Source organism: Equus asinus, chromosome 15 (genome assembly GCF_041296235.1).
Source record: "Equus asinus isolate D_3611 breed Donkey chromosome 15, EquAss-T2T_v2, whole genome shotgun sequence".
Classification (NCBI taxonomy): Eukaryota; Metazoa; Chordata; class Mammalia; order Perissodactyla; family Equidae; genus Equus; species Equus asinus.
In genome coordinates this window covers 38,129,286-38,403,002 of record NC_091804.1, presented here as the reverse complement: position 1 = coordinate 38,403,002, position 273,717 = coordinate 38,129,286, and the positions used below count along the sequence as shown (strand labels likewise).

The following is a 273,717-nucleotide window of genomic DNA, read 5'->3' as shown; positions in this document are numbered from 1 at the left end:
GAACACTTGTGCCTGAGCCCTGAGTTGCAATGTAACCAGGCACACTGCCCGAGTCCGCCATGCTAGGGGGAAGCCCAAAGTGGAGAGCCCACGTGGAGAGACTACGTGGAGAGACACCGTGGAGAGAGGGAGACATGGGGCCACCCCCAGCTGCTCTGGCTCCCACTCTCCCAGGTCTGACTGCAATCATGTTATAAATCTCCAGCCAGAGCTGCCAACCCACGCCCTTCCCTGATTCCTGACCCCCAGAAATGGTGACGGTTATGGAATTTTGTTGTTTTAAGCCACTACGTTTGGGGTGATTTGTTCCGCAGCAATAGTGACCAGAGCAGTTATTTAATCAAAATTAATTTGGGGCCAGCCCAGTGCTGTAGTGATTAACTTTGTGCCCTCTGCTTCGGTGGCCCTGGGTTTGTAGGTTCCGGTCCTCGATGTGGACCTAGCACTGCTCATCAAGCCATGCTGTGGCGGCATCCCACATGAAACAGAGGAAGACGGGCACGGATGTTAGCTCAGAGCCAATCTTTCTCTCTCTCTCTCTCTCTCTCTCTCTCACAAACACACACACACACACACACACACACACAATTGGCAGCAGAGGGAAAAGTCACCCTGCTAGAGTGGTCTGAGACAGCAGCTACTCAGAGCAAGCACGCTGCTGCGGTTTCCCAGCTGACGGGGTTGGTGGCTTGACCGGGGCTGGGGCAGCAGAGGTGGTGGAAAACAGGCAGACTCAAGAGGAATTTAGAAGGATGAGTGAACAGGCCTCAGGGACTTCCTGAAGGTGAGGATGAGGGAGAGGAGGGTGTCTGGGATGACCCCAGCTTTCTTATTTGGGGAACCAGACAGGTGGCGAGGCCATTTACTAAGACAGGGAACACAGGAAAAGCTGGTTTCAGAAGGAGATGAAAGTTACAGAGTCCAAGATCACACTGCCCAAGGGACATTCCTCTTAAGCAGTGCCAGCCTCTCCAAAACGTCCTAGAGGGCCCACCTGTCTCTTTGTGCGGCGGGAAAGAAGACCCTCCACCCCTGTTTCCATCCTCAACCTTAATGCACTTTACATCCCGGCCACCAGAGGGCGCCCGTGTTCAGGCAGTTCCGCTGGACTCCCCACCTGGTCCCGTTTTACTCCTCTCTGAAAAAAGGGGAGGAAAAGGTTTTGTCTTCATCATCTTGCCTTGGAATCGTTCTCCTGAGCTAGACGGGCACCAGAAGAAAATCTGATACCATGTCATGTGTGAGCTTGGCACTGGCTTGTTTTATTCCTCAGTGCTAGTTGGAAAGTCTCCCTCACTGCCTTTTTCCATGAGCCCACCTCACCAAGTCTGGGGACTTTCCCTCATTTATTTTCATTGCCAGCCTTGAAGAAAGTCAGGCAAGTCTGCTTCTGAGGCACTGACACTTCTGCCCTATTTTCCCTGTGACAGCCTCTCACCTATGACCCCCTCTCATCTTGTCCCCTGTCCTCATTTCTGTGCTTGCAGCAGTGAATGGGGGCTTGTGCTTTCAGCTGGGAGACTGGAAAGCAAACAGGATAATTCCCATCCACAACGAGTCCAACTATAACTGCCCCCTAGGCCCTCCCCTGAATTCTCCAAGCAGATGTAGGAGCGTGGGGGGAGGCGGGGTCTTCCAGACTCACAGACCCCAGCCCTCTGGCATCTGGGGCCCCAGGTACATCTTCCTTTTGTTCCTTCACGATGGCGCTGGGATCCATAAGTCTCCTGACTCCCTGGGGACTGCTGGGGGCGGGGCGGGAACGTTAGGGCTAATTTCCAATCTGGATCCTATCAAAGGTGATGGTTCTCAGAGCCCCTGGCGCCCAGGAGGAGAGGGCACCAAACCTTCCCACTGTTTCGTTAATGCCCCAACTGGAAGAAATTATTCGGCAATAGGATCCTTGTTCCTAAAGGTACCAGGACTCTAGGAATTGCAGATTCTCTCTGGTCTGGTAAAAATTATCTTTCAGACTTGCGGGCGCATAGAATTCATCTCGGCCTGCTCAGATCTGTGCTCCCCGTCTGGTCTGCCCGCGGTCAGAACTCGTTTCTGTCTCCAGGTTCTCTCGCTGCTTATCCTTCGATTAAAGCAACTATCCTGGTTTTTATTCTTCTCGGAGCCTGAAGCTCCTTAGGGCAGGAACCAGTTTTTACACGTCTCAGAACTCCAACATCCCCAACAACCCCCCACTACACTCATGCACACGCGCACACACACACAGCCGGGCTAGACTGTGAGGGTTTTTGTTTGTTTTTCCTGGGGAAAACACAGCAATGTCATGAAATTTTCATAAACTTAAACTGCTGGTTTATTCTTATATTTTAATCTCTTTCCCTTTTTAAGGGTGGTGGTGGTAGTGAAAATGTTTTTCCTTGGTGAAGTCATGATGAAAATTTTTTTAAATTGTCTTTTATGTTAAAGTCTTTATTTGGCAATATAAGAAGTAGACCCTCTTAGGTTGATCACACAGTCATTTGCTTTATTTTTGTTGGCCTTGAGAAGTCCAAACGGCTGGAAACCATTGTCCCATCACAACTAGCGCTGTCCCCAAAGCAGAAAACATCCAATGGCCAATTTCACTTCAAGGTGTGTATCCAAAAGTATTGAAAACAAGTATACAAACTCTTGTACAGGAGTGTTCGTAGCAGCGTTATTCACAATAGCTGAACAGTGGAAACAACCCAAATGTCCATCAACTGATGAACAAATAAACAAAATGTGGCATAGTCATATCATGGACTAGTATTTGGCCATAAAAAGGAGTGAAGGCTGATACGAGCTACAATGTCAATGAAGCTTGAAAATATTATGCTAAGTGAAAGAAGCCGGACTACAAAGGACAAATGTTGTATGATTCAACTTATATGGAATATCTAGAATGTGCAAGTTCATAGAGACAGAAAATAGATTAGAGGTCACCAGGGTTCGGAGGGAGGGGGGAATTGGGCGTTCTGTTTAATGGGTACAGAGTCTCTGTTTGGGGGTGATGAAAAATTTGGAAATAGATAATGATGATGGTTGTACAACATTATGAATGTAATTGATGCCAGTGAATTGTACGCTTAAAAATGACAAATTTTATGTTATATATATTTTACCACAATCAAAAAAGTGAAAAAATGTGGAAACAATCCAAATGTTCCCCAACTAGTAAATGGATAAACAAAATGTGGTATATCCATCCAATAGAATAGTACCAGCAACTAAGAGGAACAAAGTACTGATACATTTCCAACATGAAGACCATAATTCCATTTATGTGAATGTCCAGAGAAGGTAAATGTGTAGATGGAGAAAGTAGAGGAGTGTTGCCTGGGACGGGGTGGAGGGGGGAAATGAGGAGTGACTGCAATGGGTTTGCGGGATCTTTTTAGGGTGATGAAAATGCTCTGGAATTGAATTAGAATGATGCCTGCACAGCTCTATAAATTTCATAAAAATCATTGAATTGTATAGTTAAAATGAGTGAATTTCACAATATGCAAACTATACCTCAATACAGCTGTTTTTCAAAAAAGGAGGAAATAACAAGTATTGGTAAGGATGTGGAGACATTGGAATCCTTGTGCATTGTTGGTGGGAATGTAAAATGGTGCAGCTGTTATGGAAAACAGTATGGCGGCTCCTCAAATAGTTATCCATAGCATTACCATATGATCCAGCAATTCCACTTCTGGATATAGACCCAGAGAATTGGAAGCAAGGACTTGAACAGATATTTGCACACCCATGGTCACAGCAGCATTATTCACAGTAGCCAATTGGTGGAAGCAATGCAACTGTGCATTGACAGATGAATGGATGCACAAAATGTGGTCTGTACATACAACAGAATATTATTTGGCCTTAAAAAAGAATACAATTCTGACATATGCTACAACATGGATAAACTTCCCAGATGTTATGCTAAGTGAAATAAGCAAGACTCAAAAGGACAAATGCTGTATGGTTCCACTTCCATGAGGTACCTGGAGGAGTCAGACGCATAGAGACAGAAAGTCGAATGCTCGCCACCAGGCGCTGGAGGAGAGAGGGTGGGAGTTAGTGTGTCATGAGGACAGAGTTTCAGTCTGGGGAAGATGAAAAAGTTCTGCCTCTGGATGGTGGTGATAGTTTCACAACAATATGAATATACTTAATGCCACCGAACTGTACAGTTAAAAATGGCTAAAATGGCAAGTTCTATGTTATGTCTATTTTACGACTTTAATTTTTATTAAAATAAAAAAGGAGGGTGTGAGCAACTGTGTCACATGCTGCTGAGCGGTCCAAGTTGGATGAGGACTTCAAATGACAATGGGATTGAGCTACACACAAGACAAGGATGAATGAATGCAGAGAGAAATTTGAGACAGAGCATATAGACACTTTGAGGAGTTTTTGCTGTAAAGGGAAGGAGAGAAATGGTGCTATCGTTGGAGATGAGTTCAAGAGAGGTTTTTTTCCCCTAAAGATGGAAGAAATGATGGGAAAGGTCTTGTAGTTAAAGATCCGGTAGTTAGGCTGAGATACCTGCTCACATGTTATATGTATATTTCAGGTGCCAGGGGAGAGCCAGGAGCAGGTAGGTGCACGGCCTCTCCCTTTAAGAACACCCCCCACCTCCACTGTTACCCACTCACCCACCATACATTTCCACATACATCCCATTGGCTGCAACTTAGTCACCTGGACACACCTAGCTGCAAGGGAGGCTGGAAAATGTAGTCTGATTCCAGGCAGCTGGGTCCTAATTAAGGAGGAAGGGGAGACGAGCCACTGGGGTACTACTCACGGCCTTTGGCCCAGTCGTTTACAGTTTATATGGGCCTTTCTCTCTTTTCTTCAAATTTCAACTCAACCAACACCTCCTGAGGGCCTGGTACATGCCGGGGCTCTGTGAGATGTTTTGCACAAAGAATCTCACATATTTCTTACAACTACATGTGAGCCATGAGAGATATTAACCTTATTTTTGTTTCCTCCCTTCTGTGTTCCCAGAGCGTATGTCAGTGCTTGGCACACAACTGCCGTTCAATAAATGTTTGTGGTTATTATTGTTGTTGAGTTTTACACATTAGAAAACTATGGTTCACACACCACCCATATGTTGGTAGCCGTGCGTTGGCAGCAGCTCACACAGAGGAACTAGAAGGACTTACAACTAGAATATACAAGGTTGTACTGGGGCTTTGGGGAGGAAAAAAAGAGAGAGAGAGGAAGATTGGCAACAGAGATTAGCTCAGGGCAAATCTTCCCCAGCAAAAAAACAAAAACAAAAACAAGAGCACTATGGCTCAGAGATGTTAAGTTGTTGCATGCCTAAGGGCCTACAAAGTCTCTGGCGTTCAAACATAGGTCTTCTGATTCCAAATCTCTGTCTCTCCTGATCAGCTGGTTTGTTTTGAGTCACCACTGAGTAAACCAAATGGTGTGTCTACATTAGTTCACATGTAGGCATTTGATGGCAACACCCCATTATTCTTCTAAGGAAATGTCTCACTCCTGTTCTTGGAGCCTGTGGGTTGGGAGTGATGACCTCACTCTCTAGCTGAGGGGGTTATGTATGTAACCCAGTATCTCATCTCGCTAATCCCAATAACTGGCTCAGGATGGGCATGTAATCCAAGCTGGCTCAACGAGAATCCTCCCTGGGGTTTCAGATGGAAATATAGAGAAAGAGGGCTGTCGTTCTGCTGGATTTGCTAAGCTGGAAGGACGTTGGCTTGCTGCTGCTGGAACCATTCTTTGCCACCACAATGAATGAACTTACCTAAGAATGAAGTTAACACAGAAGAGAGAAGAGCTAGAAGTGGAGACATCCTGACAATAGCATTGGAGTCCCTGGATCAAACTGTGCCTGAAGCTACTGCATCCCCTGGACTTTTCAGTTACGTAAGCTAACAAATTTCTTTTTGCTGCTTAAACCATTTGGAGTTAGGTTTTCTGTCACTTGCAACCAAAAGACTAATACATTTATCAAACCCATTTATTCCTGTATTTGGGAGATATACTCCGGGTATTGCCAAGAGTTCATTAATCTGATATCTAAGAGCATGGCCTAGGAAACCATATCCTGCGTAGAGCAGTCAGAGTCCAATCAGAGAAGCATAAACCCCTCTAGTTATTCAAACTGAGGGGATATAATAGAGGGAATTGGTTATGTGGGTGGTAGGAGAGCTGAGAAGCCAAATAGGGCAGCCTGGTGATTAATCCTTGTGGGGGGAGGAGTAAAGACAGGAGTCCGTTTTCCCAAGCCTGAGAGCCCAGGCCACCTGGTGGAAGCCTTGACAGACAGCCGCAGCCAGGGCCCTGAGGGAGGGGCTGTATGGCGGGAGCTGGAGCCGCAGAGGAGACATAGAAGCTGCTGAAGGGGCCAGCTCGGTGGCACAGCAGTTAAGTGCACACGTTCTGCTTTGGTGGCCCGGGGTCCGACGTTTCAGATCCCAGGTGCAGACATGGCACCACTTGACCAGCCATGCTGTGGTAGGTGTCCCACATATAAAGTAGAGGAAGATGGGCATGGATGTTAGCTCAGGGCCAGTGTTCCTCAGCAAAAAGAGGAGGATTGGTGGCAGATGATAGCTCAGGGCTGATCTTCCTCAAAAAAAAAAGAAGCTGCTGACGATGCTGTCAAAGGCAGAGAGAGGAGGAAAAATGCCCTGGATTTGCCCTTCCTCTCACCCTCCAATCTCCAGCTAAAGCCTCCCATTGGCCAACTCCACCCAGATACCAGTGAGATTATGCATGTGCAGTACCTCCCTGAGCCCTGGCACATAATGGGCCCTTTGGCAGCTACTGGCTGAATTTGAGTTTGAAGAACAGAGACAAGTTCATAGTTTCTTCATGTGTACAGTGAGGATAAGATGGCAGTGGCAAGTGGGATGGGCTGGAGGGTTAGATGAGGGAGTTAATGCCAAGCATCAGCACAGCCATTGGCATGCAGAAAGTGCCCGATAGATACACTATAAATAATGACAGTCCTTACTGCCTCCGTGCAAGGTGCATATCAGTACATTGTTATCCCAGTTTCACAGGGAGTCTTAGTTAGTCTTCGAGCAGTGGTTCTCAACTGGGGACAGTTTTGTCCCCCAGGGGATACTGGGTTGTCACAAAGCGGGGTGGGAGTGCTACTGGCATCTAGCAAGTTAGAGACCAGGGATATTACTAAGCCCTCGATGCACAGGATGCACCCACAACAGAGAAGCATCTGGAGACAACCCCATGCACGCCCCCTGGAGAGAAGCGAGGAACCCCGCGCTGTGTCCTTTCCCCTTTGAGTCCTCTTCTTCCCTCATCCAACTCTGGACCCTGCTTTCAATTCCCCCCTGGTTTCTGGGAAGCACTTCTTCCTGTTTATAGAATCTCCAGTTTGAAAGGGCCCAGCCAAGTTGCTCAGCCCCGCCATCCAGGCACTCCGTGGGGAGCTTCGAAGGTGCATCCCACTTAACCCTTACAGCACCACGGTGAGGCCGGCGCTAGTCCCTGCCCTTCGCAGAAGTGGAGACGGAGGCTCCCCGAGGTGGAGTGGCTTCCCACAGCAGCACAACCAGGAAGAGCTGAGCTCTTGAGCTCTAACCCAGGGCCGAGTGATTCCAGAGGCTGGAGCTGACGCCACCTTGCCAAGGACGCTTCCAACCCCTCTCCAAAACTTCTAGACCCGGAGAGCCAACAAGCAGGACCCACCCCGTCCCCAAGAGTCAAATTGAAGCACAGCATGACCGGGGCGTGTTCTGGGCTGCTCAGGGGGGAGGCCGGTTGGACATCGAAGGGGCTGCAGAATCAGTTTCACATGTACCAACCAGAGCTGGGAGAGTAGGGATGCCGGATGGAGGGGTGGGAGCGCAGGGAACTAAACATGATCTCGCATAAGGGTGGGTTTGCCATTTGTGAGCGTTCCCCTGTAATACCGGATTTCATACCTCAGCAATTCCCCAGGAGACGGACGATGCTCATATGCTCCCAAGAGGGCAGCTTGGAGAAACATGGACCCAGACTGAGTGTGATAGACATGCCAGAACTGCCCCAGCAGACCATTAAGGAAGGGAGCAAAGACCCAGAAAGGCAGGTGTGCAAGAGTGAAGACACTATGTAAGGTCAAAAAACCTGTTCTGCAAGTCTGTTCTGCAGAAGGACCCAGAGAATGCTCCATTTACCAAATCTGTAAAAGATGTGCCAGGGAGAAGCTGGCGGGGGGGGGGGGGGGGGGGGGGGCCTGGCCTCGGGAGACCAGGGCTGGCGATAGGAGATGCTGCTGTAGACGAGCCTCCTCAGTAGGAATGAGATTGCTGGCTACACAGTGGTTTATTTATCAGCTCCCTTCTTGAAGGACATGTAGGGTGTTTCCAATTTATTGCCATTACAAGCAAAGTCTCAATAAACATCCCTGTGCACGCGTGCATATTATTCCTCCGAGCAGACGAGAAGGGGAAGCACTCAGCCAGAGGATGTATGCAGTGTTAATTCAATAGATATGCCAAATGTCCCTCCAAAGAGGCTATCAGTTTATAATCCATTTCCCTACTCCCTTGCCAATACTTGATAACATCAAATTTCAAAATGTGTATTTTATTACCAGCGAGGCTGAAGTTTTTTCGTGTTTGTTGACCATCTGTTTCCCTCTTCCGTAAATTGCCTTTTCTATCCTCTGCCTGCTCTTGTATTGGGTCATTCGTCTTTTAAAAAACTGATTTGTAGGGGTTCTTTGTATATTTTGGGCACTGATCCTTTGCTTGTATAAGCCACAAATATTTTCTCTGATTCTATCACTTGCTTTTCAACTTTGTTTCTGGTTTGTCTTGTTATTGTTGAGGGGATATATATTTATAAAAATCTTTTTAAAATTGAGATGTCGTGGACATGTAACACTATATTAGTTTCAACATAATGACTCAATATTTGCATATATTGCAAAATGATCGCCACAATAAATCTAGTTAACATCCATCACCATACGTGGTGACAGACTTTGTAAAATTTACCAAAAAGTTACAAACTTTTTTCCTGTGATGAGAACTTTTAGGATCTACTCTCTTAGCACCTTTCAAATATGCAATACAGTACTGTTAACTACAATCCTCCCACGGTACATTACATCCCCATAACTTACATGTTTTCTAACTGGAAGTTTGTACCTTTTGACCTGCTTCAGGCCCTACCTCCCAATAAAACTCTTCACCACAACTCCCGGTGCAGAATTACCACGCAACAAACAGTAGCAATGACAACAGCTCCTGTTTTTATTTAAAATGTTGATATTTTGTTAATCACGAATTTTTTACATTAATTTTGATTTTTAAAAAATATTGCATTACAAATGTTATCTTGATCACCGAGTCTTTTGATGTCCCCTTAAATTTTGTACCAAAGGAAGTGCCTAACTTGCCTCCCTAGTCCTGGTCCGGGTTCCAAGCTTTCCATGTATTAACTCGCTTAATCCTCATAAGAACGCTAAGAAAGATGGGGAAATTGAGGCACAGAGGTATGCGTTAGCTCGAGGTACGTATTAGTCTGATTTAGTTCAATGTTATGTGGATGGTCAGTAACAGTGCTGGGGTTTGCAGCTATGCTGTGTATCATATGACTTTGGGCAAATCCCCTGCCTTCTCTGGGTCAGCCTCCTCTTTTGCTATTCCCCACAGGGATAGTAATACCTGCCCTACCTACCTCAAATGGTTGTTGTGAGGCTTAAGTGAGACACTGTTTGCCGAAAAGCATTTTGCAAACTGTAAAGTGCTGTGCACATGGAGGCAGAACACAGCAATCAAGAGCATGGGCCTTGGAGGCAGCCTGCTTGCGTTCCCAGCTTGGATCTCTGCTAGCCAATTGACTTTTGGGCTACCGACTTCGCCCCTCTGTGCCTCAGTTTCCCCACCTGTAAAATGGAAATAATAATAGTATCTACCTCATGGGGTTGTTATGACGGTTAATGAGATTGTGTTTGTAAAAGCTCAGAAGAGTGCCCGGCACGTGGCTGGTGCTGCATAAATGTCTGCCTCTCTTTCTGTCCTTTGCTTACTTGCGAGGCTGAGCTAAGTCTGGGGTAGGGCAGCTGGAATGAGTCCCAGCTCAGCTCCTGTGCCTGCCATGTAGTCCCGGCCACCAGTCCCTTTGTCGCTCTGCATCCTCCCCATTCACTGTGTCAGCTGCTGGGACAAGGTGAGAACTGGTGATGTCTGGGCCAGGCTTCTGGGTGTGTCAAGGGAAAGTGCCAGAGCAGGGCCTGGGGAGACGGGGCTTCTGGCCGCGCACAGAGCCCAGAGAGTGTGCTGAGTGCCTCTGGGTGGCCGCATCCTGCTGAGCGGTGCCTCGGTGGGGGCTTTTGGCTCGCTATGGGTGCGCCCTGAGCGCTGCACAGCCCTGGTCAGTGCGGGGGTGGGCCAGGCTGCTGTTCCCAGCTCGGGGTGTGCAAGTGACCACTGCCAGGGGGAGGGCAAAGAGAGGCCCGGTCTCTGGAGGACTAGCCAGGGACACCTCGGAGCACCCCATGCTACAGGCCATATCAGGGAGGCTTCTGGAATTTCTTCCTTTTTATTCTATTTTTTTAATTAATAAACTTTATTTTTGAGAACAGTTCTAGGTTCACAGCAAGACTGAGGGGGAAAGTACACAGATTTCCCATATTCCTCTGCCCCCGCACATGCACAGCCTCCTCCATTATCAACATCCCCGCGAGAGTGGGACATTTGTTACAACGGGAACCTCCACTGACGCATCGTTATCACCCAGAGTCCATAGTTTACATCGGGGTTCACGCGTGGTGTTGCATGTTCTATAGGTTTTGACACCTGTATGATGACATGTATCCACCATTATAGTATCATACAGAATAGTTTCCCTGCCCTAAAATTTCTCTGTGCTTCATCTATTCGCCCCTGCTGCCTCCTAACTCCTGGCAACCACAGATCTTTCTATTGTCTCCATAGTTTTGCCTTTTCCAGAAGGTCAGATAGTTGGATGCACACAGGATGCAGCCTTTTCCGATTGGTTTCCTTCACTCAGTGATATGCATTTAATGTCTTTTCATGGCTTGAGAGCTCATTTCTTTTTAACGCTGAATAACATTCCATTGTCTGGATGGACCACAGTTTATTTATCCATTCACCTACTGAAGGACATTTTGGTTGCTTCCAAGTTTTGACAATTATGCATAAAGCTGCTCTAAACATCCTTGTGCAAGTTTTTGTGTGGATGTAAGTTTTCAATTCATTTAAGTCAATACCAAGGGGCGTGATTGCTGGATCGTGTGGTAAGAGCGTGTTTAGTTTTGTAAGAAACTGCTGAAATATTTTCAATGAGGCTGCACCGTTTTACGTCGCCCCCAGCAATGAATGAGAGTTCCTGTGGGTCCACGTCCATGCCAGCATTGGTGTTGTCATCTTCCACTCTTGAACTGAAGCCCTACTACACTCTTGCTTTCTTCCTTCCTTCATTCATTTATTCACTAGCATGCATTCATTCAAGAAATATTTATTCAGTACCTGCAATGTGCCACACAGCTTCTGGAGATAGAACAATGAAACAGGACGGTGTGTGTATCTCGGCTGTATCCATTAGCATCAAATGATACATGGTGGGGGTGATGATGATGGTGGTGGCTAACATCAGAGTCCTTACTATGCTGTTCTTTATATGCATCAGCCCAAACGAGGTGTTAGTAGAAGTATCAACATTTTATAGATGAGATATCAACAGCGGAGAGAGGTGGAACGACTTGCCTGAGATCACACAGCTGGGTACGATGGCCCTGGGAGTCCAATTCAGGTGGTCAAACTCTTTATAGGGAGGCCGTCTCTCCAGGTTGAAAACCCAGAATACTTGGGTTTTACACCTGTTGTTCCAGAATAATTATTAATAGCCACCCCTCAGTCTCAAAGCGTGCTGGTTTGGATAATAAATTATATGGTCACTCCATATCTTAACCAAACAAAATCTTTGTGCATGAAACACATACAAAGTTTTGCTCAGGTAACTTTAGAGTTTCACAAAATCACGGAATGCCAAGTTACTTTAAAAAAAATGAGTTTCCTAATCAAACAACTTTTGAAAATGCAGCATACTGAACCCCCTGTTGGAAATCCACAACATTCTTAAAAACAGCAAAGGTTCTGAGGAGCTCCACAGTTAAAAACCAAAAACTAATGATTTAATGTGATTAAATTCAGTGTTTCCCAAAACTATTGGGTCAGAGAAATCTTTTTTTCTTTACCAAATAATATCCCTAGCCCTGTGGAAAATAATTTAGAAAACACTAGTTTAAAAGTATTATAGATAAACCTAAAGTAAGCAGAACAAAGGAAGAAACAGGAGAGCAGAAATTAATAAAATAAAGAACAGAGAGACAACAGAGAAAGTCAACGAAACCGAAAATTGGTTCTTTGAAAAGATCAAGAAAATTGAGAAATCTTTAGTTGGACTGACCAAGAAACCAAAAGAGAAAACTCAAATTACTAAAATCGAGAATGAAGGAGGAGACATCACTATTGACTTTACAGAAATAAAAAAGTTTATAAAGGAATACTATAAACAACTATGCCAAAAAATTAGGCGACTTAGATGAAATGGACAAATTCCTAGAAAGACATAAACTACCAAAGTTGACTCAAGAAGAAATAGAAAGTTTGAATAGATCTATAACAATTAAGGAGATTGAACTAGTAACCAAAATTTTTCCACAAGGAAAAGCCCAGGCTCAAATGGCTTCACTCGTGAATTCTGTTAAACATTTAAGGAAGAATTAATACCAATTCTTCAAAAACTCTTTCAAAAGTTAGAAGAGGAGTGAACATTTACCAACCCATTCTATGAGGTCAGTGTTACCTTGATACCAAAAAGAGACAAAGACATTGCAAGAATAAGAAATGACAGACTAATATGCTTGTGGTTATAGATGCAAATATCCTCAATAAATACTAGCACGCTGAATCCAGAAACATGTAAAAAAAATTACATACTGGGAGTTTATCCCAGGAATGTAAAATTGATTAACATTCAAATCAATTAATATAATATAGCATATTAATAGGCCGAAAGGTAAAAACCAAATGATCATCTCAGTAGGTACAGAAAAAGTGTTTGACAAAAGCCAACCCCCTTTCATGATAAAATAAATAGTAACACACTAAACAAAGTAGGGATACACGGGAACTTCCTCAACCCAATAAAGGGCATCTACAAAAATCCCATAGCCAATATCCCCATTAACGATGGAAGAATTTATGCTTCCCACCTAAGATCAGGAACAAGACAAGGGTGTCTGCTCTCACCTCGTCTGTTAAATATTGTACCGGACATTCTAGCTGGGTCAATTAGGTAAGAAAAAGAAATAAAAGACATCTAGATCAGAAAGGAAGAAGTAGGACTATCTGTAGACAACATGATCTTGTATATTATAAATGGTAAGGAATTCATTAAAAAACTATTAGAACTAGGGCCAGCCTGGTGGCACAGCGGTTAAGTTCACACATTCTGCTTTGGCGGCCTGGGGTTCACCAGTTCAGATCCCAGGTGTGGACCTATGCACTGCTTATCAAGCCATGCTGTGGCAGGTGTCCCATATATAAAGTAGAGGAAGATGGGCACAGATGTTAGCTCACAGCCAGTCTTCCTCAGGAAAAAGAGAAGGATTGGTGGCAGATATCAGCTCAGGGCTAATCTTCCTCAAAAAAAAAAAAAAACTATTAGAACTAATAAACAAGTTCAGCAAGGTTGTAAGTTATACAATTTATATAAAATCAATTGTATCTCTATAAAACATCAATGAAGAGTTTGAAAATGAAATCAAGTAAACAATTCTATTTACCATAGTATCAAAAAGAATAAATTAACAAAAGAAGTACAAAACTTGTGCTCTGAAAACTATGAAACATTGTTGAGAGAAATTAGAGAAGACCTAAATGAGTAGAAAGACATCCCATTTTCATGGATTGGAAGACAACATTGTTAAGATGGCAATGCTCCCCAAATTGATCTACATTCTAAGAAACTCCCGTAAAGATCCCAGCTGACTTCTTTTCAGTTAGCAAGCTGATTGTAAAATTCATGTAGAGATGCAAAGGATCCAGAATTGCCAAAACAACCTTGAAAAAGAACAAAGTTGCAGGACTCACAATTCCCGAACTCAAAACTTACTACAAAGCTACGGTAATCAAGACAGCGTGGTAGTGCGTAAGGATAGGCATGTAGATCAATGGAGTAGATTGGAAGAGTAGAAATAAATTTTTACATTTCTAGTCAGTTGAATCTCGACGAGGATGCCAAGACAAGTCAATGGGGAAAATACAATCTTTTCAATCAGAGATGCTGGGCCCACTGGATATCAACATGCAAAAGAAAGAATTCAGACCCCTTCCTCACACTGTACACAGAATGATGAAAAATGGATCACAGGTCTAAAGGTTGGAACTTAAACTATTAAATTCTTAGAAGAAAACATTGGAGCAAATCTTTGTGACCTTAAGTTAAGCAAAGCCTCCTTACATATGGCACCAAAAAAGCACAAGTGACTAAAGAAAAAAACAGATAAATTGTACTTCATCAAAATAAAAAACTTTCGTGCTTCAAAGGACACCATCAAGAAAGTAAAAAGACAAGCTACAGAATGGTAGAAAATATTTGAAAATCATATTTGTGATAAGGGGACTTGTACCCAGAATATATAAAAAACACCTATGACACAACAATAGAAAGACAATAAACCCGCTGAAGAATGGGCAAGGATTTGAATAGACATTTCTCTGAAGAAAATATACAAATGACAAATAAGCATGTTAAAAGATGGTGAACCTCATTAGTCATTAGGGAAGGGCAAATCAAAGCCACGAGAAAAACTTCATACCCACTGGTATGACTAAAATAAAAAAGCCAGACCATAATAAGTGTTGACGAAGCTATGGAGAGATGAGAACGCTTATACATTGCTGGTGAATATGTAAAATGGTGCAGCTGCTTTGGGAAACAGTTTGGCAGTTCCTCAAAATGTTAAACACAGAGGTAGCGTTTGCCCCAGCCATTCCACTCCCAGATGTAAACCCGAGAGAAATGAAAACATGTCATAACACACAGACTTGTACACAAAAGTTCATATCGGCGTTATTCATAACAGTGCAAAACTGGAAACAACCAAAATGCCCATCAACTGATGATTGGATAAACCAAATGTGGTATATCAATAAAAAGGAATATTCTTTGGCTGTAAAAAGGTGTGAAATACTGACACGCTACAACGTGGATGAACCTTGAATACATTGCGCTAAGTGAAAAAAAGCTAGTCACACACAAAATATAGATTGTGCAATTCCAGTTATGTTATGAAACATAGAGAATAGGCAAACACGTCGGGTCAGAAAGTAGATAAGTGATTGCCTAGGGCCCAGCGGGGATGGGGGAAGGGCATGGGATATGATTGCTAACAGGCATGGGGCTTCTTCGCGGGGTTATGAAAGTGGTCTAAAATTAGATTGTGGTAATGGTTGTACAACTCTGTGAGAACCCAGTGGACTGCATACTCGAAAAGGGTGACTTGTACAGTATGTGAATTATGTCTCAAGAAAGCTGTTGAAAAACAAGTTGATAAATAACAAAAGTAAATACGATGGCCAAAAAATATGAGGGAATAGTTATGATAGAAATTGCCTGTTAATTAAACTTAAAAGTAAGTATATTAAAAGAACTGTTTTAAAAGGCAATTATAGGAAAGGACTTATTGCAGAGCTTAAACTCTTTTTGTATTATGGAAAAAATTTAAACGTACACCAAAGTAAAGGGCCACGTCCAGCAAACTGCCGTGTCTCCATGACCCGGTCCAGCAAGTACCAACTCACGGCCCATCTGATGGCCCATCATTAGCGATGCTCTCACCCACTCCCTCGCCCTGAATTTTTGAAGCAAATCGCAGAATCCTGTTGCATTGTTGCAGGAATATTGTTAAGGACATTGTCCGCTGTGCCCCATGTCTTCCTCGTGAAGACCTGTGAGCAGGCTTTCTTTTTAACCTCTGTTTCGGGAAAAGGTAAGTTCTTTCTGAGCAATGGACTTGCTCTCTTTGCTTAGATGATACACTCTGTATGTAGTCGTGGATTCCTTTCTGCCTTCGTCCCCAGGACGCTCAGAGACAATTTGGCAGCCAGATATCTGCAAGGTCTTTACAGAAGGCAGTTTTCTGAACCAGGTGAACTCCCGGCTTGCTTTCATTTTCTTTCCTGTGGCTGAGATTACTAGTGGCCTACCTGTTACCCGTTCTCCTGTCTTTCCTCATAAGCAAGCCCTGATTTTATTTGACGTGGCATTGGGCGGTGCTAAAACATTGCCCTTCTCCACCTCCCACGGAGCTAGGGCTCATTCTGTCCAGTGATATAAAAATAGAAATTTTGGGCCAGAACCTCCAAGAAGGTCCTTAAAGAAAGCTGGGATTGCAAGGTTTTCTCCCTTCCTTCTTCCTCCTGCCTAAAAGTGGCTGCAATGGCTAGAGTTCCTGTAGCTATCTTGAACCATGAGGTGTCCTTGAGGACGGAAGCCACATTCTAAGGATTTAATACAGCAGGATATTAAAAGGAGACCACAACCTCGATTTCATGGAGCTGCCACACCAGTTCTGGATTGCCTACCTTAAGATTTTGTGTATGTAAGAGAAAAATGAATATCTATGGTGTTTAGGCCACTGGTCTCCCTCACTAACAGCTGAGCGCAATACCTATCAGATATACTGCTCTTTATTTTTTCTTCTCCCTGACTCCCTCATGTATTGATTTCATCTTGTATGTATTTTTTTAAACCACTTTAAATCCTTTACGGACTTAGAGTCAAAATAAATAATTTATTAAACGGCAGCATTACACAATCGAGCACATGGACTCTTATTTCAAAGAGCAACAACAAAAACCATTTCCAGACAAAAGTTGAACTGTGTCTTGTGATTCAAAAACTGAAGTCTGAATCAGGAAGGAAATACGTTACTTATTACCAGAAAGATGGGCACCACATGGAAATTCAATTTCCAGCAGAGCGAGTTTTTAAAATTTGAAAAGCTGAACAAAAACGGACCATATGTCCCACAGTGGAAGACGGGTGAGGTCTTCCTCGTGTGTTAAAACAAAGGAATATCAGATTGCCACGAGGAATGGCAAATATGACCGTGCTGCAGAAACAAGGCAAGGAGGTCTACGAGGTACCAGGCGGGGAGAAAGATAGGACTTGGCCCGGTGCCGTGCCTGCTTGGTCACCACTGTGCAAAATTAGGTTTCTGGTATCTTTAGGATCAGAGGAGGTTACACAGTTAACAAGACTTGGTAATTTGAGGCATGGAAGGTGAGGCTCTTATTTAGTGGAGCTGCTGATAATTTAGGGTTTCCATTTAGCGCGTTCATATCGAAGAGTTGATAGATGTTCCCAGAGGTGATATCAAAAATACACGGCAGGGGGGAGTCCCTGGTTAGAGAGCGGTCCAGGAGGCCCCTGCCAGCCCGGTGTTAACCCCTTAGGTACCAGATTCTAGGATGGGCTGGAGGGTCCCAAGAGAGGGGTTGGGTGTATCCTGGAGTTCCAGGGCGTGCTTGGGAGACTCAGAGCAGTGCTATTTATCAGCCATGAGAGAAATATTTCAGTATTTTAATAACCCCTGTGGCCACACCGGCACCAAGTTATTATCAGCCCCGATTATACAGAATTGTAACCACTTTTTTCTTAAGCAAAAGTTTTAAAAGTGAAAACAGATTTCAATATGTGTGCAGAAGAATGAATCATAAAATACTAATAATGACTCCTGTTTTTGGAGCACTTATTATGCTAAGCACTTTATAATTCACAATCTCATTTAACCTTTACAATGGCAGCACTTCAATGTGATTTTTTTTCGTTCAAGTGACTAAAACCCAACCCAAATTGGCTTGAGCAAAGAAGGGAATCTGCTAAGGCATGTAAGTAAAAGTCTAGCAGGATTCAGGCATGGCTGAATCCAGGGGCTCAAAGGTATCACTAGAACTCAGTTTTCTTCTCCCTGCCTCACTGCTTCACTTTCCCTCGTGTTTTTCAAGTAGACTCCCTCTCCGTGTGGTGACTCTGGTGGTTTAATGCTTACATTATCCTTCTAACAACATCAGCCTAAAGAGAACTTTATATTTCTAATAATTCCAATGAAAGTTCCAGGATTGAATCTCATTAGATTGACTTGGGTTACATGCTCATCTCTGACCCAAACTCTGTGAATGGTTTTGGAACGCTGCTGGAAGGCTCTGATTGGCCGTCACAAGTCCATCTCTGGATCGGGTAGGGGGCCAACATTCCCTGAAACACATAGGGGTGAGGGGATGTCCCTGAGTTGCCAGGAAAAGAGGGGTGCTGGGCAGACAAAATGCCAGATGTCTACTACAAGTGTCCCCATTTTGTTAACAAAGAACCTGAAGCTACTGTAGGCCTAATTATAGATCAGCGAGGAGGACAGCCTGCCTGGAACACAGTGAGCGAGGGATTGTGGGAGAGGAAGTCAGCGAGGAATCGGGGTTGGACAGGGGTGCAGATCATATAAGGCCTGTGGGTTGTTGTAAGGACTTGAGGTTTTGCTCTGGGTTGGGTAGAAGGCTCAGAGCAGAAGATTGAGATGATCTGATGTAGGTTTTAAAAAGAATCATTCTAGTTGCTCTGTTGTTCAAATGTAGAATATTACATTTCTGTGTCTAGCATCTCATGTTTATTCATGTAACAAATATGAAATAAACATAGGGCCCAGGCCTGGCCAATGAGCATATTCTGTTTCCCCGGGCAGTGATTGTATCAGGGGTCAGCATGTGACCCACATCAGGTCAGCAAGATCCAGTCCAGGCACTTCTGCTGTAACTATTAAGAGAAAAGGAACTCTTTCCACTGCTGTTGCTAAAGATATAAGTCTTGCCACCAAGAGCTACCACTTGGTAAGAATCCACCTGAGAAAGAGGTCAACACAAAGAGGACAGGGACAAGTGGCGGAGAGGAAGAAAGTCTGACCGTGGTGACATCAGTTGACCCCTAGATCCAGCCAAGCCTGAAGTCATCCTAGCCCTGGATTTCTCAGCTCTGTGAGTCAATATATTCCACTTTCCATTTAAGCCACTTTGAGCTGGGTTTCTAATACTCACACCGAAAGAGTCCTGAATGGGATGACATGGATATCCAGCCCCGCCCTGTGCTTGGCTCCAGCAACAGGTGCCAGGATGGTTTTGACCAGGTCCTTGCTCCTCACGAGCTCACAGTTGAGTGAGACAGATAAAGCTGTGCCTCTTTTGCTGCTCCATCTAGATTATAGACTCCTTTTGCACAAAGACAGTCTCGTACCTTTTCTGTGTCTCCCCAGCGCACTTAGCCTCCTGTACAGCCTTTGGTGGGCGCTCCCTAAGTGGTGCCCAACGGTTTGCTTGAGGATGTGACTTCCAACAAAAAATGTTAAAAAGCCAGGTGGCTGGGAAACCTGCCCGCCTGTCTGCGTCCAAGTGTCCCCCACAACTCCCGTCGCACAGACCCCTGGCTGGCAATTAACCAGGAAGGAAAGGAGAGACAACAAGAAGAGCTCTATTCCCTTTCTTTGCTTCCAAGGAGGAGCTAGCTTGATAAGATCAGCCCTTGGCCGCCTCCTGACATCTTTCATGTTGCCTTGGGTTTCCTTCGTGTCCTCTCAGGGCTGATTCCGCAACCAGAGCCGTCTCCGGAGGACTCTGGTTGGCTTCCATTCCCGCCCACCTGAGGCCAGGTGGATGAGAAAAACAGTTTTCCAACCTCTGTCTTAACAGCTGACCTGGGCTGGAGCCCGCTGGGGAAAGGGCTTCCTGACCCAGGGACTGGGGATAGGATGACAGGATCTGTCACCCCCATCTGCCACCTCGACCTCCCCCAAGGGAGGACAGCCTGCCACAGCCAAGGGTGTGTCTTTGTGTAGAGGGAGAGAAGGGAGGGCCCCGAATGCCTTACTCTGGTCCCTTGGGGTGAGAGAGCGGGGAGGTGAACCCAATATAATATTACGGCCCATCTGATCCTCCTGCTCCCCGGGCCCCGGGTCTGGCGTGGGAGGCTCTCTCTGTGCAGCCTGTCCCCACTGTGCCTGCGCTACCCAGCCTTCCTTTGTGCCCTTCTCCGCCAGGAGCCTACGCTCATAGCTTTCTGACCTGTTCCCTCCGCCCACTGGGCACTGTCAGAACAGCCCGCCTTTGCCTCTGCTGTGCCTGCCGCCTGTTGTGTCCTCTCTCCGTTCCTTGCTTAGTGATCTCTGATTCATTCCTCAAGACCTAGCTCAGATGGCACCTGTGACGCCTTCCGAACACCGGTCCATCCCCTGCCTCGTCCCCAGCCTGCACTGCAGACACAGCAGGGTCTGTCTCTTTTGTGCTTTGTTCAAACTCCATGCAAAGGGCTTCTCAAGTTCTGCTATTCGAGGCACCCTTTTGAAACCTTGAGTTTTTACCTGCAGACCTGAACAGATGAAATCATATCCAGAGTCACCACATGGTTGACACAGAGCTTTTGCTGCTCTGACCTTGCTTGCTCATGTGCCCATCAAGCCATTCTTGCACAGTCACCTAAATGCACAACCCTCCCCTGGCACCAGCCTGTGGTCACAGCACCGGCCTGTGGTCACACCACGCCTTTCCCCTCTTACCCGCCTTCCCAATGCAGCTCAGCTCAGGCCCTGCCAACCGCCCAGCCTTATCTCACACCACTTCCCACCCCCTCCCCACGCTCCTCCTCACCCCCCAGGCATCCTTTCTCTTTTTCTGATGCCCAAACTCTCTCCAGCTTCAATCAAGGCTGTTCCCACAGACTGTTCCCTCTCTTCCCCTATTCTTTGCCTAATTCCCGCTCAGCCTTCAGGTTTCTGCTTGAATGTCACTTCCTCAAGATGTCTCCTCTGACCTCAATCTAAATTAAGCCCCCTGGTGACACACTCATATGGCACCTGCTGCTGCCAGTGAGTGTAACGATTGTCCCTGTTTCCAATTCATGCTGAGAGTGCGTTCTTTCTCCTTGCTCTCAATCCCACCCATTTTCTAGGAACCTGGTTTGTCACCATTTACAATTCATGCTGAGAGTACGTTCTTTCTTTCTCCTTTCTCTCAATCCTACCCTTTTCTAGGAACTGGGTACGGCCCGTGTCCTCCCCCGAGGCTGGGCAGGGACGTCAGCCCCAGGCCGAGCTCGCCTTCAGTGTTCAGCTCGGAGACTGACAGATAATAACACTTCCTGCAGGCGTCCAGCACTTCAACTAGCGCATCCGGCCAGGTTGGTAAACTGCCTGAGAGGATCCTTGTTTCTTTGGCTTCATTACGAGCGACTTGAACATGAGGGTCTTTTCTCCTGTACATTGTGTCTCTCTAAGCCCCTAACTGAAATCTGGTCGTAGTGACCACTGCCTTCTCCTATTCAGAAAACTCACCTGCTCCCTCTCTCACACACATGTAAACACACGCACCTCCCTCTCTGTGGTCCCGTAGGACAGGCGTAGTGGGCTGGTGACAACAAGTTTGGTGGTACAATGCCATCCCCCTTCTACAGAGTCAGACTCATTGTAACCGAAAGAGTTTTTGGGAAGTCCTGGGTTTGAATCCTGATTCAGCCATTTAAAGGACGGGTCATATTGGGTCAGCATCTTAACCTCGGATGCCTCGTTTCTACGACGGAAACTGAAAAAGCCTAATCATGGGGTCACTGTAACAGTTAAATGATTTGACGCTTATATAGTCGTCATGGGAAAATCCGTGTAGTATGATCTCATTGTGTAAAATAAAAACCTTCTGTGTGTGTGTGTGTGAAAGCGTGGGAAACAGTCTGAGGAGACTCAAGCGAACGGATGGAGTGGGTACGCCCGGCGGGGAGACGGCCACGTGGGGGGGATGGTGAAGCGTTTTCTTCCCTTGTCAGGCTTTTCGACTTTCTCGTTTGAATTTTTGAGGAGACTGGGCTCACGTATCACTGGGTGCAGTGGAGTAGGCCAGGTCTGAGCAAATATGCACCCTCTCCCCCTCGACTTCCGGGGAACAGATGTGCATCTCCATCTCCGGTCTTTGGCCTTGGCCGTGTGACTGGCGTTGGGCGATGGGCTATTAGTGGATGTGATACAAACAAAGGCTTGAAGGTGCTGGGGAGTCCCCTGTGCTGCCGTGTTGCACCATGGAAAGAACATATGCTGGGTAGCCCGCTCCTCCTCCCCAGGTGCGTGACGTATGGGGCGGATCTGAACCAAACCCACTGTCCAGAGGCCCCACTGAGGTCATGAGATCAACAGTGTGCCTCCTTGGAAAATCCATAGATGCGGGGGCCAGAAATAAAGGAGAGTTTAGTCTGCAGCAAAAGCTGACTGATACACTTGCGTTACTTTTAAAAGAGAAGAAAACTAAGTAGAAAAAAATAAAATCAGGAAACAGAGTGCTAAGCAAATAGCTGTTCAGTAACCACCGGATCCCCTTCCACCCCCGACTCCTCCGTCGAGGGCTGGTTTGCAAGCCTCCAGAAGCCCTCCCAGGCCCCACTTGGAGTGGGGTGCCCTTCCCCACGGTGCTTTGCACCCACCGCTTATTTCATTCTGTCTTGCAAAACATTTACTGAGTCCCATGGCCGTCTTACCGGCTCGAGATGGTGCCTGCCTTCAAGGAGTTTACCATCTAGTAGCATAAACACAATAAAACTACAAAGGAAGCTTCTCCTCTGTTCTCTCACTCAGGGCCTGTTCCTTCGAGCCTCTTGCAGCCTGAGCATCTTGGTGAGCTGGGCTTCATTTTAATGTTTAATGTACTTATTTTGTGTCCACTGTGGTTACCAAGGATAACCCGACGTGGGGACTATTATTATCGCCATATGATAGTTGAAGAAACGGAAGCTTACAAGGGACAATCATCCAAAATCAAGCAGCTTGCAAGAGGCTGAGCCAGAATTGGGGCTCAGGTCTGTCTGGATCCCAAGCTGCTTGCTGGGTTTTAGTCGCAGCCTCTCTTCTGCAGTAAGAGGCTTCCTTGAGCATGTGGTGAAGGATTTCAGGTCAAGGAACAGAATTACATAAAAATTTGCAGTTGCTTGCTACCCATCCAGAGCTGACTGGTGTATCTGAGGGGAGGGCACTTGTTGGGTGTGAGGGCTGCTCCATCCATCGTCCCCGTCTGCAAATAAGCAGGACTTTTTCAACTCCTTGAATTGACAAAGGCTCCAGGTCACTCTGCAGAAGCCCCAGGTTCTTACCACCAAAGCTGAGGGGTCCCCCAAGTTGGCATAGACATTGGGCTGTTGAAATTTGAGTTCTGACTCTGCAGTTCATTTGCTGTGCAACCTGAGGCAAGTCAATCAACATTTCTGGGCTTTGAAAGGTTGGAGTTGGTAAAGTTGGGGCCAATGTGGCCCACAGCCATGTTTGTTTGGATGGCACATTGTTTTCATTTTGTTTCATTTTAGTTCATTTAGCAACATTAAAACAATTAGGTGTCTGTGAGGAAATATTCACTTATCCACGACCGGCGGGAGTGGATCTTGGTACAACCACTATGAGGGGGATAATTTAGTAAATTCATTAAATATTAAAAATGCACATAGAGAAATTCCACTTTTTGGAATTTATCCCACAGATACACTCGCACACGTGAAAAATGATATTATGTCAGAGGTTATTCAGGAAGCATTGTTTATCATGCAACAGTTTGAAAAACAGCCCAGTGCCTGTCAGTAGGGAATTCCGTATGATGGAATACTATGCAGCTGGAAAAAAGCTGAGGACACTGTCTAGGTGCTGATAAGGGAAGTCCTCTAGGATATATTGTTACATAAAAGAGCCAGGTGTGAAACAAAGTGTTTATTATACCCTCTTTTGTATAAAGAAAAATATATATGTATGTATATGTTACTATTTGCTTGTATAATTATAAAGAAACTTTATTCATAAAAAAATCAATAATAATACCTATGAGAGCAAAGGACTAGAGTGGGAGGGAGACTTTTTATTTACCTTTTCAAAATGTTTCGAATTTGAAAAAAAGTTTGAAACATCAGCTATTTTCATATATAGTTGATCTAGCATTCCTGTAGGCAAGAGTCAGCTGGCGCTGACTAGTGGCTGCCTCTCAGATGGGGTGCATGCACTCCAGTTTGCCACAGACCTCACCCTCCCGACCTCCCTGTTGTCTCCCTGACCCTGCCACCTGGTGTCCGTTGCCATTCATGATTTTGCTCCCTGTAGTTCTTCTTAGACGAGAACTAAGAGAAAAGTGAAACACTTCTTATGCCCGTGTTTCTATCGAAAGTGGTAGGCTCATGGCACAACAATGTGAATGTACTTAACCCTACCAAACTGCACTTAAAAACAGCGAAGATGGTAAATTTTACGTTATGCATATTTCACTACAATTAAAATAAAAATGTGGCAGGCTCTGTACCTGGGTAGATGCAAAGATGGCTCCCAGTACCAAGAAAAGTTCCAGAACCAGTTCTTGTCGGCCCAGCCTGGCTCACGTGCCTGCTCTGCCCGTGGGTTGAAGGGACTGATCTTCTCTTATAGCCATTACCTGTGTGGCCCTCGAGTTTGTAACTCTGGAGTAGGTGGTTTCAAGGTCTCTCTCGCCTCTATGATTCCTGAACTGCTTCTGCCCCTAATTTGCTATGTGGCCTTGGACAAACCACTTCCCCTCTCTGGGCCTCTAGGTCTCCTGTTTGCTAAAGGAGAAGCTTGGAGTGGATTATCTCAGAAGCCCTTCAGCTCTAAGAATCTCCCATTCGATTTCTGCTTGAGCATTTCTGTCACTGTCTCCAAAGAGAGATGAAGTGGGCTGGGGGCCGGGATGGGGGGAGCAGAGGCCTTCCTTTCATGTTGAGGCTGTGTGGGCTGCACTGGGAGGTTCCCTTCTCTTTCTTCCTTTCTTTCTTTTTTTTTTTTGAACCAGAAAGTTATTTTAAACCCTAAGTGGGGAGCTGCTAAAAGCCACATGCCTCGCATCTCACGTGCTACAACCTCTTGTGGGGAGAGAGCAAGCAGAGTTCCTAATTCTTGCTGTTCTCTCCCCTCCCCCCCAGCCCCAAGGGAGGGGCAACTCCTTCCATTCATCCTGTGCTGGGCTGACTCACGAAACTGAAAAACACTTGTCTTCTGGCCTTTGGCAGCCTCCAGGACTGCAATCCTAGAACCATCACCTCTCAAACTTGCACACGCGTGTGCTGCACTTGGACGTGTTGTTAAGACACAGCTGCTGGTTCAGCGGGTCTGGGGTAGGGCTGAGGTCCCGCATGTCCAGCAAGCTCCCGGGCGATGCCCTCGAGCAGCAAGGCCTTGAACCATAGGACCCAGGTTGCTGTCAGCTCGGAAAATCCAGCTGGAAAATCATCTGAACACGCCTCACCTATTCCTTCTCATTTTCACTTTGCCCTGCTCCTCTATTTTAAAGAATATTCTTTAAACATGTGTGTGATACATGCACAAGGTAAGAAAAAATCAGATGCTTATAATAAGGGCATCCATGGAAAGGTCAGTTGCCCTCCCTCCCACCCCTCATTCTCCCAGTTGCCAGAAGCAGCCTGTTACCCGGTTTCTTGTGCCCCCCTCCAGAGAGAGTTTGTGCATAACGATAATTATTATTCCAGCTTCTTTCTTGACCAATTCCTATGTCCTAGGCGCTGAGTAGGGCCCCTTATGTTGATTGCTTTATTTAATCCTTCCAACAAGTCCGGCTCAGGACCCAATTATACAGTGAGGAAACTGAGGCACAGGGAGGTGGAGTACTTTGCTCTTCATTACACACAAGGGAGGGTCAGAGCTGGGGTGCTGGCCCAGGTCCCTGCCCTCTTTCTCGATTCAGCACCTCTGCAGACGTAGGTGCCCCCTCTTTTTGTTACAACCGAGACAGCGTGAAAGCTTCGGAGCCTTGCTTTTCCCCCTTAATGGTCTGTCTTGAAGAGGGCTCCATCCAGTACACGAGAGCTGCCTTTTTCTTTGAACAAGAGCGTAGCATTTCTTTGCAACCATGGACCTTATTTATTTAACCAGAGACCTATTTAGAGGACAGGAGCAGGCTGGGGTCGCTCCAGTCCTTTCCCTACAAACTGCCATAGTGTAGTGCCTCGTGCACAGGCCGTTTTTTGTTTGTTTGTTTGTTTGTTTTAATTTTTTTCCTGCTTTTTCCTCCCCCAAATCCCCCCGGTACATAGTTGTATATTTTTTAGTTGTGGGTTCTTCTAGTTGTGGCATGTGGGACGCTGCCTCAGCGTGGCCTGATGAGCAGCGCCATGTCCACGCCCAGGATCTGAACCAGTGAAATCCCAGGCCGCTGAAGCAGAACGCGCCAACTTAAGCACTCGGCCACTGGGCCGGCCCTATGCACAGGCCGTTTTACGCACGAGTGAGGACAGCTGTAGGATGGACTCTCAGACCCTGAATCGCTGGGTCAGATTCCTTTAAAGTTGGGTGGTTGGTGTCAACTGTTTCCAAAGCAGCTACAACGGCTTTCTCTCACCAGCGCTGTATGAGAGCCCCTGTTCGCCCAGCGCCTCACCAGCACAGTCCTAGAAACTGTCAGCTTTTGCAGCTGCTGACTGTGAACCGTTCCGAGGGAAGCAGAGTGGGGCGAGGCTGCCCTCCCTGCCTGATGGTCACAAACACCCGCTGAGGCGTGTGGCTTTCAGATCGTTTTTCCATACCCAGCGACTCTGCTCTCCCGGTCAGGTCGGCCTGCTCATCCGAAGAACGGCGTTTGTCATCAGGGACTTAATGGCTTAAAAATAAAGGGGATGTGATTGCATTCGGGAGCTCTGGCCAGCCAGGAGGCCAGGCTGTGAGCGCCAGGGCGTTCCCCGCAGCCCCCAGGGACCAGGCCAAGAAGCCACAAAGAACAAAGGAGTTTGGCTTCTCAGAACCCTTAAAGGCAGAGGGGCCCTAGCACAAAGGAGCCCAGAAACTGAAGACCGGGGTTCAGCCTGGGCTCTGCCCCCAACTCTCAGGCTGAAATGACTTCCCCTTATTTCAAAGCAGGGTAAACTCACAGACTCGGAGCCCCATGACCTGGGCTCAAACCCTGCTTCCTCCACCTTCGAGCTCTGTGCCCTTAGGTTAGTGATTTGACCTCTCTGGACCCCAGCTTTCCCATCTGTGAATGGGATAACGAGTCTTACTTCCTCGTGTGCCTGTGAAGGTTAGCTGCCTTGATGCACACAGAGATTCTGGAACAATGCCTGGAACAAAGAAAGTCGGTCATTGTCTACCTAGAATGTCAACTCCAAGAGGGCGGAGACCTTGTCCCCCTTGTTCCCAGCAACGTCCTCTACTCCAGCACACAGACTGCACATAGTAGGTCCTCCGTAAATATTCACTGGAGGAATGAATAAATGAACATTTCACTTCCCCTCCCAGAGCCTCAGTTTCTTTATTCATAAAATGGGAGATTTTTATTTCGTTCCCTGCGCTTGTCTGTGCGTTCCTGATCTACAGTGATCATGTGTCATTGCTTTTGCAATTGGAAGAAAAAATTATAAAAAAATGTATAAACTCTTATTCATAATTGCCAAAACTTGGAAGCAACCAAGACGTCCTTCAGGAGCTGAATGGACGAACAAACTGGTCCATCCAGACAACGGAATATTATTCAGCACTAAAAAGAAATGAGCTGTCAATCCACGAAAAGACGTGGAGGAACCAGAAGTGCACGTCGCTGAGCGAAACAAGCCAATCGGAAAAGGCGACATACTGTGTGATTCCAACCAGATGACATTCTGGGACAGCTATATGATTATGGTGACGGTGAAAAGATCAGTGGCTGCCAGGGGTTTGGGGGGAAGGAGGGACTCATAGGCAGGGCACAGAGCATTTTGGGGCAGTGAGTACCAGTGGATGGTACTGCAATGGCAAATACGTGTCGTTATACATTTGTCCAAACCCACAGGATAGACGGCGCAGAGTGAACCCTAACGTAAACGATGGGTTTAGTTGATGATGACATATCAACATTGGCTCATCCATTGTAATAAAGGTGCCACACCAACGCCAGATGCCAATAACAGGGGGAACTTGGGGGGGGGGGGGTGAGAGGGTACAGGGGAACTCTCTGTACTTTCCCCTCAAATTTTTCTGTAAACGTAAAACTGCTTTAAAATGTCTACTAAGTTACCAAAAAATTTAGGCTCAGTTTTAGAAGTTTGATTAATTAGCGTTTTTTGGGCGGTTTTGTAACTCTACTTGAGAGTCAGCAGTTTGTTCTCATCCACGTTGACGGCACACTTTTGGAGGTGGTGACAGGACACAGGTGGCCAGCGTAGAGAGGTTGCATGGTGAGTTCTCCTCCTTATGTTTCTCCAACAGCCGCACACGGATCCGATGGGGGACATTGCTTGTCCCTGCAGCCTGATCACATCTGGAGTTGCCGTCTCCTTCATGGCACGTTTCTGGATCTCTTTGTGTGTCCAAGCAGCATGCTTTTGAGGCCCACGCCCTGACAGTGCTCGTGAACGCTGACGGTGGATCCTGCGGTGCCTCCTTGTTGATGGCTCAGCGGCCCTTCTGTGCGGGAGCCGTTCGGCCGGGCCCAGGTTTAGAAGGAAGAACGCAAAGGATTGTCGACTAACTGGCTTTTAAAACGCACACATGCATGCGTGCGCATGCAGGTACACACACGCCCTACACTCACAAGCGCAGTTTCCAATTCACTCTTTTCATTATGCTGTGATTTTCAGGAAATGTGTTCAAGGAATAATAAAACGTTCAGACCGTGATGATGACCTTGGTCAACTTGGAGATTTCACTGATGAGAAAACTGAGGCCTGGAGAGAAGAAATGACTTGTCCAAGGTCACATCACAAGAGGCGAAAGAGCTGAAGTCTGCCCCAGGCCTCCTCACGGCCCCCACGGGGGTTCTGCCTCAGTGGCATCTTCTGTAAAATGGGGTTATAATAGCACCTACCTCTTCTGATTGCTGTGGGGTACAAAGGAAACGATATGCAAAGCACTTAGAAGAAAGCCTGGCACACAGTCATTGCTCAATTAAAGTCAGCCATTGTTAGTACTCCTATACGGTGAGGAAGAAGACGAGGGTGACGGTGTCAGCTCTGTTTCTCTTGTTTGAATCAAAAGACCTTAATGAGTATTTTTTGCTCTTATCTTTTTACTTTCTACAGGCTTTGAGATGGACAGTGGAAGGGACGTTGCTGTCTGAAAACCCCTCAAGTGAAGTGTGTGGGGCTTCTTCCCTCCCTGCTGGGAATCTCAGGACACGGAAGTGTGACGTCCAATCGTGAGATGGCAGTGGGGGTTGTGAGACCCTGCTGTGGTGTCCCCCTAGTTAGGGAACTGGTCTGCAGAATGCTGACGTTAGGACGAGAAAGGAGAGGTCCCAGAGACAATGCGTCCCATGGTCAGAAACCCCAGAGCTGTGTTTTCAAAGAAATCTTCACTCGGAAAGCCTAACGAAGCCATCACTGAAGTCAGAGGCTCCTTGGTGTCCTCTTGTCCAGGCTTTGCAAACTCAAGCACCTCCGGGGCCCTGGCAGGGAGGGGTCAGGCCCGTGGGGGGAACTGCCTGAACTGGGCAGCGCTGGCTTCATCCAGGGGGGCCACCTTCAGACGGTGGTGACCACGGAGGAACAGAGCCCTGGGTGGCTGACCCTCCCAATTTTAAATCTTATTACAGACAAACAAGACACTTCTGGGAGCCAGACAGGATTCCTGGGCAACTTCTGAAGTCCAACCCCCTCACTTGGTAAGATGAGGAAACTGAGGCCCAAGGAGATAGAGTGAATTGTCCAAGGTCACCCAAAGACAATATGAGAACTCCAACTCTATTTCTCTCAACGTCCTTTCATTGAGATGCTGTTCTGGGGCCAAAGGGCAACACTAAAGTCTCAGATGGCTTCTCTTAGGGTCACAGAGGCCTGCCTCAGACTGTTAATGTCCAGAGGGAATTGGATGGGGCCCCAGGACTGCTGGGGGTCCTTCCTGTCATTAAATGAGACCTCCTTTCTGGGCCCCAGAGAAGAGGCAGGGGCATCTTTTCCTTTTTTTGTTTTCAATTTTTAATCGTGGCAAAATACACCTAATATCTTAACCATTGTTAAGTGCACAGTTTGGTGCTATTAAATACATTCATTTTGCTGTGCAACCATCCCCACCATCCGTCTCCAGAACTCTTTTCAGCTGGCAAAACTGGAACTCCGTGCCCATGAAATAATAACTCCCACTCCCCTCTCTCCCCAGCCGCTGGCAGCCACCCTTCAACTTTCTGTCTCTGTGCATTTGGCTGCTCGAGGGGCCTCACATAAGTGGAATCATACAGTATTGATCCTTTTGAGACTGGCTTGTTTCACTCAGCATAATGTCCTCAAGGTTCATTCACATTGTAGCTTGTGTCAGAATTTCCTTCCTTTTTAAGGCTGAATGATATTCTGTCGTATGCTTATACCACGTTGTATTTATCCACTCATCAGTCGATGGGCACCTGGGTTGCTTCTACCTTTTGGCCGTTGTGAACAGCGCTGCTGTGAACAAGGGTGTATAAATAACTGGTTGAGCCCCTGCTTTCACTTCTTTGGGGTGTATACCCACAGCGGAATTGCTGGATTATACGGTAATTCCATTTTTTAATTTTTAGGGGAAATGTCATACTGTTTTCCAGTGGCTGCACCATTACATTCCCAGCAACAGAGCACAGAGGTCCCAGTTTCTCCACATCCTCCCCAATACTTGTTATTTTCTGGTTTTCTGACAGCAGCCGTCCTAATGGGGGTGAAGCGGGCATCTTGGTTTCTGTCTGGAAGGTCCTCCTGAAGGGTGGCTCCGGAACAGGCCCGCAGGAGGGCCTTCCAGGGGGTGTCTCCTGGGAAGGGGGGAGGGGTGTTAGGTGACCAGCTTTGTAGTTGTTTTGATCCAGCTGGCCCCCTGAAATCCGTGATAATCACCAAGTTTTCCGAGAATCTCTTTCTTCCTGTCTGACATAGGTGCTTTTGTGAGTGAGACTGTAAAGTACTCAGTACCATACACAGCATACAGTGAGCGCTCAATAAATCTGAACTATTGTTATTAATATTAAGAAGACTTGAGGTTGCCAGAGTCGGGGGTGGGAAATGGGTGAAGGAGGTCAAAAGGTACAAACTTCCAGATATAAAATAATTAAGTCCCGGGGGTGTAATAGATAGCGTGGTGACTGTAGTTAATAATGCTATATCGTGTATTGGAAAGATGCTAAGAGAGGAGATGCTAAAAGTTCTGATCACAAGAAAAAAAATTTGTAACTATGCATGGTGACGGAAGCTAACTAGACTTACCGTGGCGATCGTTTCTCAAGATTTACAAATATCGAATCGTTGTGTTGTACCTGAAACTAATGAAATATGTCAATTACATCTCAATTAAAAAGAACGACTACAGCTGCGTACGTCAAAGAACGATGACACCAAGGAAGGGTTCTGGAGGTCTGATGGCCCCTTCCTGTCCAGGGTCTCCTAGAGGCTGTCCCTGCTACTTGGCTATTTTTGGCCTGCGTCATTCTGGGATCCTGTCTGCCACCTCCTAACACCAGGAGTGAGGCCAGAGGAGACAGCTCTGGTCCCTGGGAGCCTGTCCCCCTCACCAGGTCCGGCCTGTGTTCCCTCTGCCTTTCCACCTAGCTTGCAGGCAGTTCACTCCTGAAGCTCTTCTCTGCTCTCTCTCTTCTTCCCTACCCCCATTCCAACTCCTGCTGCTCCAGGGGAGGAGGGAGACGCAAATTCCTCCACTGGTGTGAGGCTCCCAGAGTGTGAACTTGAGAAACCAGAGGTGAAGGTCTGCCTGTGTGTGAGAGAAAGGCGGCTGATGCTGCGTGAGCTCGTGGGAATCAGGGCCGAGCGGGCAAGATGGTACCAGAGGTCCATGCAGAGAGGACACCAGGAACTTCCTGGGTCGGCTGAGGAAGCCCCAGGGTGTGCAGAGGGCCAGAGGGACTCGTGAAAGAGCGAGCCTCGGTTCCGAAGAAGGAGATATGGGTTTTAAGGCCCCGCTCCAGCAAGGCCCTGCCCCACCTCTCTGGTCTTATCTCCCCTTCTCTCCCTGTGGCCTTTCCTTCCTGTTCCTGCAACACCACGCTTGTCCCCTGGCCTGGAGCCCTCTTCTGCCTGGCTCTGGACGTGGCTGGTTACTTCTCAAGCTATGGGCTCCACGCACATGTCACCTCCCCTGGGCCCTTCTCTGACCACAGTGAATTGGTCCTACCAGTCCCTCTGTGGATTCCACCCGGAGCTCTTGGAATTCTCTGAAATGACCTTGTTCATTACGTTATTTTCTGGGTGGCCTGCTCCCTGCCATTTTCCCAGTCCATTGTCATGGCTATCTGTTGACCGAAAAAATAACTCTGCTGTACGGCCTCACGTGAGCTATTTCCCTACTCTGGGCCTCAGTTTCCTCATCTGTGGAAAGGGGACAAAGAGCCCAGAATCTTCTCTGACTCTTGCTCAGCACGGACTACAAGGATCTAAGAAAATTAGGGGGATGTTTTGAAAAGCACAAATGAGAAGTCACTTGCTGAGAGCAAAGAGACCAGCCTGTGGGAGAAACTGCTCATTTAACACATCTTGTTTGCTTTGCAAAGTGTGACTTCCCCCAGCCAACTCCTCAGCAAATAGTCTCACCTCCTTCTCTGAGGAAGTAACGACTTCTTAAGGCGATAAGAATATTGATTTTGTTTACTCTCATCTTTGCCTGAGAGGGAGATGGTTCAATATTAGTTACTCTTGAGCCGAATCCTGCAATTTGGGGCTCTGGCAGGAACTTGCTATGTGGCCTTGGGCAGGTCTCCTTCCCTCTCTGGGCCCTACTTTTTCCATCCCTCAAATGAGAGAGTGGAAATATTTGAACTTGGACTCTCCTGGTGCTGGTATTTAGGATAACACAGCCTTGCCAGGAGGGAGGAGAAACCACGTTGTCCCAAAGTGCCCCTGGCATGGGCCTTGTCCAGCGTGTCCATTAATAACACTTAATCGGTCCCTGCTCTCCCTCTCAAAGCACTTTCCCCTCCATTATCTCCTAGCAGGCTCCGGGATGGAGGTGGGGCAGCAAGCTGCTGTCTTCATCCCAGTTTGGCAGAGAAGAACGGAGGAGAGAAGCAAGACTTACCTGCCTGCCTGAACAATTTCCTACCATTCTCTCCCTCATTCTGCCTCAGGGCCTTTGTACATGCCATTCACCTCACCCTGAAATATTCTTTCCCCCGGCTACCCTCACTTCATTAGCTCTCCACTCAAATGTTTCCAAGAAGCTTTCTCTGATCACCTTGTTCAAAATAACAGCCCCCTACTCCCATCTCTCTCCATGCCCTTACTCTGTTTTATTTTTCTTCATGGCGTTTCTTGACATTTGGCATGAGATGATCTCTTCACTTGTTCATTGTCTGTTTCCTCCTCTAGAATGTCAGCTCCATGAGATGGGGATTTTTGTCTGTCTTGTTCAGTGCCATCTTCCCAGTCCCCAGCAGGGGCCTCGAATAGTGTAAATGCTTACTAAATAACTGTTGAATTGAATTAACCTTCCAGGGACACAGAAATGGAAGTGACCTGGAAAGACAAATTTCATCTGTGCCTCTGCCACCAGGCTGGAGGTAGGGCCCCGTGTGGGTTTCTCTTTTGTGAGACTCTCTCAGCAGAAATCAAGATTCTTGGTGTCTTTAAAAGAAAGAGTGCTTTTAATCGTGACCAAGATCTGCACGTTTTCTATACTAGCCCTATCTGACTTTCTAACAGGGGTTGACAGAAACAGGAAAAAGGGCAAGATATTTAGGTTACATGTTGCAGATGAGCGATATGCGCAAACTGCTAAAAAGAGAGATTTGACTCCTTCTTGCTCAGGACTGGGATTTTCTGAACCTCGTTCAATAGTCCTGGGTGATGACGGGTGTGATAATCAGATTAACAGTGATGGTCTTCACGGGAGTCAACAGGGCTTTCAACACCTCATTAGTGAGCCTCAAAACAGCCCTGAAAGGAGGGTACTGCTAGGATGATCCTCGCTTTACAGGTGGGGAAACTGAGGCTCTGTAACTCGAAGCATGGGGTCAATATGCCCACGGTCAGACCGCCAGATGCCAACGTAAGTGACCTCTGGAAAACTCCTTCACGGAAGGAAAGGTTCAGGGTTGGGGCGCTGGGTCAGACTGCCTGTCTCTGAATCCAGGCTCTGTGACCTTGGGTAAATTAATTACCTGCGCTGTGCCTCAGTCTTCTCATCCGGAAGATGGGGATGAGGATGATGATGCTCGTGTCAATGAAGATTCACTGAGTTTCATCTGCGAGATGCTTAGGACAGAGAGTGGCACATGGTAAGCGCTCAGTATTTGTTATTTTTATTATCATCCCCTTGTACACTTTTTTTCTCTTTCTGTCTCATATACATGGCACACACACATGCACACATACCCGGTGGGCTTCCTGGAGGAGAAGTTCTGCTAGAAAGCCAGGCAGCCAGCTGAGTTCCAGACTAGAGGCAGGCTTAGATCTCCTCCTCTGGCAGGACATTTCCCACTGAGGGGAGTGACAGCCTCTTACAGCCTTTCCCACCCTTCTCCAACCACCACACTCACATCAGCCCCATGCACAGGTCATGTGCCTGTCCCTCGGCCTGCGTGTGACTCAGCCTGGCAGCTGGACCAGACGGTGGGAGGAGAGTTGGAGGTTAGCACTGCCAGGGGTTGCTTGGAGCAGCTGCCTGACTGCAAAGGTCAAGGTATTGAGTTTCCACCTTGCGTGGTGCCCTGGGAGGTGTGCACGAGACCCTGTGGAGACCAGGCTGGGAGCCCCTTGCTCAGCAGCGAGGTCCACGTGTACACTGGACAGTCTGTGATGCATTTCCTACCACCCAAGGTCTACAGGGCAGCCGGGGTTGTTTAGATCATCCTCATGAAATGGGGCTCATTGAGGCTGAATGTCTTGCTCTATGTAACTCGTCTGGTGGAACCGGGATGCAACCGAGGTTTGCGGAGTTTAAACCCAGCATGCTTGCCAACACACCATGCGGACCGTCCTCGAAGCTGTATGCCAATGTGTGTGTGTGTGTCTACATATGGATACGGTGTACTGAGGTAGGAGGTGACCCAGCCTGGAGCATGCAGCTCAGCTTTTCTGTCTAAATCCATGTCTGAGCATTAGAAGCATGTGGTGAGTCTTTTTATTTATGCATCATTATAATTTAAATTTTTAATTTATTTTTTGAACAGGTGTTAAAGTCACATAGTTCAAAATTCAAATGGGTATGGCAAAATGTCACCTGCCTCTCCATCCACTCACTTCCCCTCTCTAGAGGCACTCAGTTCTCAGTTTCTCCTGCCAGGCTATTCTGTGCTTCTGCAATTCAATATGAACGTAAGCATTCCCCCCAACACCCTTTATAAAAATAGTTGCCCACTCCACTCACCGTTATGCTCCTTGCTTCTTTTGTTTAATAATATGTCCTGGAGAGAATTCCATACCAGTACATAACGAGCTGCCTTGATATTTTCAAAGCTGTGTAGTGGTCTGTGGCAGACGTGCACCTATTTGACTGGTCCCCTGTTGATGAACACTTAGGTTATTTCCAATGTTGCAATGACACACTATGGTACAGTGAGTCATCCTGTATGTAATCTCTGGGCATGTTTGTGGGGAGAGGTAGAGCCTGGCTACTCAAAATGTCCCAGGACTAGCAGCTGGGCATCAAACGGGAGCTTCGTTAGAAGCACAGCATCAGAGGCCCCACCCCAGACCTCCTGGATCAGGAACTGCATTTTAAAAAGATGCCCAGGGGATTGGCATGCGCATTAAAGTTTAAGGAGCGCTGGTCTGGAAGATGGATTCCCAGAAGTAGAACTGCTGGGTCAAGAGATCGGTGCATTTATAATTTTGACAGGTACAGCCGAATTCGCGTCTGCAGAGCTTGATTCGACACACCTTCCCACCTGCAATGCATAAGCATTTGGGGAGAATCTTGGGGGAAAAAATTTACATCCGGTGCCAAAAACTACGGAGGGCGGGATTCCAGGGTCTGAGGGGTGCCTGGAGTCTGCGTCTCATACACTCCCCGGGTGATTCTGATTTCAGCCAGGTTTGGGAACAACTATCCTCAATACATCCCTAGCATTTGACTCTAGAGTCTTCTTTGGGGCTCCTGGTGGTGTGGCTGTGACGATCTTTAACTCTCCATCCAGGGACAGCTAACTCAAACACCCACACGGGCCAGAGAGATAGTCCTTGTGACTGAAGTGGACTGCGTTACCTTTATACTGATACCAAAGTTAAAAAAAAAACAAAACAAAACAGATGCAAGCCAAGTAAAACACATTTTGGCTGAAATTGGGTCCACAGTCCACGAGTGTGTGACCTTTGGTGCTCTCATGATGCCTTTTTTTAAAAAAAAAATCTGTTTTGGCAAATAATCTCATTCTGCCTGGTGAGGACCCAGGTGTGCTCCCTCTGCTCAGTGCTGGGGATCTTAGGGACCAAGACTCCCACTTTACAGATGAGAAAACTGAGCCTGGAGTGGAGACGGGGTGGCCCTGGGTTTCGCAGGAAAGTTTAAAATAAATCAATATTTATTGACTGTCAGGCCATGTACTCAGTGCTGGGCGATTTGAGCCTGCGCTCTGGCATCCAGGGCCTTGAGGAGGCAGGGACAAATACACAGAAAACAAATCATGGCCAGCGGGAGTCAGCGTTCAATAACATGAGTTGGTTCTCGGTGCCGACGTGGGTCCGAGGAATGAGCGAAGTTTTCACAGAGGAGTTAAAGCTGAGAAAGACGTTGGTGGGTTTTGGTTTCTGTTCATCTCAAGACGGGATTTAGACCGAGGTTGGCAAATGTTTCCCGTAAGAGGCCAGAGATATGTGAGACCCTGCAGGCAAGGCGGTCCCTGTCACGACTGCTCAGCTCTGCCCTTGGACAGCTAAGGCAGCCCCAGACAACAGGTAAACGACGGGTGTGGCCGTGCGCCAGTGCAACTTTATTTATGGACACTGAAATTTGAATTTCATATAATTTTCACATGTCATGAAATACTCTTCTCTTGATTTTTTCCCCCCAGCCATTTAAAAATGTGAACACCATTCTTAGCTCACAAGCTGTACAGAGACAGGCGGCAGGCCAGATCTGGCTGGCGGCCGGAGTGTGCCGACCCCTGATTTAGAAGACGAAGAGGAGTTTACCAGGCAGACGGGAGAAGGGTGTTCCAGGCGGAGGGTGGCAGGTGCAGGGACAGGGAGGTGGCGGGGAAGAAACGACAACAGAAAAGTTAGGATCAAAATGTGGGGCTCTGGGCTCCCAACACAGTGCTCGCTCACCGGCCCAGAGGACGAAGGTGCAGATGAGTGAATCGGGCTGGGTGGGGACTGTGGGAAGCAGGAGAGGGGGTGGCCCCTGGCTATCTAGCTCCTATCCAGTGCTGCAAAATTCTTCTGATTGTTCAAGAGGAGCTGGAAATGTACTCGTGCAAATGTTTTCTGAGTACTTACTGTGTGCAGGGTCTGTTCCAGGCACTGGAGGGTCTATGGAGGTCAAAACAGACTGAAGACACTGCTTGCAAACTAATGGGAGACAGACCTGAACAAAATAAATAGACTATGTAGCATGCTAGACGGTGACCAGTGCCGTGGAGAAACAACGCAGGGCAGGGTCGAGCGTCAGGAGCAGGGTGAACTCCTGGATGGGGCATCAGGGAAACCTCAGTGAGAAGCGGGCATCTGAGTGAGGGCTGGAAAGAGTCACAGAATGAGCTGTGGGGGACCCTTTCCCCAGGAGAACAGCAGGCCACGCAGAGGGAGAGCCGTTCAATGCAAAGGTCCCAAGGAGGGAGCCTGCTTAGGATGTTCTAGAAACAGCGAGGGGCCCGTGTAGCTGGAGCAGAGGGAGTAAGCAGAAGGCGCTGAGAGTGAAAAGGTAATGAGGGCAGACCGTGTGGGACTTTGTGGGCCACTGTGAGGACTTTGGCTTTTGCTCTGAGTAGATGGGAGCCATGGAGGGTTCTGAGCAGGGGAGGGAAAGGATCTGACTGCGGTCCTCACAGGATCCCTCTGGTTGCGTGTGGAGAATGGACGGTTGGTGGGTGAGAGAGGAGGGGGAGAACTCACCCCGCTCTGGGCATCTGCATTTTGAAGGTGGAGCCATATAATTTGCTGATGTTTAGGATGTGGGATGTGAGAAATTCAGATCTCACTGTGAAAACTTCCTGTATGGAATCGATGCCAACCAGGTCGAATTTTAAACATGTCCCTGGGAGCCGTCAAAGCTCCTGCAGGCTGTCAGTTTGCCGCCTTTCTGCTAACCAGGCCTCTCCCCCTTGGTTTAACTCTTTCATTGCCATTTTACCTTTCTCCTCTTCCTGTGTCCTTTTCCAGATAGATGGGAATCCAGCCTTGATTAAGGGTGGGGCTGTGCTCTTGATTTCTTGGTATCTCACGATGAAATGAGAGAGTGTGGGCCACCAAGGACGCTTTTCCCTCGCCCGGTTAACTGTTCAGCAGAAATTTGCGGAGCATCTAATCGCGGCACGAACTTCCAGAGAGAGCCAGGCCCTGAACGTCGCCACCCTGGCTCCGTCCCTCTCAGACCCTGCAGTCACGCCTCTAGAAGTAATTTTCCCCCAAACCTGCTCAGAGCTGCTCTCCTGAAAAAGGAAACATTTTTCTCCCCTTCCAGGGACAGCCCCGTCCGGCCAGATTTCTCAGAAGAGTATTGGGCTCCTGACCCACTCCTCGCCCGCCTGGGTGCAGGCCTGTCCGGCCCCTCTGAGGCTGGCTTCCGCCCAGCATCCCTCCCCAAGGTCACCGGTGACCCCGCTGCCGAGCCCCAGCAGTCTCTTCTGGTCTTCACTGCATCACCTCTGGGGCTTTTGTGGCAGCTCTTGCAGCCCTTGCTTCTGGAAACTGCTTGGTTCCTGTAAAGCTGCTCCTCCGTGGGTCCCCTCCCTCCCGGACCTCGGCTTCTCCTGGTCTCTCCTCCCTCCTCCACAGTAAGTGCCCTATGTCAGTGGATGGAAAGGCAACACCAACGGGGCCAGGAAGGCAAACAAAATGATGGAAGTGGCTGACTGCGCGCTTTAGACACAAACACACGTTGGTTGTTACATAGTAACAGTAGATGACACCTGGGGACTATTTAACAAGTGCCCACGGCTGCTGTGAGCACTTTACCATGTGTTACTTCTCATAACAATGCTTTGAGGTGGCTACTATTATTACTGCCATTTTCCAGATAGGAAGCCAGGCGCAGAGAGGTTGAGTAACTTGCCTGAGGTCATACAGCTTGACGTGGCAGAGCCCCAGTTTGAACCCAGGGCCTCTGGCTCCAGAGTGTGTGAGCAGGATGCCCCTTCGCCCCAACCTAGACGCTCCCTTCTCCTCACCACGCCCATTTTGCCAAATCATAGGCATTTACCAGTAATTTTTCCCCAGTGTCTTAAGCAGACAATATGTTAATCTCCTTGCAGGATCTGGTGGTAGAAATCCTGCCCCTTTGGATGATTCGCTAAAATTTGCAGTGTATGGACCCTCTGACGCAGCCATTTCCTCCTGGGTTACTGTTGTAGAGAAACACTGTGTCCAAGGGGACAAGCAGGATGTTCGTGACAGCAGTGCTCCTAATAATGGAAAATCGGAAGCAACCTGAGGGTCCACCCACAGAGGAATGAAAAAGAAATCTTGCCTATTTCTATCACAGATTACGTGCAGCAGGGTCAAGAAGGAAATAGATCTGTTAGTGGCGACTAGTGGCGACATGGAAAGACCTGTGACTTACGTTACAGAGGGGAAGAAAGCAAGTTGCAGAGTGATACCCACGCTATTCCTGCATTCCACAGATATTTTTGGGGCTTCTGCTCCACGACTGACACTGTTCTAGACACTGGGAATACAGCAGTGAACAAAACGCGCTCCCTACCCTGGCTGAGCTGACGTCCCACCAGGGGGAGGGCAGAGGCAGGAATAAATGGTGGTAAGTACAATGAAGAGAGACAGAAAGGGGGATGGTTTCCCATTTCTGTAAAAAGAATCACCACAAAATAATACTATGTGTTTTCTATGGGTATTTATTTATGTATATAAATGCACTAAAAAAGGTCTGCAAGGAAGCACCCCAAACTGCTGACAGTCTGTTCTGCGGGAGCAGTGGGTGCTGGGTGGCTGTCCAAAGGCACTTCAGCTTTACGGGAGGATATACCCATGTATTTCTTGTGTAATGAAAAATTAATGATAGTAAGCAACTGGAAGCCTCCGACAGTGCTGCTGGAAATATAAAATGGTACAACCACTTCGGAAAACTGTTGGTAATTTCTTATGAAAGCTGAACACGTGACTCGGCAATCCTACTCCTAAGTATTTGCTTAAGAAAAATGAAAACCTGTGTCCACACGCAGACTGGCCCACCAATGTTTACAGTGGCGTCATTCATACGGGTCCCAAAGTGGAGCCAACCTGAAAGACCATCACGGGATGCTGGGTGAACACAGAGTACATCCTTGCCCTAGAGCGCTACTCAGCAATGAAAAGGAGCAGGCCACTGAGACGTGGATGAACCTGAAAGCATCACACTGAGTGAAGGAAGCCAGGCGGCAAAGTGCACACACCATACGACTCCAATTACATGACAGACAAAACGAATCTGCGCTGATGGAAATCAGAAGGACGGCTGCCTGTGGGGGTCATGGGCGGACTGGAAGCGGACCTGAGGGAACCTTCCGGGATGATGGGAACGATCTCGATTTTCGTTGGAGGGGTGTACACAGAGTGCAGGCATTTGTCAAGATTCATTGAATCATACGCCTCAGATCCGTGCCTTTCAGTGTAAGTAATTTTACCTTGATAATAATAATAAAATAACCACCAAAGACGGGGAGGAATGCTCTGACCTGCTAGGAGTGTTCATTTCTAAATCGTGGAAAGGTAGGTGATTTTCATTTTCTTCTATATGCTCACCTGGGTTGTTTGAAGGCTTCAGCAATGCACATGTATTCCTTTTGTGATCAGAAGAAAAAAATGTAAAAGATCTTATGGCCTATACATCTATGAAAAAAAGAACATATGTCTCTTTTGTGCATCTTTTATTTGTTCAGTCATTTTGAGGGGGTATTTTTTTTTAAAGGAGGAAAGGCAGAGGGAGGGAGGGTAAGAAAAGGAATCCTCTCAGCCCTTTTATTTTATTTTCAACAAATATTAAATGGGAAGCAGCAATACTCAGTACGGACTACTGTGGAAAATGAAAATAACTCAGGGCAACAGATTCTGCAATCAAGAAGCTGTCAATTGGGATGAGCACTGAGGACTCCTCTCAGCCCTTTGATAGCTTGAAAAGGCCCCCTCCTCCAGGAAGCCCTCCTTGGTTTCCCCCTCAAACCTCCACCCCCACCCCAGGGCAGGGTGCTTCCCTTTTCTCCGACTCCCCAGAGCCCAGCACGGTGCTTTGCACGAGGTGAGTTCTCTGTCCACACTCTGTGCACTTAATTTTTTAGAAAGCCCCGGAGCAGGCCCCAGGCGTGGGTAGGTCCCTAGGTTTTCACACTTTCACCCCACACTGAACCCATCCCGGGCTGATGAGGAACCGAGAGGGTGACCTCCCCGCCCCTGGCGGTGGGAACAGCTACCGAGGGGACTCCCAGGGGCTTTGTGCAAACTCCTGCCTCCCCTGGAAAGGTCAGACCGTCCTCCTCCGGCCTCCCGCTCCCCCTTTGCTGGTTTTCCGGGCGTAGAGCGAGATGCGCGGGCGGCCGGGGCTGCAGCCCGGGGAGACCGCAGCGTCCGGCGCACTTGTCGCCCTGCTGGTCCCCGGGGAGCTCGGGCGGCGGGGCGGCGGGGCTGGGACGGAGGGCGTCCGCCGGCGCAACCTCTGGCCGCGGAGCGCGGGGCCACGCGCATTGTTTTCTGTCTCCAGCCGCACAATGGAAGTTTTGCTGCGGCTCAGGGAGCGTCTGCAAAGTGCTCTCCGCCGAGAGCGAGGCGCGTGGCCCCGGCGTTTCCCCGGCTTTGATCTTCGGCGGCGGGCGAGGCGGTGGGGGGCGGGGCGCGCCCGAGGGCGGAGGCCGGTGCGGCGGGATAACGCGGAGGGGGCGCCTCCATCCCTAAGGTGGGCAGGGAGGCCACCGAGCCGGTGACCCGGCCTCCAGCCAGAGCCCTGCTGAGATGCCGCTGGAGAAGCGGATCAGAAGGCACGGCCAGGACTCGTTCACACCACCCGCAAGTTCTTCCTTTGCCATCTCGAAGTTATATTCCAGATCCGCGCCCTTCTCCGTCTCCAGCACTGCCAGTCTGGACCCAGCCGAGCTCCCCGCTGCCCCATCCACCACAGCCTCTAGCTATAGTCTCCCTGTTTCCTATTGTCCCGGCTCTGATGTACTCTCCGTGTGACCCTGGGCAAGTTACTTCACCTCTCTGTGCCTCCGATTATGGTGGCACCATAATCGTTCTCGAGGTCATGAGGATTTAATGGGAAATAACACCTCCTATTTCTAATGAGAACATAGAAAGTGCCTGGCACACAGTATGTATCGTAAAAGGGTTAGTCATGAGCATTTTTATTGTTACAGTCCATTCTCCAACCAACAGCGTGACCATTTAAAAACCTGAATCAGGTCAAACGGCAGGCGTCCTTGTTATAATCCCTCCCCTGGTTGCCCACTGTGCTTTGCAAAAACTCAGGTATCTGCTGTCTCCTGACTTGACCATTCCAAGTTCATCTCCTGCACTTTTCTCATTGCTCATCCCTGCCCCCTCACTGGCCTGTTTGCTGCTCTCGGAATGTTCCAAGTTGGGTCCAGCCTCAGGGCCTTTGCACTTGCCATTTTTTCTGCCTAGAAGCTCTTCTCACACTTTGCAGAGCTGGTTCTGACTCAGTATTCAGATCTCAGCTCAGCTACCACCTCCCTAAGAGAGTCTTTGTGAACCCCCCTATCTAGGTACGTGCCTTCGGGTATTTCTCTATGAAAACACTTTGCTTATTTCTTAGCTGTCATTGGTTATGAGCTTATATGTTTGTTTAAAATCTCTCTTCCCCCAACTAGAAGAGAGGCCTCACAAGGGATTGAACTTTGTCTTATTCTCTGTTTTTCCCCGTACATCTAGCATAATGCTTAGCACACAGTAGGCGCTCAGTGAATACAAGTTTGTTAAATAAATGAAGGCAGGAGGAAAGGAGTCTAGGATTACTGATGGGCGAGACTGTGGATGGTGATGCCGTCCATCTGGTGGAGTGGTGGAGAAGGTCTCTTGGGGAACATGGCAGATAATTGGTTCAAGTTGGGACATGTTTCTGAGGTGCCTGTAGGACTGCTTGGCGAGATGTCCACTATGCACCCACATGGGTCTGCAGTGACCTGAGGAAGAAGGCCATGGCCAGACCTATGTTTCCAGGAGTTTCACCATACATAGGGTGTAACCATCAGGATGATTTTTTCTACAAGTAAATAAAGATCCAACTCAATGTGGTTTAAACAAAGTGTCCCGAGGCAGGGCAGTCCCAAGGTTGGTTAATTCAGTGGCTTGACAACAGCATCAAGGATCCAGGTTCCTTCTATCCGCCATGATGGCACAGTCTCTCTTCATGGGTCTACTATGGCTGCCATGGCTCCAGACATCAAGTCTTCATGCCACAGTCAGAAGAACAGTCCGACCTTTCCTGTGTCCTGTTTTAAGAGGGAGGAAAACTTGAAGCCCCCAAGAGACTTCCATCAAGTTTGTTGGCTAAAAATGTGTCTTATGCCTGTTGCCCGTGATTTGCAAAGGCTTAAGATTGACCCACTGCGGGTAGGAAGGTGTTCATTCTCTGCACAAGCATATGGCAGCCAAACTTGGAGTTTTGATAGGGAGAGGGGGACATGGTTGTTGAGTTTGCAACCAATAGTATCTTCAGTGGGCGTAGAAGATAAAGTCTGAGCATCCTCCTATCACCAGAGACAGCCAGTAGGAAGCGGCAGTGCACGAGAAGGAGGGCGGAGGGAGGGCACATCCAGCGTTTACTGCGAAGAAGATATTTTAGGAAGGACAGAGATGTCACTATGCTGAGTGCTACTAAATCATTGAGTACAATACGGATGGAGAAATAGCTACTAGCCCAGGGCTTGGAGGACCACATTGGTGACCGTGATGACAGCAGTTTCAGTGGAATTATGGATGGCCCTGGAATCCACACCTGCATCTCCCAACTCCACCCCTCAGACGCTAGAAGCCTGGTGTCATATCGCAGAGGTCTTTCCATGCCAGATTATAATCATGTCGTTGAGCAGTAGGGAGCCACTGGAGGTGTTTGAGCAAGGGAATAACTTGATCGTAGCTGCCCTTTCTGGAGGTTCACCTGAAAGGGTGGTGCAGGACGGAACGGAGGCCCGTGAAACTGGAGGCAGGATAAGCCTCCCCAGTCCTCTGTTTTTGGCTGCCCAGCACCCATTCCCCTTCTTCTAGTGCTATGGCCCCAGCTCACCTTTGGAAACATCCTCTCCCCATTTTCAGTCCACAAGGTTTGGGTGGGACTTACCCTCCCATCCTCTGTAGTGGAGGACACATGAACCAGGCCTGGCTGTTCAGAGTCAGTGACTGGACATATGACCCAATCCTGGCTAATCAGACAGGCTTACAGGCTGGACTTTTGGGAAAGAGGTAGTCTCTTTCTTTTAGTACCTGGATCCAGCTGTGCCTGAAGCTAGTGTAAACTTTTTACTTACATGAGCCATTACATTCCTTGTTTTGCTTGAATTGGTTTGAGCTGGATTTCTGCTACTTGCATCTTAGGAAACCTTGAATAATACAGTAACTAGGGGATTTGAGAGATGAGAGTTCTGGATATGGACAAAGGGAGAGTCAAGGTTGACCTTGGAGGTCTCTTCCTGGGAGGATGGTATAGGCAAGTATGGGAAACAATTCACTCATTCGTTCATTATCCATCACACGTTTGTTGAGTACCTACACCGTCCCAGGCTCTGTTCCAGACCCGGGGGATACAGCAGTGAGCAAAACAGACAAAAACCCTTCCCTACATTGAACATACAGTCTAGTGGCTCCGGAAACGTGAGCTCCATTTATTCCATTATCATGATTATCAGCTTCATCCCCATTCATAGATCCGGAAGCTGAGGCCGGAGAGATGAAGTCACGCAGCCAGTGAGGGGCCCAGAGGAGATCTGACTTCATCTCTTCATAATTTCCACATCAGCTCTGTGCTGGAGCGAAAGAACACACCCACGTGGGAATGACTTCACGCTCCAGAAAGAACGCTACAAATTGGTTGAGAGGCGTAGAAGAGGAATTTTCCTCCTAAAGGCTGCAGGAATCCACTGGCGGGATAGAAACGTGATTAGAAGACGGTGAGATTTGATTCACAAATCATAATGGTTTTGAGCTGGAAGAAGGTCTTTGAGCTCAGACTAATCAAGAGGGCTTTCTGGAGGGAGGGGTGCTCGCGGCGGAGTCTTAGCAGAAGGGAACGGTACTGAGAGGAGAACGTGTAGGTCTGTGGCGCCCTAATGACGCCACGCACCACATCCTCAATCAGACGCTGAATCAATTATTATTTTTCTTTCCCTTGTTGGATGCTGATGAGCATGGGGAAAGGAGTCCTGGTTAGTGTGACTTGACAGCTTTTGTTGTTGCTGCTGAAACCATTAGCCCCCTGCCAACAGCACCCAGACCTTGCAGGTCTGCAGGCTGGAGATACACACACAATGATGCATTTAAAAAAATTCTCCACCAGGAGCTGTGACTCATACACATTTCTGCTGGGATGAGTAAAAATACCGGGAGCGAAAGATGGATTAGTCACTGGAATACAGTTTGCTTTTGAGAACTGAGTCGCCCACAGCTGCCCTTGGTCATTAGGTTCTGAAATTGGGAAACTGAACCCCTGAACTGATGCCTGCCAGGGATGTGGGATGAAGCCTGGTTGGGCAGTTGCGGGGTTAGAGGGCATAGTTGCAGGGTCAGGGGGCAGAGGGGGGCTCAATGAAGTGGGGCCGGGCTCCCCGTGCAATGGTTCGGTCCCACATGTTGTCTACATCTGGCTCCTGCTCTCTTTGGTCTCTGCCTGAGTTGTTCAGTGGGACCACCTCTAAATTAAAGCCATTCGTTCATTCATTCATTCATTCATTCATTCATTGAATCAGTCTGTTGCAGGCAAGGTAATGTGTTGGGCTCGGGGTGGGACCCCAAAATGGCTGGAGCAAAGGAGCTTACCAAAGAGCTAAGACCAGGAAACATGACGTACATGTCTACCAGAGACTTAGAGAAAGGAGAGGTCTCTTTTTTGTCCAGCTCGGGGATTGGCCAACTGTGGCCCACGGCTATTGCTTTATAAATAAAGTTTTATTGGAACACAGCCACAGCCATTCATTTACACGCTGTCTTTGGCCATTTTGCTTCTGCAAGAGCGGAAGTGAATAGTTGCGACACAGACTGCAGGACCCTTAAAGCCGAAAATATGTACTACCTGGCCTTTTACAGAAGTTTGCCAACCCCCAATCTGGGATAGATCAGGGATTTGCAGTTGTTAACGACAGACCCCACTCTGGTCAGCTTATTAATGGTTCTGGGGCGCTCACAGAACCTCGAGGGTGCCCAGGAAGCCGGTCATAGAGCCCATGCCCCCAAGAACAATGCCCACACCACTCTGTGTGGTGGCTCCAGACATGACCCCTAGGAGCACAGACACCCCACCTGGCAGTGCTGACTCTGGGTACCTGAATACTAAGCCTCGGCTGTCACTGCCCCCCAACCTGGATGCCTCTCCATTGCTTTGGTCAGGTGAACAAAATTTGTGCAAACCCCATGGCCCAGCAATCTCATTCCTGGTAGACAACCTAAAAAAGCTTGCTCACCCGTGCAAATGGAAATATGCATGAGGATGTTTGTCATGGCGTTGCTTCAAGGAGTTTGGGGCAATAGTGTTTAGTACTAGGAAATGGATAAGTAGAATATGGTATTATTGGTTAGGGGCAATATTAGCCGCTATGATGAATAGACCCTAAAGTGTGTAAAGTCTCAGACCCAATGGAAGTTTTATTTTTTGCTCATCTAATAGTCCAAGGTGAGTGTTACTGATCAGTGGTCTGGTGCCTCTCCAAGCAGGCATTCAGACCCAGGCTGAGGGTGGCTGGGGCACCTTCAACCCATGGCTGCCAAGGTCACTCTGGGGTCGTCATCCCAATCAGTTTAGAAGTGAAAAGCGCATGGAGGAGAAGGCCTGGGAGAAGTTTCAGGGGCTGGGATGGAGGCGAGGCACCTTTTATCTGCTGGCATCCAAGGGCTGAAGCTCCTTTATGTGGCTCCGCCTACCTGCAAGGGAGACTGGGAAATGTAGTCCTTCAGTGTGTCCTGGGAGAGGAGGAAACTGCGTTTGAGGAGCAGCAGGCTGTCGCTCCCACGGAGATGCATGCACACAACGAGAAATTAAGCAATAGTCGGAAGTAACGACATATTTACAGGAGCAACAAAGAATGAGCTCAAAAACATGACGCTGAGTGAAAAAAGCAAGAGACCATCAGAGGCATAATTACGATTTATGTAAAAATTTAAAAACAATCATAAAACAACACTTTATCTCTTTCTATATTTTTTACTATGTGTATTCGGATCCACATATATCCAAACAAGTGTATGGCAGATGGATAGAAAGAACATGCTTTAAATAAACCAAAGTGGGTGTCCGTTGGGGAGGGGGAAAGAGGAGGAGTGGAGATGGGTGATAAAGGCAAAAACAAGTGAAAATAAAACAAAATGCAGGCTCTACACAGATGCTGGTGGTGTGCTGTGGCCCGAGGAGTATGATTAACTAACTGTGTGCATCTGAGATTCAAAATTAAAAGGGGGAAAAAGCAACCTATTAAAGAAAAAAAGTAGTACATATTCAGTATAGAAAATTTGTGAAATGTAAGTATAAAGAAGGAAACAAATAGCCATAAGCCCACTGCCCAGATGAAACTACCCTCACCATTTTAATATCTTCCTTCCTGTCTTTTTTGTATGAATATGTCGTATGTATTGACAATGTTGGGATCATGGTCTACATGCAATTTATATTCCACTCTTTTCCTCCCCATTTATCCAGGTATCATGACCATCTTCCTATTCCATTAAATATTCTTTGATAGCAGACTTTTAAAAGGCCAAATAATTTCCCAAATTGTCGATGTCATAATGTAGTTAGTGAGAATTTAGGTCCTTTCAAACATGGGGCTAAATAACACGGCAGTGAACATCTTTGTGCATAAAAAAGTTTGCGCGTGCGATTAATTCTGTAGTTTAAACTCCCCTTGGAAGAGTAACTTGGTCAGAGGGTATGAATCTGGGTGTGTGTATTTATTTTTAAGGCTTTTGATGCATTTTTAAATTGGGAAATTGAGAATATATAGAGAAAAGTGCATAAGACATAAACGTAAATCATAAATTATTATAAAGTGAATCTCTATGAAATCTGGGTAAGAAATGGAACACTGCCAGCTCCCTAAAGCCCCTCCCAGACTCCCCTCCCCAACCCGGGGAGAAACCAGGGCCCTGCCTTGTATGGTGAACACTACACTCTTTGCTTTATAGCTTTACCGTCCGAGTGTGCACCTCGACACACCGTAGTTTAATGTTGTCTGCTTCTGAGCGCTGTATAAATGGAACCAGCCATAATGCGCTGTTTTATATCTGGCTTCGTTGGCTCAACATTATGCTTTTAAAATTCATCCACGTTGTTGCATGGAGCTATATGTAGTTCTTTCTCTGCTGCAACTTCTCTTTTGTTTTCTCTGAATTTGCGTACGTTTTCTTCTCAGCTTCAGTTTTGCGTTCCTGAGGACCTAAAGCTGGGCAGTAGGGGAAGCAACTCCTTTCGTGGTGCAGGGTTCTTCATTTTTCAAGCATTTTGGGGTCTGTAAGATCTTGTTGTGTCCTCATATTTCCTCGGAGAGCTGGCAGAGCAGGATTCTTAATGTCTCCAGTTAACAGATGGGGAAACTGAGGCTCACGAAGGAAATGACGGAGCCGAGACTGGGAACTTTGCCCTCTGCCTCACTTCACGAGGGGAAATGAGGTCATGGGAGGCTCCAATGCTATGTCCCGTCCTCTTACGGAAGCCAAGGAAACTCAGCAAATTGAAAATGGACTCTCTCTGACCTCTGTTCTGGCATTCGCTCACCGGCTGCCCCAGCTCGGAACATCGCTGTGTCTCGGGCCTCTCTCCTTGTCCTCCCCTCCGTCCACACGCCCTCTTTAGGTGATCTCGCCCCGTCCCGTGGCTTTAACATCACTTATACCGACGATGCCCGTACTCCTGTCTCCCGGCTGGCCTTGCCCCTAAATCCTCACATTGTCTATCTGCCCGCCCACTCAACATCTCCACTCCACTATCGAATCTGACACGGAACACGGCCAAAACCAAGTTCCCCATCTCCTCCCACCATCTTCCCCATCGTGGTTAATTCCCACCCTGCCCTTCCAGTCACTCAGACCAAACACCTTGGAGTCCCGTTTAGCTCTCTTTCTCTTACGCCCAGCACTTCAACAAACCCTGTAGGTCCTATCTTTAGGGTAGATCCAGAACAGACCATTTCTCCCCATCACCCCTGGCATCACCCTGGTGCAAGCCATCGACATCTCTCGCCCGGACTATTGCAGGTCCCTCCTTACAGGTCTCACTGCTTCTGGCCTCACCCCCTTGTAGTCTCTTCCCATAGAGCAGTCGAGGGATCCTGTTAGAAGCTGTGAGATTGTATCTCCTCTCTGTGCAGAATCTTCCATGGCTCCCACACACCCAGGGAAAAAGCCAAAGTCCTGACAGCCACCTACACGGCTCGTGCATCTGGCTCCCCCTCCCCTCTATTTGCATCTCCTTCTCTCCTCTTCCTCCTCACTTTCTCCACTTCTGCTGTTCCTGCCTCCAAGCCCTGGCACGTGCTCGTCCCTCTGCCTGGAACACACGCAGGGCCTGCTCCCTCACCTTTCAGTTCTTGGCTGAAATGTCACCTCCTCGGTGAGGTCCTCTTGTTACCACTGACACTCTCTCCCCAACCAGGAGCAACCCGAGCAAGTGTCTCTTGCCCTTCCTCTTGGGGTTCTTCCTCTGTTTGCTGTCGCAACAATCCCTCACCCCCTGGGGTGTGCTGGCCCAGGACTCCCGGTCGCCTTCCCTGCTCTGTTTTTCTCCACAGTTGCTACCATCATCTGGCAGACTGTGTGTGACCCACTGGGGTCTTCCGCGTCTGTCTCCTCTGCCACTAGAATGTCAGCTCCAGGAGGGCAAGGATCCTTATCTGTCTTACTCACTCTTTTCAGTGCCCAGGACAGAGCCAGGCGCTCACGGCGAAGTTTCTCCCAACTCGGAGTCCAAAAGGAGTATTGCAGATGTTCATTCATCCATTCAATCAATATTTAGGTGTGCTGGCACTGTCCCACGGTGAGGGAGACAGGACTCTCAGGGTCCAGTAGCAACACCTGAGAGGTGGACTGGCACGAATTTAGGGTCTGACACACCTGGGCGGCAAAGCTCTGGCCAATCGGGTGAACCTTCCTGTTTGGGTTCTCAAACAGGCCTGCCTTCCTTCCCATCCCCCTTTCTCCCTCTGCTGGTTGAAATGTGGCATTAGAGCAGCTGCCTTGGAGCACATGGTGACCGCCGCGTGTTAAGGATGGTGGAGCCCCGAGTGGGAAGGAGCCTGGGCCCCACACGTTGGGGCCTCCATACCTGCCTTGGGTTGTTTGTTCCTGGACTATAACACGAGAGAGAAATAAGCTCTATTTTAAAAAACCCATTACCATTTGGGTACCGTCACAGCAGCTGTCTTTATCCTAGCTAACACAGTGACCTTGACCGGGTTCCTTTGTAAGCCTCAGTTTTCTCATCTGTAAAAAAGGGACGACAGTAGTAATAGCTACCACAAAGGGCAATGGTGAGAATTTGAAGTCACCTCTTGATAGTGCCTGGTACACAGTGAGCACGCCCCAAATGGTACCAGTTGTTATGACGACTTTCCCCCTCTCCACAAAGCCTCCAGGAATGGAATTTGCCCAGGAAATTTGGAAGGCAGGCTGCAGCATAAATGGCATTTGGAGAGGGTGTGGCTGTTTGTGTTTCTGCTGGCTAAAGCGGAAACCGTCAGCTTTCAGTAAAAGTTACCAGTGGGGTTGCCAGGCGTCTGGATTTCGACTGGGCAGCCCTATTTTTGAGCTTTCAGTCCAGGAAACAAACTGAAAAAAAAACCCACCCAAAAACCCCAGACATATAAATATGTGTCCAGTACATCTGTTGAAACCATCTGGCACCCTTGGCTGCAGAATTTCAAGACACACCATCCAGGTCAATCTCTGACCTTGACGAAGTTGTAGAATTGACCTTTTATGCACCAATCTCTTTCTGAATCTTTTTCTTAACTTTTAGCCCCAATCCAGGCTTCATGCTACAAACCTTAGGTCTTTGCTTCATTGGGAAAGCAATATGGCGGAGAGCAGCACCCCTCTGGGGCGTCTGCATGTTAAGAGAGAAGTAGAAGGAGGGCAGTGCTTATTTCAAAGGAGACGGTGACCATCATCATCCAAATTGGCATGTTATTAATAATTATTCTGGGAAGACAGGTACAAACTGCGATTGTCCCATGCAATGTGACAGTGCTTGGTCGTCATGCAGTGTTTGGTCATCCTATCAACAGAAGGATCAGTTTATCTAAGTGGGGAGAAATCTTGGGGGAGGGAGGCATATCAGGTAGGATGCTTTAGCTGCAAGTAAAGTAAACTCAACTGGCTTAAACAAAAAGGGAATTTAATTATCTCACAGTACAAGAAGTTCAGAGAGAGGGTGGTTGCACAGCTGGTTAATTCAGGAGCTCAGTGACACCAAAGATCCAGGTTCTTTCCATCTGTCACTTTGCCATCTTTAACTGGTCAGCAATGTCCTCCCTCATGGTGTCAAGATGGCTGCCACACCTCCTAACATCACGGCCTCACCCAGTTATAACAGCTAACACTCAACTGAGTGTCAGGCAGCATTCTAAGCATTTTGGCTCTATTAAGTATTTTAATCCGTACAACAACCCTGCGAGGTAGGCACTCTTATTGGCCCCGTCTTACAGACAGATACCTCAAAGCCCAGAGAGATTAAATCACTTACACAAAGTCACGCAATTAGGAAGTGGTAGGGCTGGGACTGGAACCCAGGCAGCTGGTCTCTAGAGCTACAACAACATCCAGAGCCTGGAGAAGAAGGCACACATGTCAGTGGCGGGGCTGGAATCTGAACCGAGGGTCCTAAGCGTTTCCTTATCTCCTCGGGGCCATGTTTCCAAGCTTTCTGGCAGGAAGGTGATTTGGCAAAGCTCTGCAGCCGGGACTTAATCTGATACTTATGATGTTCGAATCAGACCTGGAACCAGAGCCCTTGAGAGACCTGCCTCCATCAGCAAGGCTTCCTCTGGAGAAGTTCTGGCCTGGGCGGTCAGGGTGGCTCAACCAAGACTATTAGGAAGAGCATTATATTTCCGTTCATGAAGACGTGAACTCCGGCCTGTGTGTCCAGCACTGGTTCGGCTGTCCGGCTGTCCGGCCGTCCTGTCCAATGCCAAGGGTGGAGACGCCTCTCTCCTCTTCTCAGAAGGCTGCTCTCGGTGCTCGAAATGGGGAATAGACTCCTTGGGCGGCTGGCCTGACTTACTGAGAACTCATCTGCATTTGGGAAATGATTAATCCTGGGCAGCCCGAAGACTCATTTGTCACCTGGCTCCCTTGACTTGGGTTGGAAAAAAAAAAAAATCACCCCTTGTATTTTTGTGCTTTCTCTTATTTTTCCTTTGAAGCAGAGCTTGGGAAGGGGGCCTTCAAATCGTGCCTGCAGCATCTGAGGGTCTCGTCAGGGAATAAGGAACTGCCTGTCTGATGTTTCCAAGCAGCACAAACTTCTTCCCCACAGCTGTGAAACTTATGCAACAGAAACGAAACGGTATTTCCCACTATTTGCAAAGTACGTGGCAACAGAAACTCTAAAATTGTCCTGCAGAAGAGAATTTCCCTATTATTATCATCACATTTTTTTCCCCCTGAACTGTAGGGTTTTTTTCTCCCTTCTCTCTGTTCTTTTGGTGACTGTTCCCCAGCGATAGCCTATTTCAGGCCCTGCCTTGGAGACTGACGGGGATGTCAGGGCGCCCTGCTGGAGACCCTGGAGGGTGTGGGAGGAGGTGATGGGAAGGAGGGAGGAGAGGTCGAGGCTGCAGCAGTGATGGGAGCTCCCCCAGCTTGGGATTGCTTAGTCATGTTTTGCTCAGTGAGTCGCTCTGTGCCAGGATTAGCTGGGAAGCAGCCAGGTCGTGGACCAAGGGAGTCCCCATTGATCACACAGTGCTGAGCTCCCTGCCTGAGTCATGCGACCTGGAGTAGGCAGTGACTGAGACAGAGGCCTGGAGGTGCCACCCACCAACTCTGGAGAGGGTGAAAGGATCTCCTTGATTGATTGATTGTTAATTTGGTTATTGTCCTCCTCCCCTTGCTCTGGACTGGAAGCACCAGGAGGGCAGGAACCTCGCCTGTTGTGTTCATCCCTGTATCCCAGCCTGGCACATAGTAGGCCCTCAATAAACACTCGTTGAGTGAATGATGGAAGGAACTTGCTGTCCTTCTTTGTTTAATTCATCATTGTTTGTCCCCTTGGCTGGAATAACCTCAGCTCCGTGAGGGCCTGAATGTGCTGGTCTTGTTCACTTCTGCAGTCCCAGAACCTCACCCAGGGCCCAGCACATAGTAGGTGCTTGTGGCAGACGCTTCTCTCTTAATAACAGAACCCCAAGTTGTTCAGGCAGCCGTGTCCCAGGAGATAGAGCAGGGCTGTTCCAAGTTGACGGTGACAACCCTGCTTGTGTTCAGGGACTATTCAAGGGCGGCCACGTGACCAGCCGGGCCTGTGAGGTGTAAGGGGAAGTCTGCCTCTCGGGGGCTTTGGGAAAGTTCTCTCTCTCTGGTAAGAGAGAGGCTCAGAGAGGGCCCCCTTTGACCTCTTCTTTTCTTTCCTGTTTTGGAGTTGTTGTGTCAGCAGGTGACATGGCTGTCATGGCAACCATCTTGTGACTCTGAGGCCCCAAACCTTAGAAGAGCCACTCTGATGAGGACAGAAGGGTCAAGGCGCCTTGGTCCTTGAGGATGTCACCAAGTCCTGAACCAGCCAGAGGAGCCAACGTCCCCTGGACCTCTTGTGAAATAAACCACGTCCTTATGTTTGAACCATCAGCAGCCCATTCTTCTCCTCCTTGCAGCCAAATGCCTCTGAATGCATTCAGCTGTCAATCCATGAATTGAATAAATAAATGCCAGCCCTGCCTGGGCACTTCCCATATGCCAACTTGGGCATCTCTGCGACAGCCTTGTGACGTGGGTCCTGGTGCTCTCCCAGCCCACAGATGAGGAAAGCCAGGCACCGAGAGCCTAAGGAATTTATGAAAAGTCGTATCATCTCTCATTGGGGAGGGGATGGCGGGGGAGAAAGACCCCAGGAATGTGAGGGAGGGACAGAATGTGGAAGAGATGGGCGTGGGCTGGGGGTGGGCTCCGTCCACAACACGGAGATGCTGGACAGTCTTTCCGGTAGGGGGGGCTGATTCCAGGGTGACGCCTGGGAGCCCTGTGTGTGTGAAACGAGTCTCTGATGTCGCAGCGAACCTTTCTTGGCACAGCTGGGAAGGGGCTAGCATCATTCAGCACAGACTGTGCACCAGCTCTGTGTCAGGCACTCTGTATCAGTGGTCCTCAACCGGGGGCGAGTCTGTCCCTCAGGGGTCACCTGGCAATGTCTGCAGACATTTTTGGTTGTCACAACTGGGGAGGGAGTGCCACTGGCTAGCGGGTACGGGATGCCGCTAGTGTCCTACAATGCACAGGATGGCTCCCCACAGCCAAGAGTTGTCTGACCCCAGATGTCCACAGTCCCAAGGTTAACCCACTCTGCTTTACAAACACTTTTTCTCTTACAAAGACTTTCACCTTACAGATTAGGCAACTGAGGCTCAGAGAGGTGAAGCGTCTTGGTCAAGGTCACCCAGCCAGTTAGATTTGGAACGGGGATACAAATGCAAGCTGGTTTCATTCGGCACCCATGATGATCCCACTATGCTCTCCCCTGTGGTAGACAGGATTAATTTAAAGATGAGGCAACTGAGGCTCAGAGAGGTGTTGTGACCAGACTACGGTCACACAGCAGAGCTACTCCAGGGACCTCTACAATCTTCTTGGAACTTTGGGAGCCAGCTGTCTTTCAGACACAATCGAGTCTGCTCCCCAAACCTGGCAGGCTCACCTACCTCACACCCCTCACTCTCTGCTCAGGGGAACTTCACCCACCCAAAGCCTAGATCCAATGCCACCTTGTCCATGATTCCAAAGAAACAGAGCTCCGAGAGGGCAGAAGCCACCCCCTCTGTGCCCTTGCCGTTAGGCACTCACAGTATTACCCAGACGCCACTGCGAGAACAATCCTGGCTGTCTGGAAGAGAAATAAGCAATAACGTTCCAGCCTGAAGGATGATTACAGCCTACAGGGGGGCTATTACATGAATCAGCTAACCCACTGCAGAGACAACAGTCTCCCGCCGGTGACTAGGGGCAGGTTAGGGACTGGGTGGACAGAATGGGGTCCGGTCAAGAGGGCGGTTCGCACACGCAGTAATAATAACTAAGAACAAACATTTATAGAGAACTTTCTAGGTGCAGGGCACTGTTCCAAGTACTTCCCGTGAATTAACACGTAACCCCGTACAGGACCCCAAGAGCCAGGTACCCATTAGTACCCAAGAGCAACATTCCCATTGTATCGACCGGGACACTAAGGCTCTCTCGGCAAGGAACCCAGCCCAAGGTCACCCAGCCAGCACGTGAGCAGCTGACCCCAGGCCCCGGAGCTCCCTCACCTCTCCATACCTTCCCGCGACATTCGTCAAGCGGTTCGCTGATTATCAAGGTCACACAGAGCAGCCCGGACGAGAAGCCGCGTTTCCCCAAGGCCTTATCCCGGGCGGTGGGTGGATGGGACCGGAGTGCGGGCAGAGCAGCTGCCACCTGATTAGGAACTCGAGCGCAGACGATAAGTTCTTCTAGGAAAGGTGGGAAGAGCAGGCAGGGTCATCTCACGGGGGCAGAGAAGTTCGGAAAGAAAAAGGAAAAGGCGAAAGAAAAGAGGGAGTAAGAGAGCGCGAGCGCCGCGCTCTTCCTTCCCAAGGTCGTGGCAGCGCCCGGGGACCGCAAGGGCTGGGGGTCCCCCCAGAGGCTGCCGGCTCGCCTGCCGGGCTCGGGGGGCGGGCGGGGTCCTCAGCCGGGGGGTCGTCGCCCGAGTAGCCGGTGCGGCCGGAGCTGCGCGCGGGCGTCGGGCGCGGGGGCTGCCGCGCGGGGAGGGTGGGCGTGGCGTAGCCGGCGGCGGGGGCGCCTCGCGTCCGGGCGCCGAGTTGGTGCGCTCGGCGCGGCGTGCGCGCCGCCTCGGGCCCTCCCGGCACGCGGGTCCCCTCCGCAGGCCTGCCGCCCGGCGCCCCCGCCGCCCCCGGCTCCGGCCGCGCCGAGCGCCCCGCGGAGCCCCGAGCCCCGCCGCGCGTCTCCACGGGGCCCGGGCGCGCGCGAGCGCCTCTGCGGCCCGAGCGCAGCGTGGCACTTGGCAGACGCTCCCTGGGCGCCGGGCGGCGGCGGGGCCCGCCGTCTGGGAGCCCCGAGGGCCGGCCCCCTCCCGCCCCTCGGCCGGCCCCCGCGCGCTGCCTCCGCCTCCGTCCCGGGCCGCCCGCCCCCAGGCCCGCCCGCCGCGCCATGCGCCCGGCCCGCCGCTGAGCCCGGCCCGCCGGCGCGCCCCGTCCGGGATGGGGCGCCTGGACGCCTGAGTCGCCGTTGGGCGCCACCTCCGCGCGGGGAAGGAGCCGGCGCCGCGCGGCCGCGCTAGAATGGAGGGACCCGGCGGCAGCGATCCCGGCGGCGACGGGGCTGGGGACGGTGCCCACCCGGACCCCCGGGCCCCCGGCGCCGCTGCGCCCAGCGCCGGCCCGTGCGCGGCCGCCCGGGACTCGGAGCGCCAGCTGCGCCTCCGCCTCTGTGTCCTCAACGAGATCCTGGGCACCGAGAGGGACTACGTGGGCACCTTGCGCTTCTTGCAGTCGGTGAGTGTCGCCGGGGAGCGCGGGGGCCGCCAGCCCCGCTGCAGCGCGCAGGGGCCTCCCGCGCGGGCGGTCCCCACGACCTGTGGCCGCGCGCCCTGGGGGTCGCGAGAGTCGCCTCGGGCGGCCTGCGGGGCGCGCAGAGAAGTGGGGAGATCCCGGCGGCTCCAGAGCTGGACTGTCGCCTCCCTGGCCGGCCCGCGGTCCAGCTCCGACCCAGGGGCTCCCGCACTCCGTGTCCCCCTCGCATGCTGCCCTTTTGTCTTTTTCCTCCCCCTCCCCGCCTTTCGAATAGTTTTAAAATTAGTTACATCCGCGAGCAGGGGCTCGGGACCCGGGCGCCGGGAGCCTTCGCTCTGGCGTTTTCCCTCGGGGATTTCTTCGCCGCCCGGTGCTCCGCTGCTGGTCTCGAACGGACCCTAGAAACCTGGCGCCCGAGTAGAGCGGGATCCAACCCAAAGCCCGGCGGAGGGGCGGACATCGACAGACCCCCGGGCAGCACCCCCTGGCCCCCGCACACGCTCTTGCTGGAGCTTCGAGAGAGTGGGTTTCGAGCTCACGACTCGGCAGTCCAGCCCCCCCGCCCCCATCTCCAAGTTGCAAAACCATAGAGTCAGACACCCTGAAATAACAACTGAGCGCTTACTATGTGGCAGGCGCCTGTTTGTGTCGTTAGAGGGTTTAACCTTTGCGAGTGCCCCAGAATTTCCCCTGTTTTTTAGGTGGGAGAGTTTAGCTCCAGAGGAGTTGAGTAACTTGCCCAGAATCACACAGCTGGCACCTTGGGGATTCTGGGTTTTGAACCAGAGCAGTCCCAGGCGGAGCTCTAAAACCCTATTCTATGCTGCATTTTTTTTTTCCTATGAGAAGGAGGAAGGGGCCACTTCTCTACTCTCCTAGGAAGTGAGAAAAGTGGCTGGAGGGTGGAGGGGGTGGGACCGGGCTGAGCCTCGCTGGGTTAGGAGACCCCAGGCCTTTCATCTCCGTGTCTCCTGCTGGGACCGAAGTCTTTTAATCCTGGTTCAGGAAGGGCTGGTGGGGGCGGTGGTGTCTCCTTCAGAGGACCCAGAACCAGGCTCTGTGGCTCCCAGTCTGGGGAGAAGAGGGAGACTGGCATCCCCTGGGGTCCCCTTGGCTTGGGGGTGCAGCAAGGCTGTGTGAGGTCTGAGTTCCAACTCGGGGAGGAGAGAGTTCTCTCTGTGAAAAGAGGAGTGTGTGTGTGTGGAGTTGTGCAGAGGCATTGAAAACCATTTGGCTAAAGGACCCTTCTAGAAAGGCTTGTGAGAATAAGGGAGGGTTAGGGTTTCTGTCCGGTCTCTCCCTCTCTCACAGTAAAAAAAAAAAAAAGAAAAAAAAAAGGAAAAAAAAAAAGAATCTGCTCCGTGTGAAGCTGGCAGTTTCTGAATTAAAGATGTCGACAGCCCTGGCATCTGTGAGCAATGTCAAATTCTAGGCAACTCCTCACTTCTCCTTCTGGGCCACTCCCTGCTCCTCAGCCTGGGAGGGAGCGAGGAAAGACAAACCGATTTTTATATTCCTGGGAAAGAAAATACCCCCTTCTCGCACTCTCTGCCCTGGATGGTGTGGTGCGTTTCAGAGCAGACACAGACCGCCTTCGGGTTAGCTGTGGTTTTAAATGGTCCGCGTGTGGAGTCTCAGGAAGCTGGAATAATGGAAATTGATTGGAATCAACCATTTTTATTATTAAGAAACAGAAAAAAAAAGATTTCTCTACTTCCACATTATCTCCTTGGCACTTTAAATTTGCTGAGTTCATCGATTCCTTTTTTTTTTTTTTTTTCGGTTGACCGGTCAGTTCTGAGATGAGCTGCTTCCGGCTTTGACGTCCTGGGCCAGTCACGCCACCTGCCTGGCCTCAGTCTCCCCACCTGTGAAAGGAGGGAAGGGGAATCTGGGCTTCCTTTCTGCCTTGTCCTTTTGGGTGTCCCCAAGCTGGTGCCAGAACCGGACTGATTGTGTAACCCGACCGGCTGTACCTTGTTTGTGACCCGCAAGAGGTGTCTCTTGTTTTGCTCCATCCGAAGTGGCCCCTAGACAACCCCTAGGCCTTGGGTTTTGAAAACCCAGGGCTTAGAGCCTCGTGAACTGCTCTTTACCCCGGCTTTCCACGGCAGGCAGCGAGGCTGGCAGCCTGCGGCTTGTGATCCTCTTCTGTCTTCCACCCGTCTCCTCCCAGCCTTTAGGCTGCTGAGGGATTGTTCCCGCTCAGAAGAATGCCCGGGAATCCTTCCCTCCTTTTAATTCCATGTGGCAGAGGCGGTGGCCCTGGTCTCCTTGCGTCCCTTCCTGTGAGGGCCCGTTGCCGGTAGAAGTGAAGCCTTTGTGGGAGATGCAGAAACGCCAGGGCGGGCTTCCTGCCCTCAAGGAGGGCACAGTCTAGGGGTGGCAAAATGGATGTTTACAGAAATTTGAGTAGGTGGCTAGGCCCTGGAGCCAGACTGCTTGAGGTCAATTGCTTGGGCTGTGTGACCTTAGGCAAGTGGCTTAACCTTTCTGAGCCTCACTTTCTCATCTGTAAAGTGTGGGATGATAATAGATCTTATCTTACAGTGTTTTTTAAGAGGATGAGTGAATTACGTAAACATATATAAAGCACTTAGAACAGTGCCTGGCAGGGAGTAAGATGTAAATATTTGTTATCATCATTATTCATTATGTTATGTGATAATTAAACAAATATTACAGATGTTTAGGGTTAAAGGATTCCAGCATCCAGAGAACAGGAGTAGTCAGGGAGGGCTGCTTGGAGGAAGTGAGATCTGAGTCAGCCCCAAAAGGAGGACAGGGACTTGAGTGAATTTCCTTTTGACCATCTAAACTCCGGAACCAGTGGTTTTGTTTGGTTCCGGGCTTGGGGCTCTCTGGTTCCTCTAGAATCTCCCCATCTTTCCCCACCTCCTTCAGGAAGTGGATGGCACCCCCCTCCGTCTCCAAGAGGGACTGATGACTTTGGTGCTGTGTTTCGTGCATGTTTATTCTAAAGAGTCCGAGAGAGGCAAGGACAGCCCTCTTGGAGACGTGCCGGATCTCTCTTGGGGGCCACCACAGAGGTGGTAGGAGAAAATGACTCTGGACCTCAGATCTCAACATCTAGAAGGCCCGGCTGTGTTGTGTGCTCCCTGTGTGCTCTCGGGCAGCATCGATAATGATAATGACCATGCCAGTCGTGTCGTCACTGTGGGAGCCGACACTGATTCACAATTTGCTCTTTTAGCACTTGACTTGTGTCAGTTCCCTTGATCTTTCCAGCACCCCTCCGGACCGAGTGCTGTTGCTATCCCCTTTGACAGATGAGGAAACTGAGGCAAAGAGCGTTTCAGTGAGCCGCCCTGGGGCACGCAGAAGCAGTGCCGGGATTTGATCCCAGGCTTCCTACCCCAGAACTCATGTCCGCAGCCACCGTGCAGACTGCCTCTGGCTTGCGAAGGTCTTGGTGCATGATTGATTAAGCTGGCGAAACTGGGATTCGAACCCCCGTCTGTGCTTCCTCCCGTGACTTCCTCTCTGTGACTCTCTGCCTCGGAACAGGCAGAGCCGTGGAGAATGGGCATGTCAGGCGGCTGGGTTCCTCCTCTGCGCTTGTGTCTGTTCACGGCCTGAGGGTTGAGTGTGGGGCTCTGGGACCAGGTGTTCACATCCTGGCTTTGTCCCATGCTGACTGTCTGTGGCCCTGGGCAGGTCACCAGCCTGCTCTGTGCCTCAGTTTCTCCATCTGTACAATGGGCATAGGATGGCACCTGTGTCTTAGGGGTGTTGTGAAGCTTAAATGAGCCTGAGGTAACAGCTCTTCGAACTGTGCCCAGCACCCATGGGTGCTCCGAATGCTCTGGTGGCTTTTTGGGAATGTGTAGCAGTGGGGAGCAGATGAGGCTGTCTGTTTGGGGCTCAAAGTCTCCCCCTTAAATGGGAGGCCGAGTGAGCCTTGGGCTCATCTGCCTCTTGGTTGGATTGGGTTTGGGGTCCCTGCCTGCCAGGGGAGAGACCTCAGGGGCAGGTGCCAACGGGTCCCCTGATGGGTTTGCCGGCTGGGCAGCGGTGGGAAGAGAGAGGGAGCCTGGAGGATGGGCAGAGAGACTCCTGGTTGGGGGCCGGTCAGCAGCTCCCCAAAGGGCTCCCCTTGGCTGAGGACAGTCACTCCCAGACACCCAGGGGGTCTGCCCGACCGGCTGGGCTGGGGTCCCTGAGGATCAGGGCGTGTGGGCAGAGAGCTCCCGGAGTGCTCTCTGTGGTTCTGCTTTTGGAGGGTAGGAGACCAAACTCTTCTGCTTGTTGGAGCTCTGCTTGCCAAAACAAGAAACTGTGGTTTTGTGTCGTCACTATTTTTTTTTTTTTTTTTTAAGATTCTGCACTCAGTCGGACAGTGGGGAGCAGGGCCGGGGGGTAGGGAGGTGACCAACCGGTGACTTGGGGAATTTTCACAAGGTCGTGTTGTGAAAGGTAGGATGCTAAGAGGTGTGTGTAACGCAGTTCCACTTTGGGAAAATAAACAGTGACCATCCGGTACCCACGTACCTTGGATGCGTAACATTGCACGAGCTTGGAGAAGAGGGTGGAAGGTGTGCGTCTTGTGGAGAAAGGCAGGCAGGAAGATGAAAAAGGAAAAAAATGTATTAAGACATCCTGTCCGTAACCCTTTTTATATAAAATTATGCATGTGTATGTGAGGATACTTTTTAAAGCATGCTGACAGAAAGAATTTATTTTCAGAACAATCATTAGATTAATGCAGCAGCAATAGTCATAATAATTTGCTAATACTTAGATGGTGCTAAATGTTGGCAAGCCCTGTGGAAAGCATTCTCTGTGTATCATCTCAGAGGTTTCAAGCATTACTGCATTTCACATTCTACAGATGAGACAAAGGCACAGAGAGGCTGAGTCAGTTCCTCAAGATCATACAGCCTGACAGAGTTGGGATTCAAACCAGGTAGCCCACATTCTTTACCGCTACCCTGAACTGCCCCAACATGACGCTGTGTTTGTGACCAAAATTACTGCCCCTGTCAGACTTCCGGGCTGCCCAAGTGGGCAGGAACTAAGCCATGAGGTCCAGATTATCCTAAATGCTGGAGAGCCTGGACCAGGCCACTCTGTGTTGGGCTGAACAAGGTCAGGAAGTCAGTGGAAATCTTTGGATAATAAACCCTCAGTGCCAGCAGGAGGTGGCTGGGCCCTCTTTTGTGTAAGGCGTACAGAGCTCCGAACAGGTAAAACCAGAGAGAAATTTGACTGTTTTCCCTGTGTGCAAGCGTTTATGGAGCACTTGCTGTGTATGCCAGGCAGTGTTCAGGGCCACAGAATGCAGCTGTCAACAGGGCAAGTGTGGTCTTTGTCCTCATAGAAGGATGACTCAAGGGAGATGCTGGAACTCGGGCATCTGAGTGAGCGTTACTTCAAACAAGCTTACTGGGCACCTGTTGGCGGTTATTGTGGCATTTGCCCTCCTGACGGTTGATCTGTCACAGCAAGAAGAGATGGATGGGGTTGGCGTCCCTGGCTCCTGGAGGCCTCAGGGCACCTCTTTCTTAGAGAGTGTCCCCTTCATCAAGCCAGTGAGCGGAAGACCTGTTGGGCTCGGGGCCACTCCCTCAGATCGAGAAACCCACATCCTCTTTGCTTCTCAGCCCTCCCTCTCGGAAAGCTTTTGCAGGTTCAGTCTGTGAAGCAGGCCCTGCCTGGCTGCAGAACTTGACCTCTTAGACTTTTGTGATTTCTTTTCTTTTGTCCCTCAGACACAGGAGTGGGGAGGGGTGGGGGGGAGGGTCTGGATCTCCTTGTTTTGCGAGTGAGACCCCCAGAGCGACCCTCTGCAGCAGTTGTGGGCCCCAGAGGGTAGTGAGCTCCGGTCAGTTGTAGTGGCTCTGCAGCTGGTCAGGTTCCTTCCTGAGAGGCCTTGGGTGGCCCCATCCTTCTCTGGGGATTTGTGTCTTAGCCTGGATCAAGGTCCCTCTTACAGAGGTTCCGCGGGGGGTGTTTCCACCCCAGCAGCTGGTCTGTCTTTCAACCCTTGGCACTGCTGACGTATTGGGATGGATCATTCCTTGTTGTGGGGGCTGTCCTGGGCGTCGTAGGGTCATCCCTTGTTGTGGGGGGCTGTCCTGGGCCTCGTAGGGTTGTCTCTTGTTGTGGGGGGCTGTCCTGTGTGTTGTAGGGTCATTCCTCGTTGTGGGGGGCTGTCCTGGGCATCGTAGGGTCATCCCTTGTTGTGGGGGGCTGTCCTGGGCGTCGTAGGGTCATCCCTTGTTGTGGGGGGCTGTCCTGGGCGTCGTAGGGTCATCCCTTGTTCTGGGGGGCTGTCCTGGGCATTGTAGGATGTTTCGCAGCATCCTTGGCCTCCACCCACTAGATGTTGCAGTACCCCCTTCCTCCAGCTGGGACAATCAAAAAATGTCCCAGACATTGCCACATGTCCCCTGGGGGGCAAAACAGCCCCTGGCTGAGACCCCTGGGCTAAAACCTCCTTTGACCACCAGCTCCGCTTTCAGACCATTTTAGGGCATTTACGTGTGGAGATACGTGGAATCGAGGTGTATCTGTGTGTGTGTGTTTACATAAACAGCATGATGCGGCTCGTTCCTTTCACCCAGTGTCTCGGGTTTGTGGTTTAGAGACAGACTCCAGAGACAGGCGGCCTGGGCTCCAATCCCGGCTCTGCCCCTTTGTGACCTTGGGCAGCTCCCTCGGCCTCTTTGAGCCCTGGTTCCCCGTCCGCAGAATGGAGACGATGGTCGCCCTCTTAGGGCTGCTGGGAGGAGCAAGTGTGGTGGACCAGGTGCCTGGCCCGGCTGAGCGCTGAGACGAGGGCAGCCTCGCCCGGCACCTGCTGCGGGCTCTCCTGCTCCCCGAGAGGAACCCGGGAGGATGAAGGGAAGCCTCCAGCCTCCCAGCCCTGTGTGGAATCTTAGGTTTATTTTTATTTCCTCAGCTCCTTGAGGACCAGAAGGGGATCCGCCCGCCCCCCTTTTGTCTTGTGGTTGGACACTCAATCTGTGTTTACCCGCCTGGTTCCTTCCCCCGGGTGGAACTGGCAGACGAGCCCTTGATTCTGGGCCAGGGGAGGCGAGGCTATTTCAGGCTGGCGGGACCAGGGCCACTGAAGGCTGGTGGAGGCAGGTGGCCCTCAGCCGCCAGGATCTGGGGACTTGACTTTCCTCCTTGCTGGGGTGGACAGCTTCTGCAAGGAGCCGCTCTCAGGTGGAGCAAGGCCAGGGTCAGAGTGGGGTGTGGGCAGTCAGTGCTTTCATTCACAAATTCACTCATTCATTCAGTAAATGGGCATTAAGTACCTACTATGTGCTAGACATTCGGCTGGGTGCTAGCACGTGACCAGAACAAGATGGAAAATGTTCCTGCTGTTGTGGAATCTTCAGACAGTACAAAAAAAGGTCACTTGGGAAAGTGACAAGAGGTGTAATAATAACAACATAATCCATGGAGGCCCTACTATGTGCTAGGCACCGTGCTAAGTGGTTTGTATGGATTATCTCTTTGAGTCCTTGCAAAAACCCTCTGAGGTAGATGTCATCATTACACCTGTTTTGCAGATGGGGAAACTAAGACCCAGAGAGGTTGAGTAACGTGCTCAAGTCCACACAGCTGGGGAATGGATGCACCAAGAAGGAAATAAAATGGGGATACGTTGGTGATAGGCATGGTGGCACCTATTGAGATGGGGTGGTCAAGGAAGGCCGCTCTGGGGAGGTGGTATCTGACCTGAGTCCTGTGGCAGAGAAGGAACCAGCCAGCTGTGGAAAGAGTTGAGAGAAGTGTGTTCCAGGTAGAGAGAACAGCATGTGCAAAGGCCCTGAGGCAGGACCATGCTTGGTTTGTTTGAGGAACAGCAAGAGGCCAGGGTGCCTGGAGGGGAGAGTGAGGGAGATGAGGTTGGCATGGGTAGCAGGGGCCAGGTGGCATGGGCCTCCAATGTGGGTGGTTTTATTCTTTGTGGGGCGAGGAGCCTCAGGAGGGTTTCAGCAGGGTGTGGCATGGTCTTGATGATCTGAAAGTCAGGACTGCCCAGGGTGCTTCCCCAGGTCACAGCAGCCACCTCCTGCCTCCAGCCTGGACCTCCCCTCCCCCATGGGGGTGTCTTGTCTTCTCCAGGCTGCTCTGTGCCCCAGACCATCTCTGTCCCTGTTTGGGTGTCAGCCTCCCCATGGGTACTGTGTCTGAGCCGGCCACACCCGGAGAGGAGTTTGCCCCGGTTGTGTGGCCTGGGCGTGGATAGCGTGGTGGCCGTGGTCGGAAAGGCTGGTGAGGTGAGATGGGTCCCGGCTGCCGAGACGGGAGGCCACCTCTGTTTTCTCTTCAGGAAACTCATTTGCATGATGGAAAAACTGTCGGTGGCGCCCTCAACCCCACCCTCCCCTCGCGGCCCTCGCCACCACCACGCTTGGTGCTCATCGCTCTCCCCTCTGCCCCGTGGGGCAGGGGTTTCATACCCACTTCCTGGGGGAGGAAGACGGAGGCACAGAGGCTGAAGTGGCTCCCGAGGACGCGTGGCCGACGAAGGGCCGGGACAGCTGCAGTGCGTCCTTGCTCTCCCAGCCTCCGCGTGCTCTCCCTGCAGCTGGAAGGGCTCCTCCGGGCCACCACCCCGCTCCGGCCCTGCCCTGGCCCCGCCTCCCGCCCAGCAGAAGCCAAATCCCCGAATGGCCCGGAAGGCCCCTCGAGATCTGCCCGTTGCTTCTCCGTCTCCTCTCCTGTCATTCTTTCTCCCTCGTACAGTTGCTGTTTTTCAATTGAGACGTGATTCACACACGTAAACCTCACCCTCCTGAGCCTCCCGGTCAGCGATTTTGAGTGTTTTCACAAAGTTGTGCAATCGCTAGCGCGTCTTCTGCCAGAACCTCCTCGCGCCATCACTCCCCCCTCGCACCCTGCGTGCCTCGCTGGCCCTCCTCACGCACAGCAGGCTGCCCCTGCCCCAGGCCTTCTCGCCTGTTCAGTCTGGAACGCCCCCCCACCCCCCCATCCCCATCCAGGTGGCTCACTCCTTCAGGCCTTTGCTCGGAAGCCATGTGACCCCCGGCCCCGTTTGGAATTGTACTCCGCTTCCCGCTTCCTGTCTCCTTGTCCCTGCGTTGTCTGTTACTCACTTTGCCTCTCTGCCAAGATCAGTGCCCGGCACACAGTCGGTGCTCATTAAATATTTGTTGGATGGAAAAAATGCTTCTCTGTCCACCTGTTTTTGTTTTCCTGCATAGTGTGATGGTCTCGATCTGTGTAACTGCTGAATGTTGTTGTGCAGACTTCCGGGGACCTGGGGCCACGCTGGTCTCATGCTCTCTAAGGTAGCCGAATGTGTATGGGGGGCATGGGCTGAGGAGATTCGGCGCAGGGGAATTTTCTCCAGGGTGGTGTCACGCTCCAGCGCCCGGGGTCCGGCCCGTGCTCCTGCCCCTGGTGGCTGTGTGGCCCTGGTGCTTCCCCTTTCTGGGCCTCAGTTTCTTTGTCTGTAGGATGGGTTGGCGCCCTCTGATCAGCACCTGGCACACGGTCAGGCTCCCGTCAATGGTGGTGGATCTTTTGTAAAAATTAGTTTTAGATTCTTAGTATTTCCCTAGTTTTTGTAGGGAAATTACAGATACAAAACGACAATTACAGGGTCTCATCTTGAGAAAACTGCCCCAGATCCTTCCTGGGGCTTGAAGTAAGCGTCTGAGTTCGTTCGGACCCAGCGGCCCCTTGCCCTGGGCTCCTGGTCTCTGTGCTCTGAAGGCGGTCCGAGCACGGGCGTCTCTGGGACGGCTGTAGTTTGGAGCTAGACGATTGACCCGTCCTCTTCTGCAAGGAACCCACCCAAAGATGGAGAAAAAAGGTCAACTTCTCGAAAAGACACTAAGGCCCCTCCCGTTCCCCCACTGTGAGTTCCCTCCATGGGCCTCAGAGGGAACAGAAGGAGCTGCTTCCCCGCTGGCCAGGCCGGGCTGTTTTACAGCTTCCTTCGTTTGGATCCTTGCAGTTGTGCACATGAAGAGACTGAGGCCCAGAGCGGTGCGGTCATTTGCCTGAGATCACACAGGGGTGACATATCGGTGACCTGTTGCCATGTAACAAATTACCACACACTTAGCAGTTTGAAGTAGCATCTGTTGGTTGCCTTGCAGTTTCTGTGGCCGCAAGTCCGGGCATGGTGTGACTGGGCTTTCTGCTCGGGGTCTCAGGAGGCTGCAGTCAAGGTGCTGCCCAGGGCTGCGATGTCCTCTGAGGCCCGGTGGGGGGGTGGCTCTGCTTAGGTTGTTGGTCGAATTCAGCTCCTCACGGTTGCAGGACTGAGGTCCCCATTTTCTTGCTGGCTGTTGGCTTGTGATGGTTCTTACCTCCTACAGGCTGCCCTGAGGTCCTAGCCTTGTGGCCCTCTCGAAACATGACCCTTACTCCTTCATAGCTGGTGGGAGAATCTCTCTCCCTTGGGAAAGGGCCCAGTTCACTCCTCTTTTTTCCAGTCCCTTTTTAAGGGCTCACCTGATTAGGTCAGGCCCACTCTGAGTCAACTGATTGGGCATCTTAGTTACATCTTCGAAATCCCTTCACCTTTGTGAAGTACCCTGATTTAATCCCAGGAGTGAACCCAGGCCCCGGCCCCTCTGTTTAAAAGGGCGTGTACACAAGGGGGCAGGACTCCTGGGGGCCATCATAGGTTTCTGCCTCCCATCATGGTAGGTGGTGGATTTGAGCTCAGGACTGTCTGATTCCAAAGCCCATGTTCTTGACCCCGGCGTGTTACTCACTCCCTCTTGATTAAAGTGATTGCTTGGCCAGTGGAGTGAGCCGGGCTCATTCCAGTGAGGCGGGATGTATGGCGGGGTGCGCCTTCCTCCCCGGCGGGACCTGGTCTGTCTAACACGGACCCGCGTGTCCTGCAATGATTTGCTGATTGGGTTGTTGAGGGCAAGCCCGGAGCATCTGCCCCCCTCAACTCCCCCTCCCCGCTCCACCTGCAGGTTTGGGCTCAGACCTGTCCCCGGGGCAGATGCCCGAAGCCTCCCTCCTTTAGGGGCCATTTATGTGAGACATTGTTACCCTGAGGGTGGGGTGGGAGTGAGGAAGCCATTCTCGGTGGTATTGATTTCCAAACATTGGGGCTTTTCCAGGTAACTTATTACTTAGTGATTTCAATTTAATTCCTTCGTGCTCTGAGAATAAACCCCGTGGGTTTCCAGCCCTTGGAATGTATTGACAGTTGGTTTGTGACCCAGCATATGGTCTACGTTAGTGACCGTCCGTGTGCGCTGGGGACACGTGTGTGTTCTGCTGGTGGCATTTAGATCAAGAGGGTCGAGAATGTTGCCCAGGTCTCTCCTGTGCCCACTGAGTTTTGGTCCCTTGTTCTCGCAGTTACTGGGAGGGGCTGTGGGAGTGGGCACCTGTGGTTGCCGGTCTGTGTGTCTCTCCCGTGCGTCCGGCCAGCTGTCCTGTTCGTATTTTAAAGTCCTTTTGCTGAAAGTGCACATTCACAATCGTGTCTTCCTGACGAATTGACTTTTATGTTTGTGAAAGACGCCCCTTCACCCCGACGGTGCTTCCTGTCTGGTCTCTTCAGTCTGGTGTGGATACAGCCACGCCGGCTCTCTCCTGCTTCCTGTTTGCCACCTTTTGCTGGAGGTAGGGGCACAGAAAATCAACGTTCGTTGAGTCCGCACTGCTTACTCTGGCTTCCAGGGTCTCCTGTATCTGGGCTCTGCTCATTGTGCCGGCCTCCTGTCCCCCACGTTCCTTATGCCCCGGGCCCGCTGGCTTCTTCTGTTTCTGAGCTGTGCTAGGCTGGTTCCGGCCGCTGAGCCTTGTCATTTACTGTTCCTCTTGTCCGCTAGGCCTTTCCGGGGATTGGCGTCAGGGGTCCCTCCCCGTCTTTGAGGGTCCCGTCCTCAGAGAGCCTTATAGTCGTGTTCTCTATTTCACCACACCTGTCTTCTTGGTACCTGTCACTCCTTGAATTCTCCTGTTTCCTTGTCTAGTGTCTGTCTCCCTCCTTAGAATAGGAGTCATGAGGTCAGGGCCCTGTGGGTGTGTTCCCTCACAGATCCCAGAGCTTAGTGCATCCTGGGCGCTCTGACTGTGGTGGTGGAGGGGGCGAATGAGCGAGTGAAAGGCCTTGGATGGGGCCACTCTGTGACAGAGGCCCTCCTGCTTCCTGCTACTTTCTTTCTTTCTTTTTTTTTTGTGAGGAAGATTGGCCCTGAGCTACCATCTGTTGCCAATCTTCTTCTTTTTGCTTGCGGAAGATTGTCGCTGAGCTAACATCTGTGCCAATCTTCCTCTCTTTTGTATGTGGGACGCTGCGACAGCGTGGCTTGACGAGCTGTGATAGGTCTGCGCCCGGGGTCTGAACCTGCGAACCCCAGGCCGATGAAGTGGAATGTGTGCACTTAACCACTGTGCCACCGGGCCAGCCCCCCTGCCACTTTCTCAATGAGTGGCTTTGACTTTGGGGAGTGTGGACCCCTGCATGGGGCGTGGCTGCAGACTGGTGTCCTTGCCTCCTGCCCTGCCTGCCCCAGGAGGACGGAGGGAGCTCTGTGCGGTCCCAGCCGCCAGCTGACGGCCGGCTGGGCTGTTGATGGGTGGTTTTTAAGATTTATTTCCCCTCGATCACAAAGGTCATAAATACAGTGCGGGAGCACGTTCCGTTGCATCCGTTCAGCGACAGGCGCTCTCTCTTCTGGAACCAAGTATGGTAAAACGCTTTGTGTGTCTTACACATTCCTCTGTACATATGGGGGTCTAGGCACAAAACTCCACAGGCTGTGTTGATGGGCACTTTAGGACACTTTTTCAAAGTTAATGTTTTGGTAACTTTTTATTTTGACATTTCAAGAAATACAGAGCACCCTGTGTACCTTTCACCCAGACTCACCGGTTGTCAGCGATGGCTACGTTTGTGCCATCACTCCCCCCACCCCACATACACGCACACATAGATTATTATTATTATTACTTCGATCCCTTTGAGGGTAATTGCAGACGTGATGCCCCTAAATAGTTCAGCGTGGATCTCCTCAGAACATGGATATTCTTCTATATAACTACGGTACAGTGAAGAAAGGCATAAAATTTAACATTGGTACTAAATTGTCTGATCTACAATTCAAATTTTACCTATTTTCCCCAACGTGTCCTTTATACCTATCCCCCTGCCCCCCCGTCCAGGTCCAGTCCTGGATCTCGTGTTGCATTTAGTTGCCCTGTCTCTTTGGTGATTTTGCTGTCTGTGATTTCTCCCCCTCGTGCTGGTGGTGGACACTCTCTGCTAAGATGTGGCTCTGTCATTGCTCATCCCGGGCCACCACTTACCAGCTCTGTGACCTTGGGCAGATGACTCCTGGGCTGTAAAATGGGAAACTCTCTGTTCCTGCCCGATAGCTTGTTCCGCACCTTGCGTTGGGTGCCTGCCGTGTGCCTGGCCCGGTTTTGGATGCTGGGGCTGCAGGGCAGGCGAATGTCCTGGGGGGCTTCCGCTCTTGCGGTGCTGAGGGGCGAGGATGGGTAGAGTGGTCAGTGCTGGGCACCGAGCTGGCTCCCAGGGACGCCTGCCACACACCGGCTGCATCTGCTGCCACTGTGCGCCCTGTAGAAGGTTTGGAAAAGGGAGACGAGTAACAAGGTCTCACCCTTCCAGACAGCCATGGGACCTTGGGTGCGTTTCCTCCGTGTTCTTCACGTTTTGTTTTAGCAGAAGGATTGATCACACCACACACACGATGCACGACTGGCTTCTCTTGTCCCTTCTGTGCACTTGCTCATGTGACTGCTGAGCACTCTTTGTCACCCAACCTTTGATGGCTTCATGGTGAAATGTGGGGGCTGGAGAGCCCCCGGTCCAGGGGCTATCCTGGCTACCTACTGGCTGGAGGATCACGGGCAAGTGGCTTTACCTGTGTCTGCCTCAGTTTCCTCATTTCTGAAAAGAGTGCCTACCTCTTAGATTGATGGGGCGTTAGATGAGTTAAGAGCCATGGAGCTCTCAGGACGCTGCCAGCACAGAGTAAGCGCTCCATGTACACAGCTCTGATTTTAATAACCATTACAATAATAGATGACAGTATCATACGAATACAGTTATTATTATTATTTAGCCACTCTCATAGTGGGCGTTTATTTACGCAGCTTTTAGCATTTCTGAGTTACAGACCACGCGCATCTCTGTTCAAGCCCCCAGTTCTTTGCATCGATTTGGTAACTGAGGGCTGAAGACACCTTGGTTTACAACCTCTCGGTCTTTACTAACCCACATAAATCACTGACAGCTGGAATCCTAGACTCAGGCTGTCAGAGCTGGAAGAGGCCAAGACATCCTCTCATCCGCTCATCTCATTTTTCCAGAAGGGGAAACTGAGGCTCAGAACCGTTCGGTGGCTCGGCCCAGGCTTGCCCAGCGAGTTTGCGGCTGAGGTGGAATTTGAGCACAGGTCGCCTGCTTCCCACCCCGTGATTTTCGGCTTTTGTCCCGCAGCTGAGACCCTTGCAGGGTGGGGGAGGTTTAGGTCGGATCCAGAGCAGTTGGATGCATCCTGTGCGCCCGGAGGATTCCTGCGTCTGTCGAAACTTCGCTCTCAGATTCTCTGACTTCACTGACCACAAGTTGGGGGTGTGTGTGTGTGCACACGTGTGTGCATGCATGTGTGCGTGCGTGCATGTGCGTGTTCTGGCCCTTGCTGTGGGCTCATGTCCTGTGCTCGCTGCTGAGGACGCAGATGTGATTAAGGCAGAGTGTCTCACTGTCGCTCATGGTCCGTGGGGCCGTAGAAACACACAGAAAGAAATTGGGGGTCGTCAGGCCAGATCAGGGCCGTAAGTAGGTTTGTCAGGCCTGTATAGTGTTTTAAAAATTTTCCTTAGTTGCCAACATCGAAAAATCCAGAAATTGCACACACAAATTTATATTTCTGGCTTCTTAAATCGTCAGAAGGTCTATCCACACCAAGCTCGCGTTCCTACAGGCAGTGAGCTCAGTGGGAGCTGAATAGCAGCTGCTCCCTTAGACAGGGCTCACAATCTTCAGTTTGCCGCAGTCTCCACTCCTCTCTAATACCCTCACGTGGAAACCAAACATTGATTGCCATTTATCATTGCGCTTGCCCTGCTGTTTCTTTTTTGTTTTTTGTTTTAAAAATAGTAGAGTTAAGAGGACAATAGAATATTTCTTCTAACCCTTGTTTCTATCAATTGGGAAACAGAAAGCCAGACCAAGAAGATCATATATTTTAAGAAAAGTAGGAGGTGGCAGGTTTCTCTTTGGAAGAAGATGTGTTTAATAACCACAAATGCACTTTCCCGTGACAAGGGCGCGACTTTCATTGCCATTACAAAGGACACGCCTCCCCCCACCCCCCGACTGTGAGCGTTCAAGTTTGAGGTGCGTGTTCCCGTTTGTGGGTGGGCCTTCTCTCCTCCACTGTGGGGGGGGAGGTGGTTCTCCCTTGGAGAGGGTCCCTGATACCCACCTTCCACTTCCTGCGGCCCGTGGGCACTGCCTCTCTTTTCCTGTTTGCGGCGTCAGCTGTTGGCTGGAGGTTCCCACTTTCGGCTGCCCTGCTCCTGACTCGTGCTGTGTGCTCTCACTCCTCTCGGTGACCTGGGAGGGGAAGCGGTGGGCTCTCACAGGGCTGTGGGGGGTCCCTCAGCCGTCTGGGCTCCTCTCGGACTGCACTCTGTCCCGCTCAGGCTCGGCTTCATCTTGTGCTTGTGCAGCCCAGTGGAGATCTCGCGCCTGCCTCGTTTTTTCCCAGTCCAGCAGGTTTTGAAATAATAATAATAACAGCAATGACAGCAATAATAATAGCACCGCTTTGCTGACGCGAGCAGCAGGAGCTGGTGTCCGGGCTCTTCGGTTGCAGTGGCAGGAAGCCCAGCTTGCTGCCTTCGCAAAGATGGGACTTGCCCAGCTTGTGCTGGTGTGTCTGCCCGGTGGCCTGGTGGGCTATGAGTGGCCGCCTTGGGTCGCGTGCCCGTCCCTGAGTCCGTCATGGAGACTCTGACTGGCCAGGTGTAGGGGAGGGCCCGGCTGTGCCACAGGGCAGTGGGGGAGTGGTGGTTCCCAGCAGGAAGACCCCAGGGTGCTGGGCCCCAAGGGCAGGGTGCCAGGCGGGAGCATCTCTCCTCCTTTATGCTGGGGGCTCCATGCCAGGTTGGAAGCCTCTGCTTCTCCCAAATCTCGGTCCTGGGGGAGCCCTGTTGTCACCTGGCCTGCCTGCACAGCTCCATGGTTTTTCCACTTCCTACCTTCAAAGCTTTGCTCATGTCCTGCCTCCTCAGGAGGCCTTCCTGGACTGTTCCGGCTCTTCCCATGGATCTAGTAATAACACCTGTGTCCACATGTCCCCAGTGGACACGTTCCAGGCAGGGTGGCCTCCCAGAAACCTGATGGGGAAGATGTTCTTATGTTGCCTATTTTATAAATGAGGAAACAGAGTCTCAGAAAAGTAACCTGCTCAGGGTCACACAGCATCCTTCTCTCTTATCAGAGGCTCCGCTGTGTGTATTTGTCTTGTTTCAGACCACACGGCCTGGATTTGAATCTAGACTCTGTTCCTTTGAGGTGTGTCACCTCTGGAAAATGACGTAACCTCTCTATCTGCGGGAAGAGCATTCTAGGCGCAGGGAACAGCAAGTGCAAAGGCCCTGAGGCAGGAGGATGTTTAAGGAACAGCAGGGAGGCCAGAGCAGCTGGAGCAGAGTGAAGCAACAGGAGAGTGAGTCAGAGGTGAAGTCAGGGAGGTAACAGGAGGAGTGGGGAGGCTGCTGTGGTTGCCCAGGTGGAAGAACATGGCGGCTGGGGTCCCAGGTGTTCTGCAGGTGGTTAGAAGTTAGTTCATTGCCCCTCCTTTGTGCTCCTGTGTTATTTATTGCCCATGTGACTTCTGGTCCTGGTGGCATCTCATTGAGCCTCAGTTTTCTCATCTGTGAAATGGGGTAGTGATGTCACCGCTCATGTGGGGCTGTGGGGGTGAACCGCATGAGGTGATCAACGTGAAGTGCTTTCTGGTGCCGGGCACATCGCGAGTGCTCGGCGGGTATTCGTGGAAAGAAGCCGTGAGTGCACAATGGGGCCTTAGGGCTGCTCTGGCTCTGCCCGGCGGCTCCCCGAGGTCAGCCCCAGAGCGGGCAGCATCCTCTTCTCCCCCCGCCCCACCCTCCTTCTCCCCACACACACAGATTTGAATGAACAGAACCCAGAATGTTCTGGCAACAGTCGCTCCCTCTTTCCTAGTGACAAAGGTGTCTTTGTTATGCCCGGGTGTGAAATCCATTTCAGAAACGAGGCGGATGCAGGCCCGGAGTCAGCCTGCGAGGACGGGAGGGGCTCGGGAGGAGGGCATGTCCTGGCCCCGGAGATGGACAGCCTGCTCCCCACAGCCCTCTGCCCGGACCTGCATCCAGGATGCCCTTGAATTGGTAGTATTTTGTGGGATGAGAATGAGGCGGAGCCACATCTCAGCTGAGTAACCACATCACCTTCTGTAGCATTAGCACTGTCTCACACTCACACACACACATGCACACGCATGCACACACACACAGATGCACACACGCGCACACAGACACAGCGATAACACTCAGTGCTGGTGTGGCTGCTGGGAAGCAGGCAGTTCCAAACGATGCTGATGGAGCGTTAGTGACTGCTGTCTTTTGGGAAAAACAGTCTGGCAATGTCTTTAAAAATAAAAACCACAATTCCCTTTGGGCATCTGTCCTATAGAACCAAAAAAAAAAGTATGTAAAGATGTAAGTTACAAAGATGTTTATTCCAGTGTTGTTTCTAATGGGCAGGAAAAAGGAAACCATGTGAGTGTTGATTACAGAGAAAAGTCTGACGTGAGATCGTTGTTCATCCGCGTGTTGGGGGATCAGGCAGCCGTTTAAAAGAACGAGTTTGATCTCTTTTCTTCACATGAAGGGCTGTACATGCTGTTCCATTAAGCAGGAAAGGTTAAGTTGTGAGACAGATGGAGAGTGTGATCCCAGTTTTGTAGGAAAAATAATAGCAAAAAGACCTCTTGGTAGGAATTATGGTTGTTGAGAAAGGCACTGTAGGATGCACACCAGGGTATCAACGTTGGTGGCCTTGGGCTGGGAATGCGGAAGGGTGTAGAGAAAGATATTTTATTTATCTTTGTATTTTTCTTTTTGCATTGCTTCACTAGTTATAATTGACACATTATTTTTCAAATTAAGATAAACTAGTAATTTAAAAAAAGACAGTTATTGGGGCCAGCCTGGTGCCATAGTGGTTAGGTTCACACATTCTGCTTCAGCGGCCCAGGGTTTGCAGGTTCAGATCCTGGGCGTGGACCTATACACACCACTCATCAGCCATGCTGTGGCAGCATCCCACATACAAAATGGAGAAAGAGTGGCACAGATGTTAGTTCAGGGCCAATCTTCCTCACCAAGAGAAAAAAAAAAAGACAGTTACTGGCGTCTCACCCACTGTGCGCAGACCTATATATAATATTGGGTCATATAAACCCTCCCGTAGTCCTTTGAGAGTCAGGATAGCAGGTGGTTGCACAAGATTCTGAAACCAGGCCCCTTAATGAAATTTGGGCCCCAGATTTGACAAATGGACAAAGATCTTTGACCTCATGGAGCTGTCATCCTGGTCGGCATAGAACTGTGCTACAACAGTGGTTCTCAAACGAGGGCAGTTTTTGGCCCCTGAGGAGATATTTAGCCGTGTCGGCAGACATTGTGGTTGTCATAATGGGGAGGAAGGATGCTACCGGCCTCGAGTGGGTAGAGGCCAGGGGTGTTGCTCAATATCCTGCAGTGCGGGCATAGCCCCCATAACGATTCTCTGGCCCCAGGTGTCCGCAGGGCCGAGGTTGAGAGCCCTGGGCTCCATCGGTGTCTGGCACACAGTAGGAGCTGAACGAAGATTAGCTGTTGTGATGAAGCGATGACATAAACGTTTCTGTATTTGCTGCTTATCTTACAGTCACGGAAACTGAGGCTCAGAGAGACGTCACAGCCCGGTGGGAGCAGGGTGCCCCATCCCTGGGGGAGGGAGGGAGAGCTCTGGGCTGGGGCTGGCCTGCACGTCCAGGAAGAGGGAAGACCCCGAGGCTGGGGGACCTTGGAGACCCAGTCTTGAGTCTGGTGCTGGTTCCCTGCCAGCTCCCCAGCGTGGTGCCAGCACTGTCGTCTGCCAGTCCCCGCGATGCTGCTGTCGTCTGCCAGTCACCAGGAAGCCTCGGGGCCAAGTTGCCAACTCGTGTTCTCAGCCCCCTCCCCGTGTTCTCAGCCCCCTTCCCGTGTGGCTGGTCTTTGTCATGCCCCCTGTGCTGGCAGCCACGGCCCAGCAGGTGGAGGGGGAGGGTCTCCTTATTTCTGCTCAGGAAGAGCTGTGTTTGGCAGCCATGCATCGTGTCCGTGGCCTGCGGCCTGGTGCGGGCGGCTCGGCCAGCCGAGTTGGCCGTCAGGTCACCTTGCGTCAGCTGTGTCCCTCTCTGAGCCTCAGTTTCTCAGCTGGGCCATGGCATGGGGCGGGGAGTGCTGATTCCTGCCCTGCTGGCCTCTCTCGGAAGCAGGCGAGATGATGGGTGCAGAACTGCTTTGTCCCCAGCAGGTCGTTCTAGTCGCTGTGGCTCTTTATCACCCCCGCCCCCAGCACAGAGTTGGGGAGGCTGGGGAATGGGACCCCAGTGGCAAGGAGATGGGGACAGTTCCTTTTCTCTCCCTCCATCATTTTGTCATCATTCCATGGTTGGGTTCATCCCGTTCAGTAGCTTTAAATGCCATCCCTTTGCGACATTTCCCAAATTTCTATTTCCTGCACGGACCTCTGCCCTGACCTCCAGGCATCTGTATTCAGATGTCGCCCGACATCTCTATGGGGGTGTCTGGCTGGCAACTCAGACGCCCTGTCTTTTCCAGCTCTCACGGCCCTGCCGTCTGGTTCGTGGCCCCTGCCTCTTCCGCTTGCTCAGGCACGTGGAGCCTTGCAGCCTTCCTGGTTCTCCTCTTCCTCCCGTATCTTCCGTCCAGACTCTCAGGAGGTCCTGTCGGCTCCACCCTCAACAGTAGCCAGAATCTGGCCGCTCCTCCCCTTCCACGGCTGCCACCACGGTCTCAGCCACTGTTGTCTCCCGTGGAGACTGTTGCAGTCGCCTCCTCCCTGGCTTCTTGCTTCTGTCCTTGCCCCCTGCCGGGTGGTTCCCCATACACATCTGGTTAAGTCCCATCACGTTCCTCCTCTGCTCAGAACTCTTGAACCCCTCAGCCCACTCAGTGAAGGTGCCACGGCTCTGACGATGACCTAGAAGGTGCTGTAGGATCTGGTCTTCCCGTTCCCCATGTCCACGTTCTGACCTCATCTCCAAACATACCAGACACATTCCTGCCTCAGGGCCTTTGCGCGTGCTGTCTGCTTGGTCTAGAACACTCCCCAGGTACCCATGGGGTTTATTACCTCTTCAGGTCTCTGCTCGGATATCTTGCTTTCTCAATGCAGCCTTCCCCGACCTCCCATCTGAAAATCCTCCCCTGCTCCCCCTCCTCCTCCACTGCACTTACATTTTACTCCCTTGTTTAGTTATTGCCTATTTTCCCTGCTTTAGAATTTACGCTCCTGGAGGGCAGGGGTTTTTGTCTCCCATTCCTTACTGCTCCCAGACCTGGAACAGTCCCTGGTGCATAGTGGGCACTCAGTACATGTTTGTAGAGCGAGGGAAGAAGAGCCATCTGCCCACTATCACAGAGCTCTTGAGATTATATCACATATCAGACCTGCTTCTAGGCATCCGGGACACAGCTAAATCAACAACGGCATGTGTCCTCAGGGAGCTCCAGTCCGGGAGAGAGAATGGACACACAAATAATGATGCTACAGGGTGGTAAATGCTGTAACACATATATCAGTCAGGAGTCTGGGTTGCAAATGACAGAAATCCCAACTCAGAATCTTAAGGGAAAAAAGGCTTTTATGGGATCACTTGACTCAGGAGTAATGGCTTCAGGCATAGCTGGATCCGGGTGCTCCCTGGCCTGGCCCTTGGGACGTGTACCCATCCATGAACCAAGTCTTGCCCATTTAAGGGCCCAGAACTCTGATGGGCCCAGCCTGGGTCCTGTGTTCATCCCTGTCACTGGAGGTGAGGTGTCAGCTCCTTCACAGGCACGGGGACTGAGGCAGGACTCAGGGTGACTTTCAGGAGGTCACATCTCCAGGAGCTGCAGAAAGGATGGATTCACGTGGATTCGAGGTGGTTTTTAGGGTGTGTGGCCCTGTCTGTCGCAGGCGGTTGGGAGGTGGAGTCGGGGTGCCGCAGGCTTGTGATGACAGGTGGCCCCTGCCTCTCCCCACACACACCTCCTTTGCCCTGTCACCCTGCGCTTTATAACTGCTCCCGGCTCCCCGCCTCCCCCGCCGTCCTCCCTTCCCTGGATCACAAAGGGGCTCCAGATGGCGTGGCTCTCGGGGAGTCTGCTGCGCAAATCTGTTGGGTTCAGATCCCCCTTCCCCCTCCCCTCCGCGTATGCCGGCTCTGGGCTGCGCGGATCCTGTTTCGGGCCTGAGGGGCGAAGGACACTCAGGAATCCTGGATGGGCCTCGCCTCTCTGTCCAGCCCCTGTGCTGGGAGCCACGTGTACGTGGCAGCGGCTTCATGGACCTGCACTGGGCCTTTCCCGGGGACCCCCTGAACCAGACACGCCTGCTGTCGCCTCCTCATCCTGGCGTCTCCACCAGGCTGTCTCAGATTTTAGTAAACATATGAACTGCTTGGAGATGTAATAAAAATGTGGATTCTGGGTCAGCATGTCTGGGATGGGGTGAGATGCTGTACTTCTAGGAAGCTCCCGGGAGATGAGATGCCCGTGCTGGTCCGGGGACCACACTCTGAGCCGTGAGGGTCTAGCGCAGTCTCACGGAAGCTTTCCTTGGCTCACCGCCGCCCCACTCCCACTCCCCAGCCGGCTCAGATCCCCCATTACGGGCTCTCAGAACTGCCTGTCACAGCTCTTGTCATGAAGGGAACGGGTGATTCGTACACCGTGTCAGACCCTTTAAGCTCCGGGAATCTTGTTTCCGCTGTCTTCATACTGTCAGCAGACATCCGCTAAGGTCCTCCCCTGTGCCAGACACTGGGGCAGCAGCAGTGAACAGAGCGGGCGAAACCCCTGCTCCCAGAGGTCTGACGTTTGTGTCGAGGGAGATGGATGGGCAATAAAGGAGAATCGGCCTGCACGTGGTAAGCGCTGTGGATGTGACAATACAGGGATATGAACTGGAGAGTGTTGGAGCTCTTTGCATTTGATGATCAGAGAAGGCCTGTCTGATGAGGTGGGTGACTTTCGAACTGGGACCTGGATGCCCAGCAGCCACTCATAGGAAGAAAGGCAGGAGGAGCTGTGTTCCATGCAGGGGGAACAGCCCATGCAAAGGCCCTGAGGCAGGGATGAGCTTGGCCACTTGCAGGATCAGCAGGGAGGCTGGTGTGGCTGGGATGGAGTGAGGGGCGAGTGGATGGGAGCGGAGGTCTGAGCAGTGTTGTGGGAGCACCTCACACAGGGCCAAGGTGGGGGGCTGGGCTGTTAGTGTGGGAACAGTGGAGGGTGTTAGGCCAGGTGGTGACAGTGCTGACTTATCCGTTAGAAGAGCCCCTCTGACTGCTGTGAAGCGTGGGGTGTGTGTGGGGTGGGAGAAGGGGAGAGGAGTGGCTGGGTTCAGGCTGTGGGCTGGTTGCTGAGCTGAAAGCCTGTGTGGAGCCGAGCTGCAGCCTTGGCCATCCGCTCCTGAAGGACCACACCTGGGCCAGAACGGATCCTGTGCAGGGCTGGTGTCAGGCGCCCTGGTGCTGCGCAAGGTGGGTCCCCACCTGCTCCTGAGCGGGTGGCTGATGTGGGAGGGTGGTGGGGGGCCGGTCTCACCTCCTCAGAGCTCGTCCGAGAGCGGAGAGTCCTGCCTGCTGGGCTGGCCGCTCAGAATTAGACCCTTGACATCAGGGGTCTAGGCTTAGTGGACAGGCTCCAGGAGTCGCCGTAAGAGGGCGTGTTCCTCCCCTGTGACGCTCCCAGTGGGAGGCCTTGCCCCTTGGGATGTGGATGGCTCCTGCTCCCAGTGCTGCCCCCGCCGTTGGTGATAGTTGCTGGTCCTCGCGGGCCATCTCCTTTGCGGGAGCCGGTCATGCTCCAGCCCTGGAGCTGCCTGGTCTTCGGGGTGGGGGGTGCTCACCGTGGTCCTGCCAGGGAGCTCTCTTACTCTCCCCGAGTTACAGAGGGGCCATCGGGGTCGAGCGGAGCGCGGCAGCTCGCCCAAAGGCCACCCAGGGAGCAGGTGGCAGTTTACGCTCCCGTGTCTTTGGAAATCCCCGACCTCTGCATCCACAGCAGCTCGGTCGCATGTCATGTGTGCTAAAGGCACGGGTCTCCTAGAGGTCCGTGTTGACAGCACCCCGTGCTTCTCGGGCCGTCCGAGAGCCCCGACGTGGGCAGGGCCACCTCCGCCATCAGAGCGGCTTGCTCCCTGACTCGCTGCTGACTGTGGGCAGGTTCTGCAGCTGGCCCGCTCCTCAGTTTCCCCATCTGTGGCTGGACTGGGGATGGTGAGAACAGAAGCCCCTGCCTCACAGGACTGCGTGCTCAGGGGTTTGCGTGGAGCCTGGCCCACAGTCGTGCTCCATGGTTGTGGCTGCTGTCACCATTCCTGTTCCTGCTATCTTTATTCTTATGAACAGTAGAGTGGAAAATAGAGTGATCAGCGGGCCTGGTTTGAAAACGAAAAGTTCCGATTCCAGGAAACCCCTCAGTCCTCGGTAAACCGGGATGGTCGGTCACCCTCCTGATGAAAGCGCTTATGGCTAAGTTTAGGCCCTGGTGTCAGCTAAGCCTAGACTTGAATCCAGCTCTGCCACTTCCTGCTGTGTGACCTTGAGCAGATTACTTAGCCTTTCTGTGCCTCAGTTTCCCCACCTGCAAAGTGGGGACTGATTGTAGTGCCAACTCAGAGAGTTTCCATGAGATTTAAAGGAGATCATGAGTATAAAGGGCTTGGTGAAATCGTTGTACTCAAATTGTCCCGGGACCCAAGTGGACTGGAGAGAAGCTGAGGCCGTTTTGAAGGCGGGGCTGGGGGACCTTGAAGGGCGCCCCTCCCCCACAGCTGCTTCTGAGTCAGGCTGGCTCCATCCTCCACCACATCAAAGCACCCCCAGGCCCCCTTTATGGCTGGTCTGGGGGCCCTGGTGCAGAGGCAGATTAGATGCTATCTGGGTGGTGGAGGTGCCCAGCAGCGGGGAGGCCTGTGCTCAGGGCCCTCCCGCAAGGACCAGAGCCCTGGCTGACACTCTTGGGTTTCCACCCAGCTTGCCCCTCGCTGGCTCTGTTGGGAGTGGACCCCGGACAGGCTGCTCAACCTCTCTGGGCCTCATTTTCCTCCTCTCTCAACGGGGCTGCTTGAGCCTCCCCATGGGGTTCACGGGAGGCCCCCCGAGTCTTGGGCCATGTTAACAAAATGCACATAGGACAAAACCAGATCCCCGATGGTGGTGTTTGAAATATTTTACTTTGAACCAGCTGATGCTCTTAATGCACACGGCTCTGGGGCAGGACGGCCTGGCTGCTCTGGGAAGGGCTGTGGGGTTTCTGGAAGCGGCTCTTTGTTCCTGGGATGCTGCAGACGATGTGCTCAGGGGCCTTCCAACTGTCTTGCTCTTTCAGTCCTGTCTGTGTGTCCTTGTGGGGGCCTCTCACCTGGTGTTTGTGAAGGGGCCTCCGTGTAGTGCGCCCCTGCCACCCCAGCCCGGCGTGCAGGGGGCCTGGAGAATTAAATGGAAGGAAGTGCCTGGGCGCTCAAGAAATGGTGGCTGCTATTGCTTTTAAATGGGAATTAAAATTTTATTTATTGATGTTTGCAGATTTAAGTCAGGGTCTTGCACAGATCTGAAAAGATTCCAGTTTATTCCCCGGGGAGGACCAGGGGCACAGCTCCCTACAGACAATAGGAACTGCAGGAGGTGAATTTTCCTGAGCACCTCCCACAGCCCAGAGCCCTGAGGTCCTTGCTGTCCTCCAGGTGGGCTCCAGGGACCGGCACATCAACATGGGAGCTCAGACCTACCCAACATCCGCTGTGTCAGAATCTGCTTTTAATCTGCCTTTTTCTTTTTCTTTTTTTTTGAGGAAGATTAGCCCTGAGCTAACATCTGCTGCCAATCCTCCTCTTCTTTTGCTGAGGAAGACTGGCCCTGAGCTAATAACATCCATGCCCATCTTCCTCTACTTTATATGAGGGATGCCTACCATAGCGTGGTGTGCCAAGTGGGGTGTAGGTCCGCACCTGGGATCTGAACTGGTGAACCCCGGGCCGCCGAAGCGGAACGTGTGAACTTAACTGCTGCGCCACCGGGCCGGCCTCTTAATCTGCCTTTTTAATCCACTCGTCCAGGTGATTCACAAGCACACCGCAGTTTGAGAAATGTTGGTTTGGGTGTTATTCATTCCTTTAGTCCTTACAGCCACCCTGTGAGGTAGGGCTCCTTCAAAAAGAGGAAACTGAGGCACGGAGAGGCTTAGAGCTGCCCAGGCTCAGGCAGAGTATATAAAAGAGTCTATGACAAGAGGCAGAGTCTGGATTCGAACCCAGGCTGCCTGGCGCCAGAGCCCTGCTCTTGACGGTCGTGTTGTACCACCTGGTGGTGTGCCAGCGGACTCGGAAAGGGAGTGGGTGGTTCTGATGGGGGTGGAGGAGTCGGGGTGGGGTTGGCATGGGGATGGGCCTCGGTGGCGCCCGGATTTGGTTGGACCGTCAGAGAGGAAGAGAGCTTCTCCAGCAGAGGAGCTGGCCTGATCCGTCCCCAGCACGTGCCTTCCTGTGCCCTGGCCAGCCCCATGGGAGGTCCCCACCCCTCCCTCTGCCAGGCTTTGGGAGCCGTACAGTAGCCATGAAATGGCAGACGCCCTCGGGCTGCTGGGGAGACTGATTCGAAGCAGGGAGCCCTCGGCCGGTCCAGTTAGTAGCCCAAGAGCTGGTCACTAGCATTCGGTTAGTAGCACCTGCTTAGTGCAACAGAGTAACAGCTCTTGAGTGAGATAGCATTGAAGAACAGGAACAGTCTTTCATTAATCAATCAGATCTCCAGTCTTTCTTGAGCCCCTGCTGTGTACTAGGGGCGGTACTAGGTGCTGGGGAGACGGGAGTGAACAGAATGGACAAAAATCCCTGCTCTGGTGGAGCTGATCTTCTCCAGGGGGCGAGAGAGAGACAGAGAGACCGAGAGACAGAGGGACAGGGGGACAGAGAGACAGAGAGGGAATGCAGTGAGCAGGACCGTGTCAGGTTGGAGTACCTGCTAGGATGGAGACAAAGTGGGGAGACTGGTGGGTGTGAGGGAGAGTGATGGTAAGGAGGGGGAGGTCCTGCCTTGGTTGGGTTCTCGGGAACGGCCTCACCCAGGAGCCAGGAGTAAAGCCTGGAGCCAGGGGTGTGTCCCTTTGGGGAAGCGAGTTTCAGGAGGAGAGGCTGGAGGTCGGCAGGTGCTGGAGTGGAGGGAGGGGGGGCGATGCGGTGAGGTGGGTGCCGGGCACGTCACATCGCGTGGCCTGGGAGAGAGGTGGGGAGCGGGGACTGCCTCCTCGTGCGGCGGGCAGCCGGGCAGGCTGTGAGCAGGGCAGAAGGGTGGTCTTGTATGTTTTCAAAGGGGCCACACAGGTCAGAGTGTGGAGGCTGGACTGTAGGAGCAGCAAGACCAGGTGGCTTTTGGTTAGGCAGTGATGGGCAAAGGATGATGGCAGCTTGGACCAGGGGGTGGCAGGGAGGGAAGACGAATTTTAGCATGGTGATAGAGCTGGCTCAGACTTGAACTGGTGGCGGAGGGATGTGGGACGATGCGGCTTTTCTGTGGAGGGGAAGTTAGACCTTGACTGGTGTAACCTGGAAGCCTTCCTGGAGGAGATGGAGATAGGCTTGGGGACATTGCCACGGTAGGAATCCTGCCAGCAAGCGAGGACAAAAGTGAGTTCATGTGAAGAGCAGGAGATTGACTTATGCAACCTCTTTCCAACCCTTAAAGGTCCCTGGATGAGCTCACAGTCGTCCCTGGGGTTTCGAAGCTGGAGAAGAGATTAAGGGTCAGAGATTTTTGTCCCTACCCTCTTGAGTTGGGGGCAAGAAGGCAGCTCAGGGAAAGGCAGGACCTCCAGGCGGAAAAGGCTCTGAGTGCTGGCCCTGGCTGGACGGCAGGCCTGGCCCTGAGCCTCCAGGGCCTCAGTTCCCTTGGCATCAAGTGGGGCGACAGTGAGGTGCAGAGTGGACGTGCCAGTGGCCTGGCTGGTCGGCACAGAGGGGCCGATGCGGGCCCGCCGCCCTGTGCCAGGGCCGAGAGCAGCTTCGTTTGCAGGCGCCGCTTTCTGGGTGAGAACAGAGCTGTTTGAGGAGGCGACGCGGGGATGTGGGGGGCTCTTTCTCTCTCCTCTCTGGGGAGGCCATTGAGAAGGAGCGGCACCGAGGGGCAGTGCTCAGAAGCGGCGCTGTAGGCCTCCTTCTTGGGGGGTTGCAGGGGGGGAGCTGGGTCAGCTGTATGGGCCACTTAATACCCATGAACTTGCAATTAAATGCGGAAGTGGGAGACAAGGGGGGGGCGGTAAAAGGGGATATTGTTCCCAGCTCTGGGAGGACGGCTGCTGGAGCCGGGGAATGGCCAGCCTCCTATATGAATGGGCTGCAGTGTCATGGGGGGCTGGGGGGAGCAGGGGCTGTCATTTGGCCCTTTGTCCTGCTCTGCGGGGCCCAGCCACAAAGGCCAGCTTGATTCCCATTCCTTCTTAGGGGTGGGGAGAAGGGGGGCTCAGCCCCAGCTTGGCCCCCTCCCAGGGCCCCAAGCAAAGAGCTCCCTCTGGGAATGGGGGGGATGACAGAATCTGGGGCTCTCTAGAAATCTCCCTGTCACCATGACCGAACCTTTTCTTTTCCTGAAAAATTTTTGATTTTGTCAGGCATATCTTGCATGCAGAATGCACAATATTAAGCGTGCGGCTTGATGACCTTTTGCATATGGTTTGTCTGTATAGCCAGCCATCCCCCACATCAGATAGGAAATATTGCCAGCACCTCAGAGGGTGTTCCCCCAAGTCAGTACCCCCCAGAGTAACCACGGTTCTGATTTCTGTCATCAAAGATTAGTTTTGCCTGTTTTTGAACTTTGTGTAAGATGGGATTTTTTGTGTGTCTTTTAAATTAATTTTTAAAATATTACAACTATACGTGTATATGTAACTACCTATGTGTGTAAAAAACTGCTTATGTTATATGTATACTGTATATTAGTTTATATATATGTTGTATGTAATCATGCCCATGGTTGAAATTAAAAAGGCATAAATTATGCAGAGTAAAAAGTCTGCCTCCCGAAACTATGGAGACAATAGAAAGATGAGTGGTTGCTAGGGGTTGTGGGGGTGCGGGGAGGAGATGAGAAGATGGAGCAGAGGAATTTAGGGCCGGGAAACCACTACCATGAGAGCAGAATGATGGATGCGCACACGTTTGTCCAAACCCATAGAACGCACCACACCAAGAGTGAGCCCTAATGGAAACTGTGGACCCTGGGTGATAACGGTGTGTCAACACGGGTTCATTGATTGTAACAAATGTCCTACTCTGGTGGCGGGTGTTGATACTGGAGGAGGCTGAGCATGTGTCGGGGTGGTGCATATAGGAGAAATTTCTGTACCTTCAGCTCAATTTTGTTGTGAACTTAAAATTGCTCTACAAAAATTGTCTTACAAAAAATGTCAACCTCTCACTTCCCTCCCCGAAGCCAGCCACTGGCCCTGCTTTCATCCGGGCCCTTGAGGTGGGTTGGACATGCCCCTTCTGTTACACAAGTGGTGGCTTATTGTCCTCACATTTCTGCACTTGACCTTGTTCCCCTTTTCACCCTGTGTCCTGGAGGTTGTTTTGTAATACTATGTAGAGTTCCACTGGAGGGATGCACTGTGTGTTTTTTAAGCTAGTCCCCCCTTGACGGACGCTGAAGTTGCTCCCATCTTTTGCCGTTACAGATGACGTATGACAGACACCGGCCGCTTCATACCTGTAGGTGTACACATTTCTAGGAATGGAATTTCTGGGTTAAAGGGTAAATGCATTTGTAGTTTTTCATTCATCTTTAGTTACAGGACAGATAGGAATGCAGTGTCCTTGTAGAAAATTAAACCATTACGGATGTGCTAACCCTTTCCTTCCTGTTCCTGGTTGCCCCCACCTCCGGTTTCTCTTGTTACTGGTCTGCTGTGCAGCCTTCCAGATCTTTCTCTGTGTGTTCATGTTGTCGACATCGATGAATATGAACCTGTGGAAACAACAGGGCATGCTTATGCTTCTAAGTGTGTGCATTTGTTTAAATGAAAGGCGTCAGACCCAGGCCGTGGGGCCAGTGGTTAAAGTCGTGGGCTCTGCAGCCTAGCACCTGGGTTCGAATCCTGGCTCTGTCCCTTGCCTGCTCTCAGAGGGGAAGCTGCTGTGATCGCCCAGCGTTCTGCTGCTGGCTTTGATTCCTTCTGACCTGTGCCTCCTCTTTTTCCAGGATGGTTGCTCATATTGGAGTTTATTTATCTACTTCCCTCTCGATGGGCATCTAGGTGGTTCTTTTTCTTCTGTATCAGGATTTCTTAACTTCAGCACTGTTGACAGTTGGGGCTGTGTAATTCTTTGATGTGGGGGGCTGTCCCATGCCTTGTAGGGTGCTTAGCAGCACCCTAATCTCTACCCACTAGATGCCACTAGTACCCCCTCCCCAGTTGTGACAACCAAAAATGTCTCCCAGACGTTGCCAAATATGGTGATGAGAAGTGCTACAGGGAGCATCCTTCTCCAAGCCTCTCTGTGCCCATGGTGAGGTCATCTTTACTGTATTCCCATTCCACAGATGAGGAAATAGAGTGCCAGAGAGGTTGAGTCATTTGCTTGAGGTCACACAGTGAATGCATGGCAGACCAGGATTTGAGCTCATGCGTCTTCGAATTTTTTGGGTGCCCACTGAGTGCCAGGACAGCTCCAGGCTGAGCTGGGTGTCAGCGGGTGACAGAACAGACCCAAGCCCTTGCCCTCGTAGCTCCAGCATTCTCGCAGGAGTGACACAGTCCGGGAGATACTGGACACTTAGGTGGTGATCGGTGGTGGAAGGAAGGGAGATAGAGGATCACAGTGACAGTGCCACCTGACGTTCAATGATATGTTACGGTTATCACAACTGATGTGTAGTGAGGGTTTCCGTACGTCGGTCACTATTTTAAAGAGTTTCACACTCATTGAATCCCCACAAAAACCCTGAGAGATACCATTAGTGTTATTCCCGCATTGGAGGTGGGGACACAGAGGCATGGAGGGGTGCAATCCCTTGCTAGGAGGTGGCAGAGCTGGCACCAGAATCCAGCCTCTCTGCAGCCGCGCCCTCACGTCCCCTCTGTACCCACTTCCCGTGGTCGTGAGGGTCCCCAGGACTAAGATGGTGAGACTCAGAGTGTTGATCGCGTGGAGATACAGACAGGACCTGAGCGTAAACGTTTAAACTCTTATAGCAATTGGGCAGAGTAATTTTATGCCGGTTTAGTCCAATACTAAAAATATTAGCTTGTAGTCTCTCTTTTGACTTTGCTTTTCTAATAATTCCTTTTTATTGCATTTTGTAAAAGCAGTAGTCTGAAATGGATTGGAAATTAGAGAAAAAATGGCTCTTCCTCGCCTGGTGGGAGGAACACCACGTGAGGACGGGGAGGTGTGGAGGGCAGACCCTGCCCGCGGTGAGGCCTCCCTCAGCGTGAGCTTTCTTCTTAATCCGTTATTCTGACATTGGGTCCTCTTGGCACAAGCTCCTTGCCCCTGGAGCTAGAACAAGCTGAGGGGTCTTCTCTACATATAATGGATGAAAAATTGTGGCCCAGGCTGGTTGGGTACTTTAGGGTTGGCCGATGGGGTCTGGAGGCTTGTGGGGCCTTCTCATTGCTGACTGTGCCTGTGCTGTGATTTTCACTGCCCTCTTCCAGCCCGGGCAGCTGGATAGGCCCTGACCTGCAGGCCTCCCCAAGGAGGCACAGCTGACCAACATCCTGGAGCCCTGGTTAAGCAGGTCCTAGGGAGAGGCTGGGCCTCCCTGGCGGCTGTCAGTGGCAGGGGCCCCTCTTGGGAACTGTCAGGGCCTCTCATCAGCCCCTCTCTTTGTATCCGTGGCCATGGCAACCTGGCTGGACGCTTGGCACTCTTAGGCCCAGCCCCCAGCCTGACCAGCGGGCTTTTTCCTTCACTGAGGCCGCCCTGCCTGGGGAGGCTGCCCCCACCTCCCAGTGATGGGGGCTCCTGGGCTGGGCTGATGCTGCCCTGCCGTGTGGGAAGGACCCCAGACAAGGCCCCTTCTGGATCTCCCCTCTGCCTCCAGGCGTCTGTGCTTCTGTCTCGGAGTGCTCTTGTTTTCCTTCTTCTCATTTGCTTTCCCTCCCCCGCTCTGCCTACAGCCCCCGGCCTCCTGGGGCTGTTTGCCGACCTGGGTCTGTCCCTTCCCTTCTCTGCGTTTCCGTCTTATTCTCTGCTGTGCCTCTGTTTCTCTCCTTCTGCGTCTGTCTTCTCGTGCACTGTGTGCAGGTCGGTCCTGCATCTAAGAATGGGGCTGGCTTGGAGCCCCCACTGCAGTGCCCCCTTGACGACCCTTCGTGCTCAGAGAAAGGACCACGCTTTATAGGGGCTTGTTTGCTGAAAAGCCACAGCCTCAGGGGCTGGCCCCGTGGCCGAGTGGTTAAGTTCGCGCGCTCCGCTGCAGGCGGCCCAGTGTTTCGTTGGTTCGAATCCTGGGCGCGGACATGGCACTGCTCATCAAGCCACGCTGAGGCAGCGTCCCACATGCCACAACTAGAAGGACCCACAATGAAATATACAACTATGTACCGGGGGGCTTTGGGGAGAGAAAGGAGAAAAAATAAAATCTTTAAAAAAAAAAAAAAAAAAAAAAAGCCACAGCCTCAGCCCCCACCAGCCCGATGAGATCCTGCTGCCCCAGACGGGGTGAGGGGGGTCTTCCCATCCCGTGAGCCAGCGGCTCCTCTTGTCCCCTGGGTGCTCCTCCCGGTGAGGGATGGGGTCCTCCAGCCTGGTGAGGTAGTCTGGTGAATGAGAGATTCTCCCGCCTCGTGGGACGGTCCTCCTGGCGGGACCCTCTTGGGAGGAGGTGGCTGCTGGGCCCCCTCGCTCTGATGTCTGAGCCAGCGCCTGAAGGGCTGAGGCCTGGAAGACCCAGAATGTTTCCTTTCCATGCACCTGGGAGAGGGCCTGTTCCCACTGTGGGCCGTTAAAGTCATCATTTAGTAGTGGCCACAGCTGTCCCTATAGATATGAATAAATAATGCTTCAGTACAGTGCCCTGGACTCGGGGCACCCTTGAGGGTCTCAGAGCGATCTAGAGAAAAGTCATCCCAGTCTGGCCTTTGACTGGAGCCCAGGGAGAGGAAGTGATTTTCCTGCGAGGTTTGCAAACCTGGACGCCACGGCTCTGATGGGTAAAGTGGCCGGGTGTAAGGGAACTCTGTCCCCCTCCCACCTGTCCTGTTTCTCCACCTTCACCAGCAGCAGAGACATAGATATTTCCCTATCTTTGATCTCTCTGTGCCTCAGTTTTTTCATCTATAAAGTGGAGATAAGAATATCTGTTTCATAGATGTTTCCTTAAAAAAAACTTTTATTAAACATTGAGGTATCATTCACATTCCATAAAAGTCACCAGGTTAAAGTGTCCACTCCAGTGGCTTTTAGTGTATTGTCAGGGTTGTGCACCGGCCCTGCTTTCTAATTCTGGAACACTTTACTCACCCCAAAAAGAAACCCCAAACCTATTAGCAGTCATTCCCCATCCTGCCCCTCCCCCCACCCCGGCAACACAGTCTGCTTTCTGTCTCTATGGATTTGGACATTTCATATAAACGGAATCATACAATATTTGGCCTTCTGTGACTGGCTTCTTTCACTTAGAATAGCGTTTTGAAAGTTCGTCCGTGTCTTAGCATGTGTCGGCGTTCCGTTCCTTTTGATGGCTGCGTAGTACTCCACTGTGTGGGTCTCTCACATTTGTGTGTCCCTTCCTCCGTTGATGGACTCTTGGGTCGGTCCCGCTGGCTCTGGTGAATAATGCTGCTGAGAACAGTGATGTGCAGGTTTCTATGGACCCTCGGCCTTGACATTGTGGGGTCAGCAGTGCTATTTAACACTTACTGCATGCTTACTGGGTGCCAGGCACCAGTCCTCCGGGGTGGCTGCTCTTTTACAGATTGGGAAACTGAGGCACAGGCATTAATTTGCCTGAGATCACATGAGTACATGGCAGGGCTCAGACACCGGCAATTCCTGGCACCGCTGACCCCAGCGCATTCTGGAGTACCTGCCCCGCGTCCTTGTAAAGGGGGTAGCTGCTTCTCAGCCCCGAGCACCTGTTCCCACGCGGGAACACAAACCCAGGGTTTCCAGATCTGACTTTATCCACCAGCCGGAAATGTGGAGTTTTGGGTATGAAATCACTCGAGTTTTAAAAGTTGGCAACTCCATCACATTTTTAACAAACACTGCGTTGGCCAAACAAAACACGTCTTCCGGCCAAACCCATGGGTCGCCAGTGTGTGCGCTCTGCCCCCAGGGCGATTCGTTGGTGGGGGACAGGGTGTCGCTGGGCTCCGACCTTGACTGCGTGCGTGCGTTTCTGGACCGGGGGCACCCACCTTCCCTGGTACTTTCTGGCTCGTGTCTGTGCCAGCCGTGTTTCACTCTGGCCCCTTTGTGGGATGGTGGGCTGGTTGAGGGCCCCGGTGGCGTCTGGTCCTTGTGGGATCCCTCACTCTCACCCTCATGTTTTATGGTCATGGTTTTATGACTTGCCCTTTTTGGATGCTCTTGGTACAGCCCTTGCCCTTGACTTTCGGAGTTAAGTACCTTCCTGCAGCTGGAAGCCGCCTGGCACGTCAGAGCCGGAGATGTGGAGTCTGAATTGCTGGTTCAAGCCCCAGGCTGCCACTTCCCAGTTGGGACCTTGGGCAAGTTACTTAACCGCTCGGGGCCTCAGTTTTCTCATCTGTACATCTGCAAAATGGGGCTAATACATTATTTCAGGGATTAGTCCATAAACTGTCATCATGTGACCATGGTGTGGAGCCTCGCGTCCCGTTAACTGGCTGTGCTATGGTGGCCATGTAAAATGGGGACCTGGGGTGCAGGCTTGGGAGCTGAGCTGCCTGGGTTTGAATCCCAGCTGTGCCACTCACTGGCAACATGACCCTGGGGCTCGTGACTTGACCTCTGTGCCTCAGTTTCCTCGTCCGTTGAACAGGAGTCATAATACACCCCCTTCATGGGGCTGCTGTCGCACGCAGAATGGCGGCTGGCACACGGTAAGAGCTCAGTCGAATCAGCCGTCGTCATTATTATGTACAAATAAACACGCAGACGTGCAGACACACGCATCCTTGCCAGGGCCCTGCCATCTGGCAGAAACAGCTCGAAGGTGCCTGTTTATTTCCGTGCGCGTGGTATCTCTGTGTGTCTCCTGCCGGGAGTGCCGATGTTAATGTGTGTGCTGCGTGGGTCCGCGCAGCCCTGAGCCAGCTGGCAGGGTGCTGTTTTCTGCATGCGTGTCTCCCTGTGTCAATAGAGTGTGTACATGGTGCGTGCGTGTGCGCTCTCTCCCCGGCACGTTCCCAGAAATAAATCCACGTTGGGGTTCTTGCGGGGTGAGTCTGGCCACCGGAGCAGCCGGCTGTGTTCAGTTGGCTGGGGAGGGGGCAGCTGGGGAGGCTGGTGGGCCCAGGTGGACGGAGGAACTGAGTGCTGCTCAGAGGTCGGGTGTGACAGCTAAGTGATGGGTGTGCTGAGGGCTGGGCCGTGGGCCTTGGGTGTGACTCACCGCTGCCGGCCGTGGCCTTGGGGAAAGGCTCTGGCGTCTGCTGTTCACACTTCAGGTGTTTGGCACTGGTTGGGGCAGAACAGACCCGCTTCCTCTGGGGCCTGCCCGGCGTGCCCCGGGCCCTTCCCAGCCTCTCCTCACCTTCCCTGTCTTCTCTGCGGCATATTGCAGGTGCTAATTTAGGCAGGCGCTCTGGAGGCTAAGAAAAGCTGAAGCACGCAGAATTAGCACAGCAGAATTTAGCTATCTGGAGAGGCAGCCTGGGCTGCTCAATTTATCTTCTTTTTTCCCCACTCACGTTCTTTTTTCCCTTTCGAACTCTTTAAATTGCCTTGCAGCCCACTGCATTCCTTTTCCCCCGGGAACCTTTGGCCTCTCTTTGCTCTTCTGTTCCTGGAGAACTTTCTGGGGAGGCCCGTGGAGCTTCAGGCTGCTGTGAGAGTGAGACGGTTCACTGAGGTCTTTCTCCTGTCCAGGTCCTAGGATGCAGTCGGTCATTCATTCCTCCTCCTATTAGCGGATATCTGTCAAGCACTTAGGACGTATCAGGCTGTGCCCTGAGCAGGCTGCATGCATATTCTCGCTTAGTCCTTCTCATGGCCTGGATGGAGATATTCTTATTGTCCCGTTTTACAGATAGGGAAACTGAGGCACAGAGAGGTTATGTCACCTGCCAGGGTCCCATAGCGAGGAAGGGCTGAACCACGATGTGAGCCAGCAGTGTGGTTCCAGGGCCCATGCCCTTCACCATAGCTCTGCATGCCTCGGTTACTAAAGGGGTCATTCAGCATACTACTGAGCACCCACTCTGTGCTAGCCCCATTTTTTCCTTCTTTCCTCCCGTTCACTTCATTCTCTTTCTCTTCCTTCCCTCCTTCTTGTCCACCTGTCCACCCATCCACCCGTCCACCCGTCCATCCACCTACCCACCCGTCCACCTACCTGTCCACCCACCCATCCGTCCATCCACCTATCCAATTAGTGTTTCCTAAAACTTACTCATTTCATTATCAGTCTTATGATTTTTGTCATATTCATATACCAGCTGTAACATTATTTATAATGTTTTTTTCTTTTATCTGACCCTCCTCCCTTTTCTAAAACTTTAGTCTCATCCTAAGCAATAGTGTTCATGAATCATGGATTTGATAGGATAGCCATCATTATTAATGTCAAAACAGAAAACTGTTTACGAGTGCTGTCCCTAAGTCCCCCCTCCCCAGTGTTGCTGGGCAGGCTGGGGAAGCTGCCGCCAGGCAGGTCCCAAGCTCACAGCTCTGCGTGGGCCCAGCGGGCCCAGGATGGCGGGGTGCCGTCTACGCGGGTTTTCCACCGTAGCATTTGCTGTAAAGGGGACAGTCAGACAAGAGCTTACCAGCTGGAGGGTGGTGGGTGGGGAGCCTGAGCTGTGGGGGAAGCCCCTGGCGAAGGAACCTGGGAGCCGCCAGAGAGCACTTCTAGCCAGAGAGTTGGGGAGCAGTGACATCTGAGCTAGAACCCAACATAGGATTTTGGTTTCTGATTCATCAAATATTTTTTGAGTTCCCGGTATGGGTGGGTGCTGGGCATACGGGGTAAGCAGTGGAGTTGTTCCTGACCTTGTAGGGCTTACGCTTGAGGGTGCTTAGAGCGTGTGGATGGGTAGGGGACAGACAGAAACTGAAGCCTTGAGGCACGGATCACTTTAGGTCAGGGCTGTGAAGACTAGGAAGCAGCGGGTGGGGTTGATGGCGTTAGGGGTGGGTCTGGGTGGGCTCTGTTAGCTGGGGTAGTCAAGGAAGGCCTGGTGAGGAGGTGGCATTGTACTGAGCAATGGGAAGGAGCAGCTGTGTAGAGTTCTTGGAGAGAGTTGTTTGGGCAAAAGCAATAGCAAGTGCAAAGGTCCTGAGGTGTGAGGAGCAGTGAGCAAGCTGGGAGGTAGCTGGGGCCAGATCTTGCCTGACGACTCAAGGAATTGGAACTTTTTTTTAGGTGCTTGGGAAGCCAGCCAGTGGAGGGTCAAGAGTGGATGAGGACCTGGCCAGGGAGGTGGCAGAGAAGAGAGAGGTGTTAGAAGTGGGGCCAACAGGGTCTGCTGGTGGTTGGCTGTGGAGGAGAGAGTGGAGTCGAGGGGTCTAGGGTGAGGCAGGGGAGCTGCTTCTCTGGGGGGCGAGCCTGCACTTGCAGGACCCTGAGGGCGAGCCCCCTGCCCGCCTCCCTCTGGCCTGCAGCTGCCCTGAGGACCCTCCAGAGCTTCCTGCCAAGAATCTGAGATGGGGACTTGCAGAGGCAGAAGACCTCTTCCCGCTGGAGCGCGGGGAGGACCACACAGCACTGTGGGTGCGCCCCCGCCCCCCTACCCCCACCTGGGACCGCTCTCCTCTGGGCCGTGCACGAGCGCCCAGGTCGTTGGGGGCCCCTCCTTCTGTTCACCTGTGGACTATGTTGTGGTTCTTTTTTCTCTCCTGGACAAGAGTTGTTGGACAATATCTGATCCACGCATGGGAGAGGCTGAGTTTGAGGCAGCCCCACATGGATTGCAAGGCTGCAGAGCTGTCCATCCATCCATCCATTCATTCATTCAAGGACAGTTCTGAGCAGCTGCCCGCCACCCTAGGAGCTGCGGTCTCTAGGTTCTACAATGGTGAATGAGGCTGAGAGCCCCCACCCTCAGGGAGCTGGCATTCAGGCAGGGGACAGACAGTGAACAGATAAGTGAATTCATGGAGTGCCAGCTAGTGATAAATGCTGGGAGGAAAATAAGGTGGGGACTGGGGAAGGCGTGGGGGGCTGGGGCGAGTGGCTCTTCTGAGACCGGCTGAGCAGGGATGGCTTCGCAGAGACAGTGAGGTGTGAACAGAGGGTTTGAAGAAATTAGCGCGCCAGCATCTGGGGGGAAGCGTTCCAGGCCGTGGGAACAGTAAGTGCAAAGGCCCTGGGGCGGGGTAGGGGGGGCGGGGGGGAGAACATGCTCGTGTGTTGGAGGCACAGCATGGAAGCCTGCGTGGCTGGAGCAGCTCGCAGGGATAGTGGCAGGAGGCGTCGTCCAGGGTGCCGTGCGGGCCGTGGTGGGAACATTGAACTTTATCCTCAGTGGGCTGGAAGCCACTGGAGCTGTTGGAGCCGAGGAGGGACGTGATCTGATTCACGACGCAGAGGGGCTGAGGCTGCTTGACCAGACAGCAGGGAAGAAGTAACTGATGAGGACCACTTGGAAGAACAGGGTCCCCTGAGGTATACCGGGCTGGAGCACTTGATCCAGGCGTGTGTCCTGGCAGGCGGCAGGGGACAGGTCAGAGTTTTTGGGTGGCCGCGTGGGGCCTGACTGATAGCCTGGCCCTGCCACAGACAGGCTGTGTGACCCTGGGCAGGTGACTTGCCCGTCCACCGCTGGGCTTCCTCATGTGTAGCATGAAGATCATAGCAGTGCCTCCCTCTGAGGGCGTTGCGAGCTAAATGAGGTGCTACGTAGCAGTGCGTGGAGCAGGCCGCTGGGCCTCCCCGGCGCTCAGGAGGAGCTTCCGTGCGTATTCGCCTCTTCATCTGGCGCTCCCCTCTCCTTCTCCTCCAGAAAAGCTCTGTGGTGAGCAGGACTCGGGTCAGGGCCTGGGGCTCAGCAGGCTGTCCTGGCGATGAAGGAAGCAGCTCCCTGATTCCACTGGGAGGTTGGGTGAAGCGGGACGCCTGTACTCTGCCCTCATCTGTGACACCTGAAGGACTTGTTTCATTCCGGATTGTGGTGGTTTGGAAGGAGCGGACACAGCTGGACTTCTGAGCTCCTGGCCAAGGTCCCGGGTTTATTCAATCCTTGGGTGGTAGGCTGGCTGTGTGAGTGACCGACTTAAACAAGAGAGGAAATGTAATAGCTCGTGAAGCTAGGGCATCAGGTTCAGGTACAGTTTGATCCAGGGGCTCAATATCCGTCTCCCTTCCCGTTGGCTTCATTCTTGTGCCCTGTGTGGCTCAGGTGAAGGATAGGTAACACCGCTCAAGCAGCCTTGGGGCGCTTTACTACAGAAAGGGGAACTAGAACCTGGTGGCAAAGGGCGAGATGCCTGCCATCGTAGCCGGGGCAGAGCTGTTTGGAAAGAGCGGAGGTTTCTGTTGGAGTGGGGGTGGGTGGGCCTTTGGAGCTAAGCCTGGGATTTCTGAAGGACGTTTGAGGGCCGCTCTCATGACTCATTCTCGGATGAATTCACTTCACCCAGGTTACGTCATTTCCTGAAACATCTGCCCTGGGTCCTCCAGGAGGCTCCAGGACGCTGCCCGCCTGGCCCTTGGGGGTGGGGACAGGTCCGTGGTGGGTGCCGTCTGAACAGGAAAACGTTCTCGGCTCACGGAACGCTTCCCCCGCCCCTTCACCTGCGTCAGGTGAATTACAGGTTGCACGTGGGTCTGCGCACAGTGTCTCGAGGGCCCGCCCGGCGTTGGACTGGTGTCGGGTGCCTTCATCGCCAGGCCTCCGGCGTACGCGGGTGAAGTTTACTCACCACGTTGGCAGTTTTCCTAGTTTTTCTTTCCCTGGGTGTTTGTGACTTCTCTAATTTCTAGGTTTCTTAAAAACAAAGAATATAAAACAAGCCACAGTCGTATTTCTAGATCCCAGCATCTGGTGGCCACTTGTAATTTGGGATGTTTGGGGGGAAAAAAGTGTTTTGATCATTTTTCAGAATTAGACTTTAAAAATGTGTCATTGAGTGTTTCTAGGTTAAAAGAAATTATTTTTCTTTTCAAAACATTTTGCAACCAGGCTTCTTGAGGGATTTTCTTAGTCCTTCCTACCCTCCCGATCTGCTTATAAAATTCCTTGCAAAAATGGGTTTTTCTTTTTTTGCAAGAGAGGTTTTTTTTGGGGGAGTTCTTTATAGAAATCTATAACGTTGTGCGCAGCAGAAGGGAAATGAGCTAGAAAGTGCTGAGGCCTTTGAAAGGTTCTCTTGTGGCCCCGGTCCCTGGCGCGCGCTGCCGCCAGCAGGCATCTGGGCATCTGTTGCTCCTGCCAACACTTGTTACGTGTGATGTTTGGGAATCAGCTTTTTTTTTTTTTTTTTTTTTTTAAATAAAGGACCTTTATGATCCCTGCTAACAGAACTCATTGGACAGTTGGAACCAACTTTACCTGATGCTGAGATGGTGTGTTCAGAGGTGACGAGCAGTCCTGCGATCTGGGCAAGCAGACATGGTGTCAGTGTTTCCAGGGTTAGAAGAGTCCCCCCGCCCCCCTTGGGGAGGGCCCGGGGTGGAGGGGGCGGTGGGCCCCCGTCACCCGTCACCAAGGTGGAGAAGGAGGGTGTCACCGTGGCCGGTCACCAGCTTCACTGGACTTGCAGCCACCATGAGGCCCGGGTAGTGAGTCCCCAGAGGGTCACCAGTGTGCTGTGCTAAAGGGGGCTTCTGAGAGGTTCTGGGAGTGTATAGAGGGGAGGGGTGCTGGGAGGGTCATGGGTCATCAGCTAGAGATGCTCTGATCCGTCCCCCACTCTCTTCCCTCTTGTCCCCTCCGTCCTCCCTTCCTCTGCCCTCCCCTGTTTTTCCTGTCTCCCTTTCTCCCTCCTTCCACCCTCCGCCTCTTTCCTCCTCTCCCTTTTCCCCTCTCTCTCCCTCTCTTCGTTCTCCTTCCTCTCTGTTCCTTCTTCCCACCCTCCTTCCTCCTCCCAGGGCTCTGCCTTCAGAATCCGTGCTCTTCACCGCTTTGCCCTCCGCCTCCCCTGCCTGACATGTCTGGGCCGTTGGCGCTGGTGTCCCGGCAGGATGAGTCCAGAAGGGGCTTGGTTTGCTCCTCCGAAGAGCTCTTACCGCTTGCCCTCCCACCTCCGGGGAACAAACCTAGATTTCTGGGTCTGCTCAGGCTGAGTGGCCCCTCACTCCCCTTTCCTCTGTCTGGAGCCCCCCTCACCCCCCATAGCCCCGTGGACACCCCACGCGCAGTCCTGCGTCCTTCTCTCCCGTGCTGGGACGCTCTCCCCAGGACCCCCCTGCCCTGCCCCGTTGGCCTCTCTCCCCTCACGTGCCCTTCCCTGCCACGCTGTCTGAAGAAGACCCCGCACCTTCCCGGCATCATCCTTCCTCGTGGCCCTGCTCCCCTCCTGTTGGTCTGTAGGTTTCTGTCTGTCTGGTGACAATCTGTCTCCCTTTTGAGAATTCAGCTCTGAAATTCTTCTGTTCCTGCATCCCTGCTGCCTGGCCCATGGTAGGGGGCTCATACATATTTTTGAAATGAAATTTGGGGTGTACGTGCTCAAATTCTTTCTCCTGCTGGGGTATTGGAGGATCAGAAAACCTTCGAGATTCAAGAGGGAAAGAAGAGAGGCTGTGGCCGGGGCCCTATGTCAGGGAGGTCGAGTCTTGAAGGTTGGCCAGAAAAGCCCCGAGAGGCTGGCCAGTTTCGATGAGTCCCTTTGCAGCTGCTGAGGGGCTGAGGGTCACATCCATGGGGTGAGAGGGTGTGCCCCAGAGTTTATGTATCAGCAGTGACTCCTGAGCTTGGAACTGGCTGGGTCAGCTCTCCCACCCTGGTGCCAGGCCCCTGGGGGGCTTTAGAGTGCTAAGCTGAGCACCCCCCGGGGAGGAGCCCCCAGGCCAGTTTCCTGGGGGCAGAATGGACAGCCACCGGGGGCCCAGTGGCTCTTGGCGTCCCCTGCATTTTTTCTGAATGGTGCTCTCTGGCCTGGGGTTGGCCCTCGGCTAGTGCTGGTGGGGGCTGGGCGGCCTGCCGGAGACCCCGGGCAAGGTGCTCACACGCAGATAAACACTTCTTAGATGTAAGGTAGTTACATATAAGATGCACCCATTTAAGTCAACACCTTTATGAGATTTCACAGGGCGGGCCCACTGGCGACAGGCGGGGGAGCTGACCACGGCTGTTTCACTGGCCAGTGGGACGGGAAGGGGGCTGCTGAGGGGTCACGTGGGTTCAGGGGAGGCTGCTGGACACTGCCCACCGAGGCTTTGAGCCCACCACCCCACTTGGCTTTCCCTTCAGGTGGGTTTGTGGTTCCCGTGGGCAAATCGGCTTCTTGCCCCCAGGGAAGAGGTTTCCCCAGGGGTGGGGGGAGGCCTTTAGGTCCAGGCAGGGCCCAGCCAGCTGCAGGTCCGGGAGGAGCTCTCTGTCACAGAACGATTGGCACCGGAAAAAGGCCTGCGGCTGAGAATCCACTGAAAACGGCCATAACAGAGCAGTATTGGGGTGGGGGCTAGGGGAGGACTTCCCCTGAAGGAGAAAACCAGAGTCCTAAAAGTAGGATGAATTTCATCCTTTCATTGGTTAGGATGTAATATTTAGAATACAGTAGCAGCTTTGCGTGAATTCTTGGAGTCAACAGAGCCACTCAAGGGTTGATTTTTTTTTTTTTTGAAGGATGCATAATTTTTCTGATAAAATTAAGCGACTACATGGTATGATGTCATTCCTGTCAGGTTGCCCTTTACAGCATGATGATAAAGAGTCATTTTGCAAAAAACCCCAGGGCCCATTTTCGGCTCTCACGGCGGGCCTCTCTGACGGTCAGATCATCTGGAACTCCCCGTCTTGTCTCCTTGCGTGGCTGTTTTCTCTCCCGATGTGCACCGGCCGCCCTCCGCGCCTGCGCGTCTTCGTAGCTGTGCCTGTTTTCCACCATCACTTCCGTCAACATCGTGAAATCCAGCATCTTTTGCAAGACTTGCCGTTTCCTTTTGCAGCCGATGTGCTTACTTTCGCCCTGTGCTCTGTGTGGCCTGGGCGGGAGAGCGGGGGCCGTGCAGACGGGGAAGGCATGTTCCGCAGCTGAGCTGTCGGGAGTACGGTTTTAGAAGCCTCCAGCTTGTTCTGTGTGTTTTGAAGCCATGACACTTTTCTCCCTGTGGGGACCGGGATCACGGGCACAGGAGTGGACACGGAAGGAGCATCTTAGGATGCGGCTGTCGTGGAGAAGGTGCTGAGTAGTTGATGAGACCGTTCCTCTCCTGACACAGACAGGGTGGTGAAGTTGGTGTCAGGACGCCGTGGGCGCCTGGTCTCCTCGGCATCAGCGCTCAGCCTCCTCTGCTGAACGCTCCTCCGCCTCCTGACCTCTGATTTTTGGGGTGTGCCGGGCTCAGCCCGTGGGCTTCTTTTCTTCCCAGTGGTCCCACCTGTCCTCTGGATGTCACACTCGTGTGGGCACTGCCTCCTTCCCATCGCCACGTGGGTGTCTGATGCCATCTCAGACCAGTCGTGTGCCAAGCCAAATTCCTCTTCTCCCCTGAATCCCGCTCCTCTCCCTCTGTCTTTCCCACCCCAGGCGGTGTCAGCTCCCCCCTTCCAGTGGCTCAGGCCGAGAATTCGGCAGTCACTCCTGATCCCTCCTCAGTCACCCCCAGCATCCAAGCCGGCGGCAAGTCCCGTGGGTCCACCTTCCAAACGTCTAATTCTCACCACCTTCCCTGCCACCACCTTATTTAGCCAACACTGACGGCACTTTCTATGCACCCCGGCACAGCGCTCTCTCTTTCACGCACCTTAAAAATGATATCTCCTTTAATACTCGTGAAACCCTATCAAGTATATGTTCTTTCTATCTGCATTTTACACATTGAAGTTCAGAGAGGTTAAGCCCCTTGCCCAAGGGCACACAGCCTGTAGTGGCAGAGCTGAGATTTGAACTCACCCCACCTGGCTGCAGAGATTGTGTGTTAACCAGCACACTGGTCTAAGTCCCTCTCGTCTTTTGCTTGGGCTGTTGCAGTAGCCCCATCACCCCCTGCAGTCCCTTCTCTCCAGAGCGGCCAGAGGGCCCTGGTTAAAAGCCAGCTCAGCCCCGGACGCTGTCTGCTTACTTCCCCTCCCGGTGATGCTGCTCCAGAACCTCATCACACTAGGAGTGAACACCAAAGTCCCTTGTCGAGCCTCCTGCCCCCTGGGCCCTTGGGCACAGCCGTGCCTCTTACCGCCTGCTCATGCTGTTCACCCTGCCTGGAAGCTCTTTGCTCAGATGTCCCGATGGCCTGTGCCCGTCCCTTTTAGTTCTCTGCTCAGGTGTCACCTCCTCAGAAGACCTTCCCTGGCCAGCCGTTCCTTTAAGCCGGGCCGTCCCGCACGCAGCCTCCAGATAAGCTGAGAGTCCTTCTCACCATTTCGTAGGATCTCGACATGGACGCACGGCCCGAATCTTCCTTTTTTCTTGGCTGAGTGACTGTGGGGGCAAGCGCTTACCAGAGGTCGTGTGGCCAGGGCGAGGCACAGATGGGCCCAGAGCCCAGGTCTCTTGACCTGTGACCCCTTGACCTTTGTGTAGTGTGGAGTCATCACCCTCTGTAATTGGATAAGTCATTTAAACTCTCTGGCCTCAGTTTCCTCATCTGTAAAATGTGCATAATAATAGTGCCCACCAGTGGGGTTATTGTGAAGAGTAAGTGTGTTAATACATGTAAAATGCACAGACCCAGATATGACTGTAATTCTACTGCTCGTTGGCAGTGTGACCTTAGAGAAGTGTCTTGACTTCTCTGGGCCTCAGTTTCCTCAGCTGTAAAGAGGAGCTCGTCACAGGGTTGTTGAGAGGATTGTATGCAGGGATTTCTGTAAAGCGTTTAGAACAGCACCCAGTACGTAGTGACTTGTTTATGGATGTATTGACTGATTTATGGATAATCAATAAATGTTAGATTATGATCATCATCGTTATTATTTCTAGACCAGCCTTGTATTGGTGCTGTTTTGAACTTTTTTGGGGCACTTTTTGATCTTCAGGACTTCCCTTTGAGAAGTCCAGTGTAGACATGGTCAGTCCCATTTTGTAGATGGGGAAACTGAGTCCATCAGAGGCTCCCTGACTCCTCACGGTCCCAGGGCTCTGCAGCAGAGTCAAGCAGGTCACAGCCCCGGGTCTAGCAGGCAGAGCCCCCCTGGGCTGCTCAGGCTCCCGTGGGAGCCCCGCAGGGCAGCCTTCCCCTGTTGAGGCTAACCGCTGGTTAGCCGGGCCCTGGGGGCTGGGGCCTCCTGGCGGGCGGTGGGTTTCCCCACCAGGAGTGTGGGAAGACCGGGGAGGCTTCATCGAAGTGTGGCTGGTCTGCAGGTGGCCTGGCCCTGGCACAGGAGGCAGGGTCATTCCAGGGTCTCACGGAGCAGCAGAGGGGATCCTGTCATCACAATGGGCTCCCAGCCCAGGAGGAGGTCCCTGCTGCCCTGGAGGTTCCTCAGGTGTCCAGGGCTGGCTCTGAACCCCTCTGCAGGCCAGGTCTCTAACTCCTCATGTCGCTTAGAAAATCGGACTCCTCATCATGGCTTCTGTGTCCACTGCCTGCCTTTCTCACCACCTCTCCCTCCTTGCTCCTCTCCAGCATGAGGGCCTTCTGGAGCCTTCCAGCAAACAGTACCCACTCCTGCCTCAGGGCCTTTACACCTGCTGTTCGGCTGCTGGAATATTCTTCCTTGGATTGTCACTTGTCCATTTCCTTCTTTTCCTTGAGGTCAGAGCCCAAGTGGCACCTCCTCAGAGAGGTCTGAGAGAATGGCTTTGGCTCGTCCCTGGACCTTGGCTTTCTGTGAAGGTGAGAAAACACCCAGGAAGTGACAGAGCAAGTGTGGAAGGAGTGGTGGAATCTGGCAGTCATAATCGTGGCATCCACCTCACAGGGTTGCTTTAGGGATTAAATGTGTTCACACACGTAAGACCCCTGAACACGGTGAACATCCAGTAAATATTAGGTGTTCTTGTTGTGCTGTTGTTACAACAGCCTCATTACTCCTTTTGGGATTTGGTCTGTGTGAAAGGCAGCTTCCAAGATGGCCCCGCCTCCTGTTACTCAGCCTGTCTCTCTCCCTCCTTGAGTGTGGGCTGACTTAGTGCTTCGCTTCTACTGAACAGGAGGAGGAGGAGAGGACTTAGACTCCCCATCATAAAGGAGTGTGGCCGGCGACCTCTCTCGGATCCCTTCCCCGGGGAGGCTAGCGCCGTGTTGGGAGGATGCTCAGGCAGCTGTGTGGAGGGGCCCCCGTGGCGAGGAGCAGAGGCTCCAGCCGCGAGCCTCAAGGAGCCGATGCCTGCCCCAAACCATGCCGGTGGATCCTCTGGGCTCCAGGTGGCTGCAGTCCCGACTGACAGCTTGTCTGCAACCTCACCAGAGACCCTGAGCCCAGATGTAGCGGTATTGGTTACCCTGGAACTTGATGGCTTAAAATAATAAACGTTTGTATCTCACACAGCTTCTGTGGGTCGGGAATTGGGAACAGGGTGGCTGGGTGGTTCTGGCTCCAGGTGTCTCACGAGGTTGCAGAGAAGCTGTCGGCTGGGGCTGCAGTCTCATTGGAAGGCTTGGCTGGGGCTGGAGGCTCTGCTTCGAGACGGCTCCTTCACTGGCTGTTGGCGGGAAGCGTCGGTTCCCGGCTTGTGAGTCTCTCCATCGGGGGCATGGCAGGTGGCCTCCCTCACAGCGGGTGATCCCAAGGAGCCACAGGCAAACGCCGCAGGCTCTTTTATGACTTAGCCTTGGATCGCTACGCCATCTGTTCTGCTCTGTGGCCGTTTCCTGGCCACACGGATCAAACCTGAGACAAGGAGGGAGGACCCCACGTGTGTACTGGGCCTTGTGAATACAGGGAGACGGGGGGCTCCTGGAGCCCATCTTGGGGCCTGCTGACCTCACGGCTCTTTGGAGCAAGGTCTCTCTGAACCTTGGTGAAGCCTCTCCTGGTGTGCGTGCACCGGAGGAGTGCAGGGGCAGGGTCTGAAGTCCTCTGCTTCCCCCCATGTCAGTATTTCTTAGAACTTCTCTTACAGTATGTACAGAACTTCCCCATTCTTTTTCACAGCTGCATAGTTTTTCGTGTCTTCAATGGACCACAGTTTGTTTAGGATTGTTTAGACAGTCGGGTAGTTAATATCCTTGTATCAGCACCTTTGTGCCTGTGCATGAGGACGCCCCCGCTGGGAAGTGGGGTGGCCTTCACCCATCCATGAGAGGTCCTTCTCTGCCCTGTCTCCTTGCGTTGTGGGGTTCTGATGCACATGGAGAGGCTGCAGACAAGGCTGGGTGTGGCTGTGTTCAACCCGAACTTCCTGTAGCCCATTCATAAATTATAGACCAGCATTTCTGCCTTCAGCCCCCTGTGTGTGTTGCTGTAAAGAGAGATTAACGGCACCCAGCGTCGGTCCATTGTCGCTTTCGTGGCAGCTTCATAGCCCCGTGTCTCCCTGTATTCACAACGCCTGGTACCAGGTAGCGTCCTCCCTTGTTCTCCAAGGAGCTCTGGTTCTTTTTCTTGGAGGATGGTGTGGAGAAACCTAGATGTGGGTGTTGGGTGGGCATGTCACTGCTTCGAGGCCCGCCCGGTGGATAGAGCTGGGAAGTATGTGTAGGAATGTTAACTCATGCGTGCCCACCCATCTGTCTTTCTGTATTATTCTATCTGTAAATATAAAAAACCCCAAGTTCGTGTTGATATCCAGTGTGAGGTTTTCAAAAGATTTAATTTTTAAAATTTATGTACAATAAAAATGACTTTTTGCGGGTGCAGAGTTTAATGAGGTTTAACGCGTGTAGAGTCATGTTCCTACACCGCAGTCGCGTGCGGAACAGTTCTGTCACCCACGAAACCCTCTAATGCCGCCACTTAGTAGTCACGTCTTCCCCGACCTGTAACCCCTGACAACTGCTCATCTGGTTTCTGTCCCTATAGTTTTGCCTTTTCCAGAACATATGTATTCCATGGCACTGGACTCATCCTGCATGCAGTGCCTTTTGAGACTGGCTTCTTTTGCTCAACAAGAGGCATTTGAGATTCATCCATGTCATCACGTGTATCCGTGGTTGTTCCTTTTCATTGCTGCATAGTATTCCATTGTTTGGCTGTCCCACAGTTTGTTTGAAGGATATATTGTTTCCAGTTTTTGGCAGCTATAAATAGGGTTGCTAGAAACATTTTTGTACAGGTTTTTGTAGGAACATAAGCTTTTGTTTCTCTAGGGTAAATGTCCAGGAGTGAGGTTGCTGGGCCGTATGTTAAGTGGATGTTTAAGTTTGTGAGAAACTGCCACATTATTTTCCAAAGTTGCTGTACCATTTCGCATTCCCACTGGCAACATGTGAGAGATCCTGTGGTTTCACGTCCTTGCCAGGACTGGGTATCGTCAGTTTTCGTAGAAGCCATTCTTGCAGAAGCATGGTGGTCTCTCATTGTGGTTTTAGTTTACATTTCCCGCATGACTGATGACGCTGAATATCTTTCCATGTGCATATTCACCATCCATCCGTCCTTTTTGGCACAGTGTATATTTAGGTCTTCTTCCCATTTTTTTTTTGTTTTTTACTAGGTTGTTTGTTTTCTTACTCTTGAATTTAGAGTTACATTCTGGATACAGACCTCTCATCAGATATGTCATTTACCAATATTTTCTCCCCGTCTGTATCTTGTCTTTTCATTCTCTTAACAGTGTCTTTTGCTTAGCAAGAGTTTTACATTTTAATTTATCACTTATTTTCTTTTATGGATCTTGCTTTTCTTGTCACATCTGAGAACTTTTTGCTTAACTTCAGGTGAAAAAGATTTTCTCCAGTGTTTTCTTCTAGAAGTTTCATGGTTTTACATTGAGATCTGTGATCCATTTTGAGTTAACGTCTGTGTAAAGTGTGTACTTTGGGTCGAGTTCATTGATTTGCATATGATGTCAGTTGTTCCAGCCCCGTCTCTCGCAGAGACTGCCCTTTCCCCCCTGAATTTCCCTTGCTCCTTCGTCACAGACGAAATGGCCGTATTGCGTGGGTCTATTTTTGGACTCTCGCTTCTGTTCCTTTGATCTGTGTCTGTGACCTTTCGCCAGGACCGTACTGTCTTGATTACTGTGACGTTAGAGTAATTCTCAAAATTAGGCGGCGTGAATCCTCCAGCACTTTTTCCTTTTCACAATTGTGTTGGCTATTCTGGTTTCTTTACCTTTACGTGTACATTTTAGAATTAGCCACACAGGGTTTTAAAAGTTAGGAAAATTGTCACGGAAATCTAGATTTCCAGTTTCTCTTGGAAACGGGACGATCTGGCTCTGTTTCTGCCCGGTGACAGTGGACGGGAGCGGAGGAGCGGCTGCCCCTCTAGATGAGCATCTGCTCTTCACTTTGCCGCAGTCCCCACCCTCTCCCTGTTGTATCCACTTTGCCACAGTCCCTGCCCTCCCTTTTGTCCCACACGTGCCCAACTTCACCCATTCACCCTACCTGCGCGGCTTCGTAGGCACTGGTGTTTGCAGCCCCTGGTGTAGACTTCTTGGGCACCCCTGGCTGTGGGATCGGCAGTACTGAGAATCCTGATGGAGCAGCCGCAGTTCCAGGCAGAGCTGCGTCTTTGGTGCCCTTGATCCGTGATCTCTCCTCGGATCTGTGTCACTGCAGGGCGCACTCTCCTTCTGCCCATTGTCCAGATGTGGAAGCTGAGTCTCAGAGAGGGTAGCTGCTGGCCCTCAGGCTGTGCAACTTGGCTTTGCTGTGGCCCCAGGGCCTCTGGTTGTTACATCAGCTCGTTATTGTGTGTGGCTCCAGCTCCTGGAGACTGAGGGCCCCCCAGATTCTCTCCTCTCCGCCTGGCTCTGCGCTGTCAAGGATTGCTCTCACATACTCGTGATGTGACCTTAAGGAGCCGTTTCTGTCCCCAGGATCGATCTGTAGAGAATTCCGGGTGGAGGGGCGGGATGAATGTCCAGCCGAGTGGCCAGCCCGAGGGACCCTGGGTTAATGGCCTTCTGTGTGGCTGCGTGGGCTTGGGGCTCTCGTGAAAGCCATCACACCCTCGGGAGAATGATGGGGTGTGGCTGGGAGCCCCTGGACCTCAGGCTCGAGGCTGGAGAGTCGGTGAACTGGGGGCTTGGGGGCTTTCCGTTGTTAGACCCAGATCGTGATGACCAGACACCCACCAGGTGCCGGGCGTGGTGTGGTGGGTTTTGGTGACAGCAGCCTGCGTTTGTGCCACGGGTTTGCCACGTGCTGTCACACCTGCTTAGGCAGGTTCACCTCCCCGTGCCTCAGTCTGTGCCTCTGTAAAAAGGGCTCTTGGCAGCGGCCCTGCAGCAGGCCGGGGTGCCTGACCCTCCGCCGCGCTCAGCAGATGTCGGCCCTGCTCTTGCCATCGGTATCGATGCTGTGGAAGCGCTTGCTGACCGGGCGGCGGGACGACAGGCCTGAGGGCACACAGCCCCTCCCTGACTGGGGGGGCGCTTCCCCTCTCAGGGCCCCCATCTTCTCCTCTGTGACACGGGATTGATTGTGACGCCACCCGCCCCGGGAGAGTCGAATGAGATGATGGCGCATGGAATCCTGGCACAGAGCCGGGCCTGAGGTCGGCGCTCCCGAAACTCTTGCTGTCCTTATTCCTACACAGTGATGCTGAATTCTTGCATGTCCCCGCGGTGGGCATTGGGCCCCCTCCTGGAGGGGAGGCTGGGAGTCTGGAGAAGCCGAGTGAGCCGCTCAGGGACCCCGTGCCTGGTGGGTGGGGAGCCCGGCCCCCAGACCTGCAGGGCTGCTCGCCGGATCCCCTGTGGGGCCCGGAGTCACGGAGCCCGGGACCCCTCCAGAGCAGCCTGCCCGGGCCCAGCTGCCGTCGCCATGGCGCCCGGCCGCCATCTCCCTACTCCTGCACCGTTGCCAGGCAGGAGTCTGGTTGCCAGGCGCCACCTCCGAGGGCAGCTGGGTTCTCAGCCCGTCTCAGGCTGTCTCAGGGGCCGGGTCCCTGGGGGCCCCGTGCACACTGGACCTGGGAGGCTCGTTCTTGGGGGTGGAGAGCAGCCCTGAGCCTGGGGTCTGGCTCCTCCGTGGGTCCCTGCAGGAGGCGGGGCAGGGCTCGAGTCTCTATTTTACAGACGGGGACAGACGAGGCCCAGGGCAGTGAGGGAGGGTCCAGCGGGGGACGCGGGAGTTGGCCTCGGAGTCCTCTGTGCTGCCCTGGGGGAAAGGGGCTGCACCCACCCTCCAACCCTGAGGAGGTGGATCTCTCCCCAGCCTGTCATAGCTCCTGAGTATCCTCCTTCTCAGGGCCTTGCCCACTGTGCTTGGAATCCCGTCTCTTCAGCCTGCCTGATCAGGCTCCTGCCTGCCTTCCTGCCTGGGTCTGTGACCTGCCCTCCCCTCCTCTGGTCATCTTGCCCAGTCCCTCTACTTACCTATTTTGCTCTGCTCCAGCCACAGTGGTCTGGCCGTTCCTCAGACACCCCAAGCAGGCCCCTGCCTCAGGGCCTTTGCACTTGCTGTCCCCACTGTCTGGGATATGCCCTCCCCTGGGCTCCCATGGCCCATGCCTGCATTTCATTTGGTGTCAACAGGATGTCCCTTTATCAGAGAGGCCTTCCCTGGCCACGGCATTTAAAGTAGCAGCCCCCGCTTCATCTCTCCCTTTTTGGCTTGATTTGCTTCCTAACATGTATCCAGTATATTTTCGCTTGTCACCTGTGCCTCACCCATCAGCCCTGGGAGGGTGGGAGCTGCGTCTCTTTTGTTCATGCTTCTGTCCCTGAGGCCCCGAACAGTGCCTGCCCTTAGGAGGTGCGGAGAGTTGTATGCCGAGTGAGTGACTGAATGACTTCACAGCCTCGAGGATGCACGAGCCGGGTGCTCCGGGCGGTAGAACCTGTGTGAGGGAGGAGCGGTGGCTGCTTGGGGAGGAGTTGCCAGCCGGCACCCGTCTCCCCTGCACGGGGGACATTGGGTTCTTGTTGCCTGCTGGCCAGTCGCCCTCCTCCTGCTTGAGGGGCACAGCCCTGCCGCCCTGGCGGTCGTTTGGGACTGAGCTCGCCCTCGCTGTGGAAAAACACCCTCGCCCGGGGCCACCCGGGAGGTGGTGCGTTTTATAGGGTTCCCGTTTTGAACGATGGAAAATCCTGGTGGAGGTGTCCCGGGTGGTGGGGCCGCAGGCTTGTCTGGAGCCCGTGCCCCTGGTCTGTGGTTTGAGCCCTGCCCGTTGCTCCAGCCGCCCTGACAGAGCAGCTTTCACTGTGGCTCGGGGCCGCCCCACGTGGGGTGGGAGGTGGCATCTCCCTCGGGGTTTCCCGAGCTCCATGCCACCCCCCGCGCTGGCACAATCACCCCCTTTTATAGATGAGGAAACTGAGGCGTTGAGGGGGGCGGTCACCAGCTCAGGGCCACACAGCAAGAAACAGGTGGGTCCGGGATGTGAACCTCTCTCTGTCTGACCCCACAGCTCGACCACGGGAGCCACGCTGCCTTCATTCTTGGGCTCTGTCCCCTCTGGGTGGGAAGTGGGAAGGGAAGTGATGAGGACAGTGGAGAACACACAGAGGGAGCGGCCTCCACTGCCTCCCTCGGTCCCCGGCTGCTCAGCTCCTGGGTGCCTCCTCCAGGCAGCCTTCCCTGAACACGCCCACCTGGCCCAGTGCGGCTTCCTCTCGCTCAGCATGATTGATTGCAGCTGACTCCACATTGTGCAGTGGTTGCTGAGAGTCTGCCTTCCTCACAGACTGGCTTGCGTGCGGGCAGAGACTTAAAATGTCCCAAATTGAACTCTCCCTCTACCCGCCCCCCCGACCCCAAACCACAGTCTTTCCTGTTTCAGTAAAAGTAACCTCCATCCTGCCAGTGTCTCTGGCCAGACACCCAACAGCCAGCCTCCCCTCCTCTCTCACCCGCCGTGTCCCGTCCATCAGCAAATCCTGTGGGTTCTGCCTTTGACACCCACCTAGAATCTGACCGTTTCTCACCACCGCCACGCCGCCACCCTGGTCCAGTCCACGGTCATCTGCCCCCTGGACCGTTGCAGGGGGCAGTTCTCCACACACAGCGGGCGGTCCTCCGGGCTCCATCTCCATCTCGTGGGGGTCCCAGCCCGTGTGTCACCTCCAGCACTTGCTGAGTGAGTGGACAGGGGTTTTGTCCCAAGATGGTTCCTTCCCCTTCCTCTGCCTGGCACATTGCTGGTGCTTTCCACGGTTAGTGGGCATCAGGAACGGGGTCAGTGGGGGGCACTGGAGGCCGGCGGGCAGGGCCTCAGCCTGGCCTGAGGAGGCTGTGGCAGGATGTGGTGACCAGGTGCCCGGATGAAAAGCTTGAACTTGGTGATAGTTAGGGACATGAGTGGTGCACACACTGAGTGCTGGGCCCCATGTCCATAAGCGCTTTACGGGTTTCCTCTTAGTTAAATCTCCGTAGTTGCCCTCGTGCTGTAGGTACTTGCCCATTTTACAGACGAGTAAAACCGAGGCCACTGACCCTCACTCCTTGCCCGTGGACAGGCAGTCGCTGAGTCGACTCGTTCGATTTCTCCAGACAGCCTCTCAGTCTGCCCCGGCCTGCCACCCCATGCCCATCCCCACTGGACGGCCCGGCCCGGCCCAACTGTCTCTTCCTCTTTCCTTGGCAGACATGAGGTGATCCGAGTTGCTGTCGCCGTTCTCGTTGGGTTGCCCACTTCCTTTTTAGCTTGATGTGGCGGGAAGTTCCGCAATAGAGAAAAAGGGAACTGGGACGTTTGTTTGAAGCTGAGCACAGGATTCTGCATCTGTGTGCCTTGGCTGGTGGCTGGCGGCTGGGGCGAGATTTGGGGCAGCGGGGTGCCGTCCTCCGGTGGCACCGCCCTGCCCACTGATGTCTGCAGCCTCACGCCTTTATTCCAGCGTTTGTTCTCTGCCATATTCCCACGGGCTGGGCCCTGGGCCACGGGCCGGGGTGTCTCTCCAGCAGGCAGCATGTCACCCCATGGGCCAAGGACCAGAGACCAGAGCTAGTCTCATCGCCGGGCTCTGCCACAGGGTGTGGACTGATGACCCCCGTTGTCCCTTCTTGGGGGTGTGGGCGGCCTGCCTGCCATTCCTGTGCCCCCTGAGAAACTGGGCCCGGCTTTCTGGAATGCTGCTTTTGCTCAGTGATGTTGGACGAGTCATTTCGATAGCAAAATCAAACATGGCGCACGGGGCGGTGCTGAGCTGGTCTGAGGTCACGTCGATGGGGCAGGCAGGACGGTGTCCCACGTGGAGGGCCTTCTCAACGAGCGCCAGCTGCACTGTGTCGTGCTCCGGCCTCGCTGCCGCCTCTGTGCGCTGGCCATCCCGCCGCAGCTCTGAGAACGCTCTGACTCGTCACCTTTGGTGTCAGTTTTGCGTGGTAAATCGGTGCAGACTCTTAGGCGAAACATTTAGCAGAGTTAGCAAGAGCTTCCCGAACACGACGGCCCTGGGACCCTGGATCCCACTGAAACTAGAGTCCGAGAAAACATCCTGAGGACGGGGGATCCCCCAATGCTTTGTGTCCTGAGATGTTCCCCGAAGCCCCATGCGTGAGAACCCAGCGTTGGAAACAACCTAAATGTCCCGAATGGGGAAACGGCGAGGTGAGGGCCCACGTGCCCTCCTCCAGCTGCTGCAGACCCGGGAAAGGTGACGTGCCAGCTTAGGTCTCACCCGCGATGGTAGCCGTGCCTTCGGAACCGCACGGCAGGAACCATCACAGGTGACACACCCAGGTATTCACCGTGGGTGCTGTCGCTATGCGTGGTTTCCAGTTTTCTTATTGTGATTTGATTAGTTTTCGTGATGAAAGCCAGCTGCACACCTTCAGACCAGGAGCTCAGGCTCAATGGGCACTTCCTCAGCCTCAGTGCCCGTCACAGGCACCTGGGACGCCCCAGGAATGCAGGTGCCCAGGCCCTCCCGCCTGGGAGTTGGAGCCTCTGAGGCGCAGGGCTCAGGAATTGGCTTCGCCTGATCTTGGCTGTTTGTCAGCATCCTTGCCATCCTCCTCCTCTGAGCAGCCCTCCCTGACTGCCCGCCCTGCTCCCTTTTAGGAGGGCCCAGGTGCCCGGCTTTCCCCAGGCCTCTCGAGTCGCAGCAGAGCTTCCTGGCGCACCTCCCGCGCTTTTTTTGAAAAGCTCCCTGGGTGATTTCTGTGCTACGGTTTGGACATCAGACCCGCTGACCTGGGGATGGCCCCCACCTGGCTTTTCAAACCCGATTTCTAATTATGCCTTTTAAATCGTAAAGATAACATGCAACAGAGAATCGAAATGATGCAGAAAATAATCAGAAGGTCAATCCTCTGATAAGCCTCTGGTTTCCCTCCTGGGACCTACGAGTACTTTATTGAGCACCTGCCACGTACAGGTGCTGGGGGTGCACGAGACAGACAAACCCGCACCCCCATGAGTTTATGGTAAAGACAGACAATGAGGACGTGACATCAGAGAAGCCTGTAGTGTCAATGGGTTCTAAGTGCTACAGGAAAAAAGAAGCAGGGGGAGGGGGATGGGGTCCTTGGAAGGGTGGTGGTTTTAAGTAGGGCGGTCAGGGTGGGCCTCACTGAGGAGGTGATGTTTTAGCAAAGACCTGTAGGAGGGGAAGACCTGAGTCACATGGCTACCTAGGGACAGGTGTTCCAGGCAGAGGGGACAGCCAGTGCAAAGGCCCTGTGAGCAGGAGCCTGCTGGGAGCTCCTGGAGCATCAGGGGGCCGGTGTGGTGTGGGGGTCGGGACAGGGGAGCTGGGGGTAGGAAGAGATTGTACAAGGCCTTGAAGGCTGAGGTGGGGAGTGCGGTTTGTTCCGGGAGCGGAGCCGCTGCTGGAGGTTTTAAGCCGGAAGCGCATGCAGAGGTGTGTGGTGGCCTGTGATGTGCGGGCATGCCCCGTGCTGGGGCTCCTGGAGGTGCCCCGTCAGCAGCTGTGTGATGTACCTGTGCCTGCGGTGGGTGGGGGACACCCAGCACCGCCCGACGAGGAGCCCCCTGCGGTATCCAGGGCGCCTCTTGCTCAGCGGGGAGCCCCCTGCCTCGGCCTCCCCTGCACCACCTCCCCCGACTCTCCGCTTTGGGGCAGACGCAGCCTTCCTGTTCTCGCATCTTCTCGGAAGCTGGGCTGGAGGGTCGGGGGGGGGGGGGGGGGCGTGTGTGTGGGGCGGCTTGTCTCTGGCAACAGGCCTCACAGAAGCCAGGGCCGCCAGGGGTCCCGGGTCTGCTGGAGGCCTGTGTTGGCCGTCGGGGCCTGGGGGCCCCATGTGTGGGCAGGTGGAGGCACCGGGGTGGATGGGAGCAGTGCCCTTTCCGTTACTTTACTAAAAAAATCTTTGAAGTAGTTTTCACTGCAGTATAACTGCATGCAGTGGAGTCCCCAGGTCTCATGTGTGCGTCTCTGTGATTTCACCTGTGCGTCGCCACCGGGCAGGGTGGGGGGCGGATCCAGAACACGCACTGAGCCTGAGGCCCCTCGTGCCCCTCGTCAGTCCGTCCCTGGAGAGAAAAAGCAACGAGTGTTGGTTTCTTGGTGAGAAAAGTGACGACTTTCGTAACCTCCGTCCTCAGAGATGCGTTCCGCCGGCCTTTGGATCTGGCGGTGGCGGGTCTGCTGGGACGCACCTTTGCATCTGGCCCCTTGCGCTTGGCGGGTGTTTCTGGAACGCGTCCAGGTCATGGTGGCGTCGCAGCTTTTCTTTTGTTCGCTGACTCATGTCTGTTGTGTGAATGCAGCACCGTTTGTTTGCCCATTCTCCTGTGGATGCACATTCGTGATTTTTAAGAATTGGAGTTTTTATCATGTTCCGTTCCTTGTGCTCGGCGCTGTCGTGTGTCACGTTCTCTTCATCTTCAAAAGAACCCGAGAGAGAGAGGCTCTTGTTTATCCTCTGACAGACGTGGAAACGAGGCTTGGGGGCTTATGGAACTTTCCCTCCTTTCTCCTCCCAAGTCTTTCTTGAGTGTCTTGTGTCGGCCTCACCCTGTTCATAGTGCTGTGGATCCAGCAGTGAACCAGACCCACCGAAATCCCTGCCCTCATGGGGCCGGTGCTTCCTGGAGAGAAGGACAGCTGGTCACTGTGTAAAATAACCTGCAGACCGTGATGCTTGCTTTACAAGGATTAACACAAAGTCTTGTGGTGGAGAGTGACTGGGTGGGGGTCGAGGCAGGCTCCTTCAGCCAGGGTGGGCAGAGTAGGCTCTCTCAGGAGGTGACGTTTGAACTGTCCAGTGCTGTAATGATCTGGAGGAAAAGTCTTCTGGGCTGAGGGAACAGCATATGCAAAGGCCCTGAGGTAGGACCAAGCCTGGTGTGTCCTAGGAAAACACAGACTGGCCATATGGCTGCAGTGGAGCCAGACAGTTTTGGGGAAATGTCAGGAAAATTCAGTGTGGTCTGTCTGTTGGGGGTGGGGTTTCTTGTATCAGGATGTGCTGACAGATAACAGTAACGTCAGCGATGGCGATGGTAAGTGCTGGCGTTCCGCGAGGCCTCGCTCTGGCATGACGCCGACGTTGAGGTTCGCTATCGTTTCATCTTCCGAGGTAGGTGTTTGAATCTCTGTTTACAGAAGAGGAAGCCGAGGTTCACACTTACATGCTGTCCCCGCGGTGGGTGGGGACTGAAGCAGAGCCCCCCGCCCTCCTGTCCCCTCCCTGCTCGGGGTCCCCAGGCCGTGGTCAAGCCCCTCTGGGAAAGGAGCCCTCGAAAGACTCAGTTGCAGAAGCTCTGGTGACCTGTCAGTCTGTGGTGGGGCTGGAGGATGGCGGTGAGGGCATCTTGGGGATCCTCGTGTCTGACGCCTGCCACCCCCATTTCGCAGAAGAGGGAATAGAGGACAGAGCGTGGGAGTGGCTTCCTCTGGGTCACACGGGGAGGCTGTGGCTGGGGTGCCTCTGGAAACCAAGGCAGCAGGCCCTGAGCAGTGGGCGCTAGGTTGTACCCGTTGTGCAGGGGGGAAACCGAGATCCAGAGAGGAGAAGTCAGTCTCCCTAGATCACCCAGCTGATGTGCATCGTTTCTTGGAATCCTCAGAGTGATCCTGGAAGGTGGTGCTTTAATATTCCTATTTTCCAGATGAGGAAACGGAGCCCCAGAGAAAGAGACCATTCATTCATTCGTTCATTCATTCATCAAAGATGTATTGAATGCCAGGCACCATGGTGCCAAGTGCTGGGGCTGCAACTATGAATAAAACAGAGTGAATGAAACAGGAATAAAACTGTGACTAAGCTAGACCTCTGGGAGCTCTCAGGCTGGTGAGGAAGACAGCCATTAACTGAATAATCTCGAAAGGCAAGGTTAAGTGATGGCCACGGTGGCGCTAAGAAGGGCAAACGGAGCTCCCCAAGCCTCTATTGGGGTTTTGAGCTTGTTGGGAGGGCAGGGAAGGTGAATTGATGTTAACTAGGTGGAGGGAGGGAGATGAGTGTTGTGAGTGGCGGGATCAGCATGTGCAAAGGCCCGTGGGCAGGAGCAAGCTCAGTGTGTTTTCCGGAACAGCCCAAAGAACCTGGAGGCGGGGCTGGTGGCCCCGTAGTGTGGTGGTGGTGGTGAGGTGGGGTCCTGTGTGGCCTTTTTGGTTGTTATTCTCAGAATTATGGGGACCCGTTAATGGGCGTAGCAGGGCAACGGGTAACCACGTGTGCATTTTGCAAAGATCTCCTCGTGACTTGCCTGGTGTCACTGCAGCCAGGATACCTAAATGACTCAGGCCTCCCAACTCCTGGTCATCCCACCAGGCCACACTACTCCCCTGCCCCCAACGAAATTCTCCCAGCTTTCAACCCCAAGGGACAGTGTCATCCCCTGGGAAAGGGTCTTGCCCCTGGCGCCCCGTGGGCCTGGGCTCTGTCCTGGCTCCGTCCTTCCCTCCATGCATGACCTGGAGCAAATGACCTGACTGCTCCGAGACTGTTTCCTCATCTGTGAAACAGGGACGTGGCCGTCACCTCCTCTCAGACCCTTGGCGCTGGCATGCAGTCAGCGTTTAAATATGCTGGTCCTTGTGTCTGTGCTCCGCTGGAAACACAGGTGTCGTTCGGTTCGGATAACTTGGTGTCCTGGGGTTTCCCTTGTCGGATCTTGCTTTCTAAACTTGGGAACCGAACAGAACAGGTCTGGGTGGTTAACGATAGTTTATGTTATTATAATTATTATAATAATTGTTATCATCAGACCATCTGTCCTTAATGAATATTGGTTAGTAGAGACCACTGGGGTAGAGAGAGAAGACTTTTCATAGCTTACTAATTATAAGACTAATAAATAATGTATGAAATACGTGGCTATGCTGTAGAATAATATCTTATGTATTCACAGTGATAACAATGAAATATTCCAACTTTGTTTGGCTGTGATTGATGGAGATGTGGTGGGGGTTTATTTTTTTGTGTCTATGTCTCGAGCTAGGTGGTTGTGTCCGTTTCCCTTTGCTGCTGTAACAAATCGCCACAAACTTGGTGACGTAAAATAACAGATTTATGATCTTGGGTTTCCGGAGGTCACGTGTCTGAAATGGACTGACAGGGCTGAAGTTAAGTCGTTGGCAGGGCTGTTTCCTCTGGGGCTCCAGGGGAGAAGGCCTCGACTTGCCCCTCCGGTTGCCAGAGGCCACCTGCCTCCCTCGGCTCCTGGCCCCTTCTGTCTTCAGAGCCACAAAAGCCCTTTGGGTCTTCCTCATTCTGACACTCACTCCGCCTCCCTCCTTCGCTTTAAAGGGCCCTGTGGTCACACTGGGGTCACCTGGATCATGTGGGTCATCGCCCCACATCCAGATCATTGGCTGAGTCACACATGCAAAGTCCCTTTTGCCATGTCGTCACATCTTCGCAGGTCGGCGGATTAGGACGTGGACATCTCCGGGGGGCTGTTACTCAGCTGACCACAGTGGTCAAGGGCAGTTGGGGCCTCTGCCCCCAGCGTCCGTAGGCCCCCCTTGCAAGGTCTCCCTCCCTTCACCTCCTGGGCCTGGAAGGCGAGACGCTGTGCTGGACCATGGGGACAAAGGTGCCTGCCCTCGTGGGGTGGAGCGGGGAGGACGACTTCAGTGAAGTGGCCCATTGCGAGCGGGGCATGGGTGGGTGGTCAGGGAAGCTGGAGCCCAGGGCTGTGGCCGAGTGGACGTGGCAGGTCAGTGTTTGGACTCTGATAGCCCCGCGGTCAGATCCCAGCCCTGTCCCCTTGGCTGTGTGCTCTGGAGTTGGCGCTTCATCCACTGAGAACCTCGGTCTCCTTTTCTGTGAACGAGAGTGCGGGTGTTCGGGATGGGACAGTGTGTGGGAAGCAGTGGGAACGTCGCCGACCCTCCCTAACTGAAGACCTCAGACTGCGTCTAAGCAGCGGGCGACGTCCGCGCTGCTGAACGGAGCCTGTTGTCGGCAGCCTGCCTCCCTGGCGGGTGCTGGGAAAATAAACCGGAGGAAGCCTGCGCGCCCAGCGCCCTCCCACCAGCCGCTATTTTTGCGTTCTCTCGCTTTGTGCATTGTTTCCTGACTCTGCAGAGGCGCTCCTTCACCAGCTCCGGCGGGGACCTCACCCCCCACCCAGCCCCAGGAACTATTGTTTAGGGAGACGGAAAAAACAAAACCTCTTCAAAGTCATTGTCTTCAGATGTTAAGTGTCAGCCCCACTGAGAGGAGACCGCATTCCCCCCATTGTCCTGCGCCGACAGGCACAGGGACCCCAGGGCGCCCAGCCGCCCCGCCCTGCATCCTGGGGCCCCGGATTTGCTTTGTCTGGGACATTCCAGCGGGAAATACCACCCAGAGCGGAGCTGGTTCCCAGCCACCAGCAGCTCGGTCACTAGGCTGCCCCTTCTAGCAGCCGCCGCACGGCCCCGGAGCAGCCGGCCCGATGCCCGTAATCAGGACGAAGACTCGCGTCCCGCTTATGGACGCACGTTACCCCAGCGCATCCCGTTCTCATGGTGCCCCTGTGTGGCGGTACGTTCTGTGTGTGGCGCCAGCTTCTGAGATGTCATCCACGTGCCGTGCGTTTCACCTGCTTCAAGTGTGTAATTCGGCGGTTTGGAATGTTCACAGACTATGCAGCCGTCACCGCCGTCTGGTTTAAGGACATTTTCATCGCCCTGAAAGGACACTCCATACCCATGGGCAGTCAGGGTCCACTTTTTTCTCCCCATTTTGCAGAGAAAGAAACTGAGACACAGAGAGGCTGCCCAGGATCACACAGCCCGTAAATGACTGAGCCAGGATTTGCACCCAGCTCCTTGGCTCTAGAGGCATTTTCTTAACCGGGATGTGAGGCAGGGTTCTCAGCAGGGGGCTGGGGGGGAGGTTTTGCCCTCAGGGGTTTCGGCAGTGTGTGGAGCCATTTCTGGTTGTGGCGTCTGAGGGCCGGGTTTGCTACAGGCCTCGGTGGGTGGAGGCCACGATGCTGATCGTCTACCAGCACACGGGACGGCCCCCCGCAGAGTCACCCGCCGGTGCCTGGTGGTACCGACGCTGGGAAGCCCTGCCCTGATGGCTCTCTGCGGAGCCCCTTCCTCAGGAGAAAAAGCTGAGGGGCCCCAAGAAGCGGGGAGGAGACAAGGTTAGAACAGAAGGATCTCAGAGCACGTTATGGCGTCGGTGACCCCAGTGAGGGGAGAGAAATTCTGAACAGTGAAGAGAAGACCTAGCAGGAAAGAGATCTGTGCTCCGCTGGTGATGTCCACCCGGCGAGGGTGTGAGGAGAACTGGCAGGTTCACACTTCCAGCCTGCGTCTGGGACGGGGTCTCACTGCCCGATGCCCACAGGCCGGGCAGGGAGGCTAGTGGCAGCAGGCTGGGCTGTGGGAGGCAGAGCAGCAGCCGCCATCCTGCAGCCGGTGGTGGCCCCCTGGTCCTGGGGGGCGTGTGCTCTGCTGTCCCAAAGAAGCCGGGAGCTGGGATTTCATGGGACACCAGATGTTCAGACTGAGGCCCGAGTTTCCCCAAAGCCCACACTGCTGGTCACCCCTGACATGCCCAGGGGCGGCCAGTTGGAGACCCAGGAGGATGGGTTACAGCTCCACAGCCTGTAGGAGGCACTCGTGGATCCATGTGGAAGGCTGGCAGGTGTCGGCGAGTTCAGGGGGCTCGCAGGCCGGGCCCCGGACCCCGGGGTGGGGTCTGTGTGGGGAACGGTGCTGACTTCCCCTCGGTGCACCCCCCCGTATTGCATCAGCCGTGTTCACAACAGGTTGTAGCAACCCGGTTTCTGCTTCAGCTTCCTCCACGGTGGGGCTGGGGTGGGGCCGGGGTGGGGCTGCGTCAGAACTGGGCACCTTTTCCAGGGCCTGGAAGCTGCGGGGGTGAGGGGAGACTTTTCTGATGATTGACTGATGAGTCACTAAACGGTCTTTGTTGAGGGTCTGCTGAATCCTCCATAAATTGTGCTGGTCCTAGCTCAGGGGATGCAGCAGTGACCTGGACAGACAAACATCATGGCCCTCTTGGAACTGACATTCTGGTGGGCTCGCTGGACGATAGACTGAAAAATGGACACACACAACGTCTACTGTGACAGGGGCCGTGAAGAAAACAGGGCAGGAGTAGGGGCAGATACTGTAGTTAGGATGGCCTTGGAAGGACTGAATGTGCCTCAGGGCCTTTGCACTGACAGTTCCCTCTGCCAGAATGCTCTTCCCTCGCACTCCTCCAGAAGTGCTCCCTCGCCTCAGTCCCCACGTGTCTGCTCAAATGCCATCTCCTCGGGGAGGTTTTCTCTGAGCTTCTCTGGGAAATGGCCCCCCACCCATCCCTCTCTCTTCCCTCGTCCTGCTGCATTTGTCTTCATAGCGTTCATCCCTACCTGCCATTTTATTTTAAAGTCTGTTTATGGGCCGTCTTGCCACTGCTCTGTGAGGGTGGGGATTCGGTCCGATTTATTCGTCATGGATGTGTTGTTGGCTCCTGCCACAGGGCCTGGCACAAGCAGGTATGCAGTAGGTGTTGAATAAATGCATGCTTGCAGGAATGAGTGATCCCCCTGGCATGGTCAGCTCTCGTGTCCGTGCCTGCAGGGCCCAGCTCCGTGCCTGGCACGCAGTAGGCCCCGGGTTCCGCCTGTTGGCCTGGATGGTACCTGGCGACAGCTTCCTCCCCTGAGAATACAGTCACGAGCAGTTTCCTGTCTCCCTGTGGTCCGGCCGCCTCTCCGCCCGGCCCCTGCCCCTTCTCACAGGAAGTCTTCTCCTTACGCGGCTTTCACCTGCACCATCTCGGAAACCTCAGCTGCCTCTTTCTCCTCGGATGAGGAAATGGACGCGGACAAGGTCGGTGACTCGCTGAGGTCGCGCACGTGCTTGGCCGTCAGACGGAGCGAGGTGAGGAGGGCGCCGGCGGGGCAGCGAACGGCCTCGCGGGTGGTGCCGAGGATGTGGCGGCACGATACGGTTTCTAAGGCCTTCCCCCTCTCGTCTCACCCCAGGAGGCTCGGAAGCCGTCGAGAATAGAACGGTTTTTAGGATGGAAAGAACAAATAACCATAATAAGTAAAAATAACGTAGGATAACGTGAAGCCCCTCGTGCATGGGAGGAGCTCCGTAAATGCCGCTGAGCCAGTTCCCGAAGTTTCCTTAGGAAACTCTGTGGCTTCTTGTCTCTCCACCAGGGCTGGGGCTCCTGAAGATGCTCTGAAGTCGAGGGGCGCCGTGGAGAGGGTGCCAGCTGGTGCTTGGCTGAGCGTTGCTGGGTGCCAGGCGCACTCAGGTGCTGGTTGTGTGTGTTATGTACATACGGACATGTTCTATCTGAATCCCGGGGCCTCAGTTTATCCCCACTTTACGGAGGAGGAAAGTGAGGCAGGAAGGAGAAGTAGTCCTCCAGGCCACACAGCTTGCGAGTGGCCGGCTGGGATCTGAGCCTACTCACCCGAGCGCTTGCCTGCAGTATTTCATTTTAGCCTCCCTGTAGCCTGTGATGCCAGTCATTTGACCATCCCTGTCTGTGTTACGGATGAGGCACAGAGAGGTGGAGTCCCCGGTCCAGGTCACACAGCAGTAGGTGGCAAACGCAGGCTCTGAATCAGGTAGCCAGTTCCAGCCTCTGAGTCTCAGCCACCCCCATAAATTGCTTCCTTAAGGGCTACAGGAGCCTTCCAGCGTCTGAGAAGGGAGAGGTTCGAAGAGCAGAGAAGGCTTTCGGAGAAGTGGGGGCTGGAGGAGAACTCGGGATGCTGGCTGTGTCTGCGGCCCCGCACGGGAGTGTGTGCGGGTCCCCACGACGATGCAGCCTCAGTGGGAGCCGCCGCCACGTCCGCCGGGGCCCGCCCGAGGCTCCTCTGCTGCCCCTGACCTCAGCCCCGCACCCTCAGAGGCAGACCAGGGGCACGTCAGGCCAACTTGGAAGGGCCTCTGTTAAGAGAACCAGCCAGTGTGTCCTTCGTCCTTCTGAGGCTGGCCTTGTGCCCTGGAGCAGAGGCAGCCCCTCTAGGTGACTCTCCGACCCTCGGTGGGCCCCAGACCCTCTTTCTTCCGGAGGCTCCCTTTGGGAGAGAGGCCCTATGGATACCTGGAGACAGCCTTCAGGCAAAGGGAACAGCAAGTGCAAAGGCCCTGAGGTGGGACGGTGCGTGGTAGGTAGTTCACGGAACAGCACGGAGGCTTCAATTGTAGCTTCTTTTCAGTGCTTACAAGAAGAGACTAGTCTGTTAAGGACACGGTACAGTGCAGCCTATTTGTGCTATTGCAATGTAATGACCTGGATTATAGACACGTACATATAATTCACGATGTGCCCAATGAGATGTGACATAAAGAGCAAGTGTGAAGTTGTGAAAGGAGTGGTGTCTTATGTCAGTCCTGTCGGGTGCGTCTGTGACTGAGCGTGTAGCCTTTCGTGGAGGTGACGTCTCAGATCTGAAGTTCGGGTCTTTGGGGAAAGCCAGTTCTGGGCCAGCGGCTCTCTGCTCCCGGCACGGCCACTGCCAGGGGAGTCGGGAGAGGTTTTGAATCTCGGCCTGGGTGGCAGTGGGGCTGTGGCTGGGGGAAGGGCTCGTGTTCCGCCCCAGGCCGTGGAGGCGCCGGGCCAGCTTGCGGGGGGCCCGGCCAGGTTGGGCAGCGTCCCAGGGGCCTTGTGGTTTCCAGAGTCGACACGGAGAAGGAGGGTGGGCGGCTCAGGGGCCCCGCTGCCCGAGGAGAGCCTTCTCCTCTCGCGTCGGCCTGCCTCCTGCTCTGGTCTCCGCTCAGGGACACGCACCCTCCAGGAGGATGCAGATCAGCCTCCGCGGCACTGAGGACGTGATGACAGTGGTGGGCGAGAGAGGGCCTGGGTCACGAGTAACCTCTCCTGTCCAAAAAATTGAAAAAAACATACATTTATGTTATAAAATGACTTTTGATTTAAAATTTGCATGTTCCTTTTAGAAATTTAGAAAAAAACCCAGAAATGAAGAAAATTGAAATTACTTTATAATTCCACTTTTAGAATTAGGTTCCATAGCTATTGATAAAACCCAATACCAGTGCCTTAAATGGGATGGAAGTCTCTCTCGTACTGGATTGTAGGCAGCCCAGGGCAGATTTGTTGGCTCCACTGTCACTAGGGACATAAGACCCTTCTCTGTTGCTGCTCCATCTTCTTGAAACGTTGCTTTCACTTCATGGTACGAGATGGCTGCTTGACCTCCAGGCATCACATTTGCTATCCAATCAGTAGGAAAGAGGAATAGCAGAAGAGAATCCCTGCTCATGTCTCCCCTGATCCTGAGGATACTTCCAAGACATCATACATAATACATCTACTTGTACCCCACTAGCCCAGATCACACCAGGTCACACCTAACTGCAAGGGAAGCTGGGAAATACAGTCTCTATTCTAAAATCTGGGGTTCTGCTTCTAAAGGAAAAGGAGAGACCAGCTGTTAGGGGACAGCTAATAATCTTGGCCGTCCTCTCCTATAGTTTAGGGTATTTCCTTCCACACTTCTTTTTTCCATGCTCATGTAGTGATAATTTAACCAAAATCGAGATTAGGTTTTATGTATTCTCCTGTAACTTGTTTTTTTTCCCTAGTTAGGGGTGCATCAGTAGCCTGTCTCCTTGTCATTAAATGGACTTCTGCAAACCGTTTTCAGTGGGATCGTCCTTTGTCAAGACGGACAGTTTGTTCAGCCAAATCGCAAGTGATAGAATTATAAATCAGATACAGAAGTGAAGTCTTGATGCCACATGTGAGATTTATTTTTTGCTGTAAGGTCAATGCCCAAAACTTAAGTGGACGGAGCATAGGATCTGGGTGTTTGAAGATGTCGTTGGGCTTTTGGGGGTCTCCCCACCCTGGCCTGTGGGGCTTCTGGGAGCCGTGCCAGGCCCCCCTGATGTTGTTACCATCCTGTTATCCTTACTTGGACCAACGCCCCTGCTGTTCCGGTCACCTTGCTTCCCTGGACCTCGGGCCACCCAGACCGTGTTGGGGGATGGGTGTCAGGGCACCCCCTTCCCTGTGTCCTTGCCGCCCTGCCCCCACCTCCCCTCACTTCCAGCCGGTCCCTGGTCCTCTCAGGTTTCGCCATATGTCTGGTGAGGTCACCCCGGCCAATGCGGGCATGTCCTTGGGGGCAGCCGGGCCCCTCCCCTCCGAGATCAGGTTGCCGGCATCTCAGAGAGTGACTTCGAGGGGCCTCTCTCTGTCCTTTTTATCTCCAGGGAGAGATAGATCCTCCCAGGGCTGTGGCTGCAGGTTCCAGACAGATGGTGGCCCCCAGGGGGCACCCCAGAGGGCAGCTGCTCCCTGTTTTGTGCTTATGTGGTTGGCTGTCTACAGATACTCCCCGCTGACTTGTGTTGGCGGTGGGCTGGGGACTCCTCCCCACGCAGACTGCTGGGGTTCGAGGCCTCGCTCTGCCACTTACCAGCTGTGTGGCTTCGGGTAAACTCTTTACTCTGCTGGGCCTCAGTTCTCTCCTCTGTAAAATGGGCACAGTAATAATAGTACCTGCCTCCTGGGGTTGTGTGAGGATTAAAATACTTAGAGCAGCACGTTGCACATAGTAGGGCCCAAGGCGTTAGGTATAATAATAATTAATGAAGGATAGTAAATTTATTATTATTATTATTCTAGTACTCCAATTCTGTACCAGTTACTTCTGGAGCGTCTTCCAGGCCTTCTTCCTCCACTTCCCTCCTCACCTTTCTTGAGTCCCTACTGTGCGCCAGGCAGTGTTCCTGGGGGCTGAAGGGACATTAGTGAGGGAAACTGTCTTTTGCCCTGAGAGAGCTGCCCCTCTGGGGGGTGATGATGCTGAGCAGTCACATCTGTACATAACATGATTGACAAGAGCTCTGTGGATGCTGGTAAATTCCGTGATGGTGATGGGGGTCAGATGGCTGGGGGGCGTGTGGGGAGACCTCCTTTATACGCTGTCCAGGGGGACCTCTCTGAGGAGGCATCTCCCCTGCCATAACGTCTTGGGGGAAAGCCTTCCAGGCAGCGAGCAGCGGTGGCACAGGCCTGGGAGGGGACCAGCCTCAGTGTGTTCAGGAAGCAGAGACAGTGGCTACCGCTGTGTGAGCGAGCCTGAGCGGGCTGGGAGAGCCTGCGTCATACAGGGTCTTGTCGGCCGTGGCGGGGGCTGGATGTTTTTCTAGATTTTCAGTGAGAGCCGCTTCTGAGGCAGGAGTTTCTCCACGTTGGCGCTGTTGACATTCGGGGCCTGGTGCGTCTTTGGGGGACCGTCTCGGGTACTGTAGGGTATTTAGCAGCATCCTTGGCCTCCACCCGCAGGATGCCAGGAGCACCCACATCCCCAGCTGTGACAACCAAAATGTCTCCAGATATGTCAACTCTCTTCTGGGGACAGAGCCACCCCTGCGGCCGAGGACCACCGCTCTAAGGCACGGTAGGGCAGCGGCAGGGCTGGCCTGGCCTCGGGAGACCTGGTTCTCATCTGAGTTTTATCACCAGCTTTTCGTTTGGGGTCAGACAAGCATCCCTGCCTCTCTGGGTCCCTCAGTTAAATAGGAGGTCGCTGGAGATGGAGATGCACAGCCCTACTGCCACCTCCTTCCCACAGCCGTGGCAGACATCACTAATCGGTGAGCCCAGAGCTCCGGGGACCACGGAGGCATGTGGGTCAGGAGCCCCATGAGCAGCCTCGCTGATCCCTTCCTCCCGGCAGGAAGCAGGAGCCGGATGTGCTGGGCAGGGTTCACTCTGTTTGTTTCTGGCTGGGTGGCTTCCGCTGGTCCTCGTCCTCGGGGCCTCAGTTTTTCTCACCTGTAGAATGGGGCCAGCCCACCTGCCCTGGAGGTTGGTGGTGAGATTGAAATGAGCTCATGACGGACTCTGCAGGTCTCAGCAAGGGTTTGTTGCATGACTGAATGAAAGCTCATGGGTCTCGTTCTGGGTCGTGGGGTCTCTCGTCCTCTGCTGGTTGAAGTAAAGATTGGTGCCATCGTGTTGGAAAGCCATTTGGCAAGTAACTAATCCCATTGAACATGTCTCTGATCCACGGCCAACCCTTGCACTCCTGGGTGTGGCCTGGGGGATCTCACACCCCTGGGCCCGTGGACCTCCTCCTTGTAGCGTCATTTATAGCGAGGATGCTGGAAACGACTTAGGTGTTGGTGGCATGATGGCGGTTACGTGGTGCTGTCATTGTAACTGCTCAGCAGTGAAACGAACAGCTTGAGGCCTTAGTGTGGCCCCCCAAATGGATCCTGAGACTGATCCAAGGGCACGTGGTTTATTGGGGAGCTCACCCCAGGAAGCCGCCCCGAAAGGGGTGTCATTGCACAGCTTACCACGGTGGGCCCTGGGCACTCGGGAAATGGCATCCCTCACATGCCTCAGTTTCCTCACCTGTCTTTGCGGCCTGCTCTGCACAGGAGAGGGGACCCTCAGCCGAGAAATGGGGGTGATGGCATCTGGAAGGGGTGCTGGTGTGCGCCCCAGGGGTGGGAACCAGGGGCTGTGGGTGGGGTCTGGACGGCCAGCGCTGCCCGGTGTACAGATTGAGGTGGGTAAGTGCAGACGACGTGACGGTGACTCGGGGAAAGCAGGTGGCTGGAGGCACGTCATTTGCAGAAACGTGGTAAACACGCAAAGCAGTATTCTCTGTTGCTTCTCGACTCGTGCGCATGGGAGAGGGCGGGGGGCGTATCCAGAGTGGGGGGCCTGTGGGGGGCAGGTGCACAGGTGGCTCTCCGGGAGTCGTTTCTTCCCATCTCTGCTTCGAGGTTGGACGCTCACGTCGGTGTCTGAGTGGACAGTCGGCAGTGCACTCAGTGGGGCCCCTCGCCCACCTTCGCCTGTACAGCCGCCGCCCCGGTCGGAAGGGGAGCTCTCCCGGCGCCCAGGCTCCTTGGGCCCTGCCGTCCGTGCCGCCCCAGGCCGGAGGAATTTCTTTTGGAAAACGGTTCAGAGCAAATTTGGCGTCATGCTAAGGTTGGCCAGGCGGGGTAGTGATGCCTTGTGGGTCTTCGTTGAATTTGTCTCTGTCCTTTTCTGGATCCTTCTTTTTCTTCATCCTCATCATCCAAAGGAGAGGGGGCCCTGGGGAGGTTGTGGGGGACGGGCTCCGGCCACTGAGGCGTGGACGCTCGTGGACAGAGCTTCCGGACTGAGGCAGAGACTCCCGTGGCCTGGAAGTCCTGGGAACGGCCTGGTCTCCAAGGCAGGTTTCCAGGGTGCGAGCTGCTGCTGGCCGAGCGTCCCAGAGCTGTCAGCGCTCGGACAGGGAGTCGCCCCCGAGGGTCCCGTTAACTGACTGGAAAAGCCGGTTGTGTCCTGGGCAGTGTGAGGGCCTGCCCGGGCCCCCGCCTGCCCACTCTTTCCAGGTCACGGGCTGCCCATTGTGCCCATCACACTGGCCTGTTTGCGGCTCCTCGGTGGGTGGCCCAGGCCGTTCATTGTCCCAGCACAATAGTGGTGGCCGCGCTCATGTGAAGAAACCGGGACAGGAAGCTGCAATCTGGGCCAGCCGGGCTGCCCTCCCGGCTTCCTGCCCTTGCGGCTGTGCTGGCCAGGCCGCCTTTGTCTCCTGGCAGGCGGGGTGCTGCGGCTGGACTTCCCGGCAGTGTCCCAGGCCCGGTGAAAGCAGCCTCTAGGATGTCCTGCCCTCGCCCCGTTGTCCTTTAAGAGGAAAGGTCAGCAGGCTTCAAAGTGACAAATTGGGGCTCCTGCCATGTTTCAGGCACCACTCCAGGCCCTGGGGATACAGCTGGGAACAGGAGAGGAAGGTCCTGCCCTGATGGGGCTTCCATGCACTTTATCCTGTCACATTCTGAAAGGTAGGACAGTAGTACTGTGTACCCATATTTGAGAATAGTAAACTGAGACTCAGAGAGGCTAATGCACTTTCCTGAGGTCACACGGCAGGAATGAGGAGGATCTCTGGTTTAAACCCAAACCATCAGTTTCCTAACCTGGCCGCTGTTGTTGGACTGGGATAGAGGTGTTGTCCCAGCCTTGTTCCCTTCTGATCCTGGCCTTTCCCTTGGGAGCTAGTGTAGACCGCTTAACCTCAGTCTCTCTCTCTGTCAAATGGGCTCTTAATGCAAGATGGGAAGCGCATGGAGACAAGAAGGGCCTCTTGGAGGAGGTGACATTTGAGCTAAGGCCTGATGGGTGAGAAGGAGCTGGCCCAGGGCAGAGCTGGGGGAGCGTGTCCTCCTGGTAGGAGGAGCCTGTGCAAAGGTCTGAGGCAGGAATGTGTCTGGCGGGTGGAAGGAATAGAGAGAACGAAGGTGTGGCTGCAGGTTATTGAGATGCGGGGTGATGGGGTGATGGAATGCTGGAGCGCGAGGTCAGAGAAATTACCTGGGACCAGGTCATGGGCGCCTACGGGCTGGGGAAGGGTTTAGATTTTTTTTGAGTGAGTGGGAAGCCTTGAAGAGTCTGATGAACAACTTTAAAAGGATCCTTCTGGCTGTGTGTGTGGAGAAAGGACTTTTGGGGGGTAGGGGGGACAGGGAGGTGACTCTGTTAGCCCAGGCAGGAGGTGATGGTGGCTTGGACCAGGTGAGGTGGCCGTGGAGGGAGGAGAAGTGGCTAGACTTTTAACACATGTTGAAGGTGAGGCTCCTCGCGTTCAGTGGTGGACGGAAATGGGGGGTCAGAGAAACGGGGGTTGAGGACGATGGGGGCGGTTTGGCTAGAGCCCTGGGAAGGCAGAGCTGTTGATCAGCCTGGGAGAAGCTCAGTGGTGTGGGTGTGGAGGGACGATCAGGAACCGGGGTTTGGATGCCCAGGCGGAGTTGTCAAGATCCAGATAAGAGCCTGGATTTTAGGGGAGGAGGCCTGGCTGGGGTACAAACTGGAGCTGAGGGGCCGGGTCGAGATCGTCCTGCGGCGAGTGTGGACAGAGGCAAGGCCACCTTGCTGCGTGTCCTCAGCTTTGCTCTCTGTGACCTGCCATGTGGAGCGCCACGGTGCCACCGCCTAGAAGACCCGAGTCTGCTTGTGGCCGGCACCGTGACAGCCGTGGACATCCCTCAGGTGATGGGAAGGGATCCGACAGCCATCTGTTGGGAGTCAGACTCCCCTCTGCCCTCCTTGCCCCTGTGCTGACTTCCCTCCATCCCGGCAGTCCTTTCATTGCCCCCCGCGTGGAGCTCTCCCCAGATGAGCACAGTTGCGTGAGATGCGCTCTTAGTTAGCCTGCAGCCGGCACCGTGTGCTCCCCCAGGTCCTGCTCCAAGAGCCCCCATGCTGTCATCAGCCGTGGCAAAGAGGGCCACAGACAGGCCACCACAGCTCCTTGTGGCCCTGTGGCCGTGACAGGACCGTGAAGTCTCCATGTGGGTGTTGCCAGGTCCACCTGGAGCCAAGTCCTGGAGTTGGGCACACCGGGTGGAGTTTGCTGTGCGCAGCTGGCCCTGGTCTCCCTCCGGAACCATCTCCATCCCCTTCCTGCCCCACGTCCCTTCTGCCCCCTCGGCCCATCCGCAGCCGTCTCAGGGGCCCTTCCTCTGCCTGCTCTGTCCCGCCCTCCAGGGCCAGGCCGCCCTCATACCTTGTCAGCACGGCTGCACCCCTCCACTCTGGTCCCCGCTTCCATGCTGGAGCCCTGAGATGCAGCTCCTCACAAAGACACAGGGCCCTTTTGCCAACATTTAAAAACTGGGAGACTTTGCTTAAAAAATCCTGATTCCTGGCTTCTCGGCCCCCAAAAACCCCGAAAACCCATAACATCTGGGAATACTGGCCTACTGCCTTCCCACCTGGCCACGCTTTGGGGTCGAACAGCTGTCCCCCTTCACTGAGCGTGTGCTGCCCATCCCCCACAGTCCCCGCCAACCCTTCCTGTATCGCCTGTCACTTCACAGAGGGGAGAAATGATTTCTCTGTTTGAGCCCCTGGAAAGAGAGGCAGAACAGCTGGTCCATCCATATGGTAGGATCCTGAATGGCCTTAAGAAAAGAATGAGGAGGCCGACCTGGTGGCATAGTGGTTAACTTCATGTGCTCTGCTTTGGCGGCCTGGGGTTTGCGAGTTGGATCCTGGGCCTGGACCTAGCACATCATCCGCCTGCAGCTCATCAAGCTACGCTGTGGAGGTGTCTCCCGTGCAAAATAGAGGAAGATCGGCAACAGATGTTAGCTCAGGGCCAGTCTTCCTCACCAAAAAAGAAAAGAAAAAAGGGATACTCCCTGTAGAATGATATAGAGAGATCCCTAAGCTATATTAAGTGGAAAAAGCAGATGCAGTGCATCCTGTGCTGTCTTTCGGTGTGTGAAAAGGGGAAAAAATAAGAATATTTTTATATGTGTGTAGAGTCACGTGCCACATAATGACCTTTCAGCCAACAGTGGACCGCATGTATGCCTGTGGTCCCGTAAGATCAGTACCATGTAACCTAGGTGTGTAGTAGGCTGTGCCTTCGAGGTTTGCGTAGGTCCACTCTGTGACGTTCACACAACGACGAAATTGCCTCACCACACGTTTCTCAGAACGTGTCCCCAACGTTAAGTGACGCATGGCTGTATATGTACATATACATTTGTGTGTTTGTTTTTTCCAGCTTTATTAGATGTAATTGACATATAACACTGTGTATGTTTAAGGGGTACAAGGTGTTGATTTCGTACACTTATATATTGCAAAATGATGACCCCCGTATGCACCTTTCAAATATGTAATACGATGTTACTAGCTGCTTGCTGTACATTAGATCCCCAGAACTTACTCATCTTGTGCCTGGAAGCTCATACCCCTTGGCCAGTGTGTGTGTGTGTGTGTGTTGGTTTTCGCGTAAGCATCCTCTGGAAGGACACACAAGAAACCAGTAGCTGTGGTTCCCAGGGGGCTGGGGAGGGACTTGATGGATGGGGCCCGGGATATGGGAGGGAGACTTTTTATATTTTTGACTTTTGAGCCATGTGAGTGTGTTACTATTTGGAAGTTAAATTAAAAAAGAAAAGAGAAGATGAATGTAGTCTGAGAGGGACGGGCTGACGCAGCAGGTGCGAGCATGTCTCCTCGAGGGCGGGGCCTGGGGTCGATCTCTGCACGGGGCCGGGGTCACAGATGCTCAGCAGCATCTGTTGACTGAGAGGCAGCAGGTTTCTCCTAACTCCCAGCCCGTGTCCCCAGACTGTGGTACCTCCCGGATCCTAGCTGGCGTTTGACCTTGTGACCCTTCTCTCGGGCCGTCCCTGGGAGACCAGAGACGTGGATGCTCACCTCTCGCTGCTTCCCCCCTCCAGGCGTTCCTGCATCGCATCCGGCAGAACGTGACGGACGCCGTGGAGAAGGGCCTCACGGAGGAGAACGTCAAGGTGTGGATGCTTGGGCTGGCCCCCTCCAGGCTGTCCCTCTGGCCGTGGGCCTTGGTCCTTGCGGGGCGATGCTCAGAGGGTGCAGGGCGGAGGGCACACTCGCCCGCTGGCCACTGGCTCTGCCCTCCCGCAGCTTGCCCCCCGCCTCTGTCCTGTGAGCAAACTGTGCTCCGTGGGCGTCAGGAGAACTTGGCCTCAGGCCCCCGCTTCCCCACTGAAGACTTTCTCTCCTTGCTCACCATGGCCCTCCTGTCCTCCAGCCTCCTCGGGCCAGGCCCCTGGCCTGGAGCCAGTGGAAAATCCCTTCTCGGGTGCCCCTGGGGGCTGGCGGCTCCCAGCCAGCCGCCCCGCTGGCAGCCCAGCCCTGCCTGCCCTGGGCACTGAGCGTCGGGCAGGGCGGGTGAGTGATGGGGTCGGGCTTCGTCTTGGCCGTGGCTCTGGGGAGTTTCAGCAGGACATCAATAGGCCTTCTGTGTGCACGCTGGAGGCCCCCAGCGCTCCCCTTCTTGGGCTGGCTTTCCCGTGTGACCTCACTCTCTGGGAAGCCACCTTCAGTCCTTGGGGCTCCAAGGTCCCGACTCTAGGGTAGAGGGGGAGATGGGGAGGGGGCGGGCGGGTCAGAGGTGCCCAGCATGTACAGCACACAAAGGACTTGGTCACACAGGACGTCCCCCCACATGTCCTGGTTAATCTGGACAGTGTCCTTGCATGTTGACAATTCTCTGAGCCCAGTTTTTTGGAGAAGAAAGCTGAGGCTTAGAGAAGTAAAGAGACCTGCTCAGGGTCACTGCGTGGCTGGTCCCTGGTAGCCCTGGGATAGAAGCTTTTATGCATTCATTCATTCACTCATTCAGCAAATACTTACTGATCAGCCACTGTTTATTACATCTATTTTTTACAATCCATTTATTACAATTTAAAAATTATTTATTATAATTTTAAATTGTAATTTATTACAGTTTTCAAAATATTCCGTTTTTTATGACATATAACTCACATACAGTGGAGGGTGCAATCTTAAGTACAGGCTTCTCTGCACCCCCTCCCCAAAGATGACCACTAACTTCTAGAAGCATCCATTAGCTCTGCGTGGTCTTGAACTTTATGTAAGTGAGCTCTTTTGTGTCTGCACCTTTTGCTCACTGTATTCCTGTGAGATTTGCCCATGTTGTTGTGTGTAGCTGTGATTCATTCTTTTTCATTGCTGTGTAGTATTCCATAGCATGAATGTACCACAATTTACTCATCCATTCTCCTTTGGATGGATGTTGGAGTTATTTCCAGTTTTTGGCTATTATGACCATCCTTGTATATGTCTCAGTGGACACACGCTCTCATTCCTTTTGGATGTACACTCAGGACACAAGTACTTTGAAATTTTATGGCCTTTCCTTGAAGTCACTGTAACGGTAGGATCTTTGTGTCTGTGTCTTTAACATAAGTAGATTCAACTATGTGAACTGGACAAAATGAGAGAGAGGAAAAGAACCACATGAACAGTGTAGGGGATTTTTCCAGCCCCTTCACATGAGGAGTGTCCTCAAGGCAACGCCCAGGGGGAAGCGGGTCCCTGGCCCTCATAGCCTGCAGCAGTTGAGAGGTGATCTCCAGCCCCTCCAGCCCCCTGCCCGCCCTCAGGCCGGCTCCCTCCGCAGACTGGTGCATTCCCAGGGGCCTTGGGGTCGGTCTTCCTTGCTTCAGGTCTTGACTCATATGTCACCCTCTCAGGGTGGCTGTCTCTGGCCTCTGTTTAAATTTGCAAACTTCTCCTCCTGCCCCACCCTGGGACACCTTCCTGTTTTGTTTCTGTCTTTCGTGCTTCTTACCACCCAGAAGACCATAGTTATCTGTTTGCTGTCTGTCCCCTTCCCCTAGAATGTCACCTTCATGGGGACAGGGACTTGCCTGTTCCTGCTGTGTCCCCAGGGCCTCTAACAGTGCCTGGCACACAGTGGGTGCTCAGTAAATACCTGCTGAAGGAATGAATGTAAGAGACCCAGAAGGAAGGCTGGTGCCCCGGCTGTGAGCCGTGGGCGTGGGTGGCAGAGGGGCTCCTCACCGGCTTCATTTACCATGTTTTGACTTTTGGACCACCTGAGTGCCTTTTTCAAAATTAAATTAAAAATGCACCTGTTAAAAAGAAAAAAAAGACGGAAAAAGGGATTTGTGCAGTTCACAGCGGCCTAAAGTAAATGGAGGTCCCCGTGGTCTCCCTCCCAGAGGCCCTTCCAGCTCCCGGCTCCTGTCCTGTCCATGCAGCGTCTGCTTCTGCCGGCACGGACGGAAGCGGCCTTTCTGTCTGTTATTTTACACAAACGGCCCCTGCTGGAGTCCTGTTTGGCACCATGACCCCCTCCCCACTTAACACCTTATGTCAAGAATCATTCCAGGGGTCCATGTCCACACATACAGATCTGCAGCTTCTTCTTCAACATGTGGAATTTATTTAATTGTAATCAGTCCAGTTTAACTATTTGACGAGTCCTCATTAATGGACACTTGGCTTTTTTCCAGTCTTTTGCTACTGCCAGTGAGGGTGTGGGATATGCTCTTGGCCATCCACCCCGTTCTCAAACCGGCACAGTTGCCACTGGGGGCTGGTCATTCGTGGCTGGGGGGCCGTCCTGTGTGTTGTAGGATGTTTAGCAGCATCCCTGGCCTCTCCTTTTGAGACGCCAGTAGTGTCCTTTTCCTCTGATTTATGACAGCCAGAAATGTCCCCAGACATTGGCAGATGTACCCTGGGATGCAGAATGGCCCCTGGTTGGAAACAACTGATTGAAAGATTAAATTCTAAAATGTGGGATTTCTGGGTCTGATTGTATGTGCGTTTCAGACTTGACAGGATCATACGGGGAAACGGGCGCCCTTAGACGGTGTTCGTGAGTTTAAACAGCATATTGGGAACGTGCAACCCTACTGTATTTCTTCTACCACATCATTTTGATGGGTGCATGGAAGTGCCCTCGTTATTTTGAAAATCTTAGAATTGGACAGCCCAGCTATGTCAGGGCACGGCAAAGACTGTGGTGAAGCTCTTAATATATGACTCTGCACGCTGAGTGTGAAACGCAGCTCTGCTGATTGCCGGACTGCGTGGCCTTGAGAATGATAGTTATTTTTATTTCTTTTTTGGTGACGAAGACTGGCCCTGAGCTAACACTTATTGCCAATCTTCCTCTATTTTATGTGGGATGCCTGCCTCAGCATGGCTTGATGAGCGGTGCTAGGTCCACACCCAGGATCCGAACCTGCGAACCCCAGGCCGCCGATGTGGAGTGCACGAACTTAAACACTACGCCCCCAGGCCGGCCCCATTAATTGTTTTTTGAGCGTCCGTTCTTCATCTCTGAGTGGGGGATAATGGTATTTTCTACCCCATGGAGTTGCAGGGGGGATTAGGTGGCATAAATGCACGTGATGTTCTCAGCACGGGATCAGGCGTTCACCCTGCTCGGTAAGGCTGGCCCTGCTTCTGTTGCCATCACCGTTTTTATTAGCGGTGCTCTGGCTCCCTTGTGTGAAGGTGCGTGTTCCACTTCACCCTCACCTGGGCTGGGGATTGTGTGTGTGTTTGTGCTTGATTTTGCTCCCCTTCACGGCCCGGTTAATGCTGTCCTTGGCCTCGCTTTTCCTCGCAGATCCTCTTCTCGAACATCGAGGACATCCTGGAGGTGCATAAGGACTTCCTGGCTGCCTTGGAGTACTGCTTACACCCGGAGCCTCAGTCTCAGCACGAACTCGGGAACGTTTTCTTAAAATTTGTGAGTGCTAAGCCCCGCCCCTGTCAGCACCTGCAGCTTTTGGGACCTGGGCTTCTCCCCAGGCCCCACTCCGGCCACGCTCAGCCAGCTTCCTCTGTGGGCCTGTCTGGAGGGGGACAGGCAGGAGGCAGGCGGCCCAGCCTCGGCCCCCGGGAACAGTGGGAAGGGGCTCGGGCCGAGCAGACTGGAGGGTATTTAATTGGCTCTCCCTCCCCCCCAACATCACATAGAGCATGGTCCCTTCTCCCCAGAGCTCCTTGCTGAATGACCTTGTCCTGGGGCTCCCGTGACCTCTTGGCCTGCTGGGGCCCCTCTGCTGCAGAGTGACCAACAGGGCAGCCAGCGGCCGAGAGGCTGGACTTGGGTCCGACAGGCCTGCTTTAGGTCCTAGCTCTGCCACCCGCTGGCCAGGAAGGGGGTCTGCCCCTTGGGTGCCTGCCCGCACTGCCGGTCAGGGCAGCTGATGCTCGATGTGATGGCCTCTCTCTGCCCAAGTGGCTTGGCATTGTGGGGGCAGTGGGGGAAGAGGGTGGGGAATGCCACCCACACGAGGCCCTGCTCTTCTGTGCCCTCTCCTTCTGTGCCTGCCGGGCCCTCCTCAGGGAGGAAAACCCGCACTGGCCTCGCGGGCTGCTTCCCCCTCTGACCCTCGGTTTCCTCCTCTGCCTGAGCAGTAGGAATAAGCATGCCTCCCTCCGTGGGTTGATGGGAAGACCCCGAGATGCGAAGCAGCGACGTGTGTAGGTAGAGCGTGGTTCTCAGCCGGGGTGCTCTTGTCCCCAGGGGCCATTTGTCCATGTCCAGAGACACTTTTGGTTGTCACAACTTCGGGAAGTCCTGCTGACTTCCAGTGGAGGCCAGTGATGCCACTAAATATCCTATAATGCATGTAACGGCCCCCATACATTGACTTATCCAGCTTCCAGTGGCAGGGGTGCCGAGACCTGGAAGCCCTGGGGTTAAGTAAGTACTTGGTCCACATTAGTGCTGCTTTTGGTCATTGTCGTCCTCACATCTTGATGGTCAGAGGGTAGGACGACAGAGCGCAGGGCGGCTCTGCCCTCAGGGCCTTACGGCCTGCAGAGTGACCGTCTCCTGCTGTGTGAGGAGGGTGGTGCCCCGGCCCGGCTGCTCATGGGCTGTGGTGCTCTCGGCAGGTTGTCTTAGCTTGTCTGTACCTTGGTGTGCTCACCTGTAAAATGGATAGGAAGCTAGACCTGGCCCATGGCCTTGTTGAGGACTGTGTGAGATGGTAGGAGGAGAGTGCCTGGGACAGGCCCGGCATACCGTGAGGGCTCCATGAATGCTGGATGTCGTCTTTCTGTTCACATAGTCACTGTTCTTCAATGCTTGAAGTAAGCTGCACATGAGATCAGGATGGGGCCCTGGGGAGATGGGCACAGAGGGAGGGCACCGAGCAGAGGAGAGATGGGGTCTGCTGTGGGTTTAAAGGGCCTTTGGCTGCTGCGAGGGAGAGCAGACTGCGAAGGGGGTGGGGGACGGGAGAGCAGGAGGAGGTCACTGCCGTCCTAGATGGTGGCACCAGGAGCAGGTGGCAGCAGTGAGGTGGTGAGAAGGGACCAGTGGCATCGTGGTTCTGAAAACATGTCTTAACTAGGAAAATAAAAAGAATCGAAGTCTTCCCTTCGGGCTCAAAGGAAAGGGTGAGTCCTCGTTTCTCTGCAGCCAGGCTGCTTGGGTTCAAATCCCTGTTCCACCACTGACTAGCTGGGTGACCTTGGGCAAGTCACTCCACCTCTCTGGGCCTCAGTCTCCAAGTCTCTAAAACGGGGGTGAGGACGGTACCTGCCGTGCGGTGCTGTTGTGAGGATGAGGGGCGTTAATGCGGATGAAGGCCTTGGGGCCGGCCCGTCGCTGAGCCCATGCCACGGGGTGTCGGTGTGCGCATTGTTCCGGCTGGGCACTCGGGAGGGCTTCGGGGAGGAGGTGGCATGATTGGGGTGGCGTCCAAGCTTAGGGTGGGATAGTTCATACTTGAGCCAGAGCAGGGAAGGGGTTCTCAAGGTGCGTTGTCCACTTCCCAATAAACCCGGGCCCCCTGGTCCTCTGACCTCTGCCTGAGCCACAGAGGTGTGGTGAGCAGGTTGAACTGGTTGGTCAGTGAGGGTCTCTGGATCCTGAGCCCAACGCGGGCTCCCCCTACTCCGTGCAGGATCCCTAACTCGCTTGGAGGTGCAGGGTCGGCTGGAGGAAGGAAGGCAGGGGGAGGTCAGGGCCCCGGGGGCGACCTCTCTTCCATATGCTCTCCTTCTGTGCTGCCCGGACCCTCCTCTTGCCGCCTCATCAGACTGGGCGTCGACGAGGACAGTGGCCTGCTGTCAGGGCCTGGTGCCCCGGCTGCAAGTTCAGGCCTCTGTGGAAGTTGTCCTGGTTCGGGGTATCCTCCCAGCCCAGCGTGTATCCTGCCTGCCCCAGAGGTCGGGCGCCTCATCCCTGTGCTGCTCCCAGCGCTGTGACCCTGGGAGGAGGACCACGCCGTCTGCCTCAGTTTCTCTTCTGTAAAACAGGCGGGTGGGTTGAGAGGATTCGCAGGAGCAGCAGCGCCCGGCTCGTTCACAGCTGCTCAGGAAGTGTCCACCTGGTTGTGCTGTGTACATGTTTGTTCCTGTGACCCAGTGGGGCCCGTGGCTGCGACACAAGGACAAGGGGCTGAGGCTCTGATGAAAACGAAGGGTTTCGGAGACCCTGTTCTGCCCTCAGCCGCCAGAGGCATCATTCTGGTGTCTTCACTCCTCTTCCCGCTTCCCTGGAATAAATCCTGACCCCCTGCCGGACCCCAGAGTCCTGGACCCTCAGCCCACCCCGGCCACACTGGCCACCTCGCTGCCCTGGAACCGGCCTCTCCTGGACCGTGTCCCCCAGACCTCCCTGTGCCTCCTTGAAATCTTGACGGAACAGCCCCTTCTCCCAGAACCCTTTCCTGCCTGCCCTGTTTGACACTGTCATGCTGTCCACCCTGTCACACCCTGACTTCCTTCTTCTCTGCGGCCCTTGTCGCCATCTGACTTAGTGGAGGTTTGGCTTCCTTTTTGTTTGTGACCGCCCCCCCCGAATATCAGTGACACGAGGGCAGGGACGCTGGCACATTCTCTGCTTTCTCCCTGCCTCCAGACCGGAGTCCAGCCCTGAGCCGACCCCACAGGCCAGCACACCGAGGGGAAGGTTGAACCCAAGGTTGTGAGCGTGCGGGTGGCAGAGCCAGGTCAGAGCCCCCACCCCTCCGTGGCCAGGCCAGCGCTCTTAGACTTCATTGATTTACGCACTGTGTTATCATTTTTGCTGGGTACGGGTACCCCTTGCTTTAATCTTTTAAAAAGTAGATTTGTTTATAAACCTATTTAAAAAGGGAAATTTGCACTGTCATTGGAAATGGAAAACGAGCATCACTTGTTACAGATGGAAGCGCGATAGTACGTAAAACCAACGCGATGGAAACCCACCTGTGGCACCCGGGCCGCCTGGAGCCCCCGCCCACTGCGTCTGCGCCTGTGGCCTGCCCTCGGTTAGATCACAGGGGAGATTAGAGTGTCAGACGGTGTTAGTGTCACATCACGCCTACGAGACCCTCCTCGGGGTAATTGGCACAATTGAAAAAGGAGCCTGCTTTCTCAGTGTGTGATTCAGTGTTTTTAATTTAAAACCATTGAATTCCCTTTAAAAGCAGCCTCTGCCCCAGGTGGGGTTTCTGGAAGCTGCAGATTTGCATGCAGGTGGCCGCCCGCTTGTACCCACCTGCAGCTGATCCCATGGGGAGGAACCCTGGAGCTGGGGTGCTCTTCGGGTCACCCCGAATTGCAGTGAGGGGGCGAGCTTTACACCACGGTTCCTGGGGAGGGACTCCCTGAGCCGTGGCCGCTGCTGTCCCGCTGGGGCTCTGCGTGGCTCACCACAGTGTCCGCCGCGCCCCTCCCCGGCTCGGTCGCTCCCTGCCGGGGCTGAGGCAGCAGGGCGGTGAGGTAGTTACTGGGGATGGAGCTCTGGTGACAGGGTCTCCGTGAGAGGAAGGGGACCCAGACCCAGTGGGGGGCCCTGGCTTACAGAGCAGCCACCGGGTGCTGCCCCAGTCAGTGGACAGCAGGAGAATCCCTCACCCCCTCACCCCAAAACCCAACCACGAAGTCCTGAGGTGATCACAGACCAGCCCGGAGTGAACTTTCTCTCTGTGCTGGGCACTCACTGTTCCACGTGCATTACAAATATTGATCCATGAAACCTTCACCACCACCTGTGACAGTGTGTACTGTTACTATGCCCGCTGACAAATGAGGAAACTGAGGCCCAGAGAGGGTAAGTCATATCACAAGCTTACACAGCCGGTGAGTGTCGGAGCCGGGGTTTGAGCGGATGTCGTCTGGCACCAGTGCTTGTGTTTTTGCCATCTTACGTGATAGGTCTCCTGAAACACATGCTAAGCCCCTCTGGGGTGCCAGGCACCATGCTCGGCCCTGAGGATGCCGGCTCAGTGGGACAGGCTTGCTCCCTGCTGCCGGGAGGGGCAGAGGCGAGGGAGTGAACATAGGAGGCCGTTTCCGAAGGCGACGCGGGACTCGAGGAATATGAAGTGCGGATGTGACGCGGTGGGGTGGGGGGCTCCATTCGAGTTTCTGAAATCGGGAAGTCAGGGGCCGAGTGGCCAGATTCAGCAAAGAAGACCCAGGACAGCTGAGGGGGTTGGGATTCCAGGAAAACGACAAATAACGTTTTAGTATAAGTATGTCTCGTGCAGTCTTTGGGACATACTTACACTAAGAAATCCATTGTTTATCTGAAACGGGAACCCAAGTGAGTGCCTTGTGTTTTATCTGGCATCCCTGCGCAGGGAAGGCCCCGGCGGCGGCGAGGTGGTGCCGTGGAGCCATCTTGGGGGGGTATGCCAGGTGGGGGAGGAGGGCGAGGGCAGAGGCCCTGGAAGGGGAGCAGCTTGGACGCTGGAGGGAAGCGGGGCTGGGTCGGGGAGCAGAGTGAGTGGCGGAGGGAGTTCAGCTCGTGGCGGGCCGGACCCCGTAGGTGTTGAGCAGGGCAGCACTGCGTGGCCTGAGTTCTGCGTTCACCCCTCCCCGAAGCTGTGTGCGTAGGTGGATGAGGTCGAGGAAGCCCTCGAAAACGTGAGACCGAGCCTCGCGGGCAGCTCCCTCCCTGCACTGAGTCTCAGCCTTTTTGGGTGTGAAGTGAGTGGTTTCGAGCAGATGGTCTCCGTGGAGCCGGTGTCAGCCCTGGGTCCTGCGGACGGCAGCCGTCGCCTCTGACAGTCCTCGGGCCCTCCCTGGGGGCTTGACCCTCTCCCCCAGTGGTTCCAGCTGGCAGCCATCCACCTCTCCTCCTTTGCAGCCCAGACCCGCAGCCGCACATTCGCCGCCCGCCACATCTGTGTGCGCACAACTGTTTGTCTAATTCTTTCTGGCAAAACCATCAAAGCCCGTGTGGGGCCCCGAGGACAAGAGGGAACGCTTAAACTCCTAGCTGTCAGAAGCAGCGCTGCCATATTTCAGGCTCCCGGGCCCGAGATGCAGCTGGGGTGGGCTCCGCGGAGGGACTGGGAGTCATGGAACTGGGCATGGCTTTGGAGAGGAGGCATTGCCGTTTGCTCAGTTCACCCTCTCCGAGCCTCGTGCCTCGGTCCCCTGCCCTTTTCGCAGGCTAAAGGGGAGGAGGACACTGCTGGGTGTGTCAGAGAGGGGGCTCGGGTGAGGAATGACCAGCCTGTGGTGATCTTTCTTACCGCTTCCGCTCCTCTCCTGCATCGGTGGTGGACATCGCTGGTCCGTCACAGCGCTCTGCCGCTGTGCTCCCGGGGTCCTGAATTCTCAGCAGCGTTCCAGCCGGCACCGAGCACTGCCTGGTGATTGGCTTGGTGTGTGGGGACAGACAGCTTTGTCTCTGCCTTCTGTCCCTACCCTTCATCGGACAGATGGAGGTGGACAGGGAGACCCTATTACCTCCCCCGAGTTGGGTCCGGGTCTTCATTTTCTTCCCATTTTCAGAGTGTGCAGGTACTAGTACTGTCTTCACTGCAAGCAACAAAAACACCAACTCAAACAGGCTGGAACAAACAAACAAAAGAGACTTTATGGTTCATACTAATGAGCCGTAAGTGAAGTGTTCAGGAGTGATTGGCTTCAGGCATAGCTGGATCCAGGACCCCATATGGTGTTTTCGGGACTTGGTATTTTTCTGTCTCTTGGCTCTGCTTTCCTTTGTATTGGCTTCGTTCTTGAGGGGTGAGGGGGTGGTTGCCTCACGTGGTGACAAAGGTGGCTCTCAGCAGTTCCAGGCTGACACTGCCAGCTCAGCAACAACAGTTCAAAGAGGGCTTCTCTTCACAATGATTCTAGCACGCGTCCTTGAGGGCTGTCATGGGCCCAGCTTGGGTCACAGGGCCACTGTTGGCAGGACAGGGAGCTCTTGCATTGGTTTGGTCTAGGGTGAGTGGAGTGGGGTCGGAGTGTAGGAGGCAGGTCCCCAGGGGAATAATTGGGGGCCATGACCAGAACAAGGGGGAACGGATGCTGGGTGAGTAAAACAACAGATGTTCCAGTGAAGAGCTGATGCTGCGGATGTAGGGGGCCAGGCTTGCCTGGGTAGAAGCAGGGGGCTGGTTTGAGGGGCGGTGGGCACCTCTCAGTTCCTCCCTCTGCTTTCTTGCTTTCATTGATCAAACAGTCATGATGGCTGCTCTCTCCCAGGGACGTCAGTCCCCACTGACACCCCAGCAGTGACCTCAGCAGGTGCAAAGGCACTCACAGCCTAGAGGGAGAGGGGAGAGATGGACAGCGCCTGAATGACAAGTGAGGCAGACCAGGGGGCAGTGGGGCAAGGCCCCCCAGCTCAAAATCTGCCTGTTGCCTTCCCCTGGTGGCCCTCCCAGGACCAGAGTCCACTCAGCTCCCTCCTCACTCTGCCTTTCTCTTTTCTTGCCATTAAAACCTACCCATCCACTGCCCTACCTCGTCATGGACGGATTCACCGGTGGAATATGAATTTGCTGACGTCTTGGTGATGGTAATAATAGCATCCGCATCAATAGCAGCTAATAATAGTAGCTGTTAGTTAACGAGCACTACTGTGTGCTGTTTTAAGCACTTACTGTGAATCCCAACAACCTTACGTGGGGAGGTGATTGTTGGCTGTAATTTATGGACAAGGACGCGGAGGCCCTGAAAGATTACATGCCTTGCCCCAGGTCACAGGGCTGGCGATCTGGGCAGTGGGGCTGTGCACCTGGGTGGTCTGGCCGCAGAGGTGCGCCTGCAGCTGCAAGGACGATGCTGCTAGTGGTCCGTGGGGGTCAGCATGGTGGTGGCTGGTGTCTTGTCTCAGGGCGGCTCCGAGGGCGGGGTCTGCAGGCCCAGGCAAGCCCAGGCTCTCGGCCGGCCGCAGGGGGCTGCTTTTCGAGAGCTCCTTACGTGTGGTCGGGACCTCCTGCTGTCACTCAGGTGCCCAGCCCTCCGCAGCCCTGCAGCCCTTCTCTGCAGGAGCAGCCCAGGCCCTGGCTGGTTCCTGTCCCCTGCACAGGACAGGTCCTCTCCCTCACATCTTTTATCTGGGCCCGGGTCCACACTTCTCCTTATCCGTCTCCATTGGCCTTGATGGTCTCCTAGGCTCATTGGAGACACGTGGAAACAGAAATAGCTCTGCTCGGGGGCTGCTGGGGTGCCCTCTCCCCCTTTCCTGCCCCCATGTGGACGTGTGTGGTGGCGTCTCAGGGGGCTCGCTGCTGACCCTGCGCTTTCTCTGGGCCTGCTGACGCTGGTGGTGTTTGGCGCAGGCGGCTTGTGCTTTGTGACGCTCAGACCGCTTGGGGTTCCTTGGAGGGCGCGTCAGGGCCCTTTGTCCCGTGTGTGTAAATGTGTGTACGCTTTGGTTAACCGTGAAACTGCTTCGGTATTTTTCCCTCTTGATTCATGTTTGTTGATTGTGTTTGTGGCTAATGTTTTGAGAGTATTTTGAAATATTATGAAGTGTTCATTGTGCTGCTCACTTTACTGACATTATCTAAGCCTCCAGCCGAACACTTAGTGGGGTCAGCTGTTGTGTCCATTTCGTGGATGAGGAAACCGAGGCCTCGGGAGGGGAAACTGCTTGCCCCAGGCCACCCCCTGCTTAGGGACTCAGAGCTGGGTTCCCGCCAGGCGGTTGGTTTTAAGTCCCTCTGTGCACTTTTCGTCATTATCTACGGTCCCCTCAGAGCTTGGTTGTGCGTTTGTGGCTTGAGATTTGTACCCTGTGTTTTTGCCCCCACTCCCGTCCCCACCCCCTGCGATGGCCTTGAGCTGGACGTCGGCAGGGGGTTAGAGAGCCGAGTCCTGCGTCTGCCCCTTCACCGCTGTGAGACTGCTTTTCCCGTGTGTGAGTGGGTCGAACACGGCCATGCCGTGTGGGGTTATTGAGGGAGGCAGTGTCCCCTCGTTCCCGGGGCTCAGCGTGTGGCCTGTCCTGAGTGCCCTCAGTGCACTCTCCGTGTCGGCCGGCGGCTCTGGCTGTGGGCACTTTGCCACTCAGGGCGTCTGCTCGGAAGGTGCCCACGGAGCCCGGTGAGCCGGGCGGGTTGAGGTGCTTACTGATTCTGAGAGCCGTCCCCGCCTCTTCGGTTTCCTCTTTCCTGCGGCCACCCCGCGGCAGGATGCTGGGGGGCTGGTCTGGAGACAAGACGAGCTCCTGCTTTGCAGACCCCCTCTTCCTTCCTTCGCTGCTGGGGTCTCCTGCCCACCCCCTGCCCCAGGCCCAGGCCCCTCAGCCCTTCCTCCCCGGGGGCCTTGCCAGGACATCCTTGTTTGGGTTGGCGGGTTGGGAGGTGGTGTTCCGCGAGCCGTTGGAACCGAGAATGCTCAGCGAGAGCTTCCTGCTAAGAAGGCCCCTGTCTCTTCCAGTCCCAGAAACCCTGCCTGAGGGTTGCAGACCTGGTGACCCGCGGGCAACCTCTAGGTGGGAAAGGGGCCAGCTTTGGGCTCAGGGGCATCTGGAGGTCAACAGAGCTGTCCCCTTGCCTCAGGACTGGCATTGCCGAGTGGCGGTGACCAGAGATCTACTTGTTCCTCCAAATTCCTGAGCCTTCTTTGGCCTCCTGGCTCATGTGTACAGGCAGGACTGTGCACACGGTGGATATGCAGAGTCCGTTCATTTAGCAAGGAGTCTTTGAGGGCCTACTGTGTGCTAGGTCGTGTGCTAGGATTTGGGGAAACCTCAGTGAACAAGACAGACGTGGTTGCTGCCTTCAGGGAGCTGGCTGCCAAGTGGGAAAAGACAGATGATAAAGAATAATGCAGATAATTCCAGATTGTGAGAACACCACAAAGACAATGAAGACAGGTGGGGGGTGATAGAGAACACCTGGTGGCTACTGCAGCTAGGGTAGCACAGGTGTCATTTGAGGAGGTAGCATTTGAGTTGAGACCTGAATGGTGGGAGTAGCCAGGCCTGGGGAAAGACTGTTCCAGGTAGAGGGAAGCAGTAAGTGCAAAGGCCCTGAGGTAGGAACTATCCAATTCAAGTGGCAGATAGAAGGCCAGTGGGATGAGGTCAGAGAAAGGCAGGGTCACATTATCTGGCCCTGGAAGGTCCCAATAAAGTATTGGATTCTGTTCCTAGTGTAGTAGAATACATTGGAGGGTTTTAGGCAGGGGTGTGGCACAATCTGACTTGTGTTTTAATAGTAAAGTTGGATGTTTATTGAGCACTTACTGCATGCTGACCCGTCATGTTTTAACTCACTGAATCCTCATAACAACCCTGTGAGTTAGGGACTCTTATTAACTCCACCTTACAGATGAGGAAACTGAGGCCCAGAGAGGTCAGGTAACTTGCCCAAGTTCACAGCTGGAAATGCAGAGCCAGCGTTCAAGCCCAGGCCTCTCGGCTTGAGTCTGTGCACTTGACCCTGGGCCCTGCTGCCTCCCTTAAGCTCACTCAGGCCGCTGGATGCAGAACTGGGGCAAGGAGGCCGGGAGGCCTGTGGCAAGCGGGAGCCCTGAACCCGCCCTGCCATGTGGTCTCCAGGGGGCTGGGGGAGCCTTTCCCCCCAGGCCTGCTGGCCCAGCCATCTGCACCTCTCGGGGCTCCCACCTTCCCGCCCTGACCTGTCTCCCATGGGCTCTGTCCTTGTCTTGCAGAAGGACAAGTTCTGCGTCTACGAGGAGTACTGCAGCAACCACGAGAAGGCCCTGCGGCTGCTGGTGGAGCTGAACAAGATCCCCACGGTGCGCGCCTTCCTGTTGGTAAGTCTGCCCTCCCCCCATCCCTGCTTCAGCCTCGTGACTCCCTGGGCACCAGCGAGCTCCCTGCTGACACTCTCATGCCCACCAGGCCGCCCCATCCCTTCCTCAGCCCGGGGAAGCAGGGATTGCCAGCGTCTTCTGTAAATGGCCCGACAGTGGCTCTTGTTGGTTTTGTGCGTCTACAGTCTCTGTCACAATGACTCAACTCCGCTCTTGTGGCGTGGAAGCAGCCATAAGTAATATGTAAGGGAGTGAGCAGGCTGTGTTCCAGGAAAACTTTACTTACAAAAACAGGCAGAGGGCTAGGTTTGGCCCTAAGGTCGAGTTTGCCAATTCTTCGTCTGAAGTCGTGATCCTAATAGGAGTGGTAGAAATAGTAGTAATAAGTGTATTGTTAGGATTGTTTAATTATAAGTGAAAGAAAATCCAGTTAAAATTGGTTTTAAGCCAAAAAAAAAAAAAAAAGAATTTATCAGTTCACTTTTCTGGGAAGTTTGAGACCTGAGAGGCCTTCAGGCACAGCAGCATCTGGGTGTTGAAATGATGTCATCAGGAACATGTCTCTTGGCTCTGCTTTTGTCCACCTTGGCAGGCTCTACGCAAGTGATGGCAACATGGCCTCCAGCAGCTCCCCTTAGACCTCTCCCAGCCGAGCAACCGCAGGAAAGAGAGCTCCTCTTCCCCAGTAGTTAGAGTAGAAATCCTGGGTCTGAGGCTTGTTAGCGCAGCTTGGCGAAGACCTTATCCCTGAACCCGCTGCTGTAGAAGAGGGGTTGCTTGGTGCTCTGATCGGTCACTTCTGGACCTGGAGGGCGGGGTCAGCTCCACCCATCCGCCGGGCCTGAGCGTGGGGTGGGTCCCCAGAGGACAGTTGGTTTGGACTTGTGCAAGTAAGTGGGGAGTGGACGTTTGTCAGGCAGGACAGCGACGTCCGTGATGGTCTTCCCTGCACTTGCAGCGAGCTTCGCTTGTGCGCGGAACGGCTTCTCCTTGGTGAGTCCTTGGAGCTTGAGCAGCTGCTCTCCGTGGTGTGTGAGTTGAGATACACATTTGTCTGCTCTGCAGACATCCCCAAAATAGTAGTTTAAATGTGATAGACATATATTTCTCTCTCACATTAACAATGTGGATGCAGACAGTCTGGGGCTGGTGGAGGGGCTCTGGTGTCTGGGGCCAAGGCCCTGGGATGTGCCCTCCTCGACGTGGCCTGAGGTGACCTCTCTCCACCTGCACGGTCCAGGCAGTGATGCAGGCGGGTGGGAGGGAGGCCTGCCCCTCTGCTTGTGAGGGCAGCAGCTGTACACATCTCTTCTGCTCACACCCTGTTGGCCAGAGCTGAGTCACATGACCACACCTGGCTGCAAGGGACGCTGGGAAATGTAGTCTTTATTCTGGGCAGCTGTGTGCCCAGACGAAGATCTGGCTGTGGAAGAATTTATTAGGGGCACCTCATAGCCTTTGCCACGGGTGAGTTTAATTACTCCAAAGTCTTAAGTGACTTTCTAAGAGTATATGCTTGAAAATCGATTGAGCGTCCTCTGGGTTCGAACCCTGGTCTTTCATCTGTAAATCCCCTGCTCGTTCACTCAGAGGCCAACGCCCCCGGCCTGTTTTGTTTCCCAGCAGGGCATCCAGAATTCAGCCCACAGAAGCAGAGCACTTAACTGGCGTAGCATAAGGAGGGTTAACCGTGTGCCTGGAGAGCTAAACTGTATAATAAAATTCTTAATTGTACTTTTCCCTAATGCACAGACTCCAACAAAGTATTTCCAGAATTTCGTTTCAAGTTTGTGTTTTCTTCGCTAGTGGGTTCTCCTGCTTGGCCCGACCCCGGCGAGCCTCTGTGGACGGGCACGTGGGCCGACTGCTGTCCCCCTTCGTCTTGTGTCTTAAGTGTGCAGGGCGGGTGCCTCCGCCGCTGGGATCTGCGTCTTTGCATGTCCAGTTCTGCGCTTGTATTCATGAGAGTCTGGGCAGAAAGCAGGGATCGAGCCGCAGAGCGGATGACAGGCATGCGGCCACGTTTCTGTGATGGACCACTCTGCACCGCTCGGCGATGTCACCCAGCCCCTGGCTCCCTGCCGGGGCCCCACCCTCCAGAGGCGTCCCCTTGGGCTCAGCTGGGTCTTGGGAAGCAGGTAGATGCCAGCCAGGTGTCTGCAGGGCTGTGAGAGGGGAAGGGCTCCTGTTTTTCATTTCTTCCTTCCTGCCTCTCCTGCTGTCTTCCTGCTGGCCAAGCTGCGATTTTCTGGGCAGCAGCTGGGCTGGGCCGGAGTGAGCAGGGGGAGGACGTGTGGGGACACACCGTCTGTCTCCCTGCTTGCTGGCGTCTCCCAGCTTTTGGCCGCTTGCAAAAGAGGCACTGGGGACAGACAGAATCTGGCTCTCCATTCATGATGTGCTGGGCACTAGCTGAGAGATGGGCTTCATTCTGTGCCTCAGTTTTCCTGTCTGTAAATTGGGGATAATATATTCATTCAGCAGGTTCTTACTGAGCACCTGTCTAATGTGGTAGGATCATTCTAAGTAATGGGGATACACCCGTGATCAAGGCAAGGAAAGTCCTTGCTCTCACGGAGCAGCCATTCTAGTCGGGGAGACTTACATGATATGTCATGTGGCATTAAGTTTTCTGCAGGAAATAAAGTACGTTAAGGATGACAGAATGTTTTGAGGGAGTTAGGGTGGTGACTGCTATTTTTAGATTGGTCTTTGGGAAAACTGTGTCTTAGGTGATGTTTAAGCAGAGACCTGGATAAAGTAAGAGAGAGAGGCGAGGGGTATCTGGGGGGAGAGCATTCCAGGTAGAGGAATTGCAAGTGCAAAGGCCCTGAGGTCCAAGCATGTTTGAGGAACAGCAAGAAGGCTGGGGTGGGGCAAGAGAGCGTGAGAGTGAGAGTGGAAGGAGATGAGATCAGAAAGAAGGAAGGAAAGGGGTGTTTAGACAATGGAAGGGATCTGAGGTCTTTAAAAAGCCTTTTACTGCAGTACAACATGCACGCAGTGAATGCGCTCGCAGCATGATGTGTACCCCGTGGGACCACCGCCGGGATCAAGAGTTGGAACATTTCATGACTCCAGAAGGTTCCCTTGTGTTCTGTCCTGGTCACGCCCCCTCTGCGTGGGCAGAGGTAACCTCTGTGCCAGTTTCCCTCACCAGAAGCTGGTTTTGCCTATTCCAGAATTTTACACGAGTGGAATCGTACGGGATGCTTTTGTGTCTGCTCAGCATGCTGTCTGGGACGCGTCCACGTTGGAGCATGTGGCAGTGCTTTCAGTAGAATATTCCGTCTTACTTGGAGTGGGATGGGAGCCATGGGAGGGCTTTGAGCGGAGGAATGACTTGAACTAATTTGCATTTTCAAAGGCTCCCCTGGGCTGTGAGGGGGGAGCTAGGAGACCAGAGTGGGGGCTCAGTGTAAGTTTCCTGCGGCTGCTGAAACAGTTACCACCAGCTGGGGGGAGCTTAAAACAGCAGAATGGCTACTCTCCCAGGTCTGGAGGCCGGGAACCTGAAGTCAAGGTGTCAGGAGGGCCTCGCTCCCTCCGAAGGCTCCGGATCCTGCCTTTCCTCGTGCAGCTGCTGGTGGCCCGAGGTGTTGCTTGGCTTGCGGAAGCATCACTCCAGTCTCTTCCCCCTCCTCACGGCTTCTTCTCTTGTCCCCTCCTCTTATAAGGATACGAGCCAGTTGGTTTAGGGTCCCCCCTAATCCAGTATAGTATGACCTCATCTTAACAAATTATGTCTGTAAAGACCCTATTTGCAAAGAGACTCACATTCTGAGATTCTGGGTGGCATGGCATTTTGGAGGACACTGTTCAACCCGGTCCAGGGCTGCTGCAGTGGTCCAGGCAGGAGATGGTGGTGCTGAGGATGGGGCGGTGGTGGCGTGAGAGGTGGTTGGGTTCACAGAGAGTTTGAGGGGCCAGCTGACATGTTTTGCCAGACGAGTTGGCTTTGGGGTATAAATGAACAAACGAGAGGAGTCCAAGGTGACTCCAGGGTTTTGGACCCAAACAACTGGAAGAATGGAATTTCCCAAGATGGTCAAGGCTGGGGTAGGAGCAGAAATGAGAGGTAAACAAAAAAATCCCACTTTGGTATGTGCGGTTTCAGAGGCCTGCTGGTCATCCAGGTGGGGGTTTGGGTGTAGAGTCAGAGATTTGAGTCTGGAGTTTAGGGCAGGGAGGGGCCAGGCTAAAGAGAAAAATCTGAGCGTTTTCAGCTTAAGGATGGATGAAGTCTGGATGAGATCAGCCAGGACAGAAAGGGGGACCCAGGACAGCGCAGGGGCAGCCTGCAGTTAGGAGGGTAGGAAGACATGAGGCTGACACCTCCCCTGAATCAACTCTGTGAATTAGGAGAGTTTAAAGAAGAATTCTCAGAGGTTTTTCTTATAATGCCTGGAGTGTAATCAGAGGACAGTGATGGTGGCTCTGCATGTGTTTGCTTTTTATTTTTATTTTTTTTAATGAAAATAAGGTGAAACAACAATCGAGGGCGTGTGTTTGGGGAGAAGAGTAGTTGGTGGCTGTGACAGTTGTGTGAAAACTCCTTGATCCTGGACCAAGAGAGGCCCTTCTCCTGCCAAGCCCTGGGGTCTTCTGGAAAGCATGCCCTCACTCCCAGGCTCCCCCTCTCTACCCGCAGCTGATGTCACCAGGGCAGCTTGTGGGGAGTGCTGGCTCAGAGGACAAAGGCCTGAGTGTGAGCAATGTGGGGCCTGGCATCTCCCAGCTGCCATAGCCCTGATCCCCTGTCTGTGCCAGGGGTGGACAAGAGGGCAGGAGCCGTGCGGCTCCCTCCAGAGCAGGGACCCAGGGGCCTGGGTTCTGCTTCTCCAAGGAGATGGCCCGTTAAGATCCCTGAGAGGCAGTGGACATAGCTCTGAGACTGGGGCCATCTTTTCAGCGCGCTGTGCCACTTGGCCCATCTGGAATAGGGATGTCATGGTCCATGCTTCCTTTAGGGCTGTGAGGATGAATTTTCTATGTAGGTGAACCTCCAGGCTCAGTGCCTAGCACGTGGTTAGCACAAGGTAAATGTTCTCTGGTCGTACTTGCACTTGAATATGACCAGAGAGAGTGTCTGCTTTGTCGGGCAGATCTCCAGAACGTGAGCTGTGCCCAGCACATAGTAAGTGCGCAGTGTATATTTGTAGAATGAATGAATGAATGAGTGAATGAATGATAGAATGGGAATCTCTTTTTCCAAGAGTTCTGTTTCATTGCCAGTCTTCTGGCATGGTATTGAAGAGGAAGCCTGAGACCTTTCACTGCTGGATGTGCTGGCAGTTTGTGTATTCATTAGTTCGTTCGTTAATTCGTTCGTTCATTGGTGCTCACATTGGGCACAGTGAGCCCCAGCGACCCAGGACCGTGAGGGGCGTGGTGGGAGACCAGAGATGTTGATTTGGTACATTTCTTTCCTATGCGTGACTTTATATTTTACTGCAGGTATGTTCTCCAGAAACAGTGCCCGGTTTTGTTTTGTGCGTCTTTAAAAGCTTTATATAAATGATTTCATGCCACACATATCCTTTTGTTTTTCTTTTTCACTGAGAGCATGTTTTGAGGTCCGTCCGTGTTGCTGTGCATACCTTTCGTTCTCCCATTTTCACCACTGGGTAGTGTACCATTGTCTAAATCTGCTACGAACATACTTTGCCATTCTCCGGTTGATAGATATTTAGGTTGCTTCCCTTTTTTTGCTATTCCAAACAAGGCAGAGTTTTTTTTTTTAAAGATTGGCACCTGAGCTAACATCTGTTGCGTTGCCAGTCTTTTTTTTTCTTCTTCTTCTTCTCCCCAAAGTCCCCCAGTACATAGTTGTATATTCTAGTTGTGAGTGCCTCTGGTTGTGCTGTCTGGGACGCTGCCTCAGCATGGCCTGATGAGCGGTGCCATGTCCCCGCCCAGGATCCAAACCGGTGAAACCCTGGGCTGCTCAAGTGGAGTGCACGAACTTAACCACTCGGCCACAGGGCCGCCTCCAAACATGGCAGAGTTTTGAGTGGCCGTGTTCCTGTGTCCCAGTGCATATGTGTTAAAGTTTCTGTAGACCAGGGGTTGGCAAACCTTTATGGGAAAAGCCAGATGGGAAATATTTTAGGTTTTGTGACTAGAGGGTCTCTGTTAGGACTCGTCAGCTCTGCCATTGTAGCTTGAGGCAGCCACAGACAATGTGTAAACAAATGGATGTGGCTGTCTTCCAATAAAACTTCAATTAAAAAATTAAAATTAAAAATTTAATTAAAAAAAACCAGGGCATAGACAGCATTTGACCCACAGGCCATAGTTTGCCATCCTCTGACCTGCGCTTTGTGCTGGGTTGTAGAATCTCCACATTTCCATCTCTCCTAGCTGTTGCTAATTGCTTCCAAAGTGATCGTCTGTATCTGTGTTTTGAGTGCTTCCCATGTTATTTGAAGGTGGCCAGATCCCTTTGCCATCCTGGGCGAGTTTTCACGAAGGTCTCCTGTCCCTTTGCAGAGCTGCATGCTTCTGGGAGGCCGGAAGACCACGGACATCCCTCTGGAAGGCTACCTGCTGTCTCCGATTCAGAGGATCTGCAAGTACCCCCTCCTCCTCAAGGTGAGATGTTCCCCTGACTCCTCTCCCCGTATTTGAAGGGACAGAATACCCAGCTCTGCCTGGCTTAATCAAAGAATAAAACTTGTTGGTTCAAGTAACTAAGAAATCTCGGGGCAGCGTCGGCTTTGGGCCGGGCTGGAGCCTCACCGGCACCTGGCTTCTTTCTCCTTTGCTCAATTCTGCTTTCTGCCGCCTAGCTTTATTTCCAGCGTGGTAGCAGCTGGCTGTAGTTCCTCCGAGCTTACAGCCTCTCAAGTTCAAGGACAGTGGGAGCTATGACACCAGTCCTGAGAGTCACTCAGGCTTTGACCTTCTGTGGCTAGGAGAAGGTGATATTCTGAATGGTTTGGGCCCCGGTCCTGTGCTTTAACTTAACCCCATTACAGGAAGCCTTGCTGGCCCTGTTTGTCCTCCCCCATGTGCTTGGACCTGGCTTGACCCTTGACCCAATCCCTTTGAGCTGGGTAGTGTTGTGCTCTGACTGGCTGAGATATGCGCCAGTGACAGCGAGCAGGGCAGTGTTGTATTCTGATTGGCTGCGATCACAGTCAGGTGCTCCACCCCTGACCCAATCCATGTGAGCTGAGTAGTGTTGTGCTCTGATTGGCTGAGATATGCGCCAATAACAGTGAGCAGAGCAGTGTTGTATTCTGATTGGCCGAGATCACAGTCAGGAGCTCCACCCCAAACCAATCACTCTGAGCAAGCAAGTTCTGATTGGCACAGACTTGGGTCATGTGCTCAACCTCCAGCCAATCACTGGATCCCACAGGCCAGAAGTCCAGTGAGGGGCACAGAGGACCCCCTCATCAAAATCTGGGCCATTTGTGGAGGAGGGAGCCACACTGCAGCCATCCCCCACCTGCTGTCTCCTTCCCTGCCAGCCACTTTTGAGCTGGCCTTGGTCAGGCAGAGCAGGGCAAGACAGGGCTCATGTGGGGACCCAAGAAATCTTGATTCTCAGCTGCAGAGTCGGCTCCTGAGCGGATCCCCAGCTGGTTGGATGGCTCTGCCACCATCCGCTGCTCTCAGCCCAGGCTTTCAGCACTTGGAGGTGGCGCTGTTGGCCTGAGCCTGCCCTGGCTCCATCCTGAAGTTTTGCATCTGACAGCTGTTCCCTGGGGTCCCTGCTGGTGGATTTACTTGGCTGGTGGTGCCTCATTCACGCGCCTGCTCGCTGGGGCCACATGAACTGGAAGGGAGAGGGGAGGGGAAGACTTCTAGGGAATCCTTGAACTTGCCTTTCTGCTGGAGATGGTCTCGGAGCTGGCCTGACCCTCCCTGGGGTCATCAGCTCTGCCTCTGCACACAGGCCTTTCACACGTGCAGCTGTGTGTGGCGGGACCCAGCTCTGCCTGCGCCTCCCCTGGCCTGCTGCTGTTTATCCCTCTCAGGGATCGCGGAGGACCTTCAGCAGGTGTTCTGGCAGCAGTTTGATCCCCAGACAGGTGTTGGAAATGCCTGACATAGCTCAGCTCTTCGCCTTGGGCGGAAGACGCTCCAGGTGGCACTTGTAGATTGGTAACCTGCGGACTGAGTGGGACCTGCAGATGCCCTTCGTTGGATCTGTTTGGTGTGTTTTCCAAACTTGAACTAGTTGCCAGTATTTAAGAGGTAGTTTCTGGAGTGGTTTAGGGTGGGGATTGGCAGAGCTGTGGCCCGTGAGCCAGATCCGGCCCGCAGCCTGTTTTTGTACATCCCCTGAGCTAAGAATGGTGTTAACATTTTTTAAAGGGTTGTTAAAAAAAACCCCAAAAAACAAAGAAGAATCTGTGACAGAGACCGGGTGTGGCCAGCACGGCCTAAAATATTTACTATCTGGCCTTCAAAGAAAACATTTCCTCACCCTAGAGTAGCTCCGGGTTTGCTGAATTCTAGGTCTGCCATTTACTCGCTGTGTGTGATCTTGAGAAAGTCACTTCCCTGTGTCTCAGTTTCTCATCTGTACTACAGAGTTTGTGTTAATAGTACTGATGGGGTTGTTGTGATGATCAAACATTTATTTACTTAATTCTTACAGCAACTCGATGAGGTAGGCGCTGTGATCAGCTGGCAGCTGAGGCACAGAGAAAGGAAAGAGCCTGTTGAAGGCCACACCTTAGGTAAGCGGAGGAACCGTGATTTGAACCTGGGCCATCCATCTAGAGTTCCGCCCCTACCCATTATGCAACACTGCCTGTTGGGAATCACTTTGGGGAGTTAAGCTGCCAAAGCGTGTGGGTGTTGGGGATGCTGATCTTCTCAGTTCTGTAAGTGGGGTCTGGGAAGGTCAGTGGCCTTGAGTTTCGTGGCTTGGTGGCTGGTGTGCTCCTTCCTTCCTGGGTTCCAAAACCTTTTTTAACGTGTGACCCATTAGAGGAACCACCAGCTCTCACCCTAGAACCCAGCCGAGGGTCAGCTCTACTGTTAACCCTTTGGTTTCTGGATCTTGGGAAGGTCTGGGGTCCCAGTGGGCACTGGAAGGGGCAGTTTCCGAAATGGATTTTACCAGCCAGAGGGGCTGGACTGTGTGTAGGGTGGACTCTAAGCTCTCGACGTGAGGCCCAGGCGTTTCTGAGGCCTGCTCAGCCCCAGGGGCCGCAGTTTGCTCTGGCTGGGTTCCTGGGCGCTGGAGTCCCAGGAGAACAGAGAGAGGGACGGAGCGGGCCGACAGCCGGGGGAGGGATGGCTCTCCGCAGGAAACAGTGACGAAGCCAGCTGTGGGTTCCCCTCCCCACCCGGTGGCCGTTTACACGCCCGTTTCCTTGGCCTCCAGCTGTGTTTACTGGGGGGCTCAGCCCTGGGGGAGCAGCCGCAGGGCCTCAGATTCCTGTGGGGACCGGCCACGCTCCCCGCCTGACAGACTGCTCAGTGTCCCAGCCTTTGGCACCCACAGCTGGAACGTTTGCATCAGAGAACAGCTGGGCTGAGGGAGCTCTTCGTACCCGCCCGAGTTCCTCCTTTCTGTCACATTTTCCAGTGGATTTTAAGACAATCCCATGAGCTTGGGGCAGCTGAGCCCCAGCCCTCAGCCCTTCCCGTTCTGCCGCCCTCGCAGACGTCCCTGGGGCCCTCTGAGCCCCCTTGTGTGAGCATCAAGTAGGCGAGCAGGGTCGAGGAGCCAGGGTGGGCAGGGGGAGAGGCAAGAAGGACGGCGTCTTTGGGAACAGCCCCAAAAAGCTGAACTTGAGCAAGGCCTAAGAATAGCCGGAACATTCTATTTCAGCCTTTGGCCCAGGCCTGGGGTAGACAGTTGACATTTTTGGGCTTTGTTGAGTTTTCCTTCGATGTTTCCAGGGAAATGATTCAGGTTTGGGGCCATGCCCCTGAGCTCACATGGCAGGTGCCCGAGGGGAGACGGCTGTTGCTGCCCTTGTAGTCGTTTCCTGGCGGCCCACAGGTCTCGTCAGGGCGTTGACTCTGCCCCGGCTGCTGGTGGGGCTCAGGACCCACAGTGGTGAACAGGACAGACCCTGTCCCTGCCCCTTGGAGAGCTTCCCGGGACTGGGCCCACGGGGGCCTGGTGCGTCGTGGCAGCGGGCGAGGCAGGCGGGGGCCAGCTGGAGGGGACGTGTGTCTACAGGGGCAGCTGCCCTCCGGCCCCCCGGTCCCCTTGGCCTCCTCCCCCTCTGGCCCCTTCTGTTCAGTGTCCTTTCCTGATTCCTCACCTTCTCCACCTCAGAGTATACGGGGACCCTGGCCTCGGTCCTTGGGCCTTTTCTCTATTTAGACTTGCTTCTGAGGTGGCCTCATCCACTCTGTGGCCTTTTTTTTTTAAGTATTTTTAAAAGCTGTGCAACCATCGCTGCAATAATTTTAGAATGTTTTCATCACCCTCAAAAGAAACTTCAGACCCATTAGCAGTTACGTCCCTTCTGCCTCCTTCCCCGGCCCCCGGCAACCACGCGGCTACTTCCTGTCTCTACGAATTTGCCTGTTCTGGACATTTCCTATAAATAGAATCCCATAATATGTGGCCTTTGTGTTTGGCTTCTTTCACTTAGCACAGTGTTTTCAAGGCTTGTCTGTGTTGTAGCCTGTGTCATGACTTCATTCCTTTTTATGGCTGAGTAATATTCCGTTGCATGGATATACCGCGTTCTGTTTGTCCGTTCCCCAGTTGATGGACATTTGAGTTGTTTTCACTCTCTGGCTGTTAGGAATGGTGCTGCTGTGAGCATCCATGTACAAGTGTCCGTGTGGACGTTCCCGTGGCTTTAAGCTCCACGTCTATGCCGATGACTTCCAGCCTGGACCTCTCGCCTGAGCTCAGCTTGTTCTCCGCCCCCTCAGCATCTCTGCTTGGATGTCTGACAGGCGTCTCCCACCTAACATGCCCACGATTACGTGCCTATCTCTCCCCTCCCCCAGACTTCTCCCACCGGCCCTTGTCCCCATCTCCGTAAATGATCTTGTCAAACATCCTGGGGGGCAAACAGGGCACATCCTGGGAGCTGGCCTTTTGGGACAGCTGTTGAGGTGGGTTTGTGGCTGGGGCGCCTCTTGCGGTGGTGCCTAGGGGAGAGCCTGGGGGCCCTGCCCATCTCCAGTGCCCACATGTCCCGTGTCTGTCTGTGGGTCATGCAGCTGTCATTCCGTTGTTGCCTCTGCATCATGGTCCATCACCGAGGAGGTACTGGTGTCAGTCTCCATGCAGGGATGGCCGGGGAGTGGCCTTGGGACGTGTACCCCTCACAGCTCTGCAGAGGAGAAAGCTTTACGTGGGGTAGGTGGAGCGGGGAGTGCAGAGGACAGCGCTGAAGCACAGTGACACACGGTGAGAGCGGCATGTTCTTAGCGGATCCCTTTCCATCTTCCTGATTGCCTCCAGGGGACAGCTGCCAATGGTGCTGCCGTGTCTGGGGTGTTTGAACCATTCATTCATTCACCAGCTGTTTATCAAGTGACTGTTATGTGTCAGGCATTGTTCTAGGTGCTGGAGACACAGAGTGAACAAAAACTGTCCAAACCTCAGCTGTGTTCTGTGTTCTCCTGGGGGAGATTGACAGCAGAAGAATGCACAGGAAGTGTGCTTGCTCGTTTAGATGGAACGGGGGCTATGAAAAAATCTTCTCTGCCAGGAGGGCTGGTAAAGGCCAGGTGTGGTAGACTGAGAAGGTGACATTTGAGCTAAGACCTGAAGGAGGTGAGGAAAGTGGCCACTCAGGTACCACTTGGGGAAGAGTCTTCCAGACAGAGGGAACAGCCAGTGCAAAGGCCCTGAGGCAGGAATGTGTCTCAAAAGCAGGGAGGAGGCCAGTGTGACTGGAGAGGAAGATGTGAGGGAGAGAGTGGGGGAGTGGGGCTAGGGAGGGGTAGGGCCAGATTATGCCAGACCTTCAGGGCCACTGTGGTTCTTTGTCTTCTCTGAGTGAGGGAGGTTCCAGGGGAAGGTTTTGAGCAGAAGAGGGGCAGGATCTGACTTAGTAATGGTGGGATCCCTCTGGCTGAGTGTGGAGAATGGAGGCGGGGAGACTGGGTAGGGCTGGACTCCAGTGGTCCAGGTGGGGGGCGGCTGGACAGGGCAGTGGCCGTGGTGGTGGCCACACTTTATGAGGATTGCCCCTTTGCGTCATTGGCCCATTTCCTGTTGGATGATTGTCTTTCGTATCGATTTGCCAGAGTTCTTTCTGTGTTACTCTGGATACTTTGGAGTTCTCGTCTGACTCTGACGTTAGTCAGATTAGTCAGTTAGATGAGCTCCTCATCTGCTGGGGACCTGGCAGTGTCACCGTCTTGCTGAGAAGGGACAGGAAGCCAGAGGTCTCTTCACTGTGTCCCCCTCTGCCCCAGGCCCCCTCCTCCCCCAACCACAGTGCCCACTGCCATCCTGCCTGTCGGGCTGAGCGCTGACACCTTGCTCACAGCTGCTCCAGTGCCCTGACCCGCACTACCCTGAATAGGGCTCTTTCCTGTGTGGTGAGCAACAGTGGCTCGAGGTGCGAAGCGCCCCTCCCTCAGCAGGGGACCCGCTCTCACTTCTTCCTTCCAACCCAAGCCCTGATGCCCTGTCTTCCAGGGAGCCTTCCCAGACTGCCCTTCCAGGGAGTCTTGTCTGCATCCTGCATTCTGCCATGCTCTGTGAGAGTCTGAATTTGGAAATCCAGCTCCACCTCTTCCTAGCTGTGTGACCAACAGCAAGTTGCTGACCCACTCTGTGCCTCCATTTCCCCATCTGTCAAATGGGGCTGGTAGTTGCCTCCCAGGCTTGCTGCAGAGATCAGATGAGGCAATGCGTGAGAACATGTTGCGTGTTACTAGGTGGATAGTCATGCTTGGTAAACGTTAGCTACTCTAACATTATATGATTGTTATTTTCATACATCCCAGCTCCTGTGTTTGTTAGTGTTGCGTCTTTGAGAAGTCACTTAAGCTCTCTGTGCCTCAGTTCCCAACTCTCTCAACTAGTGCCTTAGTCATGGGTTATTGTGAAGATTAAATGAAATAATACCTGTGAAGTGCTTACTAAGTATTAGCTATTTTTATTGTCTCAAAGTCGATTTTGTCCAATATTAATAAAACTATAGTTGGTTTCTTTGATTAATATATCTTGTTTCATCCTTTTATTATCAACCATTCTGTATCTTTAGATTTTAAGTATTTCTTTTATAAATGGCATAAAGGTCAAATTTTAAAATATGACCTGACAGGATCTCTGTCTTATAACAGGAGAGTTTTGTTCACTTATATTTGTTGTGATTATTGATATATTTGAACTTGTTTCTACCATCATTCTTTTTGAATTTTATTGGTCCTCTTTTTTTTTTATGCTTTTTCCCTCCCTTACTTGCTTTATTTTGCATAGTTTTAGTTTTTGTTAGTTTTCTTCTTTATTCCATGTTTCTTGTTGCTTCTATTAAATTGAAATGTATTGCCACCACCACCACCATCGCCGTCGTCTCTCGCAGTTTCACCTTCTCCTCTAGAGAATGTCTCTGTAGAGCCTAGAATTGGGATGTCAGGCTGCAGAATCTTAAGGTGAGCTGTCTGTGGGCAGAGCCAACGGGTGGGTGCAGGCTCAGCCCCTCCCAGAGCTGGCTGAAGTGTCCCCAGAAAGTGGACCTGTTCCATCTGGTCCAGCCCCCATTGGGGACACCCCACCCCCACGGCTGCCTTCTTCTCTTGTGGAGAGGATGTTATGGCTTTCCAGCCCCATGTCTCCCTTTGGACCTCCACCAACCCCACATCGCAGTGTGGAATGGTATTGCCACTTCTTCCAGTGACAGATCCAGCCTTGTTTTCACTCCGTGGTTTTATGGATCCGTCTTCTTATGCTTCTGTTTGCCAGAGTGGCTGAAAACCTCATTTATTGTTTTATGACTGTTTTTGTAAACTTTGAAAACCTAATTTAAACTTGCTTACTTAAAAAAAAGGAAAGAAAACAGGAAAGATCCCCGGTAGATGTGTCTTCCTGCATAGCTGCGTCCAGGAGCTCGGATTGTGTCGTCGAGTCTCAGGCCCCCCCACCTCCTGGCTCTGTCTTCCTTGTGTCGGCTTTATTCTCAGGGGCTCCCTTCTCCTGGGCCGCCTGGGCCTCCAGCAGCCTCAGGCCTGTGTCTGACCGGCTGTCTCACTGAAGGTCCCTGGCCGGGCTCGTTGGGTTGGCTGGGGTCACATGCTCTTCCTGAGCCAGTCGCTGTGGCTGGGAGGATGGAAGGCTCGGGGTCCCAGATCTGCACTGGGAGCCTCTCTCGGACTCCGTGACCCCAGAGGGGGGCAGGTGAGAACGGCGAGTCTCTGTCGTGTCACCCCACTGGCTCCTCCTGGCCCCTCTCCTCGTCCTCTGGGCCCTTTGCTCTTCTCCTTTTCTGGCCTTGAGCAGGCTGAGCGGGGAGCGAGGAGGGGGCTGCAGCCCGTGCCTCAGGCCGTCCTCTCGTGGCCTCGCTGTGGACAAGCCCACGCCTCTGGGGGTGCGATGGGGCTGCTGAGCCCCGGCACTGGCGGCAGCCCTCTGGTAAGCGTGATTGGAGGGTGTGAGGGGGATGTGGCAGCTTCCGGAAGTGCCGGTGGCTGTGCCCTGACATCCTCTCTTCCAGGAAGCCCTCACCTTGGCCTCTGAGACACCACATGGGCCTACCTGTGGGCGGATGTTGGGGACAGGCGCCCGGCCTGGCTCTGGAGGGGTTTCCGCTGTGCATCCACGGGGGGGCCCTGGGTGCACCCCGCCCTGCTCTGCCCGCAGGGTTCTGAAGGAACCCCAGGGCCCGCCGCTGCTGCACGTTTGGTGTTCTAGAGCCTGTTTTTGGGGGCGTTCATTTCCTGCCGTTCCTGTGTCTGGAGGGGCCTGTCAATGTGGTTCCACGTCTCCCAGGTCCTGCTTTCTGGCTGTGGCCTCAGGCAGGAGGCTTCACCACGCTGTGCCTCAGTTTCCTCACCTCCAGAGTGACGATAACAGTACCTCCTTCCCTGGGGTGATTTGAGGATGAAATGACTCAATCAGTTTAAGTCGAGAACAGTGCTTGGCGCACAGTCAGTACTCAAGTGCCAGCTGTTGTGATTACTGCTGTGACTACTCCGTTACTGCTATTATTGCCAGATAGAAATGATAACACACACAAGACCTGTGATTACTGTGGAAATAATGATAACGATGGTGGACGCCGGGTCCCTTCTGCTTACCGAGACTTTTACCTTCATCGTCCCAGTTGATCCCTGCAACAACCTTAGGTGATCGCTCATGTGTCACAGATGTGCCCACTCAGCCTCAGAGAGGTGAGGTCACCTGTCGAAGGTCACACAGCCGAGAAGCAGCTCAAACCACACCTACCTCTCCCAGAACCCATTCTCTTGACCACAAGGCTTTCCAGCTCCATGCTCTGATATACTGTTTGAGTTAGGATGAAGCCCGAGTGGGCCTCAGTCTATTATTGATCCCTCCGTTGATGGGGAACTCACTACCTTACATGGCAGCCCACTGTGTGAGAAAGCTCCAGTTGGTGTAAGAGTGGGGTAACCCTAGCAAACAGTCACCTGCTGCCCTGGTCCGCGTTGGACCCTCTGAGGCCTTGCAGATCCAGTGGGTTTTTTCTTACTCGTGTAGTCCTCCCAAGATGCTTAGCAAGCAGCTTTTTGATTCCTTCCAGAAATACTCTTTTCGGGGCCAGGCCCTGGAAGTTCTTGTTGCTGTCCCTCTTTAGATGTGGATTCCAGGGTTTTCAACACTATAGTCTCTCTCTTTTGAACCTGACTCTGCTCTAACTTATTAAGACAGTGTAAGTTCTGAATCGAGCAGGAGCCTCCTCACCTCTCTCCTTTTGCATGTTAGACCTTTGTTGGTGCAGCTCAAGCTCCCGTTAACTTTGAAGATAACTCACGTTTTATACTTGTCTGGGACCGACTGGGACACCTTCAGGATTCCAAGTCCTTCTGGTCTCTCTGGGCTTGTGAGGCATTAGGGACTCTTTCCAATACAAGGGACAGGAAAACTAGATGAAATAGGCTTAATAAAAAAATGGGCTCACATAACTGAAAAGTACATGGATAGATGATTTCAGGTATGGCTAGATCCAGGTGTCATTAGGGAATTGCCAAACTGTTTTCCAAAGCAGCTGCACCGTTTGATATTCCCACCAGGAACGTGTGAGGGTTCCAGTTTCTCCACATTCTCACTAACACTTGTTATTGTTCGTCTTTTTGATTATTAGCCGTTCTAGCGGGTGTTAAGTGTGATCCCATTGTGGTTTTGTTTTGTGTTTCCCTAATGATGGAGGATATTGAGCATCTTTTCATGAGCTTATTGGCCGTTTGTATATCTTCTTTGGAGAAATGTCTATTCAAGTCCTTTCCTTATGTTTTAATCAAGTTATTTTTCTTTTTGTTGTTAAGTGGTAAGAGTTCTTTATATATACTGGATACAAGTCCCTTGTCAGATATATCATTTACATTCTGTGGATTGTCTTTGCACTTTCTTTATCGTGTCCTTTGCAGCACAGCGTTTTAAATTTTGGTGAAGTCCAGTTTCTCTGGTTTTTTTTAGTTGCCTGTGCGTTTGGTGTCCTGTCTAAGAAGGCTTTGCCTCAGCTGAGGTCACGAAGATTTACTCCTCCATTTTCTTCTAGCAGTTTTATCCTTTCAGCTCTTACACTTAGGTCTGTGATGCATTGTGAGTTACTTTTTGAGGATGGGGTCCAGCTTCATCCTTTTGCATGTGGGTCCCCAGTCGTCTCAGCATCATGAGTTGAAAGGATTATTGTTTCCCTATTTATTTGTCTTAGCACCGTGATTGAAAATTAATGGACCAAAAATGTAAGGATTTATTTCTGGACTCTCAGTTCTTTTCCCTTGATCTATATGCCTGTCCTTATGCCCGTCCTGTTAAGATTTGGAGAAAGAAAGTGCCAGTAAAGGGAACAGCAAGTACAAAGGCCCAGAGGCAGGACTGGATTCTCAGTTTGTGGCTTAGCAGAGCAGAGCCAACACTCATTTGTGAACCAAGACCCCAAAGCCAGTACTTTCCCTTCAGTTTTCGTCCAGCCGGGGACATGGCCAGGAGGTCTTGCTCAGTTTCAATTCTCCATGCTCAGTGCTGACCTAGGGCGGGAGGAGAGGTGGGGCAGCCGGAGGGAAAAGGGAAATAACCTTTTGCTCATTTTCACCAGCTGCTGGGTGTTGGCAGCCCTGCAGGGACCCCATCAGAGGAGGATCAGAGGTTTGAGATGTGATGGCAGCGTCCCCAGCTTGTGACAGGCCCATTAGGTTTTACTTTCAAGAATCAGAGAGGTGAGGGTTCGCACTCTCAGGGGACGGTGGGAGGAGGCAGGCTCCCAGGACGCAGGCTGGAGAAGCCTGGGGTAGTGGTTAGAAATGTGGGCTCTGGACCTCGACCGTGTGGGTCTGAATTTTGGCCCTGCCACGTAGCAATCCATGACCGTGGGCAAATGACCTCACCTCTGGGTCCACCTCAGCTTCCTCATCTGTCACATGTATTAGGATATATTTTAGCTGTAGTGACAAGGACCCCAAATCACAGTAAGTTTAACATAGGAGTTTGTTTCTGTACAAGGCCGTCCAGCGGTAACGTGGTGGCTCACGCTGTCAGGCACAGGTTCTGCCACCCCTGGGAGGTGGCCCTCACCCCCAGGGTCTCAAGAGGTTTGCACCGTGTCCACATTCCAGCCCGGGAAGCGGGGAAAGGAGAAGGGAAAGGAAAATGGAAGCTGCGCACATCGCTTCTGCCCACATCCCGTTGACCAGAACCCAGCGTCCAGGGCGGTGGGGAGTGCTGTCTGTACTCTGGGTGGCCCTGTGCTCAGCTGAGAATCTGTTCTGTTGCTTTTGACCTGGGATTAGCAAACTTTTCCTTTAAAGATGCCAGATAGTAAATATTTTCGGCTCTGCGGGCCGTATGGTCTCTCTGCCATTGCCGTGGAAACTTCCTTTACTGGGGCAGAAACAGGTGGTGGGTCTGACTCGCCCCCTCTTGGCCTCGGCTGGCCTGACAAGGGCCGGATGCTCAGAACCGCTCGCTTACGGCGCACGGGGCTGGGGAGCCTCGGTGAGTTGGGCCGAAGTCCTGATCCCAGGCCAGTCTTCTCTTGTCATCTTGTCTGTGGATGTGCCTACAAGCAGTCTGTCGGCTTCAGGAGGGCTTGCGCAGCATCTGTGTCATCTGTGTCATCTGTGTCCCCAAGAGGGGGCCCCCCGTGGGGCCAGGTACAGGGGAGACCTCATTACGTGGAGGGATGGGTGAATGGATGGGGCTCAGAGCCTCCTGCTTCAAGCCTCCAGCCTCTCTTGCCTGGACGTCTGCAGTAGCCACCAGCCGGTCTTCCTGCGTTTACATTCACGCAACGGTCCCTCCAGTGGCTCCTCCACTTGGCAGCCAGAGGCTCCTTTCCAGGGGAATGCGGTGGTGTCGGGCCTCAGCTCACAGCCCCCATCGCCTCCCCAGGCTCTTGGAGGAAACCAAAGTCCCCACCGTGGCCTCTCGTGATCTGGCTTGGGGGTATGTGTCCGACCTCATGGGCCATCCTCTTTCTCGCTTGCTCTGCTGCAGCCTCACTGGCCTCCTTTCTGTTTCTCGCTGCCTTGGGGCCTTTGCTTGTGCTCTCCTGCCTGGGGTGCTGTTCCCATAGATGTTGGTATGGCCCATGCGCTCTCTTCATTCAGGTCTCCACCCGGAAGCCGTGTCCTCAGAGATGCCCTCTCGGACTGCCACACTCCCTCACTCTCTGTCCCTCCACGTCCTTATTTTTCACCTGGCGCTTATCAATAAGTAATGTAAATGACTTATTTGAGAGGAAAGTATTCTTATTTAACTGTCTGGAAGGTTGTAGATAGTACAGAAGTTCAGAGCACTAACTCTGGAGCCAGACAGGTTAGGTTCAAATCCGCTGTGCGACCTTGGGCAGAGGACCTGACCTCTCTGTGCCTCAGTTCTCAGATCTGTCAGATCAACATATAACAAGAGCTGCCTCATAGGGTTGATTTGAGGATTGAGTGAGCTCAAAAGAGCGTCAGCGCCAAGTCCTGGCTGATAATACTGCGGGTGGTGGTCGTGGTTGACTTCCTGACGGTTCCCGCTTGACTGTGAGCCCCCTGAGGGCCACCTTGTTCTCTGTCCAGTACCCGGTTCTCAGTCAGTGTTTGCTGAGTGAAGAACAAGTGGAGATAAGCCCCCTGGGCCCAGAGCATGGCCTCCTGGGCCCGCCCATCTCGTCCCGCTTCCTCTCGGAGCCTTGGTGGCCTGCTTCTGCTCGCTCACGCTGGCCTTCCCCTGCTCTGATCTACACCCGCTGCCTGCTGCCCAGGGCTGTGGTCTGGTCCCTGGACCCCAGCGGGCGCTCAGCAGCCCCTCAGGGTCCTGAAGCTGCAGAACCTCTGGACCCCGGGCCGTGGAGTGGAGATGAAGGAGACAGGGAAGGGAGTTTCTGAAGCCGGTTGTCTGCAGGGAGGGCTCAGAATCACACCCTCGCGGGCAGGTGGCCGCTTGCAGTCCCAGCCGACACGCGTGGTCGCACAGCAGCGAGAGCGATGATGGCTGCGAGACGGAGTGCTTACCAAGTGCGCGCTGTAGGGCACTTTCCCTGCGGTGTCTGAGTCACGCTCACTGTGTCTGTGCGCAGAACCAGACAGCCGGGTCCAATCCAGGTTCCTCCTCCTCCTTCCTGGAGGCCCTGTCCCCGTGTGCCTCAGTCTCATCTGTTACACGGGATGATAACGGAACCTCCTCACAAGCACAGAGTGGAGGCTCAGTTAACTGCCATCACCACCATCCTGCTCATCGCTGGTTTTCAGATGGTGAAACTGAGGCTGGGCATGGGGGGCGACTGGCCCAAGGTCGCCCAGCTGCCGAGGGCCAGAGCCAGCCCTGGCAGCCACGTGTGGCTGTGCTTGGAGCCAGAGCGTCACCTCTGAGATTTTCGAGGCAGCAGAGAGATGGAGAGACCCTGGAGCCGCTGGGCGTGTCTGGGGCGGACGACTAGACAAGCTTCTCTCTGCGGCACGCTCTTGCCGGTTGAGTGGTTTGGCTTGGACGTCGTCCCTGACATCCTGAGGCCCAGCGAGACCCCCTCCTCAGGTCCTTTCGTATCACACCTACCATGCGCTGAAGCCCTTTGGTTGAGACCGGCCGGACCTTTAAAGTGTCCCAGCCTGTGCGCGTGGTGAGACTGAGAGGAGAGTGAAAAGTTGGGGGGGCTCCTGGTTGAAGAGCCTGCCCCCCTGGCCACTGTATACGCCCCATCTGCGTCCCTGTGAAGGCGAGGTGCTCCTTACACCCATTTACAGAAAACGGGCCAGGGAGGGGCGGTGTCTGTGGCCACCTCCCTCACCGACCCATGTCTGTCTCTCTCTCTGTTTTCTTTTTCTCTCTCTCATTTCCTGCGCTCCAGCCACGCCCCCTCCTCGCTGTTTCTTGTACACACCACATGGGCTCCCACCTCTGACCCTTTGCATTTGCTGTTCCCTCTACCAGACATGCCCTTCCCCAGATTTTTACAGGACTCCCTCCTCTGCTTTATCCAGAGTCTCTGTCCAGATGTCACCTCCTTGGGGGGGCCTTCCCTGACCTCCCCGTGTGAAAGAATACCTCCTCTCCCAAGACCCTCCAGCCTCACTCTGATTCGTCTTCATGGTGTTTCTCACTGTCTGATAGAGTATTGCATCCTTGATTTTTTTTTTTTATTTTGGGCCATCTCCTTTACTAGAATGTCGTATCCCCCAGGTGAGGAGTTTTGCTGTTTTATTAACAAGTTTATCCCCAGACCCTAGAACACTGCCTACCGTGGAGGAGGTACTCAGGGGACACCTACTGAATGAATGAATGAATGAATGAATGGGTGATGTTCCCTAGCCGCAGATCACGCAGTTTGTACTTAGCAGAGCTGAGAACAGGCTCAGGGCCGGCTGACCTGGCGGCGGCGTTGGCCCCCTCTGGGTTGACGTCTCCTTCCTGCCCTCTCCCCTCCCCCAGGAGCTGGCCAAGAGGACCCCCGGGAAGCACCCAGACCACCCTGCCGTGCAGAGCGCGCTGCAGGCCATGAAGACCGTCTGCTCCAACATCAACGAGACCAAGCGGCAGATGGAGAAGCTGGAGGCCCTGGAGCAGCTGCAGTCGCACATCGAAGGCTGGGAGGTGCGTCCGGGTGGAGGGGCGAGCTGGGCGGAGACCGGCCTGCATGCAGGCTGCCGTCTGGGCACCAGATTTGGCCTGCGGCATGGTTTGTTGGCCTGCATGGTGTTTGTAAAAAAAATTGTTTTAATTATTTTCCAGTTAAGTCCACATAAAAGTCTAGATTTCACGTTTCTCTTGAAAAATCACTAACACTGGGCCCTCATTATTCATGCAGCAGCCTTTGGAACCTCCACTTTTCCTCAGTCCCCACCACTCCCTGTTACTGCCCATCATTATCCTTCACATATTGCCCTATCTGCCTGGTGTCCACAGGCCTTTGAGCTTTTGACGCCAGGGTCAAGGGTAGCGTTTATGGGTTCACTCCAGGACAGAATTCTGGCTTTGACACTCCCTGGCTGGAAGACTTTAGACAAATGTCTTAACTTCTCTGAACTCAGTTTCCTCATCCATACCTGGCACATAGTAGGTACTCAGTAAATGGTAAATACTGATATTACCATCAGCATGATTATTAGGAAATCAGATTCTTAAGATCATCTGTGTGTATTTGTTTAAACCTCCCCATCTTCCTTAAATTTAGAGAGCTCTCCTGCAAATCCAGAGGAGGAAATGGGAAAATCTGAATAAATAAAAAAATTCATATCCGAGTAAATACAGCTGGAATGGGAGATTAAGACTGAAGATGAAAGAGTCTTAGACGCAGACTTTTCTCTGAGTCATCTGCCTTGGACCCTTTAGATCTTCTGGTGCTCGCTGTGTTCGAGATTTCCTCTTCTTTTCCCTGTGTGGGGGAATCCTAAAGGTGACCACGTTGCCGCGAGGTTGAGGGCTTGGCTGCGGAGCGCAGGGGCCTGTGTTCAGGGAACGGGTGGGTATCGTGGGTCCTGCTTGCAGTGGACCCACCCTCCTTCCGCGGGGCCTTCCTGCCCGGCTGAGGCTGGAGGACCAGGAGCCCCATTTCTCAGGCTTCCTCGTGGCCCGGGTCTGGGATGTCATCAGCCACGATCAGATCCAGCTGCTGGACACTGGGGAGGCGGGGGTGGCACGGAGGCCACCCACCCTTGTGCAGATTTTGCAGCAAAGCCCGGCTGTGGGTGTGTCTGGCTTCCCATGGCAGCATGAGCAGACGGCTCGGGTTCCAGCTTCCTGGGCATCAAGAAGGCGGGCGTGGGGCATCCGCTTCCTTGTTGACGGTGTGTATCCAGCAGGAAGGGTGGCTTTGTAGCTGACAGTTGGGGCGGCAGCTCCTGAGCGCCCGGATGCAGCCCAGGCAGCGTTTTCCTGGAGCATCAGCTCGTGCAGGTGGTGGTCTCACTCTGTCTTTCCTCAGCCGGGGCGTAGGCAGTGGCTCCCCTGGAGGGCCCGTTCTGCAGTGTTCTTGGTTTTCTGGGAGCCCCGGCCTGGATTCCTGGCTCCCCCAGCCCCTCCAGTGATTGAGTAAGCCCCTCTTCTCTTTCTGCTCAAAATACGCAGCTTGGTTTCTGTTCCCTGCCACTGAAAACTGCCCGGTCCTCAAGTCTGTCGGTGGGATGGGTGCTCTGTGAACTTGCCCCCAGGACGTCAGAGCGCCCATCTGATTCCTTCCGGTCCTCTTGGCCTTCCCCTCATGGTTCCATGGTGGAAGGGGCTCCAGGCATCGTGGGCTCCGCAGCGGGAGGAGATGGGTGCGGTGGCCGTGGCCGTGAGAGGGAGCTCTCCTCCCTCGTGGAGGAAGGCCTGGCCCAGGAGCCCAGAGAGACTTCCCCTTTCATCTCGTTGGCCAGAAGTGGGTCACACGTCCCCTTTCAGCACACGCACCAACGTGCCAATGCGAAGAGCGGCCACGTTAGAGTGTCTGCCTGTTTGGGCTGTGAGCTTCCTGGTGGCCAAAGTTGAAAGGACAGGACGCATAAGTTACTTAACTTTCCTTGTCAACAAAAGAAGAGTCAGAGCTTCCCGGGAGGCAGAGTCTTCTGGCAGCCCGCTGGGAGAGACCGTCCTCACGTGGCCCCGGGGGAGGGCGTTGAGCAAGCAGTTTGGCAGCCCGATTGGAAGTGATTTCCACATCCCTCCTTCTGGTCATGGCCCGGGGAAACAGGAACTAAGGGTTTCTGGGGCCCTTTTTGACCCTGAAAAATCTATAATTTGGAGAACGGCCCTTATTTCTATCTCTATTTCTGGGTGCCATGGGAAATAAGGTGACCCAGAATAAGAAATACTGGCAGTTATTGAGTGCCTATGACGTGTTCCTAACACTAGAAGAGAGAAACTGTTATTATCCGCATTTTGCAGATGAGGGAAACTGAGGCCCAGGGACTTGGCTTTGAGGCCCAGCCCTGCAATGCACAGTCTGCCCCGCCTCAGGCAAGTTTGTCCTGCTCCCTAGGCCCCATTTCTCCCTGCTTGTCTAATTTTAGCAATAATATCTCTGAAGTTATCTCCTGGTGTCATTTGGAGGATAAAGCATGGAATACAAATGTTTTTTGGGAAACGTGAAATGGCTTCCCACGCAGTAGAAAGGTTTTAAAGACCGTTTGATCCTCAAGGTGACTTGTGAAAATAATATGTTCTAGCTAGAAAAAATAACGTTTAACAGTAAAGCTCTCTCCCATGGCTCCCTGCTCCCAGTGGTTACAGCCCCGGGGGAGGGTGTGACTAGGGCCGAGCTCCTGGTGAATGACCGTGGTTGCAAATCTTTGTTTCTGAAACTCCTCTTGGTCACTTCTGATCCTTTCGTCTGACCTCTTGCCAATCTGATTAGACGGCTGTCATCTCTTGGAATCCGGCTGGCGAGGGCCTCGGTTTTGGAGGAGCGAGGTCTTTTCTTCGCTACTTTCTTGCTGTGGCTTGGGCTCGCCTCATTAGTTTGATCTCTGCTCCGTGGTTTTTCGGCCTGATCCTTTGTAAACCACTTGTCCTTTCCAGTCCGAGACTGGTTTAGTTAAAACCAGATAAGTTAATCCATAAATCCATTTTGCTGAGCGCAAGGAAATGGCGGTCTGTTGCAATGGTGGAAGTGAGTGAGCGAGCCAACCCCCCTCCGGGGTGGGGTGGGGTGGGGTGGGGTGTGGGCTTTGCCTCAGTTTCCTCATCTGAAAAGTCTGGATGAGAGCAGGTCCCCCTCTTGGGCCCTGTGAGGATTTGGGGGTGGGTGCCTGCAGGCGCCCGGTGCAGTGTGTGCTTGACTGGCTCAGGGTCAGAGGACCCGGGCAGCAAAGCAGGGTGTCCGTCTTAGGTTTTGTAGATGAGAAAGATCAGGCAGCTTTGGCTGGAGCTCATACCCCCTGTGGGCTGACCTCCTACAGAGGGACGCCCCAGGTGAAGTCCCACGACTGTCCCGTGAGCTCAGGGGCATGGAAAGAAATGCATGTCCTTAATGAGAAAGCAGCAGGGTGCACCCCTCTCGCTGCCTCTGGAGGCCCTGGTCTAAAGGCCATCTACTGCTCACTCGCCCACGAGGGCACGGGGGTCGGGGGGGGTCGGGGGGGGGGGACGGGAGTGGGGAGACATAAAATCGTTAAAAAAACAGACTCTGAGTAGAAGTTCTCATACACTCTTCGCACCCTCCCTGGGAGGCCTTGTGCTCCAGGGCAAGTGGGCTGTGCCCTCCAGAGACCAGCAGTTGCATAAAAACCCCTTCAGGCTGCCTGCTGAGAGGATGCCCAGGGTAGTAGAGGTTAGTGGGTAGGACGGTAGGTCTGGCTTGCTCACTGACTGGCTCTATAACCTTGAACAAGTCGCTTCCGCTCTGTGCCTCAGTTTCCTCGTGTGTAAAGTGAGAGTTGTGAGGATGGACTGAGTTTGTATGGGACACTTAGAACAGAGGCTGGCGTGTGGTGAGCTCTGTGTACACGTCGGCTTTTGTCGTTTTGTCTAAGTGTTGCTCCTTCAGTCCCGTTGCGTCGGCACCGTCTGTCTGCAGGAGGCCTCCAGCCCTGACCTGCTGCTCAGCCTCTTCCCTGCGTACCTGACCCCTCGCACCACCCTTGACCTGGGTTCAGGAACTCAGGGGATACCAAGGGCCGGCTGGGCTTCCCAGCAGGGCGGGGGCAAGGGCAGCCCCCTGTAGTGTCCCTGGCATTTCAGATGCAGTGGTCCTTAGCCAGGGCTCGAGAAGCAGCTTCCCAGGCTGGTGGGCTTCCTCTCTGCAGTCCCCTGACCTTGGCAGATGGGTCAGGCCTCAGCCTGTGTGGCCTCGTAGCTCTGGGCCCCACAGCTGGGCCAGGCCCCAGATTCACGTCCAATCAGCTGAAATCCCCCTTTGGAGCCTAGAAGGCTGGTGGGTGGGCCTCACTGTGGCAGAGGGAAGGGAGGGGCGCGTGGTCTCGAGGAGCCGCTGGATTGCTGTCTGCTCTGAGCTGGCCCGTGGACACTGACAGAGCCTCATCACCCAGGGGGCCACACTCGCCGTGTTGGCAGGGCCACTGGGCTCCCAGGGGCTCTTCGCCTGTCACGGGTGCTCTGAGCCCTGGTCAGTGGGCTTGCCACCTCGCTGGGCCGCTGGGCCACGGGCTCGGATGGTGCAGCATGCCAGCGTCCAGGCTGTGATTTCTGTGATGGGCGGGTGCTGCTGTCCTGGGCTACGCAGCTCTCGACGACAGAGAAGCTGATTTCCCAGGACCCTGAGTGGCCCCGAGGGTGGGCGATGGCTGTGCTGCGCCCAGCGGGCGGTGGGCACGGAGCAGGCCAGCCCAAGCAGCAGCAGCGAGGACTGGGGTGGGTGCTTAGCAGCAGCCTGATTTCTGAGCGGCGCCAACCTCCCAGCTTTTCACTCTTCCCCGATGCCTTTCCTGACCACGCGACCCTGAACCTCGAGGAGGGCCAGCCGGCTTCACGCACGCTTAGCGTCTCAGCTGCCCCTGTCACTTAGGACACCGGCTGGAGTCTGGGAACTGTCCTGTGTCCCCTCGCGTCCTGAGCCGGAGCGAGTGCTCTCAGAATCTGCCCCTGACGGTGCTCACACTGTGCTCGTCGCCTGTTCTCAGCCGTTCATCTAGCGCCTACTCTGTGCCAGAGAGAGTGGCAGGTGCTGGGAATACGGTGGCAGCTGCTTGGTGATGCTTCCTGTCCCTCTGGGAGTGGCCTTCTTGTGGGAGAGAGATAATCACAAATCAAGACGTAAAAAAGTAATGAGGAAGGGGTGGGCAAAAAAACCCCAAAACAAAAAACCAACCCAGACCCCAAATAAGAACCAAACCCCGAACAAAGCCAGATGCAGATTAGGGCCGTGTGAGTGGGGTGTCGTTTCACCTCCCTGAGCCCCAAGTCCCTCTTCTGGGACATGGTCCTCTCCATACGCTCCTCCCTGTGTTCTTCTGGCTCCCTCAGCTGATGAAGCCATCGATCGCATCGTATTGATTTTCTCTCTGCCAACAGATTTGCCTGTGGTGGTGCATTTAGATTTTGGGGTGTTGGGGGGCAGTGGTGGGTGCTGTCTCTGGGAAGGAAGGGCGTGCCCCCGAGTGCTCTCCTGGATCTGCCAGCTCATTCACCACACCCCCTGTCACCCTCCCAGGGCTCCAACCTCACGGACATCTGCACGCAGCTCCTGCTGCAGGGCACGTTGCTGAAGATCTCGGCGGGGAACATCCAGGAGAGGGCCTTCTTCCTGTTCGACAACCTCCTCGTCTACTGCAAGCGGAAATCCAGGTGGGCGGCTGCGGGGCCGGGACCGGGGGGACTCCGATAGCGTCTCACCGTGACGCCTTCGCTTGTCGCTTTCCTCTGTGGGCCCCCTTTTTCTCTTCCGGGTTGAGTGGTTTGTTCTAGGTCAGCACTGTCTAGCAGAACTGTCACGCAAGTCACATACATTATTTAAAATTTTCTGGTAGCCACGTTAAAAAACCAAATAAACACGTGAAGTGAATCTAAATAATATATTTATCCCAATATGTCCCCAAATATTATCATTTCAATGTGTAATCAATTTTTAAAAATTATTAAAGAGATTTTCCATTTTGTTTTACACGAAGTCTTCAAAATGTGCCGTGTGTCTTAGACTCACAGCACACCTCACTTCGTGCTGGCCACGTTTGGTGTGCCTGGCAGCCGCATATGGCCGTGGCTGCCGTATGGACTCTGTAGGTCGAGGTGATCACGGAAGTTTGGAGATTTTTGGAGATTTTGGAAGATTGGTGTCTTTCTGACATCAAGAGCCCGTGATTCCAAAGGTAGAGGGTTTGAGGGAGGGGCCTCTTCTGCTGTTACGCGCTCTGAGGGTGAGGGTGGTATCTTCATCATCTTTGTATCTTTCTGTGGAGCTTCTTGCACTTTGTAGAGTCTGGGCATGAATGGGCAGGGGGATGAGTGGCAGATGGACACAGATGTGTGTGTGGGCAAAGGGGAGGAGGGATAGATGGGTAGCTGGAGGTTCGGGAGGTGCACAGATGGTGGATGAAGGAGGCAGGAGAGAGATTGTGGGTGGATGTATGAATAGATCTGTGGATGGGGGAGTGAGTAGGTGAATGAGCGAGCAGCTGAATGGTTGGAGGTTTAGGAGATGCTGGATGGAGGGGTGCGTAGAAAGTTGGGGGAATGTATGGATGTTTGGGTCGTTGGAGAAATGGATATGAAGACATGATGAGCGGGCAGAGGTGTGTTTAGCTGAATAGTGAGTTGGGGCCTTAACGTGTGGTTCGTTGAGTGCACGGGTAGATGATCACAGAATTTGGAGGAGGGTGGGTGATGGAGGTTTGGAGATTGGTGGATATGAGGTCACTTGGGTGGTGTGTTAATGATGGGTGGTTGGTTGATAGTTACTGGGGCAGGTGGGCTCTGGTCTGGAAGTTTGGTTAATTGGATGACTGAGTCAGTGGATGACTGCAGAGAGGGAAAGTTGGGAGGTGAAAGGGGGAGATGAGTGGGTGTGGGAGGGGTGGGGGCGTGAGTGGGTGTGGGAGGGGTGGGGGCGTGAGTGGGTGTTGGGGTGGGGGCATGAGTGGGTGTGAGGGGGTGGGGGTGTGAGTGGGTGTGGGGGTGGGGGTGTGAGTGGGTGTGAGGGGGGTGGGTGGACCTGTGGACTGAGCCTCCTGCCTCCCAGTTTTCTTGCTCTGCAGGCAGAGGATGTTCTGAACCGACCAGTATGGCCCTTTTTGAATTCTCCGTGCTGTTACTTTGTCTCAGGGATGAAACAGTGGCTTTCCAGAGGCTTCTTCACTGCTTATCTAGCAAAAGCTAGGGCTGAGGGGAGGTTGAGACCCAGGGCCCTGCTGTCAGCATTACGTCCAGCTTCCTTGCGGTTCTGGGCAGGTCGCTTGCTGTCCAGAGGCTTATTCTCCTTGTCTGTTTCTGCCGGCCTCCTGGGGTTGCGATGAGGAACCTTGTCATAGGATGAGTGATGGGTACTCCGTGCGCCCATGGGGGCTTCTCACTGTGCTCCCCTCTAGCCTGAGCTCTGTGTGCCTCAGTTTTCTCTTCTGTAAAATGGGGGTGATAAACCCCTTCTTCAGACAGTAGGGTTCCTATAGAGCCAGCCTCCTCACAGTTGAACCCCTGTTCAGCCATTTCTCTAGCTCTGTGACTTTGCCTCAGTTCCCTCGTCTATCAAATAGGGTGGCTTATTCTGTGTACCTCGTAGAGTCATTGTGAGCAATGAGTGTGTTAAGCGTGCCTGACACGTGGCGAGTGCACAGAAATGAGGGGTAGCGTCCATTACGGTTGCTGTTAACTTACCTTCACACGTGTGGGTTCCTATTCAGCGCGACCCCATGGGTGCAGCCCCTGGCACATAGTAGGCGCTTCAACCACAGCCTCCTTCCCCTCTGCTCTTTCCTCCCTGTTCTGGGCCTTGGGCTCCCTCTTTGACCATCTGCCAGTGGCCAGTTCCCGTCTCTCTCATTTGATATTTTATTCCCGCCCACTCCGTGAGGTCTGTCTGCACGTCTGTCTCATGTCCTCCTATCCTGCCATCAGTGCCCCCTTCTCCTTCCTCTTTGCTTCCTGCCCGTTCTCCCTGGGACCATCCTGAGAGTCCTCCGTTGGCAGTGCCAAGGCCGTTGCCGATGTCTACCTCCTGCCCTTGCCCGCCCCCACCGCAGGCTGTCTGAAGCAGGCCCCTTTCCCAGCACGCTGGGGTTTAGAAAAAGAATGTCCCTTCCGGCCTCCATGACCTGCTCTCAGCGCTGGCCAAGCTCCCCCGGGGCAGGCCCTGCCTCTGCTGGCGTGGTCACCTCTGTTGGAGCGATAGCTGCTGATTCTGATCCTACTGCACTCCAAGTGGGCCTTCCAGGGCCTGCCCTGTGGCCGCCTCGAGCCCGTGTAGGGCCATTCCCTGCCTCAGTTCTGCAAGTGTGCTGGGCTGGCTGGAGGGAGTGGGGACATCTGTGTCCTGAGAGAAGCTGGCAGGCGGCCGGCATTCCTGCCTCTGGCTTAGGAGCCAGGGGGCTGGGCTCCCAGATGTCCCAGAGGGACTGAGCCACAGTGGGTGGAACTCCGGGCCTCACTCTGATGTGGTCGCGGGGAACGCCTGTCGCTGCTAGGTGTCTGCTGACTGTTTTGTCCTGGCCTGGGTCATGCAGGGCACCGCCCGTCTGGGACGGGGGTCAGGGAAGGTCCCTGACTCAGTGTTTCTGGTCTAATTCGAAAGTTGAGACTCCTTAGTTGTCAGAAATGGAACGGAGTGTTTTAAAAGCTCCCCGTTCTTCAGAAGGGGAAACTGAGGCCCAGAAGAGCTAAGTCTCATATCTCAGCTGCCTCCTTAGTGTCAGAGGCGGCAGAGCTGGCAGTGGTTAGGGGTATAGAGGCCTCCCTGCTTCTGAGCTGTGCGACCCTGGCAAGTTAGGTCAGCCTTTTGTGCCTCTGTTTTCCTATCTGTTAAATGGGGATAAGAATAGCCCCATCTTATAGATTAAGTAAGATGAAACATGTAAAGTGGTTAGAATAATGCCTGGCACACGTGGTGTGGAAAGTGGAAGAAATATAAATTTGTATCTTCACCTCGGTGCGTCACACACAGCTCACACTTAAATTGTATCTAAAACATCGTTACAACTCCTGCTCCAAACCTTTCCTCCTCGTCTTCCTCTTTCCCTGTGAACGGCCCCACCTTTTACCCAGGAGCTCGGGCCAGAGTCTCTGTCGTCCTTGATTCTGATCTGCTTCCTCCTCACACCCCCTCCATCAGCAAGTTCTTTTCATTCTGTCATCAGACTTTGGCCAGAACCTCAATGTAATGCCAACAGAAATTCCAGGAGAGAGGTCGTATGTGTGTATGTAAATGACTATAAAATGTACATTGGAAACACAGAAACAGCTAAAACCATTTTGAAGAAGGACAAAGCTGGAGGACGTGTATTACTGTCACCCAGGCTTACTGCAAAGCTGCAGGAGTTAAGACAATGGGGTACTGGGGTAAAAACAGACAAACAGATTAGTGGAATAGAATAGCGAGTCCAGAAGTAGACTCGTGTGTAAGTGGTCGTTTGAATTTCAACAAAAGTGCCAGTGCAGGTGCAGTTCAGGAAATGGTGCTTGGTCAGTTTGATGTCCAGTGGGGACAAATGAGTCTTGGCCCTTACCTCACACAGTACACAAAAATCAACTTCAGGAGCCAGCCCTGTGGTGTAGTGGTTAAGTTTGTCATGCTCTGCTTTGGTGGCCCAGGCTTGTGGGTTCAGATCTTGGGTGTGGACCTACACCACTTGTCAGCCATGCTGTGGTGGTGACCCACATGTAAAATAGAGGAAGATTGGCACAGATGTTGGTTCAGGGCAAATCTTCCTCAGCAAAAAAAAAAAAAAAGAAAGAAAAGAAACAAAACAAAACAAAAATCAATTTCAGATGGATTATAGATTTAAATGTGCAAGGTAAAACAACAAAGCTTCTTGAAGAAGGCATAGGAGACTATCTTCATGATCTTGGGGTAAGCAAAGATTTCTTAAATAGGAAAAAGGTATAATTATAAAGGAAAAATAGCTTCATCAGACTACATAAAAATTAAGAGCTCTTCATCAAAAGACACAATGAAGAAAGTAAAAAGGTAAGCTACAGACTAAGAGAAGATCTTTGCCATCCATATAAGTGAGAAAGGACTCATATCCAGAATATATGAAGAAGTTCCGTAAGCCAAATGCGGCCCTCTGTCTATTTTTATAAATAAAGTTTTACTGGCACACAGTCACACCCCTTCATTTTTGTGTTGTCTGTGGATGCTTTCGTGGCACAAGGCAGAGCTGAGTAGTTGAGACAGAGACCATATGGCCTGCAAAACTGAAAATGTTTACCTTCTGGCCCTTTTCAGAAAAAGTTTGCCAGCTCCTTCTATAAATCATTAAGGAAAGACAGCCCAATAGCAAAAGGGTCAAAGGACAGTCATTTCACACAGGAAGACACCAGGGCCAATGAACATGAAAAGGTGCTCAGCCTCGCTGCTCGTCAGGGCAATACAAATGGCATGTTTAATGAGACGCTGCTAGATGTCCACCAGAATGGCCCAAACGGAGATTAAACCCCAGTTGCAGAGGATGTGGAGCAACTGGAATGTTCCTACTCTGCCGGGGGCGGGAGAATTGGTATAGCTATTCTGGAAAACAGCCTGGCAGTATCCAGGAAAGCCAAGTGTGTGCATTCCTCGTAGCTCAGCAGTTCAGCTCCCGGATAGATAAGCCAAAGACGTGTGCACGGACGTTCCTCATGAGCCCCGTGCAAGCACGTGCTCGGCAGCGCCAGCCTGGAAGCAGCCCCAGTGTCCCTGTGCGACTCCCCATAGCCCTGCGCGACTCCATGGATGTGAAGTTCACAAGCAGGTGGTGGCCCTTGCAGGGTTGGGGGGTTAGTGACCCGAAGGGGGACATGGTGGGGGGCATTTGGGGTGTCAAAAATGTTTACACAGGTGTGTTCACTTTGTGAAAGTCAATCCAGCTGTATACTTCTTTGGGCATTTTTTTCTGTGTGGATTTTATGTTGTAATAATAAGTTTATAAGAATATGTGCATGCACACGCACACGTATATGCTTATACAGATACACACGCGCAAACGGTCGTCCTCTCTCACCTCGGTTACTGCACTGGCTTCCTCTCTGGTTCTGCCTGTTTTCCCGTGGCCTCACTTGCAGTCTCTTCCACAAGCAGCCAGAGGGAGTCCTTTAAAACTTAGATCCGTTATTCCTCTGCTCGGACCCTCCATGGCTCCCCTCTCACACACATCGTAGCAGCCCAGGTTTGCCACCGCCCACAGGAGCCGGCAGGACCCAGCCATCCTGGCCTTCTCGCCGCTCTGGCAACGAGGCCGTGGTGCCTGTGTCCTCGGGCTGCCCTCTGCCTGGAGTGCACCTCCCCAGGCGCCGTCCGAGTTTCCCCCCTCCCCTTCCTTAGGTCTTTGCTCCAATGTCGCCCCTTCAGTGAGGCCTTCCCTGACCACCCCCCACCCCCAGTTACAATCACACTCTCCCAGCCTCCCTACCCATCTTTCCTGCTTTATCGTCATTAATTTTTATAAACCTTAAAAGTCTTATTTCAACTAAAAACATACATATCGCATTCATTAAACACTCTTTTTACATAGAGCCAAGGCCTCCTCTTTGAGGAAAAGTTCACTCTTAATGCAAAAGCAGCTCACCTTTACCAGGTCTCTCTCAGACATTCAATTTGATTTTCAGAGCGACAGCTCTCTCCCCACAGTCACATGTCCTCAGCTTATGTGATGTGTAATTTACCCCATTGCAGTGACAGGTGCACATCAGACAGACAGGTGTAGGAGCAAATACAGCCGGCTCTTGGTGTCAGCATCACCCACCTGGGGGAGCTGGGGGCCCGCGCACACCAAGTGGCCTCGAGCTCCGAGCGTTTGTTTTAACCACAACACGGAGCGCTTCTGGCATAACACACGTTTTATTTCTTTGCTCAGTGTCTGTCTCGGTGCCTCCTGCCCCGCTGTATGGGAAGATGAGTTCTCAGAGACCTTGCTTTGTTCGCTGCCGCAGCCCCAGCACCTAGAATAGTGCCTGGCCCCTGATAGGCATTCTCTAAGTGCTTGTTGAATGCATGAGAGAGTGGCTCCCCTTGGTCCCAACTTGGTATCTTCCCCGTGGGGAGCACTGGTCAGATGTTTGTTGAGTGACTGAGTGCGTGAGTGATAGACTTCACTTGAGTGAATGAAAGTATGGTGGGTGGGTGGATGTGGGTAGATGTTGATGGATGGATGGACGGTCGGATGGATGGATGGACGGACTTTGTGCTTCCTTCCACTCTGGTCATATTTCAGGAAGTAACTGTTAGAAACTGGGGGCTGTACCCATTTTCTCGCCAAGAAAAATGGGTTTCTCTTGTTTCTTGTGAGTTTCTCGTCGATGTCTCCTGTTAGCTGAAAGGCAGCGCTATGAGGTCAGCAAGGCTGTTGGCCCATTTTCCAGATGAGGAAACTGGGGCTGGGAGTGGAGAAGTGACTTGCTCAGGTCCCCCAGCCACCAGCCCAAAGGCCCCTGCTGACCCCCTGCTGACCTCCTCCCAGCCCTGGGCGCCCTCGGTCCTACTGCTCTTCCTTCCTCTGTGCTGTAGAAGACAGGCGAGCCCCGTGAGGGGAGGCACAGGGCCTGTTGACTGCCCACTGTCTTGCAGGGTCACTGGGAGCAAGAAATCCACCAAGAGGACCAAATCCATCAACGGCTCACTCTACATCTTCAGGGGTCGGATCAACACGGAAGTCATGGAGGTGGAGAACGTGGAGGACGGGACAGGTAGGCCCCGCCCCTCCCGCTCCATGGGCGGTCTCTGTTTCAGTTACTAGTTTCTTCTTTTATTGTGAAATGTGACCTATCTACAGAAAAGTGCCTAAAACATACGCACGTAAAGTGAACACTGAGGAGTCCCCATTCTGTTAACAAGGACCCTCCTGCCCCGGGAGCCCCTCACACACAGGCCCCCCCGGGTCACAGCGCCTCCTCCCCCACATGTCACCACTGGCCACATTTTGTGGTGACCATTTTCTTGCTTTTAAAAATATTTTTATGTCCCAAGTATGCATTACAAAACATTTTAATTTAACTTTCTCTGTTTTAAAACCTTACTTAAATGGTTATATTATATGTATTTAAATGTCTTTAGATATATGCATAGTTTTATATATATTTAAGTGGCCATAAATACCGTAGATTCTTTCATCTTGCTCCTTTCGCTCAGTGCCTCATCCGTGTTTCTGCACGTGGGTCTCTGTAGCTCGTTGGGTTCATGGCTGTGATAATAGTCCGATGTGTGACTGGTCCACAGTTCACTCTTTCCTCTGATGTCTGACATTTATGTTGTTTCCGCTCTTCACTCTTGTGAGCAGTGATGCCGTGAGCATTCCTGGTCATCTCTTGGGGTGTGTGTCCCTGAGCTTGTCTAGGGCGGGGGTTCTGACTTGGTTTTGAGACACAGACCCCGTTGGCATTCTCACGAAACCCGTGGACCCTCCTCAGATTCAGGGTGCGGCCGGCTTCGACATCCCTGGGTGATGCCGTCCTGTTTTGGAGAGGTTTGCCAGTCCCCATCCCACCGGCAGTGCCGAGGGCATTGCCCCACGACGTGCACTGTGTGGGTTGCACTCGGGTTTAAATGGCCCAGGTGCCTGACTGAAACGGCGGGGGGGCGGGGACGCATTCCTGGACTCTGGGCAGGTGTCACCCCATGAGTCACTCCTGCGTTTGTGGCCGGACTGTGAGGGCTTGAAGCCCCTGCGCCTGAGGGCTTGGGGGGTCATCGTGTACAGCTCTTCCTCTCCCCTCAGAGGACAGACAGGAGACGGAGGGAGCGCTCGACGGGTTGAAAGTTCAACTCCAAAGTCCTGACCCTGTGGGTGCCCTGCCACCCTGTCGTTCTGGAGCGGGAAGGGCTGGTCCTGTGACCTCGCTCACAGGCGTGTAGGGGGCGTGTTCAGAGTCATGTGGCCGGGTCCGTGCTGACCCACCTCTGCCTCCTGCCCCCACCAGCGGATTACCACAGCAATGGCTACACCGTCACCAATGGCTGGAAGATCCACAACACGGCCAAGAACAAGTGGTTTGTCTGCATGGCCAAGACGGCGGAGGAGAAGCAGAAGTGGCTGGACGCCATCATCCGTGAGCGGGAGCAGCGTGAGAGTGAGTGGCTGGGCCCTCTCCTGGCCCTCCAACGAGTGGTGGGCTTGGGGGCTTGCCTGGGATCCCTGGGGGGTTGGATGGCTTCCCCCAGACCAGTGCAGGGCTGGGTGCGATAGTTGGCTGTGGCTGGGGGTGAGCACTGGACTGTCATCCAGAGGCCACCAGGCTGGGAAAAGGGAGGCCAAGGTGTGTTTGGCAGTGAGTTACTTCAGCAATGTCATCTGATAAATGGGGATAAAAGTTCCTGGTGCAGAAGGTTGTAATGCTGCTACGTGAGCTTGGATCTGACCCTACTCAGACATTTGACTCACGATCCTAAAAACCCTCCCTAGCTACCAGCTGTGCAGAGGAGGAAGCTGAGGCTGATTCCTCTGTATCTGTATCCTGTCCACTTGAAATCCCCACTTGGATGTGTCACAGGCATTTCACACTTAGCACGTCTAGTCGGCACTCTTCATGTCCAGCCTACCTTCTGCCCCAAGCCTGCTCGTCCCCCCGCCTTCCTCATCTCAGGAAGGGGCTCCTCCGTACGCCCAGGAGCTCAGATTCAAACTCTTGGTGTTGCCCTGGCTTCCACCCGCCCCCCAGTGAGTAGGTCAGGTCCCTTTAACTCTGCCTTCCACATATGCACCAGCTCCGTCCACTTCTCCCCTCTCCCGACTTCCGCCCAAGTACGAGTCACCGTCATTTCTCAGGAATATGGGCCCAGCCTGGCTAGATCTGTTGATTTTTTTTTTTCCTAGACAAGCTAAAGAATTTTAAGGATGTTTCCTGATTTTAAATATTGCATCAAAATTTATTAAAATGCCATTAGGCCAAATAAACTACTGAACCTGGCCCCTGGGTGGGCGAGCTTGTGAACCCTGAACCTCCTGGGGCTGGGTGTGTGGTCAGGACTGGGGGAGGGTCCAGGGCGTGGCTGGCTCGTTATCAACTTTGTGGTTGGAATCCAGGGCTGTGGTGTGCAGGGCTTATGTGATTACAAGTGGGGCGTTCATGTCTGCGTTTTGTCCAACCCTGACCTCAGGGCTGGGTTCGCAGGGGTGGTGCATGCTGTGGTCAAGAGCACACATCTGGATCTGGGTCTAAGTCCTGGTTCCAGCACTTCTAGTTGGGCAGAGAACTTTATTTCTCTGGGCCTCAGTTTCTTCATCTGTAAAATGGGGATAATGGTACTTGCCCTGTAGGTTTCTTGAGGATTAAGTGGATAGAGTAGGCACTTATAGCCTTTGCTATTATTATTTGTCATTGCTGTTATTATCAGGAGTGGACAGGTCCAAGCAGAAAAGGTGGGGCCGTGATCTGCGTCTGGGTCCTGTGTGTTGTCTAGAGAAACGGGCAGATTTCATGCCTGGCTGGAAGGAAATCTCAACGGGGCTCTGATAACCTCTGAATGTGGAGACGCATCCTCAGGTTGAGGGTGGAGTAAGCTCGACTGCTTATCGCCCTGGGCCTCAGCTTTGCCTCCGTGGATGGGGCGGTTAGCTGCCCATATCTCTCTGGGCCTCAGCTTTGCCTCCGTGGATGGGGTGGTTAGCCGCTCTCCCCTACAAGCTTCTTGCAGGGAGTCACCAGCCGGTACCTAGAACAGTGACAGCCGTGCGGCGAGTGCCCCGGGGGTGACCACTGGCAGTGGCAGTAGAGGAGGGCTCCTGGGGGGCCGGCTCTCAGGCGCCCTCTCTCCGGTGCTGACCGTGCTCCCTCCGCAGGCCTGAAGCTGGGCATGGAGCGGGACGCCTACGTCATGATTTCAGAGAAGGGGGAGAAGCTTTACCACATGATGATGAGCAAGAAGGTGAACCTGATCAAGGACCGCCGGAGAAAGCTCAGCACTGTCCCCAAGTGCTTCCTCGGCAAGTGAGTGGCCCCACTCTGGCCTCCGCCGGGTCCCCGGGTCTCGGCTGGAGGTGCGGCAGACCATCCGCACCCACCTGGCTCTTCCCAGCCCTGCCCCTTCCCCCAGAGCCGCTAAAGCCCCCCAATCCTTGTGGAGCCCTCAGAGGTCAGGAGAGGTGGTGGTCCCATCGTATCAGGTCTGTCAAGTGTTGTGACCACAGCTCACTGCAAAACATAAGTTTTATGTTGAGTTCTGGTGCACATCCACCTAATACATGACGGAAGCTGAAGCCTGACATGACTTACTGTGCTGGACACACTCCCAAAATGTCTGTTCTGTTTCTTCCCTATTTCTTTTCTATCCTATCCTTTCTATTCTATTCAAGTCCTTTCTTCATTCATTTCACAAATAATGCTGAGCACGATCTGTGAAATTGGTTTTGCAGACTGCTAGAGGGTTGCCCACCATGGGTTGAAAAGCACTGCCCTAGCCCTCAGAAAAGAGGAGCCGCCGTAGGTCTTTCAAGCAGAGAGGCATTTAACGCAGGGGGTTGATTACAAAGATGCTGAAGGGCTGGAAGAGCCAGGGTAGGCCTTCTGTGGCCTGCCAGCGCTGCGGAAACCAAGGACCACGGCCGGGGCGGCCTACACAGCAGACCTTCAGTCACACAACAGCCTCACAGCTCTGGAAGCTGGGACTCCGAGATTAGGTGGTCGGCGGGGTTGGTGTCTCTGAGGCCTCCCTTCCTGAGTTACACGTGAGGGGGAGGGTCCTGGAAGCTTTCCAGCCCTTCAGACCTCTAGTTTCTCTGTCTGGGAAATACATTATTTCCTAATAATTAAACATTTTACCCTCTGCCCCATTTTATAACCAAGGATCACAGAGATCAGAGCACAGATGTGGTGGGAGTGGGTCTTAAACACAGGCGTCAATCTCATTCACCTGGGGAGACAGAAGAAATACAGACCCGGTAAAATTGTCCAGCTGTGCACAGGCCCTACTGTGTGCTAGACAGGGCGGTCGACCCTCTGGAGGGGGTGAAGGACACCGAGGGTTCCCGACCTCGTGAAGCTGGTGGTCCAGCTGGGAGAGAAGTTTGCCTGTGAGGCAGGAACTTTGTTTAGAATTTGTTAACTCAGATCCCACCCACTTCCCAAAAGCTTTTGGACAGGCCTGGGATGAAGAGTGAGAGTAACCGTGTGAGGGGTGACTGGGAGAGGAGGAGGTGACTCTGCGTCGTTTCGAAGGTGACAGCGTTTGCTGATGGGGGAGGAAGAAGGGGGTTAGTGATCAAGAGCCCTGGAGGCTGGGGTGCCGCGTGCTGAGGAGGGGAAGGAGACGGAGGAGCGCAGTCGGGGGCGTGGTGCTCAGTCTCCGTTTGGACCGGTTACATCGAGACTGTTAGACGCCGGGATGGAGATGCTGACTCATTAGGTGGATGTGAAGTCGTGGCTCGAGAACAATCTAGGTTGGAGCTGAGTGTAGGAGATGGTGCATCCGTGGTCCTGAAAGCCACACGTCCTAGTGAAATCTTTGACGGGATGCAGAGGGCGACTCGGCGGGGCCGCCCGGGGCACCGGGATTCGGAGGGGGACCCTGGGGTTCAGAGGGGGATCCCAGGGTTCAGAGGGGGACCCCACAGAGGAGGGTGAGCAGAGCCCGGGGTGGTGGCGCCGGGGGCCTGGAGAGGCGGGACCGGGGGCGGAGCCCAGGGGCAGACGCTGAGGTCGCGATGCCCGGGGACTTGAGGCAGCGGCGTTGGACCCACTGTTGGAGCTGAGCGTTGAGCTGGGCGCTGCTCACCCTTTGGAGCCTGAGGCCTCTGGTTGATGGGCCGCAGCGGGGGACTTTGGAGCGTGTTGGGCCCTGATCGGTGGCCCTGGTGCCTTGGACTCGGGCTGCCCTGTGGCCCTCAGGGGTCAGTGCCGCCAGCTCTAAGCTCCCGGGAGGGTGTGTGGCCAGGACACCTGTGGGGACGGGTGGCCTGGCCGGTCTCCACCGGCTGATCCCTAATCCCGGCAGGGGTTTGCTTCCGCCCGGGTGGCGGGACCTCCCGCTTCCTGCCGCCTCCCCCCACCCTTGGAGAGCTTGTCCGGCCACCAGATGGGATAACCTGTCCGATTAGGGCTTCGAGGAGGTCTGTCCCCCGGAAGGATTAGGGAGGCTCCTTGCCTGCCCGTTTGACGCGGGGCCAGGACTGAAGCCTGTGTTGTAATCACCGGCCTTAAGGACCAGACTTCCTGCTGGAGACGGTCTCGGAGAACTTTTACACCAGCCCGGGTTCTGCACGCCTCTTCCCTGCCAGGACCCAGCCCCAGAGTCTCCTCCAGGAGCATCCCAGGTCCCTCCGTGGAAGGACCCGGCATCCACAGGCACTGGCATGTGGCCCTGCCTTTTAACCCCCATTATCTCCATTTTGAGGGTGAGGAAACGGAGTCACAGAGAGGGAAAGGTCCTGCACAAGGTCACACAGCCGCAAGTTGGGGCTAGGATTTGAACCCAGGACTCTCTCCCACCATACTCTGCTGTGTTTATCTATTTTTTCTTTTTTTGTGTGTGTGAGGAAGATTGGCCCTGAGCTAAGTCTGTGCCAATCTTCCTCTATTTTGTATGTGGGATGCTGCCACAGCATGGCTGACAAGAGGTGTGTAGTTCTGCACCCAGGATCTGAACCTGTGAACCCCAGGCCGCCGAAGTGGAGCCTGTGAACTTAACCACTACTCCACCAGGCCGGCTCCTGCGTATTTTTGTCTCTATTCAGCACATTTCACTTTTCCCTGAAGTTCTTTTCTCCATCCCCATCTCCACTGCTAACAAGGAGCTCCGTGAATACAAACAGTGTCCGCTTTATCTTCACAGCCTTCAAGGGTTGGGCTTTGAGTCAGACTTAGACTCAAACCAAATCCTGGTTCCCCCACCTTCTAGCTGTGTGACTTTGGGCAAGCTTCTTAATCTCTCTGTGTCTAGTAAATGATCCATTAACGAGAGAAGATAAAACATGCGTCAGGCCTGTTGGACGATATGGCGAGAAAGCAGATGTGACTTGCTCAGCGCAGTGCAGCGATGGAAGTGCATGCTGGCCTTCAGGAGGGGCCTGTTCCTGCCCTTCTCAGAGACAAAGCCAGTAGATGCCATATGAGAAAAAGCAAGGAATAAAATCTGTGTGTTATTGTGGAGGGCGTCACGGGGGGAACGTCCCTAGAGAGGACGCCCTCTAGGATCCTCAGATTAGCTGGGAGACAAAACCCGTCCCTCCCTCCCTCCCATTCCTTCAGTGTTTGCTGAGCCCTTGCTCTGTGCGGCCGCAGACGGGACAGATGGAGCCCCTGCCCCGTGGAGATCCCCAGCAGTGGCGGAATCCCAAAACAGACATGTAGCCAGATATGAAGCAGGAAATTTCAGCGAGCCGATGAAGCTGTAAAGAAATAAGTAGGTTGGTGTCAGGAGGCCAGGCGGGGTGCTGCTTCAGCCAGGTGGTCAGGAAGGGCCCCTCGGGGGAGGTGATATCTTAACCAGCATCTGGATGACAAGCAGGGGCCAGCCGTGAGAAGATCTGTGGGAACAGCATCCCTGGCAGGGGGAACAGCAGGTGCAAAAACCCCATGGCTGGAATGAGCCTTGAGTAAGTCATTGAGGAACAGCGAGGAGGCCATTGTGGCTGGAGGGAGTGAGTGGCCGAGGGGTGGGAGACGAGGCCACAGGGGTTAGCAGGGGCCAGGCTGGCAGGTGAGGGGTCAGGGGTTCAGGTTTTGTCTTCCGTGCTCTGGGAAGCCATTGAAAGCGTTTGAGCGGAAGAGTGAGATGAGTTTGAACCATGGCTCAGGCCCTGAGTGGGGCCGAGCTCAGAGCTGTGAGAGCTCGGGCCAGGGGCACTCAGGGAGGGCTTCCTGGAAGGAGAAGCCCTTTGGTTTCACCTTTGACAGAGGTTAGATGTCTTTCATTTGTTGAGGTCTGCCAGAGTGGAAGCTCCCGGGTGGAAGAGGCCCCGTTGTCTGGCCCAGCTGGGTACGCAGGTGCCCTTCTGTGTTAGCACGTGACAGCGGATCCATAGTCACTTGTGAGACGTTGCTGCAGACGTCTTCAGGAAGCATCTTCAGGCAGTGGAGTTACGGGGGTGATGATGGAACCCCACTCCCTGACCTCGTGGCGCTCAAGGCCGTGGAGGAGGCAGGGAAGGAAAAGGGCATCCTTGTCTGGGTGGTGAGTGGCCCACCGGGCCTCGGCTTGGGGGCCTTCCTAGGAGGCTGCAGAGAGCGCCCGCGTGTGCCTGTGCCCGTGGCGGGTGACACGTGTTTACCGGGCGAGTGGTTCTGGACACGGGCTCACTCTCCATGGCCCCCATTCCCTGATCTGCCCTCCGCACCAGCCTAGCTGGCCTCTCTGTGTCCCCAGCTTGCTGCGCTGAGTCATCCTTTCTGGAGACTGGATCTGGCTGCTCTTGGCCCCCAGCTTCCAGCTCCCAGCAGGTCGCTGGTGTCCTAACCTTGCTGCTCACTCAGGGCCTTTGCATGTGCTGATACTCCACCAGGAACACCCTTCCTTGCACCCCACTGGTGGCAAATGGCGCCCCACTGACCCAGTGCGGTTCGCAGATGTGCTTTCCACGGGCCACGCGGTGCTTTCAGAAGATTTTGGATTCCATGTCAGCATTTAACAGCTGGGAAATTTCACAGGAAATGCTGGAGTTCCGGCTTCCCTTGGGAAGTCTTAGGGTGCTGTGTCTTCCCACGCGGCCACGCTTGGCCACACTGGGGCGTGGCTGCCGTCTCTGGATGCCACAGTGCTGGCTGGTTCGGTGCAGCCTCCACGTGGCCCCTTTCGCTCGTTTACGAGAGTTCAAGTTCCCTGCATTAGAGAGTAATTTTGTTTGGTTTCCCACGCTGGATCCCAGCCTAAGATTTCATATGATTAGTTTACCCGCTAAATTCAGAAGGCCCCTGAGTGAACCACTTGCCACGTGGACCCTGTTGAGGCCCAGAGAGGGACAACGGCTGCCCAATTTGCCCAGCAAGCTGTGAACCCTCCTCGATCCTCAAAAAGGTGCCAGGCAGCCCAGGGCAGACACGGGGCTGCGGCTGCTGTCACTGGGCTGCCGCCTTCTGCCCCAGCAGCTGCTGTGGGGCACTTCCTGTCCCCTCATGCTGGCCACACGGTTGCTGGTCAGTGCCAGAGGCGGCCTCCATGGGGACAGCTGGTGGGCGGCTGGCCGCCGGGTCTCTGGCTCCTGAGGGTGTTTTGGGTCTGCCCACCCACTCAGCTGCTGACAGCTTCTTCCCTGCCTCTGAGTCCTGGGGCCGGGAGAGTGGAGCTGGGGGCGGGTGCACCCACAGTTTCTCCCCCGACGCCGGGGTCCCACTCCTCGGAATGACCCCGTTTCTCCTCCACGCCCTGCAGCCCGCGCCGGGCTCCCCCTACCTACACATGCCGGCCTTGGCTCCGCCAAACTCGGGGAAGCTAAAAATAGCTCTGCCCGTCCGGCCCTGTTGCTGGAGGCGGGACAGCTGGTCTCACAGGCGGAGAGCTCCGGGCTCTGGCCAGCTGCCACCTGCTGTCGTTGAACTCCTCATGCTCGGGAAGCAGCCCGTCTAGCTCTCCCTCCATGCGGGCTGCGGGGCCAAGGCTGCCCTGAGGACCCGGGGCGGCCTGGGCACCCAGCTGGGTGTCACAGTTGGTCTGCTTGCTTCCCTCTGGCTGTGGGTGCTTTCTTCCAGGGACCCCGCTGCCCCCCCCCCCCGGCTGACCCTGGGGCGCCCCTTCTTGTCTGGTGGCCCTCACCGTCGTTTATTCACACACGGTCAGTGAGCCCTGCCGCGCTGGACCCTCTTCTGAAGGTGCTGGGGGTGGAGCCGTGAATGAGACGGACGGAAATCCCCACCAGCGTGGAGATTGCATTCTGGTTGGGGGAGATGGCTGATAAATGCATAAGTAAATCCGCAAACAGTACTTTGGACGGTGATAAGCGCCAAAAAGAAAGTAAAACCGGGAGACGTGGCAGATTGTGTGGGGCTGGGGGACTGCTTTTGATGAGGTGGTCAGGGAAGGCTTCTCTGAGGAAGTGACGTTTGAGCTGAGACCTGAAGGATGAAAAAGAAGGGCTACATGAAGAGCTGGGAAGGGTGTTTCCAAGCAGAGGGAACAGCAAGTGCAAAGGCCCTGAGGCAGGCAGGACTCTGGCTTTTTTTTAGGAAGGGAGAGTGGTGGGTGTGGCTCAGGCATGCTCAGTGGGGGAGATAGGAGGTGAGACCAGTGAGGATGGGTTGGCTCATGCGGGGCCTGGTCATCCTGCGGGCAGAGTTTGTATTTTTTCCTGCGAGTAATGGGGAAGCCCATTGGAGGGTTTTAAGTGGGAGAATGACATGATTGACCATCAGCTCTCCTGACTCTCCGCAGTCGTCTTTCTGGGCCCTTATTTCTTCCTGCCTGTTTCTTCATTGCTTCTCGTCATCCATCTAGCCCTCTGTCATCCGTTCCCCCCACCCGTCTACCCAGTTCTCTCTCTACTTGTCATCTACCCACCCGCTCATGCTCCCTCCACCCACCTGCACACCAGTCTTTCCAGCCACCTAGCCGTCTATCTGATTGTCAGGTCGTCCATTCATTCACTGGCTTTCTGTTCATTTTCCTATCCACTTATGTGTCCGTCTGTCCATCCACCATCCACCTGTCCTCCTTTCCTCTCTCCTTCCCTCCCTCTGTCTGCGTCCATCCATCCATCCACCCACCCAGTGAACCTGATTCGGGTTCTGGTCACACCCACCTCTCTGCTGCCATCATGAGGAAGAGTGAGAGGCCTCAGCACGACCCCCAGGGCTGTGGGCTCCGACTGTGTGCTTCCCCGACAGTTCTGGCTGTCCCTCCGGGGAGTGGGTGGGGCCGGGCCAGCCTAGTGCTGGTCGCTGTGGTCCCAGGACTGGGGGGTCCTCTCAACCGCGTATGTTCCTGGCAGTGAGTTTGTCGCCTGGCTCCTGGAAATTGGTGAAATCAGCAAGACGGAAGAAGGAGTCAACCTGGGCCAGGCCTTGCTGGAGAACGGCATTATCCACCATGGTGCGTGGGGGCCGGGGGGGGCTGGGGGGCAGCGGCACGGGGGCACTTCAGACCCCACAGGGCCGTGCTTCCGACTCCGGGGGCTGCTTCCGTACTTGCGTGCAGCCGCCCGGCACGCGGTGTGGCCCCCGGACCCTGTATGCCCTTAGGAAACGGCTTGTGGGGCTGGAAAACCCAGCCGTCCCCTGGGGCACCAGCTGAGCCAGGACACCTCAAAAAGTTAGGGCCGGGGAGTAGAATTTTCCGTCTGTCCCTTCACAAAAGGCAAGAACCATTTGTGTCAGGTTTAGTTATGCAACAAATATTTGTTGAGCGGCTATTATGTGCCAGGCACTGTCCACACAGCAGTGAACAGGACAGATGAAACCTGTTGTCCTCACGGGGCCCACGTTCTAGTCGGAGGGGAAAGATAATTAGCAAGATAAGTAGGATCTGTGTATACAGGTGGCCACAGTGCTGGGGGGCAGAGAAAGCAGGGAGTGGCGGTCACTGTTGAATGGGGAGTTGGGGAAGGCTTCCTGGAGGAGGTGACGGTGGAGCCAGACCTGAGGGAGGGAGGGAGGGAGCGAGCCCGGTGGCCATCCGGGTTCCAGGCAGAGGAGCAGCCAGCGTGAAGTCTCCAGGGTGAGCGTATAAGTGGTTTGTCCAGGGAACAGCAAGGAGCCAGTGTGGCGGCCGCGGAGTGGGCAGGGCACGTGTTGGGAGATGAGGTCAGAAGCAAAGGGCCAGCAGGGAGCTTTTAGGGGATGAGGTCCGGGGCCTTATGGTGGATCGTGGGGTCTGTGGCTTTTACTGAGATGCGAAGCCGCTGCTGAGTCCTGAGGAGAGGAAGCACCTGCTTACACCTGGGTTCTAATGGGAGCCCTCTGGCTGCCGGGTGGAGAGTGGACGGTTGTCCCGGGCTGGCAGCTGGGTGCCCAGAGGGGAGGCGGCTCTGGTGCTCCAGGCGGGAGGCGAAGGTGGCTCTGGCCAGGGTGGGACTGTAGAGTGATCCTTCACGTCCTGGAGGAAGAGCCTGCAGGACCTGCGAATGGACCCACAGTGGAGGGAGCGAAGCACGAGGTCGTGGTGTAGAGAGCATGGCCTCAGACCCCAGCACGCAGTCCCCACTCATGCCTGGTGACCCGGCTGCAGGGAGATGCTGGCCAGACAGGTCCTGGCGCGGGCTGGGCCAGGGGCGTTTCTGGACCTCTCAGGAGACCTGTGGACGCCCCCAGCCCTGAGGGTCCGCTCTGGGCAGAGGCACACCCACCACAGGGGGACCTGGATTCCGCCCTGGCATGTGGGCGGGGCGTTTGGTGAAATGGCTCTCGGGGCAGAGCCTGGCAGGGTGAAGGGTGGTGGTGGGCGTGGGTTAGGGGACTGCCCAGCCTCACTGGCCCTCCGCATCCCTCCATGTCCCTCCGTGTCCCTCACCATCCCTCCACATCCCTCCATGTCCCTCCGTGTCCCTCACCATCCCTCCACATCCCTCCATATCCCTTACCGTCCCTCCGTGTCCCTCCATGTCCCTCCAGTCTCCGACAAGCATCAGTTCAAGAACGAGCAGGTGATGTACCGCTTCCGCTATGACGATGGCACCTACAAGGCCCGGAGTGAGCTGGAGGACATCATGTCCAAGGTAGGGGACCCCACCAGCCCCGTGACCCTGACCCCTTGGTCGCCGCAGAGCAGTCCTGTGCCCCAGAGGCCTGTTCTCCTTTCCTGCCCCCCCGATGCCCCCTGCCCCGCTCTGTCTGGGAGCCGTCTGTCCCAGCGGCCTGGATCTGGAGGTCCCTGAGCATGTGGCCTGATCCCAGACTCTCCCTTTTTTTCTTTCAGGGTGTGAGGCTTTACTGCCGACTTCACAGCCTCTCCACCCCCGTGATCAAGTGAGTTACTCTCTCCAAGCCCATTTCACCTCTACCTCTTCTCAGCTGTGTGGCCTTGGGCCGGTAACTTGACCTCTCTGAGCCTGTTTCCTTCTCCCTGAAATGGGGCCAATAATTACACCTGTGCTATAGGTTTATCCTTAGGGTTAAGTGAGCTAATTTGTGGGAAACGCTGCAGTGTGGTGGTGAAGGGTGTCCGTTCTGGAGCCAGACAGGCTGAGTTTGACTCTCAGCCTGCTAGTTTCCAGCTGTGTGACCTTGGGCAGACAGGTCCCAGGACCTCAGCTTCTTTCCTCTGTGAAGTGGGGATAATAAGAGGATCCGCCTCAGGGCCTTTGCACCTGCTGTTCTGCACTCTGCCTCACTTCCTTCAAATGTCTCCAAGCCAGAGGGCACCCCCGGCCACCCTGGCCGGCACTGTCCTCCTCCCTTCACTTTGGTTTCCTTCTTCAGACTTGTCAGTAGTTGACATATCTGTTTGTTTGTTTGCGTGCGATCTGTCCTCCCCATCGAATTGCAGACTCACTTAGGGTGAGAGTTTCTCCACTGCTCCGTCCCCGGACCCTTGAGCTGCACCCAGAGCCGTCATCCCGTAGAACCGTCTGCGCAGATAGAAATGCTCATTTCTGTGCTGCTCACACTCGCCACTAGTCAACACGTGGCTTTCACACCCTTGAGACGGAGGAGTGTGCTTTTAAGTTTGATTTACTACTGATTGGTTGAAGAACGGCCGCGTGTTGGAGTGCACAGGCCTAGGGCAGTGCTCAGTAAATGTTTGTCGAGCGAATGTTGAATGGTAGTTAACCTCATTTGCCTCTGTTTCTGCCTCTGTGAAATGGGCATAAGAATAGTCACACGTCGTGAGTTGTCGTAGGGTTAGATCTGAAAGCCGCCTGGCACAGAGTGAGTGCTCCAGAAACGCCAGCGACTGCTTGTTCTCTTTCCCGTGAAGCCGTGGGTGAAGGGACAGAGAGGGTGACCCGACCCGTGTCCAGCTGCAGTGTCCCGTGCCCGCTGTCCTGGCCACTCCCGTCCCCTCTCAGAGGGGCAGCGGAAGGGCCGCTTCCCGGCTTTGCTGGCCCTGTGGAGGTCAGGCCCTGGGAAGCCGTTTCCTCCCCAGCCTGCCTCCCGTCCTCGGCTGCTCTGTGCCACCCTCGAGGGAGGCTCCTCCATCGGCCCGGAGGAGGCCGGGGGCGGCGGCTCCTGTCCCTGAGAGCCCGAGGACCCCCTGGCTTCCCGCCTCCACTCGGGCCTCGAGTTGTCGGCTTCAGAGGCTGAGAAATTGTTGCCATGTGGCTGCGAGGTCAGCACCACGCCTCCCACGAAGGGGCTGAGGTGCCTTCACCGGGGAGGGGACCTATGCCCCGACCCCGCCCTTGTCTGTCCCCGTTCCCGCCCCAGCCCACCGAGGCCTGTCCACTTCGGGACGGTTTTGTTACCTTTCAACATGTGAGTGTTGACCCCAGAACCAAAGAGAAAAGAATCGAGATTTTCTCACCACTCGGAACAGATCAGGTGTCCGTGGCCTCGGCGTTGTTGGAGTTTGGGGCCAGATGGTTGTCTGTTTGGGGGCTGTTCTGGGTGTTTGTGTATGTTGAGCGGCACCCCTGGTCCCTACCTGCGGGATGCCAGGAGTGCCCCCCAGCCCCACCCGGTCAGGACAGCCGAAAACGTCTCCAGACACAGCCTGGGGTTCCCTGGGGACAGAGTCCCTCTGCTCGAGGATGAGCCGTCCGCCCCTGCCCCTCGCTCGGTGGGTGGGGATGGGGTCCTGTTGGGGCAGACCTGCCCGTGGTCACGCTGCGAGTGGGGTGTGGAATCTGGGCCGGGACTCCCTCCCCAGTGCCCCCCCCCCCGGCCCTGATGCCCAGAGAACCTGGAAGCCCCGGATCCCAGGCACTTGGAGGGGCCGTGGGCACTGCTCCGCCACCTCCCGGGTCCGCTCACGGTGCCTCCCCCGCAGGGACCGGGACCACCATCTGAAGACCTACAAGTCGGTGCTGCCTGGGAGCAAGCTGGTGGACTGGCTGCTGGCTCAGGTGAGAACCCGGCGTGTGCGGCCAGCCGTCCCCCTCGGCCCGGGATGGGGGGCTGACCGGGATGCGGGCCTTTGAGTTTTTTGGCTTTTAAAAATTTTTTTTATTATTTTTTAATTGTGGTAAAATACATGTAACTTCACATTTACCGTCTTGACCCTTTTTAGTGTACTGTTCAGTGGCGTGAAGTCCATGCATGTTGTTGTGCAGCCGTCCCCGCCATCCGTCTCCAGAACTCTTTTCCTCTTGCAAAACTGAAATCCTGTCCCTGTTAAGCACTACCTCCCCCGCCCCCTCCCCCAGCCCATGGCCACCTCCCTCCTGCTTTCTTGTCCGTGAATCTGACTGCTCCATGTGCCCTGTGTACATGGGGTCACACAGCATTCGTCCTCTGCGTCTGGCTTATTTTGCTCAGCATCATGTCTTCAAGGTTCGTCCATGTCGTAGCATGTGTCAGGATCCCTTCCTTTTGAGGGCTGAAGAATATTCCACTGTGCGAGGATGGCACAGTTTATTTTTCTACTCATCCCTCAGTGGACGCTAGGGTTGCCGCCACCTTGAGGCTTCCAGTTTTGAAACGGGGACGGTCCTGGGCAAACCAGGATAGGTTGGTCTCATTCTGGCACCAAACTAGAGGCTCCCCGGGGAGCTTGCCATGTTATTTCTTTCAAATAAGTTCCCAGTGGGCAGGGGCTTCCTGAGGCTGCTGCTGTCCACGCGGCACTTATCCGGGCCAGGCCCTGGCTGGGCTTTGTGCGGTATCTCCCTGACTCCTCTGTCCCATCTACAGATGGGGGACCTGGTGCCCAGAGAGGCTGAGAGCCTGGTCCAGGGGCACACAGCCTCGCAGCGGCAAAGCTGGGCCTGGGATGGGCCCGTCTTCCCCACTCGTGCCTGAGGTCTGTGGACTTTTCAGGGAGCCCATGAGAAGGCTCACTCGTAGTCGGAAAAAGGAACGTATTGGCTCCAAAGATGAGGAGACAGCTGCGAAATCAAAATGGATAAGAGTTCAAACGTTTACAGAGCGCAGCTTTCTGTCAGCCTTGGTAATGTTAAATTTAGCGTTCTTGAAAACTTCGTTCCATTCAAAACCAGTTTACTGGCCGGATTTTCTCATGTTGCACAAGTTCCCAATGACTGCTTAGAAGTCATAGCCCATCGGTAAAGTCAGTGTTTCTGGACGCCAGATAACATCAAAAGCAAGTTTAGAGAAATCCTTGAGAAAAATTTTCAAGCCAAAAAAGCATATTTAATGTGGGGTGTGGGTGCATTTTAGTGTGTTTGCTGTGACGTGGGACCGTACGGCCTGGGAGGTCTGGAAATGACCTCAGAGTTAGATTCGAGAAGCACAGAACATCTAACCACTGCACCACACTGCCCTCTCCGTGGGATCCCGTGTGGCCAGCCCAGAGCATGTGCTTTGTTGCCAGGCCGAACTGGGTTCACATCCCAGCTCTGCCACTTCCTAGCTGAGTGATCTTGGGTGGGTTGCTTCATCTCTCTGTGCCTCAGTTTCCACACCCGTAACATGAAGCTAAAAATGATACTTTCCCCTTTTGCTTGTTTTGAGGATTCACTGAGTTAATCACGTAATGTGTTTCGAATGACGAGGCTCAGAGTAATTGCTCCGTCAATGTAACTGTTATTACAACTGCTCATCTCCTTTGCAGAGGACTCAGAGTCGCTCTGAATTCAGGCCGTGTGGATGGCTGAGGATGGCGGAGGGCCCGGGGGTGCAGGAGCAAATGCCTGGGGGCACGCTGTGGAGTCCGCCTCCCGCCTGCGCCGCGGCAGGGGAGGGCGGCGCGTGGCGTCACCGTTTGTGGTCCAGGTGCTTCGGTCGGAGCCCGGCCGGGCCTGGTTGAGGCCGTCTGAGGCGGCCTCTCCGTGGCTGCGTGTTTCCTGAGCGCCGAGTGTCCGCAGCTGCCTCTCGGCTTCAAGCATCGCGGGACTTTGCCCTGAGTGGGGAGTCCCGGGTGTAGGCTGGGAGTGGGGCTGGTCCCCGAGGTGGGTCTGGGAGAGGTTTGGACGGACCGCCCATGGTGCGCGGGCTGCGGGGGGCATGCAGGTGGGGAGCAAGGACGAGGCCCAGGGTTTTGGTGCAGTGGCAGCTGGAAGGACCGTTTGCGGCTTGGGAAGAAGGGGGAGCAGACGCTGGTGGGAAGGTTGGGAGTTCTCCTTGGGGGGGCGGGCGGGGAGCCCATGGGACTTCCCAGTGAGGGGGAGCTGGCTTTGCACATGTGGCGCTCGGGTGCTGTGTCCACTGCAGACGCTCTGTCCTTGTCAGCTTTGGGTGGCGTCTACAATGAGAGGTTAGAGGGCCGTGGAGAGAAGTGTCGCAAGAGGCTGATCAGCTCGTCCCTTGTTTTCCCTGAGCACCTGCTGTGTACCAGGCGTTGCCTTAGGTTCTGGGGCCACAGCCGGGAACGAGAGTCTCTGCCCTGGTGGATGGGACGTTCTGGTGAGGGCTAGTAGAGGCGCTGAATGAATGAGAAAGATAAGTAAGATGTGTAACATGTTGGCTGCTGCCAGGGGCCAGCCTGCAGGGGAGAGGATGGGGGCAGCAGGGGGTTGACCCCTCAGATGGGGGGGCAGTTCCACAGGGGGTCAGAGAAGGCCGGATTGAGCAGGGCCACTGGAACAGAGACCTGAGGGGGTGGAGCCCTCCCCACAGGAGGGACGCGTCTGGTAAGATCCTGCTGGCCGTGTGTGTGGGGTGTGCAGGGCGGGCTGCAGGGGACAAGGCTGGCAGCACAGAGACCAGGGAGGTGGCCAACTGAGCGCTTTGAGCAGGGAGCATGCGCCTGAGAACCGGGAGCAGCGGGGGAGGCGGGAGGAGCGGTCAGATGCTGGGTGTTTGAAGGTGGACCTAACAGTTTGCCCGCAGGTGGATGGGAGGTGGGAGGTGAGAGACAGAGAGGAGTCTAGAATGACCCCAGGAGTGATGGCAGGAGCCCTGGAGGACGGGCAGCCCGAGTCATTGTCGGTTGGTCCTGAGGCCCGTCCCCCCGCCCAGCATCCTGCTTCAAGTGGGGGCAGGGGGAGGATGGTGGGCTGAAGGTTGCAGCTGACCCTGCAATGCGTCCCCTTCAGCGGGCCACAGGGCCTGGGCTGCACACACAGGGAAGCTGCTTGGAGTGGACGCAGGCGCATGGCTTCCGGGAGACTGACCGGGAGACAGCTGCCGTGCCGCTCTGGGTCAGGGAAGCGAGGAGCGGGCTGTGTGTGCCTCCGTGGGTCTCTCTGTCGGGGAGGGGTTGATGAGGAGGCCGTGACCTTGAAGACTGGTTTCAATAAGTCTTGATTTCAAGTCGTCCCTACCTTGTACCTCAGCGGGAAAGTCAAGAAGAAAACGTGTAATTGTGTAGTTCAGGAGGGTTATTTCACTGTGAACGCATCTTTATTTCTAACTTCTAGGTCATTCTGCTCCTTGAAGCAAAATGTTAATTGAATCCTACTGGATCATCTAGAAATGCTTTTGGCGGCACATAATGGCTGCACATAATTTATACAGTAAAGATCTTTCCCTTTCACATAATAGGAAACCTAAATTATACGGTAAAGGCATTTTTCTCACATAACTAGGTATCCGGAGTTCATGATCCTAGAGCTCAACAATGACATTTACACCCAGGTTCTTTCCATCTTTCTGTTCTGCCATCTTCTTTCCAGTTGCCTTATAGTCATAAGATGGCTGCCACAGCTCCAGGCATCACACCTCTGTAGGCCTCTGGCCAAAGGCAGACAGCAGGGGCAGTTGGAGAGTTTTCTTGCTCTGTTTATTAGGGGAGGAAATTTCCCCCAGTCCCTTCTGCTCCCCGGTGGTCTTCCCCTTAGTTCTCATTGGCCAGATGGGTACCACGTGTACCCCTAAACCTCTCCCTGGAGAAGAGAACAAGGATTGCTGAGAGTGGCTTAGAATTCCTTGGAATTCATCCCTTGAGGCTGAGAGAGGAGCTCCCTACCCACTACCTGGACGAATCAGCGTTCTTTTAACTGAGGATAAGGTGAGTATTAGGCCTTGGACAGAGAAGCTAAACTCCGTGTCAGTTCTGACCTTTCCCTGTGCGTCGTCTCCATCCTCGGAACAGCCTGAGGAAGACGCAGTTATTATCCCCGTTTTCCTGACGAGGAAGCTGAGGCCCAGTTATGTGACGTGCCCCAGGGCACACAGTCGGGGTCCTCCTGTAAGCTTGTGTGTGGGGGGCTGTCATGATGCCTTGGTAGCCAATAATAATAGTAATAATAGCTCTCTGTATTGATGACAGCCAGTGCTGTGGAGTCTGAGCAAGACCATCCCTCAGTGGCTGTCCTTGGAAAATCAAGGACAAATCTGGGAATAAAAAGTACAGATGAAGACACGAAGCTCAGAGAGGCTGAGGAATTGCCCGCGGTCATAGCCAGGGCCGGGCGGGGGCGCCGGCTCGGAGTTGGCTCTCTGCCCCTCTCTGCTCCGTGCGTTTCGTCTGTGCCGCCCGGGCTCTGGGACGCCAGGCTGCGCGGCAGGTGGAGGGGTGTCCGTGGGCCGGGGTGCCGGAGCAGGGCCAGGCCGGGAGCTGGGGCGGGTCTGTCGGCCCCCGTGCTGGTTGACAGTGACGTGCCTGGAGTCCCTGCTGCGCTGGTCTGTGCTCAGGCAGAGCTGGTGGCGGCAGGGCTTTCAGCCCGGGGTGGGGGGCCGGGGGCCGGAGTGGGAGCAGGCAGAGGGCCGGGCTGGCGGCTCGAGGCGCCGGCAGAGGAAATGGGAACGACAGGCATGGGACTGGAGCCCTGGTCGCAACCGTGGGTGACTAACCTCCCCTCTCAGAACCTCAGTTTCCCTCTCTGTAACGTGGTAGTGGGGGAGGGTCCTGCCCTGAAAAGATTCCGTTCTCATGGCGTAGCCTTGGGCAAGCGCCAAGCCTGTCCATGCCTCAGTTTCCTCATCTGTCGGATGGGGTTAATGAGTGGTTGCCTCCGGGTTGACCGTCAAGATGGAGAGATTGGCAACGCGGGCACGCAATGGGTCAGGGAGGGACCCCTGTGAGGTGTGCACACATTGCTTCCCCTCGTTTTAGACACACGGAAGCCGAGGCGGATAGAGGCGACTTCAGGGCCAGTTTCCAAATTGGGTTTTTGGTCATTCGTTCATTCATTCATTCAACAGATGTTTTTTTGCCCCACTAAGTGCTAGGTACTGGGCTTCATGGGGGGAGATGGGCACCATCGCTGCCCACATGGAGCTGACATTCTAACGGGAGACCTTAAGCCAAACAAATAAAGGGACAAGTTCCGTTCAGAAGGTGACAAGTGTACATGGATGTTGTACAAGGTCACAGAGCGTCTTTGTTGAGCGGGCTGTGGTGGAGGGGCTCCTTCGAGGAGGTTACATGGGCACTGAGACCTGGAAGCCAGGGCAGGGTGTTCCAGGGGGAGGGCAGAGCAGGTGCAAAGGCCCTGAGGTTGGGGTCTCGTGTAGTGTGGAAGGAGCAGCAAGGAGGCTGGTGGGGCGGGAGCTGGGGAGATGGGGGAGATGGGGGAGGTGTGGCAGTGAGATTGCACAGGACAGTGTGTGCCCAGGCCCTCCTCCAGGAGGAGAGCAAATGGGGGCTCAGTGACCTCTGGTTGCTCCCCGCCTGGTGGTAGGCAGGGTTGTTACTTGTCTACGGGGCGGTTGCATCCAGGGTCCATGTGTTCACCGCTACCCTGAGAACCGCTGCAGGTCCAGCTGGGGAGCTGCTGTGGGGAGAAGGGGCGGGCTGGGCTGGAGCCGATGCTGAGTGGGCCGAGAAAGCCAGGTGGCCCCCAGACCTGCCCGGCCTCCTGGCTGCAGAGCTGGGCCTGCCGCCACCTGGGCCACGGCCACCCCCCTGTGCTGGCCCCTTGCAGCTGGGGCGGCTGCTCCGGATGTGGCCTCCGTGGGGGGCTCTGCACACGCCAGCCGCTAGCCACTGGCCAGGGTCCCCTGGGAGAGATTTGTCTTCCTGCAGTTGGCCTGGGCAGGCCCGCCCGAGCCTCTGGGCTTCCTTTCCCCTTTGGCTGGGAGTTCCCTCCCTGGCTCCTCGGCTGCTGGCGGAGGGGACCGTCCAGGCCCCGCGCAACAGCTGCTGCCTCGGGAGCTGGTTAGTGGGAGGCCTTGTGCCCAGGCCCGTCTGGCCGAGGTTGGAGTGCACTGGCCTGGTTCGGGCTCTGGCACCATCCGGCCCCTGCTGACGACGCCTGCTTTAGTCCCCAGATGATGACGAGCGCCTGCTCTGTGCCGGGCCCTGTTCTCGGACCCCGGGTTCGGCAGGGAGCAGAGCAGATCACCCCCTGCCCCACTGAGCTGACCTCGCTCCCCCTCCTGGCCGGCCCTTCATCCCACCCCTGGACCTTTGTCTGTGCTGTTCCCTCTGCCTGTCACCCCCTCCTCCCCGTGCGAGCATGCACACATGTACGCGCACACACACACACACATACTCTCACACTCCTTGCCTGGATGTACTGAGGTCATTTGGGCTGCAAGAAACAGAAGCAGGTTCTGGCTCACTTAAGGAGAAGAAAAAGGCGACCTCCTGGAAGGCTGCGGAAGCTGCACGGGTCGGGGAGACCAGGAGCCGGGCCTCAGCAAGACCTGGGCCGGGACGCTGCCGGCCTCTTGGGAGCAGGGCCGAGGGGCGCCGTCTTCAGGGCCCTGCTCGCGGGAGAGCCAGCGCCCGTGCCCCCGTCCTTGGGCTCCTCTGTGCAAAGGTCACGTTCCTGGGGCTGGGGCGCTGCCTCGGCCTCGCGTGGATCCTGTGTCCTGAGCCTGGCCCCAGGCGGAGGGGCGGGCGCAAACCTTGAGGGACTGCCCGCCAGGACGACGTCCACGTGGGAGAGTTGGCCCCAAGGGCGGGCCCAGGCTGCCTGGTTCATTCTTCAGCTTCGGGTTCCGTGTCTCTTCCCTAGGGAAGCTCTGACAGGAGCCACATGTCACCTGTGTAGCGAGGAGTGTGCTCAGTCTCAAGGGCGGAAACCCGACGAGACAGCGGCCTCAGGAGAGAAGCGTGCACGTACCAACCGTGCCACAGACAGGAACCTTCTGTGCTCCCCTCCGCCGTCCTCAGCGGGGTCAGCCGTGTTGGTCATGAGATGGCCCCGCAGCCCTGTGCATCACTTCCTCACGCGACCTCGTCCCGGGCAGGGAGGGGAGGTGCTGCCTCTCCCTTTTATTGGGGACAAAGGTGTTTTCCAGAATCCCCTGGGGGTCTTCCCCAGATGGCTCACTGGCGAGAGCTCGGTCAGTTAGGAATTGAACTTGATTTCTAGTATCAGAGATCCAACTACAGAGGCTGAAGTAAATTAGGGGTTTACTTTTCTTTAGTATGAGAGGAGCCCAGAGGTTGGTGGTCCAGAGCTGCTGGGGCAGTCCTCATATCTTTGGGAACCACACTCTTTCTTTCTGCTTTGCCGTCCTTAACGTGTTTCTGTTTTCAAGTTCACTTTGTGGTCTAGGATAACTGCAGGAGCTCCAGCCATCACATCTTTGTTCCAGGCAGGAGGAATAGAAAGGAAGGGACAGGGATGAAGAGGGTTTTACCAAAGTTCCCAACCAGTGATTTCTGCTTACATCTCATTGGCCACCTCCAACTGCAAAGGAGGCTGGGATTCGTGTTGTCTAGATAGATGCCTTGCCGTCTACACCAGCGAGGGTTTCAGTCCTGGGGCAGGCTGGGAAAGGATTGTTTCTAGGCCACCAAAAGTGTTGGGGGGACCACAGTAAACAAGCAGATGCACATCCCTGCCCTCGCAGAGGCTCCGTTGTAGGGGGTGGTGGGCCTGTCACCAGCCTCGCGTGGCCCCTCGGTGCCTGCCCTGACGCCCCTCTTCTTGTTCCTTGCAGGGCGATTGCCAGACGCGGGAGGAGGCTGTGGCGCTCGGAGTGGGCCTGTGTAACAACGGCTTCATGCACCACGGTAAGCGCCCCGTCCCCTCAGCCCATCTCCCGGGGTCTGTCCTGGAACAGAAGAGCTGGCAGGGACCCTGGTGGCTGGTGCATTCTACAGGGAGGGGAAACTGAGGCCCAGGAGAGCACCTGGTGGCCTAAAGGCTGCCCAGCATGCCCGTGGGTGCGCCCGGGTCAGGTGCCGGGTCCTGGGCCCGCAGACCACTGAGGTCGGTGTGGCTCCTGAATCCCGCCGCGTGCCCTTCCTCATTCTGCATGGACTGGGAGGCCGTGTCAGGGTCTGGGGGGCACCGAGGTGGCGGGTAAAGCTTGGCTGGAAAATGGAGCGGATTTGAACTCACATCCATGGGCCTCCTGTGCCCTTCCCCTGGAGGGCCGCAGCCTCCCGGGCGGGCGTCGAGGCCGGATCTGGGAGGCCTGGCCCCCGGGCTCCTCGGGAAGGAGACAGGATGGAGGGGTTGGGGTCGTGAGAGGAGGGAATCGGGGGGCCCTTCTGCCGGTCTCACCCCTCAGAAAAGTCCCTCCTCTTCCCACTGGAGGGAGAGAGGTGGCCGTCGGGAGGTGGTCCTGAGGTGGGAGGCTGGGCGGAGAGTAGAGAAGGTGGTACCACTGACATCGTTTTAGATGGAAACAGAAGTTCCTCTGAGCGCCGGCCTCCTGAGCGTCTCCGCTCTTAATTAGCTTAATCCTCATGAGGAGCCTTTGAGGTCGGTGTTAACATCCTCCGCGTTTATATGCGAGGACAGAGAAGCTGGCTGGGTGACAGCTTGCTCAAGGTCTCATGGCGAGTCGGAGCCTGGGTGTGAACCCGGGAAGGCTGGCGACACAGGCCACATGCTCAGCCCGAGCGGCCTGGCCTTCCCCTCGCTGGCCCTGGGAGCCCTGAGTCTCCTGCCCTTTCAGCAGGACAGGAGGGCCTCAGCCCCCACCGGGGAGCCTGCCTCCTGTTTCTAGAATGCTCCGCAGGGCCGTGGCACTTGCAGTTACCCTGCCTGGGTGCCCTTCCCTGCCCGCCTCACCCCCTCCCTTACTCAGCGGTTCTGTCCCACTCATGCCTCCCCAGCGAGGCCCCCGACTGCCCAGCTGAGACAGCTCCCCTCCTTGTCGTTCTGCCAGCTCGGCTCCGCCCTCCTTCGCGGAGCTGTCCCCCGTTAGGCTAAGCGGCGTTCCCTTCCGTCCCCTTCGGTCTGCCCTTACCTAGAGGGCGCCTGCGGCGTGCTGGCCACGAGGTGGGCCCTGGGGACAGAACAAGACAGACGACAGCCCACCCTCGGGAGCTCACAGCCTAGTGTGTGTGTGTGCGAATCAGACAACAATGGAATAAGTGCATTTTCCGAAATATTCTGGGCCTATGTGGAGGACTTGGGCCTTTCCTCCAGGGAGGCGGGTCTGGGAGGGCTCCGAGCAGAGGGGGGCCATCCTGCCGCGGGTTTCACGGGCTCCCGTGTCTGTGAGGATGGGGGCGGAAGGAGGGAGGCCAGAAAGGCCACCGCCATGGTCCAGGGTAGGGACGATGTTGCTTGGACCCAGGTGGTGGCAGCGGAGGGGGGAGACTCCGGAAGGTTTCTGGCCATTCCCCCTGCCAGCTTCTGCTCTGTGCTCTGACCCAGAGCTTGTCAAGCTCTCTCTGCAAAGGGCCAGAGGGTAAATGTTCTTGGCTTTGCAGGCTGTGACAGCTCAGCCCTGCCGTTGTGTCATCAGAGCAGCTGCAGGCAGCACGTGAACAGGTGGCGTGGCTGTGTGCTAATAAAACTTTATTTAGAGAACCAGGCGGTGGGCCGCGGTTTCCCACCCCTGGTCTAGCTGCTGCATTTGCTGTCCCTTCAGGGCGAGAGGTGTGCCAGGGTAATGGAGGGTCATCAGGTCTGTCCCCTACCTTGAAGCCCACAGACCTAGTTCTAGGCCTGACCCAGCTGACGCCCAGTAAGCCCATGCCCCTCTCTGGGCCTCAGTTTCCCTGTCTTTCCACTGGAGGCCATGCCATCTCCTCCTCCTCTGAGCTCAGCATGCCTACGGCTCCATGGGGTTAGGAGGCACTCCCATTTCCCCAGTGGATAGGGCCGATCGGGCCAGCCAGGGCAGCCTCGGGCCTCTCGTTCATCGGCCCTGTGTCCCCAAGATCCCTCATTCCTGGAAGCTGCTCTCTTCCCGAGGGGCCCTCCCACCCGTCAGCGGGGCGGAACCTCTCATTTGTGGGTGAGAGTAATTAGGGGTCTAGCCCAGCTGCTGTTCCCGGAAGGCCGCTGTCTGAGGCCATTCCGTGGGGGTGGGGATGACTCCCAGGCAACACCACCACCCACAGGGCCCCTCGGGGAGAGAAATCGCAGGCGCCCCCTGCTTCCCTGCTGCGTGCCATGGATGCAGACGCAGGCTGAAGCATGGGGGCCCCAGTCCCGGGGCGGTGGCTGCTGCAGATGCAGGTTAGGGCGCCGTGCAGAGGGGCATCTGACCTGGGTTCCGGGCTGAGCTGTCCTCAGGGAGGGACCTGGGTGGCCTGCAGTCCAGCCCCGCGCTTTCAGCACATGCAGGGAAACTGAGGTCCACCGGTGAATCCTCGTGGCCACCCTGGGGAGTAGCTGGGACTTCCTCAGGGAGGCGAGGATGGCCTGAGGCGGCCGGTTTTCCTTCCTCAGGGGTCCACTGACTTCAGACAACTGCCCTACCCGACCAAGCCTTGACTTCCCCTGTTGATGTGATTGTCTCTGCCTCCGCTAACAGGTCTGGCCAGCAGGATGGTGGAAAACAGGAGCCTGCTGGCTCTCTGACCTCGGGCAGTTTCTTTAGCTTCTCTGGGCCTCGGGCTGCCCATCTGTGAAGGGGGTGCAGCAGATGCTTGTCTGAGGAGTCAGTGACCCCAAGCCTGTATGCAGGGGGTGCCTGGCGCCCGTAGGTGCTTAGTTCAATTGCAGTCCGCGGGGACCAGATCGCATACTGGTTGTTACAGGCTACTTTTATTCATTTTCCGGGCTTGTCTAGAACAGAGGTCAGAATCTTTTTCTGTAAGGGCCCAGACAGTCAATATTTTAGGCTTTGTGGGCCACACAGCCTCTTGAAGTTATTCAGCTCTGTCATTGTGGCGCAAAGGGAGCCCCAGGCAATGCGTAAACAAGTGGGTGAGGCTGAGTTCCAATGAGACTTTGTTTATAAAAAGAGGGAGTGGCCAGATTGGGCCCACAGGGCCTGAGTTTGCCAGTCTCTGGTCTGCAGTGGCTCGTTGGGGTCCCTTTCTGCTTCGTGGTGAGGTTGGCTCCTTTTCACACACTTGTTGCCCATCTGGGTTTCCCCATCTGTTAATTGCCTATTTTCGTATGCTTTGCCCATTTATCTGTGAGTTTCCGAGCTCTCTCTGGTTGATTTTTTGGAGCTTCTGATATATTCTAGATATTTATTCCTTGTTGGTTTTAGCCGTTACAGTTATTTTCAAATCTGCCCTCTGTCTATGGCCTTGTTATTGAATGGAAGTCCCTAGTGGGTTTTTTTTTGGGGGGGAGGGGTCTTGTACCTGAACTCCTTCTCTACCCTAGGACAAAGGTGTTCTCCTGCCTTTTTTTTGGTGAGCTTTAGTTTTCCTGTTCATGTTTAGGTCTTCAATCCCTCAGGAGTTTATTGTATATGGTGTGAGGTAGGGATCCAATTGTGTCTTTGCCCTGAGTGATCATCCATCATATACTGAGTTCCATAAGCACCTGGTCCTCTTACGTGATTTCCATTCTCTCCCCCTGGTTCTTTCTCCGTTTCCACTGCAGTTCCAAGCTGTTTTGGTTACTATGGCTTTGTAACGTGTCTTTATGGGGGGTGGGGCAAGTTCAGGTTTTTCAAGAGAAGTCAGAAAGCCAGACTTTGATGTGAGATATCTTTATCTGTTATTGTTGGCACATGATCCCATTTAATAAAACACTGGGCTGGCCAAACCAAACTTGTCCAGGGGCTGGTTCTGGCCCGCGGCTGCCAGCTGGCAGAGCTGCCGAAACCTTCCTGCGTGGGCCTGACCGCGTGCCTGTGTGTCTGCGGGTTTGCAGTGCTGGAGAAGAGCGAGTTCAAAGATGAGTCCCAGTACTTCCGCTTCCACGCGGACGAGGAGATGGAGGGAACCAGCAGCAAGAACAAGCAGCTTCGCAATGACTTCAAGCTGGTGGAGAACATTCTGGCCAAGCGCCTGCTGGTAAGAGCAGAGCTGAGCTGCCACGTCTTCCTCCCACGGCCACCTGCAGGCCGGGCAGCCGGGTGACTTTCACCTGATGGCTGGAGAAGTTGGGCTGAACTCTGAGCACCCAAGAGTGCAGGGGGCTCTAGGTGGTGGCTGGTGACATTTTCAGGAGGTTGGGTCACTTGCACCAGCCAAGACTGGCCTCTTCAGAAGAGATTGGGGTTTGCTGGGCTCCCTTTCCTTTCCCTTCCACCTCTCCTCGTCCACCCCACATCCCAGCCTGGCCTTGTGCAGAGACGACGGCCTCCTGAAGGGACCCATCCTGCACACCAGAGCCTTGGGTCTTCTGGGCTGGCACCCCGTCCATGTTCAGTTGCTGTAAATGTCCTCGCAGTTAAGGCAGAACATCCACCAGCCTATCCAGATATTTACCAGCCTAGCTCCCCAAATCCTGTTTCTCTGCCCGTTGATGCACAGCCTCCATCTTAATGCCTGGCCCGCAGTCGGCCCTCGAGAGGGAGGCTCGGAAAGTTTAGGTCTCTTGCCACAGCCAGAGTGGGGCCGAAGTCTGAATAATGCGAGGGTGATTCCGTTAACTTCTCCTGTGGTACTTGGGGCTGCTGTTCCTCCCAGGTCCCATTTCTCCCCCTACAAAGCCGTCCTGTGCTCACCGTCACACTTAGGATAGAATCTAGTCTCTCGCCATGGTCTGCAAGACTCTTCCTGCCTGTCCAGCTTCCTCTCCTTTCCTCCCCCTTTCTCCCTCCACCCCAGCCACTCTGATCTCCTTTCTTCTCCTCCAATACCTTGGCGCCTGACTCAGGGCCTTTGCACGTGCCGTGCCCTCTGCCTAGACCACTTTCTCCACTCTATAATAAAGGTCTGGTCCTCACTTCATTCAGGTCTCACCTCCTCTGGCCACCCCCACCCTCCCACACCATGTCCTGTCCCCTCACATGCTTTATTTTAATTCAAACTCTGTACACCCCCTGCATCCTGTTCTGTATTTCTTTCTTATTGGTCTGCAGTCTGTCTCCCCACCTAGACAGGCAGCCGCCCTCATACAGGAGCCGTCTGTCCTGTTCAGAGCTGTTTCCCACTCCCAGTAAAGCACCCGGATCATCTGATAGGCAACAGCTCAGCAAATATTTGTTGAACAAATGCATTTCCCTGTGTCCTCATCACCACTGAACCCCAGACCTCCCAACCTGCCTGCCGTCCTGCCATGGGGAGGGGCTGCTCTCCTTCAACTCCCTTCCTGTCCCCAAGTTCTTGGTGGCTGGATCCCTTTGCATCTGTCTTGTTCGTTAAGCCAGTAAGGTTGTGTTGAGCCCCTGCAGTGTGCCCGCAGATGGGGGGCCAGTGGCGCAGGACCGAGGAGACCGTCCTCAGGGTGGGAGGAGAAAGGGGAGACAGACAATGAAGATTCAGCAAATGAGAGAGAACACAGGTCAAAGCGTGGGCCGGGTGGTGCGTCTTCACTCGACAGACGCGTGTTGAACACCTACTGTATACGGGGTGCTGTTTGCATTTTGCTCCCCCCCGCTGCCCCGCCCCTGCCGCCCTAGTCCGTGCAGACGAGGGGCCCCTGGTAGGGTGGTTCCAGCCGTCTCACGCCTCTCCACCCCGCCTGCCTTGGCCCCAGATCCTGCCACAGGAGGAGGACTACGGCTTCGACGTCGAGGAGAAGAACAAGGCCGTGGTGGTGAAGTCGGTGCAGAGGGGCTCGCTGGCCGAGGTGAGGCCTCTCCCAGGGCCACCCTGGCGGGCTGCGGGCCGGCGGAGAGTGAGCGTCTCTCTCCACGGTCCTCCAGGCCAGGCCGGCTCAGCAAATCGCAGAATGTCAGTGCTTCCTGCTTGCTTGCTGCCCACGTGGGGAAACTGAGTCCAGGGCTGTCTTGTCTGCAGTCTCTGGGGGGCCGGGATAGAGCCCCTGTGCTCCGGGCTGTGCTCCCAGTGTGTGTGCCACCAGCTCCCTCTCCTGGCCCCATGGGGAGGTGCGGGAATAAAAGATTTTCGGAATCAGCTGTGATAGTGGAAAAGCCAGTGCTCAGTGGCTCGACCGAGACAGGTGTGCCGCTGTCGTGGACACAGCGTCTCTCGAGGAGGAGGGGAGCGCATCGAGGGTGGGCCAGGGGTTCAGCCCCCGGTCGTCTCCGCTGCTCCTGGGGGCGTGGGGTGGGGAGAGGCGCCTGCCACGCCGTCCAGGCACCCGCTCACCTCTGTGTAGCGATGAGAAGTGCTTTTGGCTGCAGGGAGCCACATGCTGGCCTCATGGTGGCTGAAGCCACAGTCCCATTTGTTAATAAATGAGGTTAGAAGGAGGTGGTTGCGAGTCTTGGTTCGAAGTTGGCATCTCTTCCACTGTCCTGGGCAAGCCCCCATGGTTACAAGGTGGCTGCCCCTGCTCAGTGCCTCGTGTCCCCTCCCGCAGGGGTGGGCCATAGCAGTTTCTTCTGGAGGAAAACATCCTTCCTGTTGGTGCCTCCAGCAGGCCTGCCTTCATGGCTCATTGGGTCTTACAGCCCCTTAACTGCTCACCACGGAGGGGCTCAGCCAGGGCTCACTCCGGTCGTGCCTGGTCCCTGGGGCCGGCTCTGTGCTGCCAGAGCGATCAGGGTTCCTCAGGGAGGAGGAGGGGAGGTGGTGACCCCCGTGCCTGTCTCCCGCCAAGATGGCCGGCCTGCAGGTGGGCAGGAAGATCTACTCCATCAACGAGGACCTGGTGTTCCTGCGGCCCTTCGCCGAGGTGGAGTCCCTTCTCAACCAGTCCTTCTGCTCCCGCCGTCCGCTGCGCCTCCTGGTGGCCACCAAGGCCAAAGAGTGAGTGTCCTGGCCAGGGGGTCCGGCTGCCTTCCTCTCAGGCTGGGGGTGGTGACGGGGCCCAAGCCCCTGGTTCCCCGTGGACGCGGCTCCTTCTGCAGGCGCGTGGCGTGACGCTGCTCCCTCGTTCGCTCCTCCGGGCTTCATTCAGTGCCCGCTGTGTGCCGAGTGGTGGTCCAGCACTGGGGGATCCAGCTGCGTCTGGATGGCCACATTACTCCCCTTCATGGAGCTCAGTCTTGGAGGGTGGAGCGGGAGACAGACGATAGAGCAAATGAGACAGAGAAGTCAGAGACCTACTGAACCAGGTGGTAGTCGGCGTGGACCAAAGCTGGGAGAGGACAGGGGCCGTGTGGAGGCACGGGGGTCAGGAGGCCGCTGAGAACTGAGCTGAAGACTGGCGTCGGTAAAGGAGGGAATCAGGGGACTTCTGGAGGGAGAGGGTTCCAGGCAGAGGAGACAGCTAGTGCAAAGGCCCCGGGGTGGAACAGTGGTGGATGTGTTGGAGGAACAGTGAGGAAGCTGATTGGCTGGCGCAGAGTGAGTGAGAAGGAGGGGTGGGCGAGGGGTCAGCCGGACAGTGGAGGCCAGGCACTAGAGGACCTGGTGCCCCTGGGAGGGATGGTGGAGCCACTGGAACATTCTGAGCAGACAGGCGTAGTGTGACGTGGCTTCTGGCAGGATCTCTCTGGCTGCAGGTGGAGACCAGATCATGAGGGGCAGAGGTGGGCGGGGGGCGTGGTGAGGAGGCTGATGGCCACCGTGGGGCTGGGGAGAAGAGCTGGATCCCAGATGGAGGTGGTATCCAGGGAGAAGCATTTTCTGTTTTAGAAATCGTGGGTTCGGTTTTCACATCATCTATTTAAGGCACATGCTCCTGGTTTTCTATTGACGGGAGCAACGGGAAGTGTTAAATATGGTGATTTCAGTGAAAAGGGAAGCCAGTTTAGGGAAAGTGACCCACAGTCTGGTTGGTGTGTGGAAGTGCAGAAATCACCAAGGTGGAACGTGCCTGCGTGAAATTCCGGAAACCCCTGGGACTGGGGACAGGCTTCCAGGATGGCCGCATCTGGCAGGCGGGCACGGGGACCATCCTGCGGCCCAGTGTGGGGGGGTGGAAGCAGACGGCTGCACTGGAGCCCCTGGCTTACCTGAGGACACCACTGCACGACCCGGGGCAGGTGCCACCCACGCTGCTCTGGGGTCCGCCCGCGGGATGGCCAGGCCCTGGGCCCTCAAACCGTGCTTTGCAGGGGGCGTGTGGCCGTTTTTGGAGTCAGCACCAGGATGCGCTGGCTCCCTTCTCACCCTCCCTGATGTGGAATAAAACACGTGCTGGCCAGGGTGCTTGGCTGGCCCCAGGGGCCCCTCTCACCCAGCAAGGGATGGCGAGGGTGCACAGGGTGGTCTGGAATTTCTGTGCGTGGATGGCAGCCCCCAGGGCAGGCCAGGGCTTCTGGCCTGGGCTCTGGTTTCTCTCTCTGTTTTGGGCTGCGTTTCCCGAGTCTGAGAGGTGGGGGCTTCCCAGGGTGGCCCCCTGGGCTGGTGGGGGTGATATTGCTTTTCCTTATGGCGGCTTCTGTCTGGCGCAGGATCATCAAGGTCCCTGACCATCCAGAGGCTCTGTGCTTCCAGATCCGCGGAGCTGCCCCGCCCTACGTCTACGCTGTGGGGAGAGGTGAGCGGGGCTTCACAGACAGAGGCCAGCTTTGGGAGACCCGTCTGTGCGTGTGGTGGGAGTTCGGAGGTGGCCAAACCGTCTTCACCAGCCTGTGCCTCCTCGTGCACCACTGGCGCTTACTTTCTTTGCTGGTATTCAAGGCTGGCAAGCGCAGATGGCTTTGGGGGTCAGGCAGTTACAAATAGGTGACTGAGAGGAAACAATAGGGAGTGGTGAGGACTATGGCAAGGTGAAAAAAATAGGTGTTCACTCTAAAAGGGGCAGTTTTTTTCTAGCTCAAGCCCATTATTGCCAGGCAGGAATGTGGTCCCACTCTTGTAAGATTTGATTTTTTAAGAGAAGCCAGAAATGTGAATTTTGGTCACACTTCTGTGGTGAGAACCAGCCCGTAGGCCCCCAGTTTGAGACCTCTGCTTTCTGTGCTGCCTTCTCCCTGCATGCTGTTTAAGGGGTTACTGTATCTTGGAGATGAACCAGGTAGGTCTCAGGTACTGGGCTCCCAACCCTTTTTGCATCTAAGGGCCCCACTTTCTTTTTCTTAAGTAAGCAGGAATCTTTTTTTTTTTAATGCTTTTTTTGGTGAGGAAGATTGGCCCTGAGCTAACATCTGTTGCCAATCTTCCTCTTTTTTATCCTCTCCAAAGCCCCACTACATAGTTGTGTATCCTAGTTGTGAGTCCTTCTGGTTCTTCTATGTGGGGTGCCACCACAGGATGCCTTGATAAGCGGTGTGTAGGTCTGTGCCCAGGATCCAAACCAGCAAACCCCGGGCCGCTGAAGCGGAGAGCACGAACTTAATTACTATGCTACTGGGTCAGCCCTAGGGCCCCCCTTTTAAAGTTTAAACATTAATTGTTCATTTATTGTGGTCATAGTTGTACTTTTAATGTGTGTTGATTAAGAAAATGCATGTCACACAGAAAGCTACTGAGAATTTGTTACCCTTTTGAAGTGGGTTTTTATTTTTTTATCCTTAAAGCAGTGGTTCTCTGCTCGGTCAGTTTCACCCCCCAGAGGACATGTGACAATGTCTGGAGACATCTGTGATTGTCACAGCTGGGCGTGGGGTGCTACTGGCATCTCACGGGTAGGGACCAGGGAGGCTGCTGAACATCCGCGGTGCACAGCATGGCCCCACAGCAGAGAGCGCCCAGTCCAAAGTGTCAGTGGTGCTGGGGTGAGAAACCCGCCTTAGAGCATCTGCAGAGGAGAGTAGGCGTTTAGAGGCGAACTGGGCAAAAACAGGAAAACAGCTATTTGTTGAGCGCTTACTGAGAGCTGGGTGTGGGCCAACTGCTTGACAGGCTTTAACTCACTGAATCCCTCAGGAACCCTGTGAGTAGAAGTTATCAGTGCCCTCGCTTTACAGATGAGGAAACCAAGGTGCCGAGAGGTTAAGGAACTTGCCAGAGGTCACACAGCTGATCAGTGGCAGAGCCAGGGTCTGAACCCAAGGCCCCGGGGTCCGGGCCTGTAGTTGTCTCCATCACACCACACAGGCCTGATAGCCTCCCACATGCAGATGAAGCTGGGCATCCACCTGCCTTTCCAGACCCTTCCTTTGAACCACTCAAACCCTGGGGTCTGAGGCCTACAGTTTGGGGGTCGTGGCCTGGCTGGAAGACGTGCTCTTGGAGTCTGGTGGACCTGGATTCCAGTCCCGGCCTCTCCTAGCCGCATGATCTCGAGTCGCTTTGCCGCCCCGAGGCTCTGTTTCCTTGTCTGCAGAACGGGGCTGCTCCTGGTGCCAGTGTCGCAGGTTGTTGCAGGTCTTTAAGGAGATGAGGTTCTGGAGAGAAACGTACCCGGGTTCAAGTCCAGCCGTCCTTGCTGTGTGACCTTGGGCTGGCTGCTCCTTCTCTGGGCCTGTTTCTTCTGCCAAAGGGCAAAGAATGCCAGTGGCTGTTCTGCCCCCTGCAGTGGGTCGGAGGGCAGCTCCAGGGCGGGAGCGATGGAGAGGGAGTGTTCGGGGGCGGTGTGGGGTCAGCGTCCAACTGCTCGCTTGCCCTTGCTGCCGCTGCCCCGGCCGTCTTCACTGGGTGTCCAGCCTCACACGCTCCTGTCCCTCCCAGGCTCGGAGGCTGCGGCCGCAGGGCTGTGCGCGGGCCAGTGCATCCTGAAGGTCAATGGCAACAACGTGATGGGCGCCGGCGCCACCGAGGTCCTGGAGCACTTCCAGGCGTTCCGGAGCCACCGAGAGGACGCCTTGGTGAGCACCCGGCAGCCAGAGGGGTCAGGGAGCTACTCTGCGGGGCAGGGCTGGGGGCTGCCCTCCTTCTCGGGGGAGGACCAAAGGCCCCACAGCATTTCAGGTGGTGCTTCCCTGGAGGGAGCTGGGCCTGGTCGCTGGGCCCCTCTGCCACCCACGCCCCCGGAGCTGGGCCGTGATGGCCTCGGTTTCCCCAGCTGTGAGATGGGTGTCTAAGACCCTCTTACCACACGGGCACTTGGGGCACAGTCACGCCGATGGCACAAGCTGATGTCACTCTTGGTGGGGGCGGGCTCAGTGGAGGGTGACCTTGCTCAGGCCGTGTTTGTGGTGCCCCCACCGGGTGCCCGCATGTGTCTCCACCCAGGCCCAGCAGTGCCGAGGCTCCTGCTCGGTGGGTCTGACTTCCATGTTCCAAGACCCCCTCCCTTGGCCTCTGTGTGGAGCATAGATACAGGGTGGGGGCTGAGTGTGACAGGAGGCTCCTCTGGAAGGTTCTGGAGTGAAATCTTGGAGGCCTCTCCGGAGGTGGTGTCACAGACGGGCTCAGAGCCTGCGCTGTGGAGTCAGGGAGGTGTGCCACTGTGGCCTTGGCCCCCTCCCAGGGCTCCTGGCTCTTACTTGCCCCCCAACCCCCAGGGTCTGTACCAGTGGGTCTACCACACCCACGAGGACGCTCAGGAGGCCCGAGCCAGCCAGGAGGCCCCCGGCGAAGACCTGGATGGTGATGGGGCCCAGGAGGAGGACCAGCCCGACTCAGGTAACAGGACAGGCGGTGGGGGAGGCCCCAGGTCCCCTTCTGTGTCTGCGCTCCCTCTGGGCGCGTCCAGTCCGTCCCGATACCATCAGCTCCGTGTTAGTTTCCGATGCTGCTGCACAAAGGCCCACAGACCCGCTGGCCCAGAACAACACGCGTTTCTTCTCGTAGCTTCTGGAGGCCCCAAGGCTAAGCTGGGTCCCACTGGGCCATGGTCAGGGGTCGGCAGGGCTGCTTCCTCCCTGGGCTCTGGGCAGAGTCCGTGTACACGCCTGTTTCAGCCTCTGGAAGCCGCGTGCGTCCCCTGGTCCTCTGGCCCCCTTCCCCGTCTTAGGAGCCAGCCCTGTTGGCCTGAGTCCTCCTCGCGCCGCCGTCCCTCTCGTCCTGCCCCTTCCGCTCCATCTGCCCCTCTGAGGACCCTGGTGATTGCACTGGGTTCACTGGACAATCCCGGATCATCCTGATTGTGCAGTCAGCTGATCGGCAACTGTGATTCCCCCTGGCCATGTGGCATGCATCCTTAGAGAGTTGGGGAGGGGGATGCCAGCGTCTTTCCGAGCCGTCCTTCTGCCGCCGTGGGCTCCCACAGCCTCCACCCCGACTCCGGGCTTGTCTTTCCACCTGCCGCCCCGACGTCTGTGAGGCATCGCAGCCTGAGCGTGGCCAAAATCGAACTCTTGACCTTCCCCTGAAACCCGTTCCTCCCGTGTCCTGTCCCCGTCCTTGCAGATTCTCAGGCCTGAACCCCAGAGTCCCCCTGGACCGTCCTCTTTCTCCTGTGTCCCCCCGACCTCGATTCCGACGGCACATCTCATTGCCTCTGCCTTCCTCGGGCATCTGAAATCTGACCGCTTCCCCCTCCTCTATCGCTGCCTGGTCCAAGCCACCGTCATTTCTCACCAGGACCGTTGCAGTGGCTGCTCAGTGTTCTCCCTGTCCTGCCTTACCTCTCCTCCTGTGGGCTGTCCTCAAAAAAATTGAACAGAACCTTCCAGTGGCTCCCACCCTACTCAGGGCAACAGCTGAGCCCTCTTCATGGTCTCCAGGCCCAGCCTGGCTCTCCGGCCTCACCTCTCATCACCTTCCCGCTCGCCTCTCTGCTCCAGCCACTCCAGCCTCTTGTTCTTAAATAGCAAATGGCTCCTGCCCCAGGGCCTTTGCACCTGCAGTTCCCTCGTGGAATGCTTTCCTCCAGAGTGGGTCTTGGCTGGTGCTCCTCTGACTCGGCTCTCACGAATGCCCTAGATAGAGGAGCCCTTTGTGTCCTTCGCTGTCGCCTCATCCTGCTTTGTTTTTCTTCACCGCATGTATTTGTTGACATGTGTCACACAGCTGTCGGTTTGTTCTTGTCCTCACCTGGGCACAGGCTCCCCCGGGGCAGGGGTTTTGTTGTTCGTTTTATTCCTTGCTGTGTCCTCAGAGCCCAGAACTCTGCCTGGCACGTTGTAGGCGCTCAGTGAACATTTGTAGTTTGGATGCTGGTCCTTCCTCCCCAGTCGCTTCTCTGGACGCTGCTCTCTGCTTCTGCTGGGCCGGGCGTGAGCCGGGGGCCGTGGGAGCACGAGGGCTCTGGAGGCCTCCGTCTGACAGCCCGGGCTCCTTGCTGGGAACTTTGGGGTCAGCAAAGCACCAGGGTTTACGGGGTTGGCTGGGGAGTTGTCCCCCGACCCAGGAACACACAGAGCCCTGCAGAGGGACCCCAGGGGGACGGGCCGTCAGGGAGGGAGGAGAGGCCAGGGCGGCCCTGGGCCCAGTTCTTGCCCCTCTGAGAGGAGGGGCTGAGGGCCTCCTTCCACAGCACGTGGGACCCCTGAGGGTGACAGTCCACCGCACTGGGAGCAGCTGCCGTTTCTGCTCTTCAACAAGTGGAAGCACCTGCTGTGTGCTGGGCCTGTTCTGGGAGCTGGGGATGCATGTAAACAAGGGGGACAGGGCTCCTGCCCTCATGGCGCTGACGTGATAGGAGACAGACCGTGAACAAAAGAACAAAAGAGGGGACAGGTGGTAACAGGACGAGGGTCAGGGGAGAGACTGGTGTGCGTGTTGAGAGGTACCCTTTGGAGCCAGTGGGAAGGAAAACAGTTCAGTCCAGTAAAGTGCCTGCTTCGTTTCCTAGATCTGTCACCAGCGGCGTGGCCTCTGGGCCCATGTTAATCAGAACTGAATCTGGCCTACTTAAGAACATTGGCTCAGCAAACTAAAAAGTCTGAGTAGGGTCAATCAAGCTTCAGGTCTGGCTCGATCCAGTGCATTGTATAGTCTCACGAGGAGTCCCTTTCTTCTCTTCAGTTCTCAGCTCTGCTTCCTCTGTGTTGGTTTCTCTCTTACATGCTATTTTCTCCACGTGGTGGCTCTGCAGTTGAAAAACAGAATGTTGTAGATCCAACAAAAATCCCAAACTTGAGTCTCATTGGCCCAGCTTGGGTCACATACTTGTTTTGAACCAATTGCTGTCAATAGGGGAAATCGAATATGCTGATGGGCCAGGCCTGTGCTGGTGGGAAGGGTGCAGTGGGCTCCCTCTTTGGAGCCACATAGACTGGGAATGGGGCACAAGGGTTGAATCCTGGGAGGAAAATCTTCTCGGACAAGGGGTGAACAACTTGTTCCAGACAGTGTTCCGTCTGTCCGACACGAGCCTCTGCGGTGCTGGGTCGAGGGGCTCGCTGGCTCTGGGGTGGGGACCCCTTCTCAGGGTTGCCTGTCCCTTTGGCTTCCAGCCTTCCCCCTGCTGTCCCTGAGTCCCCAGCTGAGCCTGCACGAGGATGGGCCTGTGGTCAGCCTGACGGTGGACAATGTGCCCCTGGAGCACGGCGTGGTCTACGAGTACACGAGCACAGCAGGCGTCAAGTGCCACGTGCTGGAGAAGATCGTGGAGCCCCGCGGCTGCTTCGGCCTCACCGCCAAGGTCTCGCGGGTGCTGCCTTGCCCTGGGCGGGGAGCAGCCTGGACCCCTGAGCTCTCGTCCCTGCCCCTCCACTTAGTAGCAGTGGGAAGTAGGAGAGTGACTTGTTAGTTTACCCTCAGTTTACTCACCTGCAAAATGGGCCAGCAGGAGACCTGCCCTCACGGGTATCACGGGGTCCATGGGAGCCACTGCTGATCGGCCCCTTCCCACCCTCCCTTGCCCCTGGGGAGCACTCAGCAGCTGTTTATGTTTCTGCAGATCCTTGAGGCTTTTGCTGCCGATGACAGCGTCTTTGTGCAGAACTGTGGGCGTCTCATGGCCCTGAACAATAACATCAGGACCATGTCCCACTACGAGTTCCGCAACATTTGTGACACCAAGCTGGAGAGCATTGGCCAGAGGATCGCCCGCTACCGGGAGGTACCTGCACCCTGCAGGGTCTCAGCTTTGGGTGTTTTGGTTGCAAATGTCAGAACTCAACCCAACTTAGCTTCAACAAACAGGAGAATTCATTGGTTTATGTTACTGAAATGTCCAGAGGTGGAATTCAGGCATGGCTGTATCCAGGCCTTCAAACAGCTATCACATTGTCACAGGAGTGTGGCCTCTCCTTCTCCTGACTTTGTTTTCCTGTGCTGGCTTTGCTCTCAGGCAGGCTCTTCTCATATGGTGACAGAATGGTCCCTCGTAGCTTCAGCCCTAGCAATCCTAGTAGAAAAGGAACATGGTGAGGGCTCTTATTGGCTTGGCCTGGGTCCCTTCCCTAGGCCTGTACCAGTCACAGCGGGGATGGGGAGGCAGCCTTCCCTGCACCTCATGGACCATGGGTCAGCAGGAGGTGGTTCCTCCGGGATGGCTCAGGTGCAGCCAAACTGAGAAGCGGATATGGGTGGGTTCTCAGAGGCCTCAGGCTTCTCCAGGCCTCCCCTCAAGTCTGGATCCAGTGGGAGGCGGTGCGGGGGGATCCACTCTCCACTGGGAGCTGTTGGCATTTGGTTCAGTCTTGGAATGTCTGGCCTAGGTCGGGATAAAGAGGATGCTGGGGGTGGGCCGGAGTTCCCAGGCCCCTGAATCGTGTCCCCTCCTTTCTCAGTTTGCAGTCCAGCTGAAGAACAGGGTCAGCCCTCCCTTCAAACAAGCAGCCCTGGAGCCCCATTTGCTGTGCGGCCTGGACTTCTGCCCCACCAACTGCCACGTCAACCTCATGGAAGTGTCCTACCCCAAGACCACTCCCTCGGTTGGCAGATCCTTTAGTATCCGCTTTGGTCGCAAACCCTCCCTCATTGGCCTTGACCCAGAGCAAGGTAACTGCGTGCGTCTGGTAGAAATTGTGTTTGGATCTCACGCTGTAAAAACTTAACAGAAACGTGTGGAGGCTGGCAGTCCAGAGCTGGAATGGTGTCTCCACCATCATCAGGCATCCGGGCTCCTTCTCTCTTTCTGTGCCACCATCTCTAGATGTGGCTTCCATCCTGAAGGATGCCTCAGGGTATAGAATGGCTGCTGGAGTACCAGCCATCATGTCTGCATTCTAGGCAAGGAAAAAAATCACAGTAGTTAAAAGCATATTAGCACAAAAGTGAAACTTTCCTGTTGAAGGAATCTAGTGGATGAAGAGAATATTTAAAAGGGGGAATTTTCTCATTCATTGGAATCCTTGAAATGAATTTGTATACCTCTGTCCAAGGGTGTCAAGGGGCCGTTTCCAAGTGAGCTCTCCCTGCCTCCGCTGTAGGCCACCTGAACCCCATGTCGTACACCCACCACTGCATCACCACCATGGCCGCCCCAGCCTGGAAGTGCCTGCCTGCTGTGGAAGGAGACCTGCAACGCCACGGTCCCAGCGACAGCGGCTTTGGGCTGGCCAGTGGGGCCCCTGGCCAGGAGGACCGGGGCCTGAGCTTCCTGCTCAAGCAAGAGGACCGTGAGATCCAGGATGCCTACTTGCAGCTCTTTACCAGACTGGAGGTGGCGCTGAAGGAGATGAAGCAGTACGTCACCCAGATCAACAGGTGAGCCCGGCCGGGAGCGGGTGGCAGTCGGGGTGTCAGCCTCGGCCGTCTCGGCGTTTCTAGTAGGATCATTCTCTGCGGTGGAGTGTCCTGTGCCCTGTGGGATGTTCAACAGCATCCCTGGCCTCCACCCACTGGGTGCCAGGAGCACCCCTCCTCCAGCTGTGACCGTAGAAACGTCTGCAGACGCTGCCAGATGCCCCCTGGGGGGGGGCGCAGTCACCCCGGCTGGAGAATCACTGCTCTCATGACGTGAGTGGTGGAGGCAGCGTCATTAGTGAGGCTAAAACGGTTTGGTGCAAGGTTTTGGAGGAACTTTATTATTTTAACACGGCAGAGAGAGAGACAGCTGGACACGGTCTCCCTGTTGGGGTGACAAGCAGGACACGCACGGCGCCACCGCAGAGTGTTCCTGCCAACAGAACTGGCCCTGTTCTCCCGTCAGAGCCCTGGTCTTGCTCCTTGGCCAGAGGATGAGGGAGAGAGGATGGCGACATGGCACTTCGGGGCGCCCTTGGCCACATCCCGAGGGTGGCGTTTCTAGATGACAAATGACCCAGTCTCTTTAACACATGGATGGTCAGGGGGGCAGGGAAGTGGGTCCAGGGAGGAGGAGCTGTTGGAGAAGAAGCTCGAGGGAGAGAGCAGCTGACGGCGGCACTGGACCTGGGTGGGGGCCTGACGCAGGGTCTGTGAGCAGGCGTTTTCGAGACCACAGGGGCGGTGGCGCGTGGCCTGGGTCCTCGGTGGCGCTGAGGCGGCGTGGGTGTGGGAGGTGTGCTGAGCACGGTCTGCTGAGGGTGAGCCGCGTTTCTCGGCCTCGGCGCTGCTGAGCTCTGTCGGGGGCCGTGCTGTGCGCTGTGGGACGTTTAGGGGCGTCCCTGGGCTCTACTGCCCGGGTGCCAGGCGTTCCCTCCGCCCCCACCCACCTCGGTTGTGACAACTAAAGACGTCACTGGACGTTGCTAAGTGTGTGCCCCTCCGGAAATGTGCTGCGTTGCTAGATGTCTCCTGGGGGCAGAGCTGCCCCAGCTGAGAAGCGTTGCTTTAGAAGGACGTCCTTACGTGCTGGAGGCACATGTGGAGGGTCTTACAGGGGACGTCATGTGATGCCTCAGATTTCCCTTAAATGCTCTGGAGAAAGACAAAGCGCCGAGGAAGACTGAGGAAGCACAGGGGGAGCCTGCGTGGCCGCGGTTGGAGCCGGCTTCTGGGTACCTGGGGTTCGTCATACTGTTCCTGCCATGCTTGTGCGTGATGGAGATCGTCCGTGATAAAAGGAAAAATAACGTAGGATCTGGAGCCAGGAAGCCTGGGTTTGAACCCTGGCTCTGCCACTCATTAGCTGTGTGACCTTGGTCAAGTCTTAACCTCTCTCAGCCTCGGTTTCCTCATCTATAAAACGGGCTAATCGTAACACTGACCTCATTGAGAGGTGGAAGGCTCTGCCAGCCAGGGTTTCTCTGTCACTCACAGGGGCCCAGACGGTCTTCTCAGTGCTTTACGTTTCAACTTCCTTGACCTCTATAGCAGCCTAGGATGCACGTACTGAGTTTACTCCATTTTGCAGGTGGAGAAGCTGAGTCTCAGGTCCCTGAGCTACGAAACAGCCGCCTCAGGGTTTGAATCTGGGGCCCGTCTATCTCAGAAACCTGTGCTCTTAACCGATGAGCTGGGGCCTGTGGGCCAGTGCAGCCTGCCACCTGGTTTTTGTTTTGTTGAAGTGTCGTTGGCACACGGCTGTGCCCGTTTGTCACGGATGTCTACTGTGCATTCACCCGGCAGCGGCGGGGTCCAGTAGTTGTGCTGAGGCCGTGCGGCCCCAGCACTGAGATCTGCTCTCCGGGCCTCTCCCGATGGTCCCCATCCCTCCTGTGCTCTGGGGCCTTGCACCGCGGGGCTGTGAATGATGCCCCTCCGTGCCTCACGCCCCGTAGGGGGACACGGATGCGCAGCCCCAGGGTCGCCGGTGGGATTGTCAGGGAAGGGACACGGCATTTGCTGGCTCCCTCTGCTTGGGGTCAAAGGTGTGGCCCGAGGTCTGGGCCTTGCCTGGGGCCTCCAGGAGGGCGAGTGAAGCCACAGGCCTGGGCCTTACGGTCCCAAGTCTTTGCTTCCCACAGGCTCCTGTCCACCATCACGGAGCCCACGTCGGGCGGGTCTTGCGATCTGCCCTCAGCCGAGGAGGCCTCTTCACCCCCGCTGGTCAGCGAAGAGAGCGAGATGGACAGGACCGAGCACGGCGGCAGCAAGAAGGTGTGCTTCAAGGTGTCAGAGGAGGACCAGGAGGACTCGGGGCACGACACCATGAGCTACCGCGACTCCTACAGGTGCGGGCGGCCCTGCGGGCAGCCAGGGTGGGGAGTGGGGTCTGACGGGGATGGCCAGTGTGACAGTTGAGGCCACTGACCCCCGGGAAAGCCAGGGTCAGCAGGCCAGTTCCCAGGGAGCAGTGGGATGGGGCACTGTTGCTGGGCCGTGTGGTCCTGGGGGCTCTCCTTCGGCCCCCGGCCCCAGGGCTCACGAGTCAGGGCCTGTCCCCTGTGGACGCCATCCGTCCGTTCTGCTTCGTCTCCCCTCCGTGCAAGTCGACCGCACGTGGTCGCAGAAACAGTCAAGATCTGCGTGAGGTGTGTTTTAAAACTCGACGTTAAGAAACTAACTTTTCTGCAACAAACAGTATTTTTACTGATCCAAGGAGGAAGATAATTTTTCTCCTCCTGACTCTGAGAGGATCTGCATTGTTTTTCTACTGATTAAGTTAATTACAACAAGATTGGTGAAGCCGTAATTAGTGGGTTAAACAGACTGAAGACTCAATTTCCCGTAACAGCCGGATGGTGGGCCAGCGGATTCCTTGCGTAGATGGGCGCCCTGGTCCTGGGGGAAGGATGGGGACAGCGTTTGACCCCAGGGGTAAAGTGCGATCTTCAAGGGCACTTCAGCTGTTTGTTGGCAAAATGCAGAACTCATGGAATTCAGCAGGGAGGCCAGCGCCTGTCCTCCCGGTGTTCCTGTCCTTGGCTCCAAGGATCGTTTGGGTCGCATTTCTGATGCCCTGGCCGCTGGGCGCTGTGTGTTCCTGGCACCTTGTGTCCACACCCCAGGCTTTCTCCATCTCCCTGGGTTGCCATTCTTACACTTGGGGCCCTCCGTCTTTTCCTTTAATTGTCCTAAGGCGAAGGGGAGAATTTCAGGATTGTGGTTTTGCTCCTCTGCCCCCTGAGCTCCTGGGGCACGCTGCGCAAACACAGTCCTGTCCCCTGCGGGTTCCAGCCAGGCCGGGGGGATAGAACACGACCGTGTGGGTGAGGGTGGCATGTGCAGCCGTGTCCAGGGACAAGGCTGTCCCACGAGAGGAGTGACACAAGTTACACTGGAGTGAAAACGGCTCACTGTCCTCTTCTTGCTGTGTTTCTGTGCTGGAGCCCAGGAGTGTTCCCCACCATCAGATGGGACCCCCGACCCGGACAGCCGTCCCCATCTCTGGCACTGGGGGTCAGCCTGCAGCAGCATCTCTGCGCTGGCTATCCACTGGGGGGCCAGGGGTTTGTCCACACTTCAGAAACTGGGTTCTAGATGCCAGGACTGGAGGATGTGAGCTGGAGGGTGACTTCCCTTCCCCTGTGCCCCTTTGCAGCGAGTGTAACAGTAACCGGGACTCCGTGCTGTCCTACACCAGCGTGAGAAGCAACAGCTCCTACCTGGGCAGCGACGAGATGGGGTCTGGTGAGTGTCGCGGTTGCTGCTCACAGAGAGCGTGGCCCCCAGTGAGGCTGTTTTGTTCACTTTTATTTCATCATAATTTACTCATTGTGCAGCATATATCGTGCGTTACTTTGGGTGGTGTATAGTGTATTTCCTCTCACATGCACTCAGCAAATATTCACTGTCGTGTGCGGGGACCACAGCAGCGAATGAAGAGACAGAGGTCCCGGCCCTCGTGGAGCTGACGTTCTCCATGAATGTCACAGACATGGGGCAGATGAAAACATGCAGGATGCAGTGACAGATGCTGATGTGTGTTCTGATGCCACTAAAGTAGGGTGACCTCATGGTTCCCACAGAGATGACACAAGCTCAAACCAAAAATTCACACGACACAGTAAAGTTCAAAAGAAATACATGAAAAATCAGTCAGAATCTCATCGTCTCCCCCAGAAATGACCACGATCATATTCAGGGGTCATTGGTGAGCACACTGTTTCTATGCAGATGGACGTGGGGCTGGATGGCTGGATGGACAGACATAAATCCTGCTTTATAGATTAGGTTATACTGTACTTGGAACTTTTGCTGAAAGACTGAAGTTAGTTTTAATTTTAGTTGCAAGGTTCCAGCCTTTAAATCTTTGATTCTGTGAGTAGGTCATCCATCCCCGTGGTTCATAATTCAAAAGTCACGCGGGGCGGTGGCGGCGGGGGGGCTGGTGACAAGCCCTCCTGCCCTCGGTCCCCAGGCACCCACAGTCGCTGCTGCCGTGTGCATCTTTCAGACGATGTCTGTGCATAAAAATTTAATTTTAATTGTACTTCAGTTTAAGAGAAGCTTGAGTAAAATCAAAGATATTGCTGGACTTTCAATACTTCCTCACACAGGATATTTAGCCGCAGAAACCGTCCCGGGGAGGTGTTAGGAAGGACGTACACGTGGCAGCTGATTCAAGGAAGCGGCGGGGCCGAGTCAGGAGACTGGGGCTCTGGGTCCCTCTCTGGCTCTCGGTCTCCTCATTCGCAGAGTGGAGATAATGACAATGACCTACAACTGTGTGAGGTTTTGGTTCCTGTTGCCCGTTTTGCAGATGATGAACTGGGGCTCAGAGAGGTTAAGTGATTTGCCCAGTGTCCCACAGCCAGGACCCGGGTCTGTCTGACTCCCAATCCCTGTGGGTTTCGGAGCACTGCAGCTGCGTTCTTGGGAAAGAGGTTGGGCGGGTGTGAGACAGGGTGGGAGGGGTTGATGGCTGCGGCTTCCTCCTCCTGCCAGGGGACGAGCTGCCCTGCGACATGCGGATCCCGTCAGACAAGCAGGACAAGCTCCACGGCTGCCTGGAGCATCTCTTTAACCAGGTAGGACCTTTGTCCCACTGCTGGCCTGACTGTGGGTTCCTCCCGTCACCCCTGGTGAGAGCCTATAAGCCAGGAGCCCGGGCAGGGGCTGCACGTCGTGGGTCCTTGGAACCTGGAGGGTCACACTAACCGAGAGCTTCCTGCTGCCCAGGTGGACTCCATCCACATGCTCCTCAAGGGGCCTGTCATGAGCAGGGCTTTCGAAGAGACCAAGCATTTCCCCATGGACCACAGCTTGCAAGGTGAGCAGAGAGGAGCCCCAGGCGGGGCTGGGAATGGCATCTGGCACCCAGCAAGGAGACAGCCTGCAAGGGGGGACGTGGGCCAGACACCCGGGCACCCTCTGGCCTGTGCCCCTCGCCGGCCCAGTGGCTGTGAGCTCATCCAGGGTCAGCCAGCTCAGTCCATGCCCAGCTGAGAAGGATGTCATCGTTTCTTGTTTATCAAGGAGTTGTAAACACAAAACAAAGAAAGAAAGAATAAGTGACAGAGGCCACGTGCCCTGCAAAGCGCTCCACTTCTGGCTCTTTTCAGAAGTTCGTGGACCCCTGGGCTGGTCCCTGAGCCTCTCTGGGCTCCGTCTGCCCATCTGTGACTCGAGCGGAGGGATGGGGCACAGTTGTCAAACCTCAGACACCCACATCCCCCCGTCCTCATTTTAGCCATATTCACAGAATCTGCCTACATCTCTACATTTTTTTAACCATATTATTTTGTTGCCTGTATTATTGACATAACTTTCTTGAAAAAGTGTCTCCCTTTAAAAAATTGTTTTGAAAGGAACTTGTTAAATTCCCTATATATGGAAAATGAATATAACATGCCATGAAATAACAATGACTATAATGATAAATCTAAAGGAAACAACAAAAAATGTCATTGTACTGGAGTCAGGTCCTGAGTTCTCTGTTCTTTGTTCATCAGAGGGATCAGTGAGTTAAAGAAGTCTTAGGGACTTGCCAGCACCAAATTGAGACTTTCTTCTTGAAGTGATTGAGAGAAAAAGAATTGGTATTTGTGTCCTTCCACCCACCCTTCTCCCCACCCATTTACCCACCTACCTATCCACCCATCTACTCACCTGCCCACCCACCCGTCCTTCTACCCACCCATCTACCCGCCCATCCATCCATCCAGTGAGTAATTCCCAAGACCCAGCTTGTGCCAGGCCTTGTGCTGGGCACTGGGGACCCTGAAATGTGTGCCGTACTGCCCCTAACCTCCCGAAGCTCCCAGTTGGGTGCAGGAGAGAGGAAAAGAAAGAGGCAGTTGCTCCTCAGTAAGTGTAGGAAGCAGCGAGGAGTCAGGGCGCCCTGGCTCAGCTGCCCCTCCTGCTGTCTCAGGGTCCTCTCTCCCAGGGATGGACCTTAACAAGCAGAAACGTCAAACCCGGAGGAACCAAGACCACACATAGGTCAGAAACCTGGGACCTCGTAGCAGGGAAGAGGCCAAAAGAACAAGGGCCTGGGTCTGCCTGGCCTTTGCATGGCCCCACTGGGGCCTGGTTCGAGTCCCAGCTCAGTCACTACCCAGCTGTGTGGTTTAGCCAAGCCAGTTTCCCACTCTGTGCCTGGGCTTCGTCCTCTGTATAGGGGAAAGGTTAGACTAGGTTATAAGTCACGTGCCAGCTGGGCTGGTTGTGGCTCTGAGCAGGTGGTACCTGAGAATCCTTGTGTGACTGTGTCCAAGTTTAGAAGAAAAGAATTCAGTGATTGACTTGTGATGTCTGCACTGGGTTGGTTGCAGCTGTGAGGAGTCACAGCCTCAGACTAACAAGAAGGGTGCTGAGATTGATTGGTGATGTCTGCCATGGGTGTGATAGTAGGAATCAGTAGCACACTTACCATATATCTGCCCTCTGTGGATGAGGTAGTCCCCAAGACTCCTGCCAGCATCCTTGATCTAGGATTCTGAGCTTTGGAATCTGGTGATGGGACATACGCCTTTATGCCACCTCCGTCCCTTTCCTGCCCTCATGTCCCTTTCCTGCCCCAGAGTTCAAACAGAAAGAAGAGTGTACAGTCCGTGGCCGGAGCTTGATCCAGATCAGCATCCAGGAGGACCCCTGGAACCTCCCCAGCTCCATCAAGACCCTGGTGGACGACATCCAGAGATACGTGGAAGGTTGGTCGGGCAGGGCAGGACGTGACGAGGGGTTGGTGTGGCCTTTGGCTGTTAACGTGGGAGGATCAAGAGTGGGTCCGTCTCCACGCTCCGTCTCTCCATGCCCAGGGAGGACGTGAAGAGCGAGTGCCCTCTCTCAGCTGAGTGTCCCGCCCTGGCGGGGCCCCGGCACTGTCCTCACTTGGTCAGAGAACTGCTGACCAGGGGCCTGGGCCTTCCCTGTAGTCAGAAGCTGGGAAGGCTGAACCTGTTCCTTTGCAGCCTCCGAATCGTGGATTTGCTTCATTTCCTTTATTTATTGTCACGGTCATGAGCTGGGGGTCCTCTAGTCCGGCTTGGGCCCACAAGTAGGTCCCGATGCTAGAGCGTTAAAAAAACGTGAATCCACTGCCGGCGTTTGTAATCTGAGATCTCAGATTCCTGGCTGCTCTTGAGCAATCAGAAGATCTGGCAGCAACAGGCCTGGCGGAGACGAGGTGGAGGGTGCCTTCCAGCTCGCCACCGTCCCCAGCACCCCTGCGGCCTCGAGGTGGCTTCACACCTCTTCATTGCCTGCCCGGCCCTTGGCGGCATCTGAGTCTGCCACTCCTGATTTGAAGGATCCAGGCCAGGGAGACAGTTGACCAGGGCAGCAGGAGGTGCCGGGCTCAGGGCCGTTTTCTCAGGAACGGCATCCTCTGAGTTGGCTGTCCGTGCTGGCCCTGAGCTGTCCTGTTTCCCAAAACTGTGATTGGTTAAGAGCACGGACTCTGCGGCCAGGTTGCCCATGCTCACACCCCAACTCTCCCGTGTATTGGCCGTGTGGTCTTGGCAAGTTGCTCGACTGCTCTGTGCCTCAGTTTCTTCCTGTGTAAGATGGGCTCCTCCTGTGTGTTGTGAGTCTGTACAAATCCAGCACTGAGAACAGCGCCTGGCACCCCGTCAGTCCTCGTGGGTGTACGCCGCTGTGGTCACTGTTGTTACTGCCATACCCAGCCCGCATCTCGGTGCCTCTGCAGGACAGAAAGTGTGTCAGGAGGCCAAATCTAAAGGCCTTCCTGGGTTTTCTTTTAAGCCCCTCCTGGGCCCAAGAGCCTCTTTTGAAGGAGAGACGGGGACACGAGGCCGGTGTCTGGAAGGTCTGAGCTTTGTCTGCGTGTGCGCAGGGCTGTGGCTGCGTAAGATGTGCCTGGGTACCCGAGCACACGTGTGAGCGTGTGTGGGTCTCAGTGTACACCTGTGTGTATGCACATGTGTAAGTGTGTGCCCACACGTGTGCATGAGGCATGGGCTGGGGGCTTGGCCCAGGCGTTGAGGGGCCGATGGGTGGGTCTGTGTACACGGATGCAGCTGACAGCTGGAGTTCTGTCCCCTGGATGTCCGGGGGTTTCTGGAGTCCACCCGCCATTCACGCACAGCTCCTTCAGCACAGCCGTCCGTGCCCAGAGCTTCAGTGCCAGGTGCTGCGGGGAGGGGCCCGGCTCTGCCCGCACCTCTGCCGGCTCCCCCCACCCATCCCCTTTCTCTGCCCCTCTCCTTCCAGATGGGAAGAACCAGCTGCTCCTGGCCTTGCTGAAGTGCACAGGTGAGCGCTTTGAAGCGGCAGCTGGCTGGGATTTGCACACACGCAGGTGTATTCGGGAGCGGCCCTCCTGGCTGGGGGTGCTCATAGCTGTAGCCCGGGCACGACCTCTTCTGCTGGTTGACATTCCCGTGGTCATGAGGGCCTGCACGGGGGGAGGGTATCATTTGGCCTCCAGCAGCTCCAAGAACTGCCTAGACCTCATTTCATCCTCTTGTCCAGGGGACAAGGCTCAGGGCCCTGGAGCGGAAGCCCTGTCTCGCTCCCTCCCAGCCTGGGCAGATCTTGTCGAGGACGCGGGATAGAGGACGGAGGATGAGAGAGGCTCTTTGCCGGTCGCGCCCTCAGCGCAGCCTGGGGACGTCCTACTAGGCAGATGACAGGGAGGGGAGGGCTGAGCAGGCCTGGGGGAGCTTGGAGGTGTTCTCCGCCCCTCCCTTCTTCCCAGAAATTCTCAGCTAAAATAGGATCTAGGTCAGAATTGGTCCCCAAAAACCGATTGGCCAGAGCCAGTCATCGAAAATAATCCCTTCCAGAACACTGGGACCGTGAGTGACCAATCGCCCGAAATTGCTCAGTTCTGCAAACCACACTGTGAGCAAGGAGTGGGGGGTGGGGTGGGCAGGAAGAAGCGGACTTGTCAGAAATAGAGAGAATGGTACATTGCGTTCCGTAAAGCATGGAGCTTGGCAGAAATGCTTGGCGTCATTGTCACTCTGAGTCAAGGCTGACAATCCCCCTGACAAATGGAGAGACAGCTGAGGCCGAGGGTTTTGGGAATCGCCTCAGGAAAACCACAAGTGGGTGTTTTGTGTAGGCAGATGGGTCATTGAGAGAATTGAGTTTTTCAGCGAATCGGCTGCTTTTGGAGAATTGATTTTGGGGAGTTGGCTTTTCGTGGCTGGGATTCGTTAATTTTTGGCAAGTTGGCCCTGATGGGTGGTGGGGGTGTTGGTCCTGGCCCGGGCCGTGGGGCGCGGGCCTGCTAATGCGCAGGAGCACCGCCCAGTGAGCTCTCCTGCCCTCCCGCCTCCAGACACCAAGCTGCAGCTGCGGAGGGACGCCATCTTCTGCCAGGCCCTGGTGGCCGCCGTGTGCACCTTCTCTGAGCAGCTGCTGGCGGCCCTCAGCTACCGCTACAACAACAACGGCGAGTACGAGGAGAGCAGCCGGGACGCCAGCCGCAAGTGGCTGGAGCAGGTGGCGGCCACCGGTGTCCTGCTGCACTGCCAGTCGCTGCTCTCGCCGGCCACCGCGGTGAGTGGGGGGGCGCAGGCAGAGGGCTCCCGCGGGCTCCTGCGGGCTGTTTATGGAGCACCTGCTGCGTGCCACTGTCACAGACGCTGGGGAGCCAGCAGGGAACAAGGCAGAGTCCTTGTACTCGGGGATCTTCTGTCCTAGTGGTGGGGGGCAGACATAAACAGGTAACAGAATAAGTGGTATAGACTGGGGGTTCTAACCCGGGCGGTCTTACCCTCTAGGGGACACTTGACACCGTGACAACAGAGGTACTGTTGGAGTGTAGTGTGTGGAGGCCAGGGATGCCGCTGAACATCCTCAGTGCGACAGGATGCCCCCCTCACAGAGAATCATCTGGCCCCAAGTGTCACTAGTGCGGAGGTTGAGGAACCCTCATATGTGGTGATAAAGGCTAAGGAGAAAGATCAAGCAGGGAAGGGGACAGGAAGGCCTGGGGTGGCGGCAGTTGAAAGTTTCGATAAGGTGGCTGAGAAAGGCCTCACTGAGGTGACATCTGGCCTGAGAACCGAAGGAGGGGAGGGAATGAGCCATGAGGATATCAGGGAAGAGCCTTCCATCAGAGAGAATGGCAGGTGCCAAGGCCCTGAGGCAGGAGCTCTCGCGCAGTGTTGAGAAACGACAGCAGATGAGCCAGCGGAGGGCGGGAAGGTGAGTCCCAAGAATCAGCTGGGCTCAGGGGCCGTGCAGGCTGTTGGGGACTCGGCCGTTGCTCTGGCGTGTGGGAGCCATGGGAAGGTTTTGAGCAGAGGAGGGACAGGGTCTGACTTTGGCACGTGAAGAATCACCCCTGCTGCTGGGCGGGGAGGCCCTGGAGGGGCAAAGGCGGGGCTGGGAGGACGGGCAGTGGCTTTCCTAACAATCCGGTGAACTTCCTTGGGGCAAATAGCATCATGGGGAATCCTTGCAGTGGCCCCCGGCGTGGCCTTTCTGCCACATCTGAGGGGCGCGCCCACTGAGGCCCCCGAGCCGGTGTGACCCTGGGTGTCTGACTCCAGGCCCAGAAGCGCCTCGCTGCCCTTCCCACCCCTGGCTGCCCTCAGAGCTCAGAGTCCGGGCGGGTCCCTCTGCCATCCAGGGAGGCAGAGCCAAGGACTCAGCATTTGGGGTGCTGGCGCCTAGAGCCGACGCCCCCGGCTGTGCCGCCTGCAGCAGCACTCGCTCTGGGCTGTCTGCTCCCCAGCCCGAGTGCCCCAACTGAGCCCCCTCCTTGGCAGCCCTGAGCCCCCCAGTCTCCCAGACGTTTTCCCGGCCGGGCTGGGGGCAGCAGGCGCTGGTGGTGAGGAAGGCGTGGCCTGCGGCGCCCTCTGCTGGCTGCTGGTGGGCACAGGTGCCTGCCTGGCAGGAGACCCCCCCCCTCCTGCTTGGTTCCTGGTTGGTTGGTTTCTGGACGGTGTCACCCGCGGCCCCGACTTTCCTCTTCTCAGATGGGGACACCAGGGCCCAGCGCATTGACGCACCAGTCACCACGAGGTGCAGGGCCCAAGCCCCCTTTCCAGTTAGGGGAAGCAGATTGGGAAGAAGGAAGGATGGAGGAGGGAGGAGAGAGGAGAGATGGGAAAAGGAGAATCATGCAGCAGCTTTAGAAGGAGATTCAACTTTTTGGATTAAGTGGTCAGAGACAGCCTCTCTGAGGAGGTGACGTTTGAGCTGAGGCCTGAGGATCAAGACAGCCAGCTGGGTGAGCGGTGTGAGGAAGAGTGTGCTGGCCAGAGGGAACAGCATGTGCAAAGGCCCTGAACAGAGGCTGTTGTGGCCAGAGCGGAGCAGGCCAGGAGGGTCGGGGCATGAGGTCACTGGGGCCACATCTGCAGGGCCTGGGACTTTATTCTGGGAGCAGAGGGAGGGTTCAGAGACTTTGAGGCAGATGAGTAACATAATTCAGTTTAGGTTTTTAAAAACTAACTTGTAGTCACGGGGGCCCCGGGAGCCTGACTTGGCCTGGTAACCCCAAGGCTGCCTGTTTTCTCAGCATCTCGGTTTTATCCTGAGGCCCCTTGTTCGGGGTAGAGGGTGGCAGGGGGCATCTGAAGAGGCTCATGCGTTCTGCAGAGCCGCCGGCGTCTCACGTGGGGGCAGAGAAGACGGTGGAGAGGCGGGGGCAACTGGGGAGTGTTTTGGGGGCCGACCCGTCAGGACTCAGTGATGGACTGTTTATGGGGTGAGGGGAGAGGCTGCGAAGTCCCCACGGCCTGGGGCGTGGGCAGCTGTGGGTGCTGGGGCCCTTCGCCTGGCTGGGCTCCTGGAGGAGGCGGAGGGGAAGACGGAGACTTCTGTTGGGTGTGTTAGGTTTGAAATGGTGAAGCTGGATTGGTGGGGTGGTCCAGGTATGAGCGCCACCCAGCCCATGAGAGCCGAGACGGGTTCTGACCATGGGAGGGACAGGTCAAGCCACAGAGCAAGCGCGATTTCGCGTCCAGCCTGGAGAGCCCAGCCTGGGACCTCAGGCCCAGTCGGCCTCAGCCCGGGGCATTGCCTGGCGTTGAATCGCGGCATCTCGGGGTAAAACCCCAGGGTGGGGGTGCAGACTGAGACTCCTCCATCCTATCTTCCTCCTGCAGAAGGAGGAACGGACCATGCTAGAGGACATCTGGGTGACCCTGTCGGAGCTGGACAACGTCACCTTCTCCTTCAAGCAGCTGGACGAGAACTACGTGGCCAGTGAGTGTTTCTTCTCACCTCCGCTGTGAGAGTCGGAGTTCTGGGGGGAAGGGACTGCCTTGGGGTCACCCTGTCCCTCCGCCTGCCACCAGGCCAGCTGCCCAGGGTTGACCCAGAAGCCAGCATTGTCAAATCTCATGCCCCCAACGTGAATCCCGAAGTTGAACCTTGGGGCACACGTGGAAAGAGAAGGGTTTCCTTTTGTGCAAACCCAGCCTGTCTCCAACAGCTCTTAAAAGAGAATAACCAGTATCCAGCTCTTACTACAAGTCCAGTCTGGAGACGTCCTTCTTTGGGGTGAAGACTTGTAAAGACTGTTTTTTCTTTTTGAGGAGGATTGGCCCTGAACTAACGTCTGTTGCCAGTCTTCTCTTTTTGCTTGAGGAAGATTGTCCCTGAGCTAACATCTATGCCCATCTTCTTTCTCTTTATATGTGGGATGCTGCCATAGCATGGCCTGATGAGCAGTGTGTAGGCCCATGCCTGGGATCCAAACCCGTGAACCCTGGGCCGCCGAAGTGGAGCACGTGAACTTAACCACTACACCACCAGGCTGGCCCCTTATAAAGATTTTTAAAGGGCTTATACCATAATTAAGTTTCTTCCTTCCTTTCTTCTTCCTCTCTCCCATCCTTCCACCCACTTACCCACCCATCCACCATCCACCCATCCACCATCCACCCATCCACCCACCCACCCATCCACTCATCCACTTACTCACCCATCCACCCGCCCATCCATCCGTAATTATGAGCACATGATATGGATCAGGCATAGTTTTCGGTTCTGGGGCTGCAGTGGAGAGAAATACAGCCATGGTTCCTGCCCTCCTGGAGCTCACAGTCCAGCCCAGTGGGTCTCAGTCCCCGCTGCACTGGGATCATCCAGGGAGATTTTCAAAGAGACTGACACCCCAGCCCCAGCCCCAGCCCTCATGCTTTGGATTCAGTCTGTGGGGTGGATCCTGGGCGGTGGGATTCTAGGAAAGCTTGTCAGGTGACTTTGATGTGCGGCCGGGACTGAGAACCGCTGGGCTCGGGGTGGAGGTGGGGTTCTCCGAGTGTGGTCCTTGGACCAGCAGCGCCTGGGAGCTCGTTAGGCGAATTCTCGGGCCCCACCGCAGACCTACTGAATCGGAAACTCTGGAAGCAGCACCCAGAAGTCTGTGTTCACCAGCCCTCCAGCTGGTTCTGGAGCCCACTAGTGTGAGACCACTCCACTCAGGCTAGACCAGTGTTTCTCAGCTTCTGTTTATCATCATTCCGTAATGAGCCTGTTTAGACAATTTTTTTCTAATTGCCACACCCCCATGAAATTTGAATCCACAGAAATCCTGTATATCTGTTTACGTACTATATGCATATCTGTGCTTCATGCATAAAAAGAGTAAGTTTTATTTTGCCCTCCCCCCAAAAGCCAATTTTCACCTCCGTGGGGGCGATATCACCCCACGGAGAATGTGCAGACTTTCCAGACAGAGAGCGAGTTTCGTTTCAGGTCCCGATTAGAATTGGTCGGCAGTGGCTGCCTGTCTATAAGCTGAGTTGGGCTCAGGGAGAACCATTGATCGATTAGTGATGTGTGCCGTGGGTACAGGATGGGGTGTCTGTGCCACCTCTGCCAGAAGCTTTTTCCTATGGGTGTAAATAAGAGGCAGGTCCTGTTTGAGCCCAGCTTTTGCCAGCTGGAGGCCCTGGCGACCAGGCGAGGGGTACAGGGAGCACTGGTGAGGCCCTGAAGACAAATAGGGACGACTTCCCAGCTGGGCAGGACCAGTGTCAGGTCCCAGGATTAAGCAGTGGAAACTGGGACCTGTGGAGGGGCTGAAAAGGGAGGTCAGGGGCTGCTTCTCCGAGGGTGGGGGCGGGGCCTTCAGAGGCCACCCCGAGAGGGTGGGAGGATGTGGGAGTCTCAGGATGCAGCCCGTGAGGTACAAGGAGATGGAGCCTGCACCCTGGGGTGGGGAGAACCGGAGGCCCCAGGACGCACAGCAGAGGTCGGTGGGAGGCCCCCCCGCCCCTCCCGCCGGCCTCGGTGGTGAGCCGCCTGCCCCACCATGTCCTCCCGCAGACACCAACGTCTTCTACCACATCGAGGGCAGCCGGCAGGCGCTGAGGATCGTCTTCTACCTCGACAGCTACCACTTCTCCAAGCTGCCCTCGCGCCTGGAGAACGGGGCCAGCCTGAGGCTGCACACCGTGCTCTTCACGAAAGGTGAGCCCCAGGGGCTGAGCGGGGCCCACCCGGACGGCCGAGGTGCCCTGCACGCCCGGGACCAACCGCCCGCCCTCCCTCTCCTTCCTTCCCAGCTCTGGAGAACGTGGAGGGGCCGCCACCTCCAGGCAGCCAGGCCGCGGAGGATTTGCAGCAGGAGATCAACGCCCAGTCCCTGGAGAAGGTCCAGCAGTATTACCGCAAGCTCAGGTGTCCGCATGGGCTGTGGGTGGGGGCAGGTTCTGGACGCTGCCACGGGGAGTGGGCGTGAGTGTGTAAGGTGCCAGGCAGGCCCTGTGTGGAAGTGGGTAGAACGCCCCTTCTGGGACACCTACTGTGTGCCAGACCCTCCGCCCATGCCAGCTCGTCAGATTCTCACGACAGTCGCTGTCGGCCCTTCTCACCCACTTTACAGATGAGGAAACTGAGGCCCAGGGAGCATACCCAGCCTGCTCCAGGGCGCACAGCTGACAGTGGCTGGGCTGTGCTGTGGGCTGGGTCTACTGGGCTTCTAAGCAGGTCCGTCCAGCTGAGAGGAACTGCCTGTTTTGTTCTCTGGGGGGTGGGAGCTCAGACGGGGGGCCCTGGGATTCTCGAGGCTGTGAGTAAGGGGTGTGCCCCCCGCCCCTGCTCAGAAGAGACACCCCCCCCCCCCCCCCGAGCGAAGGGGTGAGCAGGGGCTGCATCGCCAGGAGGAAGCCTTGGGCCCCCAGGGAAGCAGCTCCCACTGCCGCCGCCCTCACCAGCCCCTTCCCCTCCCCCTCCCCCCTTCCCCCTCACCTCCTTCCTCCTTCCTCCCTCCTCCCTCCATGGAAAGGGAGCTGAGGACTAGGAAACTGGGGTTTCGGGTGTGGGTAGGGGCGTCGCCCCCTTGGGACCCAGCTGTGCCGTTTGGAAACGGGAGAACGATGCTGCCCTTCCTTCGTTCAGGGAATCGCCCAGCCTTGTCGTTAAAACTGGCATCTCTTTGGATTGATGGATGCCGCCCGTCTGTTCCCTGCCGTTTGGTGGCTGTTTAAGATACTGCCTCTGTGCTCCTTCCTCCCGGCCGTCCTCACGGGGCCGTGGTAACCAGGCCTCTGTGGGCCAGGCTCTGCTCCGGGGGCTGCTTGGGGGTCAGCACTGAGCAGCAAAGCCTGTTCTTCGTGGAGCTGGATTCTAGGCAGCTGGGTCTGGCCCACCCCCTTTTGTCAGTAAAGTTGTGTTGACACGCAGCCACCTTCCTTCTTCTCTGCTGCTTTTGTGTGAGGACCACAGAGCTGAGTAGCGTCTGAGTAGCGTCTCGACAGAGGCTGCCTGGTTCATGGCCTGCAGTGTTTACGGTTTGGCCCTTTAGAGAGAGAGCTCGGGCCCAGTCCTGCTCTGGAGGGGAGATGAAGTGAGCCGGGAGACAGAGAGCCGTGAGCGGAGGGGAGAGAGCAGGACATGGGGACGGAGTGGGGCATCGGGTGCGGACCTGGACAGACGGCAGCAGGGCAAGGTGGCGCTTGAGGGGCCCGGAGCCCCTTCTTACTCTCCCGCAGCTGTTGGAGGAGCCGGTGGCTGTGGGTGCAGGGCTGTGTGGGGTGCTCAGGGACTTCTTTCCGTGTCAGAGGACAGAGGGCCTGCGGAATTGGCGGGTGGGCTGGGAGGACCGTGGCCGTGATGCCCCCCCCCCCACCCCACCTCCACTCACCCCGCCTTTCTCTCTCAGGGCCTTCTACCTGGAACGGTCCAACCTGCCCACGGATGCCAGCACCACGGTGGTGAAGATAGACCAGGTTGCCTCCCGCGTCCCTCGCCCTCTCTGGAGCTTAGCCAGGACTGGGGGCTCTCAGGTCAAGACTCAGCAGGCAGGGCCCAGGGTGGCCCCTGGTCACAGTCCTGACAGACAAGGCTTCTGCAGCCCCTCCTCCAGGAGGTCCCCTGGGATGGCTCCCTCCCCATTCTCGGAATTCCAGCTTTGTCCCCGCCTGCCCTGGAATTCCTCAGATGATTTATTTTCCCTGGCACCACTCACCTGTGCTTTGCTCGTCAGCCTGGTTTATCAAAGCATTTTTCTGAGGCTGGAGCCCCACACCAGATGTGGCCACGCAGTGTTTTTCTTGTTTGTTTTCAATTTGTGGCCAATATTTAAAAAAAAAAAAAGATTTCCCGTAAAATGGAGGCTTCTAGCTTTTCTCGAGAGATGGAAAGACCCGCTGTCCAGGGCCCGCATGTCACGGTTGCTTCCCGAGGGCTCGTGCCTCCTACTGTGCTCCAGGCCTTTCATGCTCTTCCCAGGCCTCAAATTTGGCAGTGGTTTTGGGGTCCCGGCCTCAGGACTGGGGCTGGGGGCTCCGAGAGAGGTGGTGAGCACGGCCTCTGGGAGTTCATAGTCTGGCTGGCGGAGTGAAGGTGGCACAGAAAGAACTGGTGAACCACCGTTTTGTGCCCGCACGAAGCGATCGGTCGGGTGGCGAGGGGCGGAAAGGAAGGCCCTTCTAGGGAGGGGCAGCCGTCTGGAGAGGACGGGAGAGGGCACTTCCTTCAGGCGTAGTTGTGGGCACACCTAGGCAGGTGAAGAGAATGAGACTGGAAGATTAGGCCTGGGATGTTTTGTGAACCCTGAACGCCAGCTTGTGGGGCAGTGGGGAGCCCCAGATAGTGCTTGAGCAGGGTTCGGGGGAGGTTGATGGGGCTGTGCCCCCTGGTGAGGCGAGCCTGGAGGACGGCTGCAGGAACAGAGCTGGGCTGGAGGGCGACGACAGGGAGGAAGGCCGGGTGGGGGCCTCCTCCAACTGTGCGGGGGTGTGTGTGTCCCGCAGCTGATACGCCCCATCAACGCCCTGGACGAGCTCTGCCGCCTCATGAAGTCCCTCGTCCACCCTAAACCTGGCACTGGTGCGAGCCTGGGCGCCGGCCTCATCCCCGTCTCCTCCGAGCTCTGCTACCGCCTGGGGGCTTGCCAGATCGCCATGTGCGGCACGGGCATGCAGAGGTGAGCGGCCGGGACCTCTGAGTGGGGGCGGGCAGGGGCCCGACTGGGGGCCCAGGACAGGGGGCGGGAGGCTGAGTTTGAATCCTGGTTCTTCCACTGCATGTTGAGTCCAGACCAGGCCCTGGTCCTCTCTGACCTCGGTTTATCTGTGAAATGGGCCACAGGAGCACGTGGTCCCAGGAGGGCCGTGCAACTTCCTGGTTCCCTCGCTCGGTGGTTCGTGTGGAAGAGCCTGTGCGTCATGGTTGTGCTTGAACATTCATTCAGCCTTAACAGTAATGATCACTCGTCTTTATTGAGGCCAAACTGGCCTCACTGGACACTCTCCCACCTCTGTCCTTCGTCCCATCCCAGGGCATGGATGCCACCTTCTCTGAGAGGTCTTCCCTGACCCCCCATTGCACTCTCTCCCCACCCCAGACCCTCCCCTACTCTGTTTTCCTCGTCCGCCCTCATCAGGTCCCACGTCCCATGTCCTTTGCTGTCTCATTTATTCCTGGCGGGGCAGCGCCTGGCACACAGCGGGCACTCAGTAGGGGTTGAGAGTGCTCACTGTGCACCAAGCCCCATTGTTGATGTTCCATGTGCATTAACGTGTTTCCTCGCGGCCGGCCGGTGCCGTGGGCCTGTTCCAGGGGTTCTCAGCCGAGGGCGATTTTGCCCCCAGGGGACACTTGGCAGTGTTTGGAGACCTTGTGGGTCGTCACAGCTAGGGTAGGGAGGTGCTCCCGGCATCTGGTGGTAGAGCCAGGGATGCTGCTGAACATCCTGCACGGTGCAGGCCGCCCCACCTGGTCCAGCTGTCAGTGGTGCACCGCGATTGCCCATGCCTTGTGGTGAAGGGAACTGGGACCTGCAGAGGTTAATGTACTGTGAGGGTTGCGGTGTAATTGTGTCCACCGGATGGGGAAGCTGGTTCTCGGCCCTGAGGCAGAGCTCGCTTGGGGAGAGAGTAGGACGGAGGCCAAGGGTCTGCTGGGCCGTGATGGTCAAGTGCGCTGCGTTTCCAGGTGTCTGGGGTCTCGAGGCCACCATGGGACAGGAGGCTGCCCCGTCTAACCATGTCCCCTGCCCCTCCCCGCAGGAGCACCCTCAGCGTCTCCCTGGAGCAGGCGGCCATCCTGGCACGGAGCCACGGGCTGCTGCCCAAGTGCATCATGCAGGCCACGGACATCATGCGGAAGCAGGTGAGCTGGCTCCTCCCCAGGGCCCTGCTGGGCTGCGGGCGCCCAGGTGTCATGGGCCGTGCTGGGCTGGGGGCACCTGGGCGTTGTGGGTCCAGGCTTGGTGCGCTCTCAGCCAGGGTGGGAGGAGGGGCCGTCTGGGGACTGGGTGGTCATCAGCTCCCGACTTGGACTTCTCCCCATCTGGAGGGGGCCAGGATGTCAGCTTCTGGGGCCTCCCATTACTGCCCTCACCCCACCCCATTACCACCCCACCTGCACGTGTCCTCAAGGGCCCTGAACTCTGAAGAGGCAGGTCCGGGCCTCATGGTTCTTTCTGCCCAGGGCCCCAGGGTAGAGATTCTGGCCAAAAACCTCCGAGTCAAGGATCAGATGCCTCAGGGCGCACCACGGTGAGTGGCGGTCCCTCCCCTCTCTCCTGTCTCCTCCTTCCCAGAAGGGTCTTCACGTCAAACTGCTGGCCTCACCCCAGGCAGACCCCCTGCTGTTCAGAGGGGGCTTCACCCCTCATTATGGGGCCCCTCTTTGAGGAGTAACCAATACCACTCAGTCTGTTACCCCCAGAGGAGCTCCCGCTTCGGCTGGGAAGATGAGACAGGGCCGCCAAAGGGCAACGATTGGGTGTGACCCCCGCTTCTCTGCCACCTTCCTGTCCTTACGACCCCGTTGTCTCTGCACGTGGATTTCAGACCGCCTCTTGGTGCTCCATGCCACCCCTTTCCCAGTAGTAACTCTTTTTATTCCAGCCTCTCTCCCCATCCCCACTGTGCCATTAGCTGTCAGCATCTGCCCACGATTTGTAAATAACTTTTTATTTTGAAATAGTTTGACTCACAAGAAGTTGCAGAAATAGTACAGAGAGTCCCCGTGGGTCCTTCACTCAACCCCCCAGTGTAATGTCTCACATAACCGCAGGACATTGTCACAACCGGGAAGTGGCGTTGGTGCAGTGCAGTAACTCGCATTCAGATCTTGCTGTTTCACCAGGTTTTGTGCTTTCAGCCCTCATTTCTTTGCAACATTTTTGTATGTTACTTACCCTGCTCCAGGCACCGTTCCAGTCCCTTTACTCATTTACTCCAAACATCAGCCTGTGAGTAAGATACTGTTATTACTGCCATTTGGCAGATAAGGACACTAAGGCACAGAGAGGTTAGATATCTTGTCTGAGGTCACACAGCTAGTAAATGGCAGAGCTGGGATTCTTAACCTAGGCAGGCTGGACCTAGGAGCTGAGCTCAACCCACTGTGCTGCCTTGCTTCTATCTTGCCCCTGTCACCACAGGAGCCTCCTGTCTGGTCCCCCTGCTGTCATTTCCCCACAGCAGATCTGTCTGTCCTGCTTGAAACCCGTTAGTGGCTCCTGCTTACTGGAAGATGGAGCTGAGAGTCTTGGGTGCAGACGTTAAGAAAAGGCAGCTCCCCGTGTGTGCAGGGCGAGGCCCTCAGGAAGGATGCAGTGCGAAAACTCAAGGGATGGAGCGCCGTGTCTAGTTTACCACCGTTAGTGTGGAAAGATGTGCACACCCCCCACACGTGTAAACGTGCAGCGTCCTAACGTGTGACATGTACACGTCCTAACACACGGGCGCGCACACGCAGACACGGCTGTGTCTGTAAACCCCTCGTCCGTCTGGAGGGAGCAGGGCGTGCCTGTGGGGAGGGGCCTGGATGGCTGGGGGAAGTATGGGCAGCATAAATGTTTTTCACTCTGTTTTTTTATCCCTGTTGAGTTTTGTTTTCTGGGTGTGGATTATGTGTTCTATGAAGAGTTGATAGAGTAATAACAATCGGCCCTGGCCGCCCGGCCGCTCCTCATCCTCTTCGCCTCCATCCACTAGGCTCTATCGCCTCTGCCAACCCCCGGTGGACGGAGACCTCTGAGATGCACGGGGCTCGGCTGCGTCCTCGGGGCCAGGACTTGGGAGGACACGGGGCCACACGGCCTTCTCCAGAGCTGGCCCGGGGCCTCTGCTCCCGCCTGCTTGGGGATCTGCCCAGCCTCCTCCGTCACCTCCTACGAGGACAAATGGTGCCCCCACTCTCGGATGAGCTGGCTGATCGGCCCGGGGCCGGTGCCTTCTCCACCCTTCTGCCGGAAGCCTGAGGGGTGCTGGGGACCCGCAGAACTGATGGGGGCAGCCGGGGCCTGGGCTCCTGCCTGCAAGTCCCCGGGACACAGAAGTCACAGGCGCTGTAGCTGGAGGCCCTCGGACTCGGCTCCCTCGAGATGGCTCAACCTGCACTTTTGAAACCCTTGGTTTCCTTCGAAGTCCACATTCCAGGCGACACACGTCTCGTCGTCCTTTTAGCTTCCAGATTCACCCCTAACCCTGTACTAACCTGCTTGGTGGACTCGGGAAAGCTGGGCCTCTGCCGGGAAAGACAGACGGACAGGGCACGGCACCTGTTCCCCAGAGGACGCTCGAAAGCTGCCCAGCCTCCACGTCCCCACCGTGGGGACTTGAGCCATCAGCCCTGGGCATGAGATTTGCTCCGACTTTATTTATATGGTGTAAAATCTCTACGGTTTTTTGAACTTTGAGGTTTTTATGTTGTTGGTGTTGTCTGAGTTTTTTCCTCCAGGTTGTGAGATTATTTCAAAGAAAGGTATATCGTCTAACAGGGGACCAATGTAAGGTAGTAATCACAACTTTTCCCAGTTCTACTAAAAAAAAAGAAAAGAAAAAAAAACTAAATTATTGAAAATTCAAAAAATGTCAACATTTCATCTTTTTGAATGTTAGGGTCCTAAAGTGTCGCTCACAGGCCTCGGCTCTGAGCCGTTCCCGGCCGCCCTCTACTTTCCACCCCCGGGTCAGCGTTAGAATGAATTGCCTGCCCTTCTGGAATGACTGGCCGCAGGGGTTTGGGGCTGGAGGGGGTTGAACCACCCGCCTGAGATGCTCTCGCACACAGTGGCTGTCCTGCAGGTAGGGCCACCGCAATACATGGGGATGGTTTCAGTAATTTATTTTTTTGATGGTAGCACAGAGCCAGGGCATTTGGGACAGGAAGCTGACCTGCTCATCTTCTGAGCCCAGGGACCCCCGTGGAGACCCCCTGGGCAGTTTGTCCCCTCCAGCCCCATGTGCCAGCAGGGAAATGTCATGGCTGAGGCAGAAGGGCCGGTGGGCGCGGTCGGGGGGGAGTTTCCCCTGCCCCTGTGTCTTGAAGCCCCATCAGATTCCTGGCTGCCCGGGCCCCCAGGGACCGCCCTCTCTCTCGCCACCATGCACTGGATTGCAAGAGTGGGCTTGTTGCTGGACACAGGCGACGCTGATGAGGACCCCGTGGCAAGAAATGGAGAGGGGCCCCTGAAGGCGAGGGCAGCTGCACTGGTTTACTTTAAAATGTACAGATCTTCCCATTAAATTCATGATAGATTTTTTTATTATTAAAAGTCAGTTTATAATACAAAGGTCCTGACCTGTGATGGGTTCCTTTGGGGCTGACCCTGCTGGTGTGGGTGGTGTGGCCAGCATCCCGGGTGGAACCAGCCTGAGCTTTGAAGCCGCAGGTGAACGGTTCCCATCTGTACCGTCAGGGGCCTTGAGCCCGAGACCCCTGCTCCGTGACGCCACCACTCCGAGCCCCAGTTTCTTCCTCAGTGGGGGCTGTATGCATTTTCCCTCACAGGGGAGCGCTGAGGACTACCCGAGATTGCACGGGGGCATCTGCTATTGTATTTTGCCTTTATTTTGCATTCGGAGCTCCCATCTCACTGCGGTGGTGGAAAAACGAGACTGTTTCCAGGCATTCCTCGCCTCCTCCGGGGTGTCGGGCCAGGGTTCCTGGTCTTCCATGTGCCCAGGGGTCAGGGTAGGTCCAAGCGTCGCCACTGAGCTGCCCTCCGCCTTAACCTGCAAGGCCTCTCGGGGTCTAGCATCTGGGATCCGGGTGGGAGCTCCAGTTATCAGCACGTGGTCGGACCGGGCTAGTTTCCGGCCCATCAGAATCCATGCTGGCTGCAAGTGGGCCAGTCACAACAGCTGCCCGCGTAGCCACAGCGCCTGCACCCCTGGGACAGTCGGTCTAGGTCCAGGCCGTGAGCTGGTTCTCACTGCCCGGGCCCGGGCCACTGTTAGGAAGCTGCCTGGCTGCCTCTGCCCAGCCAGAGAATCTCATTGCCTCCACAGAATTCGACCTGCAGACTTGTTTTGCTAGACCGGTCCTAGGCCTGCCTCCCTCCTTCCATCTCCCTCCCTGTCGTCCCTTCCTCTCCCCCTTCCCTCCTTCCTTTCTTCTCCTTTCCTGCAATTGGAAAACACTGACATCTAGGAAAGGCTTCCTTGGGTGCACTCCTCTTGAAGACCCTCCCATTGTCACGGCCACGCTTGGGACCCCCCTGAGCCAGGATGCCCCCACCCCGTCCTGCCATTTCAGACCAGAGCCCATTCTCTTCTAATCTCTTTTCCTTCCAAACAAACCTGTCCCAGAGGTCATTCTCTCAAGGCCCAGATCGGGTCCCTCCCAGAGAGGGAGCTCGTGTCTCTATCACGGGTTTCCAAGGCTCAGTGCAGTAATAGACGAGAGTGAGTCCTGGGGGATTCGGGCACAGTGGTGCTCTGCTTCTCGGGAATTATCTGGGGCCAGTGTCTGCATCCTGGGAAAGTCGCTCTAAGGGGAGAGCTGTCCCCTCCGTCTGTATTTGGGGTCAATAGGGAGGATTTGATGCCTGCCTTCGGGCAGTCTCTGTTGTAGGAAGCAGCACCCTGGGGGCCTCCAATGAGCAAAGTGAGTTCTCTTGTGATGGACGGGGCAGCTGTGGTTTGGAGCTGAGGAGCAGGGTCTCTGTGGCCTGGAGCAAGTCACATTGCTGCCCAGCGACGGCTGCGTCTGCAAACGGGCTGAGAGCCTGGGCCTGCCTCCTCGGAAGGCCTTTCTGACGGTGCACAATGGAGCGCGAAGGGCCCCTTGCTCAGAGCGAGGGGGCGTTTTATTGTGGGAGACAAGAGGTCTCAAACGGCCGGCCCTCGCACCAGCTGAAACTTGGAAATAGATGTGGGTTTTGTTTTTATTTTTCCCGATAGAGAGTTTTTTATAATTTCAAATTAAACACTCATACTTAAGGACCAGCAGATTTCGCTTCCAGATTCTGAGTTTTAGTTTCTCTTGAAAATTCAGAAGCTCTGGTCCCGCTGGCCCACGTCGCGCCTGGCCGTGTGTCGGCTGGAGCTGAGGAGTGGCCACTGCCTCTGGGGTCGGCAGCTCCCCGCAGCCCCACCTGGCCTGGCACACTCCTTTCCCTGACCCGCTAGGCTCCAGGATGGCCTGGCCCGGGCAAGCTTGGCCAGCGCCAGCCTCTGAACGGTCCAGATTGTCAGCTCTGGAGTCGCTGTGGCGATTCTGGCCAAGGGAGGACCTGGGGACCAGGAGTCCCTGTGCCAGCCAGTGGAGCCTCAGGCGTGGGCGAAACCCACGTGGGCTGATGAGTCTCTTGAACTTGCGGTTCTCAGCTCCCCAGGACAACAGCTGGATCCAGGCGTCCGAATGCCCCCCGTCCTCAGTTTCTTCAGCTGTCCAGTGGAGCTGAGTTGGACAGGGTCCCTTGGCGTGGATGGTGTCAAGGGCCACTCGGGAAGCCAAAGTGGGGATGGGGAGAGTTGGCCACCTTAGGATTTTATCTGAATTTGAGTGTTCATGTATTTGCCATCCTGCTTCCCCACCAGTTAGAGCACCCTGAGAGCAGGAGCCACGCCTGTCCTGTCTGCTGTGTCCCCAGTATCCATCCCGGTGCCCAGCGCAAGTGAACCCTGGCTAAATGAAAGACAGAAGGGTCATGTCTATCGGAGCTGGGAATCCACACCACAGCTGCCTGCATGCGCCTCTAACCACGTGGTCTGCGCCTGCCTCTGTCCTGGGGCTGGGCTGGCTTGCTCAGGGCAGTGAGAGCCTGGGCTGGGACCTTTGAAATCAGACACGCTCGCCTGCCCCCGGACCTGGCAGGCTTCTGTACTTGCTGAGTGGCCGTCCCTCGGGAAGCCACCATCCCTCTCACAGCCTCAGTTTCCTTCTCTGAGAGATGGAGACGTTTCCAGCCACCTGGCTGCGTTGCTGGGGGACCAACAGCCTCGAGGCCCCCCAATTTAACTTCTAGGGGACAAGTGTGGTGCTCTGTCGTCCAGCAGGTGGCACCAGGGACCGCGTAGTGCCCAGAGCTGGTGGTGACCTGGGCTCCAGTCCTGTTGCGTCCTGCCCACCTGGCTTCCATCCCCAGCGCTGGCTCCTGGGCGCCCACGTTTGTGACAGAGCAGCCCGGAGACGGGGGCTGGGACTGCCTGGGTGGTGGGCGCTGGCCTCTTGCCCTTCTGGGCTGGGCATGGCCTGACTTGGTGTGAGTGGATATTTTCTCTTTTTCTCAATTTTTTTCTCTTGTCTTTATTTCTCTCTCTTTCTTATTTTCATCTCTTTCCCCTCCATTTCTTTTCTTTCTTAGCTTTTCTATTTTTCCTTTGTCCCGTTAACATATGTCTATGAGCTAGATGAAATAGTCTTTCCCTTTTTTGTGCTTTTCCTTCTCTCCCTTCTTCCTTCCCTTGCAATTGGACATATGAGAAGGTTGTGAAAGACCCTCGTAAACTGTAAAGTGAGGTGCCAGTTACTAATGTGCACCCCACTCTGGTCCCAGAACCACCACCTTCATGAAGCACTGACCACCAGGTGGCGCTGTGGGCCCGGCGTCCTGGCGGAGCCCCGAGAGTAGCTGGGGCTCCCTGGTGTCTTGGAGCTTTGGGGCTTTGGCAGCCGTGAGTCAGAAGGCCTGACTGAAAGCGGCCCTATCTGGGCACTAGTAACGTCCCCTGGAGGGGCAGAGGTCATCAGGAGAGGGCTGTAGGATGAGCTTGACTGGGCAGCAGGGCCCAAGTTAGAGTCCCCTGATGTGCTGTGTGACCTTGGGCAGGGCCCTGCCCTTCTCTGAGCCTCAGTTCCCCCTCCTGTGACCAGAAGGCATACAACTCTATTCCTCAAAAAGGACATTTCATCCTTTGGCCAGCCCGGCCTCTCCCAGACTTTTCTGGAGGACTAATAGTGATGGTCAGAATCTCTCCCATGGGCCCAATGCTCAGTATCTATTGGGCACTTCGCTGGGTGGCTTAAAGGCATCATCTCACGTGACCCTCTCACCAGCTCGTCGAGGTGGGTACCGCCACAGCCCCGCTTTACAGAGCAGGAAATAGGCTCAGGTTGTTTAAGGGACTTACCCACGGTCACACGGCTTGGAAATACTGGCTCTGGGTGTGGTTCCAGGGCTGTGGTAGCAACGTTACATTTAGCAATGGGAACTGGATTTCGTGGACTCTGCCCAGGTGCACCATGGGAGAATCTGGCTTTGATCCTAGAACCTGGTGGAAATGGGGCCGGGGGAGGGGAACAGTTGAAGAGGTCAGCTTACCAACGAAAGGACGCAGGCTGTTGTGGGAAATCAGAAGGATGCTTTGCTGCCTTGTTGCCGTGGGTGCTGCCTCAGGGTCTTTGCACATGTTGTTCCTGTGGCCGGGAACTCTTACCCCCGCTGACCTCATGCTTTGCTCCTTTGTTTGATTCAGGACTGCTCAGGTGTCACCACGTGCTCCATTCTTTCCTCTTACCCTCTCTCCTCTCACTGTTTTATTTTTCTCTGTCGCATTTACCGCCACCTAGCAGAGTCTACGGTTCGTCTGTTCATTTCGTGTCTCTTGCACTATGAGGTAGCCCCACAAGGGCAGGGATTCTTGTCCGTCTCCTTTACCAGAGACCCCCAGGTCATCAGAACGTGGTGGCAAGGGCGTTCTAATGACAGAGCAGCCTCCCGTGGCCCCGACCATCTCCCCTCTGGACACGGAGGCTAAAGGGACCAGATGGGGGCTAGCAACTTCGATGCCGAGAGCCACGCGGGCTCTGGGCTGCCCACACCGCATGTCCGAGTGATGTTCCTGTCGCCAAGGGGGAGGGAGAGGAAACCCACTCGAGACCTGGTGGCCCAGATGCGCAGGAAGGAAGGGTCCCCCTGTGGAGTGGGAATGGCCACTAACACCGACAGCAGCTGAGCCTCGAGCACGTGCTGTGTGCCGGGGCCGCCGCGGGCGTGTTGGCACAGCGCTCAGTCGGTGTGTGTTGTGGGTGCTCAAGCAGTCCTCGTCGACTTGGGTGGAATGAATCAGTGAACGCGCGGCCGTGGCGGGGAGCACCGCTCACCCCTGCCGATGAGGATTCTGATGGCGAAACCTCGCCACTTCTCACGGGGACTCTAAGAAGAGACGGTTATTAGTCCCATTTCACAGGTGAGAATGCAGAGGCCAAGAGTGCTAAGTGACCTGCTCAAGGTCACACGGCCTTGGGCTTCGACCTGAGTGCGTCTGACTCCAACACCACCGTGGTCTCCTGGACAAGCCAAGCAGCCAGCAGGGGCTCCGGGCTTTCCAGCCTCGTCTCCTACCTGCTGCCTCTCTGGCTCACGGCGCATCCTCCGCCGGGGCCTTCTTGCTGTTCCTCAAACTCTATGACCGCAGTCTTGTTCCCATGCAGGAACTCTGCACTTGCTGTTTTCTCTGCCTAGGAACCTCTCCCAGCCTCATTCTTCCCGTGCTGCCTCTTCCTGTCATTCATCTCTGGTTAGAACGTCACCTCTTCCGAGAAGCCCTCCTGATGGAGTAAAGATAGGATCACTGTTCCATGACTTGCTAGCCCAGCACGCTGTTTCCTCTGCCACGGCACAGATCCCAACTTTACTTAGATTTCTGCTGTATTTGTTAACTCACATATGGTCGGTCTACTCCAGCCAGACTGCAGGTTCCGCGCGGGCCGTGCTGGGCCTGCCTTGCTCACAGCTGTGTCCCCAGTTCCTGGCACAGTGGCTGGTGCATAGTAGGTGCTCAAGCAACACTAGTTGCCTCTGGTGGGTGAATCAGTGAGTGTGTGGCCGGGGCAGGAGGGTTCTGACCGGTAGACAGCCACCCCCACGAGAGGGGCTGTGCTAGTTTCATCTTCAGGTTTTGGAAAGTGCATGATTGTGTCCCTCGGCCTTCCCTGCCTGGGACAGTTCGGGCCCTGACCAGCCTCCCCTGAAACCTTCCTGCTCTCTCTGTTTCCCTCACTGGCATTGACGGCTGAGCTGCGAGGCTCACCAGGGCCTCAGAGCCCTTGCAGAAACCAAGGACGGAGCTGACTGTCCCCACAAGAATGTTCTTCTGTTAGGCTGGGTCTGGGTGCAATTTGGCAGGAGGTCACTGCTGACGATGCAAAGCCAGCTTGGGCTGAGGACACCCACACCGCCCAGAGTGCATCCCCCCACAGCATTCCGGCACACGGGAGCTTCATGGAAACCCCTCGTGATTCTAGCTCTGGTTCAGCAACCCACTGGAGCCCACCTCTTACCCTCACTGGCATCACTTAAAAAATATTTACGGAGGGCCTACCAGGTGCCAGGCCCTGTTCCAGGCCCACAGTCACATCAGCCAAGTGCTCGTGGAGTTGATTTTCTGCTGGAAGGAGGCAGACAAAAAAGCCAATAAGCACATGGGTGTGTAACAAGTCAGATGGCATAAATGCCAATAAGACAGACCCAGCAGGTGGGGGACAGGGCCAGCCTGTGCAGGCTATTTTAATCAACAGTCAGCGAAGGCCTCTCTGCGGCAGACCCTTGAATGGAGACCTAAGGAGGAGAGACCGTGGAGACAGCTGGTTCCAAAACAGCAGGTGCAAAGGCCCGCAGGTAGGACTGTCCTGGTGAGGTGGAGGAGTGGGAAGGCCCCTGTAGCTGGAGCAGTGAGAGAGGTGGGGGGAGGATATGACATCAGAGCGGGCAGGGACCAGGGCACTGGGACGGGACAGGTGACGGGCGGGCTTTGGAGTTTATGTCTAGAGTCGGGAAGCCACTGGGGGTTTCGAGCACAGTACCGTTTCCTCATCTGTAAAACAGAGCAATCGTGGCTCCTGGCCCACTCATCTGAGTGTTTTCAAGAATAAGCCGAGAGTACTCTCAGAGTGGAAGTGGTATTATAACATTTTATTTCTAGAATGTGTTGTGCTTTTCCTATTGTTTTATGAAATGTGCGACATTATGATGACATAGAACTATTTCTGTCTATTCCCCGCAGCCGCCTCTGATGAACTCCAGGGCAGAGGCTTCCGGGTTCTTCTGGAGACAAAGGGCGTGACTAATGGGGGAGCTGGAGGGGCTCAGACTGGTGGGGGGTGGGGAGCCTGGAAGAGAAATTTTCCTGGAGTCCTGAGGTTACAGCTGTGTGACACCAACAGTCTGGGAAAGAGGTGGATCTGGTCCCTAGAGGTACTGAGAATAATAACAAGTGACTCTCTTCTAAGCACTTGATATGTGTCCCCTACATCTTCCTAGCACCTCCCTGGGCCATTATCCCAATTATAGGGACCAGCAAAGCCAGGCACAGTGACTGGTGTACTGAGGCTGCTGCCCCCACTGGGGTCACGTCCCTGCTGCCCATGCCCTCCTTCCTGCGGTCCGTCTGGGTGACCCCATGCTCAGCCCAGGGGGTGAATCATGGGAACAAGGCTGCCTTAACAGTCTTGACATTCTTAATAATTTTTGAAGACGGGGTTCTGCGTTTTGGTTTTGCACTGGGCCCGGCAAATTATGAAGGTGGTCTTGCGTGAGGATGTAAGGCAATCACGGGATCCCGCCCCTTTCCTGTGATTGGCGAATGTTGACTCACTTCTGGCCAATGAGGTGCAAGCGTTGTGCTCTAGGGGATTCTGGGAAAATCCTTTCTCCCTGAAAAGAGATGGCCCCTGAGGAACACTTCTTTTCTCCCTGGGCCTCGTTCCTTCCTGCTCTGGGTGTTGGACACTTGGGTACTTCTCTCCACGTCTGCTGCTGCCACCCTGATCCAGACCATCTTTTGCCAGAATATTCCAGTCTACTCCTCAGTGGTCTCCCGCTCCCAGCCTCAACCCCCTACTGCACACAGAGGGATCCCGTGAGAGTCTAAGTCAACCATGTCCCTGCTCGCTTGGAATCCCCCAGGGACTTCTCTCACTCAGAGTACAAGCCCCAGACCCCCACCCCCTGCAAGACCCTACTCTATCCCGCCCACCTCCCCCGAGCCCTTGCCCTGCTTCCTGCAGTGTCACCTTCTCTCCAGTCAAAGCCTGCCCTCCCTCTGTCCCATGCCCTCTGGCCCTGCTCCCTGCAGAGGGCCATGCACATCCCCGTGCCACGGGGGCCAATGGGTAACAGGGAGATGCTCCCACGCACCTATTTGTGCTTCAGCAGAGCCTCCCAGAGCTGCGGGGTGACGAACGGGGCTTTTCAGAAGCGTCACAGCCAGGATGCGCTGTTCCAGGGACAGGAACACCGCAGGCCCACAGGCTGGAGGAGGGCCAGCTGGGTGGGGGCCGCTCTCTCTTCTGGCTTTTGGCGCAAACAGCTCTTTGGAAAAGAACGCAGGGATGCCTCTGACGGGTGGGACTTGTTTCCGTGGTGCGTGGCCGACATTGGAGGGCGATGGAGCTCCAGGCTGATGGGGAGCAGCCCATCAGGGGAGGGCAGGAGGCTCGGGTGTGGGGGGCGGGGCTGCCCCTCCATCCATCACACCACCTGCTGTCAGGAGCTGGCAGGGGGTTCTGGGCACTGTCACCTGGGGGGCTGTGGGAGGTGCTGCCATGTCTGTGTCCTGGCAGCAGCCAAGCCAGACCTGGGTCCTCTGCAGAGACTCACCTACAAAAAGGGGGAAGGAACACCCTGCCATCCTCCCTCGCACATCCCTGCTCTGTTCCAAGTGGGACCCGACTTGATGGTGGAGGCCCAGAACGTCTGACCCTGCCCGAGGGTGGAGGCCCAGAACGTGACCCTGCCTGAGGGTGGAGGCCCAGAAAGTGACCCTGCCCGATGGACATCAAAGGCCATCTGGCCTCCCTCCTCTCAGTTAACAGAGGAGCAAGATCCCAGTGTCCATCTGGGGTTGAAGAGTTAATATGATGTATAGGTTAGCGGAACACCTGCTATGTCCTGGGCACGGTGTTCCCATGACATGTCACCTCACTGATCCCACAGCAGCCCTGTGAGGGGCACTGGCCCACCACCCCCACAGTGGAGATGGAGGGGTGAGGGGCTCACCCAGGGTCATGAGGTTAAGGAGCCTCAGAGCCGCCGATGAGCACATGGCAGGGGGTCCCACGTCCTCGCTCCAGCCCCAGGCCCACCAGCGGCTCCTGGGATGGGAGATGCTGCCGCTGAGGCCAGGGTCAGTCAGAGGGGGGTCCAGGATGCTTCCCCTTGGGGGCTCCTGGTTCATTAAAACATGAAGAAATGCCCAAACAGGTGATGTAAGCCGTGGGCTGGACACTGAAGGGGACACTTTCTCATGATTCTGTTCAGAAAATAAGAACTGCACTGATTTAAAGAAAAATCTAGATGCAGGTGCTCTGAGGCACGTGGCCAGGGATAGAGGGCCGGTGACAGTGATGGTGTGGGGTGGGGCCTCTTGAGTAAGTGCGCGAGTTTTGTGGACAGACTTCCTGGGTTCAAATTCCCAGGGAAGTCACTTGAATATTCTGTGCCTCAGTTTCCCCGCCTGTAGCCTGAGCTCACAGCAGCGTGTTCTTCACGGGCTGGTGTGGGGGGATGAGTGAGCGCGGGTGAAGGCTCTGATCAGGGCGGGGCCACAGGAACGCTCAGGATGCTGCAAGGGTTATTCGTCTGCACAGCCTGCAGTTTCTCTTCCACTCTCCACACCTCATCTGGAGGAAATGCCAACAGTCTAAGATTCAGGCCTCTGTGGAAGGGGGGCCCAGGGCTGGTGACAGGCTCGGGCCCTGGGGACAGATTGCATCCGTGTATTTTACAAAGAGTGTGTTTATCTGCGTTTTCCACCTGAACGCTCCAGGGAAGCATTTGTGAGGATGCTGCTCCCAAAACAGTGATGTCAACTGAGGAGCCAATTAGGAACCCATGCGGTTTACTCAGAAGAGGGGCCGTTCCAGGCGAGGAGTCGGGAGGTGAAGGGGCGGACGCTGCCCGGCTGAACGCAAAGTGGGGGACGGGTTTGGTGACGCGCAGAACCCCTGCCCAGAGGCGTGACCTCAGCGCTGGCCTGACCTGCAGGGTGGAGGCAGTGCCCGGCTCTCACACCAGCATCCCTGCTGGGCACTCTCAGGGTTGATGTGGCAGAGGGTGCAGGACACAGCTCCTGGGCGTCTTCTCCTGGGTGGGTCGGTTTGAACATGGATGCACAGTCAGGGTCGGCTGGGTGATGCTCGTGACAGCCAGCCTCCCAAGCTGAGAGGCCCCCCAGGAGGGCTGGCTTCTGGCTCAAACCGCAGGTCCACAGAGGCGCCTGGGGCTCTGCTCAGTCCTCTCGCTTGTGAGCCGGGGTCAAGGAGCAGCCGCCCTCTCCGAGGTCATCGCTGCCTGGCAGGAAAAGACGAGCTGGGGATGGGCCTCGCACGGGCAGTTAAGCGCCCAGCCTGTGGGCGAGGCCATCACTGCGCTCACAGCTCATTGGCCAGAATGGGTCACATGGCCACAGCCACAGGGACCAGCATGTGCTGGGAGGGTGGACACCACCAGTGACTTCCAGAGACTCCGGGGAACTGGAACTCGGTGACTGCCTCCCAGAGCATCATCCACGGAGAAGACGTGCTCCTGCTCCGTCCGAGCCCGCGGGGCAGGAGGGCTGGGCCGGCTGCGTCCCCTCAGTGCAGAAGCGGGTGAAGCAGTAAAGGCCTCGGTGGGGAACAGCCCGGCTCGTGCTGGTTCTCCCTCGGCCCCTCCCCCGGATCAGCCCTCTGATAGCACGAAACTCGCCCTGCGAGGAGGTGGAGACGGGATTTGTGTGATTGTGCAGGAATCGTGCTTCTGTCTACGGCTGAATTCCCAGATAGAAATGTTTGCTGCAGAAAGGGCTTCTGTCTTAATTACAGCGATTAATAAATAATAGTCTCACTGACGGATGTGTGAGTGTATGTGTGTATGTGAGTGTGTGTGTGTGCGTGTACCTGTGTGTGTGTGTGTGTGTGTGTGCCTGTGAGTGCATAGTGTGTACCTGTGTGTGTGTGTGTGTGTGTGTGTGTGCCTGTGAGTGCATAGTGTGTACCTGTGTGTGTGTGTGTATATGTGCAGGTGTGTGTGTGTGTGTGTATATATGTGCAGGTGTGTGTGTGTGTGTGTATATATGTGCAGGTGTGTGTGTGTGTATATATGTGCAGGTGTGTGTGTGTGTGTATATGTGCAGGTGTGTGTGTGTGTGTGTATATGTGCAGGTGTGTGTGTGTATATGTGCAGGTGTGTGTGTGTGTGTATATGTGCAGGTGTGTGTGTGTGTGTATATATGTGCAGGTGTGTGTGTGTATATATGTGCAGGTGTGTGTGTATATATGTGCAGGTGTGTGTGTGTGTATATATGTGCAGGTGTGTGTGTGTGTGTATATGTGCAGGTGTGTGTGTATATATGTGCAGGTGTGTGTGTGTATATATGTGCAGGTGTGTGTGTGTGTATATATGTGCAGGTGTGTGTGTGTGTGTATATGTGCAGGTGTGTGTGTGGATGTGTATATGTGCAGGTGTGTGTGTGTGTATATGTGCAGGTGTGTGTGTGTGTGTATATATGTGCAGGTGTGTGTGTGTGTATATGTGCAGGTGTGTGTGTGTATATATGTGCAGGTGTGTGTGTGTGTGTGTATATATGTGCAGGTGTGTGTGTGTGTATATATGTGCAGGTGTGTGTGTGTGTGTATATGTGCAGGTGTGTGTGTGTGTGTGTATATGTGCAGGTGTGTGTGTGTATATGTGCAGGTGTGTGTGTGTGTGTATATATGTGCAGGTGTGTGTGTGTATATGTGCAGGTGTGTGTGTGTGTATATATGTGCAGGTGTGTGTGTGTGTGTATATGTGCAGGTGTGTGTGTGTGTATATATGTGCAGGTGTGTGTGTGTATATATGTGCAGGTGTGTGTGTATATATGTGCAGGTGTGTGTGTGTGTATATATGTGCAGGTGTGTGTGTGTGTGTATATGTGCAGGTGTGTGTGTATATATGTGCAGGTGTGTGTGTGTGTATATATGTGCAGGTGTGTGTGTGTGTGTATATGTGCAGGTGTGTGTGTGGATGTGTATATGTGCAGGTGTGTGTGTGTGTATATGTGCAGGTGTGTGTGTGTGTGTATATATGTGCAGGTGTGTGTGTGTGTATATGTGCAGGTGTGTGTGTGTATATATGTGCAGGTGTGTGTGTGTGTATATATGTGCAGGTGTGTGTGTGTGTGTATATGTGCAGGTGTGTGTGTGTGTGACTTTCTCAAGCCTCCCAAGCTCACACAAACCTCCCCGTCAGTGCCCGCAGCCCTCCGAGGCCGAGTAAACAAACACAGGACCCCCGGGACCAGACACGGTGAGGGAGCCCGGTGTGGCCGACGTTTCTCATTGCTTCTCTCTTCAGACAGTGAACTCTCGAGTCCTCTTTCTGCAGGACATGGAAGCTTGGGCGCAGGAAGTCCCAGGGCACAGACGGTTCAGCCTGGCTCTGGATTGCCCTGGTGCTCCCGTCTTGTCCGACGGTGCTCCCACACTTCAAGCCCCCGCAGAAGAGTGGCAGAGGGGCTCATCGCTGGCCTCTTGCTTCACCTTTTTATCTGATTTCCGCTCTACCCGTCATTGCCCATTCCTGAGGCCAGCCTCCCCGGGCACAAGGGGCCCTTCTCAGAGGCCCACGTTGCAGTAGGAGGGGGGTCTGTCCCATTAGGTGGGTCTTAGCTCCTCCCCCTGCGGGCCTCCGCTGACCACCTTGCCTGAGGGAGCCCCTGCCTCCTGTGGAGTCACTTCCTGTTCTATCGTGCTGTACTGTTTCCTTCATGGGGTTTGTCAGATCCCTGATCATCTTACTCACGTGAGTATCCGCTGTCTCTTCCCGCTAGGAGGCCAGCTCCAAGGGGCAGGGCTGCGGCTGGCCCGAGGCTGAGACTCCAAGACATAGCACAGTATCGAGAACACAGGGCTCGCTAAGTGTGCACTGAGTGAGCGAGGGTAGGACGAAGGAAGGAAGGAAGGAATGAAAACTCATTCTGGTACCAGGACTAGACTCAGCTCAAAACTTCCCTGTCGCATGTCCCATTTCTTTCAAAGCCTGCCACATTTGAGAACCAATAGAGAACTTATTTGTGCTAATGAATATGTATTAGTTCTTTCAAGATAAGCTATGCATATTTTCATGAGGAGTGTTAGAGACTCAGGCTTGTAATTTGGGGAAGTCACCCCAATAATGAGAGTGTAAAGTGACGGCGATGAGGGGCTGTGGAGATTCAGGGCCTGGGGGCCTGGAGGAGGCATCAAGTCACAGAGTCGAGAAGGCCTCCTGCGTGCAGCGCGGGATGGCAGGGAGCTCTGCAGGGGACTCAGCAAGGACCAGGGCCAAGTCCCAGCTCAGCCACCGCCTGTGGGTCTCACGCTGGGGAGTCTCTCCCTCCTCCTTGGCCTCAATGTTCCTATTTGTGAATGGGGATCGTGACCCCACCTCACAGGGGTGCCAGGTTCAGATGACATGAATGTCGCTCTGGTGCCTTGTAAATTACAGTCTTTGCCACCAAATAGAAGGGATTATGGTAATGAGCAAAACTGTCCCTACCTGTCACAGATGGGATATTTTTGGCTTCAAGAGACAGAACACTCCCAAACAAGTAGCTAAGTAATAGAGACAGTCTATTACTTCGTAAGCCAAGGAATCAGGGGGTGTTCCAGGCAGCTCTCGGCTCGGCTGGCTCATCGAGGACCAGGTTCCTTCCAGCTCCCCGCTGAGCTGTCTGCTCCTCACTGGCTTGATTCTCAGGCTGTCACCCGGACGGCTGCAGGAAGGCTGCGCAGCTCCAGGCATCGCATCCGATGCGACCTCGCCCGGAGGCAGAAGGAGAAGGGGAGGTGTTTCTTCCTTTTGCCTCTTTAGAGGACCGGAAACCTTTCCCAGAAGCCCCAGCACATTTTCTCTCATGTGCCTTCAGCCACAATTGCATCCGTGCTTGTTCCTGGACCAGTTGCCGGCAGAGGAAATGGGCTGATCGTGGGTGGCCAGTGGTCTTCCACCAAAGAGGTACACCCCCTGGGGACACGTTGGAAATAGGGGGTGTTTTGGCTTGTCTCAACGATCGGTGACCTTCCTGGCATTTAGGAGGGAGGGGCCAGGCATGGTGAATATCCTACATTGGGTAGAACAGTCTACACAAGACAGACAGGGCACTCACATGTGTGAAGAGCCATTTTAATCATCTTAGCCTAGAACCTATGTCAACTTTATATCAAAACAAAATATGTGTGTGAGATTTTAATGTGTACTGAATGCACTATTGATATTCAAGTGTCTGTTTCATTTTTCTGCCCTTCTGTTGTGGGGCGACTCTGCTCCTACTCTCACACCCAAACTTATTCTCCAGATGTCGGCAAAGATCTAGCTATCCATCGTGTCTCCTCGTGTCTGTGCCTGCTCATTTGCATACTGAAATATGACTGATTTTATGACAAATTATTTTCCTTTTATTTCCTTTTTGTAATCCACTTAGAGCATTATAATGGATTTTTAAGTACATGTGATGTTATAGGTAAATTATTTATGACTTTCATTGCAGGGCGGTAGAGAGGTCATTAAGGATATTTCTTCTTTTGAGAGGTCGTTGAGTCCACCAGGATTGACACCACTGGCTTGAATCCATCAAGAGTCACATCCTGGGGCTGGGAAGAGGGCCTGCAATCTGAAACTCGTGACTTCTTGCTGCCAGAACCACGTCAGAGTTGAGTGGAGATTGAAGGCCAGGAGTCGCTACGGGCGAGGCGCCCGTGAAGTCAAACGTATGGCCCGAGCACAGCCCCTGAGCTGCCATGAGTCACAGTGGGTGTCTGGGAAGGAGCTCCATGGAGAGGCCTCAGGGCTCAAAGAGGCCCACTGAGGTACGGCTGGGTCTGCGTTTAGCCCTGAGAGGTGATAGTGGAACCCACCACACTCATGGCCTGCCACCTGTTGGTCATAGAACTGCATCAGGTTACGACTGGGAGAGAATTCGCTGGTGGGAATGAAAGAGCACAAGGCTGAGAAGACAGCGGGTGGGCGAGGCGCGACCAATACCCAACCAAGATGGATGGTTCAGGAAGAGGCCTCTTGAGGCAATGCCCCACGTTCATTCATTCATTCATTTATCCAGCTGACATTTACTGAGCATCTATTGGATGCCAAGAATCATGTTCCAGATGTGAAGGTTTGGTGACATCAGGCCTGAGTCTGCCCTATGGGGCTTCTCATTAGCCCAAGATGTGGCTTATGAGGAGCTGGACAACTGGGTCTTCTGTTTAAAGGAGGTTTAACTGGAGACAGAGGCTAAATTTTGACAGTTGTTTTATTACAAATTAAAAAATAAAATAGAATTCCAAATGCTTGGCACTTACCCTTAAAATGTTTTTATTAATCCATCCCAAATATATTTATTGTGCATCTACTATGTGTCTGCTCTCATTGTGGGCGTTGGAAATCACACAAACATCGAAATAAAGGAACAGGAGCCAAAGAGAAGCAAGTAGAACTAAGTAGAGGCAGCCTCCTGCCAGGTCTCCCTACAAGGTTATGACAAGGTCTCCTCGCAAGCGGCTACCTACGCCCCTCAAATGCCACCCCAACCGCCCTTGTTGCTACTAAACGAGGGTCAGATGTCAGCACGTTCCAGGGGGACAAGAACAAAGTCTGACCCGGGAGGAAGCAACATAAACAGCAAAGTGACTGCAGGATTTTGCTGAGTGACATTGGCAGGCAGCTGGGGAGAACGTGCAGGAAGAGATTCTCAGAGGCTCAGACTAAGGAGGACAGGATGTCACACGGGGTCAAGGTGAATTTTTGATACGGGCACACTTAGTAGGGATTCTAATTTAATGGTTAGCTCACTCGGCTGGAAGGGGCTGTTTACTTGGTTGGTGACCACACTTGGTCTCAATGGCGGCCCTCATTTAATGAGGTTGGGATAACAGAATGTTCCTTGCAAAATGCAAAGGAAGAAATCCAAAGGCTTAGGGACATCAGGATGTTGGAGTGACTTTATCATGAATGATACACGCAGCCACTCCTTCTACTGCACCACGTGCTCCAAAAGGGTCTGGTGGACACTCTGTTCACTAAGGCATCGAGAGACGTGGTAGTGAGGGGGCACCTGTGTCCTTGAAAATCCATAAGTAGCTGTTCTCAGTAGGCAAGACGTGACGGTGGAGATGCCAGAGGGAGACACCAGATGGGAGACGTCAGTGGGGATGAGGACAAGTGACAGCATTTATCCCCCAAAGACGAGATGGGGCTGCTTACCAGATTTTCCAAGAGAAACGAAGAGGTAATCAGAACGTCTCAGGAAACCTTTTCATGGCTTATTCATCATGGTGTTCTTAGAAATGAAATAGATGGGCAATGAACTGTAATGTTATTGGAATTATATAACAGAAAAAGATCTGGCGGCTGGGAACCACCACAATGGCGAGTAATGGCCTCTTGTCTAATTGTTTTTAGAGAGATCAGGTAATAAATGGAATTTTGACCCAAGTTGAAATCACAGTGGACCCGTAAGTCTGTAGATCCTCCTCATGCTGTTTCCCAAGTTCCTTTGCAGCTGGATGGACTCATGGACAAAAAGCCATTAGAGTAGTAAGACCTAAATGCAGCCCTATGGTAACTTCCTTCCTAACCGGGAGAGGATTTTTGGGTGAACTGCAGAGATTAGCGACACCTCAAAGACTTGAAAGGCGCAGGGCTGGGGGGTCCAATCACGTCTCCATTTAACTTGCCTGTTTGGCCTACGCAGAGGCAGATGGTTCTTGGAGAATGACTGTGGATTACTACCAACCTAATCAGATGGTGCCTTCAATCGTAGCTGCCGTTCCAGACACATTATCTTAGCTTGAGCATCTCAGCAAACGCCCTGACACCTCGTATGTAGCTGTTGACCTGGCAGATGCTTTATTTCTTCTAGACCAATTTGCAAGGACTGTAGGAAGCAGTTTGCTCTTACTGCTCAGGGTGTTGCCTCAAGCCCGCGCCAGCTCTCCTGCTTTTTGCCACAATAGAGTCTTCAGAGATTCTTGATCTTGTTTTCATTGTAACAGACATCACACTGGTCCACGACGTGGTTGACCTTTTGCTGTTTGGACCCAATGGGAAAAAAAGTAACAAGTACCTTAAAAGCCTTAGTTAGTCAGTCAAATGTGAACCATAATCTTGGTTCCAGTTTGTACAAATGAGAATCCATTCAGGAGACACAAACAATGCCAGTTATTTTAACAACAATCAAAAGACTATATACATAATTGTTAATTAGGTATTGAAGACTTGAAATGCAAAGAGACAACACTAAGCCAGAGACTGGCACACTGTTGTTCACAGGTGGGCTATCTGTCTTTGTAAATAAAGTTTTATTGGCACACAGCCATGCCCATTTGTCTACACGATGTCTACAGCTGCTTTCACACTGCAAGGGCAGAGCTGAGTAGTTGCAACAGACGCCATATGGCCTGCAAGCTTAAACGATTTATTATGTGCCCCTTTCTATGTGACCAGAAAAAATTCACCAACCCCTGCACTGAGGTGTCACGAGGGTGGCCACTGAGGGAATCAGCTTCCACTTTAGGGCTTGGGCACAAAGGGAAGAGGTTGTAATGCTAACACAACAGCCTGGAAGGGGGAGCTTGCAGAACTCGCCCTGTGGAGCTGAAAAGCATCCAGCACTGTCTGGTGGGTGCCGGTATGTTTGAGGGCACTAAGGTGACATTGACTGTGACCGTGAAACAAACAGGAAGAAGACGCGAAACAGGGACAGGAAGCAGACAGGAAAGAGCAAACCCTCCTGCCCTCTCTGTGTCTCCCTCCAGTGCCCTGCATCAGCAAAGCCCAACAGGGAGCGGAACAAGGGCGAAACGTGGTTTGCGAAGACGGAACCCGTACCAAAAAGTAGCACCTAGAAGAGTGAATTATCAGCTGAGAGCCAATAGCTAAAGAACCGGTCAGAGGAGCAAGGTGGTCCTTTCTTACTCATCTCCAGGCAGATGAATTTAGAGATGGATGACAGGGTGTGTATTACATAGGAATGTCTTGCTGATTGTAAATTCCATGCTCAGGCTCAGTTTCCTCATCTGTAAAATCGTAGCAAAGATAACAATAACGATGGTAATAAAAATAATAATACATCTGTTAATGAATATGTTTGGTTGCATTCAGTCCTGACACCTGATGCCAGAACCCAGGACACCCATGGCTGGCGGGCGGTGGTGGCCAGATCTGCATGGATTTATGGCTCTAACAACCAACACCAGCATCTGAGAGGGGCTGTTGTCACCCGTGCCCACTGTTGCAGTCTTGGGTCTGACCATGTTATCCGGCTAATGTTATTGCCCCTCTCCCAAGTCACTTGCTGTTTCACTCACTTCACAGGCCTTAGGGTTGTCTGAGCTGGCCCAGGCAACAGAAGTCTTCCCTGGCTGTTCTCTCTAAGCACCCTGAGTTAGGGCCTTGTCCATTTTGGTCTCTGCTGTTTCCCCAGAGCATAGATCAGAGCCTGCACACGGAAGGTGCCCAACAAAGCTTCTGTTCAGAACGGCATTTAATCCTCAACCACCTGGTCTGGTCTCCCTCAGTGACAGGGAGGACATTAAAGCCCAGAGGGGTTAAGTAACCTGTCTGATGTCACAAAGCAATGAACGTGCACAGCTAGGTTTCAAAGTCAGATCTCTGTCGGGTGCGCTTGCTGTGACCCTGAGCATCCTGCTTTCCTGCCTCGCCTTCCAGGGGCCTTTCTTAGGCCAGATTGCCCCCAGTTCACAGAGGACCAGCGCCTCCCCGCCTCACCCCACCCTGACAGCAGACTAGTTTGCCTGAAACAGAAGTCCACTGTGCTTTTCATTCTGATAATTGAACGAAGGACATAAATCCAACAATATGTGTGTGGTCAACTGCCCCATTTTGTTTCCCTAGGAAGCACATTTATGGGGCCTCCACACTCGGGGGGGTTATTTCCCCATAGCTTATAGTATCAAGGCTCCTTTATTTTCCCCCAATAAATCTAATTTACATGGACGGGTCGATCAAGCTGTGCATCCCGGCCAGAGGCCGTGAATCATTCACAGTGCTTTCAGAAACTTGAGGAGATTAAGGTTTTGCATAATGCAAATCGGAAGAGAGGATGTTTGCTCCACCTCACTGTGGATGCAATTAGAGCAATGAACGCCAGAGAAATTCATCTTCCAGGGACAGAGAAAGGTCTGCTTGGTATGCAAAAGAGCAGAGTTATTTGCAACACAGGGGCCTGGAACTTGGTTAGCAAAGAACCCCTCGACTGTTTGATTTGCAGCTTTAAAGAATTTAAGGATGAATAAAACATTGAATAAATTTTCAAATAACCCTTGTCAGACAGCATAAGATCTAAGCATTTGAGGGGGAGCAAAAAGGAAGACGATACCCGTGACAGCCCAGCTCCAGGCCCCGCGAAACTGCCTCTGGTTTTGAATCCTTTATGCTACCTGGAATTTTCTCCTAGCCACTCTCTGCCTCTCTTAATCCCATCAGTCCCGACTCATGTCCCCTCCTCCAGGAAGCCCTCTCTGCTTGCCCCAGCCCCCTTACTCCAGCGTCTTTGTCTGACCTCCCGATCGTTCATTCATTCAGCAAGTATTTACTGGTCATCTGTGATGTACCAGCCGCTCGCTGTTCTAAGACCACGGGCAGGATCAGCCAATAAGACAGCCCCAATCCCTGCCCTCCTGGAGTGATGTTCCAGTGGGGAGTGAGAGCCGATAAACAAAACAGAGACGTTATTATTATAGCAAAAGATACTAAGTGCTATGGAGAAAAGAAAGCCAGTGGGGTGAGAGGATGGGAAATGGCAGGAGTCAGGGCTAGTCGGCAGTTTCAGACCAGGTGGTCAGAAAGGCCTGGGATGCTGACGTCATACAGACGCCTGAAGGAGGGCGGGGCGGGACATGAGCCACACGAGGGAAGAGTGTTCCAGGAGCAGGAAAAGCAAGTGTCCTGGGGCAGCCTGGGGCAGGAGTAAGTGCAGGGAGAATGGTAGCAATGAGTCCAGACAAGGAGCAGGGCCAAGGTCATGCAAAGCCCATTCATTTATTCTTTCGTTCTTCCATCCATTCACTGGCCTAAGCTATTCATTCACTCAACAAACGCTTTTGTAGCTTGACTCTGTGCCAGGACTTGCTGTTCCAGAGCCTGGGGATCCTGCAGCAAACGTGACAGGCAGAGTCCCTGCTCTCATGAAGCTCACATTCTGGGGGGAAAAGACAGAATGAGCAAATAAACAAAGAAGGTTATTTCAGAGAGTGAGCAGGACACATAAGAGAGTGACGAGATAGCGCAGGTGGGCGGGGAAGTCCGGTCACCACTGGCTTCCGGGAGATCTCAGGCCTGAGAGGACACACTGATGACCACACCCTTTGAGCCAGGCCGTGCCAGAAGCTCCCAGAACCTTCGAGAATGAGGCCTCCAACTATCTTTGAGTGGGGACTGTTATCACCCCCACCTTCTGACTGGGGAGCCCCCTGGGCATTTGTTGAATGGGCGGGTCAACAACGGAATGAACAGTGGGGCGACCCCCCTTCTCCGCTGCCCCCGGGTCTTGTGAGGGCACAGAGGAGGCCTTGTGAGTGCTAGGGCTGGAGTCTTTCCCTCAGGGGCTGTTTCCTCTTGGTCCCAGCAGCGATGCCCTGCTCTGCTCTTCACCTTGGGGGTCTGGGTGTCACTTTAAAATGGAAGACCCTGCCCCCACTCACCAGGCTGCTAGACAGTCCGGCTTTCTGGTGTTCCCATCCTGTGGCTTCAGAGAGCAGGGGGAGGGGAGAAAACAGGTGGAATTGTTGAGGGTAGAGGATGGACAGGGCTCTGAGGGATGGAGGCCACAGGAGGGAGAGGCGCCAACCACAGGCCGTTGTCCAGGGCTGCTCCAGGCACCTGGTGTGGACATGGCCTCGCATCCTCACTGCCTGGCCAGGCTGGCTTGGCGGACTGCGTCTTGCTGTCTCAGCCATTTTCATGTGAAAGGCGGGTGGCACATGACTTGGGGGTCTGGGGGCTGCCATCTGCTCCCAGGAGCGCATGGTGCTCAGAGCCACGTGTCCTGGACAGGAGCAGAGGGGCACTGGGGCGGAGGGTCAAGGGGGGAAGGAAGCAACAGAAGGCGCTTTCAGGGCGGCTCAGGCGGAGGGTGGGCCGGGAAGGGCAGGGCTGTCCTGGGCTGCTGCCGCCATCTGTGCCCACCCCTCCGAGGCAGTTCTGGGCTCGGCCCAGCTCAGATGCACCCCTCCCTGCTGGGACCAGGCTGCTCCTGGGCAGCGGGCCCTCAGCCCTTCTCAGCTGACAGCCCCAGAGCAGCCTCTGAACCAGCTCCCTCTGCTCCCAGGTCTACACAGCAGGCCATGCTGCCTCAACCCCTAGGAGGCCAGAGTGTTGGGGACGGTCCCCAGGCTGCACCTGCTCGTGGCCAGGAGACTGCCCCCCTGGGAGACTCTTCAGTACTGACCCCCCTGACCTGGATGCCGGGACCCTCCAGCCAGAGGAGGCCGAGGATGAGGGTGCAGGGAGGGGCTCCCCCGGGGAGCGAGCAGGAGGGGACAGGTCCAATTCTGTCAGTGCCGCTGCAGAGTCTGCAGGTGTCTCTTCCTGCAGGGACCCCGAGCACTGGGGTCGCTCTCGGCTGGGTCCAGAAGCCCCTGGTCAGGACGACCTGCTGCCTCACCGCAGATGCCTCTCTGCAGCCCGCATCCCGGGACTGACTTCAAAGTGGGTCCCTTTTCTTGTTTTAGTGGAAACTTCTGATGTCAGGCTCTTCTGTCACAGCTCCCTTTTTGAGCTGTTTTAAGGGTTGGAGAGGAGGCAGGCTGTTGGGGACAAATATATATCTGAACAGCTGCCCACGTCAGGCAGAACTCACAGGAGCATCTTCCGGGGCTGTCTGGTGCCTGGGCAGGAGGGTCATTTGCACACACGCTTGCACCCTCAGATGTGACGTGCAGGGCCTGGACAGTGGCTCCTGCAGCTCCCCGCCCCTGGCATGCCCCCCCCCCCCACCCCATGACCCTGGCCGGAGCTCACGCAGAGGGAATGCGGATATCCTGTTTGTGATTAAAAAGTAATTGAATTATCCCCTGAAAATGAGGGTCCAGAGTTGACACTGAAATGAATTCTAGCTGCATGTACAGCATCTCCCCTCCCTGCTCCTCAGGAAGTTGGGAGGGTGGAGGGAGAGAGGCCCCAAGAGGAAGTGCCCCAAAGTTCTGGGGGAACACACAGCCTGGGACCCCCCAGATCCAGAGCCCCCGAGGGTCTGGACGAGACCCGGAGGAGCAGAGTTACAACCAGACTGTGGGGTTGGAACCGGCTGTGCTACTCGCCAGCAGTGTGGCCGTGGGCGAGTTTCTGAACCCCTCTGAGCCTCACTTTTCTCCCATGGAAAATAAGGATGATGATGGTCCCTCCTTCGTAGGGTGTGGGGAGGATTCGACAGGCTCCTTGAGGTCTTGACTCAAAAGCTGCTTCTGAGTGAGCTGTCCCGGCCACCCCATTAAAAGTCCCAGTCCAGCCCCTCCCCACCTCCTCTCCCCCTCCCCCTCACTTCCCCTCACGGCACTTAACCCACCATCGGGCACTCCCTGAGGCTTAGTTCTCTCTCGCTCTTTGTGCGGCTTCCACCACGGAAACTAAGTCCTTGAATACAGGGATTTTTGATGTTTTGCTCATGGCTTTAGTCCTGGAGCCCACATAGTTGGTGCTCAGGAAACACGTGTTTGAGTGAAATAATGAATGAGTGAGTGAGCGAATGAATGAATGAATGAGGTGTGGAGCCCTGCGAGAGGTGACAGCACATAGTGGGCTCTATAGGAGTGTTAGCCAGTGCTGCCCATTAGCATCCTGCTGCACATCTCTATCCTTTCCTTCCATTCACTTATTCAGCAATTATCCATCGACCGCTAAGTGCCTGTGCCGTTTCTAGGAACCGCGTGAATTCAGTAGTGGGGAAAAAAAGCTTTAAATTCCTGCCCTCTCGGAGCGTATATTTCAGAGACAGGAGACAGATACTGAACCAGTAAATGATTAAATATAAAATACAACGTTAGATCGGGATAAATCTTAGGAAGAAAAATATGTCAGGGGAAGGGGCCGGGAGTAACGGGTGCTATATCAGCAAGGGAGGACGAGGGGACTCTGCGGAAGGGGACCCGTGAGCAGAGACCTGGGAATGGGGAGGATCCAGGCAGATACGGGGGCGGGCGGAGGCTCCAGGAGGAGCGCAGAGCAGGGCAAAGGCCCGGTGGGCACCGCCAGGAGTGGGAGGAGCTGCAGGGCGGGTGTGGAGGGCGCCACGTGGGCAGAGAGGAGGGGGAGGCGAGGTCGGCCCCTGCGGCGCCGTGGCCCGGCGGGGTTGGGCTTCTCCTCCCAGCGAGATGGGAGCCGGGATGTCCTGGCACAGCAGGGACCTGAGCGGGGCTTGAAGTCTCCCTCGGGCCCCGCGTGGAGAAAACTGCGGTGATGTGGAGACCGGGAGCGGGGAGGGTGTGACGGGGCGGGGCCGGGGCAGGGTGCGGGGAGGTGGGACACGGGCCGGTGACACTGTGCAAAGCAGGAAAGAAGAGGTCCGGGCAAAAAAAGTGTGTGCGCAGGTTCTTGTTTCGTTTTCTTTGTTCCGCCTTACAAGCAGCATCGTTTTCCGGAGACAAAGTTCTCCCAGGAGCCCAGGACACGCCCCTCGCACCCATTGGTCAGACGTGGTCACCCCCCGCCAATCACAGGCGAGGGGCGGATCCCACACCTGGCAGAGCCCCTTGTGGTCCCGGGACCAGCACGTGGCTTCAGATAGGGCCGGGGTGTCAACTGGGCGGTGGGAGGGCGCAGGCAGAGGGAGTGATCCCGGCGGGGGCCGCAGTCTCAGCTCTAGGCCGCGTGAGCTGCTGTGCCCGGGCCTGCAGCCCTTAGAGTGGGGCCAGTGCCGGGGGACCTGTTAGCAGGATGACGCGGGGCTGTGGGCGCCAAGCTCAGCCCGCGCTGGGCACAGAGTTCGAGACCAGGCTGGAGGCTGCTGTGGTTGCCAGAGCGAGCAGGGGAGCTGGAGGGGATGAAGGCACAGCGACAGTGGGGCTGGACCTGTAGGGCCTCCAGGCATTTGCAAATCACAGAGTGAACTGCGGCTCCTATTAATTACCTATAATAGAGATTGACAAGTCAGAATGCCAGCTCTCGGGGCCCAGCTGGTGGCAGAGCAGAACCCAGGTCTTGGCTCCCCTGGGGTCCTCTTCTTCGCACACTCCAACTGCCCCTTCTGCCTCCTGCAGAAGCCTCCGGGCCGCTCTGCTGGGCCCTGGAGCACAGGTTCCTGGAGCCAGGATCACAGAGGCCTTACGAGAAGCCTGGGCAGTTCAAGGCCCCTTTGACCGACACTCTGATCAATACCCTGTCAGCTGAAGCTTCCAGCAGGGGCCTGGTTCCCAGAACTGGGCTCTTAGGACAAGGGCTGTGGTAGGAAGGGATGTGGGGCGCCTGGCTTCCTGGATGCTCTGCTGGGTGGACACAGGTCTCTGAATGTGGCTGTGACGTGGGACTCATCAGTTACAGCAGAGAGTGCCAGTGTCTGCAGGTGAAGGAGGCCAGGACCATAGGGCACAGCTGGAGCGGCTGCTTATGCAGTGGGCACCTGCTGGGCAGTGCCACTTATTTGGGACTGCTCTCCATCCTATTTACCCAATGTTTGAAGTGTTGAACCCCCGCCACCCCTCTCACACATCCGTGGGCTGGATTTGGCCCTGGGTGCCCGGCTGTGGGCATTCGGTAAGCATCTGCTGAATTGGTGGTGGGAGCCGGGCCTGGGGAGGCTGTCACGGGCATCACGGCCTCGACAGCTGCGGAGGGGTGCTCTTCCAGGCCTGGAGTATTTTCCACTTGCTTGTCTTCTGTTTCTCTCTCCGCCCCTCCCACTCCCTCCCTCTCTGATCAGGCCCAATTGACACCTGAGCCCCTAAAGGTCAGGGATTCTGGGTCTGGGCAGACTCATGCCTGGGGCTGCTGGGGGCGTTGCATGGGGGAGGCGGGGAGAGGGGATGAGGCCTGCAGACCCCTCACTGGGGTGAGCCACACAGAGGCAGCCTGTGTTCACTGCTGGCCGGGGCTGTGCTGGGTGCTGGGGACACAGGGAGGAAACAGACCCCGTCCCCAACCTCAGTGACATCCCAGTCCCGCAAGTATGATCCTGAGTCAGCCTGTGGACTGAATCTGGTCTACACACTCGGGGGAGCAGGACATCCAACCTGACCCTGTCCTCTCAACTTAATTCCTTACTCCCAACCACCAAGCTATCGGAAGTGAGGGGATTTTGTAATTTTCTGTTACATTTAGATCTATGATCCACTTTGAGTTAATCTTAACACACGATGTGAGGTTTACAGTGCGGTTCATTTTTTTTTTTTCATAGACATGACCGGTTGTTCCAACACCATCTATTGAGTGTAGTATCTGTTCTCCATTGACTTGTTTTTGTACTTTGTCAAAAATCAATTGGCCGTATTTGTGTGGGTCTGATCCGGACTCTCTGTTCTCTTTCATTCATCCGTGTGTCCATTTCTTCATCAATGCCACACTGTCTTGATTATTAGAGCTTTATAGTTAGTCTTAAAATGGGGTGGTGATTCTTCAAACCTTATTATTCCTCTTCAAAATTGTTTTAGCTATTCCAGTTCCTTTGCCTATCCGTTTTACAATTAGTTTATCTTTAAAAAAACGTATTATCTTTAAAAAACTTCTCGCATTTTGATCGATATTGTGTTAAATCTGTAAATAAATTTGGGAGAATTGACATCTTTACTATGTTGAGTATTCCAATCCATAAAGGTGGTATGTCTTTCCACTTATTTAGGTCTTTGATTTCTTTCATCAGTGTTTCATAATTTAAAGCATAAAATCTTACGCATGTTTGTTAGGTTTATGCTTAAGTATTTCGTCTTGGGAGAGCTCTCCTAAATGGTATTTAAAATTGTTTTTCTAATTGTGCATTGCTATTGTATAGAAACATGCTTACTTTTTGTGTGTTGACCTTGCTAATCTCACTGTCAACTTCTGGGAGGTTTTCTTGTGTGTCTGCATTCCTTGGGATTTTCTATATAAACAATCATATGAATGCAAAGAAGGTCTGTTTGAGTTCTTCTTTTCCCATCTGTGTGCCTTTTAGTCTTGCCTTCACATGCTGCTTTTTAAAATGGTATTTTTTGCCACTATTAAAAGAAAAACTACAGTTTATTGCACATCGAAAACCCCAACTTCATTCAAAACCACAAAAGTAAGCTGGACGGGGCATGGCTTCCCTCACGGGACAAGTGGTCAGAGCTGAGGAACAGCCACCCCGACACACGGCCCGTGCTCTCCTGCAGCCCCCACCGGCCCGTTCCCACACTCAGGTCACCAGCCCACCCCTCAGGCACCTGCATTTGCCACCCCTGCCCTGAGTAGTCAAGTCTGTGAGAATGGCAGAGAGCGCTTCTCCCTCCCAGTGCAGGAGCCGCGGGGTGACCTCCACAAGCACCAGGGGTCACTGAAGTAGCAGAGCCAATGGTCAGACCAGGAGGGACAGGCACAAGGAGCGTCTCCATGGCAACCGTGGAGCCAACATCCAGGACCCAGGCTGACGGGTCAGAGAGACGGTGCCCGAGGACCATGTTGGTCCACCCATCACCTGGAACAGGTAAATCCTTGGAAAAGGGGAAGGATCAGCAACAAATTGCCTGAGGTCAGGTTTCCAGCATCTGTGCAGAAAAGAGAAGTAAAGACAGCTAACTTGCAGGCGTTGTTCTAAGTGTTTCCATGGGAACGTGTTTTAATCCTCTCAGCAACACTAGGAAAGGATTCTAGTATTGCTCCATTTCACAGATGAGGGAACCGAGGCACGGAGCACCCCAGTGAACGTGGCCCAGGTCACACTGCTGGGAGGAGGTGGGTGCCAACCCGGCATCCTGGATCCAGAATCTGGGCTTGACCCACCTGGTCCAATGCAGCCGAGATTGCGCTAAGTCGAGGAAAAGAACAAAAGTTGTGCTTCCTGCACGCTGGAGCAGTGGCCTCAGCTCCTCTCTGAAACGCCCGTCCCCTCTGGCTGCTGTCCCCACCTCAGGTCCAGGGGCTGCTCCAGGGGGAGGGGAAGGGCGGCAGCCGGGCTCTGCTGGGCTCCGCCTCCCCAGGGAAGGCCTCCCTGGTCCCCAGGCCTGGGGGCTCTCGGGGCCCCTGTCACGTGCGCTGTCCGCTCCTCTGGAGGAAGGCTCTGTGGGCAGCCTGGACCGCGGCCCCGCTGCCGCTTCTCAGCCTCCCGGGCGAGTCGGGGGCTGGGGGAGGACGCGCTCGATGCTCCGTCTGCCTCACGTGGCTCAGATCCTGGACGGAGACCCCACCCAGCAGGCCGGCAAACGAGGAACGCCTGGGAACGGCTCCCTCACGGTTCCGAGTGACAGTCCTTGAGTGACGTGTCGTAGCCTCACGTTGTCACACAGGGGTCAGTGAGGGCCCTGACCGCTATGCAAAGGTGAGACGCAGCCATGCTAGCGACACGTCCTTGGCTCTGATGGAGCGTTTGTCATGTGCGAGTCCTGAGCGCACTGGCCCTGGACCGAGGCTGGCAGCGCAGGACAGTGACCGCCATGGCGACAACCGCAGACTGGCCCGCCTGTCCTGCGGGGATCTGACCCCACGAGAGCGCTGCGGTGGGTGTTCCATCTGGTGGACGGTCTGCCCTCAACGTCAGCGGGAGATACTTTCCTAAAACTCCAGCGCATCCTAGAATCCCGGGAAGAGGGTAAACCCAGAAGCAGTTGTCACCCTGTTGGCCCCGTGCCCCCCGCCCCTTCCTTCCCAGGGCACCAGCGTGCTCCCAGCCCCCCGCCTCTGCCTCAGACGCTCTCTGTCCCCAAGGCTGGCGCTCACGAGCTGCAGGGGGACGTCCAGGGAGCTCGGGCCCCAGGGGCGGCCTCAGTGCACACGAGGAAGGGTGTGTGCACATGCGTTAGCAGCCCGGGGCTCGCAGATGCCAGCATCGCCCTGGACCATCTCCCCGGGGCCCTGCAGCCTGAGCGCCGGCCCTCAAGGTCACGTGTCTGTCCGCACCTCGGTGTCCACTGCGTTCCCTCCCCGACGCCTATGCTGGAGTCCCTCGGGTCCTGGACGCAGGGCTGCTCCTGAGGAGACCCAACCACGACCCCAGCTGGGAGGGATTCCGGCTCCGTGACCGTCCGCTGGGCGTGGGAAGCCGGCTGGATGGGGCACAGAACTGTCCCACTTACTGAGGACATGATGTCTGGGCCCCCGGCCCCAGCACTGCTTGTCCACGGGCCCCCAATTATGATGATGATCAAAAATCCCCCCACAATTCTCAGAACAGCCCTGGGGTTTGGGACCACCGAGCTGAGAATTCCTACACCAGATCCACCCTGACTAGGAACTGGGAATCCACAGTCAGGACGGGTGGTCTGTGAGGTCTGCCTTCACACACCGCACACATTCCCACCTGCCTCGCCCTCCTGTCCCCCTCATTTCAGGACAGAGGGGAGACCCGTTTCTACCTGTGCACCGTTGCCCGTGCCGTTCTGCTGGGGACTGGGACGCACAGGGTTTCTAAGCACCGGCCGTGTACCGGGCTTTATACACATTGCCTCCCTCCCTGCAGGGTGGACCTTTCCATTGTCCTGTGTCACAGGCTGCCACACTGAGGCTCGGAGGGCGAGGGCCTGCCCTGTGTCACACGGTGTGGGAGGCAGAGGGCGGTCCTGCTTTCAGGTGTGTTTGGTGCCAACACACAGCTCTGCCCACGTCTCCAGCGGCATTTCCTCCGATGTGAGAGGGAAGATGCCAGAGGCCGGTGCTCCTGGTGGGCTGTTGGCTCAGAGAAGGTGGGACTGTGAGGGCAGCATCTGGGCGTCCCCTCCCCATAAGCTGCACTGCACTCACTCCGGGCAGGGAGCCTGGGCCCCAGGGGAGGATGTCTGCCTACCTCTGGGAGGAGAGGGGCTGGTGACGCTGGAGGGCCCCTCCTGCCGAGCCCACACCCCAGCCCAATTCCTCTAGTGGCTGATGGTGGGATTCCAGCATCTCGAGGGATATTGGTGGGAAAGGACCAGGGACCCTCATCTCTCACACTCTTCTTTCCTCACCTCCAGGTCCCTGACTCTCGGAATTAATGCCACACCTTCCTGCAATATAACAGGTGTTTCCTTGGAGTTCCTTCCTTGGTGTCTGGGTTGCAAGTGGCAGAGCTCAAATCAAACTGGCCTAAAACAAAACCAAGAACAAACAAAGAAACACAGAATACCTGGCTCAGTTTTGCTCATTGACCATATGGCTTCAGGCATGGCTACATCCAGGGGCTCCTACAGTGTTAAGATGCCTCCTCTCTCCATTTCTCAGCTCTGCTTTCCCCTGCATTGAGGAAATTCTCAGACAGGCTCTTCCAGTTGGGGGAAAACTGGTCCCCAGCAGCTCTAGGCTTCTATCCACCAATTTAGCAACTTCAGCAGAAACCAGATACCTCCCTCAGGGAGTCCAGCAAAGCCCCAGGGATGATGCTCGTTGGCCCAGGCGTGGGTCACATGACAACCTCGTGCACAGGAGAGGATGAAGCCACATGGACTGAGGTTGGGGAGGAGTCTCCACTGTTGTCGCCAGGCCCAGGGTCAAGTGCAGGCTGGGGCGTCTGTGTCCATAGGCAGCAGCGTCGGGTCCCTGGGAGCAGTCCTGCCGGGGACGCCGGGCGTTGTTGTCTCCTATGCAGCCTCCAGGCCAGCCTCTCTGGTCCTCCCAGAGCTCCCAGGGCAGATTCCCCTCGACCCCCTCCTCCCTCTGCTCCACCAGCTGGAGCCGAGTCCCTGGTGGCTGCGAGGAGCTCTGGTGATGGAGCTTTACAGATGGGGAGACTGAGTCCCAGAGGGGGAGTCACTCCTCCAGGTCACCTACCTGCGAGTAGTGGAGCTGGACGGGGCTTCGGGTGGACGGGCTGCTCCAGGACACGCCGCAGCTGGTCTCCTTCCTTCAGCCGGGCCCTCTGCCAGGCTGCCTGGGCCTGGGGCTGAGCAGGGCCTGGCCAGTCGTCCCCTGGAGGCAGCGTCTCACTCAGTCCCAGCAGTTTTACTGGACGCTCGGGGCTGGCGGCGTGGAAGGTGGACTTGGAGGAGCCCTTGATTCTCAGCCGACAGCTGTCCCCGCCGTGGGCCATCCTCCTGATGGACGGGGAGGAACGAGATGTGGGAACAGCGGGGCCCAGCGTGTGTCCTCCTGATGGACGGGGAGGAGCGAGATGTGGGGACAGCCGGCCCAGGGCGAGTCCTCCTGATGGGCAGGAGGAAGGAGAAGGGAGGATATCAGACCCCAGCCCCGGGCATTCCTGGGAGCCTCACTCATCGCTCCTGTCTCTCTTGCTGCGGCCAGAGCTGGACTTCTCAGGGGTTTCCAGGGCGAGGGGCCTCTGGTCACGTGCCTGGCTCTGACCCCCTCGGGCTCGCAATGCCTGAAGTCCCCCTCTGTTCAGGTGTCCGGGCTGTTGCTATGTGTGGACAGAGCCACCCCCTGCTTGTTCAACCTGAGCGCCATCCCTGGTCCTCGTGCACCTGGAGTCCCTGGGTGTGGCTTCTCTGCTTTGACTCTGGGACGGCAGTGCCCCCTCCCTCCCCTGCCCCCACTCAGCCAGAGCTATGTCACCTCTCCTGGGACCACAGCAGATGCCTCCCCACCAGCATCCCATTTCCACCAGGATCCACAGCCTGCGGTCCCCAGAGCAGTGAGAGGACACTTTAAAGAGTTAATCTAATCTGGTCACCTCTCTGCTCGTCCCCTCCATGGCTCCCCACCTGACTCATGATGAGCACCAGAGCCCTGGCCTTGGCCACAGGCCTGGCCACACGTCTTCCCTCTGTCCTCACATCAACTCTTCCAGCTTACCCTGCCCTGTGACCTGCAAGGCTGATAAGGTGGCCCACTCCACAGGGCTGTCTGGCCTCTGGCTTTGGCTCTGGTCCAGCCAGCAGGAGGCTGGGGAGGGTGGTGTCTGGGTGGTGGGTCACCTGGCTCCCTCCTCGAGGATGGGTGTGCACTGGCCTCCTTTCTATTCCTCCACTACAGGAAGAGCTTCCCTGCCCCAGGGCCTTTGCACTGGCTGCTCCCTCTGGAATTCTCCTTCCCTGGCCCTTACCACCCTGGCTGTTTCCATCTTTCTGTAAATAGCGCAGCCACGGACTGAGCTGGGGAAGACGGAGGGAGGGGAGGGCAGGTTTGGGCAAGAGAAACAGGAGCTTCCCTTCAGCCTCGTGGACCCAGGACAGGATGGACCTCGGGGGAGACATCAGGGTGGCGCCTGGAGTTCAGCACCTGGGGCTACGACAGGGGGTCTGAGCTGGAGGCAGATGTCTAGGGGTGGGTGGGCTGATGTGTTTCCTTCAGTGTCACCTCCCCAGGGACCTCCTTCCACAACCCTCCTGTCCTCACTGGCTGCCCCCGTGCTCCCCGTTGGTCCCTGGAGGATCACACTCTTTATTTTCTCCCTCACCCCAATGTCACTGTCGTGTTCTCTTACTTGGTTTTGCTGCACCCGTGTCGGGTCCTTGTATTCCGTTGGACTCTAATTCTGTGAGGGCAGCGGCCTCGACGGCCGTGCTGACATGCTGGTGCCCAGTGTGCAGCCCCGTTCCAGGCACATAGTAGGTGCTCAGGAAATGTTCTCTGAATGAGAAGTGAATTAGTGAGCACGCGTGTGTCGTGAGTGTGCACACTCATGCTTGTACCCCATGCGCTCCCATGCGTGTACGCGTCTCTCAGACGGACATTCACTCATCCACTCGTCATCCAGGCAGCTGTTTACGTTGCTAACTGATGGTGAGCACGGTTACAAACCCAGGCCCGGACACGTCCACACGCCCACACCCTACGCCCAGGGGCCTACACACGTGCAGACGCTCGTGCCCAGGATGGAACAGACTGCTGACCGTTCCTCCAATATTGTTCTCCCTTTCCTCCTTAGGGAAGAAAGAATTTCGCTGCCGCATAGCTGCCCGAAATAATGACTACGTTCCCAGCTTCCCTTGCAGTTAGATGTGGCTGTGTGACTAAGTCATTGCCAATGTGCCGTGTGAGAGCAGAAGTGCCAGGTGTAATTTCCAGAAAGTGTCTTAAAGGAAGAAGAACCCACATTTTTGCATCTTCCTCCTCACTGCTGACTGGAATGTGAGTGTGATGGCTGGACCTCAAGCAGCCATTTGAATCATGAGGTGGAAGCCATGTGTTGTGGTTGATAAAATAAGAAGTTAGAGGGAGCCTGAATCCTTGATTAGAGTGAAGCCATCTCATCAGCCCTGGCTGCTTACTCCTGGGCTTTGTTTACCAGAGAGGGAAATAATCTTGTGTTTTGCCTAAAGCACTTTTTAAATGAGTTTACTGTGACTTGCAGTTGCATGTGCTGCTAATTCACACACACACACGCAAACACAAACACACACCCCCTCTAGTCTCTTCTCCTCGCTGTGGAAGCACTGGGAGGACAATTGTGGGTGATGACGTCACCCAGATGCCTTGGAGGGACTGCGCCCTGATCCCTCCCTGTGTCCAGGGCCCACCCTCAGTCCCTGCGGACACCTGCCGGGTGAGAACAAGACCTTTATTCAGACTCTCCCATCCAGGCTCGGAGACCCTCAGCCTCTGTGACTGAGGCTCTGTCCTTCTCACGCCTCAACTCCGGGGGCGTCTGGGGAAGGTTTATGGCAGAAATAACAGAATGAAACCCGAGCTCCTTAGAGCTGGGGGCGTCAACCAGGCAACGCCACACGGTTCCCTCGGGAGCCCTGCCCCAGCCCCTCCGTCTCCTGTGGCCCCAGCTGCCTGCAAGGTCCAGCCCGGGCAGCCTCTTCCCCGAGTGCCCTCTGCGGTTCCTGGGTCCCAGGACGGGGTTCGAGCCCGAGGCAGCCTGCCCGTCCTCTCGGGGGGGTTCGTTCCACTTAGGTGTCCGCCCTTCTCCCCAGGCCCTGCCCGTGGACACCGCCTCCCCCCGGGGGCGTCAGAACACTGCTCCGGCCCCCAAAGGCCCAGGGTCTCCTTGGGGGGTGCTTCCTAACAACACACGTAGCGTCCACTGGTCACTAAGGACCGTGTTACATCACGAGATGCCACAAAGGCAGAGCTACAACTTTCACCTCTGTAGATATTTATAAGTAATGAAATTACACTCCAAGCTTTATAAAGACGGCCATAAATCTACAGTCCATGTTGGTTACATGTGGGTCCTCCAATGTGATAAAAATGTACACATCATGCATTATAAATGCACCTCTCCAGGCCCATAAATTTGATGCAAAACTAACATATGAGCCACAACAGGCACTAAACATTTCATTAACACCAGGTTTGCTTGTCGTCTTAGAATTTAAGGTGTCTATTTTGGAATCATTTGGGTGGCCCGAGTCTGTGATAACAAGCCGATGTGAGGAAGGGGTGTGAGCTGAGCAGCCGGGGGGATGCAAAACTCCGGGTGTTGACCTTGGAATGTCCTTGATTTAAAAAAAGTAGCCTGCAGCTCCCTGCCTTGTCCTCTTGCTGGCAAGCTCGCATGTAAGCCCACTTGGGAGATGGGAGGCAAGTAGCAAATATGGAGACCCTACTGTGTGCTGTCTTCTCACATGTAGTTATAACATTTGTCTATGAAGCCATCTGTCCATGAAGAAACATGGAGATTGCCACTCGCTTTAGAGTGTTGTAGTCTTTGCAGTAAACAGAAGAGATTTTGATGGCAAAGGACATAAGCCCAATTGAAACTGACTTAAGCCAAAATTGCAAGTTACTGGCCCTGCCTGGGCAAGTCCAGGGGTTTCAGGAGGGGCTGCATCCGGGAGCTTGAATGTTACTGTAATGTATTTGTCTTCATCTCTCATCCCTGATTCCCCGACTTTGGCTTCCTTCCCTGGAAGGCCTTCCCTGAGAGTGATAGAGACTCTAGCCTGCTATCCCACAGGCTGGCAAGCTCAGTGGAAAGACACTTTCTCCTTTGTGTGAGTTCCAGCAATATCCAAGACTGACTCCCCCTGGACTAGAGTGAGAACCGCTCACCCTGGCTAGAGGATGGGTTGCTGTGGTTAGCCTGGTTTAGGTCGCATGCCCACCCTGGAGTAGGGTGCGGGAGTCGCCCCCACCCCAAACACCTGGACCAGGTGCGTGAGCTATCCATTCGGTCTCCAGCAACAGAAGCTGAATCTGGCTAACTGAGGCAAAATGGGAGTTTACTGGATGCCAAAGGAGGGTCAGAGAATCGGAGAAGGCTGAGAAATATACCAGGTGGGCACCAGGAGCGTTTCGGAACAACCCTGCAGCAGAAATTGCCCAAGTGGGTGACCTAGAGACCAATACGCAACAGAAGAAGCCCAGTAAATTCTTGTTGGTTGAGTGAATGAATGAATAATTAATGGAAAGGAAGGGGCTTAGAGTCTGCTCAGAGAAAACCACAGACATCCGTCATGTCTTTTCTCCCCAAACACTTTCCCGACCGCTTATCTGGACTGTTCAGCAGGATCCAACCCTGGTCATGACCCCAGCCTCCTGAGGCCCCTTGATCTCCTGCTTCCAAAATCCAGGATCAGGATTGCCCTTCTTCTCTCCCCGCCTTTGCTGGCTGTCTCCCTCCTCCTGGCCCCTGATGTCGACATGTCCCAGGATTTTTGCCTCTCTCTCTTCTCTCCCAACCTGCTCTCTTGGCAGCTCCTCTGTGCTCATCGCTTCAAGCGTCACCGCATTTCTGGTCCCAACATCTTCCTCAAATTCTGCTCTTAGGTTTCTCAAAATGCGACTCAACAGCAAAATGGAGTGAATTTCTGAGAACGTGCAACGACCACGACGGAGCTCGAGGGCGCTATGCTGAGCGAGAAAGCCCATGTCGAAAAGTTGCGTGCTGTGTGCCTCAATTGAAGAATGTTCTTGAAATGACAGAACTGTAAGAGGGAGGAGAGATGGGTGCTTGCCGGGCGACAGGGGCGGGCGTGGGGCCGGGGGGGAGCGGGTGTGACCACAAAGGGACAGCACGTGAGGGCCTT

The 273,717-nt window shown here is 54.6% G+C and overlaps 1 protein-coding gene and 2 long non-coding RNA genes across 3 annotated transcripts; 2 read left to right on the top strand and 1 right to left on the bottom strand.

The window, feature by feature from the left end:
- Window positions 1-29,958: 29,958 nt before the first annotated feature.
- LOC139040332 (uncharacterized) lies at window positions 29,959-34,539 on the bottom strand. Its single transcript, XR_011494662.1, has 4 exons — window positions 34,330-34,539; window positions 34,116-34,209; window positions 31,213-31,268; window positions 29,959-30,764 (listed from the first exon to the last, which is right to left on the bottom strand). It is a non-coding gene; the product is annotated as an uncharacterized lncRNA (long non-coding RNA).
- A 22-nt stretch (window positions 34,540-34,561) lies between these two features.
- On the top strand, window positions 34,562-40,940 carry LOC139040333 (uncharacterized). The gene is made up of 3 exons (XR_011494663.1): window positions 34,562-35,067; window positions 38,576-38,888; window positions 39,366-40,940. It is a non-coding gene; the product is annotated as an uncharacterized lncRNA (long non-coding RNA).
- A 15,705-nt stretch (window positions 40,941-56,645) lies between these two features.
- On the top strand, window positions 56,646-238,227 carry PREX1 (phosphatidylinositol-3,4,5-trisphosphate dependent Rac exchange factor 1). Its single transcript, XM_044748026.2, has 40 exons — window positions 56,646-56,996; window positions 130,171-130,242; window positions 133,884-134,006; window positions 144,134-144,238; window positions 150,731-150,832; window positions 165,225-165,386; window positions 170,881-171,014; window positions 177,919-178,037; window positions 179,268-179,417; window positions 181,127-181,274; window positions 188,201-188,301; window positions 189,819-189,922; window positions 190,123-190,172; window positions 192,136-192,211; window positions 200,046-200,118; window positions 204,128-204,270; window positions 205,901-205,993; window positions 206,930-207,078; window positions 208,671-208,756; window positions 210,832-210,968; window positions 211,608-211,728; window positions 214,446-214,633; window positions 214,892-215,053; window positions 215,727-215,937; window positions 216,369-216,645; window positions 218,769-218,975; window positions 220,286-220,374; window positions 221,632-221,714; window positions 221,866-221,956; window positions 223,710-223,838; window positions 225,361-225,402; window positions 226,436-226,656; window positions 229,218-229,317; window positions 231,388-231,531; window positions 231,627-231,741; window positions 233,225-233,291; window positions 234,318-234,490; window positions 235,575-235,677; window positions 235,999-236,066; window positions 237,516-238,227. Exons 1-40 carry the CDS (start codon window positions 56,784-56,786, stop codon window positions 237,556-237,558), a joined length of 4,974 nt encoding a protein of 1,657 aa, XP_044603961.1. The 5' UTR covers window positions 56,646-56,783; the 3' UTR covers window positions 237,559-238,227.
- Window positions 238,228-273,717: the final 35,490 nt, after the last annotated feature.

What these genes read in the sequence shown, in the direction of transcription:
- PREX1 (XM_044748026.2), top strand. Translation starts at nt 56,784, where the DNA reads ATGGAGGGACCCGGCGGCAGCGATCCCGGCGGCGACGGGGCTGGGGAC. An exon ending in CGCACATCGAAGGCTGGGAG is followed by an intron (nt 165,387 to 170,880) that starts GTGCGTCCGGGT and finishes TCACCCTCCCAG; the next exon opens with GGCTCCAACCTCACGGACAT. An exon ending in CAGCGACGAGATGGGGTCTG is followed by an intron (nt 220,375 to 221,631) that starts GTGAGTGTCGCG and finishes TCCTCCTGCCAG; the next exon opens with GGGACGAGCTGCCCTGCGAC.